Genomic DNA, 288,358 nt, shown 5'->3' on the forward strand with positions numbered 1-288,358 from the left:
GAGTAGAAATAGGGCTGGAGAGTGTGCACAGGAAGTGAAATGTTTCCTTGTTATGTGGCTGTGCTGGTTTGATTACGAGCACCACAAAGGAGTGACCCCTGAGCACAGCAGAAACAGCTTCTCAACATCACTGTGTGGCCCAAATATCCCCTTCCCTCCCCTCCCAACTCACACACACAAAGATGAGTTCCATTATGTTTACCTTAAGTCACCAGTAATATAGCAACAGTAAGAGGAACAGGGCTTTCTGGCTATGTGAATTTCAGGTCCAACCTTTATAGTTGGTTGGCAGGTGATCTAACTTCTTTTTTAGAGGGTTAGGGAGTTGGGTCACAAGCAGTGGTACTCAGGGATCACACCCAGGTCAGCTGGTACACAGGCAAGTGCCTTACCAACTGTACTATCTCTGCTCCCCAGCTGTGGAGCAGAAGGTTCAAATTTTCTCCATCTGTAACGTGGGAATAGTGATGGTTATGTGGATCAGAGGAGACAAAATATGATGAGCTTGATAGCCTGGCGCACAGTAAAAACTTCAAAGTGGTAGCTTTTTATATTTCTAGCATACAATTCTAGGGAAGTAATCATTGTACCCTGTGCCCAACAAAGAGAAGCTGATGGACCAGAAAGATGCATCATTAATCTCACCCATAGGTAATTTGTTTTTTCAGTGCTAGGGATCCAATCATTCACATGGGATGATTCTTGTTAACAGCCTGCCATTTTACTGTAGTAAATTCTCAAGTGCTTAAGGACAAAGAGTACCATAAATGAAGAACCCATGGTTCTGGAGATGATCACAAGTCACCAGTGTACTATCTCCCTTAATCCTAAGGATGCACGGCAAACTTTTTTCTTCGGTGGGTGGGCAGGAGGCTCCTAGGCAATTGCTTAGGAGGCCCAGGCCCATTGGTGACTCTCAGCCATTGGTTCAACACAAGTGACCAAGGATGTAATGTTGCTCAGGCCCTATAGTGTCGGTGGCCTCCATGGCCACAGCTGAGAGCGAGCTCAGGTAACCAACTGGTGACAGGAATCGAACCTGGTGCCTCTGATGCACCCTAACCACAGTACGAACCAGCCCCTAACAGCAATCTTCAACATATCATGCTCTGCCATACTTCCAAACCTGATTTGAACATAATAAAAAATAAATAGGACTAATGAGATTCAGGATTAATAAAATGTTGATTTACTGTATCTGGGCATTCAAATGTGGGTGCCCTACTCCTTTTTAATTTATACTTATTTGGGGGGAGTGGTTAGGTCACAACTGGCGATACTCAGATGCTACTCTTGGCTCACTACTTGGAGGCTGATTCCAAGTGTTCAGATTTGAGAGGTGCTGGGATGGAAGCCCTGCCTCCTCCATACATGTGCAATAGTCCTTTAAGCAATATCCTTGGCCTTCTGTCAATTTTACTGTTCCTTTTCCTTTCTTGCTTGTGTTTGGCTGTTTAGGCAGAAACACCAGTGTTAGTACTATAATCTTTCACTAAATATTTAATAAACACTATCAAATGACACTTCACTAACTGCGGTCAGATAGAATGCATACTTTGGCCATCTGGCCACCAGGTGGCACATTCTGTTGGGGGCGGGAGAGGGAACCCAATATACATAGATAGATAAAAGGTGTGGCTTTTTTTTTATTATTTTTTTTTCTTTTTGGGTCACACCCGGCGATGCACAGGGGTTACTCCTGGTTCTACACTCAGGAATTATTTCTGGCGGTGCTCAGGGGACCATATGGGATGCTGAGATTCGAACCTGGGTCGGCCGCGTGCAAGGCAAACGCCCTACCCGCTGTGCTATCGCTCCAGCCCCAAAAGGTGTGGCTTTTTAGCCACACCTGGAAGTGCTCAGGGAACACTTCTGGAGGGGCTCACAGGACTATATGGGGTGCCAGGAATCAAACCAGGGTTGGCTGTGTGCAAGACAAGTGCCCTGCCTTATGTACTATCACCCAAAACTCAACAAGTAAATATTTCTATGATTGCTATTTCTGAAGTAATGAGGGCCTGTAAGAATATTCAAAATAGAATGGAATTCAAAACCCAAGAAACCAAGCTAGTTCAGCAACAATTGTGTATGGTGAGGAGCAGCAGCAAAAGAGTTGAGAAGAGATGAAACAATCAGATTATAAAGGCTGTGAAAAATCTTTGTGGTGTTTCTTTTTAAATTTTTGGGCCACACCTACCTGTGTTCAGGTCTTACTCCTGGATCTGCATGCACACCAAACTGATTTAGCCACTTAGCACTGTTCCCCAACCACCGCCAGAAGTGAACCAAGCACAGAGCTAAAAGTAAGCCCTCTTCTCCACTGTGTGTGACCCCAAACAGAAAAACAAAAATCTGGTCATGTTTACTATCTGAATCTTTTTGTGGGGGAGGGGATTTGTTTGCTTTGAGGGCCATACCCAAGGGTACTCAAAAGGCTAATCTTGGCTCTGTGCGCAGGGATCAAACAAGGGCCTCAGACATTTAAGAGCTTTATTAAGCTACACGCCTAATCTAAAATCACAACTTCCAAATGACACAATTTCTTTTCTATTTTTTCCTCATTTATTGGGGAGAAGAAGGGAAGAGTTTTGAGTCAAATCTGGTGGTACTCAGGGAACTATACATAGTGCCAGGAATTTGAACCAGGGTCATGGCTGTCACAGACACATGCAAAGCAAACATCTCCTCTTTCCATTAAGACACATCAGGCACCAGAGAGAGTACAGTGGGTAAGGTGCTTGCCTTGGACACATTCAATATGGGTCCAATCCGTGGGCCCCAAGCCTGCCAAAAAAGATCCCTGAGCAGAGAACCAGGTGTAAACTCTGAGAACAGCTGGGTGTGGCCCCAAACCACAAGGATGTTTTTAAAAAACTCACTATGCCAGAGAGAGAGATATGAGGTAAGGTGCTTGCCTACTGCTGATCCCAGGGTTTGTTTGTTTGTTTGTTTTAGTGCCAATCCCTGAATCTACAGAAACATTTACATAAAATGCAGATGGACAAATTTAGAAAACACACCCAAAGATAAGTAATTTCCAGTTTTCTGAAATGATCCAGTTCTGAAAAGCGTTTACCTTTCCCTTTCTTGAATAAATAAACAAAGTTGGCTTTAAAGTAATGACTTTATTAATAAATATACATCCATATGATGATGTAGATACAAATCATGAACACTACTCCATTCCCATACACATAATTGCACACGAGTAGCTCAAGTTCATGGACATAAAAACATACACAGTATCTATTTAGACTTTTTACAGCAGAGGATAGCGTGCTTTTATCAGTTAATTGGTAATTATTTTCTTTGTAATTATCTGTGGAAAAGGAAACTGTGAATTTAATCAAAGTGGTCTGATCACTATAAATCACACACTTGATTAACTATCGCATTAAGTTTTTAAAAATTAAATATGTTATATGTGAGCACAGATTTATCTACTTAGGGCAAGGAAGGGGAAAAGCAAAGGAAAGATTTAGATACATCCTAGAGTTTAATAGCATATACTTACACTACAATGAAAACATAAGAGCATCAAAATATTTTAGGTCAGGGAAAAAATATTTTTTAATAAATGTAGTGTACCCTTGTATTTTGTTAAAAAGGGATCATAAAATTTTACTGTATAGAGATAATGACTGAGCAAGTAGCTGTTATCAATATCCCCTGAATTGTTCTTTTAAAGCTTTGTAGATGAAAAGGTTTTCTTTAGCTCACACACTGGTTTTTCTTATACTGGAATGGTCACCATTTAAATTATGAATCCAAATAATATTGTTCCTCCTTAACTCAAAAATTTTCATGAATATATGTAAATTCACACAAACATTAGTTTGGAATGAGTATTATTCTTATTACTTTGACATGTTTATTTTAAAAAGTAAATTAAAAATATAAAGAATTTTTAGTCTAATTGACACATTTTAAAAACATCCCCAAATAGTAAAAATTAATCAGTTATTATATAATTTCTTCCAATACATTAGGCCAGTATTTTAATCCAGTGCAAAAACTCCAAAGATAGTATCAAAATCATCCCATACTAAAGATTAGTTATGCAAGATTATATCTGTCAAAAAATGAAAATTTAATTATACTAGATCCTTATTTGTTAATAAAAGTAATAAATAAGGCATGTTATAATTTTTAAAGAAAAAAGTAAAGCAAACTTACTTGAATAGCAGATCATTTTCTGACCAACAGTTTTAATACAGAATAGTGAAACCTATTTTGTGAAGAACAGAATTACACAATATAAAATTAGCAATTTACCTTTCAAGGAACAACCATACAGTGGAGGAAAAGACCAGTTTTCCCCAACTGATTTATATTAAAGTATAGGCAATTGTTTAACATGCTATTTCAGTGTTTATCATGACAAGAGACAGTGTTACAAAAGATGCACAATGTAGTCTTTAGATTATAGAGAAGTAAAAAATTTCCTATTTTAAGACTTCATTCATGTTCTCACTTAGATGTCTTTTTCTTCAGCATGGCACCAACAAACTGTTCATAAGGAGAAAGGTCACTGGAACCAGGAACTAGCATACAGATCAAATATACCACGCACTGCTCGATTGAACAGCAAATTCAGCTTTCTCAAAGGATGTTATTCATTCACAACTGTAGCCATTCATTTCCCCCCTTGTTCCACGGACATAGCTCCTGATTATTAATAAACACTGTTTTAAACACACTTCCTTTAGTTGATTTCACCATTTCATTAACATGTATACAAAATTCATTATACAATACACCTGCTTTTATCTTCTGACACACAGCACAGCACCATTGAGTAGATGTGCTAAAGGGTAGAGGACAGAGGGCAGGGGAATTAATATAGGAAAGGACAAGAAGGTAATGGTGTGAATGACAAAATACGGAATGAAAATAAAGTGAAAAGGAAATGTCAAATGGACATACCACAAAACATAACATGCAATCAAATCATTGACAATGATATGTATTATTACACATATAATTAATTTCTAACATTTAATTAAAAACTGTTTTCAAACTCAAGAATATCTGAAAGCAGTCAACCACTAAACATCATCTTGAAAATCACCTAAATGACTGATACATAAAAGTAGATAGATGAAATATGAAAAAAGATGGAAGCATTTGATGGGCTGGGGATACAGCTCGGCTGTAGAGCACTCTGCCTTGCATGTGTGAAGCCCTGGGTTAAATGTCCAGAATAATTATTTTTAAAAATGTAAGTATGTGTGTCAGAAGTCATACTGTTCTGAGTAAATTGTTAAAAGCTTTATGTATTCAGCTTCAGCAAGAAGAAACTTTGAAGCAATTTAGCTGCCAGAATGTTTTTCTGTTTGAGTATTTTCTCTATAGTTTGTGCAAAGCTAAGATTTTTGAGGTCACTGTCTTAGATGCCAGCGCACACACAGTACCCATATATAATGCAACACCTCTTACTGTAAAGAGCAGCATAAAGTCCAGCTCATTGTGTCAGGCATCACGGGAACACCTGAAGGCTTGCTGCTTTTTTCCTGATAAAAAAAGGTATGAAACACGACATCCATTTGCAATCAGACTTTGCATTAACTCTTAGCAAGCCCAAACGACATTATTATGCGCCCTTTTAAGGTTTTAATTATTTTTTAAGTTTCTGGGTCCTGAAAAATCTATATTCTAATATTGAAAGCATTTAAAAATCAAATACATTATAACCCTAAAGGTCAGTGGAAGTTTTTTTTTTAAATCCAAAGTTTATATATTTAGAACTTAGAATAAATAATAGGTATTTTACAATGAATGTCACTTTCCAAAAGAAGAAAGAGAGATTTCCCCTTGTCCCTACTATACATAACTTCCCAATATCATTGTCTTTTCTCTCTTGCTTCTAAAGCAAATAGAGCTGGGAAAAAAATTTTTGGATGAGTGGTCTCACTAGAGACACAGTTTGATTATTAATTAAAATAAACATTTTTTTTACATGTTTCATGCATAGATGAATTTGAGAGTTCTGACAGAAAACTGCATTTTGCTTATAACAGCTTTACAGCCTACCGTTCAACCTGGGTCCTTTGGTAGATACAAACTTGAAACCATAGTAAGTGCTAATGCAATGGGAAAACTTGTAAAGAAAAAAAGAAATCAAACAAAAAACATACTAAATAAATGAACACCAACAAGTTTTAAACATAATGCTTTAGTAAAAGTATATAAAAGGCAAAATGCAGAGACTATAACTACAGGCAGACCTTAAGTAACGTTACTTGCTAAATTTCATCAAAAAATGTAATATGCAGGTTTTATTAAAATTTCAAATTGTTCGATAAGTATGAATTATTTGTAGTGTTTGGTATATATGCTGTTAGGCAATTAAAAATTACACAACCTATCACTGCTAAAGGTAAACATTAAAGAATTCTTATTGGAAAATGGTTAAATCAATTACCATGTAGATCAATAAGTTAGAAGCGGCTTAATCCTAGAACATTAAAAATGGGTGGGGGGGTTCTGTTTGGGGGGGCCACACCTGGCAATGCTCAGGAATTACTCCTGATTCCATGCTCAGGAATCACTCCTGGTGGTTCTCGGGAACTATATGGGATGCCAGGGATCCAACTTGGGCTGGCTGCATGCAAAGCAAGCAACTTACCCATTGTACTATCTCTCTGACCCTAAACAGTATTTTTAACATCTGAAGTCTGTGTAAATGCCAAAGCATAGAAATGTGTCCTGTCTCGTGAAAATAAACATTATAAAAACTTGCAGCCATTATCTCAAGTAACTAACTCTGTTCCATTAGTTAAAAATATCTAAGATATTAGTTTTATATTGTAGACTTTAGAAACTAATTAATGGTATCAGTTGCTTATGACATAAATCTTAGAGTCAGAATGGCCCCAAAATAGTAATGATATAACCCTTAACTAAAGGAAAAGCAAAAACAAACTAGTTAGGTGTTACAAGTGAACCTATATACCAACAATGCCACTGCTCGTGCTCTGAGAGCGCTGATCAGCACATGGCAGCTCTAGAGCAAAACCAAGAAAAATAAAATCAAACAGAAAAACAAATTTAGAAAGCCCAGGTCACAAACTCATGTATGTCAATAAATTCAAGAAGCTTTGGGATTATCGACAATCTTCCTTTTATTGGACCCCTTTTCCTGCCTCAATTTACTCATTGGGTGGCTTGACTTCACTACTGGTTTCCTCTACCCCATGAACTGCTCTGCCATGCATCATGGGGTAAGGAAAAGCAGCAGTGCCACAGCCGTAACCAAGGTCGGCAAGGCGGGAGAGAGCTTTAATGCTACCTGGAGGCCTCCCTGGGCTGACTTTGTATCCCGCAGCTTTAGTTGTACCCAGAGGTCTGCCTGGACTTGTCTTAAATCCAGCTGCTTTGGTGGTTCCCAAGGGTCTGCCCGTGCTGGTCCGGTATCCTGCTGATTTGGTAGTTCCTGAAGGCCGGCCTCGCTTACCAGATCGGTTGAGATTTTTCTTTTTCTTTAGTTCGTCTTTTATCTCTATGCTTCTGCCACTTGTAGTCTGCAAATGTGTTTCATTTAAGGGGTCTTGCCTCTGACAAGCCATTGGTTTGTGGCTGACTGTGTGGCTGTATTTACTTTGCTGTGAGGAATATATGTCAAACTGATCAGCAGCTCTCATGGCATCTTCATTGAGGCAGGAAGGCTTGCCAGGCCCACAGAAAGCCGGATTACTGCTGGCAACAGGATGCATCATTTTCTACCAAAATTAAAAAACAAATATGTATAAATCCACAAATACAAGTATAAATCTAATATAACTGAATTTAGTTGGAAAATAGTGTATCTTCCAACGACCACACAGGCTACCTAAAATTAAGCCAAAGGCAAAACTACTGACCATTTATAAAGACACACCAGCAGATTCCTAGATATTAATTTTTCTCAGTTTAACCATGAGTAGGAACAAATGCAATATAAAATAACAACTGCAATACTAATTTAGTAGAATGTTCTTTGTTTAATAACTAGAAAATGAACAAACAGAAAATAAATTATATTTTGTAGGTTCTTCTAGATTATTAGACCATAAAGAATAGCAAGAAAAACATTCTTGGGGCTGGAGATAGTACAGTGGGTAGTGAGCTTGGCATGCACATAGCAGACCAGAGTTCAATCCCCGGCATCCCAGATGGTTCCCCAAGCACCACCAGGAGTAATTCCTGAGCGTCAAAGCAGCAGTAAGCCCTGAGCATTGCTAGGTATGGCCACAAAACAAAGAACTTCGGGGAGACAGTTTGAGCCATCTCAACTGTGCTCAGGTCCCATTCTTGGCTGGGATCAGAGAACCATTACAAGGTGTCAGATTGCATGCAAGACAAATCTCTTGGGGGCTGGATTAAGAGTACAGCGGGCAGTGTGTTGCCTTGCACACAGCAGACCCGTGTTCAACCCCTGGTATATCATATGGTCCCCCAAGCACCACCAGGAGTAATTCCTGAGTGCAAAGCTAGGAGGAACCCCTGAGCACTGCTGGGTGTGACCCAAAAAGAAAAAAAAAACCCTCTTGAAATGGACAGACAGGTCCATGGGCTAAGTGCATCCTTTACTTGTGGGAAGTCAGGATTAGATCCTTAGTATTATACAGTCCTCAAATACTGCTGGGAAGGAATCCCTAGCACAAAGTCAGGAGTACCCCTTGGGCACCAGTGGGCGTGGCCTCAAAATGAAAAAGAACTATTACTAACCTGACATTTTTTGGGGGAGGGGGATGATGTGGGGCTCTCCTGGAGACGCTCAAGGCTTACCTTCTGATTTTGTACTTTTGCACTCTTGGTGGTGCTCGGGGGACCATATGGGATGTCAGGGATCCTCTAGCCCCAAATCAGACAATTGTTGTTTGACAAATAATTTTATAACAGCTTTCTTTGACTTTTTTTTTTTGGTTGTTGGGTTTTTTAGCCACATCTGGTGATGGCCCTTGCTCTGTGCTCAGAGATGATGCGTGTATTGTTCAGGGGACCATGGGAGTGAACCTGGGTCAGGTGCACGAAAGGTAGGGGGAATTGGGCCATACCTGGCAGTGTGCAGGACTTAATCCAGGCTCTGCAATCAGGGATTATTACTAGCAGTGCTTGAGGGACCATATCATATGGAGTGCCAGGAAATGAACCTAGATTGGCCATGTGCAAAGCAAGCGCTTTATCTGCTGTACTATTGCTCAACTCCACATATTTACTTTGTTTCTGGGCCATACTCAGCAGCGCTCAGGGATTACTCACGGCTCTGCACTAAGGAATTACTATTGGCAGTGTTTGGGGAACCATGAGATGCAGAGGCTTGAACCCAGGTCAACAGTGTGCAAGGCAAATGCCCCGCCCACTGTACTATTGCTCTGGCCCACTGGCCCCTAATCCACACACATAACTACTTTCTCGTCATTATTATAATTATTATACCAAATTCAGTAGTTTATATATATGACATGAAACATTCTAAGAATACAGAAGACATTACCAATACAAGGTATAAAAAAGGTCTCCATTCATTAAAATGGGGAGACCACATCTCTAAACATATTTAAATCCTATTACAACATATGGGGGCCAGAAAGACAGGTAGGGAGCTTGCCTTGCACACGGATGATGCAGGTTCAATTTCTGGCACCCCATATGGCCCCCGAAGCCCGGCCAATGAACTCTGAGCACTGCTGGGTGTGGCCCCCAAAATTCAAAAATATGGTTATGATGGGCTAAATGCATGTTTTACATGCAAAAGGCTCGTGTTTGATCCCTAGCACCACACGATCCCCTGAGCACTACAGGGAGTGACCCTCAAGCAGAGATGTAGTAGCCCTAGTACCAACAGATGTGACTCAAAAATCAAAACCACAAAAATATGGTTAATAACCATCTTATTTGGAAGGTATGTTTCAAGAAAAAAAGTTGAATGTGCAATTTGCTTTCTTCCTCGATAATAAATATGATATGGATCTTTTTCCCTTATGCGTTCCTATAACTTAAGATAGTACGGGCTGTAGAGAAAGCTCAATACACTGAGTGCATCCTTTAAATACCGCAGTCTTAGGTTCAAACCCCTGAACTATATGGTTCCCCAAGCACTACCAGTAGTGAGCTCTGAGCACAGAGCAGGAAGAAGTCCCTAAGCATAGCCAGGTGTCACCTCCAAACAAAAAATAACCCAGAGATCAAAGAGTATAGAGACCCAAGGATGTGACTCAGCGGTAGAGTGCCAATCTTGCATACATAAGGTCATCACTTTCATCCCTGCATCACCAATTTCAATCCCAGGCACTCCTGCAACAATGCAACAAAGTATGTAACTGTAATAAGTGTAAGTGTGTGGCCCCAGACACCAGAATAAATATGTTACCTGACACCACAATGACAACAAAGATAAATTAATATATTTTTTAAAAGTACAGGGCAGGGCGCATATGCTGCCTGAGCCCATGTGCTGCTCTCGCCCACGTGGCCGAGCACATGTGGTGCCCGAGCACATGTGTTGCCCGCATCTCCCCCCTTGAGATGTGTACTTTCATGCTTTCATGTCCAGTGCTAGGATGTGTGTAGAGCTTCCTCCACCCTTGGAGAAGTCCGCATTCTTTCTTTTTCTTTTTTTTTTTTATTTAAATTTTATTGAATCACCATGTGGAGGGTTACATAGTTCTCAGGATTATGTCAGTTATACAATACTCAAACACCCTTCCCTTCACCAGTGCCCATATTCCATCACCAACCACCCCATTATACCTCCCGCCCCCTCCCGCCCCCCCAGTCCCCGCCCTTGTAAGTGATAAGTTTCACTTCGTTTACGCTTTATCTTGGTTACATTCCATGTTTCAACACATAACTCACTATTGTTGCTAGGGTTTCCCCCAAAAAAAGAAAAGACAGTCCTACTGTCAAGGAAGCATTTGATGGCTCTCCATTGCTGAGAATGTAGACATATTAAGTCCCGCTGTTTGTTACATAGCTTTTCTATTTTTTTCCCCCCTCGTCCCGTGCCACCGAGTTCACGCCTGTTTAGTAATCACCACGCTGCCTGATGAAAGGAAAAAAACCAAAAAAGATGGTTATTTCCCGTCATCAGCCGGCGTGGGGCTCTGGCTTAGTTGATAGTCTGGTAGAATGTCTGCAAGCAGTTTCTGGAACCAAAAGTAATACACTGGTATCGGCCCTGGCTCGAGATTCCACCAGCGTCCCGCTGTTCCAAGTACATAATAATTTATTCCCTTGTATCCCATTCCCACGCCTCCAGGTCCATGTCAGCTTAATGGACATCATACTATGGTTAACACCACGCCACGTTTCTTCCCGAGAAAGAAGGATATTTCTTCTCAGCCGGCGTGGGGATATGGCTTAGTTCAGTCTATAGAGATGGCTACCACTTTGATTGCCTTCAATATTTCAGCAAAAGACTTGCTATTCTTGTTAGGATTTCCCACCAAAGTCCGACCCGTTAAAAGGGAACCATTTCATATTGGTGATGATTAAATGACATTAGGTCTCGCAGCCATGGTAGCGGCCTCGCAGCTTTGAATTTCTGTATAAAGTCCAGGAAAGTACAGCCAGAAATTACACATCACGACAAACTTTAACCCTATTATGGTCCCCCCAAAGACCAATCCATTACAAAGGAACCATTTCATATTGCTGATGATTAGATGACATTAGGTCGCGCGGCTGCGGCACTGGCCGCACGGTTTTGGGTTTCTATATAAAGTCCAGGGGAAATTCTGCCTAAAAATTCTATTGCTACAATCTTTTACCCTTCAACAAAAAACTCAGTACTGGGCTGGAGCGATAGCACAGCGGGTAGGGCGTTTGCCCTGCACGCAGCCGACCCGGGTTCGAATCCCAGCATCCCATATGGTCCCCTGAGCACCGCCAGGGGTGATTCCTGAGTGCATGAGCCAGGAGTGACCCCTGTGCATCGCCAGGTGTGACCAAAAAAAAAAAAAAAAAACTCAGTACTATTGTTTGGAGTTTCCACACACGGTAGGCCCTGCTAAAAAGGAACATTTAAACATTTACACGTTGCTGACAATCAAGAGATATTAGGTCACGCGGCTGCAATTGCAGCCGCGCGGTTTTGAATTTCTATATGAAGTCCAGGGAAAATTCTTTTGGTAATTACATCACTCGCTGGCGGCGCCTGAGCCAGCAGCTCCAAGCACACAGTTTGGAGGCATTTTGAGGGTGCTGCTCGTGTCCAAAGTAGTTCAGTTGCCTCCGGGGCCGATCTCGCGGGGCGGCAGAAAGGAGCAGCAGAAAGGAGAGTACCCACATGGCTCTGTACTTAAATACCGGCGCAGGGCTGCTCCAGAAGTCCCGCCCCATCGGCTTTCCCGGGCTTCCTGCATAGTCTAAAAACCGGCTGTTGCCTCGCTGCGTTCAAAAAGAAAGAGTTGAGAGGGAAAAGACCATACCCCGCTGGCGGCGCCTGGGCCAGCAGCTCCGAGGACACAGTTTGGAGGCATTTTGGGGGCGCTGCTCGTGTCCAAAGTAGTTCAGTTGCCTCCGGGGTCGATCTCGCAGGGTGGCAGAAAGGAGCGGCAGAAAGGCCCGCGTTCTTTCTTGAGCGCGTTACTCCTACTGTTTTTACTTTTCCACTTATCCCTTCCTCCTTCCCTCAGAAACCTCTAAATAAAATCTATTTACTTCAAAAAAAAAAAAGTACAGGGCAGGATGGTACAAGATACTACAGCACTTGCCTTGCATGTGGCCAACCTGGTTTGAATCCCTGGCACCACATATGGACTCCCATGTATGGCCAGGGCTCACTCCTCAGTACGGTGCCATGAACAACCCCTGAATGTTGTAGGGTGTGGCCCAAAATACCAAGGTAAAACAAAAAACTGTACAAAGTCTCTGTTTTGCCTTTAAACTCCTATGATATTTCTTTCTCTTTACAAAGAATATTTTATAAGCCCCAATGAAAGAAGCCACCCCCACTAAGTTGTATCATTTAAACACATGAAAGGTGAGCTTATGGAGCCAGAGCAAAAGCGGATAGGGCATTTGCCCTGCATGCGGCCAACCCAGGTTCAATCCCCAGCATCCCATATGGTCCCCCCAGCACTGCCCGGAGTAATTCCTCAGTGCAGAGTCAGGGTGACCCAAAAAGGAAGAAAAAATTAAAAGATTATATAGAATATACTATTATATTTCAATAGTGTTAAGAAAGATAAAAACAACTTTCTAATTAAGATTTAGAAAAAGGCTCATGTGTATCGGGATCCAATCTCAGGGACCCTGAAGAGAAAATACTTGCTTTGCATCCTGCGGTCCCTAGTTTGAATTCCCTCCACGATGTCACTACATATGGTACCCCCAACACTGCCAACAGTCACTCCAAAGCACAGAACCAGGAACAACAGCCTGGGTACCACTGGGTATGGTTCCAAGCCAAAAATCTAGCCACAGGGCTTAAGGATGCAATTCAGAAGTAGAACACATGCTTTGCATTAAGGCCTTGGGGTCAATATTTGCCATCCTATATTAAAACATATCTTGCCCCAAGCTATTAAATGTATGTTTATACCCTTCATATAGGAAAAATTGCACCAAAACTTTTGTTATGAAAAGTTACTCCTGAAAACTGTTTAAGCTATCTTAAACAGATAGCTTAAATCTGTTTAAGATTTAACCTATCTGTTATTAGGTTATAAGGCACATCCAGTGGTGCTCAGGAGTCACTCCTGGCAGTATTCAGGGGTCCAAAAGGGGTGCTGGGGACCAAGCCTGGATCATCTGCAAGGCAAGCAACATTCCTGCCATATTATCTCTCCTAAAATAATTGTATTTTAGATAATAAAGGCAAAGAAACTGGAAATTAAGCCTTAGAACTGAATTGTTAACATATAAATATATGCTAAGAATTAACAGAGAATTCAGTCTTAATCAGGAAGAAAAAAATCTCTAATTATTTGCTTACAACACAATTCATATATTCGAGAACATAAAACAAGACTGATTAAATATGAACAAGAGTAGTTTTTATTCATTTCCCAAGGTTATAAGGAGAGATCATAAAGATGTGTTCCAAATGGGAAGCCTGAGAGAGAGTACAGCAGGTAGGGCATGCATGTGCAGACTGAGTTTGTTCCCCTGCACCTCCCATACAGGTCCCTGAGTCTTCGAGGAGAGATCTTTGTGATCTTTATTATTTTCTTGGGTAATACCCAGTGATGTACAGGGGTTACTCCTGGCTCTGCATCCAAGAATTATACCTGGCAGTGCTTGGGGGAATCACACGAGATGCCAGGGATCAGACCTGGGTCAGATGCATGCAAAGCAAGCTCCTCACCCACTGTACCATCTCCGGGCCCCCAGGAAGTGATCCTTGAGCACAAGTGAGTGTGGTCCAAAGCAAAACAAAACAACAAAAAAAGATGTGTCCCAAATGTAAACAACTGTTTGTGGGGTATTTTTTTTGGGGGGGGGGCGGGGTGGGTTGGTAGTAGAAAGCATTCCAGGCCATATCATGCAGTGCTCACGGAACAGAATTAAAAAATTTAGTGCCTGAAACTGATTGAACCAGGGTCATCCAACATACAAGACAAGCTCCTTAACCCCTGTACTATCGCTCCAGTCCCAAAATCAAGTTTTTGAGAATTTCCTGTGTACCAGGGGTTAAAAGGTACTTAGCACTTAGTTAAAAATAAATTACAAAATAGAATATAGGAAATGTATTCTATTTTACAGGCTGAGGCACAGACATTTGGACCCCTGAGTACTGCCAGGAATGATTCCTGAGCACAGAGCCAGGATTCAGCCCTGAGCACCACTGGATGTGTGTCACAACCTAAAAATAAACAGTTAAGATAGCTTAAACAGTGCTCAGGAGTAACTTTTCATATCAAGTTATTTTTTGGTGTTTTTTTTTTTTTGCTTTTTGGGCCACACCTGGCAATGCACAGGAGTTACTCCTGGCTCTGCACTTAGGAATTACCACTGGCAGTGCTCAAGGGAACCATATGGGATACTGGGAATCGAACCCGGGTCGGCCGCATGCAAGGCAAATGCCCTACCCGCTGTGCTATTGCTCCAGCCCCTCATATCAAAAGTTTTGGTACAATTATTCCTATATGAAGGATACAAAAATACATTTAATAGCTTGGGGCAAGATATATTTTAATTTAGGATGCCTAATATTGCCCTCAAGTCCTCAATGCAAAGCATGTGTTCTACTTCTGAAATTTGCTAGAAATGGTAGTCAGGTCTAAGCTGAGCAATTCAAATATGGCATCAAGGGCCCAGGGACTGGTAGGTAAGATGCTAACCTTGCACATACACAACCTGGATATGATCCCTGGCAATGAATCCAAGTACAGAGCCAGGAGTAAACCCTGAGCACCACCAGTATAGGCAAATAAAACAAAATGATGGAATCTTCTATAACCAAGAAGAATCCAGAAGGATTATCCCCTTTTCTTGATGCCCCAGGACCCTTATCAAAGGATATATATTCTTGGGTTATCTCATTTTTTAAGATTTTATTACTGGATCACTGTGAGAAAGTCCCTTACAAAACTGCTCAAAATTAGGTTTCAGTCAGTGTTCCAACACCCATCCCTCCACTAGGGTATGTTTCCCAGGACCAGTGTCTCCAGTTTCCCTCCTATCAACCCCCAACCCTTCTGAAACCGCCTCTATGGCAGCGTCTTCTCTCTCTCCCCTCTCCCCCACTCTCCTTTTGGGCATTGTGGTTTGCGATACAGATACTTAGAGGTTATCAGGAATATCCCTTTACCTACTTTTAACATTCAGTTCTTGTCCAGCGTGATCATTTCCAGTTATTATTGTCATCCCGGTCAAGGATTATATCACTTTTAGAATTTAAATCCCATACAAGTTCTCCATACACATTAAATTGTCTCCTCCTATTCAACTATTTGATGTTGTTTATCTAACCTTAAAGAAATCAGAGAAGGTGGGAAAATTTTCCCTATACTGACAGAGAACCCCCCCCACAATATGTTCAGAAAGCCCTCCATAAAATGTACCGAACAACCTTTTCTCCCCCAAGACATTTCACCTTGATATGTAATTTTGAAAAGTTCTTATAGGCTTAAAATAAACTCCCTACCACACACTTAATTACATAAAAGGGTAATGATTATTCAGATTTAGGGGTCATCTTCTCAAATAAGTTTTTTGTAGTGGGGTTCATGAGCAAAGTGTTGGGACTACCAAAGTCGTGCTTGGCAGTGCCTGGAAAGCCACTTGAATTTTTTTTTTTTTGCTTTTTGGGTCACACCCAGCAATGCACAGGGGTCACTCCTGGCTCATGCACTCAGGAATCACCCCTGGCGGTGCTCAGGGGACCATATGGGATGCTGGAATTTGAACCCGGGTCGGCCGCGTGCAAGGCAAACGCCCTACCACTGTGCTGTATCACTCCAGCCCCTGGAAAGCCACTTGGTGCTCAAGATGAAACCTTGAGGATTCCCTGGCCTCAGAAAGATGATTATCAGAGAAACCTATCTTTATGGCAGGGTAAACATTTATCTACTGAGCACCTGAGGCTTATATACCAACTTCTCATCATCTGAAGTCTCCTTCCTTTCCTTGATACCCATATCCCATTATTGGCTAAAGGATAAAACCTCTGAAACTGTCTTATTCATCCTAAAAGGTACTAGTAATGGACCTGGGGGAATATAGCACAGAGGCTTAGAGTACCTGCCTCACAAGAATATGGTCACAAAGTTGAAATCCTCAGTGTCCCACCTGTGCCAAAAAAAAATCCTGGTAGCCCTGATATCTGTGACCTGGTGCCACAAATTATTTTTGACTGCATCACAGCTATGCAGTGCATGAGCACTGCAAGTATCTCTGGCAAGCACTACCCTGTTCATCTCAGAGTGTAGGCCTCCACAAGCATGTGCAAGCACTCCAACAAAGGAGAGCAAACTTCAACATCAATAACAAAATAATAACACAGCAATGTAAACTATCCATATGTAATGTTCTTTCCTCCTAAAAAGGGGTGGGAGTCAAATATGAATACAGGTATGACTTCAGACCAATCATTTCAATATAGAATACAAGTAAACCAAGGTTTTTCAACAGCAGCACTAACATGTGGGTCAGATAATGCACCATGAATGGTCATCTTATACCTGTAAGATGCTTAGCAGCACTCAGACTCTATTAGATTTAATTGCACAGCGGGTAGGACGTTTGCCTTGCACGGGCTGACCCAGGTTTGATTCCTCCGTCCCTCTTGGAGAGCCGGGCAAGCTACCTGTGGCGTATTCAATATACCAAAAACAGTACAAGTCTCACAATGGAGATGTTACCACTCAAACAAATCAATGAACAACAGGACAACAGTGCTATGGTGCACTCCTCTATGCTTTTCCAATTTGTTAACAAACATTTCACTATGGGAGAGCGCTCAAGGGTCAGGGATGCGTGCACGGCCATGAATTCAATTCCAGGGACCATATGTGTATCCCTGACCCCAATATCATGGGTGAGTTTCTGGAGGCCCCAGGACTGAACCACTAAATGGTCAATTCAAGATCATCACAAGCAGTGGTCCTCAGGTTCCCAAGCATGGCTTAGGAGGTGAAAGAAATTTATTTTCAGACATTGGCTAATACTCCCTGGGGGTCAAAATCACCTACTACCATGAAAAGCATTTAGCAATATTAAAATGAATACACAAGACCCAACTGAAAATACTCTTATGTTTTTATTCACCTCTTTAGTTCTCATCTCTCCAAATACCTATAAATACCTTCTATTTAGGTAACATCTAAAAAGGCAAATATTGGGGCCAAGGGATAGTATAACGCGTAGAGTCCTTGTCTTGCACCAGGCCAACCCAGATTTAATTCTTGGCATCCCATTTGGTTCCCCAAGACCACCAGGAATAACCCCTGAGCACTGCCAGGTGTCCCCCCCCCCAAAAAAAATAAACAAATATATATTTCTTAAAAAGACAAATAGAGGGGCTGGAGAGATAGCACAGCGGGTAGGGCGTTTGCCTTGCACACAGCCGACCCGGGTTCAAATCCCAGCATCCCATATGGTCCCCTGAGCACGGCCAGGGGTAATTCCTGAGTGCAGAGCCAGGAGTACCCCTGTGCATCGCCAGGTGTGACCCAAAAAGCAAAAAAAAAAAAAAAAAAAGACAAATAGATTTGTTTTGCAATTTGAAGTAGAGATTAGTATTTGAAAAGAGACCAAATATTCCTCTCCCCTTGAAATTATAAACCAATTGAGAAATATACATAGGAACTAGAAAGGCATCAAAATACCAGTTTATTACCAATTAACTGAACTAAAAGCTACAAGAAAAACATACTCAGAGCTATGAATAAATTACTAGATGAAAATAATCCCCTTCTCAATTTTATTATTTGGAATTCACCAGCCAGGTGCTGGGGATGTGCTCAGTGATGGAGGTCTTGCCTTGCATGTTTGAGGGCTTAGGTTTAACTCACCGCACTGCAAAAAATAAAAGAAAAAAGAAAAAATATTCATAGAAACCTCCAAAATACAAAGTTCTGGTAAGGAGCAGGTAAGTGTGTGTTCTCCTTCACAGGTAAAAGGGGTAAAATGTATATTTCTGCCAGTAAAGGGAAAAAAATGTTTCTTCTTACAATCTGTTAAATGCTTAATAGCTGATGTCTCATAAATTCCTACCACAGACTTATTAAAACCTTCCTTCTAGATCTTATTACCCTTAACTTCATTTTCTTTTAATGTAGTAGAGCATTCAGTATCTCAATTAGCACTCAGAATTTAAGGTGACATTAAAATATGTATTTATTTATTTTTGGCTTTGGGGTGACATCTAGCAATACTCAGGGGTTACTCTTGACTCTGCACTCAGGAATTACTCCTGGCTGTGCTCGGGGACCCATATGGGATGCAAGGGATCAAACCCAGTCACCCATGGCAAACACCCAAACACCTTACTGCCTCTACCTGCTATATGATCGCTCTGCCCCACATTAAAATTTTAAAGACAGATATTGTCATTTATACAAGGTTATCAACCAATATAGAAAACCCCACACCAGGAATGGGGGTGGAGAGGGAAAAAGAGAAACCACACTATTGAAAAGGCGGACCTGGAATTCAAGAGAAGGTAATCATCTCATCTCTGATTCAGGAACTTCGGCATTTAACTGTGTCTTTAAAATTATTTCAGACAGAACTCCCAGCTGAGGGCTAATTTCATGCAAAACACTATTCTAAAGCTTAGGACACAAAATGGATAGGACTCACGGTGCTCCAGCAGTGCTTAATGCCAACAATAAAACCCAGGATCTCACAAAATACAAGGCAGTAAGCTACACACAGTCACATCCCCAGTCAGCAGTAAAACCATTTATTCCAAGGGAAAGATGATGGGACAATGACTTAAACAACAGGAGTCCTCTATATGTTCTCTATTTCCCTTTCCTGCTAAGTCAAGAAATAAGCATGATATTTTGCTTATTCAGTGACTGATTAACAAGCTGGACAAGAAAGAACTAAAAATATTAGCCATATAAATAGTTAAAATGTAAATAGCTAAAATAGTAAGAATGTTAAAAATGTTAAACAGTTATCTACTTTCAGTAAACAGTTATTTACTTTGATTACAATTTTGTGTGTGAATGTGGCTTCTTAGGCTGTGCTGTAAGCTGGTCTGGAATTGCTGGTCAGGAGACTATATAGGTGAAAGACTGATCACGGCTCCTGCAAGCAAAGTTTGAGCTCAGTCTACTAAATTCACTCTCTGTGCAGACTTCAATCCTAAGATGGGAACCAGCACCATTAGATTCTGTGGGCATCATCATTTCCTGTGCATAAATAGTTACTTGTACCTATATATATGCCACATCTTATATCTACACTACACACATCTAAATGCGGGTTATGTTTGTATGCAATGTTTGCATACAAAAGAATTACCCTGACATTAGTAATTCCTCTTTATTCCCACTTCAGGGTTTGCCAGCCAATTGCTTCCTCTTGAAAGCATTTTCATGCAGAGAAATTCACTAAATATACAGGCCACATTTTTTTAGAGTCAGTACTGAACACTTCATTTCTAGAAAATCTGACTTGAATGAAAACAAGAGTTACTAAACAGGCTCACAAAGACGAGTCACCTCAAAATGGTCCATCATGTCCAAAGGAGGCCACTAGAGCTTCTCTTTCGGTACCTCCTTCTACATTTTAACTAGGGCTATACTGGAATTACTAACGCACACACCAAAACGTGCCGAACCTAAAGCTGTTTTACAGTGCCTGTAAATCCTAAATCCTTTGTACGAGCCGCTCTGCGAGCAGGAACTCCTTTCCCTTCTCGCCGTGGCGGTCCTTTACTGCCAACATAAAGCTCTAGAGCCATTTTTAGTCACTTCATCAAGCACTCATGAAGCTTTTTCTAAACACGGGAGAAAAAAAAAAAGTCTTGCAAGAAATCCAAGTGTCCGCCCGTCTTCCAAACGTCACCCAATTCCGCAAGTTTGCTTTCAGGTCCCTTGGCATGGAATAATCGCGATTTTCCGGGTCGAAACCGAGCGCATGCACGACACTTCTGTCCTCCTTTTACCCCCGCCCTACCCCCCAAAGAACTCGGAGATCCCAGGCGTCGAGCGCCCGGGCTTGGACTCCCTTTCCCAGCGCGCAAAGTTTGGAGCCTGGGGCCGGACGCAAAATAACGGGGCTCTTTGTCCTCCCCGCCCGAACCGTGCCCCACGGCGCCGCCTCCCCGGGGCCAGGCCCCTTCCTTGTCCGACGCGAGGCGCTGAGAGAGGGGTGACCTGTTGTGCCTGCAAAGCCACCGTTCGGGCAGGGCAGATGACAACTTTGCAGCCGGTGCACGCCCAGCCGCGCGGGCGCGAGAAGTGGCGTCGCCCCCTCCCCACGCACTCCCCCCCCCCCGCCAAACACAAACACCGATTCGGCGGCCGCTGCCCTCGGAAGTCCTACGAGCCACTTGAAGTCCACAGGCCACGCGGCCGCGGCGTCCATCTCGAGGCCGGGAAGGCGTTCATTCGAGAGCGACAGCGAGGGGCCTGCAGCGCGGATCTCTCCGAGCAGAGCGAGGGTGACCCCTCCCCCGCGCCGCAGGAGGAACCCCCCGCCCCCCATCAATGGCTCCCAGCCGAGAGCAGGCAGCGTCCCGGGCCGCTCCTCGCTAGGCCCCAGCTCCGCCGCGCCGAGAGACGCGTTCTCGCGGCCTTCGGGTCTCCCCGCCGCGAGCGCCCGCCGCCCCGACCCCGCCGCCTCCCCCGCCTACCTCAGCCGCTGGGAGTAGCCCGGCCCCTCAGCGCAGCCGGGGGCAGCCCATCGGCTGGGAACCTCACGCCGGCGCGACTCCCTTCCCGGCCCGCCGCCTCGGCGACGGCGCGGAACGGACGGGGCAGAGGGACGGAGAGAAAGCGGAGGCCAAGCGATCGCGGGGCTGGGGCGCTCCCCGCCGCGTTCGGAAACAGCCACGGCGCAGGGTCCTGCCCCGCTCGCGGGAAGAAGAGGCCAGCCCAGCCCCGGACGCTGAGCCGCGGCGTGCGCGAGCTCGCGACGGCCGCGCGCGCACACGCACTCATCGCGAGACCCGATCTCCCGCCGACTACTACCGGGCCGGGAAGGGGCGGCCGGGAGGACGGCCGCGCGTGCGCACTATGGGAGTGGGCCGGAGGCGGGGCCTAGCCCTGAGCCAATGAGGCTCTTCCTGTGGATCGCTGCACGCTGCGGGAGACACCCCCACCACTCACACGCACAAACACACGCGCGCGCGCGCGCACACACACACACACACACACACACACACACACACACATGCACACGCACGCGCACTAGCCACTTCCATGCCCAATTGATTTGGAACCAAATTTTGTGATATTAGAAGTACTGCCGATCCCATTTCTCAGACTGAGCCGGCAGTATTGGGCCAAAACTTCCGTCTCTGGTGGTTAAAAAAGATTAAAGTCTAGGTGTTGTTTGGGGCTGGAGTGACAGTACATCCGTAGGGTGTTTGCCTTGCAGCCGACCCGGATTTGAGCTCCAGCATCCCATTTGGCCCCCGCGCCTGATAGGACTAAGCCCTGAGAATTGCCAGGTGTGGCCCAAAAACAAATTTAAAAAAACAAAACAAAACACACTTAATTTCTAGGTGTTGGGTGGGGCCCAAAGCAGAGCCTCTGTGATTTACTTGCTTATGCATAGGCAGGTTGAAATGTTCATGTTCAGTAGTTAGTAAGTGTTTGGCCCTAAGAACGTATGATAATGGAAAGTCTCATTTTGTGTAATATCTGTAAAGATTTTACATCCATAACATAAGAATTGTCATTCTTTATTTCATTACAGGAAGGGATGAAACAGTTTACCAACTTCGGTTAATGTAGTTATATTGTGAGGTTTCTGGCTCCCCCGCAGGCCCCACTCCCAGACTTGACAGATGATTCTGATCAGTTTTATCACTGCTCCAATAGGCAAAGAGGAAAATACTTTACAGGTAGAACCAGGAGGGAAAACACAACAGGTACGATGTATAAGTCTATCCATTCCCTGGCAGGATTCCGTAACATAATTCTAGGTATAACTACAATTTAAAACTATGAACTGTAACTTAAAATTTAAGACTGCACATAGGGTTGATAGTACAGCAGGTAGGACACTTCCCTTGCACAAAGTTGACCCAGATTCAATACCATATGGTCCCTGAGAACCCCGAGGCCTAATTCCTGAGTGTAGAGCCAGAAGTAACCACTGGGTGTGGCCCAAAAACAAACAAGATTGGCCATCCATGGTAGTACTAATTATATGCAAAAGGAAAGTATATTAAAAAGTTAAAATATATACAGATTTGAGGACATATTAATCTTTTAAAAACACTTGTAACAAATTATCTTTTATTTGAAATAGAACTAAGCATGGATTGTAGCCCTCCAATTCCATATTATGTCTATTCAAGATCCTTAACTCAACTTCCATCTGAAATGGCATTATACATAAAGCCACTAAAGACACAGAAACTCTCCGGCCATGGAGACAGCTCAGTGGGTAGCTATCAAAAGATAACTTAGGAGTACCTCAAGCACTGTGCCAGGAATGGCCCCCAGTACCACTAGCTGTGACTTCCCTACTAAAAAGGAAAAAAGAAAAAAACACTCACAAATGACTTGTAAGCCCAATGGAGAAGTAGCCAGAGAAAGTCACAACAAAATTGCGTTTTAATGTCTTTCTGCCATTTGCCTAATATGATACCTTGCACAAGTCACTACTCCTTCCAGAAGTTTCCACATATAAAGAGCAATGCCTGCCTGGAAGTGTTGTGAATTAAATGACCTAATAAGTAAAGATTTAAAATCTGTTATTACTTCTTCCTATGCATGTTAAGTATGGACAAGTGACTTAGTCAATTCAGCATATATTTACTAAATTCAGCATATATTTGTAAGTACTGAAGATATAGGACAGACCAATTTCCTGACTACAGGAAGTTTACGTTCTATAAACTAGACAAAGTCATAAAGAATTTGAGAGGCTGGAGCAGTAGCACAGCAGGGAGGGTGTTTGCCTTGCACTCGGCCAACCTGAGTTTGATTCCCGGCATCCCATATGGTCCCCCAAGCACCGCCAGGAGTAACCCCTGAGCAATCGCCGGGTGTGACCCAAAAAGAAAAAAAAAAAGAATTTGAACACAGCACTAAATATTGATGTCGGTGGGCCCCACAGGTGACTTCCATGAAGCAGGGAGGAGAAAGACGTCACTTTCTCCCCAGCCGCCTCTACCACCCAGGATCCAGAGTTACTGGGTTCTTGTCTTCGCTCTCGGAAAAGAATTTCAGGAGTAGACAAGCAGTGAAGTAACAGATTTTATTTAGAGGTTTCTGAGGGAAGGAGGAAGGATAAGTAGGAGAGAGAATAGTAAGAATAAGGCACTAAAGAGAGAATGCAGGCTTCTCCAAGGGTGGAGATAGCTCTACACACATCCTAGCACTGGACATGAAAACATGAAAGTACACATCTCAAGGGGGGAGATGCGGGCAACACATGTGCTCGGGCACCACATGTGCCCGGCCACGTGGGCACAAGCAGCACATGGGCTCAGGCAGCATATGCGCACACTTCCTTTGTTCAAGGTGGCCTTTATAGGGTTTCTCCAACCTGCCCCCACGTGGGGGCTTCTTCCCAGGTAAAAGTCCGTTGCTAAGGAGGTTACCAGGGAGGTTGGGAGTGGTGATGGTCTTCTTTAGGCTGGATCACATTTTAATCAGATTAAGGGAAAGGTCGATAGAATTCCAGGAACTTCATGGGGAGGGGTCCAACCTCCTCAGGGTCTGCTGAAGGTCTGTTTTCTGTATCCACAAGGTGGGTCAGTCTCAGGATTCTCCTTCCCAGAGATTTTGTTAATCTGTTTCATTGCCAAGGCCCTTTCCCTATCTACCTGCCTACATCAACATGATGATCAGGCACTTCCAAAAATTTTATCAGAGTGGTCTCTCAGAGTATTTCACAAAGGAAAAATGTATCTTAATATGGATACATTGGTAATATGGGTACTAATGCTAAGTATATAGGCATTTTCAAGACCATAGAATTATTACTTCATTTGCATAATTACTTTATTTGCAACAACACAATTTCAGATGTCTTAATTACATGTCTCCAATATTGTTTCAAAAGTCTAGAACCTTAAAATAAAATTTGAACATTCAACATTTTTCCTTCCTTCTCAAAAAATTTCAGCTATTGCATACATGTGAAAGAAAGGCCATAAAAAGAATACCTGTTCAGAGCTGAGCTAGAAAGTAGCTGCTCTGATCATTCAAGTTCAATCAAGTATTCTTTCATTTGATGTAAAAGACATAGGAAAAAGGAATCTCACTTTGAACATTTTAACATACAAAGTTCATTGCAATATTGAATAGAATTTTATTTTAGGGCCACACTTAGTAGTATTCAGGGCTTACTTCTAGCTCTGCATTCAGGGATTGGTCCTAACAGTACTCGGGGGACCATACTGTGTACCAGGGAAAGATTCCAGGTTGGCCTCAGGAAAGGTAAGCGCCCTACCCACTGTACTATTGCTTCAGCCTCCATTCACATATTGTAATGCTAATAAGGAAAAGTATTTATTGAATATTTACCATATGCCAACCCCTGGCTCTATTTATTGTTGTTTTATGTTACTTAAACTGATTTTCACAAGAACTTCAGTATATGTCTGGCATATATTAGATCCCCATTCCATAGACTTAATAAAGACACTCAAAAGCATTTAAGCAACTTGCTTGAGGTTTTCCAAATACAAATTATATTATCTATGTGACAATATATTATAAAACTTCTAACAAAAATTAAGAGAATGAGGAGTCAGAGCAATAATACAGCAGATAGGGTATTAGTCTTGCACACAGCAAACCCAAGTCTGATCTACCAGCAACCCACATGGTCCCCTGAGCATCAGAAGTAATTCCTATGTTTGATAAAGCAGTATTTTTGTTGTTGTTGTTGAAGATTTTGAACCACACCCTGGTGTTTGGGAGACCATATGGAGTGCCAGTAATTTAACCTGGATCAGCCATATGCAAGGTAAACACAAAACCTGCTATACTAAATCCCCAGCCTGACAAAACAAATATTTTGCAGAAGACACTTTTTCTTGATTTTGTTCACCTAATATTTTCCTTAAAAGTCTGGAGAAGGCTGGGGCTGTAGCAATAGTACAGCTGCCTTGCACGCAGCCAACCCGGGTTCGATTCCCAGCATCCCATATGGTCCTCTGAGCACCACCAGGGGTGATTCCTGAGTGCAGAGCCAGCAGTAACCCCTCTGCATTGCCAGGTGTGACCCATAGAGAAAAAAAAAGTGCTAGAGAAGGAGCTGGAGCGATAGCACAGCAGGTAGGGTGCTTGCTTTGCACGTCACTGACCCGAGTTCAATTCCCAGCATCTCATATGGTCCCCTGAGCACCTCGAGGAGTAATTCCTGAGTGCAGAACCCTGTGCATCAATGGGTGTGATCCAAAAAGAAAAAATAAAAGTGCTGGAGAAGTGTGGATAGGGGTCTCATATTAGGCTTCCATTCAACATGTATGGAGTCCATGCGGTGTGATGAATGAATACAGGGACTTTTGCATGTTTGATACGTACTCCAGCCCGAGAGCTATTTGCCCAGCCATTTTCTTCACATTTCTGACTAAGGAAGATTATATATATATATATATATATATATATATATATTATAGTTTTTAGTTTTTAGGCCACAGTCAGCTGTCCTCAAGGTTTACTCCTGATTCTGCACTCAGGGATCACTCCTAGTGAATTCTGGGGACCATATCTGAGGTGCCAGGGACCCAGGTCAGTCTCATACAAGGCCAATATCCTACCCTCTCTATCTCCAGCCCCAACATTTTGTGTTTTGTTTTTTTTTAAAGTTCCTACAAATACCTAAGATTGGTAACATATTAGGAAGTTTAACTTAGAGGGAAACACGAACTTCAGAGAGATGGACGAAAAGCAGAATTTTTTCTGTCTTAAAGTCTTTCGGGGACTGGAGCGATAGCACAGCAGATAGGGCGTTTGCCTTGCATGCGGCCGACCCGGGTTCGAATCCCAGCATCCCATATGGTCCCCTGAGCACCGCCAGGGGTAATTCCTGAGTGCAGAGCCAGGAGTAACCCCTGTGCATCGCCAGGTGTGACCCAAAAAGCAAAAAAAAAAAAAGTCTTTCATTAAGGGGTCTATAAGGCTGGAGTGATGGTATAGTGGGTAAAAGGCTTGCCTTGCACAGCCAAGCCAGGTTTGATCCGTAGCACTCCAGATGGTCTCCAGACCACTGCCAGTGAGATCCCTGTATGCAGAGCCAGGAGTAAGCCCCAAACACTGCTGGGTGTGGCCCCCAAACAAACAAACAAAAGATGGCATTCTGGGGCCAGAGAGAGTACAGTAGGTAAAATGCCTGCCTTGCATACAACTGACCCAGGTTGATTCTTGGAATTCCAAATGGTCCTCCAAAGCCTGCCAGGAGTGATCCCTGAGCAGAGTGCCAGGGAAGTCCCAAGCAGAGAAGCACAGTCAGGTGTGACAACTTCCCTCCCCCACCAAAAAAAAAAAAATGTTATTCTCCAGATATTCTCCAAATACCCCATAAATTCTAGTAAGATCTTATTAGGATTTCTTAAGGCTAAACACTAACTTAAATAAAAAGATATCCTCTTACCTTCTCCAGGATACATTTATTCACTCATATGTTTGTGTATACACACATATATACACACAGCAATTTTAGATTACCTTCAGCTTTCTATACAAAACGGCACCATATATTAGTTAATATCATTTATTTATTTTTTTATGGTTTTGGGGACAAACCCACAGGGCTTACTCCTGGCTCTGCATTCAAGGATTACTCCCAGTAAAGTTCAGACGACCATACTGGGTGCCAAGGATTGAAACAAGGTCAGTAACATGCAAGGCAAGTGCCATACCCTCTGTATTATTGCTCTGGGCTCTTATTATTCTTAGTATGATGACAAAAGTAAAACTTAGAACCTCAGGCATGCTACATATATGATCTTCCACTGAACTACATTCCCAACCCTAAGATCCCATAAAACTATGTGTCACAATGTAAAAAACTGAGAGCTCCACATATAAAACTAAATATTTTTGTGGATCACAATGGACAAGCCACTCAAGACAATAAACCATGGTAGCATTGGGGCTAGAGAGACAGTCAGTGGGTAAAGCACTTGCCTTATATGAAGCTAGCCTAGTTTGATTCCCAGTACCCAGGTGGTCACCCAAATTCCTGCCCAGGAGTGACGCCTGAGTACAGACCCAGAAGTAACCCCTGAGCATTGCCAGATGTGGCCCAAAACCAAAATAACAACAAAAACAAAAGAGCAGGGAAGGGGGGGTAATATATAGAAACTTCCTTGAAAAAGAAACACAAATGGCCAAAGAGCCTATGAAAAAACATTCTCTGTCACCAACTATCATGACATGCAAATCAAAACAATGAGATAACACATCATACCACAAAGGATGTCACTCAAAAAAAAAAAAGTGTTGGCATGGATGCAGGGTAAAAGAGACCCTCATTCGCTGTTACCGGGGATGTTGATGGGTCCAGCCTTTTTGGAAAATAATTTAGGTATTTTGTCAAAAAGCCGGATGGAGGGACTGGAGTGATAGCACAGCAGGTAGGGCATTTGCCTTGCACGTGGCCGACCAAAGTTCGAGTCCCAGCATCCCATATGGTCCCCTGAACACCCCTAGGAGTGATTCCTGAGGCAGAGCCAGGGATAACATTTGAATATTGCCAGGTGTGACCCAAAAAGAAAAAAAAAATCCAGTAATTGAGCTTCCATACAACCCAGCAATTCCACTACTGGGAATATATCCCAAGTGCCCAAAACCACAACGCAGAAAAGACATTTGCATTCAAGAACAGGCAAGTGGATAAAGAAACTATAAGACATCTACACAATGGAATACTGTAAGAAAAGATGAAGTCATGTGATTTGCAGATACATAGATAGATATGTAGAGAATCATGCTGTATGAGTCAGTGGGAGAGGGACAGACACAGAAAGATCTCACTCATATGTAGGGTATAAAGAAATACAGTAGGAAAACAAGCCAGAAGGACGGGTCAATGGTTGGTCAATGGTGTGGGAGATGGAGGGTAGTTAAGATACAGAGGGGTCCATTATGACAATACCAGATGGAAATGATCACTCTGGACGAGATCTGAGGGCTGAAAGCAGGTAAAGGGATTTACATAATAACCTTTCAATATCTGTATAGCAAACCATAATGCCCAAAATGAGAGCGAAAGAGAGAGAGGAGAGAGGTACCTGCCATAGAGGTAGGCTGGGGTGGGGGTGAGAAACTGAAGCGGTGGGAGGGAAACTGTTGACACTGGTGCTGGGAAATGACACTGTTGGAGGGATGGGTGTTAGAACATTGTATGACTGAAATGCAATCCAACGATTTTGTAATGTTCTATCACACAGTGAGCCAATAAAAGAAATTAAAATACATTTAAAAAAAGAAATATAGTAGGGAAATAACTAAAACCCAAAGGCAACAAAAACAAACAGTAGGAAAACTAGTCCTTAGTAGGAAGTTTGGACCTAGGGGCAGGGACAAGGGAAATACATCAGAAAGGGTCCCACTGGCACAATGACTGAGGGAAGTGGTGACTCTGGACCAGGGCTAGGTACATAAAGGAAGTCAAGTGACATGCATTAATACCCTATCGCTAACAGTATAGTAAACCACAGCACCTAAAAAGGGGGGTGGGGTGAGGGAAGATGGGAGGGAAAAAGCAAGAGAAAAAGGACTGCCATAGAGGCAGGCTGGGGGATCGGAGGCAAACTGGGGAATTGGTGGAGGAAAATGAACACTGGTGAGGGATTCATGTTGGAACATCATACACCTGAAACTCAATCATAGTAACTTTGTAACTGTAATTCATGATGATTCAATTAAAAACTTACAAACAAATAAAAAGATTAAGAGGGTATTTTACTAAGGGATCTTAACTGGCAATTTACAAAAGCAAGGAAGGCAATAGATAAATGAGCTGTTAAGATAATCAATGGGGGAGGAAGGAGGTGATGGGAGGGGAACTGGGGACACTGGTGCTGGGAAACGGACACTGGTGGAGGGAGGGAGGCTGAAACAATGTATGACTGAAACCTAATCGTGAACAGCTTTGTAAGGATCTATCTCTCAGTGTATCACTGTATCACTGTCATCCCGTTGTTTATTGATTTGCTGGAGCGGGCACTAGTAATGTCTCCACTGTGAGACTTGTTACTGTTTTTGGCATATCAAATACGACACAGGGAGCATGCCAGCCTCTGCCATGCGGGCAAGATACTCTCGGTACTTGCCGGGCTCTCCAAGAGGGGCGGAGGAATCGAACCCGGGTCAGCTGCATGCAAGGTGAACACCCTCCCAGCTGTGCTATCGCTCCAGCCCATCTCATAGTGATTCAATTAAAAAATTAATTAACTTAAAAAAGTCACAATTTTAGAGGCCTTTTTTCGGGGGTGGGGGTGGGAGGATGGTAGGTCACTCCCGGCTCTGCACTCAAGAATTACTCCTGAAGTGCTCAGGGGACCTAGAAGTGCCTTACTCGCTGGACTATCTTTCCAGATCCACAATTTTAGAGACTTCTTTGCTTTCTAGTCTTCAGATTTTTAAGATGCTGATGCATTAGTTAGAAGAGACCCCACAGATGACTTTCTGAGACTTATTAATCTCTGGTACTGAAAAGCTACACAAGTAAGCCAAAAACTCTTCACAAGCAGTGACTAACTACACTCAAAGGAGCAGCAGGAGAGGCCAAAGAGAGTACAGTGATACGGCACTTGTCGTGCACAGGGCTGACTCCAGCTCAAGCCCCACCAGGAGTGATCCCTGAGCTCAAGCCAGAATTAAGACCTGACCACAGCTGTCTGTGGCTCGAAAACAAACAGAAATGATTTTCATAAAAAGAAAAGGAATAGCAGGAGTGGAAACAGCTGCTGGAGCACATGCAGGAGGCTAAAGTACAATTCTTGAGCACTTCATGGTCTCCTGGGAATCATCAGGAACAAGCCCCAAGCAAGTGCCAAGCAGTAGACCTGGAGAACTGCCAGGCGAGGACAGAAACCAACTTGGGCGGGAGCGATAGTACAACAGGTAGGGTGTTTGCCTTGCAGGAGGCTGACCCGGATTTGATCCCCGGCATCCCATCTGGTCCCCTGAGCAATGCCAGGAGTAAATGCTAAGTGCAGAGCCAGGAGTCATAGCATAGCGGGGTATGACTCAAAAGAAAAAAAAAAAAAGAAAGAAACTGGACTGTAGTTCAGAGTGCTCTGAGACCATCTGTAGAACAACTGGATACTAAGTGTACATCAACAAGACATGTCTAAATGGAGTCAGAAAGAACCTGAGATAGTCCAGGCATGCTGCCCACCGGATGCCATCCCTGGTATCCTACATGGTTCCCTGAGCTCCAGCTGGAGTGATTCCTGAATGCAAAGCTGGGAGTAACCCCTGAAAATCGCCAGGTCTAGTCAAAAAAATAAGAATTAATTAAATTTAAAATGAAGTCAGAGCACTTTGTCATCATTCTTTTATTCTAAACCTCCATTTTATAAAATGGTCACTATTAAAATGCAGATGGGCACGTGAATGTATTGTTTCGCCTACAATCTGTCTTATGCCAAAGCCAAATATCATCAAGACTAAAAGGTTTCTTGAGGAAGATACTAATTGAACTTCCTGATTTACTGACTGAACTGTATTTCAAATTTTTAGTGATGAAAATTATTAAAGACAAGTACTTACTTCTTTCACAATCAATATAAATAAAACGGGATAAATGGCAAAAATTATTTTAAGAAAATGCAAACTGAATTAACTTTATTTTAAAAGGAATTTATAAAACATGAGTAAATACTGATATTGCATTAAAAAACAAATTAGTCTGTACATCATTTAAAACTTAAAAATTAAAGAGTCAGCTTGACAATAAAAAAATGTAACAGTGTTTCATTTCAGAAGAAAAGATTCTAAGTGGCTCATTACAATCAGCTATAGAAGCATAAGGTAATAATGATAAAATGAAGTAAAACTGTCAATATTAAAGTGATCCAGAAGACTAATGGAAGCACCAATTGTCACCAAAGTGGGACAACCACAATACTGTCAAAAGAAATAATCTCCATTCAACGGGGTTAAGAAAAAATAAATAAATAAATGCATTTGGTGGAAAAAAGGAGCCCAACATGCCTGAAATTTTAAACAGTTTATTTGGTTCTGCATTACATGATTTGTCCTTTTTCTTCTTCTAAAAAAAGTGAATATATATGAAGTCAAAAAATATTTTTCAGCTGCATCTATATTTTAAAGTAATATTAACTTTATACTTAATAACCAATTTTCTTTTCATTTTAGGTGCTTAAAATACTGTTCAACTTGACAGCTATAGTATGCTTCTCAAAGAATTCTAAGTAAAGAGTATTCAAAGGGGGCCAGAGTGATGGTACAGCGGGTAGGGCATTTGCCTTGCACACAGCAGACCTGGGTTTGATCTCTGGCATCCCATATAGTCCTCCAAGCCTACCAGGAGAGATCCCTGAGCAGAGTCAGGAGTAAGCACAGAGGAGCTATAGTTGTGGGCCCAAAAAAAAAAAAAAAAAAGGGGGGGGTGGTGGCAGGGAGGGAGATTAATGACACACAGTATGGGACTACTCAAAAGATTCTTCTGTCTCTCTTAATTTAGGAACTATCATCTACAGAATTCTTAAAAATGTTTTTACATTGAGAGAACACAAAGGTTGATATACCAGGAGTCTTGAAGAGTATTCAGTGATTAAATAACAAGGTGAGTTAGAAAACACAGAAAGAGGTCAAAGCAGTAGAACACTGGGTAGGGTGCTTGCCTTGCATGCAGCCGACCCAAGTTCAATCCGTGGCACCCTACTTAGTGAAACTCTACTACAAGTGATTCCTGAGTATAGAGACAGGAGTAAGGCCTGAGCACTGCTAGGTGTGCCCTGCACCCCCACCGCCCCACAAAAAAAAAGCAAAAAAACAAAATAAACCACAGATGTGAGGAATCAAAAATAAAAATTCTTTTTTACTGTGTGAGAGATCAACACAGGGCCTCACACACATGCAAGATATTATACTTTATTGCTGAGTCATATCCCTGGCTCCCAAATAAATAATGTATAAATGGGGGTTGGAGTGACAGCACAGCGGGTAGGGCATTTGCCTTGCATGAGGGCGACCCGGGTTCGATTCCCAGCATCCCATATGGTCCCCTGAGCATCGCCGGGAGTAATTCCTGAGTGCAGAGCCAGGAATAACCCCTGCACACCGCCGGGTGTGACCCAAAAAGCAAGAAAAAAAAGTATAAATGCCTATAAACCTAATTTCCTTGAGAGCTGTTTAAGTCTAAGCCTAAACACATTACACTTTTAACACTGAGCAGGGCCAGAGTGACAGTACAGTGGGAAAGGCCAGATCCCCTGTATCTCACATGGTCCCCCAAGCCCGCCAAAAGTGATTTCTGATTCAGATCCAGGATAAAGCCCTTAGCACTGCTAAATGTGACCAAAAAAAAAAAACTGAAAAAAGAAACACTGAGAGTGAGGTGGGGATTTGGGCAACACACAGTGATTCTCAGAGTTTATGCCTCACAGTGTCCAATGGACCATATTCCACGCCAGGATCAAACCAGTATGGGCTGGCTGTGTGCCAGGCAACTACTTAAATCCTGCACTACTCTGCAGACCAGAAAATAGTCTTATTTTTATTTTGGAGGCATACCCCAAGCAATGCTTGGGAACTACTCCCAGCTTAGTGCTTAAGAGAATATTTGGTGCTAGTAATCAAACTTCAAGCTTCACATATGTAAAGCAAGTACTCTACCAGTAACATCTCTAATATATATGCTGGAAAAATAAACTGTTTTGTTTTGAGGCCACAGCTAGCAGTTGCTCAAGGGCTATTCCCAACTCTGTGCTTGGGGGGTCACTACTGGCAGTGCTTAAGGGACAACAGAGTGCCAGGCTTTAGACCTAAGCCTCCTACATGCAAAGCATACAAGCTTGGAGATACTTCTCCAGCGCTTAACTTTATTTTTTTTTTTTTTACTTTTTGGGCCACAAGCAGCAGCTTTCAGGGCTTACTCGACTCAGTGCTAAGCGAATACTACTGGCAGCTCTCAGGGGATCATTAGGGGTGCCAGGGATCAAACCCAGGTCAGCAGTGTGCAGGGCAAGTGCTCAATCTCTGTACTATCACTCCAACCCCTGTATACGTGGAAATTTTTAAGAAAGAAAACTCACAACCTATTCAATAATTCTAAAGAAAAAGCAAACTAAGAAATTAGGGTGTTTGTTTATACCATATGTATAGATGTATATAGAAACACTTTCAGAGAGAAGGATCATATTAATATTTACAGGCTATAAATAATTTTCTTTTGATGAAGCTAGTCATAGCACCAGAGACTACAAGAGGAACCTAAAAGGAGTGAATACTAGAACTATAAAGAAATGCAAACATTTCTTATACTACAAATGTTTAATCTTACAAAACCAAAATCAGTCCAACAATTGCCCATTTACAATGATAAAAATTTAAACAAAAACTCTAATCCCATTTTGTAAAAATTCTACTATGACATTCTTAAATCCAGTTCATGTTATCCACTGAGACTATTTAAGCTCAAGTGGAACACGAAGAATTAGACAGAGAATTTTACCTTTTCTGAGAAGATGATCATAATTTCATTTCAAAAGGATAAAGGTGAATAGCCCCTTAGTGACTTGTGTACTTTATTACCTTCAACAGAAAGTCCAAATATTTCCATTTTGTTGAACTTCTGGAATATTATCCAGATATTTAAAATAATGATATTAAGTTTTTCATTAAAGGACGTACTAAGAAAACAGGCCTGCTTCATAGTCTGGTAATTCTGAGGGTACTTACTGAAAGTTTTCTTTAGCAAATACTGGCTTTTCTTATTTTTAAAAAATCAGCAGGACAGAGTTTTAAAAATCTCAATTTACAATACATTGTAAACTGCTGACAACTGCCACAAGTATCACAGACCAGAATAAGTAAAAAGTTTATCTCAGTTGTTCTACAGGACTTTGTATCTTCCTTTATTTGTTGGTTGATATGAATTTTGCTGCAACAGAAAAATAAAACATATTGTCAGAAAAGAGGAAAAAACATGAATTTTCAAAAACAAACACATTAATTGTTAAGGTTATATCCCATTCAAATTTATAAAACTACCAGAATATTTTGTATTTTTAAATCTTTTTGTGTGTGGGGGGAAGCACACCTGCACACTCCTGGCTCCTTACTCAGGAATTACTCCTATCGTGAAACTAAATGGGGAGCCAGGACCATGTCGGGTGCCTGGTCGGAGACAAAATCTGGGTCAGCCATGTGCAAGTACCCCATACACTGAACTATCGCTCTGGCCCATTATTAAAGTATTTTTAATACTATTTAACATATGTTGTTATATTAAAAAAATCGCACCATTTGATAATTCTGTGAGGTATATCAACTAATCCTTAAAATCTAATGGTAAACATCAATAAAACCTAGCATCTAGTTAAACAGTATTAAATGCAAGATTTAAAGGTTTATCTTATTCTCTCTCTTTTTTTTTTTTTTTTGGTACCAGCTATATTTAAACCTTCCCCCCTACAACTTCTGAGTAAAAATTTTACTTTTTGGTCTTGGGGACACACCAGGGCTCTGGCCCTGGGGGTGGGGGAGGAGGAAGCCTTATAAATCACATTCTAAGCAGGGGCAGAGAGACAGTACAGTCGATAAGGCATTTGCCTTTTGCTACCAACCTGGGTTTGATCCCCAGGGCCCCATATGGTTCCTGAAAACGCTGCCAGGAATAATGCCTAAGTGCAGAGCCAGGAGTAATCCCTGAGTATTACTGAGTATGGCCAAAAACAAACAAACAAATTAAATAAATCACATTCTGAGCAAGGAGTTTTCATTCAAAGGTCCATTATTCCAATGGAGACATTGTATGGAAAGTTTAAAAGTTTACTGCACTAAAGACACAAGGACCAGTCTGCCTCTCTTATGGTCTATAAAAGACATTTTAAAAATCACATTAAATTTTTGCATTAAGTTTAAAAACACTAACAACACTCTGGGGAAAAAAATGTAGAAAAACTGGAATTTTCATACACTGGTAAAGAAAATGTAAATTGTCTAGAAAGTCATTTAGCAATACAAATTTGAAGCTTAAATACAAATACCCTATTCTACCTCAAACTACATAGCCAAGAGAAAGCATATTAATGTGTACCAAAGAGACATGGAAAAATGCTCATAGAAGTGGTATTCATAAAAAAAAAAAATCTAAGGTTCAACATATAAATTAATCAAGATATAGTGACATAGGTAAATATAAATATAGTCGAAAAAATGAATGAATTTGCAGTTTGATACAACAACATGGACTGATTTTCCTCAAAATAATGATGAGTGAAAGAAATTAGATATTTAAAAAGCATGCTGCACGTAATTTCATTAAATATGGAGTTCAAAAAGGCAAAACTGATCTACAATGTTAATACTACAGAGTATTTACATTCAAGGAGCCTAATTCTAAGACGTGTGTGGTAGTTTCCAGGGTGATAATAACCTTCTATAGCTCTCCATATGGACAGGACATCAGTATGATTCCTTTGTAAATTTCATTGACCAATATGATTTGTTAATTCTGCGTTCATATTACATTTCAATAAAACATTTATTGCAAAAAATAAATCCTTAAGGTTTTCACTCACCAACCGGATTAGTTCTTCTTTTATGAGCCTGGTGATTTCTGCCTTTGCTTTTTGCACTGCCAGTTCATTGGCACCTGGAGAATGAGTGGAAAATATTACTTCTGTTACTATAATTATATTGGATGTTTATACATAGTGTGGAGGTCTATTAGGGTGACTTTCAGGAACACTGCAATGCTGGTTAAGACAGTCTTTCATTCTAGGTGAAATATCAAACATGTTTTGGAATGGCTGCTTATTATTCGGATTACTCAGCAAGTATTTTAGGAAGGTGATTTGTGAGCAAAGTCTTAAAAAATAATGAATAGTAGCCCAATCAAGGGAGATGACTAGAGCATTTCTCAAAGAGAATCATATGTGCATAAAAACATAAATTGAAAGAGGCATAATTAGGCCAGAAAAATAGTACAGGAGTTAAGGAACGTGCCCTGCAATGTAGCTGACCAGGTTTAAATTCCTGATACCACATGATTGCCTGCATACCACAAGGTTACTCCTGAACAAAGCCAGAAACAGCTCCAATTGGCTCCCTGTCTCCAAAATGAAGAAAGGCATCATGTTAATTACTGGAGAGGGAAGTTGTCTAGTATGGTTAAAAATAGTGTGAAAGGAAAAAGTAAACTGTATAAAATAGGAAGATAGGTGGAAAAGGTATCCACCTATCCTTATAAGATATAGTAGGTAAGGATAAAGTGGATAAACATTCATTCAAACAGTTAATAATTCAAGAAATATTTCTCATGGCTGAAAACTCTTTGGTGCCCTCAGGAGGGGTACAGGCTGAGTCCCCGCTCTGCCAAAGTTACCACCATGCAATGGCCCGACTCCACTACCTCACGACTAAGCTTTGCAGAGATGCCAAACTGCTGAAAACTCCAGATACACTGGTCTTCAGGCTGAGAACTCTGTGGTCTTCTCCAAGTGGGGACAGGCAGCCTCCCCCTCCCCCGACCCCATACGTCAGAAGCCGCAGCAGCTACACCCACATTCCACAGCCAACGCCATGTGAATTCATGGCCCAGTTAAATATTCTGGAGTTCCTCTAAATTCTACAATACTGACATCTCAATAGGAGCACATCCAACTAGACAGGAAAGTAACACAGAAGCCAACAGAACACAATATACAAAACATTAACAAAGGCTCAACTGGCAACAACAGCTTAGTAAGCCCTCAGACAAGGACTTAATGATTTCATAGTGAGATAGAACAATTTTCGAACGATTTTCACAAATACTCTTTTGCTGAACTATTTTTTGATAATTCCCTTAACCATTTAGTTGTAACAAGCAAAATAAATTCTTTTGTGCCCACTAGGGGGACAGGTTGGGTGGAGGGGTGGGGAAAATAGGGACAACAGTGGAGGGATGTTCACACTGGTAGTGGGATTGGTGTTAGAATATTGAATGCCTGTAATAAAGGCATCATGAACAACTTTGTAGGGGCTGGAGTAATAGCACAGTGGGTAGGGCGTTTGCCATGCACGCGGCCGACCCGGGTTTGATTCCCAGCATCCCATATGGTCCCCTGAGCACCGCCAGGGGTAATTCCTGAGTGCAGAGCCAGGAGTAACCCCTGTACATCGCCGGGTATGATCCAAAAAGAAAAAAAAAATGAACTTTGTAAACCATAGTAAAGGCAAAAAGAAAAAGAAAATGAAGATACTAAATCCAAGAAGTGAATCAGGTATTATCAGCACTGATGATCCATGGCATTTCTACATGAAAATAAACAGGAAAGAGAGAAATTTAAAAAACAAAAAACAAAAACTCATTCACAGTTGTGGCTAAGAAAGTAAAGTACCTAATTAAAAAAAAAAACAATAATAAAAAACAATTAAAAAAAAGAAAGTAAGTAAAGGACTTAGAAATCAGATTAAAAAAACAGGTGAGGGGCTGGTAAGGCAGTACAGCAAGTAAGCCACTGACCCCTGCTCAATCCCCAGCATTCCATATGGTCGCCCTGAGACAGCCAGGAGAGATTCCTGAGTATGGAGCCCAGAGTAACCTCTGAATATCATCAGAAGTGGCCCAAAAACAAAAAAGAGGAAGGGAGTGAAGAAGGGGAGGAGGGAGGGAGGGAGGGAAAAGGGGAAAAGAGGGGGTCAGAGAGACTGTATAATAGGGTAAGGCATTTGCTTCACATGCCATGGACTAGGGTACAATAACGCAGTACCCTATTATGGGCCCCCAAGCACACCAATAGTGGTCCCTGAGTGCAGAGCCAGGAATAAGCCCTAAGCAAAGGCAGATGTGATCCCCCAAAAAAGAAAACAAAGAAAAAAAAATAAAAAAGAACACGCACCACCACTCATGGATTAGAAGAATATTGTCAAAATGACTAACATATCCAAAGTATTATGGATTCAATGCAGTCCCAATCAAAAAATACACACACACACACACACACACACACACACACACACACTCTCTCTCTCTCTCTCTCTCTCTCTCTCTCTCTCTCTCTCTCTCTGTAAAACTTGTTATAAAACTTGTTGAAAAATCTGTTACGTTTTTCTGGGGTGGGAGAGCGTTGTTTATTGTTTTGGGGCCACATCCGGCAATGCTCAGGGTTTACTTCTGGCCCTGCACTCAGAAATTACTCCTGGCCGTGTAAAAGGGATCGTATGGGATGCCGGGGACTGAACCAAATCAGTGGCAAACAAGGGAAGCACCCTGCCCAATGTACTTTGCTCTGCCCAAGTCTGTTACTTTAAAAACGAAGGAAAATTACATTCTCACCTAGCTCCAAGTGGAAGATTAATTTTCCTACTTTACTTAGGGCTTGACCAGTTTAAATTTTTGACTTATATAGTTCTTCAGGTAATAGGTTACATATGTTTATAAGCTGCCATGAAAAACAGGCATTTCCTTTCATTGGTCCTAAAACAACTCTGAATGCTTTTAAGGGATACTCCACTAGTAAAAGGAGAGAGTCACAAAACAGGCTGTATAAATTATACAGGCTGGCAAGGCCCATAAGTCCTTCCTGTTTTCCTTCCCGCTGCCTGGTGGGAGGCCGAGAGCTACTGAGTCTCTGCAGAGTCATCAAGGAGCTGGTGAATGGGGTCGCTCCAATTACAGACCTAGAAACAGATGATACTGGGCTCCTTTCAACACCTGTTTTCATCCTATTAGTGTTCAGCTGATTTGGATAGAGTTTCAAAAACTGAAAGACCCTTTAAAATCTAATCATCTATGAAAATCCTCCAAGCTTTAGATCATTTTAATTACCCACCTTCAACTCTTTTCCAGCATCATTATGTCTCTAGAATTGTTTTTGTCTCTAGATTTCTTAAGATTTACTTCTGACATTATTTACTGGGGAAAAAAGCTAGCTTAGATTATAAAAATTAGATGTTATTTCCTGACTGAAGTAGAGGTAAGTTGGATGACAGAAGAATCTGAAGCTGCGGGCTGCCCACAAAGGATATCTGACTTCAATTCTTCTACTCATGTAGGAAATACGTTATGATGCTTATATATAAAGTGAACTTTGATACTGTACCAATCGTAATCACCTACAATAAATTAAAGGCCCCTTTTTCAAAGAAAACAATCATGTCTCTAATTTACCTCTTTCTGAGACAGACATTTAAAACACTGATTTTCCTTAAATGATGATTGTGGAATTCAAATTGAGAAGAAAAAGTTGACTTTGCAGATGAGAGGTTTATTATCGGATTCCACGGAAAGTCATTATGTCTCCAAGCTGTGTATGCTAATGAGCATAGGAGTTAGGACGATCCCTGTCCAACTCCAATGCAGAACGATACATGTAAAATTTCCTCGTCATGAAGGTTTGGGTGCTAGCAAACCTCCATTACTGTCCAATAAGACTTTTTAAAAAGAGTGTCATTGAGAGTCACAAGGTCCTTTAGAGGAGACAAAACCTGACTTGAAATGGGTATGAGTCAGCTTCTCAAAGTCAATCACCAATAAATAGAATTCGGTTGTTGTGAATACCACAACCGCATGAACGCATGCTGTAATGATACACAGCAGGGGCAGCAGGGACAGTACAGGGTTAAGGCACTTGTCTTATAAATGCTGACCCTGATTTGAATCCCAGCACCACATATAGTTTGCACAGCACTGCCAAAGAGTGATCCCTAAGCACATAGAAACTGTCTTTTGAATTAATGTTCTTATATAATGTATTAGTGACATCCTTCGAGTTATAGTACAGTTGTTTTTTTCTTAAAAACATGCACAAACTTCAGCAAACTTTCAGAGACAGTTCTGCATAAATATTAGGAGTTGGCTTACTTTTTCTGTCGATTTTTGTTTGGGGGCTTCCCCCAGCGGTGCTTATGGCTTAATCCTGGTTTGATGCTTAGGGATCACAACTGATGGGCTCAGGGGACCATATGAGGTGCCGGCGATCGAACCCAATTTAGTTCCATGGAGGGTAAATGTACAACCCACAATACTATCTATCTAGACTTACTTTTAAACCCACACTCAGCCAGTTCTATTTAATGGAAGTGTGAAAGATATGAATCCTTATAAAACCTGTTTTCTTTTAGAGGATATCTGAAATCTGATAAAGTCAAAACTGAAGAGTTCCAAACATGTATTCTCAGTCTTGCAGAGGTACTAAACTACGAAGGCCTCAAATGTCTATGAGAAAGTATAAAATTTCTCTTAATTTTATATAAGGTGTTCCTCCCTAGAAATGACCTAACATTCACTCCATGCTACTACATCTACAGCACTGCACTGCACTGTATCACTTCATCCCACTGTTCATCGGTTTGCTCGAGCGGGCACCAGTAACGTCTCCATTGTGAGACTTGTTACTGCTTTTTGGCATATCAAATACACCATGGGTAGCTTGCAAGGCTCTGTTGTGCGGGCGGGATACTCTCGGTAGCTTGCCAGGCTCTTCAAGAGGGTTGGAAGAATCAAACCCAGGTCAGCCGTGTGCAAGGCAAACACCCTACCCGCTGTGCTCCAGTCCATCTACAGCAAAGATTCCTAAATTAATTTGGTGTACACATACTTTGCAGAAAGCACAATCACTCAGCACCCTCCCTCCACACCCTGGAAATCTCTTTAAATGAAGAAAGAGTGCCCCTAATTGTACCAAGGCTACTACCACACACACGGATCTTTCCAGTGCTCCCAGGAGGTCGCATCAGTCACTTTGAGAAACAATGACCTACAGCAATCTTCATCACTAAAGTGAATAGGAACCAACAGGACATACTTTCAATAGCCAAGTAGATTTTCCTCTCTCCTTCCTTGGGTTCTTTCCCAGGTGGAAAGTACGTTCCTCTGATGGTAATTGCAGCCTCAGAATATTCACTAATTCTCTGCAGAGCTTCCTTAGAGGTAACTTTCCACCTGGCAGTCTGTGAAAGAAAAGACAGGGAGAAAACTAAATCACTACATAACAAGATTGTAAAAACCTGGTTTACCAGGAGTTAGAGTGATAGTAGAACGGGTGGGGCATTTGCCTCGCATGCAGCTCGCCAGGTTTGATTCCCAGCACCCCCCACATGGCACTCCAAGCTCAACCAGGAATGATCCTTGAGCACAGAACAAGGAGTAACTCCCAAGTACAGCCAGGTGTTGCCCAAACTCCCAACCCCCCTAAAAAAACCCTGGTATACTAAGAATAGGGAGACTAAATCATATTACTATCATTACTATGTTTAAGACAGCTCTGCAGCATATATTTCCTATAGTAACTATAATGTATTAAAAATAAATATATAGGGGGCTGGAGCAAAAGCACAGCAGGTAGGGCGTTTGCCTTGCACGAGGCCGACCCAGGTTGGATTCCCAGCATCCCATTACCACCAGGGGTAATGCCTGAGTGCAGAGCCAGGAGTGACCCCTGTGCACCACCGGCTGTGACCCAAAAAGCAAATAAATAAATAAATAAAAATTTAAGAAAAAATTTCTATTATTTTCATGTAGAGAAAAGGTGAAAGAGCAAATATATTTGTGAGATGCTCTGGAGATAGCCGAGTGGTAAAGAGCCTTTCTTAAAATGTGAAGCACACATTTGATCACCCTATGCCAAGTGAAAAAAAAAAATACAAAAATAGAATAAAGGGGGGGTAATAAATTAATAACTTTTAAAAGGTGGGAGTTGTAGATTTTTTAAAAAACAATTTTGCATTTTGAGTCACCCTAGTGGTGCTCAAGGGTCGATACAGGGTGCCACGGATTGAACCCGGATTGGTGACATGCAAGGCAAACATCCTACCTACTCTACTAGTGCTCCAGCCTGAGATTTTTTAATTCTTTTTTTTTTGCTTTTTGGGTCACACTCGGCGATGCACAGGGGTTGCTCCTGGCTCTGCACTCAGGAATTACCCCTGGCAGTGCTCAGGGGACCATATGGAATGCTGGGAATCGAACCCGGGTCGGCTGCGTGCAAGGCAAATGCCCTACCCGCTGTGCTATTGCTCCAGCCCCGATTTTTAAATTTTAAAGGAGAAATATTCACTACAAAGAAGCAACAGTTTGAGGAGCTAGAGACTTAGCATAGAAAGTAAGGTACCTTCCTTGTATCCCACCACCCCCGGATTCAAATCCCTGGCACCATACATGGTCCACTGAACACCACCAGCACACATGCACACACTCTCACACTTTCTCTCTTAGACATATACAGATAAACACACAGAGAGCAAGAGTTTTCTCTACAGATGCACAAAAGGTTTAAACTTGTTACTTGCCTGTGGGAAGTCATTAATCTCTAATTCTTCCTCGTATCTCTTAAAAGATTCATTCTGCCCACCATCTTGTCTCTCTTCTTCTTGTTTCTCCAAAGGTACGTAATTAAGCTTGGCATTGATCTTTTCAGCAAGTTGTTCTGCAATGGTTTTTGCAGATACAGTAGGAGCCAAAATGGTGCCACCTCTGAGAATCGCATTGGTGGCCTGTTGCATCACATCCTGCAGTTAAAAAATACTACAGTCAAATCTCAAAAGAGGGCACAGACAAGAATAGGAATTCCTTCACAAATTATTTTCTGTAAAGTCACCAACGAAAAGCATTCTTCTATCCTGTCCAGGTCCAAAGTGCAATTTAGAAGTACTTCTTTGTAACTGATAGTTTATTATCTCGATGAAGAACCTAAAAAACATTCAACTCTACATTAAACAACCAAGTGAGGGCCAGGGGCATGGCTCAGAGAGCTGGAGTTATAGCTTTGCAGGTAGGATCCCTTGCTTGTACTGCCAGAAATAGCCGCTAAGCACCTCAAGACTGCCGCCCACTAAGAAAACCTAATGAATTGCAGAAATGCCCTTGGAGTCAGAAAAATAATAGAGATGTTAACACGCTTGTTTTGCATACATCCAACCCTGGATTAGTAAACTGACAATGCAAATGGTTCCCTACATCTGGAGGACTGGGTTAGTCCCTGAGCACCAGAAGGGTGCCCCCTAAAAACCCAACCTACCACCCCCCAAAAAATAGAAATGCCCCTGTTAATTAAATAAACCTTGCTATCACAGCATCAATGTACAATGAGTCTAAAATCACTCACACAATCTATGGCTCTTAGCAATGAATTACCTTGTAAACAGAATCTCTGTATATTGAACACTAATGAATTACTATTAATTCCCCATCATAACAGTCTATAATCCAATACTCACTGAAGTACAGTAGATGAGTTACTTAAAACTAATATATGCATATAAAAAATTAGAGCTAGGAATGAAGCTCAAAGGTCTGGAAAACACAACTTATATGTGTGAGACCAAGTTAGATTCCCAGGACCACACAGCTCCTTGAGCACTACGACAAGGATAAATCCTGGTGGTCCCCAATGAACCATTAAGATGCCTTAGCACTGAGCCAAAGTATCCTCAAGAACTGTGGGTGTATGGTCTCAAAATGGAAACAAAGGAACGTAGTCCCTAGCAAGCAACAAAACTACAAGTTTCTGATCCCCAGAGAGTACACTGCCAAAGTATGAGACAAAGTGTGCAAGTACCACACGCACATTCCATATGTGCCCTGGAAAGCACACGACCCAGTGTGCAAGCAACCCTGGTCAGCATAGCAGCAACAAAGAGAAGCCGGGGGAAGTATTAAGACTCGGAACAAATTACTTAATACCTGAGACTCGATGCCCAAATTCTTCTGAGCATTGATTCTAAGAGCCAATCTTTTAGCAATTTCTAATTTCTCTGCATTCCCAGCAGTTGGAGCAGGGACACTGGATGTTCCAGGAGCAGCCATATCCTTCACTCTCTTCTTTGAATTAAACATGCTTTCAATCTGCTCATCAATCTAGACAGGAGAAAACAAGAATAAAAATTGGATTAAAAATGGCACCTTAGGGCCTGGAGCGATAGCACAGCGGACAGGGCGTTTGCCTTGCACGCGGCCAACCCGGGTTCGATCCCCGGCATCCTGTATGGTCCCCTGAGCACCGCCAGGAGCAATTCCTGAGTGCAAAGCCAGGAGTAACCCCTGAGCATCTCTGGGTGAGAGCCAAAAAGCAAAAAAAAAAAAAAAAAAAAAGCATCTTCGGTATAGCACTAGAAACTAAAATGGATACTTCAACCAAAAGACAAGAAAAGGACAATCATATTTACCCTAAGTTTCCAATTAATAAGTATCAGTCTTTTTTAACATAGTTTAACACATTCCATATTTTTATAAAACAGTTCACAGGGACTAAAAAAATAAAGAAAACAGATACAGTGCGGCACGAATCAGTTATATAAATTCATGTTCACAAAATATATCCTAGCTTAGTGAATGAGTACAGCAGGGAGTGGCACCGAGCCCCATCCCACACCCCACCAAGTCAGCGTTCTCCCTGAGCATGTCTCTCACTTGCATGTCTGGCTCGTTGCCTGCCCGTCTCCACTCTTGAGACGCCTGTGTTCTCTCTCAAACACATACTTCTCCTTTTCTCTCCCCTCACATCTTGCTAAACAAGTTCCAATAAAAAAATTTCTTGCTTCACCAAAATTTAAAATGGAGGGGTTGGAGTGATAGCACAGCAGGTAGGGCATTTGCCCTGCACGCTGCAACCCGGGTTCAATTCCCATCATCCCATAAGGTCCCCTGAGCATGGCCAGGAGTAATTCCTGAGTGCAGAGCCAGGTGTAACCCTTGTGAATCACCAGGTGTGACCCAAAAAGCAAAAAAACAAACAAACAAACAAAAAAAACCAAGCATACAGACAGAAATAGACTCTAAACAGCACTGATGTGGCCCCAACAACAAACACCACCATTCCCACTGCAAAAACATAAATTTTTTCTAAAATGAAAAGATATCAACTTAAGATTTACTATAAATCTTAGGATAAATCTTCAAAGGAGCAGGGTTGTGTGGCGCGCCTGTCTTGCCTCTGTAAGGCTTTGGGTTGGATCCCCAGCAGCATGGGGCAGGGGTGAGGAGACAGTGTTATGATTTCAGCCATGAATAAAGTCCAACTGGCAGAGCATATTCTCCAGAGCTAAGACTCTGGGTTCAATCCAGGGCTCCCCACAAAAATAAAATGTATAAAAGTATAATCACAATTTTTGAACACATGTAATTATGGGCATATGTGAATATACATGTATGCATAAAATAGGTTAGAAGAGTATATGCCAAACTGTTAGCAGCATTTGGGAATCTTGTTATCTCAACAAGAATATGGCAAGATCCTCTCCTGGCAAGAATAAGACTTAGAAAAATACTTACATCAACTGCAGCATCTTCATCATCTGAATCTTGCAGACCAAGAGCTGCTTTTTGTAACTTCTTTCTCTCATTAGCCAAAGCTTGTTCAGTTTCATCAAATTTGAATCCTTTACCAGAGAAACCACTACTTTTCTTGATTATTTTCCCTTCCTTTCAAGGAAAAAAAAAGATAATTTAGAGAAGTAACATTAGTGTAAGTGATTTTATGTTATTTTTCAACAAATGTTAACCAATTAAAACTACCATATTTAGGCAATATGAAATATTTAATTAAACAAAGGGGGGTTTTGTTTTTAACAAATTTCCCTGTCTAAAGCAATAAATAAAAACAATCCTCTCAATCAGAAAAATAAACAAAAAATAGGTAAAAAAGAAAAAACAAAAAAAAAACAATCCTCTCAGTAACTGCAAGTATTAAATATTTATGGTTTAGAAACACTGAATTTTTATAAAATTAGTTAAACTCACAGCTTTTTGCTGGTCTTTGAAATCACTCCAAAGTTTCTCTAGATCAGGAGGCACTGTTGTCCCTGATAATTCAAGAGCTTTAATTATATCACCAGCATATCGAGCTTGATCTTCTGTGATAAAAGTATATGCATAACCCTAATGAATCAAGAACAAGTTGAATTATTACACACAAATGAGATGAATTCTACTTACATCATAAATTAGAAGGATTTCAATCCTCTTAAGGATTGGCATCACTGAGCAGAAAGCCAGGAATAAGCCCTGGGCAAAGTCAGGTGTGGCCCAAGACTAAACAAAGTATATACACAGAAATGAACCAACCAAAGAGAAAGCAAACACAGTCTACCATTTTATCTCAGGTATGTCTAGTCACCAAGTTTGACCTATATTGTGCATTTGTACTACCCACAAGCTAAGAAGGAAATTTTTTTTTTACAGCTTCATACAGATTTGCATGAGTGTGTCTACATACAGGGTTTTATGAAGAAACCACGAACAGCCAAAGAAGGCTAAAATATTTGTTATCTGGCAATTTACACTCAAAAAAATTATACAATACAGGATGGAAAGATAGCTCAAAGGGCTAAGGGCATGTTTTGCATGCAGGAAGCCCCAGTAAAATGCTAGACACATAGACCCTGAATACCATCATTACCAACTCATAAAAAGAGCAGAGAGCAGTTCTCAAGCTACATTTGTTATGACCCAGAAACCAAATGAAATAAAATAAATAGGTATAGATTTATTCCCTAGGTCACAGAATATTCAGGTTAAGGGGCCGGAACAACAGTGCAGGGGTAGGGCATTTGCCTTGCATGTGGCTGACCCAGATTCAATCTCCTGTATCCCATGTAGTTCCCAGAGCCTATCAGGAGTGATCCCTAAGCAAAGAGCCAGGAGTAAACCCTGAACACTGCTTTTGTTTTGGTGAGGCCCCAAAACAAAAACAAACAAAAATGAATATCGAATATTCCTCACATTCTACTAATAACAAATTTTGAAAATCTAATTTTCATGGAGTGGAGCGATAGCACAGCGGGTAGGGCGTTTGCCTTGCACATGGCCGACCCGGGTTCGATTCCTCCATCCCTCTCAGAGAGCCCATCCCGCCCGCATGGCAGAGCCTGGCAAGCTACCAGTGGCATATTCAATATGCCAAAAACAGTAACAATAAATCTCACAATGGAGAGGTTACTGGTGCCAGCTTGAGCAAATCCATAAACAATGGGATGACAGTGCTACATTTTGCTACTAATTTTCAAGCTACCAGTGGCATATTTGATATGCAAAAGAAAAAACAGTAACAAGTCTCAAAATGGAGATGTTACTGGTGCCCACTCAAGCAAATCGATGAGTAACGGGATGATAGTGACAGTGACACTAATTTTCAAAATATGCCCATTACTATTATCCATTCTATAAAAACTATATAGAAACAGGGCCAGTTTTGCAAGCATAAATGCCAGGTTTGATCACCAGCATCACATGGTCCCATGAGCACCACTAGAAGAGTCATCAAGTACCAAAAAGTAACCTTGAGCGCTGCAGACTATAGTCCCAAAACAAATGAAACAAATTCTTCTTGGGGCCAATGAGATAGCAGAATCGGTGGGAGTGTCTGACGCACCTGAGCCCCCAAGTCACATCCCCTGAACTAAATGGCCCTGGGGGTCACTAGGCTGGCTCTGCGGCCGCATCCCCACAAGGCCAAAGAAGTAAATCACTATTCCTGAGCACCTGTCAGGGCCACCACCCCAGGCCAAATAATTGCCAAGAGCAGCCACTGGGCTCCTAAGCACTGTGAGGAAGCCTCCAAAATAAAGAAGAAAAATCCTTATTACTTACTTTGTTGCCTGCTCTTCCAGTCCGTCCTGCTCTGTGGACATAGTCCTCATAGTGGTTGGGACAGCTATAATTTACTACAAGAATCAGATGTTTCACATCTAGACCTCGAGCAGCAACAGAAGTAGCTACAAGAAGTTTGCAGGTCCCATTCTTAAAATCATTTATGATGCTATCTCTGTCATACTGATCAATGCCTACGAGTAAAAAAATTACAGTCATCAAACCACATGTTCGAATTAAAATTTCCATTTCCTCTAACACACGGAAGAAGTAAAAATCAAGAAATCCAACTTATGGGAATCACATGTCCAACACCTACAGTTAAATGGCAAAATCAAAGAATACTGCTATTTATAAATTTTAACTCATTTATAAATTTTTCAAACCCACAGTTAGGTCTCTTTCTCTTTTTTTTTCTGGTGTGTGGTGTGGGTGTGTGGCAAAGGGGTCACACTCACCTATACTCAGAGCTTATTTCTGGCTATGCTCTTAGGGATTGTTCCTGGTAGGCTCAAGGGACCATATTAGGTTCTAGGATGAAACTTGAGTAAGCCATATGCAAGAAAAGAATCGTACCTGCTGTACTATATCCTCCACCCCAAGTCCTCTCTCTTGAAGATAAGCTTATAACTGCAGAATTATGATTTTTTTTTTTTTTTTTTTTGCTTTTTGGGTCACACCTGGCGATGCACAGGGGTTACTCCTGGCTCTGCACTCAGGAATTACCCCTGGCCGTGCTCAGGGGACCATATGGGATGCTGGGATTTGAACCCGGGTCGGCCGCGTGCAAGGCAAACGCCCTACCCGCTGTGCTATCTCTCCAGCCCCAGAATTATGATTTTAGAATCACCAACTTACATGTGCTTCCATGACAAAGGGAGAAGTGACAGGTACATTCCACTGACACTGACAGGTTCAGATTTCTTGTAGTATATTTAGAACTATTGATCTCCCCAGATGCTGTGATATTCCTCCTGCACCCCTCTCACCCCGACATGGATTTTTGGGCTTCACACAGCCGTGCTCAGGGATCTCTCCTGGCAAGGCTCAATATGGGGTGTTGGAGATCTTACCCAGGTCGACCAAGTACAAGGTACCCTAGACACTATGCTATTTTTCCAACCCCTGCTATAAATACTTTTGACTTCACGAGCCATCTAAAGTTCTGATCCTCATGGGTTCCAAGACAGTAATTTAAAAATCACTCACTACTCCTCTTACCTACAATCACAAAACAAACAAAAACACCAATTACAAAGTAGTCAAAAGTGGGGCTAGAGCAATAGCTCAGCGGGTAGGGCATTTGCCTTGCACATGGCCAACCCGGGTTCGATTTCCAGCATCCCATATGGTCCCCTGAGCACCGCCAGGGGTAATTTCTGAGTGCAGAGCCAGGAGGAACCCCTGTGCATCACCTGGTGTGACCCAAAAAGCAAAAAAAAAAACACAAAAAACCAAAGTAGTCAAAAGCCATGCAGACATTTCTCCAAAGAAGATAAATGTTCAATAAGTACATAAACAGAGGTTCATTCATCACAAGTCAGGGAAACACAAATCAAAACCATAACAACACAGCATTTCATTAGCATGCCTATTATTTAAGATAAGTGCTTCCCAGGTTATGAATAAAAATGCAAAAAAAAAAATGCTGGGTGATCCTCAGAAAGTTTGTAACATTGGTCAACTATGTGACTCAGCCATTTGTATTTCCACATATAGTACACCCAAAAAGAACTGAAAACTCAAAAACTGTAAATCAGTGTTCCAAGAGGCAAAGTCACAAGAGCCAAACTGTGTCTATCAGAAGACTGAGCCAAGAGAACTGAGCCAGGAGTAGCCTCTGAGCACTGCCTGGGTATTGATCCCCCAAATAAAACACTGAAATGGTAAATATAATATATATTTTACAGAATTATTTTTCTGGCCACACATGCCAGTGAGCAGGGGCTACTACGGGCACAGTCCTAGGGAACCATGTGCTCTGGAGACTGAACCCAGGGCTACGGATCAAAGCACGCACTGCAGCCCTTTGAGCCAGCTGTGTAGCCGTCTTTCATAGTTTAGGAAACAGAATACGGCCAAAGAGATAGTAGAGGGCTTCAGGCAGCAGCGAGGTTCAGGCACATGCCTAGCATGAGGCAGGCCTGGTTTGAGCCCCAGCACATTGCTACCTCCTGGGCACCATTGGGAATGACCCCTGAACAGAGCCAGAAGCAAGCCCTGGGCAACCTGACCACCACTGGATGTGGCCACTCCCCAAAAATTAATAAAAACTGAAAAATAAACAGTCCTTTTGAAATGTTCCATTATTCGAATACTGGGATCAGAGAGACAGCTCAGTCATCACGGCTCTCTTGCACAAAGATGCAGTCCAATCCCCTGCACTGCAGGTACCCGACCGACGAGGCACACTGGGCATACCAGCGTTATAACGGGTTAGCACTCTTCAAAAGACAGAAGTATGTCCTACTCCTCTTCTGTATATGAAATGAAACTCTCTCATCACGAGGTGGAATCTGGGGGCTGAGAGGGAGTACAGCAAGTAAGGTGATGGCCTTGCGCACAGCTGACCCGGATTCTATCTCCTACACCCCAATGGTCCACTGAGTCCACCAGAAGTGATCCCTGAGCACAATACAAGGAGTAAATTCTATGCACCTCCAGGTGTGGCCCAAGAAATAAATTATTTTTCAAATAAAGAGGAGCACATGCCTAGCATGGGCCTGACCAGAGTTGGATTCCTGTCCAGATGGCCCTGGAAGGCCCTGGGCACAGGGTGTCCTGTGAAGGTCACTTTTAATACTGCAAGACCTGAACAACAGCATCCTGGGACTCTCACATTGCACCTCTGCCCTGGTTGGCTGAGAGCCGACGGGGACCCAGACCTATTGAGACTTCTTGAGAGCCCCTACTCCAACATCAAGAATTTCAAATAGGGGTCAGAGAGACAGTTCTGTGGGTAGGGCACAAGCCCTTGGAATGCATATGGTCCCCTGAGCAAAATCAGGACTGAGACCTGGGCACAGAACCCTGAACTCAGCAGAGTGAGACCCAAAAGCAAAAAAGCCCAAATAGAGTTTTCATTGATGGCTGGAGAGAGAGTTCAGTAGACTAGAGTGTGTGCCTTGAGTGCAGGAGGCAAGGTTCAATCCCGGGTACTACATGTTCCCCAAGCACTATTACTTGTGAACACCCCATCCACCACATTCACAATCTCCAAACACAGAGCTACAGTAGCCGTTAAGTATGGCCAGGTATGGATTTTTTAAAAAGGCAGGGGGAAGGCAGAGAGATAGTAAGCTAAGCAGCTAGAGCACTTGCCCTGCACAAAGCCAACCTGGCTACAATCCCCAGCATCCCATTTTGTTCCCCAAGCCCTCCAGGAGTGATCCCTGAACAGAGAGCCAAGAGGAAGCCCTAAGCACCACGAAGTGTGGCCAAAAGGAAAACACAAACACACATTCTCAAAATAAAAAAGCTAGATTAAGGAAAAAGCTCTCCTATAAATCATAGAAAATTCTAGGTAGCAAACTATAATGCAAAGACTAAAATGTGAATTAAAAAATTTTAAGTTAAATTTTGGGGGGAGCTAGGGATATATATACAGATATATAGCTCAGGAGTAGAATATGTCTTGCAAATTCAGTGTGAAGATCTGAGTTCAATAACAAGCACTATCCAAAAAAAAAAAAAAGTTAAATTATTTATTTTCTGATGCAAGGGATCAAACACAAGTCTCAGACACGCAAAGCAATGGGTAAGTTTTTTGCCACTGAGCCTTCTCTTGGACCTGTCAGTTCAATATTTCTCAGCAGATTAATCTGACTATGGCACTTGGTTACATGAGACTGCATCATTACTTTATTTCTAAGATAGTAATACTTAAATACACGAAGTTGTAAATAAAAAATTAATTACATGGGGCTGGAGAAATCACACAGGAAGTAAAGACTTGCCTTGCATGCAGCCAACCCTGGTTCAAACCTGTAGCACTATACATAGTCCCCCCGTGGGTGCTGCCAGGAGTGATCCTTAAGCACAGAGTTAGGAGTAGGCTTTGAGCACTTGCAGATATGGCCCAACCCCCTCCGCCAACACCACAAAAGTCTAAATGATACAAAATTTACTTATAAGTTATAAAGAACAAGGAATTTTATTCAGAACCAAACAGAGGTTGGCAAGTAGTAAGAGGGACAGAGAAGAGCGCACAACAGGATAGCACATTTCTTGCATGATGGAGGCCTGCCTTCAATCCTGGACTCCCCACCTTACCCAAAGCACCAAAGGAAGTGAGCAGAGAGCACAGAGCTGGGAGCAGAGCCTGAACATTGCCAGGTGTGGACCAAAAACCAAAACAAACACTTGATAGAGATTTCCCATGTGAATGAAATTAAAACATCACCTCCATGAAGAGACATGCAAGGGTAAGAAGCTCTCATTAAATCCTTCAGAAGACCATCAGCATGTTCCTGCTTATCAACAAATATAATGACAGAACCGGATTCTTGATAATGGCCTAGAAGTTCAAGTAATTTCAGAAATTTCTTTTCTTCTTCTATCACAATCTGAAAGCAAACAAATTGAATGAAGTTAATGGGGTGAAAATACAAATACATCACTTGAATACAAATAAAATCACTTAATTTATTCTGCTTTTGAGGCCCTACCAGTTGTGCTAAGGACTTCCTCCTGGGTCTGAGCTAGGGATCACTCCTAGCAGGGTTCATGGTACCACAGGCAATGCTGGCAACAGAACCTGGGTTGGCTGCATGCAAGGCAAGTGCCTTATACATTATACAACCTCTCTGGCCCCTATTCACTTTAGTCATGTCAAATCAATGTGACACTTGCTGTCTTTAGGAAAAGATAGGATAATGTGGCAAGTGATCCTCATGACTTTTTGCCTTTTAACTTCATATTCTATTAGTCAAGAAGTGTAATAGTTCTACTAACGATAATCACTCTGGTGGGGAGAAAAATAAAAGGAACATTTTAAACCACCAAATTCATTGAACAAAGTACACAAATGTAGTAAAGTATTAAAAGCAATTGTTGATTCATGTACCCAACATGATGTTAGAAATGATCTGCCTTTGTCAGCACTAGCCCAGAGGGACCAACATACTACCTAAACATCAAAAACACTGGGGATTCAACCTACCACTTGTTGTTCCACATCTGAGCAAACCACACTCCTGCCTCCAACCTGCACTTCAATGGGTTTACTCAGGATTCTGCGAGCCAACGCCTCCATAGCTCTGGGGAAAGTAGCAGAAAACATAACTGTCTGTCGATCAGGACGAACATTATCCACAATGCGCATAACCTGAGAAAACATCGCAAAAAATATGGTTAGTACAGTCTCCAAAACCTTAAAATGCTAAAAAGAACTGTTTAAGATCATCTACTATCAAAAACAGTTTAAAATTTTCCGTGTGGCCCAAAAACCAAAAGAAAAGAAAATAACACAACAGATCCTCTGCCCCATAAATTATGTTAGTATCTTTAGCTCACTTCATTTTCAACTAGACCTAAGAACAAACAATAAATTTAGATGAGGGGCGAGAGAGACAGTACAGCATGTAGGGCACTTGCCTTGCATGTGGCCGACCGGGATTCAATCCCTGAGATCCCATATGGTCCCCAGAGTACTGCCAGAGTGATTCCTGAGCACAGAGCCAGGATAACCCTTGAGCACTGCTAGATGTGGCCCCAAAACAAAACAAATTTAGGTGAATTAAAGTACTTTCATGCAATAAGCAATTGTTTTATATAATAGGCAGGAATACTTCTTTGGGGGGATGGATTTGGGACAATACCTATAGTGTTTCAGGGACTGTTTTACGGAGCACTATCAGAGTGATCCCTGAGTACAGCAGCTAGGGCACTTGCCTTGCGCTCCACTATCCAGGGTCAATCCCCGGCCACCAAAATGGTTCCCCAAACCCTACCCTGCCAGGAGTGATACCTGAGCATAGAGCCTGGAGTAAGCGCTAAACCCTAAACACCACTTGGTGTGGTTTGAAAAAAAAAAAAGAGAAGTAACTGAGCTGAACCAGGAGTATGGCCTGAGAGCTTGGTCCAGTGTGGCTGAAGGAAAAAAAAAAAAAGTCCACTAAAACAATTAACAGTTACCTGTGGTTCAAAACCCATGTCAAACATTCTGTCTGCTTCATCTAAAACAACATATGTCACTCTTCGAAGATTTGTGACCCGACCTAAGATGAGAGGAAAAAAATAAAGACAAAACAAAACTAAAAATCAGTTATAATACATTTTACAACTACTAAGAACTTTAAAAAAAAAAAACTGTAAAAGGGAACTAAAATGCCTCACTTAACCAGAGGGGCAAGTTAGGTATCTTTAAGCAGTGAAAAGAAATCTTGGTCTACAATGTCTTAATCTAATGGCAAATACTTTCTGACAATGGGTATATGAGGCCCTTTATTTTGTCAAACTCGTCTCTTGCATACCATCATAGGGCCTGAAGAACCTGTAAAATTCAGAAAACAGCCCTCTCCAAAACACATCATAAAACTAAGACTGAGATGGAGCATCGAGCCACATCAGCCATTATCTGACAGCATCACCTAGGAAAAAACATATTAGAGATTACAGCGTATGTGTGGAAGGCAAGTTCCAGTGCTAACTATTTCAGATGCAGAAAATCTGTCTATAACTTTATACCTACTTTCACGCAGCTAGAAATATCTAAAGGGAATGCCAAAATATTAATAAGAAGCTATTTTAGATCCCTAGAAAACATACTACACCAAAACTTAAAAGTAAAATTTATTACAAAACACTGTATTTTTGTTGAAACAACACAGAACCCATTTTTTTAAGTGCTCCTTCTGGTTTAAAAAAATGTGATAGGTTTCTTAATCAAGAAAAACTACATAAAAAAACACAGGAAACCCTTTCTAAATGAATAATACAAGCAATTCTATCAATTATGGAATCAATTTCCTGGCAAAAATATGTGGAAAGTATTAAACAGAAATGAAAAGTAAACACATAAGGGAAAAATGTAAAATTAATCAAGATAAATTTCAGGAGAAAAAAAAAAATCAATGCAGCATTGAGAAAAAACAAAGGATTATTTAACCAGCACTCAATCCAAAATCTGTCATATGATGTACAAGCACACTGATATCAGTATGTCACTTTGCCAATTTCAAGTAGAATTAAGAGTGTAGAGAAATGCAAGCAGTATACTATTAAAAACATGCATATTCATTTTCTCAGTCATATAAGTAGATACACACACATACATATGTACTGAATACTACAATAAAAACATTTGAAAGCCTTTTTTTCAAAAAGTACCAATGAGTCAAATATTTGCTTTCTAATACTTAAAAATTCAATACTAATTTGCAGTCCAATTAGTTTTGCAAGATTGGGAACAGCATTAAATTACCTACCTTTGATGATTTAAGTCTCGGAAGCCCAGTTCTATATATCTTGAAGGGCCTTTTTCCACAGAAGTTAAATAATGTCAACAGTTTAGTAACAGTTTTGATAGGGAATAATTTAACAAAGCATAACATTACAGCTAAAAACATGCAATATTTACAAAAGATAAAATTTCTTGAAGCTGCAATATCTTAATTTATCTAGTATTGTAAGAAAATACTACCTTCCAGTAGAGAAAAATCAAAGTAACAGAAAAAGTGCAAAATCCATCATCCCTCCCCGCACACCCTCAAGCAAAATTAAGAGTCTGTGAAAGGGTGAAAAAAGTCAGATGGAATCAATTCTAAAAAGTTTTAATTAAATTTTAAAATGTTATGTAAGCTTACAAAAATAAGTTTGTTACAATACAAATTTTAAGATATCACAGCTTTAAGAAGAAAAACAAAACCTTTTAAAGAGTTCTTAAACTTCCTTTGATTTAAGAAAAATGTACAGAATTCAAGAAGGAGAAATAAAAACAACAAAATAACACTCACTTACCACTGTTAGCTGCTAACATGTCAATCATTCGACCAGGTGTACAAACAATAATTTCAGCACCTCTTTTCAGTTCAGCAATCTAATAAAAAAGATGAAATTTTGGAACCTCTTTATCACTAATGATTATTCCCACATTTGGAAACACTGCTTGTGGTGTTTAGGTAACTACGGAAGGCAATGTCTGACTGCAAAACTCCAAAGCTTTCCTGCTTTCTTCTTCGAAATACTGGACTACTAAAAGAAGAGTAGCAATATAATGAAGTAGTGTTACAACTTTAAAAAAAATTAGAGATTTTTGCCATTTTAATTTATTAAAAACTCTGTGATTTACAAAGCTGTTCACCACACAGCTATTTCAAACATTTAGTGTTCCGACACCACCAGGGTGACCTTCCCTCCACCAATATCCCCAGTTTGCCTCCCAATCCCAACCCTTAGGCACAGAACAAATTTACAATTTACTGCTTATTCCAACAAAACAGACTTTTGCCAATTTTAATCTTGCATACCTAAAAACAAAGAAACATGAGAATAGTAAATAAAACAATTCAACAGATCAATGTTGCCCGAGAGACAGGTCAAGAATCTGGAATGCATGATCTGCAAGCACAAGGCCCAGGTTTTATCCCTGGCATATGGTTCCCCAAGAACAATGAAAGTAACCTTGAGCTCTAACTTGAGAGCATTCCCTGAAAATGTGACCCAATATCGGACTCCCTAGACCAAGCCAATCAGCTAATCAATGTTTTAAAATTGAGAGTTGATTCCATTAGCAAATCAGTGAATCAGAAGTCAAAAACAGCATTTAAAAAAAAGAATTAGAAAAAAAGAAAGAAAAAAGAAGTAAAGGGGGCCGGAGTGATTATACAGATAGGGCGTTTGCCTTGCATGCATAGACCTAGGTTTGATCCCTGGCATCCCATATGGTCCCCCAAGCACCGCCAGGAGTAATCCTGAGTGCAAAGCCAGAAGTAACCCTTGAGCATCACTTTCCAAAAAGCAAAGAAAAAATAGAGGATTAGAAAGAGAGCTCCAAAACTAGGTAGGGTTTGCATGCAGGAGGGCAGATCTGATCCCAAGCTGCACCACATGCTACCCTAGGCACAGCAAGGAGTGACCTTCAAACATAGATATAGAACTGATTCTCTGAGTAGAGTTGGGAGAATTCCTCAAGAACAACCGGGTGTGGGCACACGCGCGGCCCATCCGTTGCTGAACACCCATGATCCCAGAGGCCCACTACTTTCGGCACCAGCAGCTTCTTACAGAAATGCCTCTAGACTGTGAACTAAGCTGCAGCACCATGCTGCCACGGGAGGGGAAAGGTTTTTCTCTCTTGGCTTTCCCTTTCCCTGGCAGCGGCGTGGCGACCATCAGCTTATAGGGCCCACTAAACAAAGGTACGAGCTTGCAATGATACCAGAAATCCAAAAGCATGCGGCTGCGACCTCATATGCTCTTCTTTCTCAGAATGGAAAACAAATTATCAAATGCTGCCTTTTCGGCAGGTTTGATTGTTGGGGGAAAATTCTAAATAACAATAGTGAGTTTCCTGTTGAAATATTGAACGTAATCAAAGTAAAGAGAAAGTAAAGTGAAAATCATCAGCCACACGGGGGGGGGGTGGGGGGTGGGATGGGAGGTATACTGGGATTCTTGGTGGTGGAACACGTGCACTAATGAAAGGGATGGCTGTTCGATCACTGTATGACTGAGACTTAAAGCTTTGTAACTTTTCATATGATGATTCAATAAAAAATTTTAAAAAAAGGATCAATATCTCTCCACCCACCTGTCCCCAAAAGAGGGGCAGAAGAGAAAAATAGCAGAATGTTCTAGACATAAAAATGTGACCTTTTATGGGGGAGGCAGGTAAGAAAGCTAAACGCTCCCGAGTGCTCAGGTGCTTATTCCTGGCTGAGTTCAGGGATCACTCCTGGTAGGGCTTAGGGTACCACATACAGAGCTGGGAGAAACAAAGTGGGCAGAATGCAAGCCTAGCACTTTACCCACTGCACTGTTCTCCAGCTCAACTGACTTTTATATGTATATATAAAGAAATGCACGCTTGGCTCTTTGAAATATTTCCTTAGTCCCATACCTCTTATCTAAAGAAAACTTTTAGAAGCAATCACAATTCAAAACAGAAACAAAAACAAATTTAAAAACAGAAACAGAAAGAGAAACAGAAACAAATTAAAAAGAAAAATCACTTTTACTTTATTACTCAACTTACGATCCAAGAGAGTGAATGTTCCTTCTTTATTTACCTGTTCACTAATTCCTGTTCCTCCGTAAACACAAACTACGCGAAGTCCCAAAGTCTTCGAAAACTTCTTACATTCTTTAGTAATTTGTAAAGCCAGTTCTCGAGTTGGAGTCATGATGACAGCTGAAAAGATAGACATGTCAAAGTCTAACCACAAAAATCCCAGACGTTATGCTTTAAAAAGTGTTAATTCAACCCAACAAAGTTCAGAAGATCTTAGTCTAATTTTTGCTTTATGCGCCTCTAAAAATCTCATTTAAAAAGGTTTTTAACAAAAGAAATTATGGTGTACAGTAACCAAAAGTAGATTTTAAGACAAAGCTAAAGGGAGATAAATGCAAGTTAAACACTCAGGAAAAAACTTGGCTGAATATAACACAAAATGTTCTCAACTTCAAATGACAGAGCAAAGTTTTATCAAGTGACTCACTGAGCTGCAGACACAACTTGGCTTCCAGAAAGAAACTTGGTCTGAGGGGCACTGACAGAGGAGACATGCTGTGCCCTCAGCGTTCAGAGAGAGTAACAACACTCCAAAATCCAGCTCAAATTTGGAGAAGAGATAGCTGCCAAATCAATTAAGAAATCTGAATCTGAAGACATAATCCTGAACGAAAAGCTGGCAATATAGCCTTTGGGACCAAAAAAAAAAAAAAAAAACCAGTTCCTTACAAAGCTTTATGTTGAGTTTACAGATCCACTAATACTTGGTTAAGAACAAATCTCAACATAAGTAAACAGATAGATGCATGAGGAGTCTACCTGCCGAGTCAGAGTTTAAAAACTGAGCTGTGCCAGGACAGGCTGTTTTTGTACTTCAAGATGTCACTCCAGAGCTCTGAAGATTCTCACTCCACCTGCTGGTAAGGGGAAATCAGCCCCAAAGTGCCAACTTCATAAAGGAAATGTAATAAAGATATCTTTATTGTTGTAGTAAAGAACGTTATAAAGTTTCAGGTCTTTCTAATTCACGAACAACATACAGCTCAATGAAAGAAATTATACCTATAGGTCCTTCTCCTTCTTCTAATGACCTCTGATCCATGATGTGTCTAAACATAGGCAAAAGAAAAGCAATGGTCTTCCCGCTTCCTGTCTTGGCAATACCAATCAAATCCCTTCCAGACATTATAGCAGGAATCGCTTGGGTTTGGATTGGTGTGGGCTTTTCATAACCATGCCTTAAAAACAAGACAAGACAAAACTGAAATTAATATTGCAAATCACAGTGTCCAAAAGGGGGAGAGGAGGGAAGGAGAGAGAGAGTGAGAGAGAGAGAGGAAGGAAAGGAGGAATGGAGGGAGAGAGGAACAGAGGGAAGGAAGGAGGGAAGGAGGAAAAGCACCTGCCATAGAGGCAGGCAGGGGGTGGAGGTGATGTGAAGGAACTGAGGGACACTGGTACTGAGAAATGTACACTGGTGGAGAGATGGGTGCTGGAATACTGTATGACTGAAATCCAATCATGATCCAAAGAAACTTGGTTTGAGAGCAATGACAAAGGAGACATGTTGTGTCCTCAGTGTTCAGGGAGAATAACAACCCTGCAAAATCCAGCTGCCAAATGAATTAAAATCTGAATCTGAATTTAAGACATAATCCTCAATGAAAACGTGGCAATATAGCCTTTGGGACAAAAAACAAAACAAAACAGTTCCTTACAAAGCTTTATGCTGAGTTTATAGATCCACTAATACTTGGCTAAGAACAAATCTCAACATAAGTAAGGATCTATATCACAGTGATTCAATTAAAGTTAAAAAAAAAATTAAATCCTAGGATAGCTAAAGAACCAGTAAAGTTTTCAAAATCAGAATATACATCATTTGGTAGGAAAAAATGAAATACTGAGACATTCTACAATATATGGAGCCTTAAAAATACTGCACAATGGGGCCGGAGCGATAGCACAGCAGGTAGGGCGTTTGCCTTGCACTCAGCCGACCTGGGTTCAATCCCCGGCATCCCATATGGTCCCCCAAGCACCGCCAGGAGTAATTCCTGAGTGCAAAGCCAGGAGTAACCCCTGAGCATCGCTGGGTATGACCCAAAAAGAAAACAAAAAAAAAATACTGCACAAGAGGCCTGAGGGATAAAACAGCGGGTTGGGTTTTTGCTTTGCACGCAGTTGACCCGTGTTCAATCCAAAGCATCCCTTATCGACCCTCAAGCACCACCAGGAGTGATTCCTGAGTGCAGAACCAAAAGTAAGCCATGAGCATCGCCAGGTGTGACCAAAAAATGCCAAAAGCAAACAAAATCAAACCCCAAAAAAGAAAAGAAAATATTGCACAAAGTTAAAGAAGTCTGTAACAAAAGACAACATTAACATAATACTATTTTACATAAAAATTATAAAATATGCAAACCCATAAAAACAATAGAGTGGCAGCTGTCTGGAGCACAGCTTTTTAGTTTTTCTATTTTATTTTTAGTTTTAGTTTTGAGCGCCACATCGGCAGTGTTCAAGGGGTCACTCGTGGCTCTATACTCAGGAATCAGTCCTGGCGAGCTCAGGGAACCGTATGGGATGCTGGGGATTAAACCTGGGTCAGCCATGTGCAAGACAAGCTCAGTACCCCACTACACTATCTCTCACTACCCCACTACACTATCGCTCAGCTTTTTAAACTGTAGACTGCCAACTCCATGTGGGATCATATATCTGATGGACTAAAGGAAAATTTGGCAATAGTAAAACTAGTAAACAGGCAGTGACAAAGATTAAAAAATAAAAAGCACATATAATGAATCCACAGTGTTTTTAACAGTGCTTGCATTTCTTGGGCAAAAAAAGAGGCCCAGGTGGAAATTTAAAGCACTCTGGTCTAGAGAAAAGTCTGGACCAGGGTGTAGAAGTCTCCTCTGGGGATGATGAAAATGTTCTAAAATTAGATTGAAGTTACTATTGTACCACTTCATAAACATAGTAAAATCCATTAAATTATAAACTTTAAAAGACAAACTTTGTTGTAAAAATTATTCTTTACACGGGTTCGATTCCCAGCATCCCATATGGTCCCCCGAGCACCGCCAGGAGTAATTCCTGAGTGCATGAGCCAGGAGTAACCCCTGTGAATCGGCGGGTGTGACCCGAAAAAAAGAAAAAAAATATATACTTCAATGAAGTAATAAAGTAGTAAAAATGTGGGGCTGGAGATAGTGTAGCAGGTAGAGAGCTTGCCTTGCCGTTCGTGACCCAGAGTCTGCATCCCATAAGGTCCCCTGAGCACTGAGCCAAGAGTTACCCCTGAGCATTGCTGGGTGTGGCCCCCAAATCAAACCAAAACTAGTAAAAAATGTGACCAAGGAAAATCTCTGTGTAGAGTTAGATTAGCAAGTAATTGGAAAAGGTGGAAAATTCTTAACGACTTACTTTTTGAGAGAATTTAAAATCTTCATGGAAATTCCACATTGGACCCAAGATTTAATTGGTTTGGGACAACCTTTTCCCTTTACTGTAATGCCTTCCATTTCCAACCGAAATACGTTCACCTCTACAAAACAAAATGCAGATTAAAATACAAATATTGCTCTACTAATACTTCTACTCTTCTATTAGGCATAGCAAGATACTTCTTTTAGTCTTAGAATCACCTACTAAAGGAGAAAGGCTACAAACCAAAGCAATAAACATCTCAGAGAAAAGTTAAAGAAACTAACTTTGTAAACTACTCGTGAAAAAAAAATCCCAGTTTCTAGAACCTGGCATTCATTTATCATAAACTGAAACGGTGATCAAATAACCACCATAGACAAGTAAAGCGACAACTTGTTCTCCAAACAAGAGGAACTTAGGATTATCTTATATTCTACCGCTACTACAGATTCACATTGGATACTAATCTAAATTCAGGAAAGAAATGGATATTATTTGATAATATAATAGGATTATTTTCAACCAAAAAAACTCAACAATGTATACCAAACAAATTTAACTTTTCTTTTTCAGGGACTGGAGCAATAGCAGAGCGGGTAGGGCATTTGCCTTACACGCGGCCGTCCCTCTCGGAGAGCCCAACAAGCTACCAAGAGTATCCCGCCTGGCAAGCTCCCAGTGGCGTATTCAATATGCCAAAAAGAGAAACAAGTCTCACAATGAAGAGTTACTGGTGCCTCCTTGAGCAAACTGATGAACAACAAACTACAGTGCAGTGCTTTTTCGTGGGGGGCGGGGGGGTGGGAGGGTGGGCTAGTGGAAAGCATCTAAGACATGCTCAGGGGTCCAGAGGGCCCCTCAGGTGATTCTTGGTCAACCTGGCCAAGTGGGCCTATGGTTCAACACAAGGGCCCAGGTGTGCACTGCCATTCAGACCCCCTGTGATGCTGGCGATTACACAGGTCACCCCAATAGAGCTCAGGGGACTTCAAGATCACACCTGGCAGTGTTTGGGAGCTGTCAGGGTTATAACCAACAATGTTTTGGACACCATGCTGTGCCTGAGATCAGATTAGGGCTGAATGCACACACGGATGCACCTGAACGAACCCCTTTACTATCTCTCTACCTCCCTCTCATTTATTCTCGGGTCACACCCTGCAGCACTCAGGGAGTCACTCCCTGCAGCGTTTGAGGGGGCCATTCTTTGCTAGGGAGAGAACCCGGGCCGCCTGCCTGTGCACCAATGCCTGGAGCTATCACTCCAGCCTGATTCTCACATAAGCTTTCCAATGGAGAGTCCCGTGTTCATTTATGACATGACATGGTCTACATGGATATAACATGATCACCAGGAGTGGATCACCAGAAGATGGAGCTGGAAAGAGCACCACTAGTTGGGGCCAAAAGCAAAGCAAAAATTGGGAACAGAGCGGTAGTATGGTAGTACAAAGGGCAGGACACTTGCCTTTTGCACACAGCCCACCTAGGTTCGATCCCTGGCACCCTATGCGGTCTTCAGAGCTTACCAGTACAGATCCCTGAGAACAGAACAATAGTAAGCTCTGAGCACTGCCAGTGTGACCCAAAGACAAATCAGAACAATTATTTTTTTAAACAGTAACTTCTTTTTTGGCAGGGTTTTGAGGCAATACGAGATGCTCAGTGGTTTCTCCTGGCTCTGCACTCAGGAATTACTCCTGGTAGTGTCAGGGGAGCATATGAAATGGCAAGGATCAAACCCAGGCTGGACACAAGCAAGGCAGGAACTACCGTACAATGTCTCTGGCCTCAAAGTAGAATTTTTTTTTTTTTTTAAATTTTGGGTCACACTCAGCAATGCTCAGGGGTTACTCCTGGCTCTGCACTCAAGAATTACTCGTGGCAGTGCTCAGGGGACCATGTGGGTTGCCAGAGATTGAACACAGGTCAGCAGTATGCAAGGCAAATGTCCTACCCACTGTACTATCATTCTGGCCCCTCAAAGTAGGAACTTCCTACACTTGATCCATCAATTTATAAGCCAATCCAAATTCACCACTAGCAAATTCAAGAGCTGTGTCCTATCTACGATGATCAATAGATAAAAGTAATTTACCCTCTTGGGACATTTTGGCTAATTCTGGAACTTCAACGTAAAAGTTTTTTCTAAATGGTTCATATTCAATTTTTCCATGATCAACTGGTTCTAGAAGCTTTCTCTGTTTTGTCTGATAGCCTGTAAGAGCTGTCTGAAGATCAACCTCTTCCTCCTCTGAAGAATACTAAAAAAAAAAGGGAAAAAAGAGAGATCAATTCATCATATTTTCTCTTTATGGCACCAATACTGATAGCAATTTTTCCTCTCAGAAAAAATTTTGCTTTCCGAGTTGTCACTTTCTAAATTTTTCAATGGGTTTTTCTGTTTGTTGACCCGTAGAGAAAGTTCTAAACACAGTATGAAGCTAAAGTTGTAATTCTGATAGGCCTCCAGTGATGCTTGGCTAAGAATACTGGATGTTTTCAATATATATAAATTTTTGGCAAGGGGTTGTTCAGGCCACAACCAGTAGTCCTCAGGAGCTATTACTGGTTCTGGCTCAGAAGTGACTCCTGGAAGTGGTGGAGAGACCACATGGAGTGTCAGAAATGGTATCAATTTTGGCTAAATTCAAGGCAAGCACCTTACTTCCCTTACTCTCTTTCTAAGCCCCCACCATTTTTTGGTTTTTTTGGGTTTTTTTTTTTTTTTTTTTTGTTTTTGGGTGATGTTACTCCTGACTGCACTCAGGAATTACGCCTGGCGGTGCTCAGAGGAACCACATGGTATGCCAGGGATCATACCTGTCACATGCAAGCAAGTGCTCCACCCACTCTGCCATCTCTCCAGCCGTCTTTCCAGTCCTTATGCAAATTTTTATAATATGAAGTAACTCAATTCATTCTATCACTTCAGTTCTTTTTTTTTCACTTTTGAGTCAGATCCAGCAGTGCTCAGGGTTTAGTCATGACTGTGATGATGGATCACTCCTGATGATGCTCAGGAGACAGTATGTAGTGGCAGGGTCAAAACTGAGTTGGGGGGCTAGAGTGCTAACACAGCGGTAGGGCGTTTGCCTTGCATGTGGCCGACCCGGGTGTGATTACCAGCATCCCATATAGTCCCTGACCACCGCCAGGAATAATTCCTGAGTGCAGAGCCAGGAGTAATTCCTGAGTGCAGAGCCAGAAGTAATCCCTGAGCATCGCTGGGTGTGACCCAAAAAGAAAAAAAAAAAACCAACCAAGTTGGCCACATACAGGACAAATGCCTTTCCACTGTAGTTTCTCGGGCCCTCACTTTATTTCTTATACCTGAAGTATGCTGATGAAGCACAGGGGGGAATCAAAAAAGTGGACATACAAAGAGAAGTCAATGATGTCAAAATAATCTAGAACTGCGTATTTAGCTATGATATTATTGAAAATTACAACAAAACCTCACTAGTAATTTGATACATTAAGTTTTTTGGTTTTGTTTAGTATTTTGGCAATACTCAGGGGTTACTCCTGGCTCTGCACTCTGGAATTATGCCTGTCACTGCTTGGGAGACCATATGGGATTCTGGAGATCAAACCCAAGTCAGGCACATGCAAGACAAACCTATTCTCACTGCACTATCACTTCGGTCTCAAAAGTTGACATATTAAGAGCAAAAGTTAATCAATGCTTCGTAATGCATAGTTCCAGGTAGTACCAAAACAAGTGAAAAATAATGAAGAATTACCTCCATGGCATCTTGATCATTCTCCATCAGCTCACCTTTCTTCTTATCAGAATCTACAACTGCCTTTTTGGTCGTCACAACAGTGACAACTTTTGTGACGGTCGGCCCAGACTTCTGAAAAAAATAAAAAATAAATATTTTGTAAACGTAAGTTTTAAAGAAATACAAAAGTACAATGATAATGATCACAATACATTTTAACTTCGATGCCAGTGACAATTAAAAACAAAGTGCTTTCTCCTTATTTCCACTCCTTACAATTTTAAATGCAATGTTGTAGCTGGTCACTGTCACTGTCACTGTCATCCCGTTGCTCATCGATTTATTCAAGCAGGCACCAGTAACGTCTCTCATTTAGAGACTTATTGTTACTGTTTTTGGCATATCCAATACTCCACAGATAGCTTGCCAGGCTCTGCCGTGCGGCCGAGATACTCTTGGTAGCTTGCCGGGCTCTCTGAGAGGGGCGGAGGAATCGAACACAGGCCAACTGCGTGAAAGGTGAACGCCCAACCGCTGTGCTATCGCTCCAGCCGTTGTAGCTGGTAACATGTTTATATGCAGTCTGTTATACATTAAACCCTTTTCTTATTTTGGAGTTACCAGGAATCAAAGAGCCATTTCTGGTGATGCTCAGGGAAACTTGGGGTGGAGGTGGGTTATGCTGGGAAAGATATATGATGCCTTCAATCAGATTTAGGATCTCTATCACTTGAAATATTCCCCTGACCACAAAACTTTGGGGTAGTGGTGGGGCACATCAGGCACTGTTTGCTGGCTACACCCAATGGTGTCAGAAACCACACCCGGGCCATCTACTGCAAAACACTATCAGCCCATTGAGCTGAGTCTATTCACCAACCACCAAGAGTGATTATATTTTTCAGTTTTTGGTTTTTAGGCCACACCCAGGCAGTGCTTAAGGTTTATTCCTCCCCGGGCTCAGGGATCACTCCTGACAAAGGTTAGGGGACAATATGTGTCTGTCACATGCAAGGTTTATTGTAGGTCTTATCCTCTGTAACAGTTCTCTGGTGTTGCAAAAGTGACTTTTTTGCTTGTTTTGTGACCACACCTGGCTGTGCTCAGGGCTGACTCCTGGTCCTCTGCTCAAGGGATTATAAGTGATGCTAAGGACTGAAATAGATCAGCTATGTGCAAGAAAAGCACCCTACCCACTGTACTATGTCTGCAGCCCTTAAGAATGACATTTGAAAAATAATTAGACCTAAAATTTACTAGCTCCAAAGTACTTATAAAAATATACTTCTGGGGGCTAGAGCAATAGCACAGCGGGTAGAGCATTTGCCTTGCACACGGCCAACCCGGGTTCGATTCCCAGCAACCCCATATGGTCCCCCAGCACCGCCAGGAGTAATTCCTGAGTGCAGAGCCAGGAGTAACCCCTGTGCACTGCTGAGTATGACCCAAAAAGAAAAAAAAATATATATATATATATTATATATATATATATACTTCTGAACTACAGCACATCATAAAAATATTAAGGAAAAGAAGATAAAAATATAGCCTTCCTCCAAATAAGAATATATGTACAGATGTATGTATCTGCATTTCAGAGATGAGGAAAAACATCCTAATACAGTCACCATGTCAGTAGTGATTAATAAAATGATAATAAGTTCAACTTATTTTTAAATAAGCCTTTAAAAAACTATTAAAATATGAATTTTTAAAAACAGAAATCTAAAATGTAGGGGCTGGAGAGATAGCACAGCGGGTAGGGCGTTTGCCTTGCACGCGGCCGACCCCGGTTCGATTCCCAGCATCCATTATGGTCCCCTGAGCACCGCCAGGACTGATTCCTGAGTGCAAAGCCAGGAGTAGCCCCTGAGCATCGCCAGGTGTGACCCAAAAAGCAAAAAAAAAAAAAAAAAAAGAAATCTAAAATGTAGGATGTACAGATCTTTAAATATATAAATCTAGGGGACCCAGGCAACAGTACAGTGGGTCAGGTGTTTGCCTTGCACGCGGCCAACCTGGGTTCAATTCCTGGCATCCCTTATTGTGTCTCAGCACTGCCAGGAGTAATTCCTGAGTGAAGAGGTCTTGGGTCAAAGTGAAAATACTGCTGCATATAAGGTAGGGCTCTTGCCTTATATGCGGCCAACTTGGATTTGATCCCTGGCATCACCTATGGCTCTCAGAGCCTGCTAGAAGTGATCCTTGAGGAAAGAGCACAGAGTAAGCCCTGAATATAGCCATGTGCAACCCCAAAATGCACATATACATACATATATTTTATAACTCACTGTCACTGTCATCCCATTGCTCATCAATTTGTTCGAGCGGGCACCAGTAACATCTCTCATTGAGAGACTTATTGTTACTGTTTTTGGCATATCCAATACACACGGGTAGCTTGCCAGGCTCTGCCGCACGGGCTCGATACTCTCGTTAGCTTGCCGGGCTCTCCGAGAGGGGCGGAGAAATCGAACTCGGGTCAGCCGCGTGAAAGGTGAACACCCAACCGCTGTGTTATTGCTCCAGCCCCATATTTTATAACATATATGGCATATATATATATATGTAGATATATATATATATCTTTAAATATAACAAAATTCCATACCTTCTCATTTCCCCCACCGCCTTTTACACTTCTCATGTTAAATTTTTTTACTTCTTCTTTGACTTCTTCCATGTAAGCATCTAAAGGATCTAATTCTTCACCCTCCATTTCATTTCCTTCCTTTTCACCTTCTGCAGGATCTTCTTCATCATCTAAAATAACAAAAAAATACCTCTTTTGGTATAAGAGTCTCAAAAGGAACTACTTCATAATCAGAACACATTCTACCTTTCTAACATTTTCTTCCTCACAAGCCAAATATCCTCTCCCATTACTTTAGGCAAACTGCAATTCATATAGTCACACTTGAAAGTTTTTTATTTTTCGGTCACTTGGCTGTTGTCAGAAGCTATCCCTGGATTTGCTTGCTCCCAGCAGTGCAGGAGACCATGCAGGGCAAGGAATCTAACCCAGGGGCTCCTAGACACATTACACAAGTACTCTTCGACCGAGCTACTTCCCTAGCCCCACACTTAGGCATTTGAGGGTTTTACAGGTAGGGCTTATCCTTGCCACCCCTCACCTCAAATTTTAACCTCTCTCTAGCATCAAAAGTGTGTGCTCCTCACAATGACAAAATGTTCTTAAAATTCCAAGTGAAATATTACTCATGATTCTAAAATATTCTACAAGAGTTGCTACACAGATTATTAATGTACCATCATCATCTTCTAAACTCCATTTTTTCCCTTGTTTCATTTCTTCAATCTCCTTTTTCAGTTCTCCGATATTTTCCATGGCCTTTTTACGTTGCTCTTCTCGCCATTTTTCTACTCTTTCTTTACGCTTTCTCATCTCTTCCTCTAGCTTATTCTGGTCAAAGTTCTTGGAGGAAAATAAGACAAAGAAGAAAAGAAGTAAACAATTTTATTCCATGTGACATTCCAAAGAAGTTTTCAAAATAAAAAAAAAAAAAAGGGAGGTAGAGAGCTAGTCCAATGGGATGAGTGCATGCTTCGCATGCTGAAGACCTGGTTCAGTTCCCAGTACCACGTGATCTGCTGAATACCCAGAGAATGAACCCTGCGCACAGTAACTACCTGATATGCCCCCAAAACCAACAAATAACAAAGTACAGAAAAGAACAATAAGTATATATAGAAACTCCAAAATACACAGCCTATTTAGTAGATGACACATCTTTCTGTTTCATTTGACTCCTGGCTCTGCACTCAGAGATCCTGGTGAGTCAGGGGGGCCACATGTGGTATCTGGGCTCAGACATGGGTAGGCCGTGTCCAAGTGCCTTACCTGCTGTACTACCGCTGTGGCCCGTGATACACCTTTTAAATACAAGCATAACTGGGACTGGAGCAATAGTACAGTGGTTAGGGCATTTGCCTTGTACTCAGTCGAGCTGGGATTGATCCCCGGCATCCCATGTGGTACCCTGAGCAACACCAGGTGATTCCTGAGAGCAGAGGCAGGAGAAAGCCCTGAGCACATCGCCGGGTGTGACCAAAAAACCAAATAAAAAAAAAAGTAAAGCTGATGCTTTATGTATATATGACATTAGGGTTACTTCCCAGCAGAAAGTTTTATTTTTCTAGCCTCCAGTTATAAAGTTCCTATAAAAAGTCATGCCAAAGATTTATTGAGATGATTAACAGGCACAGATAGAGTGTACAGTAGGGAAGATACTAGCTTTGCATGCAGCCAATGGAGTTCAATCCCAAGTATGACACCCAAGCCCCACCACGAGTGATCCCAGAGCACAGAGCCAGGAGTTAAGTCCTGATACTGCTGTGTGGCAACCAATACCCCTCCAAAAAAAAAAAAAGATGAAGGTACACCCCAAAACCAAACACCAACAAAAAAATATCACTTGTACTACTTATGCTACATTCACATAATTTAAAATTTCTATTTGAGGGTGTAGGCAATGAGGGAGTGTTGGGCCACACCTAAAGATGCTAGAGACATACTTCTGGCTCGGTGCTCAGGAATCATTCCTGGCTGTGCTCAGGGAACTGTAGGTGGTGCTGGAGAGCAAACCCAGGTGAGCTGCATACAAGAAAAGCACCATACCCACTATACTATTTCTACAGTCCAAAGATTTCAACATTTATTCCTTTGTTAATTTTGGAACCATACCCAGTGGGCTTACTAACCCTGTGTCTATGTTCAGGGATAACTCATGCAGTCGTCCAGGTGGAACCAAGTTGGTTGCAAGCAAGGAAAATATCTTAACCCCTGTACTCTCTCCCAAGCCCTTAAAAATTCACTTTTAGGGGGCTGGAGCAATAGCACAGCGGGTAGGGCGTTTGCCTTGCATGCGGCCGACTTGGGTTCCATTCCCTGCATCCCATATGGTCCCCTGAGCACTGCCAGGAATAATTCCTGAGTGCATGAGCCAGGAGTAACCCCTGTGCATCGCCAGGTATGACCCAAATACTTAAAAAAAAAAAAGAAATTCACTTTTAGTGCTGGAGCAACAGTATAGCAGGTAGGGTGTCTGACTTGCATGCAACCAATCCTGGTTTGATCCCAGGCATCCTATATGATCCCTCAAGCATCACCAGAAGTGTTTCCTGAGCAGACTCAGGAGTGAGCCCTGAGAAATACTAGATGTGGAAAAAATAAAAGTAAAAAATAAAAAACACTTTTAAATTTAACGATAAGGAACAAGGAGCAGAGATGTGGCTCAATATTAAAGCATATGCCTTGCATATATAAAGCCCCGAGTTCAATCCCTAGCACTGGATAAAACATACAGTACACTTTTTAAAAAGAAATTAACTGCAGAAGAGAAAACTGCTATTATTTCCAGTCTGAAGTGATACTTGTAAATTAGTTAACATACGCCAGCATCTTTTTCTTTTTCATCCTCCTTGTCGTCTTTGTCTTTTTTCTTCTCTTTAGAACTTTCCCCACTATCTGTTTTTTCTTTGGACCTAGATCTTCTAAAAAAGGAGACAGAAAGAGAATGTCAACATCCCATTACTGCTTTAAAATAAAACACTTAAAAATACTTTTAGATCAGAGTAACAGTACAGTAGATAGGGCACTTGCGTTGCACAGAGCAGACGTGGGAAAGAAACCAGGCACTCCATAATGGTCTCCCAGCCCTGCCAGGACTGATCCTCAAGTGCAGAGTCAGGAAGAAGTCCTGAGCACTTCTGTTTTTGGGGTGTGTTCCAAAAGCCAAAGAATAAAACTTTTAAATGCAATATAGCAAAATGTGTTATAAACCATACAACACTGACTGCAAATATTATAAGAAAATCTGCTAAAGTAAAAGCATAAAAACAACTGCAAAATCTAAGTGATAAAATTTAGTACTTAAAAAAGTACAGATTTAAATAGTATGTAACAATTTATATAAATAATTGGGGTCTTTAGGTTACACCCTGTAATGCTGGAGCTTACTCTTGGCTCAGTGCTCAGGGCTCACTCCCGGTGACCGCTGGGGACCATGTGGTGCTGAGGACAGAACCCAGGTTAGCCATGTGCAAGGCAAGTGTCCTACCCACTGTACTATCATTCCAGCCCCTATAAAATATGTTAAGTGGCAGTAATGTATATTTTGACCTTAGCTTATGAATTCTTGCAATGGAGATTACTTAGTTTTATGTAAACAAGATGCTTTTCTATCATGATTGGTGCTTTCTTTGATATCTTCCAAAAGCTGACAGACAACAATTACTATTTGTCAAATTCAATTGTAAACTTTAAAGCCTATTAAAGTGAATTTCAACAAACAGGGACAAAACAGATAATACAGTGGGTGGGGACTAGAGCAATAGGACAGTGGGTAGGACGTTCGCCTTGCACACAGCCAACCAGGGTTCGATTCTCAGCATCCCATATGGTCCCCCGAGCACCTCGAGGAGTAAGTCCTGAGTGCAGAGCCAGAAGTAGCCCCTGAGCATCGCCAGGTATGACCCAAAAGCACTGTAGCACTGTCGTCCCTTTGTTCATCAATTTGCTCGAGCGGGCACAAGTAACGTCTCCATTGTGAGACTTGTTACCCAAAAGCAAAAAAAAGAAAATACAGGGGTTATGTCATTTGACCTACATACAGTCAACACTGATCTGACCCCCAACACTGCACGCACACAGCTGCTGAGCATCACCATGAAGAGCGACACCTGAGCAAAGAGCCAGAATAGACCCAAGCACTGCTGACTACGGCCCCAAAAAACAAAATTCAGACAAGAGTTTATGATGAGACACTCATACTTTTTTTTTAGAAATGATAAATCAATATTTTAATTTCCATACAAAGGTATATAAATATGCATATTTGGCACAGAAAACCATAAATCATTTAGAAGGACCAGAGATTATTTTGAAAATAGTTTTATACCTACTATATTAATAGTTGGACTCAAAAAACTATTTTTTATATTTATTTTTTTGAGCATTTCATAATAGTAGCTGCAATGGGAACATTCTCCATTACTAATATTATCCTATGTCTATTTTTTTTAATTAATTTATTTTTTTAATTAGTGAGTCACCATAATGGTAGTTACAAATTTACCCATCTTCGTGCTTGTGTTTCCCTCATACAATGTTCGAGAACCCATCTCTCCGCCAGTGTTCCATTCTCCACCACCAATGAACCCAGTATCCCTCCCACTCTCCAATCCTCATCTCCCCCACCCCCATCCCACCCCGCCTCTGTGGCAGGGTATTCCCTTTTTATTGTTCTCTCTCTCCTTTTGGGTGTTGTGGTTTTCAATAGGGGTATTGAGTGGCCATCGCGTTCAGTCTCTAGTCTACTTTCAGCACGCATCTCCTTTCCCTCGAGGGATCCCCAACCACATTTTACTTGGTGTTCCCTTCTCTATCCGGGCTGCCTTTCCCCTCAGCATGTGAGGCCGGCTTCCAAGTGAGACACTCATTCTTTATGAACAATAAAGACTCTTTTGAAAATGAAGATAGGCTTGGGATTTTGCGCAGTGGGAGAACACTAACTTGCACGTGAAGCCCTGGGTTTGATCCTAGCACCAGGGGAATAAAATCCAATAAAAATAACTGGAGAAAGAGTCAGCTCCCAACCTGCATGACACATTCAAACCAATAATATTCACCTATTCTCAGTTTTCTTGCTCTTGTTGCCAGGACTGGAAGATCGGGATCGCCGGCCCCGGCTTCGACTCCTTGACCGCCTCCTGTCTCGACTTCGAGATCTTCTTCGTTCCCGACTCCTGTCTCTTTCTCTACTTCTGGAACGTCTGCGACCACATAATATTAAAAAAAAAAAAATTCAAATACATAAGTTAGCACAATCTAAATGTCAAGTTAGAATTTTATTTTTTCCAGTTTTTGCCCACACCTAGCGATGAAACACAGGTAACTCCTGGCTCTGCACTCAGGAATCATTCCTGGTGGTGCTCGGGGGACCATATGAGATGCTAGGAGTTGAACCCACGCAAATGTCCGACCCATTATACTACCTCTCTAACCATCAAGGAAGAGTATTTTCCCTTAGAAACATGTAAAACCTTTGCAAACTCTGCTCTCAATGTTTCAAAAAAATTTAAATTATTTTATGACCAGCTCACAGCACCTGTTCAACCTTGACATCTTTCCAATTTTAGCGCTGTAGCACTATAGTCCCATTGTTCATCGATTTGCTCAAGTGGGCACCAGCAATGTTTCCACTGTAAGATTTACTGTTAATGTTTCTGGCATATCGAATACACCACAGGTAGCTTTGCAGGCTCTGCCATGAGGGCGGGATACTCTCGGTAGCTTGCCGGGCTCTCTGAGAGGGATGGAGGAATCGAACCCGGGTCGGCTACATGCAGGGCAAACGCCCTATCCGCTGTGCTATCACTCCAGTTCCTTCCAATTTTTTTTTTTTTTTTTGCTTTCTGGGTCACACCTGGCAATGCACAGGGGTCACTCCTGGCTCTACACTCAGGAATTACTCCTGGCGGTGCTCAGGGGACCTTATGGAATGCTGGGAATCAAACCCGGGTCGGCTGTGTTCAAGGCAAATGACCTACCTGCTGTGCTATCACTCCAGCCCTTCCTTCCAATTTTAATAAGAAACTATTGATAAAATCTTTTTCAGTAAAGGGATTTTTGTTTTTAAACTGTACTTTAGAGGACTAGAGCATTCCTGCCAGGAGTGATCTCTGGGTGCAGAGTCAGAAATAAGCCCTGAGCACAGATAGATACGGCCCCAAACCAAAGATAAATAAATAAAACTGGTTTGGTTCCACAATGGTCAGTGTCCACGATCAAAAACCAAACGAAAATACTTTTTGGATTTGTTTGTTTTGGGTACTCAGGGATTATCCTGGTTCTCACTCAGGCATCATTCCTGAGTGTTCAGGGGACCACACAGATTAACAAGGACTGAACTTGGGTCAGCCACATACAAAGGAAGAGCCTTACTCACTGCACCCCCTTGCCTGTCCCTCAAAACACAACCTTTTATCTCAAGGTAAAAACATCTGACTCGAGTCAAGTAATATGTAATCAAGAAAAGTTAAATAAAAATTAGGGTGTTCAGACCCAATGAAATAATTCTCAGGACAGTTAGAATAGAAACACCTTCATGGCACAGGATCTATCATTCTCTTCTGTTTTTAACCTCCAGAGGAATTCAGGGGTTCTTTGGATTGCAGAAAAATACATCCTAACATTTCCAAACTGAAAATACACTACTTGAAAGTTTTTATTCGCAGCAAATTATTTCCATATCTATTCAAACAAGCTAGGACTAAAGAACAAGGCCTGCAAGGGCCTCTAAACACCAGTCCAAAACATCTTTCTAAGGAAGTCTGATTTAGCTGAGAAAGCCAATTTATCTGAGTTCTCTGGCGATGAGTGCCTTACCTTAGGCGTTTTCGGTCCCTTGACCGAGATCTTCTTTTATCCCTGCTCCGAGACCGCTCTCTCCTTCGGTCTCTATCTCTGCTTCTAGAACGTCTGTCATCACTTCTTTTACTTCTTTTGTCTGAGGGTGAGCGACTTCTAGACCGACTTCCAGAGCGGCCTCGAGATGCTGATCGCTTACGGTAGTGGCTAGAATATTAAATTCAAGATTATGTTAGTCAAAGAAGTAGCTGTTGGGGTGGGGGGGTAGAGCGATAATACAGCAGGTGGGTATTTGCCTTGATTGTGGCCGACCTGGGTTCAATTTCCAGCATCCCATATTGTGCCCCAAGCACCACCAGGAGTAATTTCTGAGTGCAGAACCAGAAGTAACCCCTATGCATTGCCGGATATGACCCAAAAAGCAAAAATATAAAATAAAATAAAATAACCAAGTAGCTTTTTATATACCTAACTTAAATATTATGTATTTTGGGCTGGAGTGATAGCACAGCGGGTAGGGCGTTTGCCTTGCACGCGGCCGACCCGGGTTCAAATCCCAGCATCCCATATGGTCCCCTGAGCACCGCCAGGAGTAATTCCTGAGTGCAGAGCCAGGAGTAACCCCTGTGCATCGCCGGGTGTGACCCAAAAAAAAAAAAAAATTATGTATTTTTTTTAATTCAACAGGACCAGAGTGTGCAAAGGTCCGAGGGGCATGCTTTGGACATGGAAGGCCCGAGTTTTGTCCACAAACATGGTTCTCTAAGTACCACAAGAACAGATTATGAACATAGAGCCATGAGTAGCTCCCGAGCACTGCCAGGTATGATCTTAAAAGTAGAGTCGGAAAGACAGGACAGATGCTAAGGCACCTGACTTGCACACAGCCCACCCCACTAGATCCCAGGCACCATATGGTTCCCTCAACACTTCTGGGAGTGATCTCTGAATGCACAGCCAGGAGAAAGCCCTGACAAGAGGGAGGGAAGGGCCAAAACCAAAAATAAGTAAGCAAAAAATGAAAATAACAGCAACAGGGCTGGGAGACAGCAAGCAGTGGCAGTGAAAGTCCCTCTGCTTGCAAGGGTCCTCCTGCCCCAGCCCCTGCCCTTCCGGTGTGATTCTGGTGGGACCTCGGCCCAGCCTGCGGGGTAGCATGACGAATGATACCTGGCAAGGGGGCACGGGGTGAAGGCATACATACTCAACAAGGATCGCCAGTGGGAAGACAGGGGCATCAGCCACGTGTCATCTGACCACGTGGAGAAGCTCAAGGGTCCCTGCTTCTCAAGGCTGAGAGAGACAAACTGATCTCAGAGATGCTGGAAGCTGAGCTATCCTAGGAAGGCCCAGCCACCACTGGCTGCCACTGGCCCAAGGTCTCTGGATCGTAGGCAGGATGGGGGCAGGCGAGTTCCCACCTACCAAAGGCCTGGCGCTCCACCCACCCACATCCAGCTCCAACCACTGCCAGAGAAACACCTGTAGCTGATCTTCCCGGCCCCAAAGTCCCTGCACTAAACCTCCAAACTTCACAGAGCTGACAGCCCAGGAGAAACAAACAAAGAAATTAGATGGGAAAATTGAGTAGAAGCCCACTAAGCTCAGTGGGTGAAAACTAGAACACGGAAGTCTTAACTCGCACTAACAGCTCAGTAAATCCTCAGGCCATCACTCTGGCAACACCATTATGGGATCTATGTTGTAATAAGCAATATAAAGGAAATTAATTAGTGGCTAAGGAAGCAGGCTTGGCACAAGTAGGTGAGAAGTGTGACTGGTGTCAGAATACTGAATACCTGAAACAACTGTGTTGTGAACAACTTTGTAAATCATGGTGTTTAAATAAAAATTTTAAATGTGAAAAAAAAATAACAGCAACAAAATATCAACCTGCAGATTAAATCCTCAAACTTAATAAATTTTTTAAAATTTTTTTAAAAATTTAAAATTTCTTTAAAATTATTCTTTTTTTTTTTGCTTTTCGGGTCACACCTGGCGATGTACAGGGGTTACTCTTATTCCTGGCAGTGCTCAGGGGACCATATGGGATGCTGGGGATCGAACCCAGGTCAGCTACGTGCAAGGCAAATGCCTGACCCACTGTATTGCTCCAGCCCCTTTAAAATTATTCTTTAAAATTATAAAATCAATCTTTCTAAAAAAAAAAAAAGAACTCTTCTGCTAGAGGACATTTAGAAAAGGAAAAAAAACTGTCTTGAAAGAAAAGCAAAGACACTGCACAGTACAGACCAAGCTCCATCCTCTGGGTTCAGCGCAGCTTGCATCCTGGGAGAGGAAGATGTGCCGAAGGAAAGAACAGGATGTTGTGTTTGGAGAAAACATAGTCAAGGGGCAAAAGGGGAATGAGAGGCAGGAGATTTGCTATTCTTACTAGGGAATTAAAAAACACCCAGCTATTAGTGTTTGTTTCAGTCTTGAAGGAAAAAAGAAGGAATCAAGGCTATGGATGGGGGAGGAGCAATTGGGCCACAGACACCGCAAGCTTCAGTACTGGAGAAGTAAGCTTAATTGGTGTGTTCATGAAACAACAAGGAAGGCAACTTCGGCCAGGGCTGAATGAGTGAAAGCGCCATGACAAAGTCACAGAAATAGGCAAGGTAGCAAAATATGGAGAGCGCTTTACGAAGTCTAACAGGACATTAAAAGGATTGGCTCTTGCTTTATAAGAACTCGATCGAGCAGAGAGTATGTTCCTGGCTACGTTCAGAGGCGCTCCCTCCGCACTGCAGGGTTCCCCACAAGCAGGGCATACAGCCCAGCGCTCTCAGCCATCTACGGGACCCTCACTGTGTTTTCGTAACCTCTGTATCACTGTCACTGTCATCCCGTTGTTCATCGATTTACTCGAGCAGGAGCCAGTAAGGTCTCCATTAATCCCCATCATGTGCTACTGTAGCCCAATGGCATACTGGGGGCTTTTTCAGGGTCAGGGGAACGAGGACCGTCATTGTTACTGATTTTGACATATCGAGTACACCACAGGTAGCTCGCCAGGCTCTGCCATGCAGGCGGGATACTCTCGGTAGCTTGCCAGGCTCTCCGAGAGGAATAGAGGTTTAAAAAAAAAAAAAAAGAGTAAAAATAAATAACACTTCCATGAAGTGGGACAGAATATAAGCACTTCCCAAACACCATGTATGACCCTTGGGCTCTGCGAAAGTGATCCCTGAGCACATCCAGGAAAAGTCCAAGAAAGACTTCACGGCCAGAGAAACAGTTCAATGGGCTAAGCACATACTTTGCGAGCCCAGTTTAGACCCAAGAGGATATCCCGAGCACCTACAGCGATTAAGCCCCAAACAGAGTCAGGAGTAACCCTAGCACAGCCGCCTTTGTTATAGGCCCAGAACAAAAAAGTAAATAAAACACCTTCACAAGAATTTTCTGTAGTTACACAGTTTTTACACAGCAGTTTATTTTGCAGTTAGCATATTTCCTGGTATACGGGGCTGGAGTGATAGCATAGCTCTATCATAGCATAGGGTAAGGCGTTTGCCTTGCACGCGGCCAACCCAGGTTCAATTCTAAGCATCCCATATGGTCCCCTGAGCACCGCCAGGGTTGATTCCTGAGTGCAGAGCCAGGAGTGACCCCTGTTCATCCAAAAAGCAAAAAAGCAAAAAGTGTGACTCAAAAAGCAAAAAAGCAAAAAACAAACAACAAACAAACAAACAAAAAAAGCATTATTTCCTGGTATTTGGCAAACTCGACCCTTAAACTCCAATTCCATGAATATAAATTTCATTTCAATAAAGCACTATTAGCATTTTTTAAAAAGTAAAAAAATAAGAAATAAAAGTAAAAATCCAAGATCTACAATCTTCCAGTCATTGCTAGTCATCTTTAAAACAAAAACCTTCTGTTTTCTTGTCTTGATAACCTCCAGTTATCAAGTCTGTGTTCTCCCTTGAACACAATCTCACTAGCTTGTCTCCATGCATCTTTGCAGGCCTACATACCACTGAGAAGCCCCTGTTCTTGCTCCCCTCCCATCCTTCTAAGTAAGTTTCATAATAAGCACATCAGACAGGGCACTTGCCCTGCATGCACCTAACCCAAGTTCAAACCCAGCACCACATATGGTCCCTGCAGTACACCAAGAATGACCGGGGAGCACAGGAAGGAGTAAGCCCTGATCACCATCAAGTGTGACCTCCCCAAAAAAAACAAAAAATAAATAAAATCGTATAAGAAAAAGTTGTTTTTGTTTTTGGGCCACACCTGGCAGTACTCAGGGTTGGTTACTCCTGGCTCTGCACTCAGGGGTCCCACCTGGCCAACTAGGAGAGCATATAAAATACCTAGGATCAAGCCTGGTTGGGGTGCATGCAAGGCAAACGCCCTGAGCGCTCCGGCCCTACAATTTTTTTTTTTAAAATAACACAAAACCCTCAGAGTCCCAGGGGTGTGAGGTTCCTGTCTCTTTTACACTGTGAGCTTCGGTCGGCTCGCCTCCCTCCTAAACTTAACTATTAAATAAATGAGACAAAATAAAATCTCAAGCCTTGACCGGTGAACAGGCTCCCGCCCGAGAGCTTTCTCTACAAGGATGCTACTTCCCAGCCCCCAAGATCCAGCACGCCAGGAAACACATAAAGAACTATGAAATCGGGGCAGCGGAGGCAGGACCTCGCGTCGAGCCCCCGCTCCATCCCCCCTACGCCACCGTGCCCCCAGAGTGAGGAGCGCCCACTAAGCACAGAGGCCGGAAGAGCACCCTGAGCAGGCCTGGTGGGTCCCACCACCACCTCCCAAGAGCGGGAAAAAAAAGGGGTGGGTGGGTGGGCGTGTGTGTGATCTATATTCGGGCAATAAATGCGCACACCGCCCACCCCGTAGATGCCTGGCCATCCCCTGCCCCGTTGGGTGGAGGAAACGCTTGGCCGCAGACTCCTCTCAACGGACTTAGGAAATAACACATCGGCAGGGAGGGAACCCGGGGGGGACGCGCGTCCAGGCGGGGCTGCAGACGCGCAGCGCCGGGACCCCCGGCCGGGGCCGCCCTGGGGAGGGTGTGAACTGGCGGGCCCAGCTACAGGGCGAGGACACCCGAGTGGCCGCACGTGGGGTCGCGCCCGGCCCGGCCAGGCCAGGCCTGCGCCCCCCCACCCCGCTCCTGCCCCTACCATCCCCCGCAGCCCGCAGGAAGCCGCCTGCCCGCTCAGGCCTCACCGTGACTCCCGGCCCATCCCGCCGGCCGCACGCGAGCACGCGCTGGAGAAGCGGACAATGGGGAGGCCGCGCTGCGCCCGCTCGCCCCGGGAGGAGTAGCGCTAGCAGGCGGCGGCACGGACGGCGCTGACGGCCATACGAGGGCGGCCAACGAAAACAGGAAGTGCCGGCCCCGGCAGCAGGAGAGAGAGAAAATGCGGCCGGAAGCTGCCGACTCCGCCACAGCGCCACCCCTCGCCCGGAGGGCGCGCGCCCAAGGAAAAAGCCTGGGAGGAGTGTTTTTTGGTGTTTTGTTTTGTTTTGTTTTGTTTTGTTTTGTTTGCGCCACTAAGAAGTCACTACTCCTTGGAAGGTGTCTCAATCCTGAAATTCAGCCAAGATCAGCCAGGAGACCACCAAGACGTCATAAGGCATCCCTGAGCGGCCCCAACTTGTTTCTTTTTTTTTTTTTGCTTGCTTTTTGGGTCACACCCGGCGATGCACAGGTTACTCCTGGTTTTACACTCAGGAATTACCCCTGGTGCTGCTCAGGGGACCATATGGGATGCTGGGAATCGAACCCGGGTCGGCCGCATGCAAGGCAAACGCCCTACCCGCTGTGCTATCACTCCAGCCCCCCCAACTTGTTTCTTGATTGACGTCTACCTTAACCTGCACTAAGAGATGCTACACACTTCTCACGCTTTTATTCATGCATTCATTCATTTTTGTACCTCCTTAGATATTGTGCTAAATCCCAGGGATGAAAACATTGAAAACACAACATCTATGGAACACATATGTATATTTCCTGAGGAAGTGGCCCTCGAAGTAGTATTTGATCATTGAATAGTCTTCACTTGAATATTTGCATCGTGGTGGAGCTGATGGAAGATCTAAAATGAATCAGGAAGATAGCATGCAATGGATACTTTAAAAAAAACTTAGGGGGGGCCGGAGCGATAGCACAGCGGGTAGGGCGTTGGCCTTGCACGCGGCCGACCCGGGTTCGATCCCCGGCATCCCATATGGTCCCCCAAGCACTGCCAGGAGTAATTCCTGAGTGCAAAGCCAGGAGTAACCCCTGAGCATCGCTGGGTGTGACCCAAAAAGCAAAAAAAAAAAAAAAAAAAACAACTTAGGGATTGGTATCAAAGATATAATACAGGGGTTAAGGAGCTTGCGTTGCACTCGACTACAGTTGTTATATGGTCCCCCCAGCACCACTAAGAGTAATCCCTTAACACAGAGCCAGAACTAAACCCTAAGCACTGGTGCACAGTGTCCCCGGGGCAACCCCCAATAAAAAGGGATGGACTGGTTATTTTCATCTATAATTAGTCCAAATACTCTGATTTAATTGGTGTGGAGTGTTTCCTGTACTAATGAAATTTTTTTTTAGATTATGGTGTTACTGTTTTTGGAATATCAAATACGCCACAGGTAGCTTGCCAGGCTCTGCCATGCGGGCGAGATACTCTTTGGTAGCTTGCCAGGCTAATCGATGAGCAACGGGATGATAGTGACAGTGATACCCAAAAGTGTTATATTACGTTATATGCCCATGACGTATTCAATGAGCAACGGGATGACAGTGATACAGTGATAATTATACAGTGACAATTATAATTGCAATATATTGTTATACTGTATTTGGTGTTGTAATTTTTGTGCTTTTGACATACAAGTACTGCAACATCAGGGTCACCAAAGTGTCAAATACTCTCACCACTACCTTTAGGTCCTTTTGGTCCATTTCAACCCTCCCTACCTTCTTCCAACCGCTTTTATATTCATATTGGTAAATTCTGTGGGTCAGAATCAAATAATTTTTTCCATTTCCTTACTATATTTTGTTTTGTTTTGTTTTGTTTTGGGTCCACACCGGGTGGTACTCAGGGCTTACTCCTGGCTCTGCACTCAGGAATTATTCCTGGGGATCATATCGATGCTGGGAATCAAATGCAAGGCAAGCACCCTACCCATCTCTCCGGCCCATCTCTCCACTTCCAATTTATTATTTTGGTTGTTTTGAGACCACATCTGGCAGTGCTCCAGGCTTACTCCCAGTTCTGTGCTCAAGAATCACTCCAGGGCACGGCTAGGGAACTGTAGTGGATGCCGGGGATCAAACCCCGGTCAGCCACTTGCCTACTAGATCTACTATACTCTCTCCAGCCCCCACACTCTGATTTATTTTGCTCAACAGGACACTCTATTCCCATCAAAGTTGCAGCCAAAAGCAAGATTTCAACTCTTCTCATAGCTAAGTAGTATCCCATTATATGCAATTGACCAATTTCTTTATCCACTCATCCATTACCATTGGACACTTGAGTTGTTTCCAGATTTTTAGCTGAAAACTGTCATAGAGTTGAAAACTCACATTTACCTAATGTTTTAAGTTTTCACATCAAAGCATAATATAGAAGGCTTTTTGGTTTTTTGTTTTTGAAGGGTTTTTGGGTTTTGTTTGTTTAGGGGATGTGCTCAGAATCACTCCTGGTGGGCTTGAGGGACCATATAGGATGCTGGAGATCTGTTGGATTCCCTCCTGGCACTGTTTCCGAACTACCTGGGCTTTACTCACCTTGTTGAGTAAACCTCCAGAATTTTCCTCAAGGCTGAGGGCTTCAGAGACACTGGTCCAAAGATGGAGAAAAACAGCACCAAAAGAGGTGCTGTCTCCACATAATCTGTAATTGCTGTGCCTCAGTTAACAGAATCTGCTGAATCATTGCCCCATATATTACCAGCAGCTCAGTTTGACTTTGGGTCGACTTTCCTCCCTCTCAGAAAGCTTATGTTGAGTCACCAAATCACCCTTCCTACCATAGTTTCACCCAACACAGTGCATCCAAGGCACATCTCACGCCCCAAGAGCACTGCCAGTTCTCCATGATTATGTTCAACTTCGAAGTGCTGTACTTCCCAGCCTCGTTTCCCATTCTATCCCTGTTCCCCGACTCTTTAAGCAGTTCCTCTTTCCCTCGATTAGCCCAGCTATTTTCAATAAATGTTGAAGCCACCAGCCTGTGACTCTTTGTTTCATCAGCTGGGGGAATGACTATCAATCCCAAATGAACCAGGGGACATGACACAGCGGATCGGTGACAGGGATCCAACCTGATTAGGCTGCATGCAAGGCAAGCAAGGATACTACCCTACCCGCTGTACTATCACTCTGGTGGATCCCAGAAAAGTTTTATAGTGTGGTCTTTGAGTGGATTTGCACATCAGAACTCTTGGAATGGCAGGGTATGAGCAATAATATGGCAGATAGGGTAGTTTGCCTTGCCTGTGGCCAACCCGTGTTCGATCCCTGGCATCCCATTTGGTCCCCCGGTAACAGCCAGGAGTAACCCCTAAGCATCTCCTGATGTAACCAAAAATTAAAAACTTCTTGGACTAGAGAGATTGTACAGGGGCTAAGGCATTTACCTTGCATGAAGTTCAATCCATGGCACCACTGATGTTCACCTAAGCACCATTGAGGGTGACCTTGAGGACCCACAGGTATGACCCATACCACCCAGAAAGCCTTTTCATTTCGAGGGCTGAAGATAGTACAGCAGATAGGGTGCTTGTCTTGCATGCAGCCCACCTAGGTTTGATTCCTGGCATCCCATACAGTCCCCCAAGCACCTCCAGGAGTAACCCTTGAGTATCACCAAGTATGGCTTTATGAATTTATTGTTCATTTGAGGGGAGACTGGGGGAGTGCACACCCAGAGGTGCTCAGGGGACTATTGAGTTGTGCGAGGATTCAAACCAATGTTGGCCAAAGGCAAGGAAAGCTCCTTGGTAGGTCAGTACTCCCTGGCTCCTTAGTTCATTTTAACTGATACATTTGTTTTACTCAGATATAACTTATAAATTGTTACCATTCTGAGGCCTTTCGGTGTGGTGCCCAGAGGACCAAGTGGTACTAAGATCATACCTGGGCCTCCTGCATGCCAAGCATGCACTCTAGCTCCGTGAGCCTCCTCACTGCCCCACAGGGCTTTGGTTTTGGCTTTTCTCCCCTAATGAAACAGCAATGGGGCCTGGGAGATAGCTCAAAGGAATGGGTTAGAGGTTAGAACCCATCATGGACTGAGCACTGCCTAAACTGCAAGCAAGTGTAGCCCCAAAACAAAACAAAAGTGAAATTGGAGAAATTGGTGATAGAAATAAACACTTGTGAAGGGATGGCTGTTGAAACAATGTATGACTGAAAGCCAGTCATGGACAACTTTGTAACTTTGAGATTTTATGAAATGTGTAACCTGAGGGGCTGGAGAGACAAACAGCTTACCCACCTTCATTCCCCAGCATCCCATATGGTCTCCTGAGTACGGCTAGGAGTGATTTCTAAATGCAGAGCCAAGAGCAACCCCTAAGCATTGTCAGCTGTGGCCTCAAAAAAAAATAGATTTTGATTCTAATTAACCCAGTTCTGACTATCTCCTAACCCTCTACTATTTTAGTAGCAATCAAGAAGCCATTTACAAAATTAATCTGACTGAAAAGTTACTGGGTAAAGTAGTCTAAGATGTAACCTCTAAACAATCATCTTGCTGATCTACTTTTAACTCACACATTTCAAATTCCAAAAATTTCTACATAATTATTTTAACAGAACAATAGGAAGTTTCTATTTCCTTTTTTTTGCTTTTTGGGTCACACCAGGCGATGCACAGGGGCTACTCCTGGCTCTGCACTCAGGAATTACCCCTAGCGGTGCTCAGGGGACCATATGGGATGCTGGGAATTGAACCGGGGTCGGCTCCATGCAAGGCAAATGCTCTACCCGCTGTGCTATTGCTCCAGCCCCTCTATTTCCTTTTTGATATTAAATTGTTCAGTAAACTTCAGCAAGCACTCAGGGAGAGGCTAGTCAGCTAAAGAGAAAAAGTGGCACCCAGACCAAAAATAATAAATTTTGTTAATTGAATTAAATACTTATAAAAAAATTTATTGGCATTCTTTTCTACCCTCATCACAATCTGTGGGGTACATGCTTTTTCTCTCATTACTCTCCTTTCATTTTTTTAAATAAAATTATCTTACTTCAGCTGGAATCTTTTGTTGGCCAGGAGATTTTTCTCTCATTGACTCTCCTTTCATTTTTTTTAAATAAAATTATCTTACTTCAGCTGGAATCTTTTGTTGGCCAGGAGATTTTGTTGGCCAGGCACTTGCATGTGCGCTGAAAGGAGTTAGATTGTCAGCATCACATGAGTGATTCCCTAAGGGTGATCCCTGAGCACACAGGACAGAAAGTCATGTTCACACCGATGCATTTTGGTCCCCAAACTTAAGTAATAATAAAATTTGTGAACTGAATTAAAACTTTGCATGTGTCCACAGATTAAACGTGGTGGCCTTCTTTTTGCAAACACTAAGAAACAAAAGAATTTAATGTGAGTCATTGAAGATAAGTGTGTTATTCAAAGGGGTAAATTAACAAATCCCAGAACTCTTTCCAATCTTTTGATACCAGATTCATTATGGACTCAGAAAACCAGTATGAAAGTCAGAAGTTATTATACTTATTCTCCACAATTTTGGTTCAAAATAAAATGACAAAAATCAAGATTTTTGTGACTATTAAATAAAAGTACATATGCTTTTAATGTCACAAGGATTAACCAAATAAAAAGGATACCATACAAAAACCTATAAGGATATGTAACACCAAGGACATAAAACTTATGCTTCATATGTTTTAAGGAAACACGTCCAAATATGAGTGTTTATTTCAACAGGTTTTTATAGTTACTTGTCTGCATACCTAAGTATTTCAAATCCCACTTTTATGTCTAATCATTCTATTCTAGATGCTTATAAAATATACTTGTTAAAATTTTTAACTCAAAAGTGAAAATACCAATTCTGCGTTTGGTAATTAGAAAACTCCACAAACAAGATAAAATAAAGGGCCCGAGAGAGAGCTCATTGGGCGGAAGTGCATGTTTTGCATCGAGGAGGCCCAGATTTGATCCCCAGCACTACGTGGTCCCACAAGCACCACCAAGAGTGACTCCTGCTCAAGAAGCCAAGAGGAGGGCCAGAGTTATAGTATAGTGGGTAGGGCATTTGTCTTGCACACGGCTGAGCCGGGTTTGATACCCAGCATCCCATATGGTCCCCTGAGCAACACCAGTTACTGAGTGCAGAGACAGGAGTAACCCAGGAGCATTGCCAGGTGTGACCCAAAAAGCCAAAAAGAAAAAAAATAATAAAGCCAAGAATAGTCTCTGCACACTGCTTAGGTGTGGCTCCAAAACAAAAATAAAGATCTCAATATAGATCCTCTAATTTCACAAAAATGAATATTAATCATTTTTTCATTAAATACTTCAACTACAGTAAAAATTAAGACAAGGAAACAAAATTGCCTATCTTATTCAGCCCTTGTAAGTTAGAATGTGCAGACTTGTTTATATACAAGTTTCTCTCATTATAAGATAGCTCAATTTCTTAGCATAAAACAACAAATATTCAAGATGCTGTCCTTGATGGCTGAGACCATGCTCGTCTGCTCTCCTTAAATGTACAAGCTCAGCCCCTAAACAAGAATTACAAATTGAAGCAAGTATGAAAGGTCAAGTGGGGCTAGGAATTCCAACTAAACAAGAAAAAGCTCAATTAATGGCACTGGTATCAATACAGAGGAACCCTCCTAAATCAGGGAACCTGCCACTGATCAAGTCGTTTTACAACTTCTATTAAGTAAAGGTTTAAATATGAAGGTGTAAACCAATCTGCCTCCTTTAGAGACACTTCAGAAAAAGACTGGGGTTTTTAATGGGTTTCTTTTGTTGTTTTTATTTTTGGCAGTGCCAGGGATGAAGCCTGGGGCCTCACAGAGGGAAGGCAAATGCTCCACACTGAGCCTTATCCCCGCCCTGTTAGCTGCTTCGGAATTCCGCAGGTGTCACGGCACCTCTGAGCCCCAATAATCAAGCAGTTCGTGACAAAAGATAAAAGTGAAAAAGTAGACACAGAGATCTGTGAAAACTTCGCCCATTTTGCTATAGGTATCCATGGAACGATTGATCACTTCGGCAGGAATTCCAGATAACAGCAGTGCAGCTGTGAGTACTGTTGTCTTTACCTTCTTTTCTCCCTGTAAAAGAGAAAAATTTAAATAAGTCTCACAGCTTTTAGAAGAGTACTCAAGCTCTAGAAAAAAACTTCATCAGTTCTGCTATTTTTGCCTAACTGATCTCAAAACTATTAAATTTCAAAATATCAATCTATAATGAAAATGTTTATAGACAGTAAAATAAAAATACCATTCTTGCTACAGAAGGTTCAAACTATACTGGACAGAGAGTACAGGGGTTAAGGCACTTGCCTTATAAGTGGCCGACCCTGGTTCGATCCCCAGCAACAAGACATTTGGTCCTGGGCACTACCAACGGTTATTTCTGAGCACAAAACCAGAAACAGTTCCTAAAGCACTGCTGGGTATTAACCACCCCCACAAAAGGGGAAAAAAAAAGACAGAATTTTTCTTTTGATTTATTTGGTATCAAATTCAATTACTTGGTCCAAAAATTTAAGAAATACAAAAAGATGGGCCCAAGAGATAGGACAGGGGTTAAGGCACTTGTCTTATATATAAAAAGCCTTATATAAAGTAATATAAGGGAAATCAAAGTCTAAATGCACAAAAATATTCATAAGAAAATTCTTAGCTGCTCCCATCATAATAACCCAAAATTGGATACCACCAAGATGCCCATCAACAGGAGGAAATTAAATAAATGAATATATTCCTACAATAGGATGATATTTCACAGGAAAAAGAGAAATGAAACTTTTTTACCATTTAACAATGAGAATGTATCTCAAAATATTAAGCAGGAGTGCATAGCCCATCTAGAACTGAGCTGCATAATTTTTCTTTTACTGTATAGAAGAATTACACAACTCAGGTCGCATGAAAGTCTAGACAGTCTTTTAATGTATAAAAAACTCACGACCCTGGAAATTGTACTCTTAGCTTTTTCCCCTCTGAAGAAGCCCAGATACTGGGTTTTTTTTTTTGTTTTTTTTTTTTTGCTTTTTGGGTCACACCTGGTGTTGCACAGGGGTTCCTCCTGGTTCTGCACTCAGGAATTACTCCTGCCAGTGCTCAGGGAACCATATGGGATGCTGGGAATTAAACCCGGGTCAGTCGCATGCAAGGCAAACGCCCTACCCGCTGTACTATCTCTCCAGCCCCCAGATACTGTTTTTAACATGCATATTATTCTCTAGCCAAACATATTTCTCAAAGCAAATTTCTCCAAATAAAACCATTTTATTTCAAATATTAAAAAAAAAAAAATCAGCAGTGGGCCAGAGAGACAGCTCACTGGGCTGGAATGTATGCCCCCATTGCAGTGTGGGCTGCCTGGCCAGGAGCAACTCCAGAGCACTAAAAGGGAAATATACCTTAGCACCTCTGGATGTGCAACCCACTCCCACAAAGAAAAAAAGGGGGGAAAATCATACCCATACACAATAAACACAATAAAAGAGGCCTTGTATAAAAGGTATACACTGGGGGCTGGAGCGATAGCACAGCAGGTAGGGCGTATGCCTTGCACGCGGCCGACCCAGGTTCGATTCCCAGCATCCCTTATGGTCTCCTAAGCACCACCAGGAGTAATTCCTGAGTGCATGAGCCAGGAGTGACCCCTGTGCATCACCAGGTGTGACCCAAAAAGAATAAGTAAATAAATAAATAAATAAACGTATACACTGAGATGAGGAACGTAGCCTGGTGGAAAAGCACAACCATCACATGTATGAGGCCCTGGGTTTAATTCCCAGCATTGTAAATAAATAAATAAATAAAAGGTAGAAAAAAACATTCTCATTTATATGTGCCCAAAACAGGCACATCTGCAATTGGAAAGAAAATCGGGCCTTCAAGGTTTATGTGCTGAGGCTACCTGGAAAGAGGCAAAGTTGTAACAGAAATGCTCAAAAATCTTGAAAGGACTTATTGTTTACAAGTCATTCAAACTTATTGAAATGCTACACTGAAGTTTGAGCAGCAGGAGCTGGAGCAATAGTATAGTGGGTAGGGCATCTGCCTTGCACGCAGCTAGCCCAGGTCGTCATCCCATGTGGTCTCCTGAGCACCACCAGGGTAATCCTTTAGTGCAGAGCCAGGAGTAATCCCCTGATCATGGCCAGGTGTGTCCCAAATGCCAATCTAGGGCATCCCATAAGGTCCCCCACAAAACCCTCCAGGAGTGAGCCATGAGCCCAGAGCCAGCAGTCAGCCCTGAATACCACCAGATGGGGGCCTTGCCCACCATTGGAAAAAAAAAAAAGTTTGAGTAATACTATCTGAAATTCTAACCTAAGGTAAAAAATACAGAACTATACACAATGACTTTAATGACATGTAAGCGGCAATGGGTGTGATACACTGATGTCTACAACTGCATGGAGCTGATGTGCCTAAAAAAAGCAGCACTGAAAGTATACAGAACTAAATACACAATGAAAGTAAAATCTAGGATCTCGGTGGTAAGCACCAAAGTTACTTCACAATTCTTTCAACTTTTCTGTACATTGAACTATTTTTGCGGGGGCTGGGGAGACCGCTCAAAGGCTGGAATGCATGCTTCGCTTGTGGGAGGCCCAGGTCCAATTCCCAGCACTGGATGGTCCCCAAGCACTGTGGGAGCAATCCCTGAATAACGTGCCAGGAGCAGCAACCGAGCAGAGCAGGTGTGGTCCAAAAACAAAAATATAAAACAGAATAGTCTTGAAAAAAATAGCCTGGCAGGGATCAGGGTTTACTCCAGGCTCTGCACTCAGAGATCACTCCTGGCCGACTCTGGGGAACATATGCGTTGCCAGGGGTTGAACCCGGATCAGTTGTGTACAGGCAAGCACCTTACTCACTATATCTCTCTGGCCCTGACTTTCTTAACTACATACCATTGAAACTCTACTGTCTCTTATTGCTCCGGTAACAGGAATAAACCCAGGCTTGAGTGTGCACAGGACACACACTGCCCTTGTGCAGCAGCTCCCTCCCTGCCAGGAGGTTTCCCCCAATCTAGCATGTTCCAATGTTTTTATAAAATAATATGCTACAGCAATATCCAGTGGCTATTAAAAAAAAGTTTCTCGGGTCACAGCAACAGTACAGAGAGTAGGCTGTTTGCCTTGCACGCAGCGACCAGAGTTCAATCCCCCTCATCCCACATGGTCCCCCATGCAACACCAAGAGTAATTCCTGAGTGCAGAGCCAGGAGGAAGCCCTGAGCATCATCAGGTGTGGAACAAAGAGCAAAAGAAAAGTTTCTCGTTATTAAATTTCTGAACTGAATCACTGCAAACAGAAACAAATATTTGAGTATCACTAACGGTGGGCCAAGCATATTTGAGAAGTCTGGACTCAGACCAGAATGTCAGTAATTATTTAAAGGTTCTTAAAATAATCAACTTATTAATCAACACATTTACATCAAAATAACTTAAAAATAAACTCCTATTTACCTTGGGAAAATATTTGTATAGTCCCATGTACGCAAGTTGTAATGTAAGAAATGGCGCAAAGATGGACTGTAAAGAAAAGAAATAAAATTACATCGTGTCCAATATAATCATTCAAATCACAATAAATGAAGCTAATAACAGCTATAAAATTCCAAGTACAAAATTGCATCATTTAACTTTAGTGGCTAAAAGTCGACAGGTAAGAATATAAAAGAATTCAATCATGTTATATTTTAACCTTAAGTCATGTTTCTCACATCAAATCACATTCTTATTTGACTTTGTCCTTTGGGATCACACCCAGTGGCACTTGACAGCGGTTTTGGTAGTGTTCAAGGAACCATACAGTGCCGGGGATCAAATCCAGGCTACATCACACACTCAACACACATACTCCAGCTCTTTAAGCTCTCTCTCTCTCAGGCCCCCGAAAGAGGCTGAGTTCATTTTTGGTTTTGAGGGGACCATGCAGTGCTGGGGATTGAACTGGGGGAAAGAGATGTAATGCATGCCCTGTAAGCCATATTCCCAGCCCAAATCACATTTTTTTTTTCTTTTCTTGTCACACCCGGAGGTGCTTGGGTAACTCCTGGCTTTGCATTCAGGAATCACTCCTGGCAGTGCTCAGGGGACCTTATGAAATGCTAGGAATTGAACCCGGGTCAGGTCAGCTGCGTGCAAGGCAAACGCCCTGACTGCTGTGCATCACTCCAGTCCCCAAGTCATATTTTTTTTACTGTCCAAAAACATGTCCTCTCACATAAAAACATGTTTTAGGGCCAAAGAGAGACAGCACAGGGAATAAGGTATGTGTTCTGCACACGGCCAACTCTTATTCCATCCCTAGCACCTTATATGACCCCCTGAGCACCACCAGAAGTGACCCTGAGCAGAGTCCAGAGTAAGCCCTGAACATGACTGGATGTGGCCCATCCTCCCAAAAAATTATTTTTAATTTAAAGTACTCTGTGATGCAAAAACACTTCTTTTTAATTTTGTTTTTGGGCCACACCCGGTAGCACTCAGGGCTTACTCAATGGCTCTGCACTCAAGGATCACTCGTGGCAGGCTCAGGGAACCATATGGGCATCAAACTCAGGCCGGCCATTGTACAAGGGCCCTCCCCACTGTACTACTGCTCAGGATCCTTAATACAAAAATATTCTGGGACTGGAGAGGTAGTAGAGGGTGTAAGACACTTGCATTGCATGTGGTCAAAACCAGTTTGCTCCCTGGCACAGCACATGTTCCCCTGAGCATTGATAGGAGTAAGCACAGTCAGGGATGTCCCTCCCCACACATATATACCCAAAGTACTATGGAGTGACATGTATAATAAATAGTACATGATACAGAAACAGATCTCTCATTTGAAGGTACTTAACAAACAATTCAAAGTATACTTAAAAAGGACTAGTAACCAAAGTAGATATCATATATTCTTCATACTTTAAGGAATTAACTCCTATGGTTACATCTTTGGTCATCATACGGTTATTCTTTTTTTTAACTACAGATCAATTTAAAAAATCAGGGAATGAAGAAGGAAACACTACTAGATGGAAGTATAATGAGAGCAGTAAAAAAAAATAACAAAGTTAAAAACCTAATAAAGAAAATTTTGAAAGTTCACATAGAAACAAGCCATGAAAGTAGCACATACATTTAATAGCAAAATAACAAATCTTTCCAACTTTCTCCTTGAAACATTCGCACAGGCACTGGGGATACACCACAGGGGTCCTGGCACTCGTCTTGCATGTCACCGGTTCTGGTTCAATCCTCCAGCCTGTCACTCTCAGCACTGTCAGGACCAGTCCCCAAGCACCACAGGGTGCACTCTGGTCTCCCACCCATATAGATGAAACATTTATAAAAAATAGGTTTGAAAAATGTTCTTGCTTAATAACATAAACTTTAATGACCTGCTTTTTTATTTTAAATGTGCCCAGTACATGGTAGGAATCCTTCACTTTGTTTTTTGAGGGGGGCCCAGGCTCGGGGCACTCCTGGGGTGGCTCAGGGTTATATGCGGTTCCTGCTGCATACAAAGCAAGCATCTTACCTGCTTGCTGTACTATCTGCGGCCCGAGGTCTTCTCACAATGCCTACTGAGGGCCAGGGATATAGTTTATCAAGCTGGAATGCAAGTGCTTTGGTTTGTTGTTGTTTATAGACACACCCAGTGGTGCTCTGGGATTACCCCTGGCTCTGCACTCAGGGATTACTCCTGACAGGGCTTGGGGTACCACAACATGGGCTCTGCAGTGCTGGAGATCAGAGCCAGGTTGGCCACATGCAAGGCAAGGGCCTTACCCACTATACTATCATTCTGGTCTTGATTGTACATTTGGCATGCAGAAGCCTCTGATCTCCAAGTTCTAGGAGGAGCCCCTATGCGTAGACCCACATGGTTTCGAACCAAGAAAGAAAAAAAAAAAATCTACTGAATGAGAATATATCAAAGAACCAATGAATTGTGAGTTAATAATTTACTGCATGCCTTCACAATAAAAATGGACTGTCATAGTAAGACATTATAAAGTGGCAAAATGGGGGCCAAAGCGTTTACCCTGCATGCAACCACCCCAGATGATTTGATCCCCGTAATTCCTGACTGCAGAGCCAGGAGTAATAGGAGTAATGCCTGAGCATCACCGGTTGTGACCCAAAAAGTCTATCTATCTATCTATCTATATATATATATAAATAAATATACATATATATATACACACACATATATGTGTGTGTGTCTGTGTGTATATGTGTATGCATATATATATATGTGTACATAATATATGTGTCTGTGTGTGTATATATTTTAAATTTTTTTAAATAAAATGGCAAAACATATCTGAACCACAAAAAATGTCAACATGTATCAAAAGAAAACATTTTGGGGTTGGAGTGATAGCATAGCAGGTAGGGCATTTGCCTGGCACTCGGCCAACCCAGGTTCGAATCCCAGCATCCCATATGGTCCCCCAGCACCACCAGGAGTAATTCCTGAGTGCAGAGCCAGGAGTAACCCCTGTGCATCACTGGGTGTGACCCCCCCAAAAAAAAATTTCAAGAAGCTCAGAAATACATTATATTATTTAATAATATAATTAATAATGTAGGATTCTCCAGTGACCAAAAGTAAATGTGAGATTACACACACACATCTGGGAGGATGGTACCCCTAGAACAAAGTATGCCTGGGTTCTGTATTTATTTGGACCACCTTGCTCTATAACTAAAGTAAAATTCATAACACACTGCCAAACAGGCATGCGAATTTGGCAAGTATTAACACTGGCAATGAATCCTATGGATTGAAAGTGCTTCTTATTAAAACCATTTGCAGTATCCATTATGCTTCTTACCAAATATTTGCAGACAAAGGCTCTGACTCCGAGGGCAAGCAGAGCACATCCCACCAACCTAAATATTCGAAAAGAGTCAAATTCTTCCGATGCGTTTCCATCCTCTTGACTGGGTTTTTCACTGATCAGCTGTTTCCTTAGCTTCATTGCTTCCTCAAATCTGGAGAGATACTGTTCGAGGCCGTGGCGCGAACCCCTCTGGCCAGCATCAGCCGTCAGTTCCCCTCTGCCGCGCTGCCGCAGCTCCAGGTTGATATCGTTACTGCACTCAGGAGGTTTCATCAACGAATCCAGTTTATCTCCCAGCGGAGTTCCCATCACCTCGGCCACTCCACTCTGCTGCTCTGGAGTGCCTGTACTCACCGAATCGCCCAGCACTACCCGCTTGGAAACAGAAGGAATGTTGAGGGAGCTGAGTTTATCGATGTCCTGTGACTTTGAATTTATTTGACTTTCTTCTTCTGAGAAAAGAAATTAGGTGGTCTTATTGTATAGCATCCTGTCAGACCTTTCATGTTAATAGCCAAAACGTGCTGCAACAGCTAAACCATGTATGTCTACATCGAAAAACTGACTCTGCAGAAAACATGACCTACTTTCTTCCCCTATCTACACCTTCAAAATTGACTACCCAGAAATATCCCTGCAGAAACTAAAATGCAAACTTCGGGGACAAAGGAAATATTTAGTAGACAAAGTAGAAAGATAATCAGGGATGTAGCAAGCTTCCATGGGTAATATGTCCCAGAAGTATGAACTGTATTGCCTGCTCCCATTTACTTCGCTAAAAATGTTCAATTATTAAACCCTTTTAAAAATCTATTTTAATATCAGATTACTGCAGACAGAATCCCATCAGCATAGGGTGTGGCATATGCAACAGTTCCGGTTTATGTAATTCTTCTAGTATAGCCAGGAAGCCATTAATTGTAATAGTAGGTGCTTAAGTTGCATTAGAATGGTGTTTTGATTTAAAAATTAAACAGAAGGGTCAGAGAAATAGTATAGCAAGTAAGGTGCCTGCCTTGCACCTGGCCAAACAAGGTTCTGTCCCTGGCATCACAGAGGGTCCCCTGAGCACTGACAAGAGCTAGGAAACCCTGAGTACCACTGGGTGTGGCCTCAAAACAAAACAAAACAAAAGCCTTTAAAAGACACCAGGGTTTTTTTTTTGGTTTTTTTTTTTTTTGCTTTTTGGGTCACACCTGGCAATGCACAGGGGTTACTCCTGGCTCTGCACTCAGGAATTACCCCTGGCTGCGCTCAGGAGACCATATGGGATGCTGGGATTCGAACCCGGGTCGGCCGCGTGCAAGGCAAACGCCCTACCCGCTGTGCTATCGCTCCAGCCCCACACCAGTTGTTTTTTTTTTTTTAAAAAAGACATCAGTTTTCAAAGCAAAAGAACAAAGGGCGGAATGTATCCAAGAGAGATAAATAAAAACTGTGAGAAAGAATAAACGTCCTGGTTTTAATCATTATGGGAAGAAATGTCTTTTTGAAAGGGGAACCACACCCAACCCCTGCAGTGCTCAGGACTCTCTCCTGGCTCTGTGTTCAGGAATGACTTCTAAAGGGGTCAGTGGGAATAAATGTGGTGCAGGGGACCTAACCAAGTCAGTGCAAGGCGAGTGCCTTACAAGCCCTACCATCTCTTTGACCCAAGAAATACATCTTTTAACTACTTTTTTAGACTTTAAAATAATGGTTACCTAGTTTCAATCTGGAAATCTGTGGCAGGCCTATCAAGTTCAAAGCTATATGTCGAAGCTGTATGTTACAGAAGGCACAGAGATCTAAGAAACTTGCATCCAGTGACTTAAGGCAAGATTCCATGGAAACCTGGGAGGCACCAGCACATACTAAGTGTTCAATGAACTCACCAAAATTGTGCCTGGGGGAGAAATGAGGCACTCCTCTTAGGGTTAAACACAGTTCCTGACATCAATCTCAGGACACTGGGACTTCCGGACCTATGCAACGTCCCACTTGTTGGGTCTGTAAAGAATGTCCACTCCTATACTTTTCACCGGAGGCTACTGACCACAGATACTAGATACTAAGGTAAGAAGGCCTGAGCCACGTATCCAGAACTAGGGGACAGTTCAACTGAAGACAAGTGCATGTGAGCGATTATTATAGCAAAAAAGAGGGCGACATCAGGGAACGCAGTGGACAGGACAGCGTTCGGAATGGAGAGAAAGGGCGCGATCTTCCCGAGGGGCACAACAGGCTGCACCTGCACGCGAGGCCAGGAGGTGGGGAAGGAAAGGGGGGGCTGTGATACGGGAGGAGCGCGGCTGAGGGACCCAGCGGCGGGAGTAAAAAGACCCCAGGGCGCAACACCGGGAAAACCGAGGGCAGCCAGTGGCACGGTCTGGAGGGGAAGGAGTGGGAACTCGGAGCATCACCGAGGAGCCAGGTTCAAGTCAGAGCAGGGATGGGCAGCGGGGTGGGGCTGGGGCCACGAGGGATGATTCTGCAGGCTCAAAGCGGTGGCGGGAGGGAGGGGAAGCAGGGGCGCTCACCCGCGGGCCTGTGGAAGCCCATGATCCGGTTGATGCGCTGCTCCGAGTTCATCAGCAGTTTTCTCCGCCGCAGCTCAGCGCGACGCTGGGAAGCCGACAGACCCGAGCCCGCCGGGGCCCCCAGCCGCTCCGCGTTGTCGGGAGGGGCGGTCATCGACTCCATCTCCCGCACAGTGGAGGATTGCGGCCACCGCGACGCCCACGACTTGAGGCTCTGCCGCTGGACTCCCGTCCCCGCTCCGCCCCTAAGCCCACCCACAAAGCGGAGCCAGGGCCGCGACGTGAGCATGCGCGCCGCCCGCACAGGCACGGGAGCGAAGCCGGTGGCACCATCTTGAGTGAGGGCGGCGGGGCTGCGTTGGTCCCAGCGTGCCTCCAGACGCCCTCCCTGTTCGTTTCTCTTGACGCTGGACTGCGTGCAGTGGAGACGAAGGAAAGCAGCACCCGGCCTGACAAGATTAAGATCTGGCGGGCGGGGCAGAAACTGGCTCGTAGGTGCGGTGCCAGGAAGCAAAATGGAGGCCTAGCGGCAGTCGCCTGTTTCCAGTTAACGTCAGTGCTACGTCACTCGGCGCGCGACACCGGGGAGACTGGCAGATGCGACCCGTTCTCGGCGCTTGCTTTTCATGACTCAACTGCAAATCTGCGGGCGATGTTCTGCTGGCTTGTTCCAGGTTTTGCCCCTTCAGTTCCCCAAAGAATATTTAAAATTACTACCCCCTCCCAACACTTCTCCCAACAAGTTTTCTAATCTGCTTCATAATCGACTGGCATAATAAAGGTAGTATATATAAATATTCGCCTGAGTTACCGTCTGGCATGAGAAATGTACTGTTTTTAAATATGTATATACATATATATACATAAATATGTATATATACATATATATTTAAAAATTGAATCACAGTGAGGTATACTGTTATAGAGTTTTTCATGTTGGGTTTCAGCCATACAGTGTTCCAACACCCGTGATTTTATTTTTATTTTTTGGATTTTGGGCCACATTCGGGGATGCCCAGGGATTTACTCCTGGTAAAAAAAAAAAAAAACGGGATTTACTCATGGTCGAACCCACGTCGGCTGAGTGCACGACAAGAGCCCTATCCGCTGTACTATCACTCCGGCCCCAATAAATATTTATTTTATTTTTTAATAACATGTACTGAAGTGATGCAGATAAGGCGGAAGCTGTGGCGGCAGGTCTTTGTTCCTTCGCAATTCCCAGGTTCTTCAATATTTTAAAGAACGAAAATATTGAATAATAAAGATGCTCAGACTCAAGAGTTGGAAAGTAGAAAAGTTTATTGGAAAGTAGAAGAGAAAAGAAAAGCTCCCCAAATGGATATTAAGTGGCCACAAGCCTGAGCTCAGCTGCGGACTGAGACACACACAGACAACTTTAAGGTTTTTTTGGTGTTGTTTTTTGCTTTTTGGATCACACCCCGCGATGCACAGGGGTTTCTTCCTGGCTCTGCACTCAGGAATTACTCCTGGCGGTGCTCAGGGGACCATATGGGATGCTAGGAATCGAACCCCGGTTGGCCGCATGCAAGGCAAACGCCCTACCCGCTGTGCTATTGCTCCAGCCCCAACTTTAAGGTTTTCTTCAACCATCAAAACACATACAAGGGACTCCGCGCTGAGGGTCTGCAAGCTGGGACCGCTCCCTGGGCTTGAAACCCCGATAGCCTTCAGGGAGTGGGATTTTAGTCCTATACCTTCCGGCTATGCCGTCTTGCCTACTAGCCTGGGAGCATGCTTGTGTGTCTGGGTGCCCTCTGCCAGGTGCATTCTCACGGCCTTAAGCAAGCAAGGGAGGTACAAGAGCAAAACAGAGTGGTTGACACATCTTGTTACATTTTATCTGGGGTCAGATGTCTGGGCGTTTATGTCCATGGCCTTGGGATCTGGCATGTTTTTCCTACGAGGTTGTAAACTCATGACCCTGAGGTACAAAATGGAATCTGGCTTTCTGTCTCCCTGGCAGGGGAAACTGAGGCTTCCTCTCTTAATACTACAATGAGCGAGGCCCTTGCTTTGCACATGGCTAACCTGGGTCTGATCCCTGATATCCATCGGTCTCCTGAGCTTACCAGGAATAAGCCCTGAGCACTGTCAGGTGTGATCCCAAAAATCGCACCCTCCATAAATTAATAATAATGAAAATATACTTAATTTTATGATTGATTTATTATTGGCCACCCCCTGTGATGCTCAGGGCATATTCCTAGTGAGGCTCTGTGGACCATTCGGGTCAGTCTAACCCTGGTCAGCTGCGTGTAAGGCAAGTTCCCTACCCACTGTATTATCTTTCCAGCCATTAAAAATGTACTTAATGTTTTTTAAAAAATTTTCCTTTATACTTTATATAAACACGAGTTTAAAAAGTTGTTCACGATGATTTGTTAGTCAGTATTCCAACACCAATCCCACTACCATTACATCTTCTCTTCCAGCATTGTCTCCTATTTTCCCAACCACCTCTTAAGCCTGCCCCTGTTGCAGGTCCTCAATTTAAATTATATTGTTTGTTATAAATATCAATGATCAACAAATGTTTCCTGAGAAGAAAGTTAGTGAAGATTGGTATATCTCACAATGGAGCCATAAAGTATTTGTATGATATTACTAAAATGTTACAGATTAAGCCTTCTGTATTTTTGTTAATCAAGATTGGTTACCTTCTACATTAAATCCCATCCAGTCTGGTTGCCTTCTACATTAAATCCCATTCAATCTGGTGTGCTACTCTTGGTTTAATTACTATTGTAGAGTTTGAGAACATGCACTCCAGAAAATCCAAAATTTTCATGGGGTGATACAGCTGGAGTTAAATTTTTAACTGGGTGGTGGCTTTGGGGCATGTGTGTGACTGTCAGGGCTACTAAAAGTACAGGGAGATGGGGAGAGGTAGCCCATCCCCGACTTCGTGAAAGCCTGGAGATTTCAGAAATGTACTTAATTTAAAAGAAGTGTTTGTGGCTTGAGTAATAGTACAGCTTGCAGGGCATTTCAGGTTACCCAGGTTCTATTCCCAGCACCACATATGATCCCCTGATCCCCACGGAGAGTGACTCAGGAGCAACAATGTATATGACCCAAAAACAAAATCAAAAACAGTATTTATTATAAAAGGCATCCTGTAGAATAAACAAAACGTATTACATTCCATGCAAGACAGTAGATTGGAGGAGATGGAGCAGTGCTCAAGGATCACTCCTGACTGGTCTGGGAGGACTATTTGTGCCACTAGCGATCAAACCATGGCAGGCAGTGCTGTTCACCCACTGCAATCTCTCCGGTCCTACAAGGTAAAAATCTTGAAGACAATATGCAGTGAAGCCTGGCAGAGCACAAATTATAGAATTCAATTTCCATGGTAAAGGCAGAAGAGACATCTTTAGAAATAAACAAAATATAAATGGGATTTGTGATTCACTGATGAGTGATAGAAAACACAGGGTTTCTTATGAGGGGAATAAAATGTTCTAAAAATAGACTTGTGGTTATTTTAGCCTATTCCAGTAAAAATACTGAAAACCATGTTAATTTACAATGGAAATGAATGCCTTCTATGTGATACTTATCATAGCTGTTGAAAACAAGAAAAAATTCTGTGTATGACTCTCACTTGATGTTTGTTGTTGTTGCACTTCATGGGTTTGTGAGCACAACCCATGGTGCTCAGGGTAACTCCTGACTGGGCTCAGGCCTTCTGGGGTGCCAGAGATCACTGCACGCGAGAAAAGCTCCCTGCCTGCTGTAGCATCTCTCTGCCCCTCCCACACCAACATGGAATTAAGTACTTTCAGCAGTTAAGTTTCCACTGACTTAACATGAATACATAACAACTTAAGTGACTGGAAACTATTTACTTGGTTTTGGAAACACACCCAGTGATTCTTAGGGGCTACTCCCCTGGCAGTGCTCAGGGACCATATAGGATGCCAAGGACGGAACCCCCATCAGCCATGTGCAAGGCAAGGACCCTACGCACTATACTATGGCTCCGGCCCTCTTGGAAGCTACATATATCACTTTAAGTAGTCACAATGTGTAAGCTCTTTCAATCAACTTTATTGAATAGCCAAATTGATAAGTTAGCACAGTTCCAAAGATTATTTGCATGGGTTACAAATGACATTATTTTAAAACAGGAATAAAACAGTGAAAATTACAAACTATAAAAAGGAAGACAAATCTTGCATCCTATCTTTTCCTAAGAAAAAATAGAATACAACACATGAAAGATCAATACATATTTGAATTTCAGAACAGAATTTAATGTTACAATATTATACACTACTTTACAAAATTAAAATTTCAATATAAGGATTATATTTGCAATAGATAACAAAATCTTGAAATCACATTTGGTGGTCCCCTAAATAAAAGCTGTTATGCATCATTGATTAGAAGAAATAATTCTTTTATTCTAATTATTGTAAAAGTCTATTAGACTCAAAACATTAAATTAAAACAATGAAATATATGCAAAGTAAATAAATGGTACTGCTTGAGTGAATATTAATGTCAGACTTACAGAAATGTTATTTTAAAAATCCTAGAAATTAGAAAAATATAGTACTTTTTATGGTAGAACTGCCATGCTCAGATTTAAATACCAAGATTGCCCTTGTCACTTTAGTAGTTGTAGATCTGTAGAAAATTCAAGGATCTTTCATAATTTATAACTACAATAAAAAAAATATGGCATAGTGTAAATATTAGTTGCTTTACATCAAAAAGTAATACAAGATGAGATAGCAAGTAGTGCCCTACTGCCCAAAAAAACCAAAAAACCTAAAAAACACATTCAATATTGCAAAAGATAATTGCTTAATATCAGTATCTCCAAAAGAGTCGCTCATTCCCTCGTTATCTGGAGAACAAATATTATGAATCCTAACAAAAGTTATGTTTTTGTGACCTACCTTTATAAAATTATTCTGGATCGCACATTATGCAATACCAAAAATAATTTTTTTTTTTTTTGGTTTTTGGGCCACACCTAGAGTGCTCAGGCTTACTCGGCTCTGTGCTCAAGGAACAGTCTTGGTGTTGCTCCGGGGACCATATGCTGTACTGGGGACCACACTGGGGTTGGCCACCTTCAAGGCCAGCACATTACCTTCTGCACTACATCTTCAGCCCCGAAAAGAATGTTTTTTAAGTGAATTTGTGAAACATACTAACAAAGCATGTGGTAACAAGATTCATACCACTCAGGGATAAAGTGAGGCACAAGAAAGAGTATTGTCCCTAGAAGCAGAAACATTTCCCTCTGGAAGATTCTTCACTACTGGTAAGAAAGAACTTACAAATATCAGCATTTCAAATTCACATTATGAAGATAATCTGTTATTTTAAGAAACATCAGTGCATTGTACCTACTCTCAGTTTCTTCAAAAGGGAAAATGTAAATCGATTTTAATTTCTACAGTTTTAAAATTACTTCCTAATAAATTAAGCTATTTTCAAAAAAGTTTCCAGTTCATCATATAACTTGCATACTGAAAAGAAATCTTAACACTGTTTAAGGAAGATGATATTCCTATTTTACTTTTATTGTTTCTGGGCCATACCTGGCAATGCTCAGTGTTCACTCCCAGAGGTGCTGGGGGACCATGCAGTGCCAGGGATCAAACCAGGCTTTCCACACGTGCAAAGCATGTGCTCCAGCACTTGGAGCTATCTCCCCACCATGGGAAGATGCTAGTTTTGTAAAACACAATTATAATCTGGCAGGCAGGCAGGCAGTAATGTGGGACCTGGGACTTGCTTCTTCCCTATCCAAAACAACTCAATTAAAGTCAGCTCATATTGATGTAAACTTGAAAATTACTATTTTATTGGTGACCATGTGAGACCAAGATTGTAAACACATTTTTCTAACCCATTAAAACAAGGAAAATTCTCTTTATCAAGTATTACACATGAACATCTTTTACTTTAAGAAGTTCATACAAGACAAAATAAATCTCTGAAAACCAGGCCAAACTCTTTTAAAGATATTCTGTCACAGCACTTTAAACATACAAATGTATAATATATCCATTTGTAAACAAAATTCATTAAATGATTTTTACTTTATTTCTCTGACTGAAACAAAAAAACCTCTTGAGCATGTTCAGAATGTTTCTTTCATAACCTCCCTAAATCAAATCTGTTTAATCTTAGTACCCACCAAAATCAACAGCAGCATCCATGCTTTAATAAGATTTACTATCCCAGAATAAATATTTCTTATGAGCGGCTTTCAATTTAATTATCTGTTATTTCTCTGTGTGTAATGCTGGGGATTTAACCCAGGACCTCACACATGCAAGGCAAGCACTCTACCACTGAGCTATATTCCCAGCCCTGATTTAATTATTAACTCCTTAGAAAAAGGCTACCAATGCATTTAAGACAGTACTTAAGAAAGCTTTGTCTTTAATTCTTCTTCATTTCACCAATATAATATTTGCATTATTACACATCACAGAGCAGAAATACACCAAATATTACCCACTTAAAGAATCAAGATAACTAAGGTTCGTCATTTCCCTGCCATCACTGCCAGTCCTGATGTATGTGATGTATTAATGAAAAGAGCTCAGATTCTTTTCACTGCAGAATAAGATCGTATGTCCAGGTGTTCTGCAGTCAAATCGGAAAAATAATAGTTTTCACTTCCAATAAAAGTGACTTTGTTCTTCAAGTATACAGAATACTGACAGATTTTAAAGCTTGAATGTATTCATATTCTTCTCAAGCTTGATTAGAGTTCGTTTACTCTCATTTTGGTGACTATAGTGAGCCTTTGTCCATAAAAAAGCAAAACAGAGATGGAGGGTAGATTATAGTTTTTCTACGTAGCATGTACTTCTGAAATGTTTTCATTTGAAAAAGATCATAATCAATGGATTTGTAACTTCCCTGCAACACTTAGTCTTGTGAGGTTTTAAATGTAGCAGCCCAAAATTCAGGAAAAATGAGAAATATACAACTGGAACACAGAAGACTTTATTTTACAAAATGTACTTTGCCTCTGCAATATTGTCTCATCTTATTTTAACCCCTAACAATGCAAATATAATTGGCAGCAAATGAAAAAGGGCATAAAATCATATGTAGGTATATTCTGATTTTAAAAATACAGTATTTTAGAGTTGTATGCTTGATTCTTTGTGGTGGTCCTTTATTTGCTATAGTTTGTTGAAATCACAGTGAGAACATATAATCATCACATTAGTCCTCAAGCCTAGTAGAAAAGGAAGGTATTATTACACATTCTCATTGTGCATTTCATGACTTTTCTTAAAATAACTAACAAGTATCTTCATTTGTTCACTTATTCACTTGCTGTTGTATATGCAAAAGGAATTCGTAATATGATAATGCAGATTCTGTTCTGTCTTCTACCATGTTTTGAAGAAAACTTGCTTTCATTGGACTCTCATCTCTTAGAAATAAAAGATAAACATAATTAATATATATAATAGACAAAATATAAACTAGATTTGTTACAAGGCTTTTAACACACTGTTAACAAACACTGTTAATGATTGCATCTAAAACATAAGTAGCTAATTCTGGGGGACATCTGAGAACAGTTGACAGAAAGAAATTGACTTATTTTTATGAATAACTGGATTGGAAGCATAATTTTATGCCATTATTAGAAACAATTACATTTTTTCTAGATTATACTAAAGGGTTTGCTAAAACAATATGTTACATACATCTGTGACTCAAAACAGCTTCTTAAAATTTCAAATAATTTCATGTCTAGCAAAGGAAAAATTTAACTTACCGTATTACATAAAGTATTGGGTAAAATGGTCTCTGCTCTCGAAGCCAAGAGATAAAAGTTATTGTTCTCGCAGATTCTGGGGTATCAAGTTCTGGAAGGTCTGTCTATTTAAAAACAAAAATAAAAAGGCAACATTCAACTTACTCTACTATCTAATGTATCTACAGTGCTGTACAAATTTGATCATGTATATGAATCACAAGTGATCTCACTCAACTAAGATAATTATTTCAGGGATCTGGGAAAAAGCTGAGGCTACATATAAAACTTTCTAGTAAGGGGTCAAACAACTATGTGAGGTTTATAGATCATTTAGTCTCTCTTGCAACTACTCAGTTCTGCTGTTCCACTAAAATAGCTAGAAACAGGGTCTGGGGGGAAAGCTCTGTCTCGAAGTGCCTGCCGTTCGAGTCAGAGGTGAGTTTACTGACCAGTACTACCACATGCATCAAGGATGGTTCCTGCTTCTCTGCTACTATGACTACCAGTGCCACACAAGGTGTAAGACATGGTGAGCACAATGACAGATGAGAAGCATTGTGGCTCCAGGAGCACGAGCTCTGATGAACATCTGAGCACCACAGTGAGCCTGGACAAGCACCAGAACCAAGGAGTTTGCAAGCACCACAGATAAGAAATATGGCCTCTGGGTTGAGCACTCAAGTGCCCAACTAACGCTTTAGTCAAGGTTGCAAACACTGCAACTAGTATGTACCCTAAAATCATCTCCACACTCAAGTGCTCAAGGACCACAGAGGAGAGCATCTCTGACCCATGGTCATCACAAAAATTTCAAAGGGGAGGAAAAAAATAACAAGTTGCCAAGTCTTGTCCTAAAAAACCACCCTACCTCTTCACTTTACTATGGAATACATTCACCCGTTATATCAAAGATGGAAACTACTCAATATTCAGAATACTTAGTATTCCAAACTATCGGTGCAACTCAAGAATTAAAAACCAGCACTTGGCCCATGTGTTGCTTCAGGGTGCGTGGGTTGCCAGCTCAGGGTGACCATGCCAAGGCAGCCTGCACACATGCCACTGCATCTCCCCCTTGAGATGTGCACTTTGGCCTCCATCCACTCTGGAGAAGCCCGTGTTCTCTTTTGGACACCTTAACTTACCTCTCCTTACCCCCCTTTATTTCCCAAGAAACTTGTTATAATTAAAAAATATATATATATATTTATATATAACAAAAAATATATAACAAAAAAATTAAAAATAAATAAAATAAAATAAAAAACAAAACAAATGGGGCTAGAGTGAGAGTATAGTGGGTAGGGAGTTTGCCTTGCACGCGGCCAACCCGGGTTCAATTCTCAGCATCCCATATGGTCCCCTGAGCATCGCCAGGAGAAATTCCTGAGCTCAGACCCAGGAGTAACCCTTGTGCATCACCAGTGTGACCCAAAAAGCAAAAAAAGTGAAAATAAAAATAAAAAAGGGGCTGGAGCGATAGCACAGCGGGTATGGCGTTTGCCTTGAACACAGCCAACCTGAGTTCGATTCCCAGCATCCCATATGGTCCCCTAAGCACCGCCAGGAGTAATTCCTGAGTACAGAGGCAGGAGTAATCCCTGTGCATTGCCAGGTGTGACCCCCCCCCAAAAAAAAAAAACAACTAGCATTTAGGGGCTAGAAAGAGACAGGTTAAGGTGCTTGCCCTGCATCCCGCCCATTCAGGTTCAAATCCCAAATCCCAAGCACCACATGTGGTCCTCCACACACCTGCAGGGGTCACTTTTGAGCTCTTGCATAGAGGCAGGAACAGCTCCCTGAGTACCACTGGGGGTGGCCCCAACACTCCCATCACCATCACCAAAAATTTAAAACCACACACACACACACCAAAAAAACAATACATACAAAATATGTGTTTCAACCCACTGAGCTACTTCTCTGGCCCAATTAATTTTGACAAGGATTTCTCACAGTGCTGCTTGGGCTAGGTGAAACTCAGGAACCACCTGGACCACACACCTGATAATGCTTGTGGGAGTATGTGGTACTGGGATCAAATTCTGGGTCCTGCACATGTTTGATTTTTAGTCTACAACTTGAGTTACCTTCCTGGTGTCCATATATATTAATTTAAACACATTAACCTTCCAACAACTTCCACAAATAGAGTTAAACCTATAGAAAAGTGGTGGCATAAACACATTAAAATATTAGGACAAACTGGTAGGGTATTGAAAAGTGAATTAAATAAGACCATCCTCTAATTAATTTTACCTTTAAAATTTAAAAACTATTCAAATTCTATGGGATTGAGCTATTGTTTTGTCATGAACTAATTTACTTAATCCTCCATAAACAACATTTTTACTTTATAAATGAGACTGTTAATGGCTTGTTCAAGGTCATAGAGGTAGTGGTAGAGACTATTAATACTTTTTTTCAATAATCAAATAACTAACACTGACCACAAATCATCTCTCTGGGTGAGAAACGGTTTATTCTTACTCCAAAACAGCCACTGAAAGGAGCTCAAAGGCTAAGCACATACTCTTCAGTCAGGAGGCCCAGCACCACATGGTGACTCTGAGCACCCCCAGGAGTAATCCCCAAGCTATATTACTAAGCATGCCAGTGTAACCCTCAAGTCAAAAACAAACAGTCCCTGGGAGGGATACTGGGTTTATTGGTGATGGAGAACGGGCACTGATGGAGGGATGTGTATGTGAACATTGTATGAGGGAAAAACAAGTTCTAATATGTGTAAATCTGTATCTGTACCCTCATGGTGATTCACTAATTAGAGAATTAAAAAAAAAAAACAGTCCCAAGAACAATAAATCACCTGCCACAACATGAGCATAGTGCTAAGTAAGGATGTAGCTCAGGGGCAGAACATAGTCCACCTTAAACATGTGAGTCCCGGGGCTGGAGTGATAGCACAGTGGGTAGGGCGTTTGCCTTGCACGCGGCCGACCCAGGTTCGATTCCCAGCATCCCATATGGCCCCCCGAGCACCGCCAGGAGTAATTCCTGAGTTCATGAGCCAGGAATAACCCTGTGCATTGCTGGGTGTGACCCAAAAAAAGCAAATAATAATAACAGTAATAATAATAAAATAAACATTAAAAAAAAAATGTGAGTCCCTATAACTACAAAAGGAAAAACACAGGTTTTTTTGTAGTTTTTTGGGGGGGTTGAGCCATATCCATTGATGTTTGGGAACCATATGGGATGCTTGGGAATTGAATCCGGGTTGGTCGCATGCAAGGAAAGTGCTCTACGCATTGCTATTTCTCACTCCCTCACCCCTCACAGCTTTGATGGGAGCGAGCTGTTGCCAGGGGAACCGGCATTCCCAATAATTAGCATAGCTTGATGGCCTGGCAATTGCCTGTGGCTGGGGTTTGAGATAGGGAGTGTCTGTGAAGCTCACTGCACTAGTTCATTCCACCTCTGCACTAGTTTATAGAGAGCCCATGAAACCTCATGACACTCCATCCTGTCTAGCCCATGTAATCATAGAATTCACCTTCTTCCTCCTGTTTCGTGATCCACATGTAGTGCATTCCTTTCTGCTCCTATATACCACTGTTCTCCCCTAATAACGTCTCTCATATGACTACAAGTCTATGGACCGTGTGGGTGACTTTGTCTTGGTCATGCTGTGCACATCAACCTTTGAGCATTTGTTACCTGGGTGCCAGAAAACTGTCTCACATCCGCAGGGTTCAATAGCTGCTGGACGGCTAGTCTATAGATTAACTGGACCAGGACACACAACATAGTAAAGGGGGTCTCTATCACCTTTGAGCACAGCATATAGGGGGAAGAGTATAGAAGGAAAATGGAGGGGGTTAGTAAGAAGATGCAAATGGGAAGTAATGGGAGTAGGGGAAGGGTTTGGGTACATCAGTGGTGTAGAGGAGTGGTATACCTATATATCCAAACCACAGAATCAACAACAATGAGCACGAGATCCACACTACAACAAAACTTAAAATGCAGGGGCTGGTGCAACAGCAGAGTAAGGCGCTTTCCTGGAAGGATGGAATTTGGGGACAGGGTGGGAAAGAACCTGGGAATATTGGTGGAAGGAAGTTGACACTGTGGTGAGATTGGTTCTAGAATATATGTTTAAAACTCAACTTCAGGGACTGGAGTGCTAGAACAGCAGGTAGGGCATTTGCCTTGAATGCAGCTGACCTGGGTTCAATCCCCAGCATCCCATATAGTCCCCTGAGCAGGAGTAATTCCTGAGTGCAGAATCAGGAGTAACCCCTTGAGCAAGGCAGGTGACCCAAAACAATAAATAAAAAAACTCAATTAATACATTTGTAAACATGATTCTTTAAAAAAAAATTTTTTTAAATCATATACTGTCATAACACCAAGAATGAATAAGCGAATAAAGCAAAATAACCTCGTGAATACCTTTAAAGTATAAAATGAGCATTTTCAGGCCAGAGAGCTAGTATAGTGGTAAGGCACTTGCCTTGTATGTGGCCAGCACGGGTTCATCCCTGGCAGCCCATCTGGCTCCCCCAGCACTGCCCTGAGTGCAGAACCAGGAAGGAGGAGAGCCCTGACCACTACCAGGTTTGGCACCAAAATAAACAAAAAAAGAGCATTTTCAATAGGAAAAAAATAATAATCTGAACATTTTTTAAAATTCCAATATTACACTAATTTCAAAATGAAATATTCATGTTTCACATATTTTGAATGTCCTTTATGTCTACCATAATCATTGTATTAGAGTCTTACCATAGTCGGTGGAATTAATGCATAGTTTTCTACTCCTAGAACCTGGCGGAGAAAATGCTGTCCACAATTTTTTCCAACAAAAAGCATCAGAACCTGAAGTCAAGAAGAAAATGATTTTGTAATAATTACTGACTCACTTTTATAACTGAATAGGTGTTAAAAGACCAAAACAATTACTAAGTTCAGTGAGATTGTATAATCAACAACTTGAACTAATATTTGCCATTTACCAATATTATGCATGGTATTAGAAAGCACCACAAAGGACAAAGATAGTTAATAAAAAAATTTAAGTTGGGGCTGGAGCAATAGTACAGCGGGCATGGTGTTTGCCTTGCACACAGCCACCCCAGATTTGATCCCTGGCACCCCATATGGTCCCCCGAACACCACCAGGAATGATTCCTAAGTGCAGTGAGTATTGCTGGGTATGACCAAAAAGTCAAAAACCAAAAAAACGTAAGTTAGGGGCACAGTGGGTAGGGCATTTGCCTTGCACTCAGCCAACCAGGGTTCGATTCCCAGCATCCCATATGTTCCCCAGAACACTGCCAGGAGTAATTCCTGAGTGCATGAGCCAGGAGTAATCCTTGTGCATCGCTAGGTGTGACCCAAAAGGCAAAAAAATAAAAATAAAACAAAAAAACAAGTTAAATAGCACAAAATCTGAGGAGAAAGAAAGAGATTTAGGGGAATAAAGAAATAGTGAAGTAAGATAGAAGGACTATAATCAGAAGACTCACAGAGCCTGCATCCATGAGAAACGCTCCATCCCTGCTCAGCTTCTCCACTGAAAGCTGAAGAATAGGTGGCTGAGGTATAGTGCGATCGTTGATATTGAGTGCTCCCTAAGGAATTGCCAAAATATTGAAGGTTAATGGAGTGACACGCAAACAAAGTATTTTAATGTATATTATTACCACCGAGGATTTCAGTCTTATTCACACTTAAATATCAAAGAAAAAGAAATATTTAAAATCACTGTGAATCCCAATAAAACCAAAGCAATTATTTTAACTAAAATTTTTTAAAAACAAGTGCACCCAATATTCACATTTCCTGAATAAATGTAGTGAGAGTCAAAGAAAGTCTGAAATTTACTTAACAATAATAGCAAGGGGGCTGGAGCAACAGTACAGCGGTTAGGGTGTTTGCCTTGCACATGGCTGACCCGGGTTCGAATCCCAGCATCCCATATGGTCCCCTGAGCACTGCCAGGAGTAATTCCTGAGTGCAGAGCCAGGAGTAACCCCTGTGCATCGCCGGGTGTGACACAAAAAGCAATAATAATAATAATAACAACAACAAATAATAGTAATATATAATTAACTTAGTAAGATTCAAATAAAGTGGAATTTAGTTAATAAAGGCTGACTGTGGCTTAGGTCATGTACCCTTCCTTGGGGAGAAATGATTTTTTTGCAGTGAATCTTAATAGTTCTTTTCTATTTGGAATTTATTAATGGATGTTTCTGGGCTGGAGCGATAGTACAGTGGGTAGGGCATTTGCCTTGCACACGGCCGACCCAGGTTTGATTCCCAGCAACCCATATGGTCCCCTGAGCACCGCCAGGAATAATTCCTGAATGCAGAGCCAGGAGTGAGCCCTGTGCATTGCCGGGTGTGACCCAAAAAGAAAAAAAAAGAAAACATGGGATATTTTTCCCCCTCCTTATTTATTATTTTTCCATAATTTAAACTTTGAAAGGTTTTTTTTTTTTTCTGCTTTTTAGTTCACACCTGGCAATGCACAGGAGTTACTCCTGGCTCTGCACTCAGGAATTTCTCCTGGCAGTGCTCAGGGGACCATATGGGATGCTGGGAACCAAACCCGGGTGGCCACATGCAAGGCAAATGCCCTACCCACTGTGCTATCACTCCAGCCCCTTAGAAAGGTTTTTGACTAAAATATTATTGTGAATCTACATATGTTAATATGATTAAACTTCAGAATTTAATATTACCATGTTTACAACCATGATCTTTTTTTTTTCCTTTTGGGTCACACCTGGTGATGCTCAGGGAATACTCCTGGCAGTGCTTGGGGGACCATAAGAGGTGCTGGGGATTGAATCTGGGTCGGCAGCATGCAAGGTAAATGCCCTACCAACTGTACTATTTTCCGGTCCCTCAATTTATTTTTAAGGTAGATAATTATGCAGTTTTTCCTTTTTATTTTTTATGCTTATGCTTGAACGAAGGGCCTAATATGTGCAGAGCCTATACACTACCAATGGCCACACCATATATCCTTGGTGTGAATATTCTCTCATTCAAGATCTCACACTAGAGAGGGGAGCCAACAGTACAGTGGGGAGGGCATTTGCCTTGCAAGTGGCTTACCTGGTGCATCCCATATGGTCCCTCAAACACCGCTGGGCGTAATTCCTAGTGCAGAGCTAGGGGTAACCCCTGAACATCACAGGGTGTGACCCCCCCAAAACAAGATCTCATACTAAATATTAACCTAAGATGGTCAAGTTTAATTTCACTCATATTACTCCTCTCATATTAATTTGTTTACATAAATAAATGGGGAAACAGGATGTGATACAACTGTTAGAGCACATGCTAATAACATGTGAAGTCCTGAGTTCAACTCCCAGCACTGCAAACCCCTCTGAACACTGATGGTATCAGTGTTCCAATTAAAAAAAGAAGCAGCTCAAGAAATAAAGACATTCGTTTTAGGAACTAACCCAAATAACACTTTAAACATATCCAGCAAAGAATAAAAGAGAAAACTTTAAAACCTTTATTAATTTCTGCATATTTCAATAAATTGCACTTATAAAAACATGCAAGTAAAAGCCACTAAAATAATAAAATCAATCATACCTCATCTGAGAGATTGTCAACTCTATACAAACTGGGATGAGTTGTGAGCATAAAGTAAATCAAAGGCTGGTTTTTTACTTGACACATTGCAAAAATGCGTTCATCTAGCCGTGCATTTGTCCCAGTCTGGAATGATTTCTGCAACAAAAAAAAACCCCACATGCAATTAAAAAAAAAAAAAAAAGCGAGGAGGGAGTTATTTAATAAATACATATAAATAGCAGATATAAGAACATTTTTAGATAGAATTAGTAAATTTAAAAGTATCTTCATACAGAAGTAGCAAATTTACTATTAATCTTTGAAAATCCTATACAAAGTCATACATATCTGCATTGAATTGTATCCTAAGCTAATTGTCTTGATACAATAATTACCTTACCATATCAAAGTGATCTGACCACACTGGTGTCTGTTCCCTAATCACTAAAGCAGATCTAAAACACTATACTGGGGTTGAAGAGACAGTACAGCAAGTAGGGTTGGCCTTGCATGTAGCCAGCCCATTTGATCCCCAGTATCTGATATGGTACCTTGAGCACTGCCAGGAGTGATCCCTGAGTGCACGGCTGGGCATACCAGAACAAAACAAAACGTTATTTATGTACAGTGACAATAATGTAACCATCTAAACACCAACATGGTTTTGGCCACACCCTGCAGGGTCAGAGACTGAACCCATGCCTCCTGTACACAAAACATGAGCTCCAGCCCATTGTGTTATCTCTTCAATCCTACCCAACTGCATATTAACAGTAGTGGCCCTACAGCCTTCAGAAAACCATTTCGGAGTCTACTCAACTACAAAAGATAAAAATACACTGCACATGACAACACATACAAATGAAGAATCAAAACTTTAAGTACTCTAGGGGCTGGAGTGATAGCACAGCGGGTAGAGCGTTTGCCTTGCACGCGGCCGACCCGGGTTCGATTCCCAGCAACCCATATGGTCTCCTGAGCACCGCCAAGGGTGATTCCTGAGTGTAAAGCCAGGAGTAACCCCTGTGCATCGCCGGGTGTGACCCCAAAAAAAAAAAAAAAAAAAAAAAAACCTTTAAGTACTCTATACATGCTTGGTGATCATCAGTGGTGTTTACTGTTTATCCCACTACTAACAGAAATTAAAGAATGCAACAATGCTTACAATCAACAATAAAAAATAGTAATACAAATGAGGACAGGTACTTAATAGTTACTAAATGATCGTGCACCTTAACAGATATAGTAACTTCATGAAAATAAAGTGATGCGGTAGGTTTTACACATTCCAATCAAATGATTAGAAACAAAGACCTATAACAACAATAAAATTATGCATTAAAACAGGTGTAGTGCTAGAGCAATAGTACAGCAGGTAGGGAATTTACCTTATATGTGGGTGACCTGGATTTGATCCCCCACATCCTATATATCTGGTCCCTTGAGGCCTGGCAGGAGTAATTCCTGAGAACAGCCAGATGTGGTCCAAAAACCAAAAGCAAAACAAAACAAAACCAAAATCCCAAGCCAAGTGCACTGTCCTGTGTCTGTGTGTGTGTGTGTGTGTATGCACGCGCTTAGAAGAGAATCTTTAGATACTTTAAACTGGCTAGTCACAATGAAAAAAAGAAAAGCTGGGCCAAAGTAATAGCACAGCCTGTAGGGCGTTTGCCTTGTATGTGGCCAACCAGGGTTCGATCCCCAGCATCCCATATGGTCCCCCAATCACTGCCAGGAGTAATTCCTGAATGCAGAGCTAGAAGGAACCCCTGAGCATCGCTGAGTGTGCCCCTCCAAAAATACAAAGAAAGAAGAAAAGTTCCATTTACTCATTCAAAAAATATTTGCTGAGAGCCTTATATGTCCTAGCATCTGTTGTAGGTGTGACAACAAAATGAAGAAGTAAAAGTCCTTGTTCTCTTGGGCAGAGGAGATACCTCGAAGACCTGGAGCTTCTTGCATCCTTGAGCCCCAGGTTTCACTGGCCAGTAATTCAGGATCTCCAAAGTACCTGACACAGTCCCCACAAAGCCCACAGAGCACTGAGCTGGGAGTAGCCCCTAAGCTTTGTGCGACTCAAACAGAACTATTCTATTCTTTAGAAAAAAACTAAGACTATGTCATGTTATATTACAATATATTAGAGGCAAGGCTATAAGGGAAAATTGAGGAAAAAGAAATGAAGAATGCCTGAGCGGGGTGGCGCGAAAGCACGCACAGCAAAAGGCAAGCCGGGAAAGCAGGCCTCGGGGAAAGGGCTGCATCTGAAACGGGAAGGGCCAAGACGGGATCTTTTCACAGGGGTCACACCTTGCAGTGCTAAAGCCATCCCCAGGGCAACATTCCCCTGGCAGACCTGCTGGTTTGCTGCTGGGCCTGGTGACAAAGCAGCTGGGGGCAGTGAGGGGCATTATAGAATCTGTGACCAAATCCAGGGCCTGATTCATGGAAGGCTATTATACTCGATAGACTGCTCGAACTATCGCCCCAGTCCAAGAAAAATCTTGTTTTAAAGTTTTTTAAAGTTTTATATCTTAATTCATGAAAATTCTACACATGTGTAGCATATTCAGACATAAAAACACATAACTGAGTTAAAGAAACTAGATGTAGATCCAAACACCATTCCCATTAGGGTGCAGGGAATTGGCCCTTCTCGTGGGAAAAGATGACAGACTCCAAAAATCTGAGCTCAGCAAAGCACACAAACTAACAAGAGCCAGAGCACTCCCTGAACAATTCTGGAATCTGGGACGTTTTCTCAGGTGCTTCATTTTTGATTTAGGGCCTTTTGAGAAGAAACCCTGACGCGAGCAGGGGTTATTCCCAGTGTGTTCAGGGGGCCATGTGTTACGGGAACCCAACCCAGGGCATGTGCTACAGCCCTTTCAGCTCTCTCCCTGGCCTACCCGGGTACTTCATTAACATTAGTTTATTTAACTAAGACAGCTAACCTGAAATCTACACACATGGACATTATATTTAAAGTACTGAAAAAATAAGCCGCCCTCAATTGCCCACAGCTGTCTTATTTTGGGAAGTCAGGAGAGTAGAAATGGGCGGGAAGGGGAGGGAAACAAATGACAGATAAAGAAAAACTTATAAATAAATCTAAGCACAAGAGATAGTCAGTAGCTGCTTTGGCTAGGATCTTGGTTCAATCCCTGGAACTGCACACGGTACTCTGAGCACCGCCAGGGACCACTCCTGAGTACAGGGCCAGGAGCAGTCACTGAACATCACAGGCTATAGCCCCAAACCCCCAAAATTTAAAAAATAATCTGAAAATCACATCCTCCATTTTGGGGATTTGAATGAATCTCAAACTAAGATATGTAAGTCTTTTCTTTTTTTTTTAAATTTTATTCTGGGCAACACCAGGCTGAGCTCCTGACCTACACCTAACTGTGCTCAGGGCCCACCCCTGGTGGAGGCTCAGGGAACCATCTGGAGTGTCTGGGAGTGCACCTAGGTGGGCACCATGCAAGGCAGGCACCCTACCCATGGTGCTGTCTCTGAGGCCTGAGACATGGAACTCCTCTCTCTCGCTTCACTCCAGCATGTTCTCCAGCATGGTGGTCACCCCCTTCTCAACCTGAGATGTACTCCTGACTCTCCTCTCTGCAAAGCCCATGGTTCTCTCTAGAACACAAAGGCTCACTATTTCCCTTCGTATCTCTCTAAGTAAAACCTCTGTTGCTTAAAAAAAAACAAAAAAACAAAAAAACAGGGGCTGGAGAGATAGCACAACGGGTAGGGCGTTTGCCTTGCACGCGGCCGACCCAGGTTCGAATCCCAGCATCCCATATGGTCCCCTGAGCACAGCCAGGGGTAATTCCTGAGTGCAGAGCCAGGAGTAACCCCTGTGCATTGCCAGGTGTGACCCAAAAAGCAAAAAAACAAAAACAAACAAACAAACAAAAAAAAAAACAAAGGCCCTAAATACAGAAAGAACATCCAACCAAGCTCAAAGATAAGGAGAAGAAAGTACAACATGGGGGTCAGAGAGATAGGTCAGCAGGTAGGAAACTTGCCTTGCACAAAGCCTACCCAAGTTTAATTCTTTTTCTTTTTTTTTTTTGCTTTTTAGATCACACCAGGTGATGCACAGAGGTTACTCCTGGCTCATGCACCCAGGAATTACTCCTGGCGGTGCTCAGGGGACCATATGGGATGCTGGAAATTGAACCCAGGTCAGCCGCATGCAAGTCAAACACCCTACCCGCTTTGCTATCGCTCCAGCCCCCCAAGTTTAATTCTTTTTTTTTTTGGCAAGATCAATTGATTTTTTTTAATTCTTTAAAATTTTTTATTGAATTTTTTTAATTAAAAAAATTTTTTTTTACTGAACCAAGTTTAATTCTTAACACTCCATAGGGTCCCTGAAATACCACCAGGAGTAATTCCTGAGTGTGCAGAGCCAGGAGTAACCCCTAAGCATCACCAGGTATGACCCAAACTCTGACATCTGCAGTTAAGTACAATACAGACCGTGGAATGGGTATACGGTCTGGGAAGGCCTATTAAAATTAAGTAGGAACTAGAGAGATAGAATAGCGGTTGAGGAGCTTGCCTTGCACGTAGCAGACCCCGGTTCAATCCATGGCACCACATATGGCTCCTCCAAATACTGCTAGAAGTGATCCCTAAGTCAGGGCCAGGAGAAGCCCCAGAGCACTGCTGTGGGTGGCAAAATAAAAAAAAAAAAAAAAAAGAAAGAAAGAAAGAAAGAAAGAAAGAAAGAAAGAAAGAAAGTGTAGAGACCCAGAGAAGAGATGGCTCCAAGTATTGGAGTATATTCTTTAATGCAGGAGTACTAGATTCAATCCACAGCATTGCACAATCCCGTAAGCAGTAAGTCATGACAGTGCCCTGAGCACTGTCAGGTGCAGTTCAAAATGAAAATGAGGATGAGGGGCAGGGAGCAGCATGTAGGTAACAAGAAAGATTTGAAAGAAGGAAAAGATACATGCGATTTCTTGTTCTGAAAATAATACATAGTTTTTATTTTGGAAAATTCATCCTAGTTTACATTTTTTAAAATGTAATATCTAAATATTTGCTGAATAAGGTCTATAAGACAGTACGTTAATAATTTATTTAAAAGGCCTTTCAACGTTCAGGTAAGAGTTAAGGTTCCTATCCTCAGAAGACTTAAGTGTTAAAGAAATATAAACAATGTGTAAAATTAAAATTTGGTTTTGACATTTTCAGTGTTAGTTTAGGGTGCTGATCCTCTTACCTGTTTAAGGAGAGCCAACACGAAGAGTGGAAAAAGCCTCAGAGAGAAAGGAACCATGAGGCCAGGCTGCTGGTTACTCAGGACTGAGGCGCGGAAAGCCGAGAGCGAGTCGATGACTGCGTTCACCAGGGCGTCTCGAGCGTCACTCAGACTGGCCGTCACAGACCTGTCCACAGCTAACAGTGGTGCAGAGAGGACGAGAGACAAAGAAAATACACATTTACCCCATTCCTAAGCACAGAAGAGGGAAATTCTGGGGACCCGGGAGCTTGGCCAGACCTGGGTGTGCTCGGGGACTACTCCTGGTTCCGTGCTCAAATAGCATTCCTGGCGGTATCCAGGGAGTGGTGACAGGCCTGAACTGGGGTCAGCCATGTGCTAGGCAAGTGCCCTAACTCCTGTACTATCTCTGGCCAAAGAGAACTTTTCTTTTTTTTGCTTTTTAGGTCACACCCGGCATTGCACAGAGGTTATTCCTGGCTTTGCACTCAGGAATTACTCCTGGCGGTGCTTGGGGGACCATATGGGATGCTGGGGATAGAACCCGGGTCAGGTGCATGCAACGCAAACGCCCTACCCGCTGTACTATCGCTCCAGTCCCAATAACTTTTCTTTACATAAATTTTCCCTCCATTCATCACAAGTCAAACAAAAACACATATTTTGGACGCTCAAATGAACTTCTAATGAAGCTGGAATGGTGCTCTGTTTCCTAACTATGGGACAATTTGACAAGCAATTCAACTTTCATGAGTCTTAATGGAAAAACATTAAATCTCAGTGGGAAAACAATGTTTGTAGAATCTATTAAAACATTATTAACATAATTCATCCTTGTCTTATATGCCACAAAAAATGTTAAGTAAAAAAAAACACGTGTAACTTAAATTGTTTACTCAGAGAGAGATAACTGAATCCTCAGGGAGATACTTTTTTCACGAACTCTCATGCCACTGTCTATAAGTATTTTTGCATACTAAGACAGTTTTATAATACTAAAATCGCTGTAACTGTTCTGAAGACTTTTCAGTCTGTTGCTAAACTCAATTCATGTGGAACTGCAAACTGCATTCAACTGCTATATAAAATCTGCACATGCACATGGAAGAAGTCTATTGTTTCCCAGTGAACAATAATTGTAAGAACCTCTCAACTGATTTATTTCATTCAACTGCTATATAAAATTTGCACATGCACAAGAATAAAGCCTATTGCTGTCCTAGTGGACAGTAATTGTAAGAATCTCTGAACTGATTCATTTGGGGGGAGTCACACTCAGTGCTCAGAATGAATACTCCTGGCGCTGTGCTCAGGAGTGACCCCTAGCAGTGCCCGAATCGAACTAGGGTCGGCCACAATACAAGGCAAACACCTTACCCTTGTACTATCAATCTCTCCTCAAAATAATTAGGAGTAAGCCCTGAGCACCGCGGGCAGGCTCCTCCACACCAAAATACAACAAACAACAGCCCAAAAATAAAGATCACTGTATCACTGTCATCCCGTTGCTCATCGAATTGCACCAGTAACATCTCCATTGTGAGGCTTGTTGTTACTGTTTTTGGCATATCAAATACACCACAGGTAGCTTGCCGGGCTCTCTGAGAGGGATGGAAGAATCAAACCCGGGTCGGCCGCGTGCAAGGCAAACGCCCTACCCACTGTGCTACTGTTTCAGCCCATATCAGCAAATTTCTGCTAGCTCCATATGAACTGGTCAGGAATCCAAACTTTTTTTTTTTCTTTTTTTTTGGGTTACACCTGGTGATGCACAGGGGTTACTCCTGGTTCTACACTCAGGAATTACTCCTAGCGGTGCTCAGGGGACCATATGGGATGCTGGGATTCGAACCCGGGTCAGACGCGTGCAAGGCAAACGCCCTACCCGCTGTGCTATCGTTCCAGCCCCCAGGAATCCAAACTTTCTAAGAGCGATCTCATTTTCTTTTTTTTCTTGGTCTTGACTTTCCACTTGGCTGTCAGAGGCCACTCCCATTTGGGAGATCACGCACTGCCAGGACCCAGGCCTCAGCACACAAAGGAGGCACTCCAGCTCGCAAGGCTCTCCCCAGTCTCAAAACTCATTTTCAATTCCAAGTTCCAGGATTCCACGTCTACTGATCTTTATGGTATCCTGTCTCATAATATATTAATTAAAATATGATTTCTTGGCGCTGGAGAGAAAATAGAGTAGGTAGGGCACTTGCCTTGCTGGCGACCAACCTGGGTTCCATCTGCAGCACCACATAAGGCTCCTCGAACCCCACCACCAGGAGTGATCCCTGAGTTCAGAGCCAGGAATAAGCCCTGAGCACCATCAGGTGCCAAAATACATACATAGATACACATACATATGTGCAAAAGCACTTAAGCTCATAGATTATGAGCGAGAATGCACTTCAAAGGCAAGTGACAGAGGGAGAAGGGAGAAACTATTTAGCAGAATGAGGTTCCTTAGGGGGTGAAGAAATACAAAACTGAAGGGCCAGGGAGCTAGTTCCGGTAGTAAGGCACCTGGCTATGCAGCTGAGCCCAGTTTCATCCCTAGCATCCAGGGTCATTCCTGACACGGAGCTAGGAACAGATCCTGAGAATTGCTGGGTGCAGCTGCCCACAAACAAGAAACAGATGGCGGCTGGAAAAATAGTACAGAGAACAGGGCACTTGCCTTGCTCTCAGCTGAACACATGGCCCCCGAGCACCGTCAGGAATGATCCCTGAGTGCAAAGCCAGGAGTAAGCCCTATGCAGCATTAAGTGTAGTCCAAAAGGCAAAACAAAAGACATTTATATAATTATGTTGATGGCCAGAGAGAGCTGCTAGGACTAAGTCCATGCTAGGCATGAAGGATGACTTGGGCTTCATCCCAAGCATATGAGCATGTAACCACCACAAAGTATGGGCCAGAAACATACAAAAAAAATTTTTTAATTTAAATATTAAGAATCATGTGATGGTCACACAACTTCACAGATATACTAAAAGTAATGAAACCGGTTTTATAATAGGTTATATAATGGTTATAAATTATGCATCAATAAAGTTTTTTCCCCATTTTTTCCAGTTTTTTTTAATTGCTTTGAGGCCGCAACTGACAGTGCCTAGGGCTTACTCCTGCCCTGTGCTTGGAGATCATTCCTGGCAGTGCTTGGGGAACCAAATGCCGGGTCAGGGGATGAACCAGTCATTAGTCACATGCAAGGCAAGCACCTTAATTGCTGTACTACCTCTCTAGGCCCCTATTCAATTTATCTTTTAAAAATTAAGCTTGGGGCCAGTGAGGCAGCTCAATGCAGTAGAGTGCAGGCTGTGTATGCAGGAGTGCCAGATTCAATCCCAGCACTACTTGGCTCTCCAAGCACCGTGGGGAATGACCCAGCACTGAGCTGGGAGTAGCTTCCAACCAATACCAGGTATGGTTCGTCCACCCCCCTCCCCAGAACAACCTAAAAACAAAAGATTATCTTCCACTCAAATAATTATTTAGCAGGCAAATAAAGGATCCAAAGTATTTAAATCCTTAACACTATTTAAATGGAGGAAAAAAAATCACTGAGTATGTCTAATGTTATTAATTGCAAATTAGTGTTATTAATAAGGAATAATGATTCTTACCCATATTGGCCAGTAATCCTGAAATCGCTTGAACATCAGCTCCAAGAAAGACTTCATTGAGAGATGCAACGACCGGTAAACACAGAGTGTGAACACGAATTCTTCTTTCACCTTTGGGGAAAACACGTAAGACAGTAAGGGACAACAGTTTCTTATTTTTAACTGAGTAGGGTGTTTGTTTATTTATATTTGGTCACACCTGGCCATATACAGGGCTTACTTCTGCCTTAGCACTTAGGAATCATTCCTGGTGGGATTCAACCTGGGTTGGCTGCAGACAAGGGGAGTGCCCCACCTGCTATACTATCTCTCCAGCCCCTACACAACTATTTTTAAAAAGTGGGGTTTTGGGGCTGGAGTAATAGCACAGCGGGTAGGGCATTTGCCTTGCACGCGGCCGACCCGGGTTCAAATCCCAGCATCCCATATGGTCCCCTGAGCACTGCCAGGGGTGATTCCTGAGTGCAGAGCCAGGAGTGACCCCTGTGCATCGCCGGGTGTGACCCAAAAAGCAATAAATAGATAGATAAAAAGTGGGGTTTTCGTTTGTTTGCTTTTATAACATTTAATTTTCCTCAGTCAACCCAAGTTCTATCTCCAACATCTCATATAGTCCCTTGAGTCTTTTGTTTTGTTTTGGGACCACACCCAGCAGTGTTCAAGCTTACTCCTGGCTGTGCTCAGGGATCACTCCTGGGAGGACTCTGGGACCATATGGGGCGCCAGGGACTGAACCTGGGTCAGCCATGTATAAGGCAAATGTCCTACCCACTGTACTATCACTTTGACCCCATAAAGTAAATTATTATTATTTCAATTGAATCACCGTGAGATATAGTTACAAAGCTTTCATGACCAGGTTTCAGTCGCACAATGTTCCAACATCCATCGCTCCAAGAGTGTACATTTCCGACCACCAATACCCCTTGCATCCCTAATGCCACCTCCTTTCCCCCACCTGCCTCTATGGCAAACACTTTTCCTCCTGTCCCCTCCCCCCTTCCCTTCCGTCCTCTCCTCCTTCACCCCCCTTCTGGGCATTATGGTTTGCAATAGATACTGAGAGGCCATCATGCTACCACATTCAGCACACATCTCCCATCCTGAGCAGTCCCCTCCAACCATCTCTGAGTCCCTTCTCTATCCCAGCTGCCCTCTCCAGCCATTGAGGCAGGCTTCCATCTGTGGACGACTGAGACAGATTTCCAACTGTGGACCAATCATCCTCACCCTTGTTTCTACTGTCCTTAGGCATTAGTCTCATACTTTGTTTTTTTATATCCCTAACATACATTCTTAAAATGTGTTGAATCATCCATTTGAGCACCTTTAAATTTTCATTTAAGGGCCAGAGAAATAGCTCAAGAAGCTCAAGCACATTTTGCACTCTGGAAATTTGGATTTAACTACCCCCCAGTACTGGCTGTTTGCCCAAGCACAGCCAGGAAGAGCCCCATACACTCCCAAATAAGGACCCCAAACCAAAAACATAAAAAAAAGCAGAAATTCAATCATCACCCTGGTAAAGTTTTGCTAATTAAAAAAAACATAGCATGGGGCTGGAGCGATAGCACAGCGGGTAGGGCGTTTGCCTTGTACGCGGCCGACCCGGATTCGAATCCCAGCATCCCATATGGTCCCCTGAGCACCTCCAGGGGTGATTCCTGAGTGCAGAGCCAGGAGTGACCCCTGTGCATCGCCGGGTGTGACCCAAAAACAAACAAACAAAAAAAAACATAGCATTTCTCAAATCCTTTACTTGTTTTACAGTTTCCCTTACTAATATAACTATATAAGATACTATTTTTTTAAATTATCCTCTTTATGTCTCCCCTAGTTGAATAAACTATGAGGAAAAGAATAATTTTTAATTTAGTCTTATGTCATCAAACATATTTCAGTACCAAACATAAAAAGGTTTTCAATAGGTATTTATTAAATAAAAGGAAAGTAAAATGATTAAGGAAAATGAATAGCAAACATCGTGGCTTTATCAGGAATAGCAAAAAAGCTCTTAAAAGAAGTTATTAGGGGGGTGGAGCAATACAACTGCCTTACATGTGGCTGACCTAGGTTCCAGCCCATCGCCAGCATTCCTTAACGTCCCCTGGGCACAACAGGAGTGATCCCAGAGCAGTCAGGAGTGAGCAAGCTCTAAGCACCAACAGGGGTAGCCCCCCGCAACAGCCCCTCTGCCCCCCAAAAAAGAAAAGTATTAAGTCTTTTGAAAAATTAGGAATATACTTTTGGCTTAATAGAAATAATAAACTTCTCCAAAAAGGAGGAAATTTGTCAGAAATCACAGAATACCAAATTTAAAAATCTTAACCTTTGTGGGTCCAGGGAAAAGCTCAACAAACTAGAGCAAAAGCCTTGTATGGATGGGCCCTAAGTACACCTTCAGTTTTGTTGAGAGGGTATATTTCATGTTAGGGGCTTTTTGCCAGGAAGAAACAACTTACCTTTGCTAGATGTATATAACAGAGCTGACTGAAAGGAAACCAACTGCGTGTCAGTGAGATTTTCTTCCACTGACATCTGGACTGCATAACCAGCATCTGGGTTTACATTGGGCAAAGACAATAAATCTGTTGACCGAACAAAGAAGTTCCCATGGAAGGTATGAATGGAAAGACCTACAAGAGATAAATTTAAAAAATGAGTTATACACACATACATACAGACTTTTACATTTAATGCTAATTACTTTTGCAATTAAAAAATTTAGATATAATATTGTGATTTATAGTAAGAAATATACATATTTTATCTTTTGTTTGCTTTTGGGCCATACCCATAAGTGCTCAGGGCTTTCTCCTAGCTCTGTACTCAGCAATTCACTCCTGACCATGCTTGGAGGACCAAAAGAGATGAGGGGAATCGAACCCGGGTCAGCTGTATGCAAGGCAAACACCCCACCTACTGAATTACCACTCTGGCCTCTTAAAAATTATCGAGGGCTGAAGAGTGAGTGCAGTGGGTAAGGCGCTGGCTTTGCATGTTGCTGACCCGGGTTCAATCCCTGGCATCCCATATGGTCCCCTGAGCATACCCAGGAGTGATTCCTGAGTGTAGAGACAGGAGTAGCTCCGGAGAATAACCTGGTGTGGTTCAAACGCCCCCCTACAAAACAAAATTTAAAACATATAAAAAAATGCACATTATATAATATAGATGATTCTTTTTTTGGGCTTTTTTTTTGGGGGGGGGTCACACCCAGCAATGCACAGGGGTTACTCCTGGCTCATGCACTCAGGAATTACTCCTGGCAGTGCTGGGGGACCATATGGGATGCTGGAAATCGAACCCGGGTTGGCCGCATGCAAGGCAAGCGCACTACTCGCTGTGCTATCGATCCCGCCCCGATATAGATGATTCTTTAAAATATTGCTAAGCGTCAAAAAGTGAGTCAGAAAGTACCTCATGGCCCCAGTGATAGTACAGCAAGTAGGGCATTTGCCTTGCATGTGGCCAATCTGGGGTTTAATCCCCGGAACCTCATATGGCCCCCCAAGCACTGCCAGGAGTAATTCCTGAGTGCAGAGCCAGGAGTGAGCCCTGAGCATCACCGGATGTGGCCCAAAAATAAAACAAAATTAAAAAAAAAAAAAAAAAAGAAAGTACTTCATCTTGTTTGACTCCATTAACATGAAGTACCCAGAATAGGCAAATACACAGATGGAAAGTAGAATAGCATTTGCCCAGGGCTGCCAGAGTGGAGGCGGAAATGAGAAGCAATTGCTAACTGGTACTGCTAATTGGTAATATGGAGAAATAAAATATTAAAATTTAACTTTCCCCACTTCCCTTTAAAGAATAATGAAGAGCTATCATTTAGAAGCCACAAAAATTTTACCCTGAAAAACCAAAAGGATTTAATTATTCTGAAACTATCATTCCCAAAACAATAATGTGATTTGGTGTGAGTAGGAGGGTAAGAAGAGCAAAACTTAGGAGATGAGAAATTCTGGAGACAGGTGCTCATGATGGTTACACAATAAGGATGTGCTTAATGCCACTCAACCATGTGACTAAAGATGCCCGCATTTGGCCCAGGACATGGTTCTTAGGACTAGAGGGGATGCTTGGCATGCAAGAACTCTGGGTTTGGTCCCGAAGCTCTGCCACGGTCTCTGAGCACCTCAGGGAGCAAGCCCCAAGAAAAAGACAAAAGGAGCCCCTGAGCACATTCTTCAGTTTTAAGCTTTATTTTCTTTAGGGATACATGATTTTTCAGAGACAGTTCAGATGACAGAAATCACCCCTTTCAAGCATATGACTCAGTGATTTTGGGTATAGTCCAAGTGGCTACTGTGTTCTGTTTCTTCTCTACTTGTTGGGGGCTCAGGGGAGCCACACTCTGCAGTACTCTAAATTTAGTGCTTGGGGGTCATTTCTGGTGTTGCTCAGGAGACCATGCATTGCCGAGGACTGAAACTAGGCCTCCGCATGCCCTCAGCTTGTTGCACTACCTGTCCAGCCCTAAAGGGCTACACCTGAGGTGCTGGGGTGAGAACTGAGCATCTTGCCCACAGCAAGGTACATCTACCATTTGAGCCACATCCATAGCTCTCTAACTGTATCACCCACCTGAGTAAGAAAATAGCTTAGAAGAGAAAAATCTGCAAAACTAGATGAAAACTGCATGTTTCTTGGTAATAAAAGAAACATTTGTTCCTATATGGGTTGGAGAGATAGTACAGTGGATAGGGCATTTGCCTTGCATACTGTCAATCTGGGTTTGATCCCGGACACTTAAAGGAAGAGAGGGAGAAGGGAGGAAGAAAGGGAGGAAGGGAAGAAGAAAGGGAGGGGAGGGAGTGGACGAAGGGGATGGGAGGAAGGGATGAAGAGGGGAGAGAAGAAGAGGGGGGAGGGAGGGAGAGAAACATTTTCTCCTATATAAATGAGAAAAAAAAAATGTGCCCAACCTTTGGTGCACCGAATCCTCATGACTGCCTCGAAGCCAATCTTACGAGTGAGGTATCTTTGTAGTTCCTTCTGCAATTTCTGCACCTGGACTGGGTTGTGCTGATGGTGGTAAGAGGGATAATAATAGACGCTACCTGCTGAATACCGAGAAATACAACCTGGAAGAAGAAAAATACAAATCCTTTGACAGTTTTCCAACAGTCTCCATTGACTTCTGTACCAAGATAACTTCTTTTATTTAGGCACTGTCCAAAGAATATTTCACTTTTTTAAACAGTAGTATAGGAATTTCTGTTCTGTTTGAAATAAGAGGTTTATTTTATAAAAGACTAAACTGAATGAGTAACTGTCCAAAGGAAATAAAATTCTTTCATTTTGTCCTCTGTTTAGAATACCACCATAAATATCACTTTTATATTCACTTGAGAAAAAAAAATAAACATTAGAAAAAAATAGTCACTTACCCAAAGATGCCAAATCCGAATACTGTCCACTGAGAAGGAATAAGTCAACAGCGACCTGCTGACCTGAACAGTCCAAAGCTAATTTCTTGTAGAAGTCAGTGGATGGAGTTAAGTGAATTTCCTATTAATAAAAAATAACATAAATGTAAATAGCTAATAGAACACAAATAAACAGATAACACACAAACCCATCACTACCTGTAGGCAGTTTACAAAATCCTTTGGTATTGTGAACTTTCTGGTTTTTCAGTAAGAAGTATGCAGTGATCAGGTAGTTTCTATTTGCTTATTTGGGGGTAAGAGGACTTCCCTGGGGAACCCTCCCGGCACTCTGCCAATTGGACCAACAATTCAGTTCTAGGGCCCTGCAGTGACAGAGATTAACCAGGCCACCCCAGTGGTGCAGGGGGACCTTCGGGGACCTTCAGGGACCTCGCCTGTCAATGCTCAGGGATTGTGTCGTGCCAGGGACTAAGTCACAAAGCATGTGTCTTAACCTCTGTACTATCACTGCAACAAAATTTTATTATTTTATTATTACAGAGGAAGCTGAACAGGCAGAGCACATGCTTTGTACGCAGGAGCCTGTGTTCAGTGCCTGGCACCATACATGGTCTCCTCAGCAGCACCAGCTGTACCCAGAAACCAAATCCACCCCCCTGAAAAATGGTGGGGTAGAGAGCAAAGAAACTAAGTAACTATTGAAGATAACATCTAAAAAGGAGTGGAGGATCAGTCAGAAGTGAACTGGGTTGGAGTAGATGCTTTACATGCAGATAAAGCCCCCAGGTATGGAGCTGGGAGTCTGCTCTGAGAACTGTGGGTGGAGCTCCCACAACGGCAGCGATAACAATAATAAAGTAAAAGGAGCAGAATACCAAGACAAGATGCCATAATCACCGTAAGACATGGCCATGGAGGCTGGGGAGATGGACACTGCCTCTGATCACCACTCTCCTAGCACCATCTGAGTGGCCAGGTGACCCCAGCACTAGTGAGATAGGACCTATCATTCTGAAAATCTCAGCATATACATTCGATGACTTCCTAACCTTAGCAGATGACTTGTGGTTGGGTTCTTCTCGTGGCTTCAGGGCTCCCACACCAAGAGTGGGAAGTTGTGTTTGGAAGACAGTCATCCGACCACCAGTTGGGGACATCAGCTTAAAGGCAGCCTGCAATGCAGGACCCAAGGCACTCTGGGTCTCCAGGGTCTTGGTGAACATTTGCGGCAAAGTTTTCAGTAAATCTTGCACAAGCTTGTGAAATAAAGCAAGAAAACTCAAATATATTACAATGAATATTCTTTCACAATGTCTACAGCTAATATATGAGACAAGACAAGATGATGGTCAGCGATCTACAAACAGTACATGAAACAATGGCGTTGGTCAAATAATAAGAAAGCCATTTTACGTCAACATCATAAGTTGCCAAGCAAAACAAATCAAAATTCGGGCCTTACAGTTCTTGCACATGTTAGAGTTTTAGTACATGCTATAGTCCAGCAAGACTGTAAGTCCAAAATATATCCAAAGAACCATCACAACTTAGAGATCTGATTTATATTCATGCCATGAAATACGGCCTTCTCAATAACCTCTTAACTTTATTCTTTTTACTTCCAAAGTGAGTTTAACTCTTTACCTATTACAAAATCTAGGAGAACCAGTAAATTTGCCAACTATTAATAGCACTATAAAAGAAAAACATCATATAAAAAAAAACTACCTGTTCAGGTTAGGTTATAGAAATAGTAAATGGGAAAAAATGACTTCTCTCTATGGCTAATTCCCCACTGCCACCAGCTAAGACTACAGACTTGCTAGTTTAAAAGTTACCAATATGGCATATGTGCATATCCAGGTAGATAACATCCCCCCTCAGACACATTCTGTTCACCTCTCACTGTATTATGTCATGGCAATTTCCAGGCAGGTAATAAGAGTTTCTTCTGAACTGACCCCAGTGATACTCTGTGGATCAGAAAAGCAAAGGGCACTGAAAGCAGCCTAGCTACAGTGCTGTTAGCAGGAAACAGAAGGTAATCTCAGCAACCTTCCAATTCCCCAAATGCCAGGAAGGCAGGTTTCTTTCAGGTTTTCCTCCTTTGTGGAACAGGATTATCTTCTATCCTACAACATGTAACTTGCTTTATTAGACTTAAAAGTAATCATTTCAAGGGCAAACTCAAAAGTTGTCCATCCAATCAATGTTAACTAATAACAAATATGAAATGCTAACATTCTAGAAATGTCACCAAAAAAAAGCAAATTTTTATTTAAAATTTCAGAAATATACTCCTTCATAACTGCATTAAGTTGAAACCAGTCAGATAGGGAAACGTGACTTACCTCTTTACTCTCATTTAAATTTACAAGTAAGTTCTCTGGCATAGGTATAAAAACATCTGAAAGAGTAAATAAATGTTGTACTTAGAGATGTTTGAAGTACATAATACCAACAGATGTCCATCCCTATACTTAAAAAAATTCCACTATCTCCTACACTCTATAGTAGGTTCTAATACAGGCTGGCGCAATAGTACAGGTATACTATACATGCACTCAATGCGGGTTTGATCCCGAGCATCCCCGATGCTCTTTGCCTGCCGGGAATAATACCTGAATGCAGAGTCAGGAGTAAGCCCTGAGCACCGCTGTGTATCAAAATCAAACGAACAAAAAAAATTAAGTGACCGTATGTTTGAGATTTTATTTCTAGCTTCTCTAGTCTATCCCACTTGTCTATATGTCTGTTCTCAATATTTATTTTTCTAAAAAGTAAATGAGGGGCCAGAGCAAATAAATAGTACAGCAGATAAGGCATTTGCCTTGCAAGCGGCTGACCCAGGCTCAATCCCCAACATGCCATAAAGTCTCCTGAGCACTGCCAGAAATAATTCCTGAATGCAGAGCCCTGAGCATCACTGGTTTTGGAACAAATAGCATTAATTAATTAATTAATTAATTAATAAGTAATAAGTAAATGAGAAAGGAAAAAAGAAAAAATTTATGAGTCCTTCAACATTAATTGTTTGGTGCTCTGTTCAGAACTCACTTTATTTTTTAATTTTTTTATTTTTGGGTCACACCTGGCGATGCACAGGGGTTACTCCTGGCTCATGCACTCAGGAATTACTCCTCCTGGCAGTGCTCGGGGGACCATATGGGATGCTGGGAATTGGACCCAGGTCGGCCGCATGCAAGGCAAACGCCCTACCCACTGTGTTATCACTCCAGCCCCTCGGAATTCACTTTAAATTGAATAAGTTGTTTCATCTGCTGCAAAATAAGAGGTTGCACAAAAATAATTAATAACAAAATTTCTTGCTAATGATATCATAATAAACTGTATATAATAGAAATAGATGAATAAGGGATGGAACTGAAAGATTCTTATAATTCCAATTATTTTGTCATTTTATACTATTTTCCTCAATATGGTAGAATTATACCATTCACTACTAATACATTGAATTTTTCTAAAACTAAACATTACTAAGGCAGCTCAGTAATTTTAAGTAACATAACATACCTTCAATATCAGAAACTATTAGCATTTGAGGTTGAGAAAGACCCTCCTGAAGACTGTAGAAATGGATTGTACTATCAAAAGTTATGAAGCCAATTTTTGTCCTAGTGTTCCCTGGAAGCCTGAAATAAATTCAGAAGAGTATTTTATTAAATTCTCCAAATATACATAAATACTATGTAAAAGTCAACCAACAAAACCCAGCAATAAAACAGCAGTCTAGACTCATTATACCTATATAAAGTTATATAAATCATTTAGAATATAGTACATAAACCATTAAAAATATATACACAAGGGGCTGGAGCAATAGCACAGCAGGTAGGGCGTTTGTCTTGCACACGGCAGACCCGGATTTGATTCCCAGAGTCCCATATGGCCCCCTGAGCACCGCCAGGAGGAGTAATTCCTGAGTGCATGAGCCAGGAGTAACCCCTGTGCATCGCCAGGTGTGATCCAAACAAACAAACAAACAAAAAAATTATACACACACACACAAATAAAAAACAAACTTAGCACCACCAGGTAAGCCTGGAGCCCCCACCCCAAGATCCAATGGGATGGCTATAGAGGTTACTACACACCAATGGGTCCAGCCAGCTGTGTACCCTCAAGCCTTAGCATTGAAAGGTCCAGCCCAGGTGGCCAACTATCACCAGGCATGATCCCAGGGCATCATGAGCATGCGAGGCCAACCAAAATGTTTGTTTGCTTTCAATTTAGTTACTATATGTATTCAGAGAGGGCCGGAGTGACAGTCGATCTGAGTTCAATCCCTGGAACCCCGTATAGTCCCCTGTGCCCTGCCAAGAGTGTTGCCTGGGCAGAGAACCAGGAGGAAGACCGGAGTACAGCTGGGTGTAGCTCCTAAACCAATAAAATAAATAAATAAAAGCCAAAGAACCTGTTTTAAAGAAATTAAATACAAGTTATTTACCGTTTCAAAAAGGGGAAAGACAAACTAATTTATGTTAGTAATCGTACTGCAATAGTACTAGTAGACTCTCAATTTTCATGTATAACCTATAACATTAAGAACACAAATAATGGGACTGGAGCGATAGCACAGCAAGTAGGGTGTTTGCCTTGCATGTGGCCGACCCGGGTTCGATTCCTATCTGGCCCCACTACATTCTTCTACATATGGTCCTCCGAGCATCACCAGGGGCAATTCCTGAGTGCAGAGCCAGGAGTAACCCCTGAGCATTGCTGGGTGTGACCCAAAAAGAAAAAAAAAAAAGAACACAAATACTGGGAGTCAGGGAGACGGCTCAGAAAGATGGAGCACATGCTTTGCATGTGGGAAGTTACATGTGAGAGGTCCTGGCATGATCCCAGGACTGTATGGTCCCCCAAGTAGTGCCAAGAGCACCACTGACACCACTGGGTGCTGTCCTGCCTGGAACAAGAACAAACACTGGAACAGAAGACAGCTTAAAGGGCTGACACCAGCCTTGCACCCACAAGGCCTTAGGCCCTATTCCCACGTGAAAAGTCCTTAGCACTCACACACCCCTGAGCACCTCCTGCTGGGAGTAATCCTGAAGGCCTCCAGGAAGCACTAGGTCTAAGCATCACAGCTCAAAAGTACTAAACATAAGCTTTGAAACATCAGGCCAAAAATGAACAGGCTAAGCATTGCAAGGAGTGGCCCCTGGTCCATTTGAGTACCACTGGGGGTGGTCCGTAAAAGAAAAAAATCAAGAAAGAATTTTAAGATGTTAGCAAGAGGCTCGGAAATAGTACATTGTTAAGCACTTGCTTGCACACAACTAACTTCAGTTCAATTCATAGCACTGTATACAATACTTTAGGCACCGTCAGGAGTGACCCCTGAGCACAGAGCCAGCAGTAGCCTTGAACCTGAGCAATGCTGAGTGTGGCCCCCCCAAACCAAAAACTAAATAAAAGTCTTGAAAGAAAAGGGTACTGCACACACCAAAGAGAAGTGATGCATTCTGACGATCTGGCCCCTCTACGTTCCTCTACAAAGTACAATGTACAATACACACTTCATTAGACTATAAGGAAGGACACATTAGCTTCTGATGACACCAATATGACACTAAATATCATCTCAAGTACAGTTATTTTTATCTTTGGTTAGTTTTTTTTTGGGAGCCACCCTGCTGTACTCGGGGATGGCACAGCAGGTAGAGCACCTCCCTGGCACATGGCCAACCCAGATTTTATCCCCAGCATCCCAAATGTTCCCCTGAGCACAGAGCCAGGAATAAACCCTGAGCACTTGGTGTGGCCCCAAAAACAAAATAAAGAAAGAAGCCCAAGTAGATATAAAAAGATATAGTAGCTAAGATATGCGTTATGAAGAGCAGGAGGGAATGTGAGCCTGTATGTGATTAAATAAAGTCTAACTAGCTGAGTGTTGAAAAGGATGAAGTTGAGGAATAGGGGTCCCCAAAAGCAAGGCCTAAAGTTAACTAACTTAACTGGATTTTTAAAACAGAATTATACAACTTTTTTTTTAGGTTTTTGTTGCTTTTTTAATTTTTTTAAATAAATCATTTACATAACTTTCATGTTTGAGTTTCAATCTTACAATGGTTGAACACCTACCTCTCCACCAGTGTACATTTTTCACCATGAATGTCCCTAATATGCCTCCCCCAACACCTTCCCCTGTTTTTAATTGATTAATTAATAAGCTGCTAAAATAGTGTGAAATATTTGCCAATGTGTTTCTAATAGGTATTCTGATTTTGTTTTTTATACAACTTTCTTAATTTAACTTTTTTTGCTGAATAAAGATACTTACAAATCCAGATTGTTCAACAAACTCTGGCAAACTGAATTCAGGTATCCAGTTTCAACTGCATTATGGGACACATCAAATACGAAGAGGTAAACTGGAGGCTGAGGTGGTCTCAACTGACAAAAGAAAAGAATCTCATTTAATAAATATTATATGGGACTGAGCCGAAAATGATCATTTGCTATGCTCACATGCAGCAAAAGAGAAATGACTGTTCACAGGCAAAGTGGAGTTTATAATAAATATTTAGGGATATACTATTTAGTCATATCAGAAGCATATAAAAATAGAAAAAAAAAAAGAACATGGGCTCAAGGAGAGCACGCCTACAGGCCGTGAGCTGAACCTGCACACCAGCCCGCAGGTCGAGTGTGCCCAAATATGTGCCAGCACCACAGCCAAGCCTGTGAGCCTGTGACCAAGTGTCAGGTCCTGCTTGCAGTCAAACACAGGCTGCAACTCCTAGAGAGGACATGAGAAAAACTATACAATGCTGCTTTCAGAAGCATATTTTAAAAAAGAAAAGTGAGGATGTGATTGCCACAAGTACATTCTCTAAGAGGATAGGGGAGGAAATCTGGGAAGATGGGCTTCAGGTAATATTTGTGGTGTTTGATTTCTTCACCTGGCGCTGCTATGGCATCTGTGAGTTTGAAAAGGAAATGGTCCACAAGGGCAGAGTGCACGCACTGCCCTCTTGAGGCCCTGAGTCTGATTCCGAGCACAGCAAGTTGCGCTGAGTACCCCAGAGGTCTGTCCCTTGTGGCTCCCAGACTGCTGGGCCTGAGCAGTACCAACACCAAACCTGAGCATCTATCACGCAGCTAGAGCACGAAAGTACACGAGAACAGCACAGATATTACTAATGAGGCAGACTTAAAGGGCAGTTGGGAAAACTGGAAATAACTGTGGTGACAGGGAGCAATGACGGTGGGATTGGTATTGGAATATTGAATGCCTGTAACAAATCACCATAAACAACTTTGTAAAATAAAATGACAAAAATAAATAAAACCGGTGAGAGAGGAGTTGGAAATAGGCCCCTAGATACGCCAGAGAGGGGCTGTACAGTGGATAGAGTCATCATCTTCAATGCAGTAACCTGAATTTAATCCCCAGCACCCTATATGGTCTCTAAGCCCCACCAGGAATGATCCTGAGTGCAAAGCCAAGAGTAAGCCCGGAGCACTGCCAGGCGTGACCCATAAATCAAGAAAATACAACAGGCCAGAGAAACAGCTCAAACGGATAAAGGACATGCTTTGCATGCCCTGGGTTTGATCCACATGGTTCTGGGTTCAACCAGCACAAGGTCCTCTGAGCCCTGCTAAGAACAAGCCCCAAATACAGAGCCAGGAATAGCAAGAGGTGACCCCAAATTACCAAAACCAAACTAACAAAAAGACACACAGAGAGGCCGAACTGAAGTACAGTGGGTAAGGCTTGCCTAGATGTGGCCAACTTCGGGTTCAATCCCTGACACCCTTTACAGTAACCCTGAGCTCACCAGGTATAAAACCTGAGCACAAAGCCAGGAATAACCCATGAACACAGCTGGATATAACCTCAAATAAAAAGACCAACCAGCAAAAAAAGAGTCATATTAAAATAAATATTAAGCATCGATGCTAAGACAAATCTTCACAAGAATTACGGCACAATGAAAGAACAATCAAATTAAATGAACTGAAAATTTATGTAAGCTCTACTATTTATTACAAAATAGAATTAGCCATATTTCTCCAGCTTACTTCAGAGAGTTGATAAAAAATTTAGTTATATACAAAGAGGATGCACATAATGGCATCATGTGTAACAGAAAAAAGTGAAGCGACATAAGGAAGCTCTTTTTTGAGAGGAGAGGGGTGGGAGGGCACACTTAAAGATACACAGGAGTTACTCCTGGCCCTGCACTCAGGAATGACTCCTGGTGGTGCTTAGGGAACCATATGGGATGTCAGGGTTCAAACTTGGGTCAGCTACACACAAGGCAAGCTTTACCCATTGTGCTATCTGTCTGGTCCCCAGAAATGAGTATTTTTAAAAAGGGATGTGGTTCATATCCCTGTGCCTTACAGAGACAGGGTAGCAGAGGGGGTGAGGGGAGAAAGTAGAGGGAGAGAGAGAGGGAGGGAGGAAAGCAGGGAGGGAGGGAAGGAGGAAGGAAGGAAGGAAGGAAGGAAGGAAGGAAGGAAGGAAGGAAGGAAGGAAGGAAGGAAGGAAGGAAGGAAGGAAGGAAGGAAGGAAGGAAGGAAGGAAGGAAGGATCATTTCAATATGTCACAAACTTCTGGAAAAGTGCTATAAGAAACATTACGTGGGGGGGGATTAAGTTTTGCATATACTTGAATTTTTTTTATTAATTTTTGGGTTTAATCCATACCAAGCAGTGTTCAAGGCTTACTCTCGACTCTACACTAAGGGATCACTCCTGGTGGTGTCTGGGAGACCATATGGGATGCTAGAGATAGAAGCCAGGTTGGCTGTGTACAAGGCAAGCGACCTACCCACTATAATATCTCTCTGTAATCTCCATAATAAAAAATATATATATTTACATATATTTATATTTTAATTTACATATATATTTTTGTTTGTTTGGTTTGGGGTCATACCCACGGTAGTCAGGGCTTACTCCTAGCCCTACACGCAAGGATCACACCAGGCAGGGCTTGGGGCACCAATTGGGATGCAGAAATCAAACCCAGATTGCCATGTACAAGGCAAGTGCCCTATCTGTTGTACTGTCTCCAGCCTCTATAAATTTGTTAAAACCCCCAAAATTGAGGAGCTGGAGAGAATGTACAGCAGGAAAGGTGTTTCCCTTGCATACAATTGACCTGGGTTTAATTTCCAGTACCCTGTACAGTTCCCCAAATCCTACCAGGAGTGATCCCTGAGTGCAGAGATAGATATAAGCCCTGGGTACCGCCAACTGCGAAACTCCCCCCCCTCAAAAACAACCCCACAATTTTTATTGAAAGATGATAAATTATTTTTATTTAAAACCCAGTATTATAAAATGTTTAATGAAAAAATATAAGCTTAGGAGCCAGAGAGATAGTACATCATGTAAGGTACTTGCCTCGCACCTAACCAATGCAGGTTTGATCCCCAGCACTGCAAATGGTCCCCTAAGCCCAGTCAGCAGTATTCCCAGGGCAGGAGTAAGCCCCAACACAGCCAGTATGGCCCCAAACCCCAAATTCTTTTTAATTATAAATACAGAGATTCATGTATATATAAGAGCTTACCATGTATTCTGAAGGAGCCATAAACTCAATAGTAGCATTCTGAACTTCCGGTCTTTTATGAGGTTCTCCATAGACTCTGGTCAAAGGGTTGTACATGAACTCTTCAGGAACTATGTAAGTTAACAACATATAATGATAAAACTGAAAGGATTAAATATAATAGATTGAAATCTGATGTTTTCTTAATTAGGTGTTTATAAATAATTCAATACAGATGACATTTGGTGGGGAGGGGAGCGGGCAGGTTAGGCCACACCCAGCTTGCTCAGGGCTTACCCCTGGCTCTATACTCAGGAATCATTTCTGAAAGGGCTTGGGGAGCCCTATGCAGTGCTGGAAATCAAATCTGGGTCAGATGTACGAAAAGCAAGCACCTTACTGATGTACGAGCTCTCTGGCCCAAGATAAAATATTAAGGCATGAATACAGTTAATTTGTGTCCAATTTCCCTACATATGGAATGTCACTAAGCATGGATTGCTTTTATAACTACAATCACTGCAGCTTTTCTTTTCCTATTAATATCCTATGTCTTAATTCTTGCAAAAACTGCTTTAAAAAATCATTAAAAAACATGGTCAGAAAGATAGTACGTTGGGAAAGGCACTTGCCTTGTGTGCAGCCAACCGGGTTCAATCCTAGCACCCTAAGGGTCCCTTGTGCCCTGTTAGGAGTGATCTCTGAGGGTATGCCAGGAGTAAGCCCTGAGAACTGCAGCATGCAACCCAAAAACAAAAAAAATTACTTAAAATCACATATTAGATGCCCATTATTTTACCAGTGAGCGGGAGGGTCAAGCCACACCCAGTGGTGCTCAGGACTACTCGTGATAGTGTTTAGGAACCAAGAAGTACAGGGAATGAACAGAGCAGCTACATGAAAGGCAAAGCCTGTTAACCCCTTAACTCTTTGGCCCCATCAATTATTTTCTTAAAGGCAAAACTAAACATTTTTTTAGTTTACATACTTTTTTTAGTTTAAATACAAAAACACTGTATTTAAAGTTCACAATGGTACAGCAACTATCTCAGATATGAAAGACTAGCTGTACCTAAAATGATCAAGGTAAAACATTTTTTCACAGATTAAAGATACATGAATTTGCAAATTTCACTACTTAAGGAGACTTCTGTAGGAGAACAGTTGTTTTACCACTTTAATATACCAGTGCTGAGTATTTTCTGAATTATCCAGATCAATGCACCTGTCTTCCCAGTATTATTTGGGAATTCAAAATTCTTGAAGACTGCCAAGATAAGCTCAAAGGCAGAAGACATGGTTCGATCCTTCGTATTTCATGGTCCCTGAGCACTGCTGAGAACAATCACCAAGCACAATGCCAGGAGTAGCCTCTTAGTAATGTCAGATGAAACCCATCTCCCCCTCCCCACAAATGAAAACAAACAAAACCCTGCATATATGTGCCACCTCTACCCTACATTTATTAAAAGGTAAGCCAGGAGCTGGAGTGATAGTACAGCAGGTAGGGCATTTGACTTGCACACAGCTGACCCGGTTCAAACCCTAGCATCGGCCCCCATCCAAAAGAACAAAAGCAACCGGTGTTGGCACGGATGTGGGGAGAAAGGGACTCTCCTTCAGTGCTGGTAGGAATGCTGACTGGTTCGGCCCATTTGGAAAACAACATGGACGATTCTCAGAAAATTAGAAAGTGAGCTCCCATTTGTCCCAGCAATACCACTGCTGGGAATATATCCTGGAGAGGCAAAAAGGTATAGTAGAGGGGCTGGAGCTATAGCACAGCAGGTAAGGCGTTTTGCCTTGCACACGGCTGACCCATGTTCTATTCCCATATGGTCCCCTGAGCACCGCCAGGTGTGACCCAAAAATCAACAGGTAAGCCATATTTCATATGCAGTCTGATCTGCATATGAAAAAGACCAGCTTTATTACAATTTTATTTAATAAACTAAAGTTCATGTCATCTTTTTGAAATATTTAAAATCGATAGGGCTGGAGATAGTACAGAGGGTAGGACAGATTTGATCTCCAGCACCCCATATAGTGCCCTGAGCCCCACCAGAAGTGACACAGAGCCAGAAGTAAGCCCTAAGCAGTGCCTCGTGGGGCCCAAAAACTGAAAATTAAAGTAAAACTTATGCCTATATTTTCTGAACTAGAGAAAAAGAATGCTCTTACCCTACGCTCACTTTGCTCTAACAAATATACATAACAAAAATGTCTTTCAAAAAACTGCTTACATTTCTTTTTCTGTAGTTTAATATTTCCTTCCAAACAATGACTTTTTTTTGGGGGGGGGCTTTTTGGGTCACACACAGTGATGCTCAAGGTTACTCCTAGCCCTGGACTCAGGAATTACTCCCGGCGGTGCATGGAGGGACCATATGGGATGCCAGGATTGAACCCAAGTCAGCAACATACAAGGCAAACACCCTACCCACTGTACTATCGCTCCGGCCTGATTTAATTTTTTGTTAGGATACTGCCATATCCTTTTGTTTCTCTAACCCAAACAGAATGCTAGTGTTAGATGGTACGTCTAGAATATGAACAGAAATATAACTACTAAAAAAAGATCTCAAGGTGCTGGAGCGATAGCACAGTGGGTAGGGCATTTGCCTTGCACGCGGCCGACCCGGGTTCGATTCCCAGCATCCCATATGGTCTCCCAAGCACTACAAGGAGTAATTCCTGAGTGCAGAGCCAGGAGTAACCCCTGTGCATCGCCAGGTGTGACCCAAAAAGCAAATAAAATATACATATATCTCAATTCCTAAGAAAGTACTGTTACCTAACATACCTACTTTCAGCACTCTCTACCGCACTTTCAGTACTGCAGTACTTTCAGCACTGCCTACCTCCCTCCCCACAGCAATGAATGAAGCTAACAGCAGCTATTCTATAGAAATTTTTTTACTCAAAAGGAACAGTACCAAAAAAAAAAAAGAGGAAGTATTTTTTTTCCTCAGTACCGGAGGAGTAAAGGTGCTTGCTTTGCATGCAACCAATTAGAAAGTGGCACCAAATGGTCCCCAAGCACAGAGCCAAAGTAGTTCCCCAGACCCCAGCACCGCCAGGTATGGACCAAAACCCATTATTTTTTATACATCATATATAACTATATGTATATGTATATGTATATGTATATATATATGTATATATAAAATTTCAAATATTGTCATAGGCATGCCATTTATAGTATATCCACTGTGATAAATATAAAAAAGCAGCACCAAAGTACTGTTAATATCTTCTGCTTGAAGTGCTTGATTAGGGGATGGAGCAACAGTGCAAAGGATAGGGTGCTTGCCTTGCATGCAGCCAACCTGGGTTTGATTCCTGGCAGCCCAGATGGTCCCCGAAACCAGCCAAGAGTGATCCCTGACTGAGAGTCAGAAGTAAGCCCTAAACACCAACAGGTGTGGCCCCAAAAAACAACAACAAAAAAGAGTTTTGAATGATGACTGGGAAGATGGTTCAAAGGGCTGGAGGCACATATGCTTTGCATGTGTGAGATCCAGACCCAGGTTTGATTTCCAGTGCCACACGGTCCTCCCCCAAGCACTGTAAGGAGCAAGTCCCAAACACCAAATGGTCCCAAAACAAAAGTATATAATTCATATATAAGGACACATAAAAAATAAATAGAAGTTAGTTCTGAGTGTAAGTAAATAAGACTTTTTTTTTTAACAACTTCACAATTTGTATTATCTTATCTCACTAGAATGCAAGTAGAAGTTTTAAAATGTTACAAAGAGCAGCATACCATCATTGATTCGGTAACATAAGTTACACTTCCATCTCCTTTGATCAAGAAAGCTGACAAAAGGGTTGATGTAAGTCCTGCAGGAACGGCATCTCACGATTGTGCTGGAGGTAACCACAGGCAGTTGCTGAAAAAACAGAACTAATTTTTTAAAGGCAGTGACCATCATGTCTAAAGGTCAAGTATTAATCAATACCTTTCAAATAATTATTGAGGTATTAATTTTGTTGAGGTAAATTTAGGGTAGGAAGAAGTATCCAAACTGCCACAGAAAGATTACCTGAAATTTAGCAATTAAAAAAAAGAAAATCCAGGGCCTCACATATGCCAAGCATGTGCCGTGCCCTGCCACTGAGATTTATCCCCAGCCCTGAAATGTACTGATTTTTAACCCCCATTGATTTTGCCAGGAGTCAAGTCAAAAAATTTTGTCTTTAACATAGTATTTATTTAGGGGTTAGGGACTCTATTCAAGTGATAGAGCACATGCCTTGCATGTGCCTGGACCAGGGTTCTACCCCTAGCACCAAACATACGGCCTTTCCTCCTTACCCGTGCCCCCACCCTGTCACACCACCAGGGATGGCCCTGGAAACCCCTGACCATGGAACTACCCGAAACTAACAACTCAAAAGTATTTATTTTCTCAAACATTTACACCAGAAAACCACCATAAATTCATGATGCACAATTTTAATGAGTGGCAAAACAACCAAATAGTCTAAAATAGTAAACCAGTGAAATCAGAAAATTTCTTGATGTTACATTAAGAGGACAACTAAGTTCTCTTAGACGAAAGGACAGGGACCAGGCCAGAGCTGAGCAGCACAGCACTTGCTTTACTTGTGTGAGGACCAGTGTCTGATCCTCAACACAAATTAAAAAGCAAACATTTAATTAAAAAAATAATAAAGTAAATCACATGGGTGCCAGAGTGATTTAGTACAGCTTAGGGGTCATTCTTGGCACTGGGGTTACTCCTGGCTCTGTGCTCAGGAATTACTTCTGGTGGTGCTCGGGGGACCATATGGGATGCTGGGAATTGAACCCGGGTCAGCCGTGTGTAAGGCAAATATCCTGCCTGCTGTGCTATCGCTCCAGCTCCCCAAATCAACTTTATGAGCACAAATTTTTTTTTGGGGGGTCACACCTGGCGATGCTCAGGGGTTACTCCTAGCTCTGCACTCAGGAATCACTCCTGGCGGTGCTCAGGGGACCATATGGGATGCTGGGAATTGAACTTGGGTCGGTTGTGTGCAAGGCAAACGCCCTACCCGCTGTGCTATCGCTCCAGCCCCCCAAATAAATTTTATGTGGTTCTCGTACTACTATAGAAAGTTCCTCAAGACAATTTTTTGTAGTTGCTTTCACTAGAGAAACATACCACGAGGTCTTTAAAAGGATGAAGTAGAAGTCCCAAAGGAAGTTTGGCTTTATTCAGTAAGGCCTGAGTCTGAGGAATGCCAGTCAGTGTGCATCGAAATAACCTACAGCAAAGCAGAAATCACAGGTCAGTTGTTCCTACGATTATTTTCTGACAAAAATAAAGATTTAAAAGATACATCTTAACATTCAATCAGATGACAAATGAGTTATTTTGATAAGCACCTTTTAAAATGTATCCAGCTCTGGAGGAATCAGTCGGGATGGGAGATGTGTGCCAAGAGTAGATAATGGACCAAACATGATGACCTCTCAGTGTCTGTGTTGCAAGCCATAATGCCCAAAAGTAGAGAGAAAGTATGGGGAATATTGTCTGCCATAGAGGTAGGGGGAGGGTGGAATATACCGGAGATACTGGTGGTGGGGAATGTGCACTGGTGGAGGGATGGGTGTTTGATCATTGTGTGATTGTAACCCAAACATGGAAGCTTGTAACTATCTCACGGTGATTCAATAAAACTTAAAAAATAAAAAATAAATAAAATAAATAAAATGTATCCAGCTCAATACATAAATCTAATCCTTTGAATATAGTTATAACCTTGTAGTGTCATATGACTCTTTTTGGTCATATGCTCTTCTCAGCAGTACCTTGGAAATCTACCATCTCTAACCTAACAGACACAGAGCAAGTCCCAGCTGCACCCAAGGCGACTACCACCCCGCTGGGCTGCTCCACTGCCACACCCCGGGGAGTGAGGGAAAATTCAGTATTGTTCAAGCTAGGAAATTGAGCTACACTGATAAGGAAAATAAACTAACAAATAAAAGTCTGGACTATTTTCTTTACCAAAATGTGTATTACAAAGGATTACAAATTGCAGGTGCAAAGCAATTTTATTACTGAAGAGTTTTGCTAAAGATTTTAAAGACTACCTAAAAATTCAATTTGTGGGATCCTTTTCCAATCCATTAGCATGATGTTTGTGTGACATGTGCCTCCCTTAAATCTTGTTATGCATTTGGCACAATTACCCATCTGATGTGAAAGTAGGGGGAAAAAATTATTTTATCAGGAAGTCTTTAGCACATACATTTAAAATTAAGGTGAATTTTTTGAGAGAAAGTATAACACTTATCATAAAAAAATTTTTACATTAGAACAAATACAAATAACTAAAGCCTGGCACTTTGGATCTGGAAGAATAATAGCCACCGTAATGATAATGATAATGAATATCATAGTCACATTAGAACTGATAAGAACAGCAATCAATTAGAGACTTCAACACTGTTTTCTGACTTAGAACATTTAAACTTCCAGTAAGCAATTAATAATGCTATTTTTTACATACAGAGCTACTTACATAAATTATCACCTTTTTACATCTTGTTTATTACAAATGAGCTCAAAAAAATCTAGAAAACTTTTAGAAAAAGTAAAACATTTAATGTTTAATTAAAAATGGTCTTTGAAGCCTTACTCTGGGCTACAGTTAAGTTTCTGGATATCTTCATGCAAATTTGGAACTGGAGGCTTCAAAGGTGTTGATGGAAGCATGTTTCTTTCTTGAAGAAGATTGACAACTCTTAGACCCTCTGGATGAAGACTTAATCCACTCATGCTTGCAGTTAAATGATTAGCACCTAAGGGAGTCTAAAGATATATAATTTCAATGTAAATAGATTTTATAATATAGTCATTTAGGGATCTGAAAGACCAACAGTATAGCAGGTAAAGTGCTTGAAATGTAGTTCAAGCAATGTAGTAAACATTTTTAAATATATGTAAGTCAAAGCATCATGCTGTACTTCTTAAACCTCTACAGTGACACATGTCAATTATTCTCAATAAAACTGAGGGGAGGGGCATTCAATATAGCTTCTTAAAATTTTTCATGCATAGGCTGACTGCACCTTTGCATACTGCAGGCCTGGGTTTGATCCCCAGAAGTACATGGTCGTCCAGCATTGCCAAAAACAGCCACCCCCCAGCAGTCAGAAGCAGCCCTCTGAGCCCTGCCAGATGTGGTCCAAAACAAAAAACAAAACTCAACAAAAATTCTTCCATATATACAATTTAAGCCAAAATGCAAAAAATATTAAAAAAAAAAAACCCACAAAGTTTAAGGCCACAAAGACAGAAGAGGGATTAAAGAAGTTGCTTAGCCTATAGCTAACCCCAGTTAAGATTTCCCAGCACTGCTCGGTTCCTAGACCACCTCCAAGAACAACCTCCGGGCATAGAGCCAGCTGCCCCTGAGCACTGGCAGGTGTGGTCCAAATGACCCCCCCACCCCAACCCCGACCCCCACTCCAAAATCTGGGAGGCCTGGGTTGGCACTGAACAGTCCCCTGAGCAACAACAGAAGTAGCCCCGAGCACCACGATGGGTGGCAAAATAATTATACAAAACCAAAATAAAACAAGTTACCTGAGAAAAGGGCTGTGGCCCACTTGGATAGCTCAAGGAAGAGGGTGGCATTCCAGCTGTGTTCTGATAACCAGGCGGTAAGGAGGGATATGAATATCCAACATTTCGGCTCATTGTGGGATTCTTATTAGTAACCTGCGGTGTTGCTAAAGACAAGGTAACTTTTAAGTTCTATTTTATACTCCAAAATACTTTAAATAAACATACAGATTCATTAAATTGCAGGGATTTTAACTACCAAATCCATGGGTGATTTAAAACTATCAAATCTGTGAAAGACAAGCTCTCATAATAGCTATGTGATTAAAATCTAGTTCATGCAAATTACAACTGAAACACATAAAAATAAGCTTGATGGTGGTGGTGGAAGTGCAATGAACTTTGTCGACAAAAACCATAAATATTAACCATGTATTTACACATACAAAAGCATACTGTAACCATGTAACCTAAATTTCTTTTCAATTTTTATTATTCTGGGCGGGCTTGGGTAACACCCAGTAGTGGTAGGATTTACTTCTGGTTCTTTGCTTAGGGGTCATTCTCGGCAGTGCTTTGCTAGGGACCAAACTGGACAAAGCAAGTGTCATAACCCTCTCTGACCCAAAAAATAAAAAAACAATTAAAAAATTTATTTAAAAAAAACTAAGTTTGATACAATTCATTTACCTTCAAATCATGTACTAAACTTTGTCTTCAGACTAAAATTCTAATTTGAAACAACTCCACTGTTCATCTGGTTAAATTAACTTAAATAGATATAAATTATATTTTACTGTCATACATAATAAAAATAAAGCTGATGATCCCAATTTTGAAGGGGAGAAAGAATAACAAAAACTCTAAAAGCAAGGGGCAAGAATGTAGCTCAGCATTTGAGCATTTCCCTTGCATGTGTGAGGCCCTGGGTACTATTCCCAGCACTGCAAAAAAAAAACAAACATCTAGATGTACAGAGATCAAAATGCTAATAGCAAGTATTACTTCATAACATGATTAGAAAATTTTCTTTGTTTTCTACAGTGAGCATTTTTCATTTTATTTTAAATCTTTTATTGCAGGTTCTTTACACTCTGGAGAGAACACATATCTCTCACCTTCTCTCCTATTTCTCTGAGTAAATTTCTTTCATAAAACATTTTTGCCTCAGGACCAGAGAGATAGTACAGCAGGTAGGGCGCTTGCTTACAACCCAGGTTCAATCCCCAGCAATCCATATGGTCTCGATAACCTACCAGGAGTGATCTCTGAGTGCAGAGCCTGGAGTAAGCCCTGAGCACTATTTGGTGTGGCCCCAAAACCAAAGTTAGTAAATAATTTTATTTGTTTTATTAAAAAAAACAAGTTTTTGTAAATAATTATTTTATTGCATCTCACCCATGAATCCACCGCCTTCAATTTCATCATAACTATTGTGAGCCACCATAGATCCATTATTGGTATTTGATGCGATACCTAAAAAAGAGTTTATTAAAACAGTTAAATTTGAATTATCAGTACAATTTCTGTAAGAGTTGAGCTAGTATCTACAGTTTAACTTTTCAAATAAATAGTTCAGAAAGCAGGAAATCGTCAAATGCTGAAGTAAATTTTACATTTTAAAAACGGGCTGGGGAGGGGCTGGAGCGATAGCACAGCGGGTAGGGCGTTTGCCTTGCACACGGCCGACCTGGGTTCAATTCCCAGCACCCCATATGGTCTCCTGAGCACCACCAAGGGTGATTCCTGAGTGTAAAGCCAGGAAAAACCAGGAGTAAACCCTGTGCATCACTGGGTGTGACCCAAAAAGGAAAAAAAAAAAAGGGCTGGGGAGATAGGCAAACAGATTCAAGTACATGCTTTGCATATGTGAGGTCCGGGTTAGACCCCAGTATCACCCCCAGTTCTGCCTAAAACAATTTCTTTCTTTTTTTTTTTTTTCTTTTTGGGTCACACCCAGCAATGCTCAGGGGTTACTCCTGGCTTTGCACTCAGGAATTACTCCTGGCAGTGCTTGGGGGACCATATGGGATGCCGGGGATCGAACTCAAACGCCCCACCCGCTGTGCTATCGCTCCAGCCCCACTGCCTAAAACAATTTCTGAGCACCAGACCAGGGAATTGCCCACAAGCACCACCAGTGTGGTCCAAAACCCAGATTTTTTTAAATAATTCAAGTTGTTTTTTATTTTTTTCTGAGTGACACGTGGCAATGCTCAAGGCTTACTTCTGGCTCTACACTCAGGGACCACTTCTGGAAATGCTCAGTGTGCTGTATGCAGTGCTCGGAATCAAGTAGCAAAATCAAATACTCCTGTACTGTCTTCCCAGCACAATAAAATTTTTCTCATGTACAAAGACCTCAAGGTATCTGTATACTGGGGCACTGAATTACCCTTCAAGCTCCACGAGAATGACCCACGCTAGGGACCAGAGCAACAGTACACTGAGCAGGTGCTTGTCATGCATGTAGTCAACCAGGGTTCAACCCCTGGTACACGATGTTTCCCCGAGCACCACCAAGAGTGATCCCAGAGTGTTGAGTCAGGAGTAAACCTAGAGCACTGCTGGGTGTGGCCCCCAAACATCAAAACAAGAAGAAGAAGATACTTGTATACTGAGCCACAGTCCATTCATGATTCATGGTGTAAAGTCCATTCACATTCATGATTTATTTGGTCCGGTTTTGGGTCACACCTGGCAGCAGGTGCTCAAGGGCTCCCCTAGTTTTGTGTGCATGGATCATATTCTCTCTCTCTCTCTCTCTCTCTCTCTCTCTCATTCTCTCTCTCTCTCTCTCTCCCTCTCTCCCTCACTCTCCCTCCCTCCCTTCCCCTCTCTCCCTCCTTCTTCTCTCTCTCTCTCTCTCTCTCTCCCCCTCCCTCACTCTCCCTCCTTCTTCTCTCTCTCTCTCTCTCTCTCTCTCTCTCTCTCTCTCTCTCTCTCTCTCTCTCTCTCTCTCTCTCTCTCGGCTTTTAGGGTCACACCCAGAGATGCTCAGGCAATACTGCTGACTCAGCACTCAGGAATAACTCCTGGCAGTGCTTGGAGGCCAGGAATTAAACCTGGGTCGGCCACATGCAAGGCAAATGCTCTCCCTGCTACACTATTGCTCCTGCCCCTAGCATGGGTCATTCTCAATGGAGCTTGAAGGAAAATGCAGTGCCAGAGATCAAACCCAATTTTCCAGCATGCAATGCAAGCAGCCCAGCCCCTGAGCTCTCTCTGGATCTTATTATTTTTCTTTTTCTGTAGTGGCAGGAATTGCACTCAGGTCTCATTCAAGGCACAAACTTTACCACTGAATCACCTCCTCAGGCCCCACTGATGATTTGTTAGTTTGGGGGCCACACCCAGCAGTGCTCAGGGCACACTTTTGGCTCTGTGCTCAGGGGACCATATGGGGTGTCAGGGACTGAACCCACATCAGTCACATCAATGCAAGGGTTCTGCCTGCCATACTATCTCTCTAGACCCCATTCATGATTTTTAAATCTCTATGGTAACTAAGACAATAGGAGTAGTGAGGCCCAAGTTCTGGTACCCAGTCCAAAACAGGCTTACTAGAATTCATTGAGAACTTTGGGGGTGATGCTCAGGGAATCATATTTGATGCCAAGATCAACAGCATTCAAGGCAAACGTCTTAACCTCTGTAACTACTTCTCTCGCCCCACCACTACGAACTTTTTAAAAAAATTTTTTGTTTTATTAAGTAGTTCACAATATTTGATTACATTTAATATTCAAACACCAATCCCACTACCATTATACCTTCCCATCACCATATTTCGGATGTTTCCATCCTGAACTCTGTCCCAAAGCAGAACCAAAATAATATATTTTGTGTTGCTTGTTATGAAAAACCGCTGAAAATGCTACTAAAAAAGTATCCTTAGAGGAAAAAGTGTGAAGATTTCACACTTGTATTTCATGAAGGGGCCATTAAGGCCTTCTGTAAAAGATCACTAACGTGTTGTTAAAGGTTGAGCCTTGTTTGCTTTTATATATGTATTTGTAAAATATAGGGCTGGAGCGATAGCACAGCGGTTGGGCGTTCGCCTTTCACGCTGCCGACCAGAGGTCGATTCCTCCGCCCCTCTTGGAGAGTCCGGCAAGCTACCGAGAGTATAGAGCCCTCGAGGCAGAGCCTGGCAAGCTACCCGTGCATACTGGATATGCCAAAAACAGTAACAATAAGTCTCTCAATGAGAGACGTTACTGGTGCCCGCTCAAACAAATCGATGAGTAACGGGGATATTTATATATATTTCCCTCTAAGATTGGTTGCCTACTATTTTGAACCCCATCAAATGTGGTATGGTACTCTTGTAGTATGGGTAGGGTATGTCCTATGAAGTGTCGTACAGTCCAGGAATAGGTTCACTCGTGGATGAGGCTTGGCCTGAATGTGTGGAGAGTGGCCATGAGCATGGAGTTCTGGGGGTTTTCAGCTGCCAGGGCTGGGTCCCTTAGGGTGGGGAGGGCTCTCACCCACCCCCTCTAGGGCGCCCCGAGTGAAACAGCCTAGTGCGGGGTACAGCAGCATGGTTCTGGCAAGCGTCATGGTAGGCTCCCTACATTAGGATCTTTTTAAAGCTCAGTTCCAAATGGATGGCTATTCCTAATTGAAATAACCAGATTTTTTTTGAAAAGTAAGTAGATACACAGAATTCAGATACTTATTCTTCTTCTCCTCTAAGTCAAAACTTTAGGACTTGATTTGGGTCTTGCCATGCTTACCTTCTGGGTTGAGAGCGGAATTAAACGAGGGTTGGGACACGGCATTCTGCGATAATTTCGGAGGAGGAGGTGCTCTCACTGGAGGTGGCCCTCCAACTGGAGGGGGTGCTCTCACTGGAGGTGGCCCTCCAACTGGAGGGGGCCCAGGGGGAGCTCCTGGTTGAAAAGGGGTGAGTAGCGGTGGATTCACTGAAGGAGGTACAGAACCTATGGAAACATTTTTTTTCACACATCACTTAAGAACTTCACACAAAAACCAAAAGTAGTCTTTCACCAAATCTGAGTATTTTCCCAATTAACACTTTAATTATAATCAACAAATTACTAGAACTGTTCATTTCCCAGGTTTATGATTTTTAAATGTATAGGCATACTTAATACATTTTCAACTTTCTCCTATTACCAAGCTTCTTACCAATTTTTAATTTAATTATAAATATAAAATGAGCACCAAGCGGCAAAAACAATAGTACAGTAGGTAGGGTGCTTTCTTTGCACATGACCAATCTAGGAATCTAGCTCAGTTAAAAAGGAAAGAGAGGTGCATTTGTGTGTGTGGGGGGGGGAAGGTTGGTGGGAGGGGGAGAGGGAAAACTACAGAGCCAGAGAGAAAGGACAGGGTTTAAGGCTCTCTCTGGCATGACATGTGGTCATCTGTGCACCACCAGGAGTGATTCTTGAGTGCAAAACCAAGAGTAAACCCTAAGCACAACTGGGGCAATAATGTGTGGGGGGGGGGGGAGAAGGGGAAGAGAAAGTAGGAGGGAGAGAGAAGGGGGGAGGAGGGGAGGGAGGGAAGGAGAGAAAGGGAGGGAATGAGGGAGAGAGGGAAAGAGGGAGGAAGGGGGAGAGAGAAAGAGAGAGTGAGAGAATGGCTCAAAAGGTTGAAAATGAAACTCAGGGCGATAGCACAGCAGGTAGGGTGTTTGCCTTGCACGCGGCCGACCTGGGTTCGATTCCCAGCATCCCATATGGTCCCCTGAGCTGCAAGCAAGGCAAGCAACCTATCCACTGTACTTTATAAACCCACAAGTGTTACTATTAATAAATTTTCTTTAAAAAAAATAAAATGGGAGGCCATTCCCAGTGATACAGCCAAGAGGCTGAAGGCTGAAGTCACCAGTCACACACCTGACTCTGTGGATGTGGGAAGACATGTGAATTAGGAGGCTCACAATCTAAACCTTGAGCTCTAACTCCTGAACTATCTTCCCAATCGCTGGAGGAAAAGACTATAAATTGCAAAATCCACAGATGATTCATTCAAATCAGCAATACTGTTTCCACCTACTCATTTGCCAGAGGAAGAACAAAGTCAACTAAAAAAAAAATGTCATTGATAAATGTAATTTAATTTTTACTCCAAGACTTTCTAAAAACTTTTGAATTTATCATCATCATCATCATCATCATCATCATCATCATCCCACTGATCATCAAATTTCTCAAGCAGTCTCAGTAACATCTACATTCGTCCTAGCCCTGAGATTTTAGAAGCCTATCTTTACTCATCCTTTCCAATGGTGCTTTAAATTTATAAGTTAAGTAATAATAAATTACATGCAATACATTCCACAGGGTTAACTACAGTAATATGCTTTTTTGAAACTTTCAATTTTCCAAGGCCAAGTTGAAAAATGATCCTATTGTTTCATTTTATAGCTACCAACTAATCAGTACTCTGGGGACAAAGTGAGGCAAAGATTACTGCCTTGCAACACCCTTATCAAAGAAGCTCCCACATATACCTATGGTGAGAGAGACACGTCAAAAGAACCAAAGAGCAAGGTCCATTACCAACTCAGCATGAAGGAGAATGTATGACACACTACTGGCCAGGAAGATGTAACAACTTAATCTTTAACAGAACACAAATTAGCCAGAGCAATAGTACAGAGGGTAGGGTTCTTGCCTTGCCTGCCAGGTTCCACTGAGGGCATCTCATATGGTCCCCTGAGCCCTGCCAGGAGAGACACCTGAATGCAGAGACAGAATTAAGCCCTGAGCACTGTCGGTGAAGTTAAAAAAAAGGAAAGAAAGAAGGAAAAAAAAAAAGATGGGTTACAATTTTAAAAGAAGAATTCTTTTAAATTCTTCTTTTAAAGAAGAAATGGGCCCCTCTAAACCCTTCTTATATGAGAACCATCAATCATGTTGCTATATATGTCTCTCTCACCACATATGAGCTGCAATTATGGCAGAAGTTATTACAGCAAAAGATTTTCAGATTGTAAGTCATTTGTTTTTTAAATTTACAGGGGCCCTGCGGAATCCTCCGTCCCTCTCAGAGAGCCCAGCAAGCAACCGAGGGTGTCCCGCCCACACGGCAGAACTTGGCAAGTCATCCATGGCATATTCGATATGCCAAGAACAGTAACAGCAGGTCTGACAGTGGAGACGTTACTGGTGCCTGCTCGAGCAAATCGATGAACAACGGGACGACAGTGCTACAGTGCTATAGGGGCCCTCCCTAATAGCTTGGGGGGGCTTGAGTTCACTCAATGATGCTTAGCTTGGGAGTACAAGCTGAAGGTTTTGTGCTCAGGGACCACCAGAAATACTCCCAAAATACCAAGAAGTGACCAGGGTTCATTAAACAGTACTTGAACGGCCATACAGTGCCAAAGATATACTCAGGGCCTCACACATGCTAGGTAAGTGATCTATGCCCCTTGAGTTATCTCCCCTGCCTTTAGGTGATTTTTAATGAGAAACTAGACCTACTGATTATGATTTTGAACTCTGCCAAGGGAAAGCCCTTACAGTGCTCACAGTAAGAGCTCTATACTCAGAGATTGGGAGCCTTATGGGTGCTAGGGATCGGTCAGTCACATGCAAGGCAAGCACCTTACCCACTGTGCTCTCTCCGGCCCCAACAATTTTTCTATTCACTCTTTTCATTTGTTTTTTGGGCCAAACTCCTAGCTCTGTGCTCAGGGATCACTCCTGGTATTGCTCAGAGGTGCCAAGGATTGAACCCACATTGGCTGTGTGCAAGGCAAACACCCTCCCACCATCTATCCATCTTTTCAGTCTGGGAAGTTGTCCTCCCACGCTTTTTCACATACCAACTGTCTATCCTTAATACTCTTGACAGATGTGTCTGTTCTCAGCCTCTTCCTGTTTCTTTGATGAGATTATTGGTTTTCTATCACCCTGTGAACTTTGTGAGCACTTTATATATGTCAGATATTAGCACTTTATCTGATGTATGTGCTACACCTACTTAAATAGTAGTTTAGAGGCAGGGAGCCAGTTCAAAGGGCAGGAACACATGCCTGGCATTTGTGAGGTCCTGAGTTCAATCCCTGCATCACATGCACACCGTCACTCCTTCATGAAGCCTAAGCAGTGAATCATCTGACTGACAGTGTATAACCACTAATTTTAATACCAGAAAGTGAAAAACAATGAAATTATTAAATTAATCTACTCTTTTGGGGGAAAGAGTGCGGTTTGGGGCCATACCTGGAGGTGCTCAGGAGATCATATGAGTGCTACAGAATTGAAACAGGGTTGGCAGTTTGCAAGGCGAATGCAGTATTTGGGTCCCTTAGACAAATCTACTTTTTAACTAAAAACTGAGGTTAAAAAACAAATTGGGAGCTGGAGAGCTAGCTCAGAGCGAGCCATCCAGCACCACATCACCCCTGAGCACTACTGGGAGCAACTCACAAGCACAGAGCTGAGAGCAGCCCCCAAGTACTGCCAGATGGAGCCCAGGAACCTGCAACCCCCACCCCACCCCCAAACACACCAATATCAGGAAAGGGCAGAGGCTGGAGAGAGATCTCAACAGCTGAGTACATGATTTGCATGCAATGAGGCATGAGTTTAACCCTGGCAACATATGATCCCCAAAGTACTAAGAGAAATGACCCCTGGGGTCACCACACACCTCTAGATGTGGCCCCAAAAAATAAAACAAGAAGTTTAACAGATGTAGCTCAGTGGCAGAGTTTATGCCTTATATAGGAGATGTTTCTGGCCCCCTGAGTTATACCCTAGGCAGAGAAGAAACAAGCAGCAAACTCCATAGCAGAGGTAAGGGCCTCACTTTTTCTGCCACCTTTCCTCAAAGGAGTCAAAGTGCTGAGCCCTGGGTTCAAGTCCCAGCACTGCAAGGTCCACTGAGCAACACAGGTAGCAACCCCTGAAACAGTGATCCAAGAGTAGCCCCCAAGTAATGCTGGATGAGGCAAATAATCAAATAGCAAAGAAGATCAATAAGAACCATTAGTCTCTCATAACTTCTTAAGGCTCAAAACATTAATTCAAATATCGTATGAAAGTTTCCCATCTTTACACATTACGACCTCTACCTGATTTTATGAAGTTGTTTTGAAGTGAAGGCTCTCCAGAAGAAATATACTGATGACTTGGAAAGTTTGTATTCCCAGACACCGTTGTTTGGGATGACGTATGAGGAATATGATTTGTCTGTGTTCCTGGGGATGGATAGTTATATTGCCAATTCACAGGTGGTGGTACATTCACTCCAGGAAGAAAGCTACCAGAAGGCATTGGTGTAGCAGCTGGATTCTGAGGAGTAGGTGGAGGAGGCATTCGGGGAACAGAAGCACTATGGAGTGGGGCTGTCACTGGATTGGAAGCCACAGGTGGTCTATTAATAGTCTGCCCATGTCCCTGATAATTACTCAATGGAGAAAAAGTCTGAGAACCACCAAGGTTAGACTGTCCAGAAACTGGATTCAAAGTCTTTGCTGGCATTAGATGAGGGTAGGATCCTGGAAGCTGAGAATTATATCCTTGGCTCGCTGGCACTTGTGAGGATAACAGTGCATTTTGGACAGGACCTTTCAATAAGAGAATAAAAAGAAAAATTAATCAGGCAAACAAAGTATTACTTTATAAACATATACAATTCAACGATAAAAAGTCAAATAATCCAATTTAAAACTGAGCAAATGATTTATGCAGTTATTCAAATATTTTCCAAAGACAATATACAAATAACCAGGAAGTATACATATATACTTAACATTATCAGTCATTACAGAAATGTAAATCAAAACCATAATGAGAAATACCTCACACCAACTGGATGGTTAAAATGGAAAAGAAAAGTGGTGGTGGTGTCACAAAGACAGTATTGCGGTTAAAGCACTTGCATTATACACAAATGACCCCAGTTTGATCCTCCGCACAATATGTGAAACTTTGAAAACAAATTTCAGACATACACAAAAAAGTAAAGGAAGGAAATGACCCAAGGACCAGACCAAGCAATTCTCAACTAGTCAGCATGTCACTGTGTGTGCGATCTTGTGGAAGTGGCATGGGAATACCTGAGAGACCACAGCAGAGCTTGGGGGTCTTCAGGGTTATATCCAGGGATGCTTGGGGTACCATCTGGTAACAGGAATCAAATCTGGTCAACTGCATGGAAGGTATGTGCTTTAACCCCTTTACGCTCTCTCTAACCCAAACTTTATACAATTTCCCACACACAAAATAAAATGTCGTGCCCCTCCCCCCACTCCCTACCCCCAGCACTGCTGAACAAGAGCATCATACCACTGGGGTCTCTAGGTATCACCAGGAGTAATCCCAACAATGATTTAAAGAGAGAGTCAACCCCATGAAACAGAGTGTCTACAGAGTTCCCAAACAAGGAACAACATGTGCTGAAGTTCATGGTCATGAAAAGGCATTCTGAGGGGGTGTGGTGTCACCAGCAGATCAACCTGTACCTGCGGGGCAAGTGCATCAGCAGCCTGATGGTGCCTTCAGGCTTCCAGATATCCCAAAACTGCTGCTATGCCTTTGGCCAGACCCCAACAGCTTGGGGCTAATTTACCAAGAAATTAAACAGCCAAAATTTAGGCATGTGGAAGCCATACCCACAAACCACCTCCAGCTCAGCTATATAGGCTCACTTATTGGCCTTATTTCAGAGACCCATAAATCTCAAAATAGATCAAAAGATGCAGTTAGGGCCTGTAGCACAGCGGTAGGTGAAAATCCATGACTGAGATTTCCAGGCCCCCTTGGATCGGGACTGGGCCTCCTCAGTGCACCAGCTCCCCAATTTTCCAAGGTGCACCAGCTCCCCAATTTTCCAAGAGCTTGACAGTCACACCCACAGAATGCCCCCGGCACCATGCAATCTCATCAATGACCAAGACCCAGACTACAAACTAAAGCTCCCAGAAGAGAGCACCACAAAATGTCCTGACCCTGCACCAGGCTATCTTCACTGGGGCACCCCAGAGGGGGGCGAGTCTCCCTTCCCGCCCCAAACAGAAGCCCAGCAGCCGAAAACCTTCACAACCCAACCGCAGCCATGTTCAAGGCCACTCTCCACACGCTTGGACAACCTCTCCCAAGAGAGAATGAGCCTTACCCAAGAGGGGATGAATCTCACTGGAGAGCAGACCGGCCGGAAAACCCACGTACATGGGAACCCATGACTGAGCTCTCCAAATCCGCTTGGATCGGGACTGGGCCTCCTCCCCCCAGCTCCCCAGTTTTCCAGTAGCCTGGTAGTCATACCCACAAACTTCCCCGCTCCCCCCCCCGCACCATGTAATCTCATCAATGGCCAAGACCCAGTGACTATAAACTAAAGCTCCGGGAAGAGAGCACCACAGAATCTCCTGACCCCGTGCCAGGCTGTCCTCACCAGGGCACCTCGAAGTAGAGCGGGTTGAGTCTCCTTTCCTACCCCAAGCAGAGCCCTGGCAGCCTAAAACCTCCAGAGCCCAACCACCGTCATGTTCAAGGCCACAAGACCTACTCTCCACATGCTCGGATGACATTTCCCAAAAGGGGATGAGCCTCACTTGAGACGGGATGAACCTCACTGGAGACCAACTGGCCGGAAAACCCAGGTATGAGGGAAGATCTCCAAGCCCGTTCGGATCGACACTGGGCCTCCTCCCCCCAGCTTCCCAGTTTTCCAGTAGCTGGGCAGTCACACCCACAAACTGCTCCCCCCGCCCAGTGCCATGTAATCTCAAAAGTTTAGTTTATAAACTAAAGCTCCTGGAAGAGAACAACGCAGAATTTTCTGGACAGTATATTCTATCCATAACAAACAATACAGAACAGATTGTCTAGCATTGCCTTTTCGGCAAGTTTGACTGGTGGTGAGACTGGTGTCGAAATACTGAACGTAACCAAAGTAGAGAGTATGGGGGAAATTGTCTGCAAATAGGCAAGGAAAGGGTTGGAATGGGAATGGGGGGGGGAAATACTGAGGATTTTGGTGGTGGAAAAGGTGCACTGGTGAAGGGATGGGTGTTTGATGATTGTATGATTGAAACTCAAACATGAAAGCTGTGTAACTGTTTCTCACAGTGAATAAAAAAAGGGGTGGGGGGAAATAGTAATAAAATAATAAAATAAAATTAACATTTTGAATAAAAAAAGAAAAAGTAATGTGGAGTTCATGCCCAGTTCAATCAGCTTAATCAATGGCTGAATAAATAGCAATACTCCTCCATTATAAAAAAAAAAGAAAGGAGAAAAGAAAGAAACAAAGAAACAAAGAGAAAAAAGAAACAGAAAAAAGAAAGAAAGAAAAGGCATTCTGAAAAATGTTCAGTATTGATAACTCAGAGAGAAACGACTTAAGTATCTGGAATGAAGTAGGAGCTGAGGACTACAGATGGCCGATTAATGATGATTGGCCTGACTTACAATATTTTTACTTTAGAATGGTACCAAGATAATATTCACTCAGTTGAAATAGTATTTTGAGAGCCAGAAATGTGGCTCAGTGGTAGAGCACCTGCCTTCTAAGTTTGAGGTCCTTGACTCGATCCCTAACAGTAAAATAATATTTCCAATTTTGGTCTTTTTTTTCTTAGACAAACAATATGGTTTTGCAATTCTCTGTCACAATGCTGGAAGCAGCAGTGGGCTAAAATGGCCAGTCGGGCACAAAATAAATCACCAGTGCAACTAACCAATCCGCTAAAGGGTACTGGTGTGTAGCCAGCATTTTTCACATACAGTATATCCTTTTTGGGTGGGTGGGGGTGAAGCCACACCCAGCAATGCTCAGGCTTACTCCTGGCTCTGTGCTCAGAGCAAGCAAGCATCCCATCTACTGCAATATCTCTCTACCTCCTAGCTCATCTTCTCTTGAATGGATTAGTGTTGTAGACTCCTTTTTGGTTTCTAAGCTGCCTCCAATCCTCAAGATCTTTTGTAAGCAAATTTATAATGCCTTTTAAGAGTACCCACTTCCAAAATATAAACTTCTTAAGTATGTACAGACGCATACTTAACATGGTCTTATCTCTGGATAAACCCATGGTCAACTAAAAATATCCCATAAGTAGGGGCCAGAGAGAGATAGCACAGCAGTTAGGGTGCTGAGTGTGAAGCTCCCTCCCAAAAAAGTAATGTATAAAAGGTTTGTGAGAAACAAATTCAGTCTCTAGGTGAAACAGGTTTTACCAGGGGCTGGAGCAATAGCACAGCAGGGAGGGCGTTTGCCAGCATCCCATATGGTCCCCTGAGCACCGCCAAGGGTGATTCCTGAGTGTAGAGCCTGGAGTAACCCCTGTGCATCGCCAGGTGTGACCCAAAAACCAAAAGAAAAAAAAAACAAAAAAAAAAGGTTTTACCAGTAAGGAAATGGGAGAATCAAATAGAAATGGAATTTTATACGGAAAATAAAATAAGATCTGAATAAGATCAAATAATTTTTAAGTTACACTTCCACCAGAAATATATATAATATTTATACTGAAAAACCAAACTAGGGACCCAGAGCAACAGTATAGAAGGTAGGGTATTTCCCTGCATGCAGCCAACTTGGGTTCAATCCCCGGCACCCCCAATGGTCCCCTGAGCACAGCCAGAAGTGACTCCTGAGTGCAGAGCCAGGAATAATCCCTGAGCTTTGCTAGATGTGACCCAGAAAGCCAAAAAGCAAAACAAACCAAAAAAAGCCCTCAATTATCTCATCTACAAAAACGACAAAAGTGTGATTAAAATTGGTCAGCTTGGGAGCTGAAGTGATAGTATAGCGGGATAGCGGGTAGGGCTTCTGCCTTGCAGGCGGCCGACTCAGGTTCGATTCCCAGCATCCCATATAGTCCCCCAAGCACCGCCAGGAGTAATTCCTGAGTTCAGAACCAGGAGTAACCCCTGAGCATCGCCAGGTGTGACGAAAAAGAAAAAAGAAGGAAAAAAAAAAACTGACCAGCTTTGGGGCTGGAAAGATAGATAGTAAAGTGGGTAAGGCATTTGACTCACACGCCTGACCTGAGTTCAACCAGCACCCACATGGTCCTAAAGGGGCTGGAGGATAGGACAGCAGGTAGGGCATTTGCCTTGCCTGGTTGATGCCTGGCATCCCATATGGTCCCCTGACCACTGCCAGGAGTGATTCCAGAGTGCAGAGCCAGGAGTAATCCTGAGCATGCGGGGTGTGACCCCAAAACAAAACAAACACAAAATGGTCAGCCTTTTGTAACAGATTATAAACTTAAGTAATCTAAAGGTGTAGAAGTACTACAATTTATCTTAACCCTCAGGTCTCTAGTTCAATAAGAAATATAGTCCTGTTAGCATTGTGCTGAGCTAAGCTATGTCAGAAAGCCTATATATACACACACACACACATATATACATATATATGTACATATATACACATGTACATATATATTCTCTTAAATATTTTTAATTGGGGACTAGACAAATGTTACCAGGTAATGTCCTTGCCTTGCACACTGCTGACCCTGGTTCAGTCTCTGGGACCTCACATGCCAGTACACCCTGAGCACTGCCAGGTATGGCCCAAAACAGAAACAGCAACAACAAATCTTTAATTGGGGAATGGAGAGACAGTTCAAAGAGCTGAGTTCATGCGTTGCGTGTGGGACGCCTGGGTGAGATTACATGCACCACATGGTTCCTTGAACACTGGCAGGTGCTACCACCAGGACCTACCCAGTAGTAAGCCCCAGCACATGTGTGGTGCAAAGCCCAAAATAAAAATATATGTATGTGTACAGTGCTAATTTGATTTCTTTAATGCTCATATTATGTGTGTGTGTATATATATATATATATATATGTACAGATATATATATATTTTTTTTTTAAGTTAACCATGTCCAATACTGGAGCGATAGCACAGTGGGTAGGGAGTTTGCCTTGCACGCAGCCGACCCGGGTTCAATTCCTCTGCCCCTCTCGGAGAGCCCAGCAAGCTACCAAGAGTATTTCACCCACATGGCAGAGCCTGGCAAGCTACCAGTGGCATTCGATATGCCAAAAACAGTAACAAGTCTCACAATGGAGACATTACTGGTGCCTACTCAAGCAAATCGATAAGCAATTAAGCAGTGACAGTGATGTCCAATACTTACACAATGATCATCTAATATCAACCAATAGATATAAAGATTGAAGGCTAAATGTGAATAATACTTTTAATAGATAGCACTTGTATTTTGTTTTCTATGGATATTTATGGAAATGTGGCCAGCTAAGAAATGATCAGAACTGAAATGGTGACTTTTTAAAAAATTATTTTTTTAAATTTTTGTATCTATAACATATATATATATATATATATTTTTGAGGCCCACCCAGTGATGCTCAGGGGTTACTTCTGTCTCTGGACTCAGAAATTAATCCTGGTGGTGCTTGGGGGACCATCTGAGATGGTGGTACGGTCATCCCAGGTAGGCCATGTGCAGGCGCTGCCCTCCTGCTCTGCTAGCTCCCTGGCAGGCCCCCGAACAAACTCCTCTTCACAAAGCCCTGGGTCCTCAGAACAGCAGACTGTCCTAACAGTGTAAACTGGTCTTGTCTCCTAACCCTTAGACAGACCTCTCACATGATCTCAGAGCAAACTGCTTTGGCACAGGACGGCCATCAGGTCCAAAGGCAATCTAACTGTAGAGCTGTGTAAGAGTGCTGTCCTGCAGATCAGGTTCTGATCAAACGGGAGAAATGGAATTAGATAATCAAATTTCATGCAACTTCGCTCCCTCTCCTCTTGTGAAAACTGAGACAGACTCAGATGAAAAACGCCAATAGGAACCCGGATGTAACTCTAGCTAAGATTTCCCTTGCACCATAAGGTCCTCTCAGCACCAGCATCTCTGAGTGTAACTCATAATGGTTTTTTTCTTTTTCCCTTTTTGGGTCACACCCGGCAATGCACAGGGCTTACTCCTGGCTCTGCACTCAGGAATTACTTCTGGCGGTGCTCAGGGGACCATATGGGACGCTGGGATTCGAACCCGGGTCTGCTGCATGCAAGGCAAACGTCCTACCCACTGTGCCATTGCTCTAGCCCCATCCTAATGGTTTTTTAAAAAGTGGCCTGAGTCTTGTAGTGTGATAACCCTCTCACACGTTAGCCTCCTGGATTTCGCTAGACCAAGAAAGAATTTCAGTTTTTCTGTTTTCAGTTCTGGGGATACCAGGTGCATGAAAACTACTCCCAGCTCGATGTCCAGGGCAGTTCCTGGAGGTACCTCAGGTAGAGCCAGGCCTCCGGCATGCAAAGCATGTACTCTATCTCTCCTGAACTATCTTTGGGGTATCTGTTTGTTTTTGAAGAAAGAACTTTGTATTGATCAGGATCTCAGACCCCTGATAAAACTGGTCAGAGGAGGCTACTCAACAGAATCCTTCATTACCCTACTGAAAACCACGCCACTGATGAGGTTTCTTCCCTACTTTCTGTATGTAGAGTGTATGATTATTTTGTTCACTGGATGTTCCTTCAGCTGCACTTGCTTACTTGTCCCCCACCTCATATATATGCATGATTTTCCCTGGTGTCAAGTGTTCAAATCTAGACAGATCACTGGTTATCTACTGCATAACCTTAGGCTAGTTGCCTAGCCACGCATCTTAGTCTTCTTTTTTTGTGTTTGTTTTTGGTTTTTGGGCCACACGTGGTGGTGCTCAAGGGCTTACTCCTGGCTCTGCACTCAGGGATCATTTCTGGCATGCTCAGAGTACCATATGCAGTGCCTGTTAACAAACTGTACTATATGGCTCCACCCCTCATCTCAGCCTTCTTATCAGTAAACTTAACAGTTCTTCCTCATAGGGTTGTTGTGAAGGTCAAAAGTGATGCTCTGGACTGCACTCATTTGTGGAGTATAAAATAACATCACATGAGGCTGACACCCAAGGACCGTAGATACAAGGGCCAGGGGGATTGCCCCATAGCTGGACAACTGCTTCATGAGTGGAAGGGAGAAGGCAGATGGAATAGAGAAGGGATCACTAAGAAAATGATGGCTGGAGGAACCAGCTGGGATGGGAGATGCATGTCAAAAGTAGATAATGGACCAAACATGATGACCTCTCAGTGTCTGTGTTGCAAACTATAATGCCCAAAAGTAGAGAGAGAATATGGGGAATATTCTCTGGGGGAGAATATTTCCCACCCTCCGAGGCAGGGGGAGGGTGGGAAACGGGGGTTATACCCGGGACATTGGTGGTGGGGAATGTGCACTGGTGGAGGGATGGGTGTTTGATCATTGTGAGACTGTAGCCCAAACGTGAAAGCTTGTAACTATCTCACGGTGATTCAAAAAAATTTAAAAGAAAAAAATTTTTTTTAAAGTGATGCTTCTAATGTACCTGCACAGTGACTGAAGAGTTAATAATAATAATAATAGCAATAAATAGTACATATAATACAAATAATATATTATATAATAATATAATCAACAAGAAATATTAATTACTATTTGTTTGCCTGAAAATCCCAGTCCATCAGCAAACAAGAAAAGAAGCTCAATGCATTAAGTAGAGGTATAAAAAGAGTCTTATGGGTGTATAAAGTTATTTGCACCACTGAAAATATTAAAGCGAGTACAACCTGCAACAATCAGTGTTATGACTATATGCAATTTTATTCAAAGTCTGCTCGGATCATGACTAAAGATTTCCTCTTATCAGGCCCGGAAAGATAGTACAGAGTGTGGGTAAGGCACTTGCCTTGCAAGGCACTGACTTGGATTTGGTCTCTGGCACCACGTATGGTCAATCCCCAGAACACTGCCAGAAGTGACACCTGAGCACAGCCAAGTGTAACCAAAAACCAGACAAAAAAATCTTCCTGTATTAAATACCAATTATAAACATAGTTAATATCAAAGTAAAACTGGTAGAGCTCTACATTTCTGACATTTATTTCTAAAAGAGTTCTAACACAAGTCTAGCATTTGAATTTAAAAAAATTCACATATTATTTTAGTTGATAACACTGTGCAAAATCTACCCCAGACCGAATGAAACAAAAAGGTACTCTAGTATTATTAAGAATAAATATGAGACTGGAGAGATAGTACAGCGGGTAGGACATTTGCCTTGCATGAGGCTGACTCAGGTTCAATACCCGCGCCCCACACGATCTCCCAATGGTCCCCAAGACCCACCAAGAGTGATCCCTAAGCAGAGAGCCAGAAGTAAGCTCTGTGCACTGCCAGGTGTGGCCCAAAACAATAATAATGAATACATGGGGCTGGAGTGATAGCACAGCGGGTAGGGAGTTTGCCTTGCAAGCTTGACTAGGGTTCAAATCCCAGCATCCCATATGGTCCCCTGAGCATCACCAGGAGTGATTCCTGAGTGCATGAGCCAGGAGTGACCCCTGTGCATTGCTGGGTGTGACCCAAAAAGCAAAAGTAATAATAATAATAATGATGAATACATGTTTAGTTACCTAATTTTTAAAATAGCCATTTCCAGTCCAAAGAGATAGTTAACCTGAAGAGGGGTTAAGTCACTTGCTGTGCATGTGGCCAACCCTAGTCAATCCCTGGGACCACATATAGTTCCCCAAGCACTTTCAAAAATGATCCCTAAGCAAAGAGCCAGCAGTAAGTCCTGGGCACAACGGGTGCCACCACCCAGCCCCCTCCCCCCCACACAACCCCCCCAAAAAAAACCAGAGATGCCCATTTCTAAATTTTTTTTTCAATAAGACTGGAAAGTCCTAAAATGTGCTAGGTGGGGCCAGCAGTGGGTAGGACACTTGCCTTGCATGCTGCCAAGCCGTGTTCAATTCCTGGCATCACTTATCGTCCCCGAGTACTGCCAGGAGTAAGTCTAGAGCACCACTGGATATAGTCCCAAAACAAAAACAATTTTTTTTGTGGAGCACCACACCTGGTGGCGATCGGAAGACCACATGGGATGCTGGGGATCAAACCTATGTCGGCTGTGTGCAAGGCAAATGCCCTACTACTGTACTATCACTCCAGCCCCCCACCTCTCCCCTGCCAAAAAAGTTTTCTAGGTACCATGTGGGGAAAGATGATACACTCATAGGATTTACAATTGAGGAAACACAGACATTAAGGAATTTCCCCTGTATCTGTCCCAAAGACTCCAGTACAAGGGGTCTGCAACTGTGAACAGTACAGTACATTATATATACTATAGCTTTTTGTTCCCCACACACAACTATAATTTATAAATTAGGCATAATAGAAGATAATAACAATAGAACAATTATAGAGATATGAGATATACTAGTGTGTGTGTGCATGTGTTGGGGGGAGGGGAGGAGGGGCACTTTTTTGTTTCTATGTGGGCCACACCCAGCAGTGCTCAGGTCTTGCTCCTAGCTCTGCACTCAGGGTCCACGTATGCAAGGCAAGCACTTTATCGCTGTACTATAACTCCAGCCCCTGACTGTATTTTAAAAAAAAAAGTACACTATAACAAGAGAATCTGGGTGGTAGAGAGGATGAAAATTGACTTTCATACACTTAATTTGTATGAAAAGAAGCAAATATTACATAACTATTAAAAAAAATCTAGTTTCTAACTGCTTTGGGCAAAATGATTCAAATAATCGAGGGGCCAGAGCAAAGTATGATTCCTGGTACCCCATATGGTTCCCAGAGGCCCATATTGGGTGATCCCTGAGCACAGAGCCAGGAGTAAGCTCAGGTATGGTCCAAAACCAAAAAAATTTAAAAAGATTTAAATAGTTATTGAAGCATCTAACTAAATGTGGAAGCTGGAACAAATGTATAGCAGGTAGGGTGTGGCCCTAAACAAACAAAGTTGAAGTCAGGGGTGCAAAAGACAGCTCAATGGGCTTGACAGTTCAAAGCTTGCATGCAGGAGGTTCCATCCTCAATACTTGAATGGTCCCCGAAGCACCACCGGGTTTGCCCATCCTCAGAAAGAGGGGGGGGTTCCCCGCCCTAGGAGTCATTATTTGCCTTTAGCCTCATTACATGATAGTACATGGAAATGAACAGCTGCCAGTTCAAATAAACTTGCAGTTTCATGATCAATATTTGCAAAGGAAATGTGTACATAAATCTACACAGACAGAAAAATCTGTCTAGACAAACCTTGGATTATAAACAATGCAACAATCTATCAAAGAAAGAAATGTCTTGATGTGTAATTGTTTAGTATGACATTGCAATATTAAACCGCTGATAGAAAAATAAAAAGGGTTTTCATTAAGGTTTTTGCTTTAACCTGAAAATATCTTAAGATTCGGGACAGAGCTATAGTACAGTGGGTAGGTGCTTGCCCGCATGCAGCCAACCTGAGTTTGCTCCCCAACATCATTTGGTCACCTAAGCACCACCACGAGTGATCCCTGAGCACAGAACCAGAAGTAAGCCCTGTACACCCCCACGTATGGCCCCATAACAAAAAACAAAACCATAAGAGCAAGTGGCTGGGGATGTACTTCACTTGCCTTGCCCTGGGTTTAATCTCCAACACCACGAACAAAAAAACTTTTGAAACATCTACACATGATTCAATTTAACATGAACCATGCCATACCTTGCTTACACTGCAAGCAAGCCCAGAGTATTGAATTTGTACATAAAATGTATAAACAGATAGATATGGAGGAAGGGGGGTGCTTGGGGCCAGACCTGGTGGTGCTATGGAGCTACTCCCAGCTCTATGCTGGGGAACTGTTACTGAGAGGATTTGACAAGCAAGCCATCAGACCCGGGTTTCCCTGTAGGGAAAACCCACTGAGCTCTCTCTCTGGACCTCTGACACAACAGTTAAGCAGTTAAACTAAGAGTTAAACTGGGTTTCCTGTTTATTTAGATTTCTGGGCCACAACCAGCAGTGCTCAGGGCTTACGGTTCTGTGCTCAAGGGTCATTCCTGGTGGGACTCGGGGAACTGGAGATCGAACCATGGGTGCTGGGATCAAATTTGGGTTGGCAGCATAAAAGGCAAGTGCACTGCCTTTTTCTGGCCAACCTAAAAGTTGTGGTTGTTGTTTTAAATAACGCCCCTAGACTTCAGCATTGAAGTTCAATGGGCATTTTAGGGAAATAACACCCCACACCCACAATTATCTACTACATTCCTACTTTTTATTATTAGGGGATTGAACAATAAGTGAATCTACTACATAGGATACTACCTATTTTCCTGAGAATACTTCTACAGCAAGCTTCAGAAATAGGACTATTAGGGGCTGGAGTGATAGCACAGCGGGTAGGGCGTTTGCCTTGCATGCGGCGGACCCAGGTCCGATTCCCAGCATCCCATATGGTTCCCTGAGCACCACCAGGAGTAATTCCTGAGTGCACGAGCCAGGAGTAACCCCTGTGCATCGTCAGGTGTGACCCAAAAACAAAACAAACAACAACAAAAAAAGAAATAGGACTATTAAAGGGAATTTTTTAAAAAAGGGACTGTCAAAATTGAATCTTGCTTAGTTTGCTTTTTTGGTTTTGGGGCTGTATCCGCTGTGCTCAGGGGCTACTCCCAGATGGCGCTGGGGTTCAGAGGACCATACCACAGCAGGACTCGAAGCTGAGCCTCTTGCATGCAAAGCATGAGTTCATCAATCTACTGAGCTATCTCTCCAGTCCCTCAAAACTATATCTTTACAGGGGATAGGGTAAGGCATTTGCCTTGCAATCAGTCAAGCCTGGTTCAATCCCAGCATTATGTATGGTACCCCAAACATACACCAGGTACAAACCCTGAGCACAGGACCAGGAACAGCCAGTGAGCTACTCGGTGTGGCGCACCCCCCCCACCCAAAATAGTATGTAAATAAAATTAAAACGGGGAGCCTAGAGAGAGCTTACAGTGGATAAGCCCTAAGCCTTGCTGGGGTCTGGCTGAACAGTAAACAGTATATACAGCAGGTACAGCGCTTGCCTTGAATGGAGTGGCTGACCCAGATTTGATCCCTGGCACCCCATATGGTCCCCTGAGCCCACCAGTAGTGAATTCTTAGTGCAGAGCAAGGAGTAAGCCCTGAGCACAGTCAGGTGTGACCCAAAAAAAGCTTCTGCCTTGCACATAGCTGACCCAGGTTTGATCCCCAGCAATGAATACTGTTCCTGAGACATCCCGAAGCACTCCAGGAGTAAGCCCTAAACGATGCTGAGTGTAGCAAAATGATAACAGTAAGTTGATTTAATTTTTAAAAAATGAATGTAGGAAGATAGCTTAAATGGAGGAATACATCCCTAGCATATTAAAGACACTGAGTTCTATCCTAGGCACCATCCATCCCACCCCATCCCCAGGACTGTTGGGTGTGGCCTACTGACCCTCACCAGGTTCACACTGTAACATTACTGGAAGTGATCTCTTAATTTTTTTTTTTTTTACTTTGGGGTGGAGGGCTTGGGGTCACACCTAGCAGTGCTCTAAGACCATAGGTGGTACTAGAGATCAAACCCAAACCTTGATCTTTCCTAGCACAAGGAAAGCGCCCCACCCAGTGTACTATAGCTCCAGTGCTGAATAACATTTTTACAAGGATATGCATTTTGTAGTTCAATAATTTTCTCCCTTATCTGGGGCTGGAGCTATAGCACAGTGGGTAGGGCATTTGCCTTGCATGCAGCTGACCCGGATTCAATTCCCAGCATCCCATATGGTCCCCTGAGTACTGCCAGGGGTAATTCCTGAGTGCAGAGCCAGGAATAACGCTGAGCATCGCCAGGTATAACCCAAAAAGAAAAAAAAAAATTCTCCCTTATCTGGATGCTCAACTGGCTCTATACAATCTGTGTACACGGACTTTTTTTTCTTACCATCATTCATCATTCATATTCCCAAAGACAGGACACTGTAGGTGTGCAATAAACATCTGTTGCACTGGGTCAAATCAACAAAGTGCTAGCATCTCCAATATAGTAAATCACAGTATAATGCCTTTCACATTTAAAGATTATGAAAACTACACTTTCATGGAAACTTATTAATACTAATAGCAGTTTTGCCATTTAAAGTTCATGAAGAAAGTGCATTTATGCATAAGAAAAAGCCATAACCTTAGATAGCTTTTTAAGCTAAACTATTTATGAATAAAGATTATTTACTTCATATTTCATCTTTATGGGGTTGGAGAGATAGTACAGCGGGTATGGTGCTTGCTTTGCATGCAGCCAACCCAAGTTCGATTCCTGGCATCCCATATGGTCCCCTGAATACTGCTAGGAGTCATTTCTGAGTGGAGAGTCAGGAGTAACCCCTAAGCATCCCCGGGTGTGACCTCAAAAACAAAAACAAATTATTTCCATCTTCAATAAACATATTGATAATTAGTTTAGAATGAAATTACCTAAATCTTTACCATAAATGTGAAGGCATAATAGGTTCAAATTAAACCCCATTTCAGTGAGTACCCACACTTAATTCTCTTCTGCCTACTCAAAGACATTGTTAAAAGTTTTTTAGAGCCTTCTTTGTTAAGAAAAACAGTAGTCTTCTCTTTAAAAAAAAATGCAAATGAGCAATCTCGAAGAATGCCTATATTCTCGAACTTCACAGTAATCCTGGATTGTACTGTACTTTAAAACATTCTACTAGTTTTATTTCCATAAACCAAAAATCCCCAAGTAAAATGAGTAACTTGACAGGGCTGCCGATAGAAAATGTCTTTGTTAGAACTCTAATAAGCAAAATCACACAGTCGGACACTTGGGGAGGAACCCTGCTAGAAGTAGAAGGCGGTCCAGCGCCAAACGCCTCTGCCACCTGTACACTGGCGTCAAAGGCGCAGACCTGCGTGCGACCGCTTTCCCAGGTAACCCAACACTTCCTCGAAGCTCCCCGCGCATCCCACATCTGAGATAGTGCAGCAGGGAGTGCGCGTGCCTTGCACGCGGCTGACCCGGGTTCGAGCCCCCTCCCCGGCACCCCATATGGTCCCGAGTCCCCAGGAAGTGATTCCCGAAGCAAGCACCGCTGCAACCCGGCCCGAAAACAAAGCCGACCCACTGAACTGGGGATGGCCTGAGGACAATTCCGAGCAAGGCAACTGCGGAAGATGTGCAAGGCCCCCGACAGTCACCCCCTCCCATCTCCGCAAATTCAAAATCTGAGCCCCCCCTCCCCACCCCCCCAGCCCCGCTTTAGGCATCCCCACCACCAGCAGCAGCCAAGGCGGGCAAAGCGGCGGAAAAAGGAACGCATCGCAAGCTGGACTCTCCGAGGCACAGGGGTGCGGGGCGGGGCGGAGGGGGGGGCGCATGGCCGGGACACGTAAACAGACACCGTGGCTCCGTGGCTCCGTGGCTCCGTGGCTCGCAGGCTGGTTTTGGCCCTGCTCAGACCCGGACCCGCCGGCCGGGCCTCGCCAACGCGGCTGCCGAATGAATGAAGGAAGGAACAGGAGACCCTGACCCAAAGCGGAGCGGCAGGCGCCGCCTTCGCCTCCACCGCGGCCCCCGTGGCCCGGCCCCAGACCCCACTCCCCACCCCGGGCCGGGAGGTCACTCTCTCCTCCTCGGTCTCCTCCCGCGGCGGCGGCGGCAACCAAAGGTCAACTCGCGCCCGGCTCCGAGCGGCACTCACCGTTGGTGTAGACGGACCCCGAGGCCAGGCCGGCCCCGTTCGGGGCCTGGAGGCCGGCGGGCACGCCGCCGGGGGCCGGGATCCCAGGCTGGGACATGACGGTGGTGGCTGCCGGGGCCGGTCGCGGGCTGCGCCAGCGCCGGGCGGAAAGCTGGAAGCGGGGCTCGCGGCTTTAGGACTCGAGGTGGGGCGCAGAGCGGGCAGCGCGTCAGGCCCTAGACATGGCGTTGCATCGTTCCCAGCCCGCCGGCCGCCGCAGCCGAGCCTGTGAGCCGAGGCCTGCGGATCCGGCCGGCCGAGCCCAGGACGCCGGGCTGGGAGGCGGCAGCCGAGCCTAGCGAGGAGGGAGGCCGAGACCGGAAGTGTCTGTCAGCCGCCGCCGGCGCAGGCGCAGTGGGGACACGTGGCACTTCCGGCTCCGGGCTCGCGGGCCGCTGCCGCTGGTCGGTGTCGTCTCCGCGCTTGGCTGGGGCGGCCTCGGGGCCACCTGACAGCTTCGGGTGTCCCGACCCGCCGCCCGGAACGCGCCCGGCCTCGCCTGCCACGTCACTGGCTCCCACGGCGGGCAGGAAGTGGCGTGTGTCACCGGCACGGAAATCCCCCGCCGCCGTGAACGTCATCGGGGCCAGGTTCCTAGAGCCGTCAGGCACGGGGACCGGTTTCGGCAGGTGACAGTGGCTCTCCCTCCCCCGGGAGCGTCCCGAAGACTTCCAGCGAGGGCAGGCGTCACTGTTATGGCCTGACACTGTACCCCGGGAGCCGAGCCAAGCTTGGTTGTTTTGCCTTGTTTTAAAGCGGGGTTTTAAAAAAACAGTAATAACGAATACGTGTTATAAAAGTCGAATCAGATCGAGGAGTCGGATCTGATTCGGAGTCGGAGTTGCTGGAGCACACAGAAATGATGTTAATAATGTTGAAACTCGCTGATTCATAGCACAGTCACGCTGAAGTTCGTCAGCAGCACATTGAAGAACACATTTAAGTATCAGTTTTGATTTCCTCCTTTAAGGTTTTACAGTAAGATAAAAACTTATAAACTTCCTCTCTGGGCAAGTGGGCTGCTTCGTTTTGTTTTTACTTTCAATGCCAAAGACTGGTGGAAACTGCAGAGATTGAACAGCATAGTTTGTTGATTATTTGAAACAATCATAGCTACTTTCGGTGTATTTAGGTTTGCTGTGAGCTGATGTTAAAACTTCTTTAAACCACAGATTCGTACTGTTGATAAAACGGGTTTCTCAACTGTGAAGTACGTTTCTTTCTTATCAAATATCGACTATGAAATATTACATTATATACAAAAGGAACAAAACTGAACCACAGTGTTCAGCCTAAAAAACAAACAGAAAGAAGTCAAATAACTGTTACATTCTATCCAAAGTCTATTTTTATCCTTGGCCTCCTAATCTTAGTAGAAATATATTTGCTCTGTGTAGAATTAAACAAAGGCCTTTGTACAAGGTACAAATACAAAGGCTATTTTAGGATGAAGATGATACTTTTAGTCATAGTGTTGTCACTTAAATTATTCCCTATAATAAAATCCCAAGACATATGTCCCAAGAAATCTTAAAACACACACAAGACACTAGCTTCTGGATGTTTTAAAGAGAAAACAGATCTCAAAGAGAAACTGATCCTTTCTGAGAAGACAGTAAATTCCACTGGAAAGAGTACAGTAGGCAGGACACATTCCCTGCACATTAGCTAACCTTGGTTCATCCCTAAAGAGACAGTAAGAGAGTGAAAGAGAAGAAAGCAAAATATAAATGAAGGCCACGCTTCAAAGGAACAAAAATTCTTTGGCTTGTTCTCTAAGTTACATTAGTTTTTGTTTGGTTTGATTTTTTGCACACCCAACAGTGCTCAGGGGCTGGCTCCTGCTCAGTTGAGGGGAATAGGCTTTACTTCTGGTTGTGCTCAGGGGACCAAGTAGTATGACTACAGTAAACCCAGACTTCCTGCATACAAAGCATGAGCTCCAATCAACAGGTTTGGGCTGTCTCTCCAATCCAGTTTTGTTTTCTTTTAAGTGCAACTCTCTTCATTTTGAAAAATGCAGCTCCTTATCAATCTAAGTTTGTTGGCCTTGGCATAGGGGTTTACTTTGGCTAAGCCAAGCTCTTTTAGACTTTGTTCAGTTTAAGCAATAAATGTGTGTTCAAAGATTTAGTGGACAGGGTCAAGCATTTGAAAAAGCAAATAAATAAGTGGGATGAGGAAACAGCTTAAATGGCTGGATCCCGCAGCACTGATAAGGCACCCATCACTGAGCTGGTCGTAATCCCTAAGCACAGCCTCGGTGGCAGAGCACAGGTCCCATGTGCGTGAGACCCTGAGTTCCGTCCTCAGCACATACACAAAGGAAATAAACTCATTGGTTAAATCAGCTTAACTATCAAAATGTCTTTTTTCTATAATTTTTTTCACTCCCTAAATTTGTTACTGCTATTCCACACAACCAAAGTCTTCCCCCAAATTGTTTTACATTTTAAATACAGTCAGCTTTCAAACGTTGAGGAGAGGTCCCAGACATGTGGTTCAGTGGTTGATTCCATGCCTTGCAAGAGTGAAGCCCTGGTTTCAAGACATGCTTCAGTGAGCTGGAGTGTGTGCTTTGTGTGCAGAAGGCTCAGGGTCACGGTCTCTTGAACACCACCAGGAGAGACCACTGAATACTGAGCCAGTCCCTCAGCGCTTCTGAGAGTGATCCAAAACCAGAAAATGTATCTACACATATACAGTGAGGGAAAAAAATCACTTAGCATTTGCCTACCCTTATGAAAAAATATTAGTTAAGTTTAAATAATTTAGGTGACTGGCCAGAGAGACAGTATAGCAGGTAGGAATCCAGGTTCGATAACTGGTACTTTATGGGTGATACTACATAAAATAATAACTCGTCAGGGGCGAGAGTAGTGGGTAGGGTGCTTGCCTTGCACATAGCTGACTGGGTTTGATCTCTGACACCCCATATGGTCCCCCTGAGCCCTATCACGAGTGATCCCTAGCACTGCTAGGAATGGCCTCAAAACAAAAATAATAATAATTTAGGTGAGCGGCCGGAGAGACTGTACTGAGATTAAGAGTACTTGCCTTGCATGCAGCTGATCCTAGTTCACTCCCCAGTACCACTTATGAGCACTGCCAGGAGTTAACCCTGAACACCCGCTGGGTGTGGCCCCTAAAAAATAATAATTTAGACAACATATTTTTAAAAGTTATATTTTATTTATTAGAGGCGTGGTTAAGCTCACATCCAGCAATGCTTAAAGGGAGCTCCTGGCTTGACACTCAGGAATCACTCCTGGGGGTGCACCAGGATTCATATTGGATGCCAGGGATCGAACCTGGGTCAGCAAGGTGCAAGGCCAGCACACTCACCACTGTATTGATTTGGCACCTAAAAAGTTTTATTCTTATATTAAGTATCATCCATACATTGTTAAATCCTCTAATCATATAAATGTGAAGAAAATATTATTGTTACTACTGGTTACTAATATATTGATGTTCCTTTTTGTTGGGGAGAAGGGGACCATATGCAGTGCTGAGAATGAAACCCAGGTAAGCTGTGTGCACTGTACTATCTCTCTGGCGCCTATCTTATTTTTTTTGTTTGTTTGTTTTTGGGTCACACCTGGCGATGCACAGGGGTTACTCCTGGCTCTGCACTCAGGAATCACCCCTGGCGGTGCTCAGGGGACCATATGGGATGCTGGGATTTGAACCCGGGTCGGCCGTGTGCAAGGCAAACGCCCTACCCGCTATGCTATCACTCCAGCCCCTATCTTATTTTTTTTAATCCTCATTTTTTCAGAACAGGACCCTCTGCCACCTACCCACACATACATACATATGTGTATCTGATTTTTTGTACGTTATTTTCAGTCTTCAAATTTGTTTAAGAAAATTATACCCAAAAAAGTGTCTCAGTCAGGAGACAGCTGTGTATATAGATGATTCCATTAAATGTGATCATTTAGACACAGAGGGTGATAGGCATTCCTAATAAAGTTGCCACTATGCATATGTGGACTTAAGCTCACACCAGGGCCTCTCTGCCTGCCTACTCATGACTATTGAATTGTTAGTTAATAAACACAAGATCTTATTATTTTTAAATTTTAAACAAAAAATGGTTTCAATTACAAACAGGTTTGTTCTGAAACTCTGTGGTCTCATTATTGTTTGCTTCTTTGTTTGTCTGAGGGTCACACCTGGGCCATGCATAGGGGTTACTCCTGACTCTGCTCTCAGGAATCACTTTTGGCAGGAGCTCAGAGAACCACACAGGTGCCAAGGATCAAACCTGAGTCAGCTGTGTGCAAGGCAAGCAAGCACTCTACCTGCTGTATTTATTTCTCAAGCCCTGATGTTGATCATACTTCAGTGGAATCAGAATCCATGTGTATCTTGTCAACTGTAATCCATTTTTTGTTTTGTTTTACTTTTAAGTCAACCCTGACAGTTCTTGGGGCTATCTAGAGATTATTGTTTGGGAATTGCTCCCAGCAATTCTCAGGTAACAGTGTGGTCCTATCATTGCCAAGCCTTTCAGTCTCTCATTCTGTGTGTGTTTTGTTTTAGGGTCACTAAGTAAATAGTGCTCAGTATTTACTCCTGGCTCTGTACTCAGGGATCACTCCTGGTGGGGCTCAGGAGAGCATAGATCAAATACAGATTGGCTACTTGCAAAGCAAGTGATAACGGCTGTACTATCGCTCTGGCCCACCACCCCCTCTTTTTTTTTTTTTTTGGCTTTTTGGGTGACACCCGGTAAGGCTTAGAGGTTACTCCTGGCTCTCCACTCTGGAATCACTCCTGGCGGTGCTCAGGGAACCATATGGAATGCCAGAGATCAAACTGGGATTGGCCATATGCAAGGCAAACACCCTACCTGCTGTACTGTCACTCTGCCCCCCCTCTCATTCCTTTAGGCTCTTTTTAGTTATTAAATAAAGACCTCCAGGGCTGGAGTGATAGCAGAGTGGGTAGGGTGTTTGCCTTGCACATGGCCAACCCGGGTTCAATTCTCAGCATCCCATATGGTCCCCAAAGCACTGCCAGGAGTAATTCCTGAATGCAGAGCCAGGAGTAACCACTGTGCATTGCTGGGTGTGATTAAAAAAAAGCCCCCCCCCCAAAAAAAAAGACCTCCAAAGTTGTCAGGGAGATAACAGACTAGAGAATAACCTTTGCATATAGGAGTATATACAAGTGTATGTGTATGTCGGGTTGAACCCAGACATACACATACACATACACATACACATACACATACACACTGCCACAGTGACCCCTGAACATTGAGCCAGGAGTGCTCCTGAGCATTGCCAGGTGTGGCTCAAACACTAAATAAGGTCCCACCAATGGTACCTGGGGGCAACCAGAGCTTCATCAGGCACTTGGGAGTCCAGTGGTACCTGGAGTGGAACTCTGAGCCTTCCACATGCAAAGCATGTGCCCTTCTTTCAACCCTCCTTTAGGTTCTTAATTATTATGTTACATCATATGCTCTGAGGTGAACCTAGCAGCATAGCAAAAATAGTGTCATCTTATGGTCAGGTCCTATGACGTCTGAACAGAATGGAGGTACAATATCAAATGCTAACTCCTTTTCCTTTTCTGTCCCCAAGTAGGTCTCTGCACTATCCTCCTCTACAAACACCCTTGCGCCATAGTAACAGAGATAAGAAATAAAATTTCACTCTAAACCTCTTTTTTTCATACTTTCCGACCAATAACCTAAGTAGTTTTTATATTCATTGACTAATTTTCTCATTTAACAAATATGTACTATCTTCCATATGGCAGATACTCTAATAAACACCAATAACTAAAAAAAATAGACAAGGTCATTTCTGTGGTTTCCAGTGGAGGAAAAAAAGGGAAATAAAAAAATATCATTTTGAAGTTTCAAGTTTGGTAAAAGCTATAGTAAAATCAGTATTGAGAATGGCAAGTGACCTGATTTTGCTAGGATGATTCAGGCAGGAGGTGACATTTAAGCTGTACTCTAAAGGATGAAAACACTATCCTTAAAGAGAAGGAAATAAGGTCCTGGGGAAAGGGGGAGCATTTCTCAGGGTCCAGAGGCAGGAATAAACTTGCTGTGGTGAGCCAGGCAGAACGGAGAAAAATTGCCCAGAGCACAAGGGCCTTATAAGGCCTTACACATGCATAAGCCTTATAAGGAGTTTATTGGCTTTGGGAAGCAGTTAAAGAATTTTAAACAGAGTAATCCCTGGCCGAGATGATGGCAGCCTACAGTCAGGTGATTGTAATAGAGATAAAGACAATGAGTCTCACTAACCCAGGTTGAATCTTTGGACTTTGCTATGTCCTTTACTTCTGTTACCAACACGTCATCGATCATGAAATCTTTAGGTTCCAACCTTTATACTTACACATGATTCCCTATGTCTTTCCTTTTTTCTCCTTTCTTTCTTTCTTTCTTTCTTTCTTTCTTTCTTTCTTTCTTTCTTCCCTTCCTTCTTTCTTTTTACCTTTATACATAGTTTATTTTATATTCAAACAATATATAAAGATGCAACCCATAAATTCAACTTTGAAAAAAATTTTTTGTATTTTACAGGAAAATAAAAATTTTATTAAAGGCACATGATCTCCTCGCTTCTAAATCACTGTGCAACTGGAGAAATAGCTGTTACCGGAAACATCAAGTTACACAGTGCAGTGCCAATCCAGGGACACACAACTCAATTCTTACCCGACTTATCACACCAATCAAGTTAGGTCAAAATAGTTCAAAATAATTAGCTCTCAACACAAGAGCCCACTATAATTTTCAGAGAGTTTAATGAAAAGAAAAGGAAATCAAAAGTTATTTAAGCATCACAGATTGTTAGTTCCTTCTTGTATTTTCCTTCTACAACATTAAGAAAGTATTTTACAGCAAAGGTGTTTTATATAACAGTCAAAGTTTTTATCAATTATTTGTAAATGCTGCAATATTCAACCAGTATGACTTTATTTTCTCAATGCACTTTTCTATTTACAACAGAATTTTCAAGACTTATATAAGTATACCTGTCAGTGAAGGGCTAACACTGAGATACAACTGAACATCTATACTCACTTAAGCTTTGGAGATAGCAAGGCAGACGCACTTTCAAACCTTTCCTTTGAAGGAACTAACATGAAACAAAATGAAACAATGATTTCAAAATTCTGAGACTCCAAAGGAGATTTTCAAATGCCTGTATAGAGATGGTTTTCGACAGTAGGATTTTTAAGAAACATCTTCCATGTCCACATCCTGTTGTAATTTCTGTAACATTTTTTCTTCCAGCTGCTTTCCTTTGTCTGCTATAGGTGCAAGGATGAGATGGATATTTTGCTTTACTTCCTTGATATCCTCCACTTTCTGTAGTTCTTTATGTTTCTTCAACCTGTTCATTATAAACTTAGCTTGCCGCTTCTGCTTGATCTCTTCGACTCTCTTCATTGCATCAGTTGTCTTATTCCATAGCTCTCGCTGGTACTTGATAGGTTCATTTCTTCGTTTTTCAAATTCAAATGAATTATACACTGTCACTCTTTGCTGGCCGCTTTCCTTTTTTTCTTTGGAGGGGGGGTCACATCCAGCGATGCACAGGGGTTACTACTGGCTTTGCACTCAGGAATTACTCCTGGCGGTGCTTGGGGGACCATATGAGATGCCGGGGATCGAACCCGGGTTGGCCGTGTGCAAGGCAAACGCCCTACCCGCTGTGCTATCGCTCTGGCCCCGCCGGCCGCTTTCCTGAAGGCTTTCGCCCACCTGACTTTGCGAGGGTTGCGCTTCTTCTTGAAGTTTTTATGACACTTGGATTTACAGAATCTGAACACCTTCGGGGTAGATGGGCCCAGAGCAGAAGTGATGCGCATGCTGGCCCCCCAGGACGCGCCGCCGCCTGCCGCCCCACGGAAGCCTCTTTCTTTTCTTTTCTTCTCTTTTCTTTTCTTCTCTTTTCTTTTCTTTTCTTCCCTCTCTTTTTCTTTGTCCTTTCTCTTTCTCTCCTTATCTCTTTCTCTCCTTCTTTCTTTCTTTCTTTCTTTCTTTCTTTCTTTCTTTCTTTCTTTCTTTCTTTCTTTCTTTCTTTCTTTCTTTCTTTCTTTCTTTCTTTCTTTCTTTCTTTCTTTCTTTCCTTCCTTCTTTTTTGGAGGGATGTTTGGTCACACCTGACGATACTCAGGACTTACTCCTGCCTCTGCACTCAGGAATCACTCCTGAAAGAGTTCAGGGGAGAAGATACGGTGCCAGAGCTCAATCCCAGGTCAGCCTTGTGCAAGGCAAGTGCCTTACCCATTGTACTACTTGACTTCCTATTTCTCTGTCCCCTGACCCAACCCATATTATCTCTCACCTGCGTAATTGCAATTATCCCAGCCTTGTTCCAGATCTCAGCTTTTGTTCCAGAACAACCCACACACTTGCTGCTAGAGCAAACTTTCAAACACACGCTAATCAGGAGCTGAAGAGATAGTACAGCAGGTAGGGCACACCCAGATTTGATTCCCAGCATCACATAAGCTTCCCCCAAGCGCCACCAGGAGTAATTTTTGAGTGCAGAGCTAGGAGTAACCCCTGAGCATCACTGGGTGTGGCCACAAACAAATAAAAAAATCCCACAATAGCCATGTTCTCCTATCCAAGTACTAACCAGGCCTGACCCTGCTTAGCTTCCGCTCTAGCACTCTGAGGCTGGCATGGCTGTAGACAATGCTAACTATCTTCCTATTCCTCTAGACTGTAGTTTGGGAGTCCACTTCTCTGATTGTCCACTCAAATTTATCTACATTTTCCTTATTCACCCCAATTAGAAATTTAGAATGCCTATATGTCTGGCTGCTGTAAATAATGCTGTAGTAAACATAACATGGGATCGTGTATATATTTTTCAACTAATGTTTTTTTTCTCTTCAATAAAATACCTAGAAATAGGATTACTAAATCAGATGGTAATTCTCTTTTTCAGAGGAGGGGTAGTAAAGAGGAGCCACCTGTCTCTTTTTGGAAGGGCGTAGGATGGGGTTAGGCCATACCTGGTTGTACTCAGGGATCACTCCTGATTGGTTGCTCAGAGGACCATATGTGTTGGACATAGAACCCAGTTGGCTACATACCAGGCAAGTGAATTACCTGCTATACTATCTCTCCAGCCAGAATCAAGTGTCTCTTGCATACAAAACATTCGTTCTACCACTGAGCCATATCTATTTTAAACTTTGGGCACGTTCTGTTTTGAAGTCACTACATCCTTTAGTAATTTTTCTTCCTTTACTTTATGCTACTCTGACATTCTTCTCTCTTCTCTCACTCTTCCGAAATAAAACTTTTTGGGACTGGAGTGATAGCACAGCAGGTAGGGTGTTTGCCTTGCATGTGGCCGACCTGGGTTCAAATCCCAGCATCCCATATGGTCCCCTGAGCACCACCAGGGATGATTCCTGAGTACATGAGCAGGAGTGACCTTGTGCATTGCTAGGTGTGACCCAGAAAGCAAAAAAAAAAAACTTTTTTGTTGTTGTTTTGGGCCACACCCCGTGATACTCAGGGGTTACTCCTGGCTCTGCTGTCAGAAATTACTCCTGGTAGTGCTCAGGGATGCTGGGGATTAAATTTGGTTCAGCCACATGCAAGGCAAGTGCCCTACCCACTGTACTATCACTCCAGTCTCTAAGTAAAACATGTTTTTTAAGTTTTTGGATCACACTGGCAGTGCTCAGGACTTACTCCTGGCTCTGTGCTCAGGGATCACTCCTGGTGGACTCGGGGACTATCTGGTGTACTGGGGATCAAACCAGGGTTGGTCACAAGCAAGGCATACACCCTCCCCACTGTACTATTGATCTGACCCCTCTAAATAAAACTTTATTTCACACACACACACACAAAAAAAACAGGGGTCAGAGAGGTAACATAGTGGGCAGGGTGCTTGCCTTGCATGTGCCCAACCTGGGTTCGATCCCTGGCAACCTTTGTAGTCCCCAAACCTGCCAGAAGTGCAAATACTGGAATAAGTCATAAGCATTGCTGGATATGACTCCAAAGCAAAACACAAAATCACACGAGGGTCGGGGCTGGAGTGATAGCACAGCGGGGAGGGTGTTTGCCTTGCACGCGGCCAACCCGGGTTCGATTCCCAGCATCCCATATGGTCCCCTGAGCACCGCCAGGGGTAATTCCTGAGTGCAGAGCCAGGAGTAACCCCTGTGCATTTCCGGGTGGGACCCAAAAAGAAAAAAAAAAAATCACACAAGAGTCCAGAGGGATAGTACAGCAGTCAGGGTGCTTGTCTTGCATGTGGCAGACTGGGTTCGATCCCTAACATCCCATTTGGTCCCCCTGAGAGCACCTCCAGGAATGATCCTTCAGTGGAGCCAGGAGTAAGCTCTGAGTGTTACCAGATGTGGCCCCAAAACAAAAAATAAAAATACTACAACATTTTAGTGACCTCTCTACTCTTTTCTGTAGTGGTTGCATCAATTTATATTAACACCAAGAACACATATGGGTTCCCTTTTCCTCTATCTTCTTACCAACAACACTACCTTTTTTTTTTTTTTTTTTAGCTTTTGGGTCATGCCTGGCGATTAACAGGGGCTACTCCTGGCTCTGCACTCAGGAATTACTCCTGGTGGTGCTCAGGGGGCCATATGGGATGCTGGGAATCGAACCCAGGTCAGCCGCATGCAAGGCAAATGCCCTACCCGCTGTGCCATTGTTCCAGTCCCACAACACTACCATTTTTATTTCTTTTTTTGCCATGCTGAGAGGATCAAACCCAAGACTCCAAATATGCAAGACACGTGTTCTACCACTGACCAGCTACCACTGACCCCACCAATAAATTCTACCTAGTTTTCTTTCAGACTCTATTTTGGGGAGTCATTTAAACTTGAAGACATTAAAAACCCTAAGTGGGCAGAACATGTGCACCAACCTTTGGGCCATGTCCCAGCCCTCTTTTCTCTGTCTCTCTCTCTCTCGGTCTCTTTGTCTCTTTCTGTCTCTGTCTCTCTTTCTCTCCCTCCCTCCCTCCCTCCTTCCCTCCCTCCCTCCCTCCTTTCCTCCCTCCCCCCCACTCTCTCTCTCTATCTCTGTCAATTTTTCGTTTGCGGGCCACACCCAGTTGTGCTGTGCCGAGGGATTAATCCTGGCTCTACACTGAGGGATCACTCCTGCAGTGCTCCAGAGACTGTATGTGGTGCAGGGGATCAAACCTGCATGAAGGACAAAGCTTTACTGTAATCTCTCTCTGGCCCCTGTTTCTTCTCTTTTCAATAAAAATTTGTTTTCAATGTTAATGTGTCATATATAGCAAGCTTTATTTTTTAATGAATTAATAAACAGATACCTATTGTCAGGGATATCTGAAAAGAAATGCCATCTAGAACAAGGGCTGCAATCTCAATCACTCAGTGCAGTGCCGGAGGCCACCCTAAGGTGCTTATTAGAGCAAACTGACATCCAGACCAGGAGTGGAAAGTGGAAAAGAGAGTAGAGGGGAACTCATACTGGAACAACAGGTTCCTCCCACAGACAAATATCTCTAGGGAATTCTTCAATCCCTTGAGGATAAAAATGTCTGTAAGCCCTTCGTAATATGGGTTTTTTTCATGCTATGAATTAATCATATTTACTGAGCAGCTATTGTATATCAAGCACTGAATATCAGTATCAGAGGGGAAAAGGCAGGAATGCAGGAATGGCTCTTGACCTCAAGAAATTTTTATTTTTATCTAAAGTCTTTGGGCAAAACTTTAGAAAAACTACTGTATCTATTTAATTTTACAATTATAAAAAGATGACCCCAAATGGTGAGGCACACTCTATAGTTCCTGGTGAAATTGGTAAGAAAGGCCTCTACCATGTTTGCGGGGAGATTTCAAAAAGAGATCTGTGCTGAGCCCTCAACTGAGTATAGGAGCAAGCTGGATGGGGAGGAGAGCCCTGGAGGAGTGGCTCTGGTTTTAAAAATGGACAACTGACCCAGAGGAATAGATAGTAGAGTTAAGGCTCTGCCTTGGTCTAACTCAGTTTGATTCCCAACACTGCATATAATCCCCTGAGCACTATTAGAAGTGATCCCTGAGCACAGAACCAGGAGGAAATTCTGAGCACTGCCAGGTGTGGCCCCAAAACAAAACAAAAGGCAGGAGAAATTGAGAACATGCACAGAATAAGGCATTTCCTGAGACAGAAGAAGCAAGAGAGGGAGATCCAGCAAAGCCAGTTATAGGCTTAGTTTGTAACCTATCCATGTCTGCTCCATTGAAAACAAACTTGATGGGTTTTTTGTTTGTTTTCTGGGCCACATCCAGTAGTGTTCAGGGCTGATTCTTCCTCTGTGTTCAAGGATTACTCCTGGCAGATCTGGGGGACCTTTGGGGTTCTGGGAATCAAATGTGGATTGGCTGCATACAAGGCAAACACACTACCTACAAGTACAACCGCTCCAGCCCCAAAAGCAATCTAAACACTGTTGTCACATTTGGACCTGAGTCAGAAAGCATCTGACTATACCAACTTAAGACTACTGAGTGCTTCTCTCTGGCTACCTTCTTCCACTATGTGCAGCTGACTTCCTCCCCAAGTCTTCTCACAACACTTTCAGAATCCTGGCAAAGAAATAAAAGCAGGATGGGAGCTGGAGTGGTAGCACAGCAGGTAGGGCATTTGCCTTGCATGCAGCCAACCTGGGTTCGATTCCCAGCATCCCATATGGTCCCCTGGGCACCACCAGGAATAATTCCTGAGTGCATGAACCAGAAGTAACCCCTGTGCATCGCTGGTGTGACCCAAAAAGCAAAAAATAAATAAAAGAAAAGAAAGGCAGGATTGTTCATTCCACAGTGGAATTTGGATAGAAGATGGTAATAAAATAAAATACAACCCCAAGAAGAGACATTGGAGAAGCAACATGCCACAGCTCTAGGGAATTACCTGTGAGATGGCACAGTTGTTGCTGTGTGAAGATCACTAGCGTCTTGTCAGATCCCACTGAAAAACTACTACTTGGGCATTTTTATTACTAAATGATTTTTCTCTTTGCATGTTTTTGCCTTAGAATGTGGTTCAAATAAAAATTTAAATGAAACAGGTTTAAGAAAGATAATGTTTGGGGGTCTGAAGGGACAATACCGCAGAAGGGCGCTTGCCTTGCATGAAGCCGACCCCGATCCCACCAGGAGTGGTCCTGAGCGCACCGCCAGGAAGTATGCCCTGAGCACACCGAGTGTGGCCCCAGACCAAAACCAGAACAGTCACTCTTTAGTCAGATAATAAATTCATTAGTAAGGTAGTTCACAATCAAGACTTACTTAAAGTCCAATACCCAGCACCCAACACTTGATCTGACACATTTTTACCTTTTGTAGTGTACTTTGAGATGTTTTTTACTCTTTTTGTTTTGTGGGGCTGGGAATCAACCCGGGGTCTCATACAGGCGCTTCATCTCTCTGCTTACCGCCAGGTCTCCCAATATTGTTTTTCAGAAAACGTGTCGCCACATAATGTCTCCAAATTAGGGACAGCCGTTCCCTCCTCTGCCTAAGCCCGGGAGTCCCTAAAACACCTTGGGCGAGCCTGGGAAGCTGGGGTCCGGAAGACCAGGACAGCGGGCACTTGGAAAAAAAAAAAAAAAAAAACCTCCGGGGCGGAACAGTGGGGAGGCGGAACTGTGTCGCGCGGCGCCGAGGCGCGCGGACCGTCGGGGCTGCGGCACCGCCTGCCCGGAAGGAGCCGCTGAGAGTCGGGCCGCGGCAGCCATCGCGCTTTGTGGTCGTGTCTCCGGGGCTGTGGCGCCGACGCCGAGCTGCGCTTTGCGTTCTCGCCTGTGGCAGGTGAGTGGCTGCCCCCGCGCCCGGCACGCCGGCGGCCCGGTTCGCCCGCGGAGGCGCTCCCGGTTTCCTCCCGGGCGCGGGCGGCGCGGGCGGGGACGGGCGCCCGTCCTGGGTCGCGGTGTCCGCTCCGGGGATCCCCCGGGGCGTGACAGCCGCGCGGGCAGGCGAAGGGGCATTTCTGGAGGAGGCCGAGGGGACGCGGAGCTGCCGGCGGGCCGCGGCCGCCGGTGCCCGGGCTCGGGAGTGCGGGCGCCGGCGGGCCCCGACGGCCCCGGACGCTCCCTGTCGGCCTCGCGGGCCCCGCGGAGCGTCCTTGCGCGCTGCCGAGCGTTTCGCCGGAGCCCGACTCCCGGTTGACTGCGCGGGGGGGATGCCCCATTGGGAGAAACTGTGATGATGTACAAACCGTTCTCAGATTTTCTTGTGTTGGTAGGAGCTAAAATAAAAAACATACCGGAGAACCAAACTCGACGGGAATTGGGGAGTATTTCCGAGGGAGTCATTTCCACCCGAAAAGATGAGCCCAGAACAGTGCTTGCACGTTCAGATTTGTTTTAACCACGTGTTTTCACTCCGAAGGCTGTTTAACTCCAACAGGGTTAAAAGTAACCAGTTGGCGTGCCAAAGCCGTAGTATAGCCGGGAGGGCGAGTGCCTGGACGTGGCAGCCCCGGGTTCGACCCCCGGCAGCCCACCCACATGGTCTCCAGAGTAGGGGCCAGGAGTCAGCCCTTAGCATCGCCTGTGGTAGCTCCAGAACTAAACGAAATACCATTTGGCAGTAAGTTGCCGCGAAGTCAAGGCGAGAAGACGGGAAAGGAGCATTTCTGAACTGTCTTAATGTGCGTACAGCAGCCCACCTAAGGAACACGGGAGTATCACCTGCCTCTGGTTTACAGATGCAGGGAATTTGTAATTTGTCGATTCGTATTGCTGATATATCAAAACAATGTGTATATCTAATATTTTGCTGGACTTGGATTTATTACCAAAGTTATTTGAAATTTTAGTTCACTGGCATTTTCTTAGTTTGCAGAAAAGGAAGGTGTCGCCTTCATTTTAGAAATTTTAGAGCAGCATTGTCGATATAAGTGAAATAAGGAACATTATAACCTTGTACTTAAAGCAGGAATTGAAACAAAAGATTGGGATATTATAACTGAAAATCACTGCCTAGTCATTTGAAGCTTACAACTCAATGATTCATTTTTTCCCTCCACTCTTATCTTTTAAATACTCTTGACAAGACTCATTGAAATTATTTCTCAGCAGAACATTACCAAGCAAATAATTTTAAAGTCACAGTATGGAAAAGCTTTGTGTGTGACTTTTAGAACAGTTTCAAAAGTATTTTGAGGATTGGCTTTGGTGTGGCTTATGTCTATTTTGTCCCTTAATTCATTATATGCAAACTCAGTAATGAAACAGCAATTCTCCCCCAAAAAACACCCAGCGATTCTCAGGGGTTACTCTTGGCAGGGCTTGGGGTACATTATGGGATGCTGGAGCCCCACCTACCTACCTGTACTATTACTCCAGCCCCTGAAACAGCTGTTTTTGTGATTATTTGTTTTGTCTTTCCCTTCCCTTGAATGAAACTTGAATTTTTTTTTTTTTTAAATTTTTGGGCCACACAGAGCAGAACTCAGTACTTCCATCTGTCTCTTTGTTCACGGATCACTCATAGTGAGGCGGCACCATATGGGGTGCTGGATCCAACCTCGATCAGCAGAATGTAAGGCAAGTGGGTAACGCCCACCCCACTGTACAGTCTCTTCAGTGCAACTCCCCAATCACCAGTTTATTCTTTTTGTTGATAACAGACCAAAGGAAAGTTCTTATGCTATTGCTCTGGATTTAGTACATAATATTTTCTTTAGTTTGTGTCACTGTTTCAAAACCTAGAAGGCTATGGAAAGAAAATCTAACAATGTTAGGGGAGAATATCTCTAAAGAAAGCAGCATTGTCTTGAAGCATTCAACTTTGTAACTGTCTGTCCTTAGTATAGCACAGGACCTTGTTGAAATTCTATAAAACATGGCCAAGCAGTTTGGTTTTCTATTAATAGTACTAATGGAATTTGAGAGAGAGATACTTAATTCCTAATTTAGCTACTAATCTTTTGGCATATATATGTGGTTTGTTTTGTTTCTTGTTTTTGGGCCACATCCAGCATGCTCAGGAACTATTCCTGGTGGGGCTCAGGGGACCCAATGGGGTGCCAAGGATTCAAACCCAGGTTGGCTGCTTGTAAGACAAGGCCCTACCTGCTGTATTGCTCTGGTCTCTGGGTGTACTTTTTCTTTTTTTTCTTTTTTTCTTTTTTTGCTTTTTGGGTCACTCCTGGCTCTGCACTCAGGAATTACCCCTGGCGGTGCTCAGGGGACCGTATGGGATGCTGGGAATCGAACCCGGGTCGGCCACATGCAAGGCAAACGCCCTACCCGCTGTGCTATCACTCCAGCCCCCTCTGGGTGACTTTTTCAATGGTCATACCTAAATAGTTCTGCTTGATTACATATAAGCTCATGGTAAATATGTCAATTTTTTTCAGTTTTACCTCTAATTTTTTAACAATAGCTTTATTGAACAATAATTTGCTTATCACATTGCTCCTATAAAATTTATGATTTAGCATTTTTATTATGATTGCAATATTTTGCAACTAATTCCAGAACATATTGCCCAAAAAAATAAACCCCCAGTTCTCATGAGCAATTCTCCCAGATTCTCCTACTCCACCCCTGTCAATCACTAACTTACTAAAGTTTTGCCTTTCTGAACATCTCCTATAAGTGGGACAGGGCTTTAAGAATTACGTGTAATCTGAGAGGTCTTGTTCCATTATACCCTTTGCACTGATTTTCACATTACTTGAGAGATCACTTTTCTAATCTGCAGATCTGCATTTGGACTTTTCCTGCTTGGTGTTCATGCAATAAATAAATCTGCTGACGTGTATAGGTTTCTTGTTCTTGACCTTTGGCTCTTCACATGCCTTAATAGGGTGTCCATGGTGTTGTGTAACCTATTTTCAGGGCTCAGGTATCTGTTTGTGGCTAAATAACATATTCTAAGCTTGGGTATTTTTACCTTTACGTTAAAATGTCTAACAACTAGTAGCTTGTCTTAAGATTCTTAGAATATACAACTTTGTGAAACTGTAATGGTCTCAGTGTTTCCCCTCTCTCCGGCCCCCATGCCCTCCGTACACTGTGGTGTGCAGTGTGTGCTAGCTGCTACCTCCAGTTCTCTTCAGCTTTCCGCCTCAAAGCCAGGCCTAAAGAGTTTGCCTCCACTGATGCTTGACTATTTTTGGGGGAGACAGACCCAGCTTTGCTTGGAGGATGTGGGTTTCTGGGCATGAACCTGGACCGTCAATATACAAAGTCCGTGCTCAGCCTATTGAGCTATTTCTCTGGCCTCATCTTCTGTATTTTTTTTTTTTTTGAAATAAATAGATTTTATTCAGACGTTTCTGAGGGAGGGAGGAAGGGATAAGTGGGAGAGAGAAATAGTAAGAATAACGCATTCAAGGGAGAACGCGGGCTTCTCCAAGGGTGGAGGAAGCCCCTACACATAACCGAGCTTTAGACACAAAAGTATGAAAGTACACATCTCAAGAGGGGAGATGCGGGCGACACATGTGCTCAGCCACGCAGGCACAAGCAGTACATGGGCTCAGGCAGCATATGCACCATCTTTTGTATTTTTGAGTTCCCACATTCTTCTACATTTTGCTGGCACCGTCTGGCCCACTATTCACTGCTCTGGCACATTTTACTGCATCTGTAGCTCCTTTTCTTTTTTTGGGTCACAGCCAGCAATGCTCAGGGGTTACTCCTGGCTCTGCACTCAGGAATTACTCCTGGCGGTGCTCAGGGGACCATATGGGATGCTGGGAATCAAACCCAACCCCGGTCAGCCGCGTACAAGGCAAACGCCCTACCTATTGTGCTATCACTCCAGCCCCATCTGTAGCTCCTTTTCTACCAAAGATCTCTTCCCTATTTCCCCAGGGTTTTTTTTGTTTGTTTGTTTTTGTTTTGGGGTCGCACCTGGCTATGCTCAGGGATCATTCCTGGTGGGCTCAGGGTGGTGGGAATTGAACCATGGCCACATGCAAGGTAAACACCCTATAAGCTATACTATCACTCAGGCCCCTATTTTCCCAGTTTTTTTTGGTGTGTGTGTGTGTGTGTTTTAATCCCACTCTATCTATACTTTATCTACTCAGCCTGAAGTTCTTTTTTTGTTTTTATGGTTGTTGTTTTGAGGACCCACCCAAAACTGCATTGCTCAGGGCGTACTTTTGGCTCTGTACTGTACTACCTCTCTGACACAACCCTACCTGCTGCTCTATCTTTCCATCAGTATTTTATTTTTATTAAAATTGTATTCCTCCTTCCCATGTTTTGATAGCTTTGCACACATGCCTGGCTATGGCATATATGTGTATATTAGTTTTCAGCTGTGGTGCTCACATACTCAGTTGCAGTGCTCACTAATGTTTGCACTCCTAATGGTAATGCTCGCTAGGGCTGGCTCTCTTAGTTAAATTATACAAGTCTTGATGCTCTTTGGGGCTGGCTGTTGAGCTCACACACTGGCTTTCTGGCCATGATGTATGCATACCTTTTTAGTTTTGCTGCGTGCATTTTTGGTGCTTACACACAGCTATGGCAACCAGAGATCACTTGCCAAGCCCAGGATCACAGATAGTGGGTTCAGACAGCGAGGCTGCCCTGGCTCTTGGGAGACAGCCACTTAAACTCAGGACCACGTGTTTGCAAGGAAGATGCTGAACCCCTGCTCTCCACCTCCAGGCTCTGTTATTCTGCTTCTGTACTTTTTGGGGGTGATGGAGGTGGGGTGTGTGCACACCCAGCTGTGCTTAGGCTTAAGGAACTATATGTAGAACCGGGGTCAGCTGTGTGCAAGGCAGGTGCTTCCACCATTGAATTCTCTCTCAGGCCTACTATTCTGCCTTTTACTCTGCTTCTCAGAACTTCTCTGCTTGCACGCTATTTGGAATCAGGCCCTGCCACCTCCACTAAACATTTCCTGGCCCTCCTCTGAACGTAGAGGGAGAGATGTCCTCCACTCAGACTCCTCTGGAGACTTTGACCCTTGGAGTCAATTCCTTCCTTCTCTTTTTCTGATCTTTCCCTTTGCACTCATCCCTTCTCTTCTGCTTATCAACCTGTCCCTTTTTTAAGAATATCTTCCATTTTCAGAAAGTTTTGAAAAGAGGAATCATCTTCTCTTATTGCCTGTATCTATTAAAATCCTGTCCCATTCACTTGTCAGTAATAAGAGCACCAGGTACTATTAACTGCTTCTATGGCACATTTAAACTACGTATGTACTTATTCATGTGCCTAAGATTGAACCTAGGGCCTCACCCAGGTGGGGTATGTGCTCTACCGCTAAGTCACATCCTCAGATTGGCTCTGCTGTTCTAAGTACTGACTAGAGACTTTTCTGTATTGCTCTTTCCTGTTCTTGGACAAATTATCTCTGAGGCTAGAGAGAGTGGACTGTGTAGGTCAACCCGTGCACTGTATAGGTCGACCCTGGATCGATCCTGGTCATCCGTATATAATTTCTGAGTGCAGAGCCAGGAGTAACCCCTGAGCATTAACAGTTATGGCCCCAAGTCCAAAAAGAAACAATTAAACCTCCTGTCACCAAACCAGTCTTGACATTTTTGCAACTGTCTTTTAGATGTGGCTGCTTCTTTGTCAAATTCCACTTGCCATTCATTGGTTCCTTTTTCCCTTCAAAAATTCTACTCCTCCCCTTTCCCTGTGTTGTTGTGGTATTGTGACTGGAAGTTGCGCACACTCCTGGCCATGGTGTTCCCTGGGGTCAGAGTCAGGCCACTCACATATTCAGCCACGGCACGCAGCAAGCTCTGCCCTCCTTTTGTTGCAATCCTTGCATGTGCTCACCTGAACTCAAACTCCATTTTTTTTTTTTTCCCTTTTTGGGTCACAACCGGCAATGCACAGGGGTTACTCCTGGCTCTGCACTCAGGAATTACTCCTGACAGTGCTCAGAGGACCATATGGGATGCTGGGACTCGAACCCGGGTTGGCCACGTGCAAGGCAAACGCCCTACCCGCTGTGCTATCGCTCCAGCCCCTTGTTTGTCTCTTGATGGGTCATATTTGGCTCCTGTGCTGTGGGTACTCCCAACTCTGTGCTTGGGATCAAGTGGTCCTGGGGATCGAACCCATGCCTCCCACTTGCAACACATGTTGAGCTATTGCTCTATCCACTGAGCTAGCACTGTTACTTGAAACCTGTAGTTGAGCATGGTGCTTGCCAGGAGTCTCTGTGGTGCTCACCCACAAACTTGCCAGAGGTTGCACTCCCTGGTCATGGTGCTGGCTCTTTGTCCACCTAAAACAGAACCCAAATGTAAAAGGAAATGCAAATGTTATTATAATTCCACTGAGATTGTTTGTCGTCGAGGGGTGGGGGTAAAGTGTTTGTTTTTTTTGTTTTTGTTCTGTGTGTTTGACAGCAACACAGGGCACTTGCCTTACACACACGGCCCACCCAGGTTCAGTATCCAGCGCTGCCTTTGGTTCTTCAAACCCCACCAGGAGTAAGCCCTGAGCACCACTGGGTGTGACAGCCCCCACCACCACCACCACCCCGCAAAAAAACCAAAAGCACACAGAAGGGTAGTAGGCCAAATAAGTTTAGACACTTCTGCTCTAGACCGTAATGCTATAGGGCTTCAAAATCATTACTTCTATATTTTGCTTGGATTTTGTTTTATGAAATTGGAAGGCTTACTTAGTATTATTTATATCTGTATATCATGAAAACCAAATACCTGAAGGTAGTCTCAGATTTGTCTTACCATTCTGGCTCCTGCCTCAGATAATTAGCTCCTGTGATTTTATTTCTCGGTTTACAGTGCCTCATCCCCATTCCTTCACATAACAATACCTTTGTTGTTATTGTTTGTTCTTGAGTCCCGTAGGTGCTCAGGACTTACTCCTGGCTCCAGGCCAGTGGGTCTTGGGGAGATCAAACCTAGAGGGGACATGTGCAAAGCAGGCACCTTACCCACTGTCCTGTTTCTCCAACCCCAGTTATCCCTTTCGTTGAATCCAGCTGCACACCTCCACAGAGGAATGCTCTTTATTATTTTTTGGCTAACTCTGAAATCATCGTGATTCAGGCCAAATTATCATCCCAGAGCCCATTCCTTCACTGCTCCTGGTTGCCTCTCTAGAACTATGGAACTTAGACTTTGGATGTCGAGACAAGCAGGACTGGTTTTTTGTTTATTTGTTTGTTTAAGCGTAAAATGCATTTGTGAGCATGCCATACCTCTTCCTAATGCATTACTTGTATTGTTTTTATGTTCTTTTTTTAATCCCCTCGTAGCTTATAATTTAGAATATGGGAAATATTGTTATTTGTGTCTGTATGTCTTGAAACTATAGTGTAAGCTGTTAGTATCCTAGATAATATACTGTTCACTGTGTGTGTGTGTGTGTGTGAAGCAAAAGTTAATTGAAAGAAACTTAGAGATAGGAGAGGTAAAGTGATTACAAGAGAGAACATGGGCTTGAAAGAACAAAAAAAACAAGCCAAATTACTGCTCACATTTTTTTTTCTGGTTCTAGGGATCAAACCCAAGGTCTTCTGCGTGAAAAGCAGGCACTGAGTCTCTTGAACTGTCTCTCTAACCTCCCTGTGTTAATTGGGAGGCGTGGGAGATTTAGCCAAACCCAGCGGTGCCCAGTGGGCTGTTTGTTGTCCCAGATGAGAATTGAACTAGGGTTGGCCACATGCAAGGAAAGTGCCTTAATCCTGTACTAGCTCTCCAGCACCTGGGTTTGGGTTTTGTTCAGCTCTAGAAAATAACTTTATTTGAAAAAGTACCCCCAAAATTATTCCTGTATATATGGCCTTTCTTTTCTCAAGAGGGTTTATCCCCCTTTATTAAACACAAGTCATGTAAATGCTGAACTGAACTATACTCATGTCACTAAATACCAAGGATTCATTCTGAATGCATCAGGAAGCAATTCAGTGTCATCATTGTAGAATGCCAGAGAATGTTACTACATGGACCTAGGTTGGATAGCTTCCAACCTGATACCTTAGGGTCTCACCAAGTGTTTCTTAACCTTTTCCCAACTGTGGCCCCCTTCCAACCTTGTTTCCTTCCTCTGCCCCGCTGGGAGTATCCTAGGGGCCTCTGGGAGATGGGGGGGGGGGGGTGTAGATATAGCTCACTGGTTGAGAAATGCTAGCCTATAAAGTCCATTGTTGCATTTGGATCATTTATTGCTCCAGATGTCCATTAAGTGACAAATAACTTTTTAAATTTGTTTTTGGGCCACACATGGCAGTGCTCAGGGTTTACTCTAAGCTCTTTGCTCAGGGATCACTCCTGTTAGTGCTTGGGTGACCAGATGTGGTGCTGGTGATCAAACCAGGGTTGGCCTGTATAAGGCATTCACTTTACCCACTGTACTATTGCTCCAGCCCTGACATATGACTCTATACTTTACACTTTGGTAGGGGGAGTGAGGGCGGGGTACGGGCCACACACGGTGGTGTTCAGGGTTTACTCTGGCTCTGTGTTCAGAGATCATTCCTTCACTCCTGACAGTGCTTGGGGGATCATATATGGTACTGGGGATCAAACCCAGGTTGTCTGCGTGCAAAGAAAGTGTCCTGAATTTCCAGCCCCTATACGCTACAGTTTCTCTTGTGGTTTAGGGAATGGGTTTTTTAAAATATTTACTAAAGAAAAATTTACTAATAACTAAAATTGTAAAAATGTAAAAGGAACAAATTTATACATTTCCCATCTATTATATAGGCTTTTTTGCTACATAGGTATAGTCAGATTTGGGAACTTAATATCCATGAATTTCCTTCTTTCTCTTCCTCTTAATTCCAAGAAGGGTTTGGTAAATACTCTGTAGGCCATGTATGCATTTAGCTTAAGTCATTTTTTGTTCTTGTGATACTCAGGGCTTACTCCGGGTTCTGTGCTTAGATTTCACACCAGACAGAACTTAGGGGACAAAAGGGGTGTCAGAGATCAAACTCTGGTTGGCCACAAGCAAGACGAATGCCTTACCCACTGTTCTATCTCTCCAGGCTATTTAACTTAATTTTTTAAGGTTTTTGTTTGGCCATATACCTGGTGGTGCTTGCAGGTCACTCCCGGCAGTACTCAGGGGGACCTTACATGCCAGGGATCAAACCTGGGTCTCCTGCATTCAGAGTATAACGCTAAGTACGTTGAGTTACCTCCTCAGTCCTCTGATATTTTGTTGTTGTTTTTAGCTTTTTGTACACACCTGGCAATGCTCAGGGCTTACTCCTGGTGGGCTCAGGGGACCGTATGAGGTGCTAAGGATCAAGTTCAAGACAGTTGCATGCAAGGCTCGAGCCCTACACTGCTGTACTCTCTCTGGCCCCAGCCAACACATGACACTTCTTTGAGTTGGGGAATTGGCGCCATATCCAGTAGTGCTTGGGGAACTACTCCTGGCTGTGTGCTTTGGAGTCACTCCAGGCAGTGCCTGGGGACCATGCAGTACTGGGTACTGAACCCTTGTCATTTGCAAGGCAAGTTCCTTAACCCCTTCTATACTATCTCTCTGGCCTAAGTATACTTTGATAATGTTTTTATATGTATATCTTTCCTATATTTAGGATTTGTGTTTATTTCTTAGTGGAACAGGGTAGCTTTTATTGAACAAATTTAGAAAAATATGAGAGGAGAGAGGAAAAGAAATAGGGAAAAGGAAAGAAGAGAGAACAGGAGCTCTGAAAGAGCCATCAAACAAGAGGCAGAAACAAGCAAGTGGGAGACATGTTCAGGGTGAACATGGGCTTGAAGGGAAGCCAGGGATTTTTTAAAAAGTAAAATTCTTCATTCAGGGGCTGGAGTGATAGCACAGCGGGTAGGGCGTTTGCCTTGCACGCGGCCAACCCGGGTTCGAATCCCAGCATCCCATATGGTCCCCTGAGCACCGCCAGGGGTAATTCCTGAGTGCAGAGCCAGGAGTAACCCCTGTGCATCGCCAGGTGTGACCCAAAAAGCAAAAAAAAAAAAAATCTTCATTCAGATGCTAGCAGATACATGTTTTTACTGCCACTAACATTTCCTCTTTCCCCTAATCTTTTCTAGACCTGACTTTCATAATTATTTTTCATGTATGCTACTTTGATAGGAAAAGATGGGTCTCTACTTGGTATTTTTCTTTTTTGGGGGTCACACTCTAAATGCACAAGTCTTACTCTTGGCTCTGTGCTCAGGGATCACCCCTGGCAGGCTTGGAGGACCACCCAGGGTGCCAGGGATCAAACCCAGGTCAGATGCATGTAAAGCAAGCGCCCTACCCACTGTACAGTCCCATCTACTTGGTATAATTTAATGGCATTTTGGTTTTAAATGCATCCATATAGATCAAGTTAGCTCACCCTGGAAAAGAGTGTTTAAATCTGTGTAAGATTGTCCATAGGATTATTTACTCAAAGTTGTTTAATGATGATTACTAAATTCAAAACACTTTTTTATTCCAGACCCTGTAAGATTTGGATATGTCCTTCATATTTGACTGGATTTACAGTGGTTTCAGCAGTGTGCTACAATTTTTAGGTAAATTCGGCACTTTGTTCTTTGTTGTTATCTCATTTAGTCCTATTTTTATAGAAGTACTTGTTTCAAACCTATTCGTGTGTGTGTGTGTGTGTGTATGTATATATTATATAGCCTATTAATAGTCTCACACATATGCTTTGAGGATGTGGAGTGACAAGCATTCACATACATTACTATTAAGACTGTAAGATGGTAGAATTACTTTGGAAGACAATTGGATTTGGGTCTTATTTTTAGATCTCACCCGGCAGTGTTCAGGGGCTGCTCCCAGCATATTATTCAGAAACAGTATGATGCCAGGGGTGGAACCTGGCAGCTGGCAGTACACATTCCATGCCCCTCCACAAAGCATGCACACCTGACTCAATTTGCTATTTTTGTTGTTGTTTTGTTTTGGGGCCATATTCAGAAGTGCTCAGGGCTTACTCCTGACTTTACTCAGGGATCACTCCTGGTGGGCTCAGGGGACCATATGGGGAACCACGGATTGAATCAGGACAGCCACATACAAGGCAAACACCCTATCTGCTATTCTATCACTCCGCTACCCACACTCCATTTGCTATTTTTAAAATAGTACTAAACAGTCTTATTGTACAATCCAGCATCATATTCCGTAGTATTTCCCCAGAGTAGTTGAAAAACATCTAACCAAAGATCTATACACCATTGTTTGTAGCAGCTTCATTCATAATTGCTAAAATTTGAAAGCAGTCGAGATGGTCTTCAACAGATGAATAGATTAACTGTGGTGCTTCTAGACAATAGAATATTATTTAGCACTGAAAAACTAAATGATCTACCAAGTCATGAAAAGACACTAAGGAACCCCAAGTGCTTAGTATTTTAAATTTTTTTCAAGTGCCTATTATTAAAAAAGACCCAATCTGAAAAGGTGATATACTATATGAATTCAACTTCGTGATATTCTGGGAATGCAAAAATACGAGAATGGGAAAAAAGATTAAATTAGTGTTTGCTGCTGGGTATGTGGTTGAAGTGGAGAGGGTAAATTGGGAGAGCACAGGGAAATTGTAGGGCAGTGAAAATATGACTTAATGATGTATATTATGTCATTAATTTTTAAACAATTAGCAATTTGGCATTGCAGATAAGCTTAGGTAACATACACCTTATATTGATTGGGGCAAAGTTTATTTCTATTTTTGAGGGGCCTGGGGGTTTCGGCCACACCAAGTGTTCAGGGACCTCACTCAGATGTGACCCCTGGAGGTACTCAGGGGAGCATATGTGGTGCGGCAATTCCAACTGGGATTGGTGGGATGCAGGGCAAATACTTTAACAAACTCCGAACTTGAATGAACTCTATTGCTGCAGCCCTGTTTTTATTATGATTTAAGATACAAAATAAGAATAAATTTTAAATTGCCCTTCAAAATCCAAGTTAATTCTGGTAAATTTATAAGATATTAAAATCCAAAAGACTGGGCCAGAGAGATGGTACAGAAGGTAGGGCCCTTGCCTTGCATACAGCTGCAGTGGCTAAGTGGTTCAGCCCTAGGGTCACTCCTGGGTGCAACCCAAAAACACTTCCCCCACTTTATTTGAATAATCTATCAGATATTTTGACTAATCATATTTTACTCTGCAGGGTTATATAAGAAAACTGGTAAATTGGTATTTCTTGGATTGGATAATGCAGGAAAAACAACATTGCTACACATGCTAAAAGATGACAGACTTGGACAGCATGTTCCAACATTACATCCTAGTAAGTATGTTCTTCCATATAATGTATCAAAATACTAAAATAATAGGTGGTCCAGCTCACAGGTAATAGATCTATATCTTGATAGATATCTGATAATATATAGTCTCTTTTGGTGGGCTGGGGGGAACATCTGGTGATTCTCAGTGGTTACTCCTGGCTCTGCACTCAGAAGCACTCCTAGTGGTGCCTAGGGGACTGTATAGGGTGCTGGAGATTGAATTCAGGTCAGCCACTGGCAAAGTAAGCACCTTACTCACGGTATTACCTCTTGAGGCCCCAATATATAACTTTTTTTGCAGTGGGGTCAAACCCAGAATTTGACCATGTCAGACATATTCTCTATGCCAAGCCATATTCTCAGCCCTACGAATGCATTTGGTGGTGGGGGGGGGCGGGGTTTATAGTTGTGATTGTCAGGACCACTTTTTTTAGCGGGGGGTTGGGTCACACCTGGCGATGCACAGGGGTTACTCCTGGCTGTGCTCAGGGGACCATATGGGATGCTGTGAATCGAACCTGGGTCGGCCACATGCACAGCAAAAGCCCTACCTGCTGTGCTATTGCTCCAGCCCCTGGCAGGATCACTCTTAGCTGTGTAGGAAGGAAGGGGTTTTCACTGTTAAAGATTGGACCCAGGGTCTCATTTTTTGCCTCTGCCACTTGAGCCACTCCTCAGTGCTCTACTATTTTTTTAATGTAGGAGTACTGCTTTTTATTCAGCCACTGATAATGCTGATTGAATTGGACATGAACTCCACATTACTCTTTTTTTAAAAAAATTTTTTTGAGTATCCATAAGATAGACCATTACAAAACTGTTCATAGTTGGGTTTCAGTCATACAGTGATCCAGCACCCATCCCTCCACCAGTGTACATTTCCCATCACCAGTGTCCCCTGTTTCCCTACCACCATTCCCCAACACTCCACCCCCCACCCCCAGCCTCCCTCTATGGGAGGCACTTTCCTTCCTTTCCTTTTGTGCATTATGGTTTACAGTACAGGTGCCAAGAGGTCATGGTGTTTGTTCAGGGCATTCAGTGTTTTTATCAGGATGGTAAGGCTGAAGTAGCTTCTTAATTGGGTGGCCAATTTGAGGTATGGATATGACTGCTAAGACTTCCAGAAGTACAAGGAGGTGGGGGGAGGTAGCCCATCCCAACCCTGAGAAAGCGTGGAGATTTCATTCACAAAACCTGCATACCCGAATTTTCATACCATATCTTGGTGAGGTTCTTCCTGAGACAGTGGAGTCAGACCGGAGGTATGGCGGCAATTTTGGATTGTGGCAATTTTGGATCTAGGGGCTCTGCTTGGGCGGGCCCCAGGCCAACCGATCCCCTCTGTTTTACTCCAGTCTGGTCAGCCATGTGTGGATCCGAGTTTAATTTCGGCTTTTGATCTCTTTTGAGATTTATTTCTAGGTCTCTGAAGCAAGGCCATCTACTCATTTTTATTAGTACTTCCTTCTCCAGCTCAAAGAATTAGAAAGGTTCTGTCCAGGCAGATGCTGCTTTGGTTGTAAAAAGTTAACCATTCACCATTAATTTGTTTACTTGACCTAAAGGGTTTCTTGTGTTTTTTTTTTTTTTTTTTTGACCTAAAGGTTTTTTTACTTGTTTGCTTTTGGGTCACACACCAAGTGTTGCTCAGTGAGTATTCCTGGCTCTGCATTCAGGCATTACTTCTGGTGCTCTGGGAACCATGTGGGATGTGGGGGATTGAACCTAGGACCCGGATTTGTCATGTACAAATGCCCTACCCACTGTACTAACTCTCCAGCCCTATATAACCTGAACTTAAAAAAAAAAAATTTTTTTTGCACTTTTTGGGAGGCCACACCTGAATGAACCTAGGGGCCACTTTTGGCGGTGCTGGTGAGAGGTTTGAGGGGGACCATAAGCCACTGGGGGATGCAATTGTGGAGGTCAAACCAGGCTAGCAACACGTTGGAAGGCAAGTGCCCTGGCCTCCATACTATCTCTCCAGTGCCCCAATTTTAGTCATTTAATTCCATGGACAAACATTGTTTTGTACTTTGCTGCTTAATGATGATTAGCTATTTTTCCCCCTAACAACTTAAACAAAATATAATGAAGACCATAGAATTATTCACAAAAATAGAATATATACTGAAATATATAAAGATAGTTTCAAAACAAACACAAAAATAATTTACTGTGCTTTAAGATCCACCTGAAAGACATTTGATAATGACTATACAAATGACTTAATACATAATCATCCTTTACGCAGTTATGTAATATATGTTGTTTGAGAAAGATGTTCAAGTGACAGTTATTAGAAACAGAAATTTAACTTACAATTACCTGTAACCTTATGTCAGTTGTTGGAAAAACTATGAATCACGTAGACAAGAAGTTTACAGGCAAGTAAATTCACATGAAAAAGGAGTGTGTATAGTGAGTATAAAATCATAATGAGTATACATAATGAGTATAAAGTCAAGAATTAGACCAAAAAATAGATCATAGGATAATTCTTTGGTTTGGTGAATATTAAAAAAAGTGAAAAGATAAAATAAAGTACTATTTTTATCTATTCATGTTATTACTATTATCTAAAATTGTTAGTGAAAGTAGAAAAGGAAGATTTCATAAACTTGATAAATCTCTTTTTATATTAGAAGAAAAGAGTAGGGATTGGCAAATAAGAGTGATACCGGAACAGTACTGTTAAAGAGTGATCATGGTGAAATTGAGTATATAAAATTGTCTGCAAAAACAGCAGAAATGGAAGATTACAGAGTGGTCTTATAGTAGGTGTAAGTCATGCTTTAATTTTTTGATGTTGCTCTCCTTTTATTAAATATTTATGAGCATCTACATTTTGTCAAACCTTGTTTTCAATACTAGGAGTAGACCAGTGGCACAAATGTGCCTTCAGTTTACACTCATTTCTATTATATTCTACAGTTAATAACATAGATGGGGACAAAAATCTGTCCTATGATCTATAACTCCAGTTCTAGGTAATTATCCAGAAGAAATGAAAACACGTTCATCAGAATCCTTATACAATTATGTTTATACTACTTTATCTGTAGTAGCCAAAAATGGCTTTTTTGGATATCCATCCAAAAAAGAATGAATAAACAGCGGAATTCTACTCAACAAGAAAGAGGAATAAACTACAGCTAAATACTATTGCATAATTAATATATATACACATATATATAGCCATTATATGGTATCATATCATATTGTGGAATAGGCAAAACTAACGTGCCGATAGAATTCCCATGAGAGAAAGTGGGAGTTCTGGACGTGGAGCAGGCATTGACTGAGAAGTGCCAAGAGGAGACTTCCTAGGGTGGTTAACAGTGTCTTTATTTTAAGCAGATTTGAATTTCTTTTATAAGTCAGTGAGTGTTTGGGCATTGTAACCAAAGGTAGTTTGCTAACCATTTCTGAGCATTATCTTTTTCCTATAATGATTTTGTACACAAATTATACTATTTTCTTCAATTTGGCAATCTACCGACATGTTTGTTAATTTTGCTGCAATAATGGGATCAAACCCAGGACTGCAAAGCATGTGTTTTCTCACTGAGCTCCAACTCTAGTCCTTTGCAGGATATTTTTTAACCTGAGTGCTATTGAAGAGTTAACAATTACACTGAACCTTTCATTGTAACTGCAGAGGACATCTGCTCGTTCATAAGGGAGTAACAGTTTGAAATTATTCCCCTTTTGTAAATGATTAGAAACTCAAAAAAATTATTTCCTGCAGCTATTTTCAGATATTGGCAATAGCTAGCCCAATTACTGAACTGTAATTCCCAAGAAAAGAGAAACAAATCCTTTAAACTTTATCACAGGAAAAACATTTTTATATCATTTCAGATGAATTACATGATAAAGTATTAGACTAGAGTAGCCCATTGAATTTGTAGCAAATAAGTTTATAGATAATTTTAATAGGCAAAATAAAAACGTGTTAGATATATGGTAGGTAATGCAAACTAGAATTATTTACCTGGGTTATATTGTCAATATGGAATAATCCAATAACAAAGAATGAACTTTGTTCCTTAAATATTTGATTCTTACTAGCTATTAGAGTAAGTCAGACTATATACCATGAGTGTACTTTTTATTTATTGTTATAAAAATATTTTGTTGTGTTATTTAGCTTCGGAAGAGCTAACCATTGCTGGCATGACCTTTACAACTTTTGATCTGGGTGGACATGTTCAAGGTAAGACTCTCTTGCTGTTAATTGCTTGTATTTATTTTTAATTAATTTTTTAAATGGAATCAGTGAGATACACAGCTACAGAGTTGTTCATGATTAGTTTTCAGTCATACAATGTTCCAGCACCCTCCTTTCACCAGAGTGCATTTCCCACCACCAATGCTCCAATGTCCCCAGCCCCAACCCTCCGGTTGCTTGTATTTAAACAATAAAAATATGACCATTGTGTTCCAGTGCATGAAATCTCACTATAATCAAGGCAGACTAGAATAGACTTAAAGTTAGGATTTATTACTCAAAGAGAAATTATTCAAAGCAAAAAGGTGCTTTCTGTGGTATTCTTGGTTAATATTTCAGATTTTTTTTTTCCCTTTTTGGGTCACACCCAGTGATGCTCAGGAGTTACACCAGACTTCACGCTCAGGAATTAGTCCTGGCGCTGCTCAGGGGACCATATGGGATGCTAGGAATCGAACCTGGGTCGGCCACGCACAATGCAAACACCCTACCCACTGTACTATCACTACAGCCCCTCAGAATCACTTTTGGTAGTAAAGCCGAGTACAATTTAGCCTCTGTTCTCTTACTGATTCACTGCTCACTTGTTTGTTTATTTATTTATTTAGGCTTTTGGGGTCACACCTTATGATGCTCAGGGGTTAACTCCTGGCTCTGCATTCAGGAATCACTCCTGGCAGTGCTCAGGGGACCATATGGGATGCCGGGGATTGAACATGACTCAGCTGCATGCAAGACAAACACCCTTCCCTCTTTATCGCTCCAGCCTACTGCTTACTTGTTAAATGTTACTGCCCCATATTAAAAATCTTCAGTAGCTAGATTCGTCATCATCATCATCATCATCATCATCCCGTTGATTGTCGAATTTCTTGAGCGGTCTCAGTAACATCTCCATTCCTCCTAGCCCTGAGATTTTAGAAGCCTCTCTATATTCGTCCTTCCCAACGATGCTGCATTGGAGGCTCTTTCAGGGTCAGGAGAATGAGATCCAGCTTGTTACTGGTTTTGGCATAGTAATACACAATGGGGACCTTGTGAGGTTCTCCCATGTGGGCAGGAAACTCCAGGTAGTTTGCCAGGTTCTCCCTGAGGAGAAGTAGGCTATAAGATATTGCGCGGGCGCACTTCGGGGAGCTTGCTTTTAAGTCTCTGGATGCTGGCTGTGGATGGGATTACACCGCACTGGGGGCAGTCCCTGGGTGTGACCCCCTAGCTACTGGGAAATGGGAAATCTGGGCGGAGGAGGCCCAGTCCCGATCCAAGCAGGCTCGGAGGTCTCAGCCCCGGGTCCCACACACCTGAGTTCCTCTGCTGGTACCTTCATGCATGAGGCTCGTCTGAATGTGTGGAGAGGGGCCTTGAGCATGGCTATGGCTAGGTTCTGGAGGTCTTCGGCCGCCAGGAGCTCTGCTTGGGGCGGGGAAGGAACCTGGAGCCCATCCCCTCCGAGGGGCCCCAGGGAAGACAGCCAGGCGCTCGGGCAAGAGACTTGCTGCCAGTAGCTAAGTTACTGCCACAAAATAAAGGCCAAGTTCATTGACCTGGCATTCTTTTATGCTCTGATCCCAGTTTGCTGTTCTTCTCTGTCTCCCACTATTCTCCCATCTCATTCTATAATTGAACCGGATTCTTGGTGGTCTCGTGTTTCTGTACTTCTGCTCAGAATGACACTCCATCTGGGGCTTCTCTCAACTACATACACATTGTGCACATGAGTATGACCTTCTGAGGCTTGGCCGGATGATCGTACAGTGGGTAGGACTCTTGCTTTATATGTGGCAGACATATTAAAAAATTAAAATATGACCTAACACCTAATCCCTGGCACCCATATGGTCCATGGAGCATTACCAGGAGTGATTCCTGAGTGCAGAGCCAAAAGTAAGCCCTGAGCACCCGCTGGATGAAACCCCAAAATAAAAAGAAACCTTTCTGGGACTGAAATTCTGGTCCCTCTGTATATCCCCAAAGGACTTGGCAATACCTAACACATAATAAGTCCTAACTTATTGGATGAATACTCCAAAATGAATGTGTAACAAATAGTTGAAAAGATTTTAGCTAGGGGCTGGAGCAATAGCACAGTGGGTAGGGCGTTTGCCTTGCACGTGGCTGACCTGGGTTCGATTCCCAGCATCCCATATGGTTCCCTGAGCACCACCAGGAGTAATGAGCCAGTGGTAACCCCTGTGCATTGCCGGGTGTGACCCAAAAAGCAAAAAAATAAAATAAAAATAAAAGATTTTAGCTAGTAGTGGCTAGTAAAAGCACAGCTGAGACATATGTTTATATATAGTGTAATAATAATCACTGAAACATACATCAATTAATTTGGGGAAAACAGAATTAGAACTTACTGGACTTTAAGACCGTTTCTCTGTAGTTCAGAAAACTCAAATCAGAAGGCTAGAGAGATAGTAGAGCAACTAAGGCACTTGTCTTGCATGTGTGGGTTAGATCCCCAGCACCACTTAGGGTCCCCCAAGTCTCTCCAGGAGTGATCCCTGAGCAAAGAACCAGGAGTAAATCCTGAGCACAATCGGGTATACCCACCAAAACAAAGCTTACATCAGAGAAAACTTACTTTGTTCTGAAGAATCCCCAGAACTGTTTGTTCCTCTGGGTGGGGGAAATGTCACATAGGAAACTACTTTTTTGGGCATGAGGCGATAACTCAAAGGACTAATACACACGTTTTGTGTGAGGAAGTTTCCATGTGGGAATCTTCATTCCATCTCTTCCTCGTGGTTCCCCGAGCACCACCGGGAGCAATCCCTGAGCAGCTCCAGGAGTAGTCAATAAGCACCACTGGATATTGCCCACTGCCCACACGTCAAAAATAATTACCCTAATGATGTCATAGACCTTCATTTCTGTTATGAGTAGATCAGTTTGCTTTTATATTATTGACAGGCCTATGCTTGGTACTGATTTCCTTCCATTACTGACTAAACAATCCACTGACAGAGAAAGACAACTGGTAATCTAGGGGCCAGAAAGAGAGCAACAAGCTGAGGGATGCTGTGCATGCAGGAGGCACAGGCATGAGCCCCAGCACACAGTTCCCCAAGCCTAGGGCTCGCTGTATCTCAGAAAACCAAAGCAAAACTCTACATACACAAAAAACCAAAACCTGGCACTCTAGAAATTTCTAAAATGAAGATTCATGAGGCCAAAGAGATAACAAAGCAGGGAGGGTGCTTGCCTTGCATATGGACAACCCAGGTTCTATCCCTATACCCCAAATCCTGAGATGCCCTTGACCATAGCCGGGTGTGGTCCAAAACAAACACAAACTTCCAAAAGAACACTTGTCTGGCATGTGTGAATTTTATTTTCTTTGCTACAAGAAAAGAAAAAAGTCCTTTATATTGTTTTTAGGTCCTTTAGTGGAATTAATGTGTATCACTCTTTATTGGCAGCAAATATAAAGTATTTCATTTTCCCCACAAATCAAGCTACAATTTCTTTTTTGGTATTCTGAAAAGGACTCGGCAACACATAATAAAATTTCACTTGACTATCTAATGAAGCAGCAGCTGAAGGGTATCTCATTGGATAAGACAGTCTTACTGGATTCTTCCATTAAACCAGGAGAGAGCCATATAAGGCCCGTGACATGAAGTCTGGCCCCTGACAGGCTGATGCTTATGCTTTTTGTCAGCTGCCCAAGGTGGCTCTCCGTATATTGAATGGCTCATGAATGAAGTTCCAGGTGTACAAATAGCAGTTGGCAGAGCAGTGGTTCCCCACCATCTGATCAGTAAATAAAATCTAACTTCTGTTTGTAGCTCGAAGAGTGTGGAAAAACTACCTTCCTGCTATCAACGGTATTGTATTTCTGGTGGATTGTGCAGACCATGAAAGGCTGCTAGAATCAAAAGAAGAACTTGATGTAAGTTGAAACTACACATAATTCAGTCCCACCCATAATCCTCAGGAAATACACAGGAGGTGTGGGCATCCGACTGCAGCTCTTCTGCCTTGACATGACAATTTGTGGAGCTCAGTGATCACGCTCCTCAGGATATGGAGGAGCAGCCTGGGCTCAGGAGAGCTTCTGACAGGCGCTCGCACAGACTCCCTTCCTGAAACCTGGAGGGATTTGCTCTTTGGATGTGCCCTACCGGGATATTTCCTATATCCCAGGACCAGCTTGCTCTTTAGAATGTGGTAAATCTAATTACCACAATTTCTTTGGGAGTTGTTCAGAACCTGGAAATAGAATGTGCTGTCTTTTCCACAAGGCAGTCCGACTATTGTGAATGCTCTGTGTGCCTCAGTGAGGCTTATTTCTCTAAGATCTCACCGCTCAGGAGAGGAATCTGAAAGGAAATCAGGTCTGCCCAACTCTCAGGTGTTGCTTCAGTTGTCGAACCTCACTGGTAAATAAGAGTGAGCATTTGCAGAAGCCCAGAGAGAACTGAGCTTAGGGTTTCACTGACATCACTTTAAAATATCTAAATTTACCAAAGAAAATTTGCGAAACTGATATGATGCTGTAGGGAATTGATGCACATTTCGTAGGTTGTCAAAATAAGGCTTTTAGGTGATTTTCCCACCAACAGCTTGTCTTTTGTTTTCAGTCACTAATGACAGATGAAACCATTGCTAACGTGCCTATCCTGATTCTTGGGAATAAAATTGACAGACCTGAAGCCATTAGCGAAGAGAGGTTACGAGAGATGTTTGGTTTATATGGTCAGACAACAGGAAAAGTAAGTAAACAACGTTTTTTTCCCCTGCTCATAGCTTGCTCCTGGCTCTGCACTAAGGGATTACTCCCAGCAGGGCTCAGGGAACTATATAGGGGTGCCAGCGATCGAACCTGTGTCTGGCACATGTGAAGCAGTTACCTTACCCACTGGACTATCTCTTGGCCCCCAGAAAACAACTTTTTTGACAAGTTATATTTCATTCAACAGAACAAGTGAGTTTTTGGTTTATTTTGAACCATATCTGATAAACTCAGGGCTTATTCCTAGCTTTCTGCTTAAGGGACCATAGTGGGTGTCATAGCACTCTCCCTACTGTACTATCTTTCTGGTCCCAAACAATTTTTTTTTCTTTTTTTTTTTTTTTTTTTGTTTTGCTTTTTGGGTCACACCCGGCAATGCACAGGGATTACTCCTGGCTCTCACTCAGGAATTACTCCTGGTGGTGCTCAGGGGACCATATGGGATGCTAGGAATTGAACCCGGGTCGGCCGCGTGCAAGGCAAATGCCCTACCCGCTGTGCTATTGCTTCAGCCCACAAACAATTTATTTTTCCCTTTCGGGTCACACCCGGTGATGCTCAAGGGTACTCCTGGCCCTACAGTACTCAGGAATTACTCTTAGCAGTGCTCAGGGACCATATGGGATGCTGGGGATCGAACCCGGTTTGGCCACATGCAAGACAAACGCCCTCCCTGCTGTATTATCGCCCTGGCCCCACAAATGTCTTTTTGACTACAGAAGTCTGCTCTTTTCTTAAAGAAAAACTTCCACTTTTGGTGTGGGTGTGGGGGCACACCCAGTAGTGCTCAGGGCTTACTTCTGGTTCTGCACTCAGGACCATAGCAGGTGCTTGGGATTGAACCCAGGTCAGCTATGTACAAGGCAACTACTGTGCTATCACTCTAATCCTAAGGGTCTTGTTTTATTTTTGGGTTACATCTGGCAGTGCTCAGGAGTTACTCCTGGCTCTACACTCAGGAATTGTTTTTGGAGGTGCTCAAAGGACCATATGGGGTCCCAGGGATCAAACTTGGGTTGGCCACGTGGAAGGCAAATGTTCTACCCACTGTAAACCCTGAGCATTGCTGGGTGTGACCCCCCCCCCAAAAAAAAAAATGTAAATTTTGGTTTAGGGTGTTTTAAAATTATATAAACATACAGTTTATAACTAAGCTTTTTTGATTTTGTTTTGGGGCCATACTTGATGTGTTTGGGGGACCGTGCAGGTAGCAGAGATAAAACTCAGACCTCCCACATGCAAAGCCTGTGCTTTAGCCCTTTGAATATCCCTGGCCCTTAAATAGCTTTAACATAAACTTTTTTTTTTCTACTTTTTGGGTCACACCCGGCAATGTACAGGGGTTACTCCTGGCTCTGCACTCAGGAATTACTCCTGGTGGTGCTCAGGGGGACCATATGGGATGCTGGGAATCGTCGAACCCGGGTCGGCGGCGTGCAAGGCAAACACCCTACCCGCGGTGCTCCAGCCCCCAACATTCACTTTTAATGAAGACATGTTTGGGTACAGCAGCTTAGTATTGCAAATTCCCATGTCAACAGTAAAAGAAAGTGAGTAAGGGGTTGGAGCAATAGCACAGCGGGTAGCATTTGCCTTGCACGACCTGGGTTCGATTCCCAGCATCCCATATGGTCCCCTGAGCACCGCCAGGAGTCATTCCTGAGTGCAGAGCCAGGAGTAACCCCTATGCATCACCGGGTGTGACCCAAAAAGAAAAAAATAAAGTGAATAGGGACCAGGTAGATGGAGCGTGTGTGTGGCATGCATGAAGCCCCAACTTTGCTCCCCAACACCACATGGGCCCCTATGCCCTTCTGGGTGAAGCTCTGTTGGCCCACAGTTCTGCCCACCCCAGCTGCTCTATATCACTGCACTAAACTATCCACCCCACATCGGGGAGCTGCCCTGAGACCCCGGGGGCACAGTTTGGGGAGGGAAGAAAAAGGAACCATGGTCTACCTGTAAAATTTTCATGTCAGATACATTCAATAATGTAGACTTTGGGTGTTGTGGGTTTTATTTGGGGGTTGAGGGTGAGTGCCAGTAATCAAACACAGGACCTCACACATGCAAGGCAAGCACTTGACCGCTGAGTCACAATTTGGTCTGTGTGTGCATGTGTGTGCGTGCGTGCGTGTGAGTGCGTGCGTGTGTGTGTGTGTGTGTGTGTGTGTGTGTGTGTGTGTGTGTGTGTGTGTGTACTTCTGGTTTCTTTTCCAGTAAGTCTGCTCCAGTCATTTTAGGAATTGCCTTATAAACCTACACAGAAAAAGGTTTTAATTGTAGTGAAGCCAGTTTGGATGACTTAAAGATTTTTCTAAATTAAAGCTTGTATTTCTGTGTGCTTCGCAAGCTTACCTCTTTCCCCCTAAGTGGACATCTTGTGTTAAAAAAGTAAACAGGAGCTATTTTGTGTGTTAAGGGGTTTGGGGTGCCAAAAAGTCTTGGCTTTATCACAACCACCCTTTGTTCTGAGCTAAGTTGCAATTTCACCTGGTGGGGGTGGGAGCCCGTATTTCTTAAGGGAGCCACCCAACATGATGTCTGTCTTTCCTTCTAGGGCAGTGTGTCTTTGAAAGAACTGAATGCCCGGCCCTTAGAAGTTTTCATGTGCAGTGTGCTCAAAAGGCAAGGTTACGGAGAAGGCTTCCGCTGGATGGCGCAGTACATCGATTAACCTCCACCCCCGTCAACTCCAGGTCTCGCCATTCAGGCCTACTCAGAGATTTAATCACTCAACATGCATAACTTGAATTCAATAGACTTTTGTTGGTTAGAAAACAGATGTTTTTTAGATTATTAATATTATATCAACTTAATTTGAGTGAGAATCAAAAACTGATTCAAAGAAGTTTGACTATGACAATGTTAGCTTTCTAATTCCATAAAAATAATTCGTTTTTACAGTTTGTAATCTGACATTACCCCCAGCGCCATTTATAAAGAGTAAATTTCCAGCAGTACACTTGAAGCACTTTTTAACATGAAATTACAAATATAAACCATATTTAAAAGCTCATCATGTTAAATTTTTTATGTACTTTTTTGGAACTAGTTTTTAAATTTTAGATTATATGTCCACTTAACTGTACAGTTCATAATCAGCTTATTGATCATTGCATGATGCCTTACAGTTGTCAATAACATTTTTTCATATGCAAACGTCATGCAATAAAACAAACTAATATCTGGCATTCTTACTGGGCAAATGTTTTATTTTAATGTTTGTTACCTAGCTAGTATGTTCTGAAATCGGAAATAATTATTATGCATTTGAGGGGATTGCTGGAAAAGGAGATTACTTCAGAATATTTAGAATAATGTTTAAATCCCTTGAGGCTTTTGTATTTACTGGGTCGGTTGTGCTTGGTTGTACCTTATCACACACTTCTCTCTGAATCATGTCTTTTTTTATCAGTGCCACACTCTTTACCAGAGCGGACGGGATCCCTGCCACTCTGTAGGATTTGCATTTTCTAAAGAACAGCACGTCTGCTGGTACGGCATGACACTGGCTTCTGTTTGGTAGATGCTCACGCTCTATTGCAGTTGTGAAACTGTGAAGGAGTCTTTTTGGTGCTCTGTGTGGTAATCTGCCTCTTCACAGAAGGCGTTGGTCTCCGGACGGTTAGGTTCTCCCACAGGTGAGCAACAGGCTGTCATTGTGGAGGTCTTCATGTCCAAGAAAACAGAAACTTCCCCTGCTTCGTTAGCCCCAAGGAGTGTGGGGATTTGGCCTCTATTCTACTCTTTCATATTCTTTGGCATATGTTATTTCTTGATACAAAGAAGATGAATACTTGTAGTTTCTTTTTTTTGCTCAGTTGCCATCAAATAGCTCTTGCTTTATTGCCCAAAGGCTTTTGTCTTATAATGCTTGCTGTGTGAGAGTGTCTGCAAGCCTCATTGATATACAATTTTAGTTCGCTTTTTAAAGCATTTTAATTTCCAAAGAAATTAACTCTCCCTCCTTACTGTCCCCCTATCTGAGACTCTCATAATTAGTAAAATAAAATGAAAGTGCCAAATATGTATTTTTAAAGACTCTCAGTGTAAGATTTTTCTCTAGGTTATAAATCAAGCCTATTTTGTCTATTTTACCCAGTTTCATCAAGAATAAACTCAATTCCATCAATAACTTTACTATCAAATGTAGTGTTTTTTCCTAGCCAGTCAGAGCCATCACAGTTCTTTCTGATGTAATCACTGTAACATACCAGGCACTAGAAGGAATTGCCACTTAGTTGAGCCAACAAGGTCATTTCTCATGATAGTTGGTTTTAGTAATCTGGTTATTTCACTTTCAGATTCCTTCTAAAGAAAAAGAACTTCTTCCTTGCTTAGAAATATCAGTAGCACCACAGGAAAAGTCATGACACAGCAGCCTATTGGTTTACTCTACCAGATAGGTCTGAACTGCTCTTTTCTAACATTCTGATAAGAACTAATCTTTACTGTAAAAGGAATTGCCTCCCGCTGTTGTCATTTTTCTTACTACCAACAGAGATATGCCTTTTTCTGGTATTTCCTAAATTACTTATTGTGTGGCTAGATAGTTCATTTGAGTTATTTATGTCATAAATAATGTGGCATAAAGGGGGAAGTTCCTCTACAGGTAAAAAGTGCTGGGGGGACGTGGGGGGAACAGAGAGTACAGCAGGTAGGGCCTTTGCTTTGCACAAAGCTAACCAGGTTCGTTCTCCAGAATCCTGTGTGGTCCCCCAAACCCCACCAGGTGCAATCCAGGTACAGAGCCAGGAGTAAGACCTGACCACCACTAAGTGTGGCCCTAAAACAAAACAAAGCACATTGAACATAAGGTCTCGGCTCACTTTTACATCTTTAAAGAAATTCTTAATAATTCCACACCTATTTCAATAACTCTGACTTGTGAATTATAATTTAGGGAACTGGTTAAACTGATAAATTCAGTTTATTTTTATTTCAGTGAAATCTTAGAATGAAGATTATAGAATTTAAAAAAATGTGGCATAGATATTTTCTAAGGCATATGCAAAAATATTCTTCCTCATTGGCTTAGTTAATCCAGTATCTTTGAGTGCCAAAGGCGTATGAATTCAGATATTGCCTGCATAAGTCTAAATCTCATGTTTTGTGTGCCTGTATACATAAATTTTCTGTGCTTTAGCAGAACACTGTTTCAGTTTCCAGCTGACTCACTTCTCTAGTACACTTCAGCTTGTAAACTACTTGTAAATCATTAAAATAGGGCAATGGCTGTTAAGTGTTCCCTGCCTTCTGCAAAACAATCCGTCAACCACAATCAGAACCTAGCATTTCACCATTTCACCATCAACAACAGTATATTTACTTCTAATTGACATGATTTGAGAATTTCAGAAGGTTTATATTTTTTGAAAACTGTATTTGGTATGTAACTCAAGGTGGTATTTCAATTTTGTGTCCTAATATGACTTCATGATTTAAGTTCACAGGTCCTTTATTAGCAAGTGAGTCTTGACCAGCTAAAAAGAAGTCTCCCAAAATATCCTGTGTTCATTTTATTTCCAGTTTACTGTTCAGATCATTTTAAGCTTATATACTGTTATTGAAGCTTCCAAAAAATCTCTTATGCATGAAAAAATAAATAAGAATTTCATAATTAAAATAAGGAATGAAAGGTTTTCTATAAGCATTTTTTCTTTTGTGAGTTCAGAAAACAGTTCTTTTTAAAGACTAAATTCTCAAAGCTACATGCTGATGTCCCTAGTCATTCCCATTACTGCTCATCTCCTGTTGAAGTGCAAGTCCCTCTTTTTAACGAGAGAAGAACTGGCTCTTGGAATATGACTGTGCCTCTGTGTAAATGACTGGGGCTTTGTTAAAACTGTTTCCATTCCTTAACCCCTCAACCAGTCTCTACCCCACACTTGAATGTGATGGAAGTCTCCAGAATACTGACAATGCAGTTCTGAACCACTATTTTTTGTCATTATTTAGAACACTAAATCGCAAGTTTACTTAATATCAGTGGCCAGGGCTTTGACGCGCTTGTGATTACAATCCAAAGTAAACGAAGTCATTCAAAGTAAACTTTGTTTTCAGGAATGTTTCCCCACCCTGATTATCTTTGAGGACAAAATAATGGGAAAGGCTTTTGTGTTGGGCAAAATTACTTTTGGCAAAGCTACACTGGAGTGAATGAATCCTTCTTTAACATGCACTTTAAGTGGGAAGATTATATTTCATTGTAGTTTTAAATATTGGGGAATGTAGAGGGGAATGAACCCTACAGTTCTTGACATGTAAATCTTCAGAAATGTTTTCATTACCAAGTGTAAGGTTCCATTCATGTTGAAATAGCCAACTTCCTGTGGGTTTCTGTATTCTCCAGTGCTGCTCTGAACATGAATTTATAATCAGCTGCTGTGCTAAGAAGGCCAGAGCACTCAGGGTGAGTGTATAGACAAGTTAGTTTCAAAGTGGTCAGTGTTTCCCACGGTGAGGCCTTACGTGTTGGGCTGAATGCAGAGATGTTGCATCGGTAAGTTGGTGATAAGTTTTCCATCCTAAACTTATTTGCACTTTTGTACACCACTGCTTGCACTAGCACCTTAGGTGTGAATTTTAACAATTGTTTTACAGTATATACAGATTGTTAAGCATAATTTATAAAGACATTTCTGTTTACCTTCATGTGTTTTACAAAGAACAGCTATAGTAGATGGTTAAATGTTCTTGAATTGTGTTTGTATGTTAATTTTGATTATGTTCTATTATCTTTTCATCCTCTGAATTTGAGTGTCAGGAATAGAAAAATAAAATGCTAACTTTGTCTTTGAAAAACTCCAGTGTCACATTCCTTATTTTTTTTTTAGTTTTTATTCTTTTTTTTTACTTTTTGGGTTCACCCGGCGATGCACAGGGATTACTCCTGGCTATGCACTCAGGAATTACCCCTGGCGGTGCTCAGGGGACCATATGGGATGCTGGGAATTGAACCCGGGTCAGCCGTGCGCAACACAAACGCCCTACCCGCTGTGCTATTGCTCCAGCCCATCACATTTTATTTTTATCATCACCTTAGTTTTTATTTGCTCACTAGAAATTTCTTGACCTTTGAACACAATATTAGAACTTTCCAGTCTTTGCTTCAGTACCTATTCGACCCTGTAAGACTGAAAACATCTTCACATTGTATCAGTTAAATGTGAAAAGTAAGACAACCTATTGCTTTTATTTACATCCAGGTTTCTAGTTTTAGTATACATCAGTCTCTCCAGAAGACCTTTTAAAAACAGAAGGGCCAGAAAGATAGCATGGGAGCATAGGCACTTGCCCCGTATGCAGCAGTGTTGGCTGCGACCTGAATCCTGAACACCACATATGGTCCCCTGAGTACTGCCAGAGGTCACTCTCGAGCACAGATCCAGGAATAGCCCCTGAACATTGCTGGATATGGCTTTAAAGCCAACAAAATAAATAACAAAAAGAAAAAAAACTCACCAAAATTATGATTCACTAGAATTCAGGCAGCAATCTGCACCTTTTTTTTTTTTGTCTCAGTTTGGTTTGGGAGCCACACTGGCAAGGCTCAGGGCTGACTCGGGGCTCTGCACTCAGGGATCACTCCTGGTGGGCTTAGGGAACCATATGAGGTGCCGAGGATTGAACCCAGGCTGACTGTGCAACGACAGAGCCCTTTCCCTTGTGTTACCACTTCGGCCTCAGCAATCTGAATATTTTATAAGCTTCTCAGTTTATCACCTGCTAGTCAGAATGTGTGGAACTTTAAAAGAAAGCAATAAAACAAAACTGTTAATAATACTAAGTGATCCTTGAGCTATCAGTAAAGAAAAATACTAATCATTTTGGTAAACTCTTCCCCATTCCCCCACCCCTGCTGTCCCTCCCATCCCCCCCACACACACACCACACCCATTGCTGTTGTTGTGAGGTAGAGTGCCTGAAATCAACTCAGGACCTCACCCATGTTAGAAATGTGCCACTGTAGCTAGAACTAAATCTGGCCCTTTAGAGTAACTCTGAGACTTAAATGCAAACATTCCATTAGCCTTCCTCCCAACAATGTGCAGGACCGCAAGTTCTGTGCTAGTTCTTTAACAAACAGATCATGACCCTATTACAATCGAATCAACCAAAGGAGAGATTTACTGAGAGTATGGGTTTAAATTTCTGTTGATTCCAAATTAACAAGGAGATAGGGGCCAGAGAGACAAAACACAACAGCCAACCCAGGTTTGGTCCCTGGCACCACATATGATTCTAGCCCTGCCAGGAGTGATCCCTGAGCACGGTCAGGCGTGGCCAAACCCACTTCCACCAAAACAAAAAAACAAAAGGACATGAACACATAGGGAATGTGTTGATGGGACAAATTCTAAAAAAGTGAAGTTCAGTTTATCTTTGTGAATTTAGCTGCATCAACCCAAGTGTCAGAGTCCCTAACAGAAAGTAAAAGACTTGAGAAGGAACAGAAATGGGCCCTCTGGGTGGTGGCCACCATCCTTGAGAACATCTTAGAATGTAACCATTTAAGAGAAGGTACTGAGAACCGAGCAGCTTCAGTGCAGAGATGCCTCCGAACCTTAAGCCAGGCTGATTTCACCGGGGTGCCTCGGATGAGAGCAGGGGTCCTCCCTCAACCTGCACCCTAAGAGTCCCGGCGGCTGCCAACTTTCAGAACCCAATGAGAAGTGCAGGTACTCGGGTTCAGTGACAGCAAACTCTCCTCATGGGATAGGGGATGTGCCGGTCCTTCTTATCTCCTCCCTATGGGACCCTGGAGGCCATACCCATGAACTGCCTTCGGCTGCTATTCAAGCTCCTTAACGGCCATGATCCAGAGACACACAAAAGAATCTCAGAACAGAGCAGCTCACTGCAGAGATTTCTCCAGACCCCTAATTATCTAAAATTTTAGAATTCCAGGTAACAAGCAATACAAAAGAGAGTATGGGGGAGATTGTCTGCCATAGGTGCAGGGACAGGGGTGAGATGGTGTGGGGGAGGGAACGGCGTATACTGGGGACATTGGTGGTGGAAGATGTGCAGTGGTGGAGGCATTGGTGTTCGTGCGATCATTGTATGACTGAAACTCCAAATGAAAGCTTTGTAAGTATCTCAATAAAAATAAATAAAAGATGCTGAAACAGGCCCTGTCCTGCCCTCATACAGGGTCATCTGGTGATTCAACTGACAACGCTTAGGCCTATGTTTACAAAAACTTGTCATTTATTTGAAGTTGGACCTCAAATCACATAGTTTTCTCTCTGTTATTCAATAAATAAAGTAAGCCTTCCTTTGAAATGTGGATTTTGATTTGGGGCATTGTGGGGAACAGCTGAACGTGTTTATTAAAGTTACCCTAACTGCAGTGAACAAACAAGTAGACAGAAGAAACTATGGTACATCTACACAGTGGAATACTTTGCAGCTGTTAGAAAAGACGAAGTCATGAAATTTGCTTATAAGTGGCTGGACATGGAGAGTATCATGCTAAGTGAAATGAGTCAGAAAGAGGGATAGACATAGAATGACTGCACTCATTTGTGGAATATAAAATAACATGAGACTAACACCCAAGGACAGTAGAGACAAGGGCCAGGAAGATTGCTCCACAGTTGGCAACCTGCCTCACGAGCTGGGGGAGAAGCAGCTGGGATAGAGAAGGGATCACTAAGTCAATGCTGGTTGGAGAGATCGCTCGGAATGGGAGATGTGTGTGAAAGTAGATAAAGGACCAAACATGATGGCCTCTCAGTATCTGTATTGCAAACCATAATGCCCAAAAGTAGAATAAGAAGGAAATTATCTGTCATAGAGGCAGAGGCAGAGACTGGGGTGGGTGGGGGTGGTGGGAGGGATATGGGGACATTGGTGGTGGAGAATGTACTCTAGTGGAAGGATCAGTGTCCGATCATTGTATGACTAAAAATCATGAAAGCTTTGTAACTGTATCTCACGGTGATTCTTTTTTATTTATTTATTTTTTAATTTTTATTATATCACCATGTGGAAAGTTAAAGTTTTCAGGTTTATGTCTCAGTTATACAATATTCAAACACCATCCCTTCACCAGTGCCCATATTCCACCACCAAAATCCCCAGTATACCCCCCGCCCCCCACCCCCAACTGTATAATTGATGAATTTCACTTCATTTTCTCTTTACCTTGATTGCGTTCCACATTGCAAAACAAAACTCACTGGGCTGGAGAGATAGCACAGCGGGTAGGGTGTTTGCCTTGCACGCGGCTGACCCGGGTTCAAATCCCAGCATCCCATATGGTCCCCTGAGCACAGCCAGGGTTAATTCCTGAGTGCAGAGCCAGGAGTAATCCCTGTGCATCGCCAGGTGTGACCCAAAAAGCAAAAAAAAACAAAAAAAAAAACACAAAAAAACTCACTATTGTTGTTGGACTTTCCCCCCAAGAAAGACAGCCCTACTGAGGAAGCATTTGATAATTGGTTTTCCATTAAAAGATTGTATGTTTTCAGTTTTTGGGTTTTTTTGTTTGTTTGTTTTTGTGCTAATGCGTCTGCGCGGTTCGGATGTGTTCCAGTCCCACAACCCGGAGCCATTTTAGTTGCTGCTCAGTGTCGCCAGGGCTCCATCTGGAGAAGGTGTACCAGCTGTACCTCCTCCGTCTGGATTCCCGGTGTTGTTGGCCCGGATTCGGATCTGGAGCATTGCTCCAGCCACGTTGCTCACCAGACTGCCTGGCCTCTTCTCTCACGGTGATTCATTTTAAAAAAAATTTTTAATTTGGGGCTGAAGCAATAGTAAAACGGGTAGGGCATTTGCTTGCATGTGGCTGACCTGGGTTCGATTCCCAGCATCCCACATGGTCCCCTGAGCATTGTCAGGCGTAACTCCTGAGTGCAAAGCCAGGAATAACCCCTGTGCCAGGTGTGACCCAATGAGCAAAATAAATAAATAAAATTAAAAAATTTAAAATATTGGACTAAAAATAAAACCCAAATAAGTTTTGCATAAAGAAACTGAAGAGCCTTCTTCCTTGATTGTACTGAAAAGACTTGTGCTATGGGTAACTCTTGTCAAAAAGCTTCTCTGGTGTGTTCTCTGCTGTTCAAATAAAGGGACACAATAGCTGGAGGTGAGGTACAGTTAGGCAGGGAGAGAACACTTAAGGGCTGAAATCGTCTATTTACTCACTGCTCTCTTGAGCTCAAAGGGAATGGGAAAGTCAACAGACTTGTAGTTCCTTGTTCACCCTGGATTAGGAAAATCTCGCAAACCAAAACCTCAAACCACCAAATCACCAAAGCATTTTTGGAGTTCTCTCCCAAACGTGGGTTTGCTTTCAAATCTTTCCCAGAGCCAGAGATAGCACAGGCAGGGAAGGCGCTTGCCTTGCACGTGGCCAACCCGGGCTCGATCCCCAAACCCCATATGGTCCCCTGAGCACCGCAGGGTAGAGCCTCCACTCACAACCCCCACTTTCCAGATCTCTCCAGGGGTGCCTCCTGACTGGGAAGCCAAAACGACCCAGCTGCAGGACAGAGAACCACGTGATCCTTTCCCAATTCTAGGCTCTTTGATTTGGGGAATGGAGGGACCGAGCTCCTCTTCCCTTCCCTAGTTCTGTCCGGAACCCCCAAGACGCGAAGCAGCAGGGGCGAGAGTGTGAGCAGCACAGGGACGCGGCCCCGGCAGTTCCTGGAGGAAGCCAGGCAGCGTGGCTGGCTTCCCTGGCTGCCTGGCAGATGGCGGAGCGTGAAGCTATTTAGAGAACAATCTGAGCTCTTCTCCACCTCAGCTGCTATTTGAGGCTGGGTTCAGCTCAGAATTATCAGTCCCTTGGCAGCCAGGTGGCGGTGAGGCCCCTCTTGATTCTCAGGGGAAAGGGGGATGCAACTCCACCGAGACGCAGTGCCCTGACCTGTTTCCTGGTGGCTGGGCCCAGCACTCCGTATGCCTGTGTGGGGCTGGGGAAAAGAGGGGGCAGGTCCTGCTCACCAAGGGGTCTCCCACACTTGATCTGACATACGGGAAGCTGTCAGTCATGACCAGGCACTCAGCCTGTGCTGGGCTCGGGTTCCATTCGGGCTTGGGGCTTGTTCTCATTCACTGTCTGCCTCAGGGCTGCTACTGCGGGGGCTGGCACCTCGCAAGACATATTGGGCAGAAACCGGACCCAGGTGCAAGGGGCAGTCAGAGGAAAAGCAACCCCCACGCCCAGTGTGCCTGAGCAGGGTTCTAGAAAGGGGACAACAGAGCTGAGTCCCCAAAGAGTCCACAGTGGCTATGTGGCAGGGCGGGGGGCATGGGTCAAAGGCCAGGACTTCCACGCCGGCCTTGCGGGTGCAATCCCCACACCTCATGGTTTCCTGGCACTGACCTGCGAGTACTCTCGAGTACCACCAGGTGTGGTGTCCTAACCAAATAAACCGAAACCACTGAGCCAGCAGGCACTGCCAACCCACAGAACCGAGCCCTGGGGGTGCGGGGCACGCAGTGCAGGCACTGCTGAGCAGGGGGATACGAGACACACCGTTCCCTCCCCAACCCCTCCTTCCACAGTTTCTTTTTTTGTTTGTTTGTTTTGCTTTTTGGGTCACACCTGGCGATGCACAGGGGTTACTCCTGGCTCTGCACTCAGGAATCACTCCTGGCGGTGCTCAGGGGACCATATGGGATGCTGGGAATCAAACCCGGGTCGGCTGTGTGCAAGGCAAACGCCCTACGCGCTGTGCTATTGCTCCAGCCCCCCTCCACAGCTTCTTACCTGGGCTGCTTTCACCTGAGTATGTGGTGGAGCAGGAGAATTGTGATATGATGGCAAGTGGTGAGGGGGCGGGGGAGCAAGCCTGCATCCTAGGGCTGGACGGAGACTACCGGGACTAAGGTGCTTGCCTTGCTTGTGGGTGACCCCGGTTTAATTCCTGGCATTGCATCTGATCCTCCAGCACCACCTGGAGTGATCCCTGAGCACAGATGGGAGTAATCCCGGAGCACCTCAGGGTGTAAATCCCCTCCCTACCCCCAACACACAATCCTCTAGGATGGAATTGAATTTGAAGCCACAGGTTGGGGGCTGCCCTAACTCATCAGAGCTCCAGGATGGAGGCGTCCAACTGCGAATTGCTCATTAGCATTTGGTTTAAGGAAACCCTTTCAACACTTGGGTTGCCACAACAAGGCAATACCTGACTCACAGGTGTTAGTTTTGGAGTCAAAGAGACGGCACCAGGGGCTGCAGCACCAGCTTTGCATGCAGGGGGCCTGTGGGATTGGATCCCAACCTCCGCCTAGTCCCCCAGGCACCACCAGACATGACCACAGCCAGGAACACCTCTGAGCACCACTGCATATGCCCCCCAAATAAAAACAAACCGAAAATCCCTCAATCAGTAAACAACGTCAGCCTGGGCCTGATAATCACTCAGTGGAACAAACAATCCACACAAGTGTCAGGCTACAAGTCTGCTCCCTTGGTGCCGCTGCCATACCACATGAGCAGCTAGCGTGGGGGGCAGGAATGATAGCACAGCAGGTAGGGCGTTTGCCTTGCACGCAGCCGATCCGGGTTCGATTCCCAGCATCCCATATGGTCCCCTGAGCACCACAGGAGTAATTCCTGAGTGCAGAGCCAGGAATAACCCCTGTGAATCGCCGGGTGTGACCCCAAAAGCAAAACAAACAAAACAAAAAACAAGCAGCTGGCATGAGAGCACCACAAAGGAAGTGGAAACATTTGGCCTGGATTGTGACCCCTGGTGACTGTGACACTAAATGAGTTTACTACCACCACCACTAAATGAGCACTGCCCTTGAGAGCACCATGACAAGGAGTATGTCAGGACCAGGCGTGTGAGCCCTGGAGAGCACCAGGACAACCAGGAGACTAACCCCCCTGGGCATCTTGAGCCATAGCCAGAGTGAGAGAAGGGGGATGGTGGGGATATACACACACATAAATAAAATAAACACACCAGCTTCTTATCACGTGAGTTCAGAGATTATCCTAGAAAAGAGAATCGGGCAATATGAGTTTTCCTTTCTTTTTGGAGTCAGACCCAGCACGCTCAGGGAACCATGCCAAATCTGGGGCTCTTGTATGCAAAGCATGTGCTCAGCCCTGAGCCCCCTCCTAGGCCCAAGATAGCTTCCAAGCACCCACATCCATGCACACACACACACACACACACACACACACACACACACACACACACACACATAGATGTTGTAGTCCTACTACCTGACACTTCCCAAGTCCCCCTGAGTAAGAACCAGGGTCAGGGCTGGAGCAATAGCACAGCAGGTAGGGCGTTTGCCTTGCATGCGGCCAACCCAGATTCGATCTCCGGCATCCCATATGGTCCCCCAAGCACCACGAGGAGTAATTCCTGAGTGCAGAACGAGGAGGAACCCCTGAGCATCGCTGGGTGTGACCCAAAAAGCAAAGAAAAAAGAACCAGGGTCACAGCGCTAGGCCAGTCTCCACCCCTTTCTCAACATGCAGGAGGCCCAGCTGGCCAGCTGGGCCTCTCGGGAAGGGCCCCTCCTTCTTCCTGATTCCTCTAACTCTAGGGCTGCATGAGACAGAGATCGGGCCCCCCAGCAGTGCCTCCCCAGTCCCCCGGGTCACCTAAAAGCCAAGGTTCCTTGAATCCCCACAGCCAGGCAACTGAGCGTGTCCTGATCCCGTCCTGATCCCACAGGGGCGGGGATTGTTGTTCTGCTGAGTCACTTGTCTCCCTTGGCCTGGCCAGTCCTGGCTGCCCTTCTGGGCCTCAGGCTGACCTTGTCCTTCAGCACCTGCAAGGGCACATCCAGCTCCGGCAGGCTCTCAGGTTCCCTGGCTTCAGGTAGACAGTGGCCCCAAGGGACAGGCCCAGGCCGCTGTCCACCACCGAAGTCCCTTGGCTGTCGCATGAGGCTCTCAGGGCAGCAGAGGGAGGCCTGAGAACTGGTAAACAACCACAACCACAACCACAACCACAACCCAGGCTTTACCAGCTCCAACGCCAGGAGAAGGAGGGCTCATCAACAGCCCGCTGGCCTCCTGCCTGTGCAACCTCACCCAGCAGCCCCCAGGAGGGCCTCGCTGTGCTCGGCTCGCCCCCAGGAACTCTACTTCTCGGTTAACAAACGAGAACCAGGGCTGAGTCCCCCGAGCCCTGCCAGGAATGATCCCCGAGCGCAGAGCCAGGACAAAACCCTGCGCACCTTTCAGACTCCCAAACCGAAAAAAAAAAAAAGCCAGCCTCAGACTGTGGAAGATTGTCCTTCCAGCAGTGTCTCCTGTGGTGGGAGTGCTCGGCCACCTGAATGGCCACATGTGGGCTGTGGTGACTGTGGAGGGGCAACATCCACTGAAGCCTCGGGCCAGGCACAAGCTTCCCCATGAATGCCCGGTCCCTAGAGAGCAGAGACCCCAGCTCTGCCCTCCAGGCCCTCGCCCCGTTCCCCAGCTTTGGGGGAGAGGCCCTGCCTTCCTTCCAGAGCCTCCAGGCCCTGCCCATGCTGGGCTCACTCCTGTCTGGGATCACATCCACAGCCAGTGCTGAGCGGCTCCTGGCCCTGCACCTGAAGATTCAACGGTGACGACATGGCATCTGTCATGTGAAGACCTCCACAGTCTCTGCCCCGTGCAGCACCGCCTCTACCAGCTGCCCAAAGTCCCCCGCCCCTGCTGCCCCCCCTGCCCTGCACCTTCACACAGGACCTGGACATTAGGGATCACAACCTCGCCAACCTCTGCCTGCAGTACGGAGGGGGAAACCAGGGCACCCGACATGAGCCACGGAAAGGCGGGAACCCTGATCTCCCTCCTCGGGCTCAGCTGCGCTGCCCACAGCACCGAGCATGAAGCCTGCGGGCGGCTTCCTGCTGCCCCCCCAGGCTCCAAGTGGGCCCCAGGAAAGGTGGAGACTCAAAGGGCACTTTTTTCTTAAATATGCTGGAATGGATTTGCTTAACATTGTTTTTGCCGGGCCAGGAAGATATGGTGACTCAAAGCGGGTGTGCAGAGGCTCTCGCAGGCACTCTGGATCCTCTGGGTATCACCCAGTACTACTGGCCCAAGTAGCCCTGGAGTGGCCCCTGGGCCCCCTGAGCACTGCCTGGGAGAGCCTCCATAAGGACAGAAGCATTATCATTGCCACAAAGCCACTGAGCAGGTGGAGCAGACGGGGGTTGGGGCCCCGTCCCCCTCAACTGTGACCCAGGGTGCAGGCCCAGGGCCATGCCCACACCCCTCGTCCCAGCTCTGCAGCCACGAGGCCCCTCCAGCCTGGGTTTCAATGTGTGGTTGCTCTAGAGGTGCTGGGCCCATGGTAGCTGGCAGCATGTCTCTGGGCGAGTCTGCACTGCCCCGTTCAGGGCTTGCCAGGCGGTGTCCAGTGCCAGAACTGTCCCCTTGTTCAAAGCCAACGGCCCTCCCATGGACGTGTCTACCATCTCTCCCTCTCCTGTCTCCCGAAGGCTGTGGGGGCTGCTCACAACCACGGGAGGGCTAGATGCGTCCTGGGCCAGCCATCCCGTGGGCAGGGAAGCCTCGAAGAACTCCAGGGAGCTGGGTTCCTTCAAGCATCCCTGGGGCTGAGGGCTGGTGGACTGGGTCAGGAACAAAACTCACGCCTCGTGAGCATGAAGCCCTAAGTTGCATCTCCCGCCCCATCCACATGCACTAATCACCCTCCCTGCAGCTTTGCTATCTGGGACCCCAGTGCCATGGCAGAGCATACAACTGCCCACACATGGTGGCCAGGTGTGTGTGAGCACCAACAACCACCACAGTGAAGTGTGGGTTCAGCCCTAGGTCCCTGCAGCCACAGTGAAGGAAGGTGGACTACGAAGGCGCCCTGGGCGTTCTGGTGGGTCTTGAGCAGGGACAGGCACAGGCCGGGGCACTGGGAGTCCCGGTTCTGCGGCCGCTGGGCTGGGTGGGCAGGGATGTCAGGTTGGTCTTGGATTTGCTCCTGTTCAGACACAAAAGGACACAGCTCGCCAGCACCGGTTATGGGCACGTGACCCCGCTAAGCCTCGGCTTTCCACCAGGTAAAATGCAGCGGTGCAATTGGGACAGGCCGATACTCACACTATCGTTGGTCTCAAAGTCTGAGTTTGTGCTCCAGGTTCTGTCTCTTCCCACATCCGGCAGCCCCCTGCGTCCCCACTGAAGACAGCAGCAAGCCCTCATTCCGGTTCCCTCACATGGAGCTGAGTAGGGGCTGTGGCCAGGGACCTGTCCCCCTCGCCCGCCCATGCTGCAGGAAGGTGACTTCTCCTGACTCTCGACAGGGTGTCTGTCTGGACCCCCCAAAGCTTTGATCATTCATCACCGGTGCTTAAGGAGCTGTGCTTCCTGAGGGGGACGAAAGAGCGGGCGACTAGGCGACTAGGCCAGCTGGGGTGCTCAGTGCAAAGAGAATACCTTCAAAAGCCTGGCCAGAGCAGGCAGAAATGTGGGGTGGGGGGTGTTTGGAGGTATGGGGAGTGTGAGAGCACTTTGAGCAACCTCCCTTCTCAGGCCGGGATCACACCCAGACAGGGGGGTCTGCTGAGTCCTGGGGATTCTGGAAGCCTCCTGGCCCACAGCAAGGGCTTCTCATCCACTCTGCCCCCTTTTTGTTGGTGGGGCTCTTGTCCCTCTCCCCGAGACTGGGCCCCTGTCCCTGAGGGCTGAGATGGTCCTGCTCTCGGCTGGCAGACAGAGGGTGAGGGGGAGAGGGGGCGCCAGGGAAAGGGGAGTGCCAGAGTCCACGGATCAGATTGTGTGGTTTGGTTTGGGGTTTTGGACCACGCGGGCGATGCTCAAGACTCCTGCACTCAGGAATCACTCCTGGCTGCCTCAGGGCCATACGTGGTGCTCAGGATGAAACCCAAGTCTTAACGGATACTGGATAAAGAAAATACGGTACATCTACACATGCCTGTTAGGAAAAATGAAGTCATGAAATTTGCCTATAAATGGATGGATATGGAGAGTATCATGTTGTGTGAAATGGGTCAGAAGGAGAGAGACAGATATAAAATGAATGCACTCATTTGTGGTATGTGGAAGAATAATAATAAAGAAAAATAAAGAAAAACTAATAGCCAAGGCCAAGGTAAGCAGGGCCTAGGAGGACTGGTCAATGGTTGGAAACTACCACAAGCGTGTGTGGGGGGGTGGAGGGTAGAGAAGGGACCAGTATGACAATAATAGTTGGAAATGAGGGGCTGGAGCGATAGCACAGCAGATAGGGCGTTTGCCTTGCACGCAGCTGACCCAGGTTCGATTCCCAGCATCCCATATGGTCCCCTGAGCACCACCAGGGGTAGTTCCTGAGTGCAGAGCCAGGAGTCACCCCTGTGCATCGCTGGGTGTGACCTAAAAAGAGAAAAAAAAACAACAATAGTTGGAAATTATCATAGTGGGTAAAAACTGAGTACTGAAAGTAGGTAAAGGGATATAGATGATAACCTTTCAGTATTTATACTGCAAACCACAGTGCCCAGAGAGAGAGAGAGAGAGAGAGAGAGAGAGAGAGAGAGAGTGCTTTTGAGCGAGTGAGAGAAAGCAGAAAAGTACCCCTAGTGCTGGGGAATGTACACTGGTGTAGGAATGGGTGTTGAAACGCTGTATGACTGAAACCAATCATGAACAACTTTGTAATGAGTCTGTATCTCACGGTGGTTCGATTTTTTAAATTTTCTTTTAAGTAAATATATAAAAGCAAGTTTTAGGCGCTGTATTACCTCTCTGGTCAGACTGCGTGGATTGCTTAGCTTGTTTTTGTTGTTGTTTGTCGGGTGGGGCGGTGACGCTGGGGACTGAACCCAAGGCCTCACTCATGCGGTCCCCCTGAGCCCCACCCGCCGAGGCTGCAGATCTGGAAACTGGAGCAGGAGGCCCGGGAACTGCGGCGGGCGGCCAGCAGGTGGCGCCCGGGCTCGCCCTTGCAGCGCTCCGGAAAAGCCCAGGCGAGCGGCGCACGCACTCGCTCCGGGATCAGCAGGGGCGGAGCCGGGCCGCGGTCCAGCACTGCCCCCAAACCGACGCGCCCGAAGGTCACGTGCCCCTGCTCCCCGCAGCTACCGGCCCGACCCCCCTCGGATCCCCGCGTCTTCGGATCAGTCACAGCTCGTTTTATGTTCGGGGGGGGGCCCCAGCTGGCGGTGCTTGGGGGTTCCTCCTGGCCCTGGGCTCGGAAATTACTTCTGGCGGGGCGCGGGGGACCCTACTGGGGGGGGGGGGGCGGGGATTGAACCCAGGTCGGCCGCGTGCAAGGTGTGCACTGTCGCTTCGGCCCAACAGCTTCTGTGCATTACATGCGTGAGACAACCACCTTTGGTTTTTCCTTTTTATAATTGAAAAAAAAAAGTGGGGCCACCACAAAAGCGATCAGGGGCGACTCTGGCTCCTGACGGTGACAGGGGAAGGACACCCCCCGGGACTCCCCCCATCCCACGTGAACCAGGCCTTCCAGTGACAGAGCATCCTCCGGGCCTGAGGTGACCCTCTTTGGGATATAATGAGTCAGGTTAAGAGGCTGACAGAGCGAGGGTTAAGGGGCAACGGTGTCCACAGGGTCCCCTGAGCCCTGCCGGGAGAGTGCTCCCTGAGCACAGCTGGGTGTGACCGGCCCCAGCCCGCATACCCCGGCCAAAAAAAAAAAGACAAATCAGTCGGCAGAGGCTCGGCCTCTCAGGACCGGCTCCCTTCAGACGCAGGTCACAGTCGGGCGACCACTACCTGTACCTTTTGTTTGTTTTCGGGGGTCACACCCGGCGATGCTCGAGGGACCCTATGGGATGCCAGGGATCGAACCCGGGCCGGCCGCGTGCAAGGCAAACGCCCTCCCCGCAGTGCTCTCGCGCCAGCCCCAACTAGCAGCACTTCTGACCAAGCAGAGTTAAACCAGAACTTTCCACGACCTCCCCCTCAGCGCCTCAGACTTGGGTCCCTTCGCCAGGTCCGGCGATGGTAGCTCGGAGGAAGGCGACACTCCCGGGTGCCATCTGCCAGAGCAGCTGCCGAACCCGGGGCACCAGTTTACTCACTAATCCAGAGAAGAGCCTCTGAGGGCCAGGTCCTGGCTGGGGGGCGTCCGTCCACCAGGAGACAGCCGACCCGCTCTGCTTCCCACCCCGGAAGCGCCCCAAAGGCCCGCCCTTTGGGGCCTTTTCAAGAAGCTTCTACATTGGCATGATTGATTGACCCCTTAGCCAATCACCTGTCCCTCCCTGCCTCTAACCGTTGCACCCACTGGGTTGGTGTTCTTGACAATCAACATCCATCTCCAGATGTTTCCCTGAAGTTCCCTTCATTATGATGAGACCTCTTCACCGCTGTCCACACTCGGAAAACTCAAGTTTTGAGAGCTCAGTGGTGTTGGAGAGTTGGTACAGTGGGCAGTGTGCTTGGCTTGCACACAGCTTACCCAGGTTTGATCTCTGGCATCCCAGATGGTCCCTAGAGCCCTGTCAGGAGTAATTCCTGAGTGCAGAGCCAGGAGCAACCACAGTGCACAGCTGGGTGTGACCCAAAAAACAAAAACAAAGAGCTTGAGAGCTCAGGAACTAGGAACTACTAATGAAAACCAAGTAAGTTATGTACTTTTGCCTGTGTGTGCACACCCCACAGTGCTCAGGATCTATTTACCTGGCTCTGTATCCAGGAGTGATCCCTGGCAGTGCTAGGAGGACCATATGAGGTATCAGGGATCAGTCTAGAGTCAGTCACATACAAAACAAGTGCCTTACCCCATGTACTTGCCTTCTGGCCCTAGAAATATGTTTTGATGCATGGAGTCACCAAAATGTCATCTCTAGGTGCCCTTGCAGACCTACCTTCTATTGCACAAATGAGGAAACAGGCAATTTTCTGGGGGTAATCTATGGGGTCAATAGCCCAGAATCTAGGTTCTTTGAGTCCTCATCCAGCCACTTTCCACACAACACTGAGCTTTCAGGGGAGGTCTAAGGTCCCTCTGAGTATATTGGGTCACCCTCCACATAGCCTCTCATAGCTGCTCCCCTGCCCTGCTCTCCTCCAGGATCCCCTAGGCCACGCAGCTACTAAATCTTCCATTCTCTGTGGCCTGGAAACTTTAGAGCAGGATCCTGAGGACATTGTAGTATACCTCCTGGCACACTGGCGGAACTCAAAGACGATTGAATAAATGAATGAACAAATGGTGTGTCTTTCTAATACCTGTCTGAATGCTCCCATCTACAATTAACACTTTCCCTCTCAGCCCTACTGCTTCTCTAACAGCACCCTGTGTCCCCACAGGATGGGGCTGTCCCAGGGTGTGGAAAGTGGCTACATTCCCCACAAACTTTCCAGAGTAAGTGTTTAGGAACCTACATATTTTGCTCCAAAATCGTTGCACCCACTCTGTTTTGTTTCATTTATGTTTCTATTATAGTTAACGTGTTTATAATGGTATTGATATTTATGGTCTGATATACACAATTACTTGTTTCAAAATATTGGCACAATTTAAAAAACTTCAAGATTGCACACTACTTTTTTGCAAAAAACAAAAATTGACATAAAATCTTTGATTATTTAATATTTCTTTCTTTTTGGGTCACACCTGGCGATGCACAGGAGTCACTCCTGGCTCATGCACTCAGGAACCACCCCTGGTGGTGCTCAGGGGACCATATGGGAATGCTGGGATTTGAACCCGGGTCAGCCACGTGCAAGGCAAATGCCCTACCCACTGTGCTATCACTCCAGCCCCAAAATCTATGGTTATTGAGGCCAGAGAGATATTACAGCACTTGCTTATGAGATTAAGCAAGATATTAAGTCACTTGCTTTGAGCAGGACTACCCAGTTTCGATCCCTAGCTCCCATTTGGTGGAGGTCCCCCAAACAACCCCAGCATGATCACGGAGTACAGAGGCAGGAGTCAATTCAGCGAAGTGTGGTTCAAAACCAAAAATAATCTTTGATGGAGCCAGAGAGATAGTACAGCAGGTAGGGTGTTTGCTTTGCATGTGGCTGACCCAGGTTCAATCTCCAGCATCACATATGGTACCCCAAGAAGCAGCCAGGAGTAATCCCTGAGTGCAGAGGCAAGAGTAACCCTTGAGCATTACCAGGTGTGGTTTAAAAACAAAATGCAAAAGAACACAAAAAAAATCTCTGTTATACAGCGAAACATAGCACCCAAGGTTCTAAATTCTCCCCTGATCCAAGGACACTTATCCCCAGATTTCTTCCAAACCATCTATTGTCCCAGTAGGTGGCTCAGGAAGGGGAGCTGGGGACTGGAGCTATAGTACAGCGGTAGGGCATGTGCCTTGCAAGCAGCCAACCTGGGTTCAATCCCTCTCATCCCGTAGGGTCCCCCGAGCACTGCCAGGAGTAATTCCTGAGTGCAGAGCCAGGAGGAACCCCTGAGCATTTCTGAATGTGACAAAAAAAAAAAGAAGGGGAGCTGTTTCCCTAGTGGTGCTCAGGAGTCTGGGGGCCCCTCCTGGTGACTTTTGGCCAAGTTGACCAGTAGGTCAGTATGATGGCCCAGTGATGTGGTGCTGCTTGCTTCCTGGGATGCCAAGGATTACCCCGTCCACATCAGGAGGTGCTTGGGCAACCCCAGAGCTACACATCACCTCAAGGGATCATGTGGTGCCAGAACTGAACTGGGGTTGGCTGGCTGCACGCAACGCATGGGCCTTCACTTCTGTATTATTTCTTTGGCCCCTCTTTTTTTTTTTCTTTCTGCGTCACACCCAGCGATGATGCACAGGGGTCACTCCTGGCTCAGGAACCACCCCTGGTGGTGCTCAGGGGACCATATGGGATGCTGGGAATTGAACCCAGGTCGGCTGCGTGCAAGGCAAGTGCCCTACCTGCTGTACTATTGCTCCAGCCCCTCTTTGGCCCCTCTTAACATTTATATTTAGTGAACCAGGGATAAAATATGGTGGGTGAGGCAGGGGGCTGCTGTGGCCAACCTTGGTTTGAAACCTGGTACCAATATGATTCCCTGAGCACTACCAGAAAGTGTTTCTTTGAGCACAGAACCAGGAAGAAACCCTGAGGACTGCCGGGCTTGGTCTTAAAACTCTTAATTCATTTTCAATTGATTTTGGGGGCCACACCCAACGGTGCTCAGGGGAACATGTGGCACCAAGAAGAATCACACCCCGGGCATGGGCATGTGGCCCTGAACTTCCCCTCATGAGATTTTGAGAACTGGGACCTGTGCCATATCCATCTGGAATTCCAGGGGTAGGTGGCATTTGTGAAAAGCAAATTAAATACTGAGCATGTCCCCCAGTGCGTACCCACTGCCGTCAGACTCCCTGAGTGGATTGCGGATCCCCTGGGACGCCCAAGGGACACGTGACTTCACCTGGTACACTGTTGGGGCTGTGCAGAGCCCCCACCCCCCTCAATGCAAGACAGCCTCAGACCAGCCGACACAGAAAACATTGCTTTATTAACTGCGTTTGCCAACACACGAGGAGGAGTGCGGGGCTCCGAGGGCGACAGGCCCTCAAGGGGACCTGGATCTGGAGACCCCCATGAGTGAGCAGGACAGGATGGGTGGGGTGGGGGGCGACGCAGCAGCGGCAACACAGAGGCATGCAGGGCACAGCGGGCACGGGCCACGCCACGGCGGCCGCACATTCTATTGCTCGTCAAGGGCAGCGAACATGGACGATGTACAAAAAGGAGAAATAGGTCTTTGCGTTAATGAAAAATACATTTTTTTCTCTACAAAGGAATCTTCTCTAATACAAGAAAATAAATATTGCAACATAAGCCAAAAATAATTTAAAATTGCTCTTTTCAATATATTTTCAATATTTCTCTTGTATATTAACAAATGGCACATCACTTTCTTTGAAACAAAGACAGAAGAAGATGTCTCCTCCTGCGACATTCATATCACCCCCCCACCCCGCGCTGATGTGGAGCAGAGTACGGTGCATCTGAGGGACATGGCAGCGGGAAGTGCCTGAGAGGCCCGAGGTCCCAGACTCCAGCCCTGGCTCCGTGGCCAATGTGGCCGGCAGGGCCAGGGGCTTGGGACACGGCCTCCTCCCTAAGGACCTGGCTCTGGATCATTCTGCAGCGCTCGGGCATGGGCGGAAGTGGGCCACGTTTGGCAGTGAGCAAGGGAACGCCGATTCCAGATGCGGCTGACAGTTGGAACCGGGCAGTGGCATCTCCAGGCATGGCCCTGGCAAGTCCCATCATGCCCATCGCCCTCACACGGGGCACCGTGTCCCAGCACAGCTCAGGCCCCTCTGTCTGCCAGCCTGGGGCTGGGGGAGACCCTCCCCGCCCTCCCACCGGGGGGCGCTGAGCCTGCGGGCACTACCAGTGCTCACACCGTCACCAAGTCAGAGCTCCATTAATAAAACAGACCCTCTCCCGTGCTTCTCCTGATCTGCTTTCAAGTACACTTGCGATCCATAAAAATACTTTCCTTGTATTCTCCTTTCTTGCGGTGATGAAGGGGAGGGGGAGAGGGAGGATGGGGGTGACCGGAATGAGTTACAGAGCAGCTTCTCCCTCTCAGCGGAGGGCCAGTGAGTGTGGGAGGTGGGGGGAATGGGTGGCCTCAGGCCTCCCTTCCCGGCATTTCCTCTTAACCTCGGGGCAGCAAAACTGTCCACTGTGGACAGTAGGCAGGAGGGTGGTGGGGGGGGGCCAGGCTGAGGACACAGTGTTAAGGAACTGAGTCCGCAACCTGTCCGCAGCCCGGCCGTCCTATCAGGGGCGAGCAGCCGCTGGCAGACAGCTCTGGGAACCAGGCTGGAGAGAAGTGGGTCCCTGGGTGCCAGCCAGTCCAGCAGTGGCTCTGCCGGCCGCAGCCGTGTACAGTCCACAGGACGAGGCCATGGAGAAGGTCAAAGCCAGACGCCAACCAGAGCCCATCTGGCTCACCTAGTCCCTCGCCATGCCCCCTTCGTGCTCCTCCTGGACTGCTCCTGCCCCCATTATTCCTGGGAGCCCAGAAACTTCCGGCGGGAGGAGTTGAGACGCGGGCAAGGACGGCAGCTGCTGGACCTGAGTCATCATCGCCGGCTGCCCCCATGCCACCCGCAGCAGAGTCTGGTGGTCATCCTGCATGGTCCGAGAGTGTAATGCAGCAGAGATGAAACCGTGACCCAAAACCTGGGGAAGGAAGGTCCGTTCTAGGCCAGAAAGAGACTGGGGGGTGCTGGGGGGTGCCGGTGCTGACCGTGTGGGGGCTACTAGAGCCCCAGCAGCATGGCAGTCACGCCCCGGCTGTCCCCCACGCTGCACCCGCAGTCCTGGACGCGTACCCCCGCGTCCACTCTGCCCGGCCCAGTGTCTGAAGCGAGGTCATTCTCTTGGTTTCTGTTCATGCTGAACTTCACACGTACCTCAGCGAGTGTTGGGAGCCAGCTGTGCCCGGCCACCCCGATTTGACCTGCGGTATTTTTTTTTTTTTTTGCGTGGGGGCCACGGGGGTAAAGGTGGGCTCCGGGCTGGTGGGCTATCAGTGTGTCCGGCCCCCTCTGTGAGTCTCAGAGTCCGACAGTGTTGGCGGGTCCTGCCTGGGACCTGGAAGCCAGTGCCTGGCGCCCGCAGGGCGGCGGTGTCCTCTCCCGAGGGTGCGTGTGCAAAGAGCGGGTGTCGTCGCTTTGTTGCTAAAGTAACGCCATTAGAAAAAGTCCCAGTGACACGCTGTCAGGTCCAGGCTGTGCTGTTTTTAGGGTCAAAGTATTCTTTGGCATCCGTAGAATGATTCGACTGATTCACTGGACTTTTACTAGGTTCTTTGTTGGAGAAGTTCTGGCTTTACCAGTGGTGAAAGTGACCCAGGAGTAATTTGTAAAAGAAAAAAAAACATTTTCACTGAATTCCTTTGTTTTTGTTTGTTCCCTGAGCGATCACCCTGGGGCCACTCCACTCAAACGCTTCCGAGCAAACCACCTGGAACCTGGAGGGGTGAGGTCTGGAAGGCAGGACACAGGGCTGGGGGGCAGGGGTAGGGGTGGAGGGCAACGGGGATGGGGGGGGGTGTTAAGGCTGGGAGGGACAGTGGAACCAGGAACAACCATCCAGCAGGACTTCGCGCTGGCCCACCCCGGGCCCCGGGATCCCACTGCGTGTTGGAAGTTGTTTCCTACAGGAAACCAAGGAAGAAGCTCATCTCTTAGCAGGGCTGGGAAACTTGAAAAGGCAAACGGTCTGGCCTGGTCTGCCGTCGGGGGGAGTGACCAGACTTGGGCTGAGACTAGCCCCTAAGGAAGGAAGGAAGTTGGAGCCCCAGAAGGGGGCTCTGCAGCCGGCAAGTCTGTGCCCCGAGTCCCTGTCTGGGCACTGGCCCTCCTCTGCAGCCCCTGCCCGCCCAGGCAGCTGCTGTTCGGGAGTCCCCTGAGTAAGTGGCACAGCTCAGGAAGGATTCTGGGAACCCCTACACAGAGCCGCCGGGCTGGGCGCTGGCAGGGAGGGGCAGCAAGGGAGCGGAGGGGTGCGGGGTGGACGGGCAGGCCTCGGGCGTGGGGGATTCTCAGGGACGGCTGTGGTTCCCCTGAAACTGGCGGCCGGGCCCTCTGCACCCCCTCAGTGCTTTCTCGGATAACCTCGTTGTGCTTGTGACAGTGATAGACTCTGGCTGGTGTCACTGACTACTTCCTTGGGGATCAGTGGAGTGCAGCAGGACCCCCCCCCCAAAAAAAAGGACCCCAGTGGAACTCGGGGACGAGGCGGGGCAGGCCCTGGGCTGGCCCATCTGCCATGAAATAATGCCCAATTGACAGTCTGCGTGGCCTGGTGGCAGCGGGCTGGAGTCCTGAGTTCTCGCCTGCACTCAGCCAGGAGCCCGGCTCGCTCTCCCTGGCCAGAGCCGTGCAAGGAACCCTAATGTCCTAGGCCAGCACAGAGGAAAGACAGGTGTGGAATTCAAAACTCTATTATTAAAAAATAAAACCACAGCCGAGGGGGAGCCTCGGGAGGGTCTGGGACACTCAGCGAAGAATAGAAATGGCAGTTGTGACTGGGCTGAGGCCTCGCGGGAGGGGGAGGGGGGACCAGAGCAGGGCCCGGGACAGGGGCCCAGGCTGCCTTAGGAGGCCAGTACCCCCATGCGGACCACTTCCTCAGCTGCCTCCCGGGTGCCCCGCTGCACCCCGCCGTCCTCCGCCTCCGCGTCCGAGTCGCTCATCTCCCCGTCAGAGAAGTAACCATCAGTCTCCGTGTCGAAGTGCAGGCTGACCTTTGGCCTCTCGGCCGCAGCAGAAGGTGGTCCCGCCCCGGCGTCAGGCCTGGCCCCCGGCGATCTCCGGGTTCCCTTGTTCTCACGCAGCGGCCGGAGGCGGCCTGACGGCTTAGGGCTTGAGGTCGGGCCAGGCACTTGGACATTCGAGTCGGTGGCCACTGGGGCCAGGGTGTCGGGGGCCAGTAGTGGGGGGCTCCTGGGGGTGGCCGAGAGAGGGCAGTCCCCGGCGACAGGGCTGGGGGACAAGTGGGAAGATGTTCGCCGTGGTGGTTTTCTGGTGGGTGGCCCCTGACCCCCTCCCTTGCCACTGCCCGTATCCTGACCCCAAGGCTTCTTGGGGGGCTTGTCCGGAGTGGTCTGTGACCCGGGCCTGTCCTGGGCTGACTTCTTCTTGGCCGGCAGGCGGGTGCGGCCGCGCGCCTTCCGGGCGGGGTCTCCGGGCCGCAGCGAGGGGTCCCGCATGAAGCTCAGCAACGTCTCCTCGTCCTGCAGCAGCTCCTCCGACAGCAGCCCCGGGGCCGGGTCCTCCGGGTGCCCGTTGTTAAGCGGCCACTCGCTCATGGCCACGTTCTCGGCGGTGATCTGCACGGACTGCGCCAGCCAGCTGTTAAAGAAGGTGCCGTCGATGGGGAAGGAGGTGGAGAGGCCTGGTGGACGGGACAGAGCAGGCGGTGAGACGGCAGTGGGGGGGGCAGGGGGATGTGGCCCACCCTCCTCAGGCCTCCCCGCACCTTCCTCCCTCCTTCCCCGCTGCCCGTAGCAGTTCTCAATGTCCCTCCCACCCTGCCACCAACGACACCACCGAGGGCAGGACCCACATCACACGCCCCCTCTCCCCACATCCCACGTCATGATCTGTGGGGGCAGAGCCAAGTGACAGTACAGGTGTGCCAGACCCAACTGTGCTCAGGGGCCTCTCCTGGCAGAGCTTGGCTGGACCCCTGGCCAGCCATGTACAAGGCAAGCGTCCTATTCTTTGTTGCAGAGCAGGAAACCCCCCCCAGGCTCCTGGATTAAAAAGTAGCAGGAGGGGGGCTGGAGCGATAGCACAGCGGGTAGGGCGTTTGCCCTGCACGTAGCCGACCCGGGTTCGATTCCCAACATCCCATATGGTCCCCTGAGCACTGCCAGGAGTAATTCCTGAGTGCAGAGGCAGGAGTAACCCCTGTGCATCGCCGGGTGTGACCCAAAAAAAGAAAAAAAGAAAAAGTATCAGGAGGACCAAAGGAGCTGTGTAGGGAGGAAAATGCTCACCCATCACCAGGGGGCGCTGGACTTCCGAGCTGTCACCGCAAAGCAGTGGGGCGCACTGGGGCAGGGATGGGGGAGGACTAGTAGGAACAACAGGCTGGGCCGGGCCGGCCTTCCAGAGGAGGCGGCGGGCAGCTTCTATTACACAGCCAACGGGAATGAAGACCTGGAGCTTGTGTGCCATGCTGAGGCCGGGTCCTGGGTCCCGGAGAGCAGCACGCGGGCCAGGGGGATACGAGCCCACAGCCGTGGCTCCTGCATCGGTCTCTGGGTGGCTCCAGAAGGTGCAAGCAAAGGAAGGAAAGGGAGGACCCATTTGGGAAAATGCAACTGAGCAGGACGATGACGAAGACTGCGAGACCCCACTTCTGGCCTGAGACGGGGATCTGGAAAGGGCCGGAGGAAATGGAGGCCCCTTAAGGGCCTCTGGGAAGACCCCGTTTCTCAGGGGGTGATGGGCAGCGACAGTTCCAGGCTCAATATCCAGCTCTCCACGAGACTGTTTTCCGGGATGCCGGTTCTGAGGCCTTGCTGTAGAGACCCTAAAGTGCCTCTGGCGCCTCTCATGCCACCCAGGGTGGTGGGGGTGGTCCCCCTGTCTCATGCTGGGGTGCTGCACGGCGGGGTACTCACCCAGCTGCCCCAGGACGGAGTCAGGGCCCGCCTTCACTTTCTCTTTCTTCTCGGGGCTTCCCTTTGGGCCCTCGCGGCCTTTCCTTTTGGAGTCGCTCTTCCTGCCCTTGGCTCTTCTCCCGGACCGCTCTGCAGCAGGGACAGAAAAAGCAGAAATGGGGGAGTTACCCAGAGCCTCAGCTGGAGCTCTGGGGTCCTCCATCACCCCAGCCTGTCTCTGCACCCTGGGCTCAGAGCCGGGGGGTGCTGAGGGCAATAGGGGCACCCCGGCAGGTGTCGCCCAGGGTGGGTTAACCGGCCTCGGTGGCCCTGGAGAGCCAGCCCTCGGCTCCCCGCAGGCTCTCGCCAGGGTCTCCTGGGCTCCTTCCAAAGGGAGGGCTGGGTGCCTGCTGGCCCTCCGACCCTTTCAGAGCACCCACACAGGACTGGGGCGCTATCGAGAACGTGGAGCAGGGCCGGGGACGCAGGGCAGCGGCAAACCTTCCCCCAGCGCCCTGGCTGTAAGCTGGGAAAGAATTAAGTCCTTATTCTGAAATAAGAGAAGGTGGAGGTGTGGGCCCAGCTCCTGGACATCCTTGGGCCACCTCAAGGTCCTCCTCCCTCCCAAGGAGGCTGTTCTGGAAGGGGCTGCTGAGGTTCCCCGCATCCGCGGGTTAGTCTGAGCATCTCTCTTATCCTGGCACCTTCACTCGGACGGCCCCACCGGCCTCCCTGCAGTCCCGCTAACCACTCTGCTCTCCGTGTCTGCTCCTTCACCTGCTCGGCCTAAGCATCAGCAGCCTTCGTGGCCAAGTAGGCCTCAGCTACATGCTTGGGGCCCTTGTCACCCAGACCTTCTGGGTAGAAGATCTGCACTCAGGAATTAGTCCAGGCAGTGCTGAGGGGACCATAGGGGATGCCGGGGATCGAACTCGGGTCAGCTGTGTGGAAGGCAAGTGCCCTACCCACTGTCCTATCGCTCCAGCCCTAAAGGAGTCTTGTTCCGTGATGCTCTGCATGGAGGGTGCCTGCGACCACCATGTTTATCCCCAAACTCCATGCAGAACCTTGTCCTTTCTTGGGTCTTCTGGTTTGTTTTCAGTTTTGGAGCCATACCCAAGTGTGCTCAGGGCTTACTTCTGGCTCTGCACTCAGGGATCACTCCTGGTGGGCTCAGCAACCATATGGGATGCTGGGGATCAAGTCTGGGTCGACCACATGCAAGGCATGTGCCCTACCCACTGAACTATCTCTTCAACCCTGGGAGTCCGGTCCTTGATGAGGTTTTTCTGGCATGTGGAGTGGGTAGGGCTGGCCTTGCCAGTCCACAGCCTTGAGTCTGCGCCTCTCCTCCTGCATCTCCTCTTACTTATATGGGGTTCACTGCTCCAGGGGTTCACTGCAGCCATCGACAGATGCCCCTTCCCAACGCTGGTATGGCGGCCTCCCTGAGTCGGAATTCCTGTCCATTCCATCATGACAGTGAGGAGCAGTCAGGCGGCAATATGCCAGTGTCTCAGGGAGGTGAGATGCACGCTGAGCTCTGCAGAGCAGGGCCCCACCTGAGCCAGCACCTGTGCCTGGCAGCGTGGGATCACGGCCAGAGGAAGGGTGAGCATCAAGTGCAATCAAGGCAGCTGAGCACCGTCTGTGCAGGGGAGGTGACAGAGCCAGCTCCACTGCCAGTCCAGCCGGACCCAGAGGCTAAGCAGTAGGCGACAGGCCCTGGCTTAGAATCTCTGTCCAACAGAGCTGCACGTCATCCTCCAGCAGGGTACCGTGGGGGTGGGGAGGCATTGACCTCTTCAACGTGTCCAGCCTCAGCGCGGGGACTTGCACACGCACACAGCTGACCAGAGAGCAGTGTCCGAGCTGCCTGGCCTCTGTCTGGTTCTCGAGTTTGTTTTGGGGCCCTTCCAGGCGGTGTTCAGAGAACAACGAGGTGCCAGGGGTTGAATCTGGGCCTCCTACATGGACAGCACACGCTCCAGCCTGCTGAGTTCGCTGTCTCTCGACCTGGGCTTGTTTGTCGGTTTCTCTGTTTGACTGTGTGGTACCAGGGCTCTGACGCAGGCCTTGTGCTCTCGGTAAGTCACATCCCCGCCCTTGCCTTTGATTCCTAGATCATAACAGCAAGAGAGGAAGAAGGCATCCAGGTGGCTGGCATGGGGCTTCTTGCGTGATCTGGCATTCTTGATCTGGCTGACCCGTTGGGCTCAGCTCTTCTGACCCCAGTGTTGGGTTTTTGTTGTAAAGTCGATGAAAAACAAAACCAAAACCAGTAATTGCTGAGCAACGACACTGCTTGAGGTTGCTGGGTCCCAAGAACCTCCGGGCATCAGGCTCGCCAGCCCCGAGTCTCAGGGAGCTGCTCGCGTTCATTCTTCCCTGCACGCGGCGGCCTGCTCTGCCTCGATGTCCCCAGGGAACCAGAAAGCCAGCCTCTACTCCGACCTGCAGCTCCGACCAAGACTGGAAGAAGGAGAGCAGGGAAGACGGCCAATGGTCCCGGGTCACCCCCCTTGATCCCCAGCAGGTCCGAAAGACGCCCCCTTGGTGGGAGTCAGCCCTGCAGGTGTGCACAGAGGTGGCCGTCGGCGGCGGGCGGGGAAGCGCCTACCTCGACACAGATCCTGTTCAATAAGTCTCATCTGCAGGTGGAAAATCTGCTCCTGGACTTTGCAGATGGTGTGTTTCGTTCTCTCGCGCCTTGTCACCATGTAGCACAGATTTCTAACCTGAGGAAACACAAGAGAGATTTTTCCACCTTACTCACGGGCCACCACCCCTAACCTCCCCAGCTCTGGGGGAGCCGTACCCACGGGTGAAGACAGCGTCTGGGCCCGAGGCCCTGGCTGGCACCCCTACCTGACCTGCGCCGAACTCTCGCATCCAAAGCTCGTGGCCTAGCACAGCCTTGGCCCTGGGCCTGTGTGGAGCCCATGAGCGGCCGGGAGAGCCGGGCTGGCTCCCGCCCCCAGTGCCCTCCTGGTGGGCCTGCACTCCCTGCAGGGCAGCCTTGAAAGGCCACCAGGTCCATCCCTCTACCTCCTCGCCAAGGCCTCTTTCTGCTCAAAGAAACTCTTCAAGGCAAGCACCACGGCAAAAAGCCCACGCCCTCTCCCGAGACCGCAGTGGCCGGGGGATGTTCCTGAGTGCGAGGTCCAGCAGTCCTTGGCCGCCTGCCTCCAGGCCCACATCTGCGCTGGTACAGGTCCCAAGGTTCTCACGGCCATGCCGGAGACACCACTCCTCGCGGCAGGGGCCTCTTGGGCTCGCCGAGGCCGTCCGGGAAGATGTGCTGTGTCCACGCAGCCTCTCCACTGTCTGGGGCTGCTCCGGCTGCTCTCAGGGTGCTTCGTCCTTGGGTCAAGTCAACATGTGTGACATGTCCTCTTCCTGGCATCGTCTTTGGCTCAGGACGGCGCCCCGAGCAGCCTGGTCAGCTTCTCCAGAGCTGCGGAATGAGAATCCGGGGTCCCACCAGGACCGTCCCGTGCAGAGGCCAGTACCACTGTCCCCAGAGAGAGGTCTGTCTTCATGTTCTTCAGCTTGCTGTTCTGTAAGTCTGAACTGGAGGTCCCAAAGTGTCCCCTGGTTTGGTGCTGTCACCGTGCTGAAGTGGCAGGACTTCTGCTGGCCCAGGTATCCTCCTGGGCGAGGTCCTGAATGAGACCCCAGAAAGCCTGCTCTAGTTTCCCTCCTGCTGGACAGGCTCCGCAAAGTCATTCCGGGGTGCTCCGTCCAGGTGTGCCAGATCACCATGCCATCACAGGGCCAGAGCCTCTCCAAGGAGCAGCCACGGGGGCTGGGGAGACAGTACAGCAAGTTGGGGCGTTTGTCTTGCATGCACCCAGTCTGATGATCCCTGGCATCTCACTGGGTCTCCAAGCACCGCCAGGAGTCATTCTTCAGTGCAGAGCCAGGAGTAACCCCTGAGCATTACTGGGTGTGGCCCTCAAACAAAAACAAAAGCAAAAAAACTAACACGGGGCAGCCACTGCTCCAGCCCCAGGGGACTTGCTCCGGCCCGAGGGTCCTTCCTCTCAAGTTCCGTACTTCCTCGGGGCTCTCTTCCAGCAAGTTCTTCCTTCATGTGGCCAGGCTGTGCACTCTGGACCCTGGGCCTTGGGCCCTGGGCTCCGCAGGGAGCAATAGCTTCCAGGTCCCTTTCTTCTGCAGGGCAGACAGAAGCCAATTAGTAGTGACAGGACCAGGCAGCTCTGAGCCAGAGAGGAATGTTGACTGCCAAGGGGGCAGTGAGGCTGGTGGGAGTCGGTCGCACAGGCAGGCACAGGCTGGGAACTGCACCAGAGTAAAGTCGGGCTCAGGGGCTCTGTGCAGGTTCTTGGTAGTAGTAGGAGGGTGTGGGAAGGCTGAGTCCTCAGAGGTCATCCCCAAAGACCCGGCACCTCACTGGCCCCCAGAGCTGATCCATCTGAACGTTCCTGAAGCTTTTCCCATCGGTGCCCTCCACCCCTAGTCACCCTACCCTCGGCACCTGGACAGGACATTTTGACCTTCTGCTAGCCCAGCACTCTCTTCCTCATACAGAAATCCCCTAAAATACCCTAGTGGGGGTTGGGGAGTTAGGACAGTGGGAAAGGCGCTTGTCTTGCACATGGCTGACCCGGGTTTGATCCCCAGCATCCTATATCGTCCCCCGAGCACTGTCATCCCATTGTTCATCGATTTGTTCGAGCAGGCATCAGTAACATCTCTCATTGAGAGACTTATTGTTACTGTTTTTGGCATATCCAATATGCACGGGTAGCTTGCCAGGCTCTGCCTCGCGGGCTCGACACTCTTGGTAGCTTGCCGGGCTCTCCGAGAGGGGTGGAGGAAACGAACTCGGGTCCGCTGCGTGAAAGGCGAACGCCCAACCGCTGTGCTATCACTGCCAGGACTAATTCCTGAGCACAGAGTGGGGAGTAAGCCCTGAGCATTGTCAGATGTGGCCCCAAAGCCAAAACCAAAAATAAAGTGAAAATATTACCTGTGTCCGCCCCCCCGCCCCGCCCAGCCCCAAATAAAAGAAACAAACTAGGGTATGGACTGGGCACCTAAGCAGCTCAGTCTGTTTTCCGGATAACCACACAGGGGCTGAAGCAGGGGGAGAGGAGGGAGGGGACGACGCCTGGCTGGTGGCCTTGTGCTAAGACGCACCTGTGCCGGGGACCTGGAGGAGCAGGCGTGCAGCAACCCCTTCTCCAGGTAGGGAGCAAAGGCATGGGGTAGATGCGAAAGAGCACTGGGGCCTGAGCAGCTTTCCACACAGGGAGTAGGAGAACTGAGCTGTTGGGAGGGGGGTCACAGCGGTCACTGCAGGGAGGGCGTAAGGACGCAAGACGGGGAGAAGGGAAGAAGGTGACTGCTGGGTGGTCCTGGTGGATGGTTCCAGAATATAGTAGTAGCAGGAGTTTGGCCAGAAGCAAATACGGAAGAGCAGTGAGCCGTGTGGATGGGGAAAAAACCTCCTCTGACCTGGGACATGGGAGGGAAAATGTTTTCCTAGAGGGGAAAAGGGGGAACGTTTGAAATGCTGGCGGAGCCCTAGGGCTCGGGAGCAGCACTGCAGGGGGGTGGGGAGGCAGGGAAGGGAAATAGGGGTCGATGGGCAAGAAGTCAGGATGTCCTGGTCTGAGAGTGCAGAGAGAAGGGGGGCCCCGAGGGAGGTGGAAGAGGTGGGAGCACCCAGGCTGGCTGCACGCCACGAGGTGGAGGCGACCCAGTGCTCACTGCTCCCGGGTCACTGCAGGTGGACGCCATGGCCCCTCTGCGGGAGAGACCCCCTGGGGACAGACCCGTGCACCGAGGGCGAGCCAGGGGCGCAGAGTGAAGAGTCGGCGGGCGGTGGAGGCGGGGACCCGGGAGGCGCTGGGCTGGGCGAAGGAGGCTGAGCGGAGACAACGGGGACTGCCCGGGAAGCCAGCGGAAGGGGGCAGCAGGGGCTGAGCAAGGCAGGGGCCCTCCCGGGGAGGCAGGTGTGGGCTGGGAGGGCCCCCAGTGACGGCAGCCAAGACGCCCCCAGTCACGGCAGTGAGAACGGAAGAAACGGGGAGCGGCCAACTGACAAGGAGGAAGAAGGTGGCAGCTGTGGGGGAGGGCAAGCTGGCCCTCCCCTTGGGAAGGCGATGGCAACGAGGCGAGATGGGGGAAGGGGGTCCCTGCCTGTCCATCGTGGCTGGGGGTGCTGCCTGTGAGCTGCCCCTCTCTCTCCCGGGGCCCCTCTCAGACCAGGGTCTCGCATAAACGCCCCGCGAGCAGGTGCTGCCAGGGCTGTGCGCCGGCGGCCCTGCAGCCAGCCCAGTTGCTAGGGGAAACCAGTGGGGCGGGCTGATGTCAGCCGCTGCGACTGTTTTGTCAGCCGGGAACGACTCCCAAAGGCTGCAGGGGCTGCGTGTGCCCGAGCAGGCGGGCCGAGCCTTGGGCTGCGACTGCGGAGACGCACGCGCAGGCAGACGCACCGGCCAGGGCAGGGGCCCTCTGCCATCAGCAGCAGCCGTGCCTGGCCTTGAGGGACAAAGTGACAGGCGGGAGGGTGCCCCGCGACAGCCAGGCTCCAGCTCTGGCAGGCTCCTCGGCTCCCCCATGGAACCCGACCTGACAAGAGTCAGACTGCTTGTGGGGCTGGAGTGGCGGCACCGTGAGGAGGGCGCTCACCGACCCGGGTTCAATCCCCGGCATCCCATAGGGTCCACCGAGCCCCCGCAGGAATGATCCCTAAGTAGAGAGGCAGGAGTAAGTCCTGAACACCGCAGGGTGTGGCCCCAGACCCCAAAGAAAGGGTGAAACTGTTCAAGGGGTCACAGTCGCTCCAATAAACCCACCACTGACAAGATGCTCCCTCATCCTCACTGTGATCAAGGCCAGCCCGCCCAGGCCTCCGCCTCCAAATGACCCCGCCCTGCTGGACAGGTGCCTGCGCCAGGCTGGTCAGAGACTGGGCTCTGCCATGGGCCCTGTTTGGGGACTGACCGGCCAGCCAGGCCACCCACAGGCCTGGGCCATTAGGGGCTCTGCCCTTGTCCTGTTCACTCCTTCCGAGCAGAGAGTGTGGCTGTGACAGAGGCTGGACCTGGGCTCTACTGGCCCAGCTCTGCTGCCACTCCCCTCCCTTGCCTGCCAGGCCCAGGCCAACAGCCTGGACACAGACCCTCCCGCACCGCTGGCAGCTGCACCAGCTTCTGAGCCAGTCCACCCCTTCTTCCTGAGGCCCTGAAGGCCAGGGCCTGCCTGACAAGGAGGCTCTGCCAGCTTGGGGCGACTGGGGTCAGCCTCAGCCGGAGCCCCGGTCACCAGTGGCCTCTGGTGAGGAGGAGCCTTCTCCCGGAAATGACAGAAGCTCGAGTTATCCGGCCCCTGTCTTCACAGCAAGTCGCATCCCGCCCCCCGCCTGCCCCCCCCCCCCCAGGTTTGGATTCAGCTCAGATCTGAGAAAACCCAATCCTGGACGGCCTCCTGCCATGGAATCTCTGAGCACTTCCGCAGCTGCCCACACGGGCCGCGGTGGCCTTTCTCCAGGGTAACTTTATACCCGCCGTCGGCGCACCCACCCCGTCTCTGCTCCCCACACCACTGAGCTGCAGGGTCGCTCGGAAACAGGAAGTCAAGGCAGGAGGCTCGTGAGAAGCCCTGGTGATGAGCGTGGGCCCGAGGGACGCTTGGGACATAGCCTGGCTCTCAGCAGGGCGTGTGCTCACTGCCCCCTGACCCCGAGAGATGCTGGGGGAAGTGAATGCTGCTGAGCCGGGGGAGGGCTGTCGCCACTGGGGACCTGAGGGAGGGCAGTGGGGTGTGGGAGGAGACCCCGAGCTCCCAGCCTGCCAGGCTGCCCCCCCTTTGCCGTCTACCTGGGAACAGCGGCTGCCCGAGGCCAGACCAAGCCTGCTGCCGCTGGCCCTGGCACAGCCGGCAGGCACTGCCACAGGCACTCAGACAGTGGCGGGGCCCCCAGGAACCCAGGCCCGCCTGCGAGGAAGGCCAGAAGAGCACCGGGGTTCCGAGAACTGGGTCACTGACCCAGAAGCACCTTTTCATCCTGGGGATGGCCAGAACTGGGGGCTGGTATTTTATTAGCTGGAGGTACCAGAAGGAGAGGAAAATCAAGCTTGAGGGCCCGCTGGAGGCAGACCCCCGCCCCACCCCCTCACCTTCTTTCCAGGGGCTCTAGGGACTGGAAACGCAGGGTAACCTCCATGCTTCAGGAATTCAACTCATTACCCTGTACCCAACACAGCCCCATCCCCAAGCCATGACACCGGGACCCCCATCCTCTCCTCATTCAGGGCCCAAAGCCAGAGTCTCCGGCCTCCCCTGCATGCAGATGAAAGGGGGGTCATGCCACCCCGCAGAGGGGGGGTTCCTAAATTCCTGCACAGGAGTGGCAGCGACCTCAGTCCGCCCCATGCCCCTTCTCCTACCCTTCCCTTGGTCCAGCGCCCCCAGGAGACCAGTTCATCCCTGACTCCCCGGTGCTGGCACAGCACAGGCAGACCCTGGTGACCCCACTGGCCCCTGACTGCCAGAAACTGCCACAAGGCCACAGAGGGGCCAGGACACAGGGTGTTGGAAGCTCCCCCCGTCCCTGAAGGGCCCCCCGCCTTCACTGCACTGGCGAGAGGGCTGGCAGGAGAGAAGCTGAGAGCCCCGAGGGCTGAACCTTCCCTGTTGGACAGAGCGATCCCCACTGAGTGCAGGACCTGGAGGTCCTGGGTGCTCACCTCAGCCCTCTGAGTGAGCCACGGCTGCCCCAGGGCCGGGGCGTGGGGTGGGGGAGGTCCCCGGGAGCCCCCCGGGGGGCAAGCAGGCGGGTGGGAGGGCACTCACCCTCTCCAAGTCCTGCCGCAGGTGGGTGAAGAGCTTCAGCCGGCCGTACAGGACGTCCTGCTCCTGCTGGGCCAGGTTGTCCACCTCGTCGGTCTTGGGGGTCAGCAGGGGCTGGTTGCCGTTGGCTTTCCTCTTCAGCTTCCAGTACTGGTAGATGAAGTCCACCAGCGCCTCCCCCAGGTCCAGGCGCTCGGCCACCTCGGCCGGCTCCACCAGCTCGTAGAATTCCTCCTCCAGCTGCTGCAGCCGCTGCTTGCGGAGCGTCACCTTCTCCAGGTCCTTGCTGGCTGGGCTGGGCTCCATGGGCTCGGACGCGGGCTCCCCCCGGGGGCCCCCGTCGCTGTGCTCCTGGCAGAAGGACTTGAACTTGACCTCATCGTTGTCGGCTAAGATAGTCCGCATTTCCAGGCCGTGGTCGAAGGCGCATGTGACGTGGAACGCCGTGACGCAGGCGGGCATGGAGCACTGTGTGGAGAGAAGGGGGGGTGGCTTCAGGCAGCTGGGCGAGAGCACGTGCCGTGGGGGCCCAGGCTGAGTCAGGCACAGGATGTGGAGACAGCCTGGGCAGGCTGGGGGCACCAGGTGGTGCCTGAGGGTACCCACTCTTCCTGCCGTGCGTGGACGGGTGTGCGGCAGGAAGAGGAAGTTGCTCTGAGGGTACAGGAAGGGATGAGAATTCAGCAGCATGTACCCCGGGAAGCCAACAGAACTGTGGCAAAGTGGCACCTCCAGGGCACCCAAATGTCTCCAATTGTGCATCAAAAGCAAGAGGTTCGGGTGGGGCAGACTGCAGCTCGGGGGACCTGGCTATGCCCTCCAAGAACAAGAGCTGAAGTCCTTCTCTTTTTCCTTTTTTGGTGTGCGGGGGACCCACACCTGTCTGGTCAGGCATCATGCCTCGCTCTGTGCTTGGGGAATCACTCCTGGCGGGCTGGGGATCAGTCAGGGAGTCAACCAGCATTAGTCACGTGACAGGCCCTAGACTATCTCTCGAGGATCTCCCCAAATTTTTATTTGCTTTGGTTATTGGGCCACACCTGGCGCTGTTTAGGGCTATCTCCTGGCTCTGTGCTCAGGGATCACTCCTGGCAGGGCTGGGGATCATGCGCGGTACTGGGGACCCGGGCTGGCCACGTGCAAGGCAAGTGCCCTACCCACTGTACAATCTCTCTGCCCCCAGCACCCTTCTCTTTGTATTTTGGGTCCACAGATGATAGTGCCCAAGGCAACCACAGCTACAACCCCCTCGGTGCTGAGAGGGGGCATGCCGTGTCAGGGATCAAACTCAGGGCCTCGCACACACGAGTCACATCCCTGTCCCTGATCCCATCTTTTCTCCAGGGGTTTGTACCTCCCTCCTGGCCTCAACGGATGGCCATGGGCGGTGGATAACTCTCGGTAAGAATCCCATAGTGAGTGACCGCCTATGAGTCCTGCCCTGCCCCAACCGGGTGGAAGACCCTGAAGGGCTGTCACTGTTCTCAGGAAATGAGGGAGCACAGAGGTGACCCTGCCCCACCTGAGACCAGCAGCCTCAGGAGGGCCTTCTGCAAAGGCAGGTCGGCAGGCCAGGCACCGGGGGTTACCCCGCTGCTCACCACCTCGGAGCACTGCTGTTGTCAGGGGAGCCGTCAGTTCCCACCCCGCCCACGTCAAGGGCACCAGCTGTCACAGCAAGGTCAATGGGCCCCTTCAGCCCACAGTCTCAGACGGGGGACGCCAGAGCCCTCAGCACTGGGGACGGGCCCTGTGCTCGCTCCAGCTCAGCCTCGCGTTATGGAGGACCGGCCCTGGGGTTCTGGCACAGGGTACTGTCCCGAGCTCCTGGATTGTCTAGGAAAGGGGTCGGGGGTAGGAAAAGCAGCGGCTGCTGTGGTTCCTGCCCCACCCCCAGCCCGGAGCCCCTACCGTACCTGGATGCAGGTGCCCGTGCACTCTTTACAGAGGCTGCAGGACAGAGCCCAGCGGCTGGCCGGGATGTGTGAGATCTTGGTGATGGGCTCCATCTTCTCGGGGCAGCCGATGCTGACCTGGGCAGGACACGGGGAGCGATCTTAGGCTCCGATCCCAAACTGCGGGAAGCAGGTGATGGGCACGCAGGGAGCCCCTGAATCCCAAGTCCCTTCCAACTGCCCTAAACTGGCGGCTGGGTGGGCGTGCTGGTGGGTGTGAAGGACCAGGGGTGTGTGTGCCTGGGTTGGGCCCGTGGGGGAACTCCTTGGGTGCGTACATGCGTACAGGTGAGCACACATGAGGCCCTTTTCTCTCCTCTGCCTCAGAACTGTTAATCGTATCTTCAGATTTCCCTCGAGAGCCCATGTCTAACTTCTTACTCTTGTCCGAAAAGGAAGCAGAGGCAGCACGTCCCCCTGACCCCTGGGAGGCTCCCAGGGTCCTCCTGGCTGGTCGAGGTGGGCTTGGCTGAGCCCCTAGGTGGAGATGGGAGCCCCGCCCACGCTCAGGCCTGGGTGTCATGCCCAGGAGGCCTTTCCAGACGTTCCGAACCAGGGGGTCCCACTGACTGGGGTCCTGGTTCATCACCCACCCCTGTCCTGTGCATCCCAGAGGGTCCTCAGACGTAGCCCAGGGTTCCAGTGTGGATCTGGGAGCTGGTGGCTCTTGTGGGCACACAGTACAGCTACCCCCGAGGCCACAATATGCAGCGCAGCAAGCCACGAGGGACTGCGAGCTGGTGAACATGCATGTGTGTGTGTGTGTGTGTGTGTGTGTGTGTGTGTGTGCGTGTATGTGTGTTCGAGCACTCTTGTGTGCCTTTGTGTACGTGCGCCATGTGTTGGAGTGTGTGTAAATGTGTTTGAGAGCATGTGGTATATATGTGTGTGTCAGTATTTGTGTGAGCATGTGTGTGTATGTATGTGGTGTTGAGTATGTGTCAGGGCCACCTGCCAGCTGTGCTTTCTCTCCAGCCCTGCATTTAGCTTTGCTTTAATTTTACATTTTAGGCATGCCAACCTGAGCTCAGAAGTCAGGCTGATCAAGAGCTGGTGCTTGGGGGTTCTGTGCAATGCCTGGAATTGAACTTGGTGCTTTGTACATACCAGGCATGTGCACCAGAACAGAGTGATCTCCAAGCACAGCTAAGTGTGCATTCGGCTGCTGCTGCTGCCTGACTTTTATTAAGGTCATTTGGGTTTCTTTATTTTGGCTTAGAACAAGGGGCGTGACTCAGAGCCTGAATTCCAGAGACCCCACAACCTGCTTTCCCTGCCTTGCTTCTCTCCAGCCCCCATACCGACCATCTGTGCCCACCCTTCCACGACCCACACTCCCACATTCGCGTGGAGCGATCCCTGTGGGCAGCCCCCCAAACTCAGAGCCCAAACTTGACAGCCCCATTTACACGTGGGTCGCACTGCTTACCCTAGAGCTCTGCCAGCTGAGTCATGCACACCCACTGCCTGGGGGCTGAGGTCCGGTCCACACACCTCAGGATTTTTGTTTGTTTTGTTTTTTGGGGGGAGATTTTTTGGGGGTCACACCCAAAGATGCTCAGGGGATACTCCTGGCTATGCACTCAGGAATTACTCTTGGCCGTGCTCAGGGGACCATATGGGATGCTGAGGATCGAACCCAGGTTGGCCGCGTGCAAGGCAAACGCCCTGCCAGCTGCACCGTTGCTCCAGCCCCTCCACGCACCTCAGGAATCCACAGAGCGCAGCTCACATGCACCCACTTGGTCCCGCTTCTGGTGGGCTTCAGGGCCCCTCCTCGCTTGGGGCAGAGCAGGCACTTCGGCTGGACGCCCAGGGCGCATGTCCGGCATAGCCAGCTGCCCGTGGGCACCTTGAGAATCCCGTAGCAAGCCTAGGCAGAGAGCAGAAAGGGGCGGTCGTGAGCGGAAGAGCTGACCAATCAGGCTGGGCCATAGCCTCAGCTAGAAATACAGAGCGACACCCCAGCTCGATGGCTCTGCCCTGGAGTTGGTGGCTCCCTGGGAGCCTGAGAGGCATCCACTGTCCTCTGGGACAGCCTCAGGGCTGCCCTCTGCTGGGTGGATAGTCACCTTTGCTCCAGGGTCCAGGAGCGATTTCCCATGCCCCTGGACTTGAACAGAGTCAATACCCTCCAATACGAAGCCAACACCCTCCCGCACACACCTGGCCTGTAGCACTGAGAGCTGCGGGCTACGGGGGAGGTGGGAGAAGGGCGTCCACTGCCCACCCACCCGCCAGCCTGGCGCAGCCTCCCTGAGGTCCCCAGGCATAATTCCGAGTGCAGAGCTTTGGGGCCTGAGATGAAGAGAGCGCCAGTGGGGAAGCCTGGTGTACCAATGCCCCCGGCGGTGACACAGCTCAGAGAAAAGGCGCTGACTCCTCTTAACTCACTTTCATTGCCTGGTGTGGAAACAGACCCGAGGGGCTGACAGGTACCCAGAGTCACAGTGGTCGCCGGGCTCTGGGCTCTGCTCTCTGGCGCTGTTCTGGGCTGTGCCTGTGTATGTTCAGGAGGGCGAGACTGGGGGGCAGGGGGGACTTCTGCATGTCTTCAATCAAGGCTGAACCCAGGGCGCGTGAGCCCTACTTCTCAGTGCCCCACCGGACCGGCCAGAGGGGAACTGCCAGCAGGGGCCAGCTGAGGTGGTGGTGGTGTGAGCACAGTGTACTCACACTGGGTGCAGAGTGGGGGAGCACAGAGGGGGGAGCACTGCGTGGGGCCCGGGGCCGCCCACCTGGTGCACGCAGACGTTGCACTTGTCACAGAAGACCATCTCGTTGCCATCCTCGCCCTCGGGGGAGCGGCACACGTCGCAGACCACGTCCTCATCGTACTCGATGCCCAGCCCCTCCTGCGTCTCGATGGCCCGCTCCATGTTCTGGTGGCACAGCGTCTCCAGCTCCTCCAGCACCCGCTCCAGCGTCAGCTCGTCCAGCTCAGGCCTCTCTGTGGGCGGGAGGGGAGCGGGTCAGGCGCGGCGGGTTGCCTGGGGCTTCTCACTTCCACCGTGTCTCACCATCAAGGGCCCCTACAGGCCGCCAGGACATCCCAAGAGGGCCACAGGTGACAGTCATAACACAGGGGTGGAGGCATGGCAGGAGACGGAGGGTCAACCAGCAGGCCAGGGAGGCCACAGGAAAGAAACAGAATCAGGAGGAGCCCTCGTGGGGAAACGGTCTGCAGGACCCGGACTTGACCCAGCCCCCATAGACGTCTGTGTGTGTGTGTGTGTGTGTGTGTGTGTGTGTGTGTGTGTGTGTGTGTGTAAAAACAAAGGCTGCAGGTCCCGGGGTCTGGGCTTGACTCAGCCCTCAATAGACGTGTGTGTGTGTGTGTGTGTGTGTGTGTGTGTGTGTGTGTGTGTGTGTGTGTGTGTGTGTGTGTGTGTGTGTGTGTGTGTGTGTGTGTTGTGGCAATGGCTGGGCCCTTCCTTCCTGGGTCCCAGCCTGCTGTGTGTGTGTGTGTGTGTGTGTGTGTGTGTGTGTGTGTGTGTTGTGGCAATGGCTGGGCCCTTCCTTCCTGGGCCCCAGCCCGCTGCCATCCCACACTCCTGAGTTCATTAGTCCCTTCCCGGTGCGCTGTGAGCCGCATGACGGGGGCGCCCTCACACAGCAGCTACGCGAGCCAGAGAATGTCTCTAAACAGCAGTGCCGTGGGGGGACAGCCCTTGACCCCACAGCAACAAGCCCAGGACGGCCACTGCCCTGTCACAGGAGGATGCGGGGCAGAGGGGAAAGCCCGTCCCTGCCCGCCCCCCCGTCCTCCGCCCCCCTCAGCCTCGGGGGCACCTACCCATTTCCTTGAGCTCGGAGTTGATGAGCTCCAGCCAGTAGGCATCGATCTCATCCAGGTCATAGCGGCTGCCCCCCGGCCAGTCGGGCCGGGAGCCCTCGCCAAGTCTGGAGTGGCCAGGGGAGCTCTGGGGGCCTTCCAGCGGTGGCAGGAGCCTAGGAGATCAAAGTGGGGGGTAGTCATGAGGAGAGGGGCCTCAGCTGGGCACCCCTGCTGGCTCGGCGGTCCTCCGATGAGCGGGCTGGCCCAGCCTAGGAGCTGAGGGCAATCAAGGTGTGCACGCACCCTGGGTGCCAGCAGGGACCCCCCCCCCAACCTCCTTCCCCTGCTTCTGCCCTGCTCTCCAAGCTGTGGAGACAGGGAGGGAGGCAGGCCAAGGAGTGTCCCAAGCAAGGCCACTTTGGCATGCAAGTGGAAAGAGCCAACCAGGTCCCAGGGCCTTCAGCACTGCCCTTCGGTGGAGAGGCCAGGGGTGAGGCACTGACGCAGCCTCGAGTGGCTTGGTCCAGATAAAGGGCCACGGCGAGGCCACCCCTGGGGTAACAGACAGGGTCACCCCACAGAGCACCACGGTGACCCATGTGTGCCTCTGGGCTTGTCCCACCACGGCTACTCCTGAGAGCACCGACCTCTGACAGCTGGCGAGGCACTTCGGTGGCTGAACCACGTCAAGCCCTTGGCTCGGCGCCTGGCACACAGCCCAGCCCTCCGTGGGCGCGCGCGGCCGGGCCGTGGGGTACCGCTGTGCCCCTCTGCACCCGAGCGAGACTGCTCTGGCCTGCGAGGGCACCGTTCCCCCCACCCCCCAGGGCTCAGCTGTGCGCTGCCCCTTGGTTCCCGATGCCAGCTCCAAATGCCAGCTCTTCCCACCCCCCGCCGGTTGCCATGGTTATTGCTGTGGAGCCTGGCCTCCATCTGGCCGGCCCTGCCAGGGCTGGGAGGCCCCTCACTTGCCCGGGAGGCCTCCTGGGGTCGGAGGCAGGGCTGCCAGGGGCTGTGACTCAGCGCAGACTGGGGAGGGGAGGGCAGCGCCCTGCATGGCACAGAGACACGGCCCAGCTGTGGGGAGGAAGCACTCGGGGCGTCAGCAAGAGGGGCAGGAAGGGAAGGCGCCGGGCGGCGGAGGCCTGAGGGGGAGGCAGGGCGAAGGCTGCTGCCCGGAGGGAGAACAGCCCGAGCCGGGACTGCAGGGCACCCTCGCTGCTCATTCCAGGAGCACGAGGGAGACGCTCAGTCCTCCAAGTGCCTTTCCTGAGGCTCCGATGGTTTGTCTGGGGGCCACCCTGGCTGTGCTCAGGGCTTACTCTTGGCTCTGTGCTCAGGAGATCATATGAGGCTCAGGAGATCATATGGGAACCCAGGGCTGCTGCATGCAAGGCGAATGCCCTCCCCACCGGACTATCTGTCGAGCCCCCACCTTGAGGCTCTCATTTGCACTAAGGCACTCTGCGCAGACTCCATTTGGAAGCCGGTCAGCTGCTTCCCCCGGTCCCTCTTCCCTTCACTTCGCAGTGCTACACTCTGGGGTAACCCATGCCCTTCTTTAGGGCGCATGTTCCTTTATGGGAGTGGGGGGGCAGGGGGCGAGGCCTTGGCCTTGCTTTTCTTTCATTCACCCACATTCTCCTTAGAACTACCATCTCCAGGGGCCGGTGGGATAGTACCGTGTGCAGGGTGCTTGCCTTTATGCGGCTGATGGGGTTCGGATTCAATCCCCGGCACCCCATAGGGTCCCCTGAGAAGTAACCCCTGAGCACTGCTGGTGTGTCCCCTCCCATCCCCCACATAACAACTACCCTCCTTTAACAAGATGATTTCGATTTAAAAAAAAAAATGTGCAAGATAGAAAAAGAAACGACAATAACAAAACAACCCCATGAACTACTGTCATGACCCTGTTCTCTGTACTCTAAACACGGGCTAAGGATTCTGGAGAACCCAGGCGTTCAGCAGACTTGCCCATACCTGTTAGTTTGCTCAGGCCCTGGGGACAAGATCACATGAGCGCCTTTTCTCTAGAGTTGGGGTGAGAGGGTTCACCCCAGAAAAGGCATTTCCTGTGCGTCCTGGGGCTCTCCTCTCTGGGGTCTGGAGGAAGCTCTGCTACCAACACGTGGACAAACCTCACCCCAAGCCAACACTGAGGGCAAATGGGAGGAAGTGGGTGGCTGGGCTGGGACCTGGGGGATGGGCACCCAGAAGACAAACATCTGGGTTTGTCTAATCCCAGGAGCTGTTTTTTAACCCCCACCAACCCCACCAAGGGAGGCGCAGAGGCCCTGTCTCAATTTCCCATCTACGGTGAGACGGGTTCACCTCTGAGAAATGTTGGGCCATGAGGTAAGGCAGGGAGGACCAGCAGCGGGGGAGGGAGAGGGCCGGGGTAGCAGCGGGGGAGGGGCCGTGCCAGGGTCTGTTCTCGTGGCCTATGATTTCCTGGCCCAGCCCACAGGCCCTGGGAGTCAGGCAGGGAATTCCCCAGAATGTACTTCCTTATCTCTGAAATGGGGACAGGAACCTGTGCATTAGAGGGCTGTTATGGTAATTAAGTGAGAAGATGAACGGCGAGATCTCAGGAGCTAAGGGCTTGCCTGAACCATCCTGACAGCGCTACACGTCTGGCTGGCTGCCCGCATAAGACGGAGGGTCCGGGACCTGCAGGGGGAGCCGGGTGACCTCACTAGGAGTGCCGCCCTTGCAGCCCCTGGGTGCTCCTTGCCCAAGGGCACAGACCTGGAGGAGAGCAACAGGCGCCCAGGGCGACAGATACGCCCTATGCATGCAGGCCAAGATCCAGCGATGGACAAGCAGGCATCTGCAGTCCACTCCCAGAACCCCGACACTGACATCCAGGGGCCTGACACACTGGTGGGCTGGGCCGAGGCAGGACGCCCCTCCCTCCAGCAGCAGTCTTACCCTCAGTGCCACCCCCCGGGACACACTGCTCCAACCCACTTGACAGCTGGGAAGATGCTCAGAGGCGCGGGAACAGCAGCTCAGTCTACAGACGGAGCTGGGGCAGGGGAGCACATCCTTTCAATCTGCAGACTCTTCCAGAGAGGCCCAGAGACTCTCAGAACTCAGGGGCACCCCCAGTCTGGACCCCCGGAAGAAGCCTGGGCCAGAGTCTAACCCAACCCTCTGGAGAACTTTTGAGTTCACTTTGCCTCTATGACATATGCCCAGGCCAGGTCAGGCACCAAGAAGGCACTGGGTGTCTGCAAACCGGTCAAACGCTCTCCCCGCTGTACTTGGGCACACATCTGTGACCTCTGCCCCCAGGCCTGGGAAAAATGGGCCATGGCAAGAGCTGTGGGCTGGCAGCACCAGGAATGGACCACCAGGACCATTAGTGGGGGAGGGGTGGAAGGCAAGCAGGAGACAGACCCTTAGAGGGTTTCCGGGGTGCAGAGAATCTCTCTCTCCTCTCTTCCCCTCCCTCCCTCCCTCCCTTCTCCTTCCATCTCTCTCTCTCTCTCTCTCTCTCTCTCTCTCTCTCTCTCTCTGCCACGTGTGAGGTCAGCGTCAGTTCTGTCATTTCCATGCCACTGAGGCCGGATTACATTTCTGGCCTAGGTCACACAAAGCCGTCAGCCTCAAAGTAAGTAAGTAAACCACCAGTATTTCTGGAACGCGTTTGATGGTTTATGGGACAAAAGAATCAGAAACAAACTGGAGACAGCGTACAACGGCTGACGTGTGTTATGCATGCAGGAGAACCAAGGTCTATCCCTTGGCACCAAAATGTTCCCTGAGCACTGCTGGGAGCAATCAGGAACAGGACACACACACACACACACACACACACACACACACACACACACACACACACACACGGACCAAGAATGTAGCTCAAAGCACTAGAACACATACTTTGCATGCGAAAAGTTTCGACTCTCGGTATCACAAGGTCCCGCAAGCCCTGAGCTGGGGTATGGGGTAGCCTACTAAACAAATACCAAAACAGAGAGAAAGAAACAGACCAGAGAGAAGACCCAGACCGGGAGGCTTTGGTTTCCCCCTTCCCCTACCCAGGGACGACACTCACCTCACCACAGGCTCAGGAATGGCCTCGGCTCCGGCGGGCACCTGCACCCCCTTCTCCCATTCCTGTCGCCAAGGGTCGGCCAGGATGTAGTAGTCATCCGGGCTGAGCTGGTACGAGTCTGGGATCTTCATGGCGGTGATGAGGTCTGTCCGGAACACCTGTGGGCAGTGAGGGGCCGAGTGGCTTCAGCCGGCACCGGGAGGTTCACACTCGCGCCAGCGAAGGCGAGGACAGTGCGGCTCCAGCGGCTTCCTGCCCGCTCGCTGACAAGCAGGACGCCAGAGGGCCAAGTGGACAGCTCAAGGGCTGGACAGGCCCCCAAGTTTGCTCCCTGGCACGGCACGGCATGCAAGTGACACTGGTGGCCCCCAACATTGCCAAGCTTGAGAAGCAGTACATTGGCAAGTAGGATAAGATGTGCCCCCTTCACACGCCCTCCAAGAGAGAAAAGAAGTCAATCTGGGGACTAGGGACACAGCGCAGGGAAGTGCCCAGCCAGGATGAATCCCTGGTGCCACACGGGCTCCCGGGAAGCAGCCTAGCCTTGGGCCCTAACACTGAACCATCAGCCCAGTTGGCCCAGTGTCACCTGGCCCCTTGAGCACCGTGAGAGCTACCGCCCCCCACCCCCCACCAAAAGCCGTCAGTACACAAGCCGTCAGTCACCCTGCACAAGGCACCCAGCCTGTCACTCAGGGCCCAGCCGTCGCCTGGCACATAGGGCTCTGCACACGAGACTCCAGCACTCTGCAGAACTGAATTCCCGTGTGTTCTGACCAACAAAAGGGCAGCGTCGAGAGAGGCACCAAGATGTTTCATCTTTTTTGCTTTTTGGGTCACACCTGACAATGCTCAGGGGTTACTCCTGGCTCTGCGCTCAGGAAACACTTGCCAAGGAAGGCAAGAGCGAGGCGGGGCGGGGACAGGCACGTGTGGAGGCCCAGCTTTGGTGTCCATACCCCCTCCTGCCAGTGTGCAACGGCTCGGCAACCTCTGCAGAGGGCTGAGCACGGAGCACACCTGCAGCCACGGGAAGTGGAGGGGAAGACGCGCGGGGCGCCAGCCCCAGGAAGCGGAGGCCAGATTCTCAAGGGGGTTTGGGCAGCCTAGGGAATGACTTTCCAGGGATTAGTGTCTGCAAGGTCCCCCAAGAACAAGCCAAGGGCCAGAGAGACTGTACAGAGGTTAAAGCATGTGCCTGGCACTCTGGTGTGAATCCCAATGATCCCTGAGGACAGAGTCGGGAGGAAGCCCTAAGCACCGCTAGGGTGGGGCTCAGAAAAAAAAGACCCCCGTGTTCCCTGCTGTGCGGGAGGGTGGGAAGAAGATGGTGTTGAATTTCTCTGAAAAGCAAGTACACCCTGCCCCTGGCTGGCTGAGAACACCCTCATGCTCTGCGTACCTCCCACTGAGGGAATGACACTTCCCATAACCGTTACCCCACCCCCACCGTCGCTCCGTGCCTCCTCAGCTGCTGACCTCACAGGGGGCCTGCCCCAAGGGCTGTGCTGGGGCTCGGTGGCAGCTGCAGATGCTGGGACTTGCTTGGGAGCCGACTTCCCCAGTGATTATCTCATGAGACTCACGTTAAAGAAGTCACATCACCAAGACCAAAGGAACCACTTCAAGGACGGCTCCAGGCCTCACACGAAACTCCAAACACACCCTCCCCAGAAAGCCAACACTGCTGGCCTCACTGAGGCTCAGACATCCATGCAGAGGGCAGCCCTAGCCCGCCAGACGCCCCACTTGCTGGCTGGCTGGGTGGGTGTCCGTCGAATGGAGAACCTTTACCATAAGGAAACAGTGGAAAAGGGTGCAGGGGTGAGTGGGCAAGGGGCTGGGCGGGTGGGTAGGGGGGCCCTGGCAGCCTTTTTTGCAGAAATGTAATTAACATCTTCATCTAGCTGGAGTCAGCCCTGGCTTGAAAAAGGTCAAGTTTCTTGAAGACTCTATTTGCCAATATAATTTAATTGTTAAGACTAACACCCTAACATTTAATTAGGGTGCCAGTGTGAAAAAAATTAAAATGAGATTACGATTAAATGCTAATTAAACAGAAGATGGAATGTGGTGGAGATTTCACAGCCCCAGTAATTTGCATCTCTTACTAGCAAGCAGTGAGACTCTTACTAGCAAGCACTCATCCAGGCCCGGGGAGGGAGGCGAGGGGCGTTTCTGTGCAGTTCTTCAGCCGCGCCCCCAGGGCTGGCTGGAGTCTTTCTTGGCTGAGGCCTCTGCCAAGCCCAGCAGGGCCAGCCTGGCAAGAGAGAGCTGAGCCCTAGTGAACTCTGGACACCGGACAGTCTCAAAGACCTCCCAGCCCAGAGGAGCCAGTGCCACATCCAGGACCCCTAGCCCTGCGGCCGTGATGCCAGCACCCCTGGGAGAGCCCGCGTGCCGCTCCAGCCAGCAGGCAGTTTCTGCAGAGCATCCTGGTCCTCCTGAAGAGGCGCCCCTAAGTCTGGACACACCTGTGGTTTCGCATCCCGGGTTATTGTTGTAATCAGACCTCCCTCTGGGTCCCTCGCCTGGAGCACCCAGACTCCAGGAATGCCGATGGCCAAACCAGCCACTTCCCACCCCATCCTCCCACCTCACTGCCCCGCACAGGCACTCGGGAGAGCTTAAGTGCCTGACCCACGCTGCTTCTTAGGACCTCCCCTCCACGCCTCACCCATTCTCAGCTATACTCTGTGCCTGGCACAGCGACTGAATAAATGAAAGACTGAATAAATGAAAGTGCATCTCTGGAAGTTTATTTAATGGGCCTTAAGCTTCTCAGCTATACTCTGTGCCTGGCACAGCGACTGAATAAATGAAAGACTGAATGAATGAGAGTGCATCTCTGAAAGTTTTATTTAATGGGCCTTTAGCTCCCAGCTGGCTCTTTGTTGAACCCCTAGGAACAGGGCGAGCCCCCCTGATGATAAACCCAGTCAAAATCTCGACGTGAAAGGACCTTATTGGAACAGCAGCTGGAAAACCAGAACCAGAGTGTGGCCCAAGGCCCAGGGGTGGACAAGACCTGGTCCTGGGCATGGACCAGATCACAACCCAGGCAGGGACTCAATTCTGTCTCCAGTTCAATTCAGTCAGATCAGGGTGATTCAGGAGAGCCCAAACCCGTTCCAAGAGGTCCACATTTCGGGCTGCAGGGATGCTTCCTTGGGCTGGGCACGATACAGTTTGCTTCCTGGAGGGAGGTCCAGCTTCGATCTCCGGCACCTCACGGTCCCCCATGCGCTACTGGGAGTGCCCCACTACCATCCCTCCCGCACCCCCCTCCCCAAGAGCTCTGTGTGCCCAAGACACGCCTGAGGACAGTCCATGAATTAGCTAGTGGCCCCCACGCCACCTCTAGTTTAGGGAGCGACCAGCTGCTTATTTCCACTCCCTAGTCGACAGCTGAGAGACCCTTGAACTCAGGTCAGTGAAACAACGGACTCAAGGTCCTACGCACTGCAAGAGGTAAAGGAACCTTCTCGGGGTTCCTTCAGACCGCGACAGCCTTGGAGTCTGCCAGCACTCTCCCAGGGCCCCTGGCCCTCTCGGTCCTGTGCTCGCTGCCAAAGTCCTGCAGTTAACCCCGATCAGACGGTTTCCATAAAAGCTGGGACATGTAAATCAGACGCCGGCTTTGCAAGCTCCCAGCCCCCTACAGCTTTGCACCAGCTTCCCACCGCCGGGTCCACCGGGCTTGTGGCCACAGGGATGTACTTGCAGTGTCCTGGGAACTTTTGCTTTGGCACAGCGGGGGTTGTCTTCACCCCTGCCAAAGTAGGCTGGGCTTAGAGTCTCAGGCCAGCACACAGCTGCTCCGGGCAGCCTTCTTCGATGCCAGGCTGGGCTCTGGGCTTCCTCCGAATGCCCACAGCGCCGGCGTTGGAAGCTCCTGGCTTCCTGCCGTGGCTCCTTACGAGTGAGCCCAGTGAGGTCTGGCCAGAGGACTGAGCCCCACAGTGCACCCCAGGCCTGGCAATGCCAGGCACTAACCAAGGCCGAGTGGCTCCGAGCCTCGCCTGGATCTGCCGCCACCTTTCTGGGTGGCTGTCCAAGACTGTGCAGCTGGACACGCTCCTTTCCAAGGAGCCTCTGGACACTTACAGAAAACTTGTACAACGAACTCGGCAATTCAATGCCAAACCTGAACATCCTCTGTCTTTGAACTGCCAGAGGTCGGGTGTGAAAAAGAGGGCCAATTATTCTCTCACAACGTCTCTGAATTATTTATGGAAACGGAATACAGAATAAAATGGACACTGATGAACCGGAGGCCTGCTGTGGCAAGCAGACCGGAAAGTGGAAAACAAGCCATTTTGGGCTAGTGGAGGGTGTGTGTGTGGGGGGGGGCATTGTTACACCCTGTGATGCTCAGGGCTTATTCCTGTCTGTGTTCAAAGATCACTTTTGGTGGGCTTGAGGGACCTTATGTGTTGCTGGGGATAGAATTCGGGTGGGCTGCATACAAAGCAAGTGCCCTATCCACTGTCCTACCTCTCTGGCCCCTAGAACAAGCCATTTTCTATGATAAGTGAGTGTTTACTATTTTTCTCTTTGGGCAGCCACGGGCACATTGTCTTTAAAAGTCTGTTGCCTAGGGGCTGGGGAAATTGCTCAAAGGGCTGGAACAAGCCTTGCACATTCAGATCCCGAGTATCGATCCCCAGCATGGCACAGATCCCTGTTCTGTCCAGTGGAGCAGTGAAGGTGAAGTCTGGTGTGGGCTGGGAGGGGGAGGCCTGTGGCGCAGGGCACGGACTTCAGGATTTCACACACAGGTGTTTCACCACTGTTTCATCCCAGCACCCCCCCCCCCCAATCTTTCCCCTAAGAATAAAGACCTCCACGGGGGCAGGGATGTGGCTCAGAGTAGAGTGGCTGCCTTGTATTTGCAAGGACCTGGGTTCGATCCCTGGGGCCACACACCCCTCTGAAACACCTCTCTAGTTTTCTGTATCTACTTCCCTAAGAACTAGAAACAGGCTCTGCCAGAAAGTATCTCTAGCGTCTGATGCAATCACCGAAGGCAAATAAAGACAAGGACAACAGGCCACGTCAGCGCACTATGCTAAGAATTCGTTTATCTGAGCACCAGATTGGTGGGTATTACTTCAGTGTTGCGCCCAGGGACCTTGGTCTCTGCGTCTCTGCTTCCCTCTCCCAAGGGTAAATTCCTGTCTCTTCGCTCGTCGTTGATTTTTTAGACCAAGAGGCACCAAGAGGAAGTGGGGTTAAGCTCCAGCACTTATCACAATTACAAAATGTGATGGTTTGTGTAAAGCTCGTCTCCTTGACGAGCCGAGCCGAGCTGAGCGCGGCAGAGGGGCCTGTGGTCGGCTCGGCCTCGTGCCTGTCTGGAGCCCGGGGCTGGGCAAACAGCTGGTGCTTGAGAAATCCTTGTGGAATGGATGACTGAGTGACAGGAGCTTAGGACTGACTGGCGACGCGACCCCACGCTTCAAACTGCCTGCCCTACCGAGCGGAGAGAACCGGGAGGGGGCGGATCTGGGGGACTCCTCCTGGTCACTGCCCCAGAGCCACTGAAAACGCCATTAGTCAGGACGAGACCTCAGCATCAGCCCCAGCACAGTTAGCTCATCAAAGGATGCTTCAGGGTCTGTCTTAGAAGAATCAAACAGAATCACTACCAGAGTTCTGATTTTTAAATCACAGTATTTTTCTCTGAGTACCTCATCTCATTAGCTCACGGTAAAAAACTAAAAAACAACTGCCCCGTCCTGGCATGCCAGATACTGTGCTTACTGCCTTATATAAAAAGAAAACCTCAGCAAAGTCCCATTAACTGCCCCACTCCACTTTACAGATGAGAAGACTGAGGCTTACGAGTTAACATCCCCGGGGCTGGAGAAACAGCAGAGCGGGTAGGGTGTTTGCATGCGGCTGGCCCTGGGTTCGATTCCCAGCATCCCATATGATCCCCAGAGCACCACCAGGGGTAATTCCTGAGTGCAGAGCCAGGAGCAACCCCTGTGCATCTCTAGGTGTGACCCAAAAAGCAAAAAAAAGAGTTAACCTCCCCTGCAGAGATCTGCACAAGCCTTCGTGTGTGTCTGAGCATTGGGTCACATCTATCAAGTGCTGACTCCTGGCTCAGTGCTCAGGGATCACTTCTCACGGGGTTTGGGTGTTGGGGATCTAACCAGGCATGCAAAGCAAATGCCTTAACCCCTGCTCTAGTCTTTCTGTTTTGGTTTTGGTTTGGGGCCATACCTGGCAGTACTCAGGGGTTAATCCAGGACCATCTGGAGTGGTAGGGCTCCAACCTGGGTCAGCTGTGCGCAAGGCAAACGCCCTACCCAAGTACTCTGGCTCTGGCCTTGCACTATTGCCTGCACACAGTTACCTATGATTCCTTCCAAACGAAACAAAGCCTTCTCTCCCATGCTGGGAATTGCTAAAAAATGTCTTAGCCGAAAACAAACTTAATATAGTAAAAATTAGGCATGAAACACTAGTGCGAGACTGAGAAGCGCCTTGGCCTGGTCCCTCTGAAGCTTGCACCAGGCTAAGCTGCAGAGACACACCTTGCACTGGCTCCCACTCTCCATGGCTTTCTCTTACTTTCACAAGGACGACGGCACTGCCTGCTCTTAAGGAGGATTCGCGACACACGTTTCTTTCACGGGACAAGTCCCAGAGGCCAGGAGGCCTTTCCAGCTGCAGGAGCAGCACTGCTTCCGACGAGTGCAGGAGATTCCTGCCCTCAGCCCAGGAGGAGGAGGCAGGCGCGGGGCTCGGGGCTGCGCCAGGAGGCTGGGATCCCGGCTGGATCCCTCACAGGGCACATAAACACTAGGTCTGGCTTCTTGGTACTTCCCAAGTCTGAGCACTCTGCGTCTCCCCCACGGTGCATACCGTCACGCTCTTCAGAGAGAATAAGCTCTTCCAAACATCGGTCACTCCTTGTTCCTCCTGCACACCGTTCAGGCCCACAGCCAACTCATCTGGGAACCCCACCTTATCTGGCAGTAGAAGGGCCCAACTTTATTGATTGGAGTATGTGTGTGTGTGGGGGGGGCTATTTGGGGCCACACTCTGCTGTGTCCAGGGGCTCTTCCTGGCTCTGTTCTGGAAAGCACCTGTTGGCAGTGCCAGGGTGGCTATATGCAAGACAAACATCTGACCTCACGCTGGGTCTCTGACCCAGAATGGCCAAGTGGCTCCACGGTGGCCTTACTCAACGTCTCTGCAAAGGGGGTGGTGGGGGTGTGCTACGCTGACACTTCCCCTGGGCACCACTGGGACTGGGGGGCTACCTCCACGGAGGCTGCCCACAGCATCGCTCATCTCTCCCAGGAATGGCCAGGGTTCCTTGGCCTGGTCCCTCTGAAGTGGGTGGCCCCCAGCACCTTCATCTTGGCCGGCTGATCCCAGTGGGATCCCCACTCTCTTGCCAATTTCCCCCCACCACATCCCCCATTGGGGCCAGCCAGTGTTCCAGGGCCCCGGAGGCCAACTTTATGTCCACTTTCTTCCGGCAATCTCTCTGTCCCAGGACCCCTAGGGCAGGGCTCACTTGCCATGGCAGTGCCAGAGCTGTCCTCACACTCGGCTGCACAGCACCTGCATCCTGTCGGTCAGAGGCCACTCCCCCGGGACCAGCTGCTTTCTCTCTCCGGCCCACCCCTGGAGTAGGTGCTCAGTAACTTTCATCAGCATCAGCGGCTCTTGTCCTGGAGATTCATGTTTTTTGCCCCCCATGCCCCCCGCGGCTGTCTTCTGGGGATTCTGGCTTCCTGAAAACAGCTTTTCTACCTGACAGTTGGCTCCAGGGCAACCCCACCCTGTATCCTGCCCTTCCATCTGCCCCGGCCGAGGAAGGCCCAGCTGCCAAACCACAATGCTGGCCTCACAGCCCTGCCAGGCCTGGAGCCTGTCCCCTGGGCCTTGCGTGTACGGCCAGGTCACTGCCCCTTGTCCCCAGTCCTGGCTTTGCTTAGGTCCCTGAGCGAGGCAGGACAGCCCCACACCCCACCTCACTGCGACCTCAGGGTCTTCCAGGGAGGACCAAGTCAAGACCCGGCCTGGACGGGGCAAAGTGCTACTGAGGAGAGAGGAAAGGATGGAGATGAAAGAGGAAGGAGGAAGGGAGAGAAGGGGAGAGAAGGGGAGGGAGGGAGGGAGAGGGAGAGAGGGAGGGAGAGAAAGGGGAAGAGAGAGAGAGGGAGAGGAAGAGGGGGGAGAGGGAGAGAGAGAGAGAGAGAGAGAGAGAGAGAGAGAGAGAGAGAGAGAGAGAGAGAGAATATACACACAACAGGCTGGAACACATGTGCAGCTGTCTGGGGTTTGATCCTCAACACCACAGGGACCCCCGAGAAAATTAAGAACAACGAAGTACATGTCCTCGGGCCCCTCTCAGACAGTGTGAGGAAGGATTGTTAGGGTAGGGAGGGATGGGGCCTGACACAGACGTTAAGGCTGATCTCCAAATCCTGGACGCCCATTAGATTCATTAGACTCCCATGCCACAAAGGGACAAAGAGTCACGCACTGTTAAGACTCACATCTTTTGGGACAGAAGTCAACTAGCCCAGAACCCTGCTCCAGGCCATGCTCCCCTCTCTCCTCCCGCCCACAGGCAGGCTAAAGGACGCCAGGCATGAGGCACCTACTCAAACACCCCAGGCGCTGGGCCCTGTGCTCGGTCCCTCTCACTCCCTGGCCAGGGGTGCAGGCCAGAAGGGCAGGAAGAGGGCCTCAAGGCCTCAGCTCTGTCCAGGGTCCTGACTCCTGACTGCAGCAATTTCCTCCCACCCCAGGGCACCACATGGGGGGCACCCCTTGACAGGCACCCGCTGGGTGGCTCTGGGAAAGGCTGGTTCCCTGATACCCAGGGAAGCCCCCTGGTTTCCCTGAAGCCCAACCCCAGCCCTTGTCAGAGCTCTTGGACTCACTTCGAGACAGTACTGGTGCTAGGCTAAGTACTCCTGGGTCCTTGGGCCACCCCTCCCCTCTACCATTCAGCCCGAGAAGGGGTAAAGTAAACCGGGAAACTGAAAGTCACCAGGAGGGGTCTTGTCCCTGCTCCACAGGCAAACGAATTCCCAGGGATGTGGGCCACACTGGCCCGACCCCCTTTTCCCAATGCAGGCTTTAACCTGATGCTGAAGCCGTGGCTCCCTGGCCCCGGGCCCGCCCTGCCGCCTACTCCCGCCCTCCGCTCTGCCTTCCCAGGAGCCAGGTCACTCGGAAGCCTTGCTGGATGGCTTCCTCGAAGCTCCATGAGAGCCTGGAACCGCCCAGGCTCACCCTCCTCACTGAGGGGACAAGGCATGCAGGGCCGGCTGCTCTCCTGCCGGGTGGAATGAAAGCTGGTTTCTGGCCCAGCCCTCAGGGGGTCTGGGCAGGGAGGGCAGGTGTCGCCCCACCAAGCCTCACACCCTCCGACTCAGGACCCCAGGCTGTTGCCACCTGTACAGGGTTTTGACCCTATTTTTAGGTGGGGAGAGGTTCAAAGGCCCTGCGCTGGAAAACCCAAGAGGCAGGGGAATTTTCAGCCCCATGCAAATCACCTAGCCCTCAGCACTCACACCTGTTTCCTCCCAGGCCCCGCCCCGCCCAGACTGGCCCCTCCCCCCACAGAGCTGTAGGGAGCTTCCCAGGACTCCCCACCCGCTACGGAAGGGAGAGGGGCTGGGGGGTCCCAGGCATGACAATGCCTCCTCCCCGGACTGGGAGGGACTTCAGTCTCGCAAATAAAACCAAAAGTAGCAGGGAACCCGGTGGAGGAAGTTAGGTGAAAGGGGCGGAAGGGGGGGTGGGGGAGGGCTGAGGGTGGTCCTAGGCCCCCCATGGGACCCCAGCACACTGGATACCCCTGTGCCCAAGGGAAGTGGTGCACACATAACCCACCCACCCAGGGCCAGGGCAGCCTCTGAGGGCCCAGGAGCGCCACCTTCCCCCTCCCCATCCCCACCTTTTGTTCCAGCCCCGCTGCATTCCGGGAGCTTCTCCCCGCCACCTCCCCCCTCCCCCCGGGAAGCCCTGGGAGGAGACAGGTGGGGGGAGGGGTGGGAGGCATCAGATCTCAAAGGCTGCCGCCTCCCTGAGGCAGAGTCCCAGGGTGGGCTGCTCCCTGGGGGGGCAGGGAGTCCTTTTGCTAACTCCAGGCTCTGCGGAAGATCCCCCACCCCCCAGCCCCCACCCCAAGGGCTGGCTAATGAAAGCAAGGCTGGTGCAGGGGGAGTAGCGGCGGGCTCCCCACAAAGATACCCTCCCCCAGCCCAAGTGAGAAGCTCAGTTGCCCACCCCTGACACTTCAGGGCTGGGCTTTGCAGCCTTGGGGGCTTCTGTGTCTACTAACCACAGATCTGGGGCTTCTGGGCTAATTTTAAGGATGGAAAAAGTAAAAGTTGGGGGGGGCGGCTGAGAGAGAGGCTGAGTGGGCTGGACAAATGTTTTGCATGTGGTAGGACTGGGTTTGATTTCTGGCACCCCACAGAACTCTGAGCACTCTTACACCTGCCCCCTACCAGGCTTAAAATAATCAAAAACAATAATAAACACACAAGCACAGGGTCCAGCCCCACACCTCTAGTGGCTGGAGGACAGTGTCCATAGAGGCTGGATCTGGACCCACCCCTGGCACTTCCGGTTCTTGAAGCCTTTGCGGCCCAGGGCCATGCACTGAAGACCAGGAGGGAAGAAGCAGCCAGAGGAAGCAGGATCCCCATGTCCACCTGTCCACCCTTCCCCCAGTTTTCTACATAGCTCCCGCGACCAGCAACACCTCCGTGGGAAAGGAGGGAGGCTTGAGAGGTGGATGCACATGAAGCCCGAGAAGGGCAGACTCCCTGCTCCCAAATGCCCCCCAACCCTGCTGCTTCTGACTCCACAGGCACCTCCCAGCTCTCAGCCCTGGCCACTGCACTTTCTCTCCCTTGGTCCTGATGCTCAGACTGTAGAACTGACCCCCTGCCCTCCCCTGGGCCCCTTGGTGCCCTTGGTGGCAGGAATGCCTCCCTCCCTAATACACATCACACACATGCGGGCAGCGGGGCCCTGCCACCCACCTCTGAGGGCTTCTTCTCGTTCTGCCGAGGCCAGCCTGCCTTGGTGCTGCTGGGCAGTTTGGAGCATCTTGATGCGGATGTGGCGTGACCTGCCGAGAGAGGGGCAGCCCGTGAGCAGGCTGGGGAGTCCGGGAAGGAAGCCTGGAAAATGAGCTCTGATCTGACTTTGCAAGCACGCGGCAGGGCCTTGAGCATCATCGGGAACAAGACATGAAGCCCCCGATGCTTGAAAGTTACGAAAGGACTCGAGAGCAAGGGACAACCAAGTACAGCCAAGGAGGTGCTTGCCTTGCACAGGGCCAAGCTGGGTTAGATCTCTGGCACCACAGGTGGTCCCCTGAGCACCAGGAGTAAGTCCTGAGCACAGATGGGTGTGACACCTGCACCTTTCCACCCCAACAAAAAAAATTAAAAAAAAAATACACACACAAAAGAAATAAAGGACAGGCAGAAAAGGGCTGCCTTGCACGAGGGACCCTGGGTTTGATCCCTGGCCCTACACTGTCTCCCAAGAACCACTGCTGTGGAGCAGAGAGACAGAGACAGAGACAGACTGACAGAGACAGAAAGACAGAGAGGGAGACAGAGAGCGCGCACAGTGACAAGTTCAAGGAGCTCAGTGCAAGCTAAGTCCACAGTTCTAGGACCAAGTCCTGTCCTTCCCTGGGCCTTTCTGCATCCTCCTGTAGGAGGGCTAGAATAAGCCTGTCATGCCACGCTCTGCCATGGCCCCAGGCTAGACCCCCGCCATGATGGCCCGTGGATGTCCCAGGCAGGGCAGGACATCTGCTGTTGCTCTCCATGGACCCTAGTGTGAGCTTGGCCCCACCAGTCATGTACTAGCTGGTCTCTCTGGGCAAATGGCCAGATTTCCCCGAGCTCAGTGCTCTGCTCTTCTATAAAGATATAATATAAAAGGGGGCAGAACAGCTTCTTTCAAAGAGTTGCGAGAATTAAATGATCAAGCCTGTGCAATCTTTATTCTAGGTTTTCATGGTTTTTGGTTTTTGTTTTTTTGCTTTTGGGCCACACCCAGAGATGCTCAGAGGTTACTCCTATACTCCTAGCTCTATACTCAGGAATCACTCCTGGTGGTGCTCGGGAGACCAGACAGGAGGCCAGGAAACAAGGCCGGGAATCAAGCCCGGCCAGCCGGGCACAAGGCAAGCACCTGACCCGCTGTCCTATCTCTCTAGCCCCGTTGTTTTGAGTTTTGTAGGCTATCCTGCACTCTGCTCTGACTCCAGCAGGTCCATGGTCACTGTTATCAAGGCCTGTGGCTAAGGCCCGTGCTGACATCAGCAAGTTCAAGGAGCAGCAGCGATGGCAGCGGGAGGCGGGTAGGGAGGAGGCTCCAGCCTGACCCAACTCTGATGCAGCTGTGGGACGAGTGTGGCGCCTGGCCTCCCGGAACTCTGCGCTGGGAACGGCCGGCAGAGCCGGGCCAGAGGGCCGGGTCCTGTGATCTCCTGCCTGCTGCGTGTGGGGTCAAGGCAGACTTGGTCAGGCACCAGAGAAGCCTGGTGCCAGCAGCCCCTGGCGGCTGGCCTGACTGAGAGCTGCAGGTGGCACGGGGCTGACAGGGATCTGACAGGGACTGTCGGGGGCTGACAGAGGCTGACAACGATCTGACAGGGATCTGACAGGGACCTGACAGGACTTGACAGGGACCCCCTGGGGATCTGACAGGCCCACCTCCGTACCTCTATCCTCAGGCAGGGGCGTGTCACAGGAATCAGGGAGCACTAACTCTCCTTGGGGATCTGCCTAGTGTCAGTGGGAATGACGTCAGATCTGGGGTTCCAGGACCCAGATCTGCACCCTCAGATCTGCCTCTGCTCTGGGGGCCAGAAAGGAACTCCTCATTCCACAGGTATTGGGGGGGGGCCCGGCGACCAGGGGCATCTGAGGAGAGCTGCCTACTAGTTCCAGAGAAAAGCACCCCCAGGCCCCTCCCATCTTTTTAATTTGTAAAACTTTTATTGGTCCTATCCTATGGCGTTCAGGGGCTGCTCCCAGCTCGGGGCTTGGAGGGTGGCAGGTGGGGGGAGGGTGGTCCATGCAGCGCTGGGCCAGGGACGCGGGGCTCTCGCATGCAAGGCCTGTGCTCCATCCAGCCCTCTGAGCCATCAGAAAAAAGACCATGAGAAAAGCTCGTAACATATGCGGACTCCCCTACTTTCCCCCAATTGCAGAAGCTGCTCCTTCCGCCCCCTTTTCTCCCCGGTAAGTCCTGCTCCTGCTCCCGACCATGACCCACACCCCTGAGATTCTACACCAAGAGCCCACCAAGGCCATACTTTCTCCAGCCAGCATTAACTGAGCAGCTAGCCACCAGAGAGAGACGGGGAGCTGGGGATACGGCTGTGCGCACAGCCTGACTGCCACACTGGCGGGGAAAAGACGCTGCTCAGGTCACTGAAATGGCGACTAAGCGGATTCCTCCGTGACCCCTCCGCCAGCTCTCGAAAGTGCCAGGATGGCCCAGGGCCTGGGAGGCGTGAGGGAGAGGCAGGCGAGCAGCACGGGCGAAAGCCGGGGAGCACTGTGGGACAGACAAGGCCAGGCGGGCGTGAAAGCGGGCAGAGACAATGGGGCTGCCACCCTCACCCCAGACCTGTGGGCCCGAGGGGCTGCCAAACACTTTCCCGGGGGGAGCCCCAATCTGGGAGGTCTTACTGTCAGTGGTGTCAGAGTTGTCACTGCTGATGGAGTATTTTCGCCTCTTCTCTTCCATCTGCAAAACGAAGAAGGTTCTGGTAAGACGCACAGGCAGCAGAGGGAACCCTGGGTCTCGCAGAAAAACTCCCTTACCTCGGGGGTCTAACCCCCACCCTAATTCTACCCATCCCCAAGCTGCAAGTCGGCTGCGTGCCCAGGAGGAGAACAAGATGAAATCTTTCCTCTCCTTCTATTGGAGGAGGGGGGCGGGGCCGCACACAAACACCTGGGGGTGTCAGGGCCTCAGTGTTCAGGGGTCCCAACGGTGCCACAGATTAAACTGGGTGCGGCCGCATGCAGAGGGCTTCTTTCGGGAGGGCTGTGTGCCCTGGGTTAAGCGGACAAGGGGCGTCAGCGGACACGCCCTCCTGGCAGTGGCGGCCACAGGACTGCAGAGATGGTGGGCAGGCAGGGCGCCTCCGAGCTGGGTCTGGGAGAGCCCCCAGGCGCACGCTGACCTCTCCACAGAGTGGAAGGGTGAAGGCTAGCCCCCCCCCCCACACCCGGCAATGCAGTGTGTGAGTGTGTGTGTGTGGGGGGGGGTCTCAGCGGGGAGGCTCTGGCTCCACCTGCCGCTGGCACCTCCTGGGGTGGAGCCTGCTCCCCTCCCCTGGGGACCTGGGTCTCCAGCTGCTGTGACACAAGACCTAGACTGGGGCTGGGATCCCCTCTGGGACCTGCTGCTGCCCCCCAGTCTGCTCTCACCGAGCTGGGCAGAGGGCACTAGTTTTCCCAGAATGTAACTGCCCGAGAAGACCCTGCTTGCTGCTCTCACCCCCAGAGTCACCGCCCCTCCCCCACCCCTCCCAACACCCAGCAGGGACAGGATGACAGGAGGGCTGCTGGGAATGGGGTGGGGGGGTTGTGTTTCGAGGTCCCAAAACCCAGTTCTCACTGTGGCTGCGAGGAAGGGCCCCTGCGCACATGGGCACCCTGCATGGGCACCCTGCTGGACAGCTCTGACGGGGGGGGGGGGGGAAGGGGCCCACACGGGTGGTCTGGAGCCTCTCCACCTCTGAGCAACGGGCATGAGCAGCCCAGGGACCCCGATCTTGGTTTGGGTAACAATGCTTAGCCACCCCCCAAAGCTGCAGCCCCTACGATCCTCCTGGGTCAAAGTGTGACAAGGAGGTTCCCCTAACAGGACCCCCAACTCTCGCCTACCCTTGCCAGGCCAGCCTGTCACAGGCAGGGTAGACACTATTTCTGCAGTTCAGCCCCCTGCCCCCCCTTCCCTGGCCATCCCGGGCCAGAATTCCACTGCTCGTCTGGCGCGGCCAATAGGAGTCTTCCCCGAGGGGTCCCCCTCCCAAGGCACAAACTCAGGATTCCGGGGTGATGATGAGTTCTAGTTCTAGTCCTAGTTCTGCCCGCATCCCCTCAGTGGTCCAGGGCCATGAACTGGCTGAGATTAGAATTGGCAACTGATTCTAAATAAATTTTCACAACACTCAGAGAGGCCCGAGCGGAACACATCTGTGGGCCAGGCGGGGTAGACGGTGGCCTGTAGGACAAAGCCTGGAGCGCAGGGACTGGCCCCCACCGCAGGAACCATGACAGGTCCCTGGGACAGGCCTCTGGGACCACACGTGCCCTTCTCATCACGCTGCTCCCGACTGTCCAGACACCAAAAGGGACCTGTCCACAGACACCCTGCCTTGGGCTGGACCCCCGTCCAAGCTGGCCTTGGAAACACCCCGAGTGCTCCCGGGAGCCGGCTGCACTGCGGAGCGGCTTAATTGGAGTCATCACGAGGCTTCGGCGGGCAACCCCTGCTCCAGGAGCGAGGCTTCTTCCCTTTGAACAGCCTGCTCTAGAGGCGCTCCTGCCGCAAGTGAACCCCAGTGTCAGCGGCTAAGGAAGCCCCAGACAAAGTGCGGCGGTTGGGGGGGGGTTGTGCTCCTTTGGGGACCACCCACTTTCAGCAGACCAAAGTCCAGGGCAGCAAATGTTCCACCGGCCCCTCAATGCTCCCCGAGTTACCTGGAGAAGGCCCTTATGTGCCCCTGGAGCGCCACCAGGAAAGAAAGCGCCCCTAAACTTCAGCCGCCAGCTCAGAGCCACAGCTGGGAGACTCTCCCTCAGGGCAGTGGGGGATCCCGGGACCCTCCAGGGAGCGGCAGCTCACAGTCTTTCTGCGTGTCCTTCACCCTCATCCACCAAACTGAGCCAAGCCCGGGAAGGCTCTGGTCCCCATCCTGGTCCCCTTGCCATCTCTGCGGCTCTCCCACTGGGCCCAGTCACTCCATCCCCAGCCTTGGGTCTCCACACCCATCTCCCTCTTCCTACAGGGTTCCCCTATTTCAGGACCCACAGAGCCGTGAAAAAGGACCGCTCAGACGCATACATCCAACGGCCAGGCCCATTTTCAGTCTTTCAAGGCTTCCCTCCTCCCAAAGGGCAAAAACCAAGCTCTCGACCTCGACCTCAAGGCCTCCTGCAGCTCCTCAACCGGTGCCCGCTGACCACGATCCCATTCCCACCGACTTCCAGCCGGCCCTCGGCCAACTGACGGCGCGTTCCCGGGCGCCTGGCCCCCGGCCCCCACCTTCTCGCCCTGCTGCGTGGTTACCAGTGGTCTCTGCAGATCTGACTCTGGGGTCCCAGAGGTGGTGCAGAGTACCTTCTCGGAACCATTTCTGTTACTCAGGACCTGCAGGGCACCCGCCCAGCCAGGGTCGGCTCCTCCAACCTCTGCTCGGACTTGGAACATGCAGTCCACAGACCAAGAGGCACATCTAGCTGGGTCCTCTCGGGGCGCCCCGACACCACCTTGGTGTTGTACCTGGCACCTACCCGAGCTAGATGTGTGCCGAGGGCACCCTCGCCCCCACCCCCCAGTCCAGCTGGCCTGCCTGCAGCCTGCAGGAACCAACACCCGGGCCCAAGATTTCACCCTGTTTTCATAGCCCGCCTTTCCCCCTCTTCACCTCACACATTTTCCAGGAGGCTTTATTTGGTTGGGCTCCTGGCTAATGATCAATGTCAACTTAGTAATAGGGCAGCAATTTGGTGGCAGATGTTTTCTTGGCAGCGCGAGCCACGGGTTTTAGTGGGGGCCGCGATGTCTAATGCCAGCCCCCTTTAAAGACCTCTCCGCAAATAAACTCAAATAAACACCCTGGGCCTCCATTACCGCCCCTCCAGCTGACCCTGGGAACAGTGGGCCTTTCAGGCCTGCGACTGCAGCCGCTCCTCGGGCAGTTAAAACACCCCAACTTGGCCTCTGGCCTCTCCTCTCTGGGGGCCACCAGGCCTGCCCGACCCGCCTCCACACACAGCAGGATTTCGTCTTCCTTCTTAAAAAGGGGGAAAAGGGCTTTCAAGCAGGCAATTTACCATTCCAGACACAATCTTTCAGAGAGAAACAAAAACTCTCCCTGTCTGAGGCAGACCACTAAGGCGCGTGTGTAATAAGATGCTAATACAATTTAATGATATTTCGGCTGGAAAACCTGTCCTCAGAGCCTCCTTGTGTCGGGAAGGCCAGACACTCAGAAAACAAGCGCGGCACACTCTCACGGCGCCACCATCGGGGGTCGGAGCCCCCGCTCTCCTATCTCTCGTTAACTTTAATGCCTTCCCTGGGACAGGCGTGGCTGCCCCAGAAACAGGTCTGGAACACACAGATCCTCAGACGTGCTTTCACCGTGGGGAGCCCAATCCCTGCTCGGGACACCCCTCGCGGTCCACCTGGGATTCCCGGCGCCCCTGGCACGGGCTGCCCGCTCACTGCCTCCCCTCCAGCCCTGGCTCTGGGGACAGACCAAGGGGATGCTGGGACAAAGAAAGGGGGCTTTGTCTGCTGTCCTGCAGCACCTACTCTCCACTTCAGTGAGAGCCAGGCTCAGCCCTCTCCTTGCTCCTCCCCAGGGGGGCAGCCGCAGGACCCTCTGGTCCCCTTCCTCAGAGAATAGAGCCTGGCTCGCTGGGAGAGAACCTCAAGAGAAGACAGCAAAGGTCTAGGCTGCACTTGGGTCCTCTCAGACCATTCATAGTAATACTCCAAAAGCCAGGAGCCATCAGGGCTGGAGCGATAGCACATCGGGTAGGGCGTTTGCCTTGCACGCGGCCGACCTGGGTTCGATTCCCAGCATCCAATATGGTCCTCTGAGCACTGCCAGGGGTGATTCCTGAGTGCAGAGCCAGGAGTCAGCCCTGTGCATCACCAGGTGTAACCCAAAAAGCAAAAAAAAAAAAAAAAAAAGCCAGGAGCCATCAAGTGCTTCCCTCATGCCTGCCTCTAGGCTTACAGTGCTCAGTCTACAAAGGCTCGTTTAGTCCATGCTCCTACATATGTACATAAATACCTAGGAACCGTTAGTAAGTCCATCTGCAGATGGAGAAACTGAGGCACAGAGCAACTGTCTAGCTGGTAACCGCACAGCTAACACAGGCTGTTGGTTTCCAGAGGGAGGAGGGACCAGGCCCACTGGGCTTCGGTGTACGGACCTTCAAATTCCACTGGTAGGGGGTGCTAGGTAAAGGGTCTTCCCTGCCTGCAGCTTTAGTCTGTCCCTTTCACAGCCTTTAAGGGAGAACCACGAGGCCTCCACAACCCGTCCGCCGGAGGAGGTGTGAGGGTTTGCACTCAAACTCTCTGACTGGGGTCCGGGTATAAGGCAGTTATCAGAACACCCTGCCCCCAACTTCAAGGGTATGAAATCAGGGTTAAACAAGTCTAACCTCAAAACTGCAGTGTACCTAGGGGGTGGGGACCAACCGTCCTACCTCATTTGTCAATGAAGGCGAAGGAGAAATTTCTGACAGCCTCCAGGATCAGAGTCACGGGCCATTCAGCCAGGCTATTTGGGGAAAAGAAAAGCAGGCTGGAGGGAAACGTTCTGGAAACACCAGCTGTATGCCGAGTCCAAAACAGCTCTATCCTTAAACACTTTTATCTCCAAAAGTGCTAGGGGAGACCCTTGGCCAAACAGTTTCAAAACCAACATTTACTCCACAGCCTGCTGCTGCCTGGGGCAAGGACTTCCCTCTGTGAGGCATTTGCTGGGGAACCAAATGCTCTTCCACTCTGAACAACAGCCGAGGGCTCCAGATCAAACAAACATCCCTTTTTCCCCTACCATGCAAACTTTCTCAATAAATTATTCGCCCACTTCGGATCAAAGCCTGTTTTTGAGGCCTGTGACCTAAAAAGCAAATAGCATCTCTTAAACATGAAAGCCCTCCTCCCTGCCTGGGTCGGCTTTATTACTCATTCCTTCCCCTTACAGTTATTCTGTTGTTATTTTCCTCCCCTGCTTGTTAGATCGCTCTGCAAGTCCCAACCCGCCCGAGGAAGATGGGACAGGAGAGATGGTGCGTTCACCCGGGGGCCCTGAGGTGAGAGAGGAAGTTAGGGGAGGGGGAAATGGCAGCACCCTGGGAACCCGGAAAACAGGGCCAGGCCCGGTTGGCAGCTCCCTTGCTCAGCCCTTTTTCGCCAAATGTCCTACTGGGAATTTTACCAGTGAAGGAGGGGAGTTAGTGCCATCCTCGGGCGGAAGGGCCCAGCTGCCTTCGCTACCAAGCCTGAGTTTGCAAACACAAACTTTTAGGATTCGCCACAGCCAAGGGCCCAGCGCTCCTCTGAATTCCAGCTAAGGTAAGGCAGCCCGCTCGCTGGTCAGAGGTGCTCACTGCCGAGTCGCCCCCCAGCCCCACGGGCCCAGGTCTGAGCACGGAGATGAAGCCTAGGGAAAGACCCCAGCCAAGTCAGCTCCAGGGATGAAACTTTCTAAGAATCCCGCTGCAGGCGAGGGGGAGGGGCTGCTCCACACCGGGGTGGGGGGCTAAGGTCTGAAAATCTGCAAGGCCCAGCATCGCCGACCGCCGCGTGCCCACGGCACCCGGCGGGGTGGATGCGCGGCACTTCTTGCCACCCCCTAGTGTGCAGCCTGGACACCAGGCCTTCATAAAAGGTGGTTAAAAAAAAAAAAAAGTGCCGGGGCCGGCGGCGGTAGTGGGGGGGAGGGATCGGGAGGGGGCGGCGCGCCTGCCTCCAGCCTGCCCCTGCAGGCGGTGCGCGGGACCGCAGGCTGGAGGCGCGCCGGCGTGATTCCGACCGCGGGAGCCGGGAGGAGGAGCCGGAGGTGGCTGCGGGGGGCTCCGGCCCAGGAGATCGAAGGGCAAGAGGCGGTTCGGGTCGGGGGCCAGTGCCGGGAGGCGGACTAGATGCCCCAGGTGCTGAGGCGGGGAGGGGGGAGGTCTAGGTGCTGTGGACACCGGCGATCGAGTCCCTGGCGGTGGGCAGCTGTGTGTAGTGGAGGACGGGGTGTAGGAGGGGTGGGGGTGGGGGAGGCGGCTGTCCGGGCCTCTGGAAGCTAGAGTAAAGCCTTACTGCCTGTCTCGCAGACATCCTCCGCTTCTGATGTAACATCTACGAATCGCCAGGCTGGTCCCTCTCATCCCCTCGGCCCGGAGCAGAGGCTGTCTCGGGGCCCGGGGATAGGCGGGAAGGGACCGGAGGGAGCCACAAGTCTGCACCCGGCGGGGAGGAGGCGGGCGGGAGCCGCGCGGCAGGCGCAGGCGAGTGGGTGGGAAGGAGAGAGGGAGGAAGGAGGTGAGGCCGGGAAGATGCCACAGCCGGAGGCGGGGCGGGGCCCGGGAACCGGCAGAGGGACTGCAGCGGTGCTCGGTGGGGGCGGGGGCTGCAATGTCACTCATTTGAGGGTCAGGTGTGTACGTCCCAGGCTGGGCGCCGCCACTTGCAGACGTCTTCCCGGTCCTAGCCTGGGCGCTGGGGCGGGGGCGGAGGGCGAGGGACTGCGGATCCGTCCCCAGAGCGGGACGCGAACCGGCAGAGTTTGGGAGAAGGTAAACAAGGGCCACGCCCCCTGCCGTCGCCCCGCGGGCGCGCACCCGCCGCTCCGGCCGCCGCCGGTACATTTCCACTCTCCCAGCTCTTCTCCCCCGCCGGACTCCCGCGCAGCCCCGGAGGGGGGAGCTGTCCCCGACCCCAACCCGCGCCCCCAGCGCCGGGACGGTTCACCCTCCACACTCACCTGGATAGGGTGTCCCCCGCCCCTCCAAAAAAACTGTTCAATTTGTGCAGAGCCTCCGCGCCCGGCTGCGGAGCATGCTGCCCCCGCGTGCAGCGCCCGCGTGCACCCAAGCCCGGAGAGGGGGCGACAGGGCGGAGGCGGTGGCCCCCGGAAGGTGTCTGGGACCGGACCGGCTGCACGTGAGCCCAGCGCGGGGTCATGTGCACCGGCTCAGCCCGGTTCGGCGCCCGGACGTGCTGCGTATCCACAAAATGAAACTCGGGGCGACAGGAGGGCAGATAGCTCCGGGTCCTCCGAGCCCCCGCCCCCCCCTCCGAGCCGCGCGACCTCCCCTCGGCACCGGTCTCCCGCCGCAGCCCCTCCGCCCAGCCAGAGCCCGCGGGGCAAGTTGCAGCCCTGGCGCGCCCCCGCCCGCCCGCGCCCCCTTGCCGGCCCAGGGGCGCTTTGCCGCAGTCATTAATAAAGAAGGTCGCCAAGCTCACCCTTCCAAAAGTTGTTGTTGCATGCGCCCCTCTCAGCCTCCCCGCAATGTACTCTTTAAAATACGACTGACCAACATGCGCAATCTCTCTCCCCTGTGCTGTGCATCTCTCCCCCCCCCCCCGCGCTGGCTTCCTAGAACAGGCAGCCAGCAGGAGAGAGAGGGAGCGAGCGAGCAAGAGAGAGAGAGAGCGAGAGAGAGAGAGAGCGAGGACGCGAGGAGCGCTGGCGGATCTGTTGCAAAAACACAAAATAACGCCGGGGAGATGCGCAGGGCCCATCGCCCGGGGCTGGATCTTACCTTGGTCCGCGGTGCCCTTTCGAGGGGCGCTGCCCTCGGCTACGCGCCACGACGGGGGCCGGCGCGGGAAGGATGCTCCCGAAACCCGGAGCTCCTGGGGCCGGCGCGGGCGGGTGGGGGGCGCGCATCCATCCGGGGTCGCGGCGAGGGAGGCGGCCAGGCCCACGGCGTCCCCAGCCCCGCACCCCTGCGGGGGACGGTCAGCCCGCGGAACCCAAGCCCGTGCCGCTAGGAGTGGGCGCAAAGTAACTCCATTGACGCTACTCACCCCCCAAAAAATAGCCTCCAAGTGCGATGGCCGCGGTCGGCACCATTCACCAACCCCCCTGTGTATGTTTCTGTTTCTTTTTAAACCAAGACTTCCTTGTGATCTCTTTAGAAAAAAAAATGTGTTGGGGTGGGGGTGGGGTGGGGGCGGGCGGGAGGAGCGAGGGAGGGGGAGTAGCCACTTTTTTTCTTATTCACTCGGATCTCCACTCCTGACACCCCCCTCGTCGCCCGACCTCCCCCTTCCAGTCCGCCCCCCCCCCCCCGCGCCCAGTTGTTTGGCTTCAGCTGCGGGTCCAGGTAGCATTGCAGGCCCCAGGGTAGGGGGGCCCAGCCGGGCCTCCTGCCTGCCTGTACCCCGGGTCCGGACTCCCCATGGGCTCTGGGGCGCCCCCAGCCCGCCCTGTCCCCAGGGCCGGGCCCGAGCGGCGGCTGCGCCCGTGCAAGTCCCATCAGGTCTGCTCACACTTCACACACTCACACACATACCCCGCCCCTCCACTCTCTCACTCACACTTTCTGCTCACACCCCGCCCCCTTCGCGCCCCAGGCCCGGGCGGCGCCCCCCGCAACCTTAAAAAAAAAATACAGCGAGCTTATACTTAAAAAAATCTTTTGGCGCCATATTAATGACGTACTTAAAATTTGCCATTTCTCCCTGCGTCAAAAAGACGTTTCTTTGCAAATAACAGCCTGGAGGCGACACTCGCGGAGGGAACGAGGTTTGCACTGAGCACCCCGCCTCCCGGGGCTCCAGCACGGGAAGACCCTCGCCCTAGGCCCTGCTCCCGAAACGCTGGTTTTAAAATGCGAATCGAATATATCGCGTGGCGTTTTGCAGCGCCAGAAGTGAGCAGAAAGTGCTGGCAGAAGCGGAGGGGAGGGGCGCGCGCGAGTCTGGGGGAGGGGGCGCGGCTCTCCTCCCCCACCCACGGCAGATGGAAACTAACATCCCGGGCGGGGGAAACTTGAAATTGTGGGCGACCTCCAGAAAGGAGGGGCGGTCCGTAGAGAGGGTCTCTCCCGAGTTCGCCGCCCCCTCCCCCCGCGCCGGTGCCTCCAGGCGCCCTGCTCTGCCCTGCATTTCCGGGGGATGGGGAACGCGGTGTTGAGTGGGTGGGCGGCTGCGCGCCCTGGCCCCAGGAGTTGGCCCCAGGGTGCCCCCTTCCGCCTGGCTCGTCCTTCCCACTCCCCCTAAAGGGTTAAAAACCGAGGGGCAACTTCCAAAGGCTGGCACTTGGCGAGGAAGCGGTGCGCCCCTCTCCCCACCCTTCGCCTCCTCGCCCCTCCTCCTCCGGCTCCACTTCCCGACTTGACCTTGTGGTGCACAAACAGTGCTCTCCGATCCTCGCAGTTTCTGGAAGAAGAGCTTGCGCTCGCCAGGCGGGCGGGCTGTCGGGCGGCTCGCGGGCGGTGGCGGGGCCTTGGGTCCGTTCCCGGAGCCACGGGCCACACCCACCCAACCCGCGGCGCCCGCCGTGCTCACCTTCTCTCGAGGAAGGAGCAAGGGGAGGGGGGTAGCCTCCTGGATCGGAAGAAGTAGGGGGGCGAGCTGCAGCCTTCTCCCGGTGCTCCCAGCTGGGGAGGGGAGGGGATGGTCTCAGGTGGGCTTTGAGCGGCGGGGGCCGCCTGGCCTTGGAACCCCAGAGCTCTGCTGCCAACTTTTTCTTCTACGCGTTCGGCAGCCCCTCTAACAGGATCCAATCATTTTTTGAGCTCACCTTTGGCTTTGAAGGCACGTGGGTGAGTTGTGAGCTGGGATGGGGTGCCTTTCCCTCTCTCCGAGACTGAAGGTTGTTTATTCTTTCTTTTCCTACCACCCCCTTGCATGGATGGAAAGATAAATATTCAATTTACATAAAATGACATTTATGTGACAATTAAGAAGATTCCCCGATGGAATGTTGTGAACACATTTGCTTATAGGAGAAATAAATCTAATAATAAACAAACTCATAATAACAGCACAGATCCTGCGACAGGGCAGACTGTCTGCACAACAAAGACGGAGATGATGGATGCTGAAATAAGCACTTTTTTGCAACAAGAAAGAAATAGGAGCTCAAAGGGAATCACTGCAACATTTCTCTTCCTTTGCCTTCATTCACAAAGTGGGGGGAGGCTGGCCCGCACCGCTGAGGGGCTGGGAAACCTCTCCCAGTTACACCTGCCTCTCCCTGGGCAGGTGTCCGACATACCCACACCAAGCTCAGCGCCTGCAAACTGTCCCCGCTGAGTGTCTGACAGAATAGTGAACTGCCTGGGTTTGCATTCTAGCTAAGCGGGCAAGTCAATTCAGCTCTTTTTCCCCAACACCCCCCCCCACACCCCGCTTTGTAGAATGGGGGTGGTTAGCAGTTCCTGGGGCCACTTGTGCATATCCACATGTGTGTGATGTGTGACATCTACATGCTTGGTGTGTAAAGCAAGGCCTGCTCAGGTGCACAGCACACACCCGCACCCTTCGGGGTGCCTGTTTGGAAGGGTAAGTATGATCCCTGAGAGTTCCCAACACCATGAGGCTGGGGGCATTGACTCTTGTCTTGAGAACACACCCCAGATTTCTCAGGGTGGGCAAAAAGAGAAGGAAGCCCAGGCGAGAAACTGTGCTAGATGGTGGGCTGCGTGGTGAGGGGCAGAGCCTCAGCTGACACGGGCGCCAGTTGCAGTGGCATGGCCCAGGGGCAGGGGTGTCTCGTGAGTTTACATACCAGAGAGGGCTAGACAGGGCGCTCCTGTAGGCTGTGAAGATATGACTGACAGAAGGAGGAGGAGAGGGATGACTCTACAGGACACCAGCTCTGTGTCAGCCTTTTCAGAAAGGGCTAGGAACATACTCACAATCATGTGACCTATAAGTGGTTGGCAGCATCACACCTGCCTCTGACCTCTGTTTTCCATTCTGCCACACTACCAGAAGCTTCTCAGCACAGAATAGTAGTGTTGGTGTGATTGCGGAGGGAAGGTTGTGTGCTCTTGTCGAGAGAGAATTTGAGGGGCCGGAGAGAGAGTATGGGGGTTGGGGTACTCACCTTGCATGTGGCTGACCCCAATTCGATCCCTAGCACTGCACATGTGCTCCCTTCCCCCCTCCCCACCGGGTACCATCAGGAGTGATCCCTGAGCACACAGCCAGGAGTAAGTCCTGAGTATGGTTGGATGTGGCTCTGGAGGGTAATATTTGCCTCTGAGGTACTTCCCTGAGTTTGGGTGCGACCAGGTCCCCTAAAGAAGAAGAGACCTCGGGGGCTGGAGCGATAGCACAGCGGGTAGGGCGTTTGCCATGCATGCGGCCAACCTGAGTTCGATTCCCAGCATCCCATATGGTCCCCCAAGCACCGCCAGGAGTAATTCCTGAGTGCAAGAGCCAGGAGTAACCCCTGTGCATTGCTGGGTGTGACCCAAAAATTTTTTTTAAAAAAATGCAAAAAAAGAAGAAGAGACCTCTTAGAAGGAGCCTGGGGGTATGGCGTAGTGGCAGAACCCCTGCTGTGCAGGCTTGGGATCAGGACTCCACCCCTGGCGTGACTCCCTGCCACTGAAGGCCATCCCAGCAGCACTGCTCGTGTTCCGTGGCACAGACAACCCAGCAAGTATGGGATCCCCGGCACACCCCGGCCACGTGTATGCGAGCCCCGCAGCCAAGTGAGCGCCATCACTAAGGGCTGCAGACTCCCCCTTTCTCCCTGGACATCACAACAAAACAAGAGGGAAAGTAAAGGAGTCCTGGGAAAACGCTTCTTTTGAAAACTGGGAGCTGGTTGGGTATCCAGGGCTCTCTGCTACTGTTTTAAGGTTAATCTTGAAAACGGTAAAAGAATTATAGTAATAAAGCTAATTATAGCTCCTAATCTTTCGTGAACATTTCAAAAATCATTCATTAACTTCATACAGAAAACAAATGAGAAGAAACATAGAGTTCTTGAGATGTAATCACCCACTCTCCCCTCCCCCCCAGCAAATATTTATTAAGTGCCTCCAGTGTGCCAGGCGCCATGCTAGGTGCTAAGGACACAGCACACACATGACAGTCAGGCCGGCCTGCTCTCGGGGAACGCGCTCACTACCGAGTGCAAGTAGATGCAAAAATATCAAAAGCTTTAGGGTAGGAAGGATGCTGGGTTCATTGGTGGTGGAGAATGGACGCTGGTGGAGGGATGGGTTCTCGAACATTGTATGAGGGAAACACAAGCACGAAAATGGGTAAATTTGTAACTGTACCCTCACAGTGACTCACTAATTTAAAAAATAAATTAATTAAAAAATATATGTCGGGGCCGGAGTGATAGCACAGCGGGTAGGGCGTTTGCCTTGCACGCGGCCGACCCGGGTTCGATCCCCGGCATCCCATATGGTCCCCCAAGCACCGCCAGGAGTAATTCCTGAGTGCAAAGCCAGGAGTAACCCCTGAGCAACGCTGGGTGTGACCCAAAAAGCAAAAAAAAAAAAAAATAATAAAAAATATATGTCAAAAGCTTTAAAAAGTGGCATATGGAGGCGGGGGGAGGCTGCAGAGATAGTACAGCAGGGAGGGCATTTGTCCTGTATGCACCAACCCAGGTTCAATCCTCAGTGTCTCGTGATCCCCGAGCACTACCAGGAGTAAGTGCAGAGTCAGGAGTAAGTCTTAAGCATCATTGGCTGTGCACCCCCCTTGCAAAAAATAAAGTGGTATACTTGGGCCAAAGAAATAGTAAGGAGTTTAATTGCTTGCCTTGCACATGGCCGACCCTAGTTCCATCCCTGGCACTGCATACGGCCCCTGAATTGGGAGTATCCCCTGAGCACCACCAAGTGTGGCCTACCACCACCCTCCAAATAGTATGTTTGCGGGTGAAGATGTGGTATGGAGAAAATTAAAGAGAAAGGGGAATGTGGGAATGAAAATTTTAAGAATTATATAGGGAAGAGCTTGTCAAGAAGGTGACTTTTGAGTAAAAAGAAGGGAGGGAGTCAGTTGTGGAGATTAGCGGGTTAGAATGTTCTGAGCAGGGAGGGCTGTGTTTCGCAGAGCTTGGGATCAAACCCCAACAACCACATGCAACACTAGTGCACTAGCCCTTTCCGCTAGCCCGCTGGCCCGCTGAGCCGGAATCTCTTAACGTGGACTCCACAGACACCCTGCTCCATAGGTTGGGGGACAGAACTCAGGGGCTCTTGGCCTTAGAAGGGGGGAAAATGATTGCTCTCTTTTCACTAGAGTTTAGAGTGCTCTTCCATATAAATGTATCCAGCAAATTGTAGTGATATTAGCAGCACCTGTGATGTTGTTGCTAGTATAAATCACAGATATTTTCATATCACATTAGTTGTTGCAAATATCTTAAAATATCTTTCCACTCATCACTACTTCAAAATTATGCTGCTGGTTCTTGTAATTTAGTGAATTAATAAGAAGCACATATTACTATATTACACAATTAAAAATTATTTTGAGAGTTGTAGTTCAATATAATTGGTTTCTTTATCATTACTGTAGGTGATTTTACAGATTTACGGGTATTCTAGTCAGAAGCCGTCCACAGTCATCACAGATTTGCCAAAGTGTTCCATGGCACAAAATAAAAGATTAAGAATCATGGCCTTTACAGAGAGACCAGCAAGTGCCAAGGCCCTGAGGCAGGAACATGCTTAATATGTACATGAACAAGGAAGAGATTCTATAGGGCATTGTTAAGAATTTAGCTTTTGCTAGGAGGGTTTTAGCAGAAGAGTGACATAATCAACACCGGGTTGTAGAGGTCACTCGATATCAGGAAGAGAACAGATTAAGGGTACAAAGCTGAAGCAGAAAGACCAGTTAGAAGGTCACTAATGGACCAGGTAAGAGATGCTTATGTAGACTAGAATGTAAGCTTTGAAGCAATCGTGTGTGTGTGTGTGTGTGTGTGTGTGTCTGTGTGTGTGTGTGTGTGTGTGTGTGTGGTTGGGGGCCACTCCCAGTGGTGCTCAGGTGCTATTCTATTCCTGGCTCTGTGCTCAGGAGTAACCCCTGGCCGTGCTGGGGATCAGACTGGAACCAGCCATATGCAAGACAAGCTGATCGCCTTCTGATGATCTCTGGCCCAATACAGACATACATAAATATATGTAATTTTTGAATATGGGCCACTCATGATGAGGCTCACCCTTTAATGCTTGGCTGAGTTGGTGTTTGGTGATCCCCAGGGTAACAATGCTGGGGCCACCAAGGCTACCTCTAGTGGTGCTCAGAGGGCTGTGAGGCTGTGAGGTGACAGAGATTGAACTCAAGGCCTCACACGGGGTAGGCATGCACCCAGCCCCGTGAACTAACTTCTCCAGCCTGTATCTCTTTTGAAGAAACCTCTGATAGGATTAGTTGAAGGACTATGAGAAAACAAGGAGTCAAGAATGATAGTATCGGCACTGGTGGAGGGATGGGTACTCCATCATTGTATGACTGAAACGTAATCACGGAAGTTTATAAGTCTGTAACTGTGTCTCACAGTGATTCATTAAAAAAAAAATGATGGTAAGATTTTGCTTTGAATGAAGAACTAGAGAGGTAGTATAGCAGGTGGGTCACTGCTGGAACCCTACTAGGAGTAATTTCCTGAATGCAGAGCCAGGAGTAAGCCCAGAGCATCGTTGGATGGGACCCAATGCCCCCTTCACCCCCACCAAAAAAGAATTTTCCTTTGAGCCAATGGAAGGATGGAATTGCTGTTCCCTGAGGTGGGAAAGTGGAAGGAGTAGGTTTTGAGGAGGCTAAGAAGTTTGGTGTCGAACTCGTTAAGCTTGAGATGGTTATTAGACATCCTGGGGCAGCCTTCCTTAAGACTGAGAGTTTCAGCTCTCAGTCAAGATCTGGGCAGAAGATGTCACAGGAGAGGGAATAGCAGATAGATGGAATTTAAAACTTTACGACTCTTCAAGGTCACTAAGGAAGTGAGTGTAGAAGCAGAAGAGATGAGTCAGACAAATAATACAGAAGGTATTGTGGCTTCTGCCTGTGGCTGACCAACCCCGTTCAAATCCCCAGGCACCACATATGGTCTTCCAAGCACTGCCAGGGGTCTCCTGAACACAGAGCCAGGAATAGCCCCTAAGCACCGGTAGATGTGGCCCAAAAAACAAAGAAAAAAAGAAAGATGGAGCCAGAGTGGTAGTACAGTGGGTAAGGCTCTTGCCTTGCACGAGGCTCACCCAAGTTCCATTCCTGACATCTTCTATGGTCCCCTGAGCACTGCCAGAAGTGACTCCTGAGTACAGAGCCAGGAGTAACCCATGAGCATTGCTGGGTGTGGGCCAACACCTCCCCGCACCAAAGAAGAGATTAAATAATGGAGTTCTGGAGGCAAAGAGGATGAAGATAAAGAGGATTCAACAGAATATTATCATTATTGTAGCACTGTAGCACTGTTATTCCGTTGTTCATCGATTTGCTCGAGAGGGCACCAGTAACATCTCCATTGTGAGACTTGTTACTGTTTTTGGCATATCAAATACACCACGGGTAGCTTGCCAGGCTCTGCCGTGCGGGCAGATACTCTTGGTAGCTTGCTGGGCTCTCCGAGAGGGACAGAGGAATTGAACCCAGGTCGGCCATGTGCAAGGCAAACACCCTACCCGCTGTGCTATTGCTCCAGTCCATTATCTTTATTATCTTATTTATCCTGACCCTGAAAGAGCCTCTAATACAGCACCACTGGGAAGGATGAGTAAAGAGAGGCTGCTAAAATCTCAGAGCTAGGAAGAATGGAGACTTACTGGGCCCGCTCGAGCAAATCGACAATCAACAGGATGATAGTGATAGTGATAATGATTTTAAAAATATTATTATTTTTTTAATAATGGACTGGGGCGATAGCACAGCGGGCAAAGGGTGTTTGCTTTGTATGCGGCCGACCCGGGCTCGATTCCTCCACCCCTCTTGAAGAGCCTGGCAAGCTGCCGAGAATATCCCACCCGCACGGCAGTGCCTGGCAAGCTACCCGTGGCGTATTCAATATGCCAAAAACAGTAACAAGTCTCACAATGGAGACATTACTGGTGCCCACACAGGCAAATTGATGAACAACGGGACGACAGTGCTACAGTGCTACAGTGCGACGGTGCTACAGTGCTATTATTTTTTAAACAAGCAACAGGGGCCGGAGCAATAGTTCAGCTGTTAGGGTACTTGCCTTGCACACGGTTGACCTGGGTTCAATTCCCTGCATCCCATATGGTCCGTCACGGCCATCAGGAGTGATTCATGAGTGAAGATCCAGGAGTAACCTTTGAGCACTGCCAGGTGTGACACTCCCCCACTCCAAAAATAAATAAATAAAAGCAGCATCCGGAAATTTCTCCAAGAGATGCAAATGATCAATAAACACATAAAAAAGATGTACCAAAAATAATAAATAAAATTAAAAATTTAAAAAGATGCACTATGAGAAGCAAAACAAAATGAGATATTGCTTTACACCTATTGGGGTGGCTACTATCCAAAAGGAAAGAAAAGGACAGAAATTGGTGAGGATGTGGAGAAATTGGGACCCTCATTCTCTGTTGGTAAGAATGTAAAATAGTACAGTCACTGTGGAAAACAGTATAATTGTTCCTCAAAGAATTAAAAATAGAATTACCATATGATCCAGCATTTCCATTTCTGGGTATACACTCAAAAGAATTGAAGGCAGGTCTTGAGGAGACATATGTGCACTCATATTCAAATATCAGCAGCATTGGTATGCCCCCCCAACTCCCCCAAAATATGTAATCAGAAGAACAAATACCAGCCACATTATTCACAATAACTAAAATGTGAAAGCAACCCAAGTGTTTGTTGATGTATGAATGGATCAGCAAAAAATATATCCATAGAACGGAATACTTTTCAACCTTAAAAAGGCTGGGGATATGCTTGCCAGGCGAGCACTTGCCTTGCACATGTGAGGTGGTAGGTTAAATTCCTGGCACTGGGGGAAAGAAACGGTGGGTGGGGGTGCGGGGCCTGGGGAGACTGAGCACATGCTGCCTTGCATGTGGGAGGCCCAGGTATGATCCTTGGTACCACATACCACATGGCCCCCTGAGCACAGAGCTGGAAGTAGCCTCTGAGCATAGCTAGGTATGACCCAACACAAACAATAAACAAAAGGAAGGAAATTCTGTGATGTGTTCTACAGGGGTGAATCCAAGTCTTTACACTAAGTGAAATTAGCCAGTTACCAAAAGACCAAATGATTCCACTTGTATGAGGTTTCCAGAAAGGTGATTTTTCATAGATATAAAGTGAAATGGAGATTGTCTGGGACTGTGCCAAGCAGGGAAGATAGTGTTGAAGGGGAACAATTTTTGCTTCAAATAGTTGATTCAAGCTCTGAAGATGGATGATGGGGCATGTGAAAGTAGTTAATGTCATGGAATTGTGCCCTTAAACTGGTTAAGATGGTAAACTTTATGTCTTTGCATTTTACCATAATAGATTATTTATTATTTGGGGACAATAAATCTCATACCCACAGCATTCAGAGGCTACCCTGTCTCAGCCCCTTCTTCATGTGAGGCATGTGTTAACCCCCTTTCTGTCCCTCTATTTTTTTTTCTTTTTGTGTCACACCCAGCGATACACAGGGGTTACTCCTGGCTCATATACTCAGGAATTACTCCTGGCGGTGCTCAGGGGATCATATGGGATGCTGGGAATCGAACCCGAGTCGGCCATGTGCAAGGCAAAAACGCCCTGCCCACTGTGCTATTGCTCCAGCCTCTCTAAGTTTTTTCAATGGGAGAAAAAGGCAGCAGTCAGGAGAAGGGAATTTCAGGAGGGAAAAAAGCCCTGTGAGCAAAATTGCTGAGGGGCCAAGTAAGATAAGGACTGAGACTTGATTACCAAGTTCAGCCACGTGGAGGCCATTGGATGGTCCCACAAGCGCTGTGTCAGCGAGAGGTGTGAGTTCAGGGTTGACTAGAGAGAGAAGGGAAGTTTTCAGTTGTTATAGCTTGCTCCTAGAGGAGACTTGCATCAGAGATGACGTCTGTATATGCATGTTTCAAGAGATGGATAATCACATGTGTGCAGGAATTCAGCTCAAGCCACTTTTGTGGCAGATTTTTCGGGTGTTGGGTACAATAGAGATGCCGAGGGAAAGAAATCAAACACATTCACTGCCTTCTAAGATTCCACAAGAACTCACAGTCTGACTCTGTAGATACACCTGAAATACATGGAAAGTGATATAAATGACAAATTACACACAGCTCACCTGGACACCAATTTTCCCAAAGACAATACAGTTAAAACCATGCAATGTTTTTATTTATTTATTTATTCATTTAAAAAAATTTTTATTAGTGAATCACCATGAGGTACAGTTACAAACTTATGAACTTTCATGTTTGTATTTAGTTTACATCCCTCCACCAGTGCCCATTCTCCTCCACCAATGATCCCAGTATCCCTCCCACCACCCCCATCCCAACCCCCACCACCCTATTCTGCCTCTGCTGCAGGGCATTCCCTTTTGTTCTCTCTCCTGTTGGATGTTGTAGTTTCATGCAGTGGTTTTAATTCAGGCAATCCTGTTTCCAAAATTTGCCAGCTCTGTGACTTTGCACAAAGCAGATAACACCTCTCAGTTTCTTCCTCGGTAAATTAGTGACGCCATACTTTCTAAACTTTAGTTTACTTGGGATGCTTATTTAAAATGAAGTTTCTGGGTCCAGGAAGATGGCTTACATCTGGGGCTGGAGCATAGGCTCTGCATGCGGGGGCCATGGGGTAAATCCCTGGTCCCTGAGCCAGGTGTTGCCCCCAACCACTGAGTGTGGCTCCCAAACAACCATGAGAGCAACAACATCAACAACAATAGAAAGACAGATTTCTGGGTCTGATCCTCAAAAGTTCGCAACCTGTGTCAGGGTGCAAATATTTGTGGTATTTATTTATTTTTTTGCTTTTTGGGTCACACCCAGCAATGCTTAGGGGTTACTCCTGGCTCTGCACTCAGGAATTACTTCTGGTGGTGTTCAGGGGACCACACAGAATGCTGGGAATCGAACCCGGGTGGGTCGCGTGCAAGGCAAATGCCCTACCACTATGCTATCGCTCCAGCCCCGCAAATTTTTTTTGGGGGGTATTTTATTTATTTATTTATTTATTCATTTATTTTTATTGAATCACCATGTAGAAAATAACAATACTTTCAGGCTTTAGTATCAGTTATACAATGCTGAAACAACCATCCCTTCACCAGTGCACTATTCCACCACCAAAAACAAAACCAGTATACCTCCCATCCCCCACACCCTCACCTCCCCATCCCCCCGCCTGTGTAACTGATAAATTTCACTTTACTTTCTCTTTACTTTGGTTACATTCAATATTTCAACAAAAAACTCACTATTATTGTTAGGAGTTCCCCACTAGAGTCAGACCTGCTTTGAAGAGATATGAGGTCGCGTGGCCACTATTGCGGCTGTGTGGTTTTGGATTTCTGTATTTTAGCAACTAAGTCCAGGGAAATTTCTTCCAGAAATTGGATTATTGCAAGCTTGTATCTCTCATTAGTGGTCCTCATAATATGGCGGTTGCCACGCCCCCCACCCCCACCCCACCACCGGCAAGGAAAAGGCGAGAGAGAAAAACCTTTCCCCTCCTGGGCAGGCATGGGGCCGTGGCTTAGTTCTCAGTCTGGAGACGTTTTGCAAGGAGCTGCCGGTATCAAAAGTAGTTTAGCTGGCCTCTGGAATCATGCTCATGCAGCTGCGGAGAGGCTGCACACGTGCGGCCCCCGGGATCACATCTTGGCGGAGAGCAAATTTTTGTGTTTTAAAGAAGTCCTTGGTCATCCTTTGTCTCAAACCACTTTGGAAATCACAGGGAACCAAACATTGGCCTGACATCAGTCCTTGGATATTAGACCAGATCTGTCCTTCCAAAGGGCCTTCATCGAGGCTAACAATTCTTTACAAGCAGAGGGTCAACAGGCCCCAAGGACCCTAGAGAGAGAAAATAGCTTGAAGTTCATTCAATATTCATTCATTTCCTACTTACTGAGGGCCTACTAAGTTCTAGGCAAGGAAAAGATCGGACCCAATATCAAGAGAGTTGGCCAGCCTGTTAGCAGTCCTCGGAGCGGGAGAGAAGTCCTCAGGGTGGGGTCTGTGTGCATCTTTACCGCAAGGTGCCTAAGGCAGTCACCAACACAATCATCTGGATCTTGTTTAAGTAAGGCTATGAAGGCTCCTGTGGGTAGACATTTTTGGTTGTTGTTACTTTTTGTTTGGGGGCCACACCCTGCTGTGCTTAGTGATTCTTACTTCTAGCTCTGTGCTCAGCGATAATTCCTGGCAGGCTTGGGGGACCATATGGAATGATGAGGATCAAACCTGGATCAGCGCATGCAATGCAAGCACCCTACCTGTGAGACTATCACCCTGGCCCCAAAGGGCAGCGGAGGGGGGCGCATTTCGAACAAGCTCTCAGAGGGAATGAGCACACCTGCAGCAGCACAGATCAGAGAGTTAGGACAATTGGTAACGACTCTAGCTCCTGGGGAATTCCTGGGACTCCCGTGGGAAAGCCTGGAATCTGTGACTACACAGGGCACAGGTGCAGGTGAAGTTTGTGCATTACTTTCTTCTCGTTCCTCTCTTTCAAGAATCTACTCGTTATCTTCACACCACTGGTATGAGGTGGCCTTCCCTAAAGGAAGATGAGTATTCACTCTGCATTCATTCATTCAATCATTCATTCTGTAAATGTTCTATGTGCCGAGTTCTACATAAAGAACAGAATTCTTGGGGCTGGAGTGATAGCACAGCGGGTAGGGCGTTTGCCTTGCACGCAGCCGACCTGGGTTCAAATCCCAGCATCCCATATGGTCCCCTGAGCACCGCCAGGGGTAATTCCTGAGTGCATGAGCCAGGAATGACCCCTGTGCATTGCTGGGTGTGACCCAAAAAGCAAAAAAAAAAAAAAAAAAAGAACAGAATTCTCTGTTACTCAAGAGAAAACAAATCCAGCCAGAAGCTTGATTTGGGGCACCGGGAAACCTGCCCAGGGCTGGGCCTAGACACCCCCTCCTGGAAGGACTCAGTCTTGGCTCTCCGCAGTGTCCTGCAAGTGCAAACCTAGAGAGGCCCTCTCCAGAGACTGTACCAGCAGGTGTGTAGCCCTGGGACTGACTGACCCCAGGAGATGTCTAGATGACGTGCTAGCCAGGTCACCTGTCCCTTCTCAGACTTCAGACCCAAAACAGAGCCACAGATGGCAGAAGGCAGTAAAGATCCCTGGGGTCTCCAATGCCCCCTCCCCGAAACTGGCAGCAATCAGTCACCTCAGCCAAGTCAGGGGCCAGTTTAGCCAGAGTCGGTGTGAGACACTTCACTCGGGGCTGATGGGCCTGGCTCAACGTAAGAGCCCCCAGGAGCCCAAGGCACTGGTTCAAAGAGCAGCTGAACAGAGTTCCCGACAAACCTGAGCAGAGGAAGCGAGTCTCCTCTCATCTGGCAGTCTCAGGGACTTCCCCAGAAGTTACCAGCTGAGTCCAGAGCCCTGCTGGAGGTCACTTGCTTTGTACATTTTGTCACTCTCAGAGATACATGCCCCCTGGCCTCACCCCCCAGCAGTACCCTGTGATGCAGTGCTGCTTGGCTCAGCGGTTCTGGGGGCCATATGATCCCCCTGAGCACTGCCAGGAGTAACTCCTGAGTGAAGAGCCAGGAGTAACCCCTGAACATTGCTGGGTATGACCCAAAAAGCAAAAAAAAAGAGGAAAGAGTTTGGTCTAAGGCAAGTTTTAGGGTTGTACATAGTTTTGACTCCTTCACAGCGAAGGGCTAGAGACTCGGCTCCTCGGACCAGAGAGGGACCTGGTAGGCGGCTTGTCCCTGCCACTGGACTCACCTCAGGGCCCCGTCCTGGTCCCCTGAGCAGCCGGGTGCCTGTTTGGCCGTGGGCCCCAACATCAGGGTCTCCTGGTTCCTCTAAGTGGCCCAGTGAGATCCTAAACCTGACCATGAGGGCTGAGGCGCCCTGCTGGGACTGGTGAGGACTGTGAGGAAGAAGGCACACGTTTCTTTATTTGTTCATTGATTTGTTTACTCTTATTTGTTTATTTATTAATAAATAAAAATATTTATTTTTTTATTTCTTTTTTGGGGGGGGCACATTTCTGACCCTGTGGCCTTATGGAGGCACCCCCAGTCTCCAAAATGGCTTTCCCTTCCTCCCAGCACATCCCACTTGAGGCTCCTAGCTCAGGCCGGCTTCTTCGAGAAACGTATGGGGACAATTCATTACTGGACGGGTCCTAAACTGTCCATGACTCCCCTGAGGGAGACTCTGGGGGCTGGCACTGGGAGACAGTGGGAGACTAGAGACTCTGGGAGACACAGACACTACCAGCGTGGAACCAAAGGGACGTCTGTCTGATAAAGCCCCGAGGTTGCTCTGGCAGCCTCAGCCCAGATGTGTTAGAGAAGGTCCCTGCCTCACAGGTGGACATTGGTGGGGCCGTGCATGTGGACAGGATGGGGCTCAGTGTGGGACCAGAAACTGCCAGGCCTTGAAGTGCCTTCCCTCGGGCAGGGCTTCCTAAAAGGTGTCCCAGCCTTGCCTGGCCTCCCAACTGCTAGGAAGATCCCTGGGGTGCCAGGTGCTCTGGGCATCTCTTGCAGGCTCTCATGAGCAAGCTGTTCCTCCCCCAGAGCTGTGGCACAGTGACTTGTGAGCAGGGGAGGCCTGGGGTGCTGTGGACAGTGTGGACAGAGGACATCCAGGCCCTGCAGCTACTTCTCAACATGCCCTGTCTTGGCCATGGAGATGCCTGGAAACAAGGGAAGTCCAAGTATGCCAGCTCCAGGCTTGCTACCCACCCAGTGCAGCTGCTCTGGAGAGATCCGCTGTGGAATGAAACCCTGCTCTAGCCTGCCTCCAGCTGGGGCTGGAGAGGCAGACGCCTGGAGGCCCAGGGGACAGGTGGTGCAGATGAAGCTGCCCTGGAAAGCCTGTGACAGTGGGCCCCCAGCTCCTTCCTGCCCTGACCTCTGACCTCCCACAGAGATCTTGGCAAGACAAGCAGCTTTTCAGAGTGTAGGGCCAGGCAGGAAGCACCTGCCACAGGCACCGTCCTCGCCCTGGGAGACCTCACAACCCAAGTAGGGAGGTGAGTGAGATTCCTAGACTGAAAACAAGATGAGGTAGGACATGAGTCAGTGCTGAAGTGTCTGCCTTGGCCGTGTGTGTGCGTGGGGGGAGGCGGCAGGCAGGAAGGAGCCACTATGTGGGGGCAGAGGGAAGGGAGAGGGCGCACATGTGCTTGTGTGCACGTGTGCATCTGTGCGGCCCCCATGTGCGCGTGTGTGTGGTGTGTGTTGGCACGCACCCACCCATGCCTAGTGCACACATCTCTGGAGTTCCCATCTTCTGTGCTATTTGCCCAGACAACCTAAAAATAAGTCCCACTTAACTTGAGGATTTGTTATTGGATGCATAAGATGCTTGCCTAGCAGATATACTTTCTACCCACACTTTATCTAAGATCAAGTTAAAATGAGTCTGCATTATTTATGCAGACACAGGATGGCTGCTAAGCAAGAAGCTGCCTAGAACAGCCCGGATGGGGCTGGAACGTCCATACAAAAGTGGTCCCTGGGAGGGGCCAGAGAGATAGTATAGTGGGCAGTGCACTTGCCTTGCACGCAGTTAATTCAGGTTCGATTCTCAGCATCCCCAAACTTGCCAGGAGTGACTCCTGAGTATAGAGCTAGGAGCACTGCCAGATGGGGCCCAAAGACAGACAAGAAATGGTCCCTGTGAGGATGATCAAAGCAGATATAGTACGTGGACAGGCGGGGATTGCACCCATATGTGACTCAGGTGAAAATATGAAGTTGGATGCCTGACAGTCCC

General features: G+C 46.4%; 6 protein-coding genes and 1 pseudogene across 13 annotated transcripts; 2 read left to right on the forward strand and 5 right to left on the reverse strand.

Moving 5' to 3' along the window:
• Positions 1-3,105: 3,105 nt before the first annotated feature.
• Positions 3,106-21,564, reverse strand: C6H5orf24 (chromosome 6 C5orf24 homolog). Its single transcript, XM_055142700.1, has 2 exons — positions 21,242-21,564; positions 3,106-7,721 (listed from the first exon to the last, which is right to left on the reverse strand). Exon 2 carries the CDS (start codon positions 7,716-7,718, stop codon positions 7,152-7,154), a length of 567 nt encoding a protein of 188 aa, XP_054998675.1. The 5' UTR covers positions 7,719-7,721; positions 21,242-21,564; the 3' UTR covers positions 3,106-7,151.
• Positions 21,565-31,743: 10,179 nt separating this feature from the next.
• DDX46 (DEAD-box helicase 46) lies at positions 31,744-80,371 on the reverse strand. The gene is made up of 23 exons (XM_055142423.1): positions 80,210-80,371; positions 75,032-75,220; positions 73,273-73,416; positions 71,037-71,136; positions 68,893-69,058; positions 68,234-68,385; positions 65,641-65,754; positions 63,993-64,158; positions 61,892-62,012; positions 59,522-59,697; positions 58,518-58,639; positions 56,248-56,326; positions 54,424-54,506; positions 53,450-53,614; positions 52,691-52,853; positions 48,289-48,482; positions 46,441-46,578; positions 45,973-46,122; positions 44,383-44,559; positions 42,993-43,211; positions 41,510-41,654; positions 36,299-36,372; positions 31,744-34,656 (listed from the first exon to the last, which is right to left on the reverse strand). The coding sequence occupies exons 1-23, from the start codon at positions 80,224-80,226 to the stop codon at positions 34,609-34,611; spliced, it is 3,102 nt and encodes a 1,033-aa protein (XP_054998398.1). The 5' UTR covers positions 80,227-80,371; the 3' UTR covers positions 31,744-34,608.
• A 5,275-nt stretch (positions 80,372-85,646) lies between these two features.
• CAMLG (calcium modulating ligand) lies at positions 85,647-96,888 on the reverse strand. Its single transcript, XM_004609871.2, has 4 exons — positions 96,585-96,888; positions 94,057-94,517; positions 90,689-90,754; positions 85,647-87,302 (listed from the first exon to the last, which is right to left on the reverse strand). Exons 1-4 carry the CDS (start codon positions 96,871-96,873, stop codon positions 87,111-87,113), a joined length of 1,008 nt encoding a protein of 335 aa, XP_004609928.2. The 5' UTR covers positions 96,874-96,888; the 3' UTR covers positions 85,647-87,110.
• A 3,753-nt stretch (positions 96,889-100,641) lies between these two features.
• Positions 100,642-168,166, reverse strand: SEC24A (SEC24 homolog A, COPII coat complex component). The gene is made up of 23 exons (XM_055142576.1): positions 167,814-168,166; positions 152,355-152,849; positions 148,033-148,239; positions 144,689-144,766; positions 143,312-143,457; positions 142,362-142,534; positions 140,879-140,981; positions 139,495-139,621; positions 135,747-135,856; positions 132,497-132,609; positions 129,724-129,842; positions 128,541-128,596; positions 127,239-127,445; positions 126,187-126,307; positions 125,722-125,880; positions 123,253-123,426; positions 120,791-120,901; positions 117,176-117,351; positions 111,952-112,089; positions 109,857-109,961; positions 109,114-109,206; positions 104,383-104,486; positions 100,642-104,031 (listed from the first exon to the last, which is right to left on the reverse strand). The coding sequence occupies exons 1-23, from the start codon at positions 167,908-167,910 to the stop codon at positions 103,917-103,919; spliced, it is 3,327 nt and encodes a 1,108-aa protein (XP_054998551.1). The 5' UTR covers positions 167,911-168,166; the 3' UTR covers positions 100,642-103,916.
• LOC129406386 (small nucleolar RNA U13) lies at positions 141,834-141,922 on the forward strand (annotated as a pseudogene).
• A 13,363-nt stretch (positions 168,167-181,529) lies between the features above and the next one.
• SAR1B (secretion associated Ras related GTPase 1B) lies at positions 181,530-206,226 on the forward strand. Its single transcript, XM_004609869.2, has 7 exons — positions 181,530-181,667; positions 192,246-192,321; positions 193,937-194,056; positions 198,211-198,276; positions 202,086-202,189; positions 202,881-203,012; positions 205,593-206,226. Exons 2-7 carry the CDS (start codon positions 192,264-192,266, stop codon positions 205,707-205,709), a joined length of 597 nt encoding a protein of 198 aa, XP_004609926.1. The 5' UTR covers positions 181,530-181,667; positions 192,246-192,263; the 3' UTR covers positions 205,710-206,226.
• A 20,186-nt stretch (positions 206,227-226,412) lies between these two features.
• Positions 226,413-273,897, reverse strand: JADE2 (jade family PHD finger 2). 8 transcript variants are annotated; one of them, XM_055141412.1, is made up of 13 exons: positions 272,224-272,584; positions 269,170-269,243; positions 264,397-264,454; positions 261,718-261,806; positions 250,682-250,839; positions 246,634-246,788; positions 245,576-245,787; positions 244,543-244,710; positions 242,799-242,915; positions 240,886-241,350; positions 234,677-234,794; positions 232,078-232,206; positions 226,413-230,840 (listed from the first exon to the last, which is right to left on the reverse strand). In XM_055141412.1, exons 3-13 carry the CDS (start codon positions 264,452-264,454, stop codon positions 230,041-230,043), a joined length of 2,469 nt encoding a protein of 822 aa, XP_054997387.1. In that variant the 5' UTR covers positions 269,170-269,243; positions 272,224-272,584; the 3' UTR covers positions 226,413-230,040. The 8 variants fall into 8 exon arrangements, with proteins under 8 accessions (XP_054997387.1, XP_054997389.1, XP_054997390.1 ...); XM_055141414.1 differs by lacking the exon at positions 272,224-272,584 and adding an exon at positions 271,925-272,016; XM_055141415.1 differs by lacking the exon at positions 272,224-272,584 and adding an exon at positions 271,443-271,796.
• Between the last annotated feature and the right edge of the window lie 14,461 nt (positions 273,898-288,358).

Source organism: Sorex araneus, chromosome 6 (genome assembly GCF_027595985.1).
Source record: "Sorex araneus isolate mSorAra2 chromosome 6, mSorAra2.pri, whole genome shotgun sequence".
NCBI lineage: Eukaryota > Metazoa > Chordata > Mammalia > Eulipotyphla > Soricidae > Sorex > Sorex araneus.

What these genes read in the sequence shown, in the direction of transcription:
- DDX46 (XM_055142423.1), bottom strand. An exon ending in AGCCAAAATGTCCCAAGAGG is followed by an intron (nt 62,013 to 63,992) that starts GTAAATTACTTT and finishes TTTGTTTTGTAG; the next exon opens with AGGTGAACGTATTTCGGTTG. An exon ending in CAGATGTGGAACAACAAGTG is followed by an intron (nt 52,854 to 53,449) that starts GTAGGTTGAATC and finishes GTTTGCTTTCAG; the next exon opens with ATTGTGATAGAAGAAGAAAA.
- SEC24A (XM_055142576.1), bottom strand. Translation starts at nt 167,910, where the DNA reads ATGTCCCAGCCTGGGATCCCGGCCCCCGGCGGCGTGCCCGCCGGCCTC. An exon ending in ATGTTACCGAATCAATGATG is followed by an intron (nt 135,857 to 139,494) that starts GTATGCTGCTCT and finishes TAACTTACATAG; the next exon opens with TTCCTGAAGAGTTCATGTAC. An exon ending in ACCACAAGTCATCTGCTAAG is followed by an intron (nt 126,308 to 127,238) that starts GTTAGGAAGTCA and finishes TTTTATTAATAG; the next exon opens with GAAATTCACTTAACTCCATC.
- SAR1B (XM_004609869.2), top strand. Translation starts at nt 192,264, where the DNA reads ATGTCCTTCATATTTGACTGGATTTACAGTGGTTTCAGCAGTGTGCTA. An exon ending in CAGTGTGCTACAATTTTTAG is followed by an intron (nt 192,322 to 193,936) that starts GTAAATTCGGCA and finishes TTTACTCTGCAG; the next exon opens with GGTTATATAAGAAAACTGGT. An exon ending in AATCAAAAGAAGAACTTGAT is followed by an intron (nt 202,190 to 202,880) that starts GTAAGTTGAAAC and finishes TTTTGTTTTCAG; the next exon opens with TCACTAATGACAGATGAAAC.
- CAMLG (XM_004609871.2), bottom strand. Translation starts at nt 96,873, where the DNA reads ATGCTCACGTCGCGGCCCTGGCTCCGCTTTGTGGGTGGGCTTAGGGGC. An exon ending in CCTTTGTCTGCAAATATTTG is followed by an intron (nt 90,755 to 94,056) that starts GTAAGAAGCATA and finishes TTTTCTTTACAG; the next exon opens with TCCATCTTTGCGCCATTTCT. An exon ending in TATACAAATATTTTCCCAAG is followed by an intron (nt 87,303 to 90,688) that starts GTAAATAGGAGT and finishes TCTCTTTTACAG; the next exon opens with GGAGAAAAGAAGGTAAAGAC.
- JADE2 (XM_055141417.1), bottom strand. Translation starts at nt 264,454, where the DNA reads ATGGAAGAGAAGAGGCGAAAATACTCCATCAGCAGTGACAACTCTGAC. An exon ending in ATTCCTGAGCCTGTGGTGAG is followed by an intron (nt 246,789 to 250,681) that starts GTGAGTGTCGTC and finishes TTGATCTCCTAG; the next exon opens with GCTCCTGCCACCGCTGGAAG. An exon ending in GCACGGGCACCTGCATCCAG is followed by an intron (nt 241,351 to 242,798) that starts GTACGGTAGGGG and finishes CTCTCCACACAG; the next exon opens with TGCTCCATGCCCGCCTGCGT.
- C6H5orf24 (XM_055142700.1), bottom strand. Translation starts at nt 7,718, where the DNA reads ATGATGCATCCTGTTGCCAGCAGTAATCCGGCTTTCTGTGGGCCTGGC.